Here is a 288,358-nt window from a genome sequence, read left to right on the forward strand (position 1 = left end):
AAACGGTTTGCCTCCCGCTTCGCAAAAGCACAACCGAATCAGAGTCTGTCGCCATTTCTCTGTTCTTCTCCTATCCCGCTCTCCTCTCTTCTTCGCCTCTCTTCTTCCCTTCTATTCTTCCACCATGCCAACTCGCTTCGGAGAGGTGCTCGCAGATGGAAAGACCAAGCTCGATGTCATGTACACGAACGAGAGCAGGGAGGTGCCGCATTTTCTTAGACAGTTGAAGGGACGATGGCTTGACGTCCTGCTGGATCATGAGAAGTTCTTGGGGCTTGATCTGGAGTACACGACCCATCAACAAGGTGTTGCCGTCATTCAACTATGTTTCAAACACCATGTCTTGATCTTCCAATGGGTGAGGTATGTTTTGAGGCTTTCTTTGATCCAAGGTTATGAAAATTGCATATATATAGTGATTTCTTTATGTTCCATCGGATAGCAATATGCATTTTCTATATATGTTCCATTGGATAGTTAATTGAGGGTTTCTTGATCAATTCATAGGATATGAAAATTGCATAGGAATGATATGTCTCCAACGTATCAATAATTTTTTATGGTTTCATGCTATTATCTTGTCAAACTTTGGATGTTTTGCATGCCTTTTATATATTTTTTGGGACTAACTTATTAACTCAGTGCCAAGTGCCAGTTCCTGTTTTTCCATGTTTTTGTCCCCTTTCAGAGGAGATTTTGAAATGGAGTCCAAACGGAATAAAATCCCCGAAAAGATTTTTTTCCATAACGGAAGAAGCTCAGGAGACTTGAGAGCCAACGTAGGGGGCCATAGAGGCCCCACGAGCCCTCACCCTGCGGCCAGGGGGCGGCCGCGGCGCACAGGCTTGTGGGCCCCCTGGACCTCCTTTTCCCTAGGGTTTGCGCCTATATATCCCCAAAAATTCCACAAAAACGAGGAGATCATCGAAAGTACTTTTCCGCCACCGCAAGCTTTTGTCTCCGCAAGATCCCATCTGGGGCACGTTCTGGTGCCCTGCCGGGGGGGGATTCGAATATGGAGGGCTTCTTCATCAACACCATGACCTGTCCGATGATGCGTGAGTAGTTCTCCATAGACCTCCGGGTCCATAGCTAGTAACTAGATGGCTTCTTCTCTCTCTTGGATCTTCAATACAAAGTTCTCTATGATTTTCATGGAGATCTATCCGATGTAATCTATTTTTGCGGTGTGTTTGTCGAGATCCGATGAATTGTGAATTTATGATCAGAATATCTATGAATCTTATTTGAGTTTCTTCTGATCTCTCTTATGCATGATTTCATATCCTTGTAATTCTCTTCGAGTTGTGGGTTTTGTCTGGCCAACTAGATCTATGATTCTTGCAATGGGAGAAGTGCTTGGTTTTGGGTTCATACCATGCGGTGACCTCACCCAGTGACAGAATGGGTAGCGAGGCACGCATCGTGTTGTTGCCATCAAGGGTAAAAAGATGGGGTTTACATCATTGGTTTGAGATTATCCCTCTACATCATGCCATCTTGCTTAAGGTGTTACTCTGTTCGTCATGAAATCAATACATTAGATGCATGCTAGAGAGCGGTCGATGTGTGGAGTAATAGTAGTAGATGCAGAAAGTATCGGTCTACTTGTGTCGGACATGATGCCTATATGTATGATCATTGCCTTAGATATCGTCATGACTTTGCGTGGTTCTATCAATTGCTCGATAGTAATTTGTTTACCCACCATAATACTTGCTATTTTGATAGAACCCTCTAGTGAACACTATGGTCCCTAGGGTCTACTCCACACCATATTTTCAGCCTTACACTTTTTACTTCGTTGCACTTTCTGCCTTCAGATCTCACTTTGCAAACAATCTTGAAGGGATTGACAACCCCTTTACGGCGTTGGGTGCAAGCTCTTTTGTGTTTGTGCAGGTACTCTAGACTTGACGAGATTCTCCTACTAGATTGATACCTTGGTTCTCAAACTGAGGGAAATACTTACTGCTCCTCTGCTGCATCACCCTTTCCTCTTCAAGAGAAAAACGAACGCAAGCAAGTCTCCGTCAACGTGTCAATTTCTAGCGCTGTTGTTCGAGAAGTAGCAGAAGGATTTCTGGCGCTGTTGCCGGGGAGGATCAAGTCAAGAACTCATCCAAGTAAGTTTCGCAAACTCATCTCTTGCATTTACTTTGTTTGCCACTTGCCTCTCGTTTTCCTCTCCCCTACTTCACCAATTTTCCTTTTTGTTTGCCTTTTCATTCGCCCTTTTCTCTCGCTTGCTTTCTGTTTGCTTGTGTTGACATGTGCCTCCTATATGCTTGCATCTTCGCTTGCTGAAAATCTATTGATATGGATCCTCATCCACTTGCTAATCTCTTTAAGAGATCCAATTATGTTGATCCAATTGCTAGTGACTTCAGTGCACTTGACTATCTTTATAGAGTTTTGCTTGAGATGCGTGAATCGGAAAATCGTGATGAAGAAATTTACGAAGTTATTCACGACGGCTCGTTGAATGAAAAGCATGATTGCAATGGTTTCACTATAAATCCGTTTAGTGTCAATCATGCTAAAAATATGCAAAACCCTAAGCTTGGGGATGCTAGTTTCGCTATGTCCACTACTTATTGCAATGATCATGATTGGGGTAATGATTTTTCTTATGATCTTGAAAATTTGTTTAAGCCCCATGATGAGTATGATATTTGCAACAATATTGAAAGTGGAATTGGAGAAGTCAGGACTTTATTTGATGATAATCCCACTATTTTTGAAGAGCGTGAACTTTGCATGCATATGGATCATGAAAAGAATATCCTTTGTGATAGCTACATTGTGGAATTTGAATATGATCCCACATGTAATTTCTATGAGAGAGGAAAATATTGTGGTAGAAACTTTCATGTTAACAAATTACCTCTCGTCATGTTGAGATTGATATTGTCTCTTTCTTCTTCCTTGCATATGGTAACTATTGGTTGTCTTGACAATCTGTTTTCCCATAAAATGCCTATGCATAGGAAGTATGTTAGACTTGGATGTGATTTCCACATGCTTCATGATGCTCTCGTTGTGCTCCGGTTCTTGTCTTTTGTGTGAGCATCATTGAACTATCAATGCCTAGCTAAGGGCGTTAAACAATAGCGCTTGTTGGGAGGCAACCCAATGAATTATTTTTCTTTCTGTTTTGTTGTATCCACACTATCATAATTCTGTTATGATTGTGTTTTTTGTGTTTCTGTTTGTGTTTGAGCCAAGCAAAACCTTTATGATTAGTCTTGGTAATGGTTGTTTGATCCTGCTGGAAAAAGACAGAAACTTTTCGCCCACGAGATGATTTTTCATTTTTATTCAGAAAGAGCTTTTGAGTTGATTCTTTTTGCTGCTGGTTGATATGCCTTTTCCCCAGGCAGTCGTAATTGTTCAGAGTTTTTGAGGTACCAGAAGTACACGAAGTATAAAGATTGCTACAGACTGGTCTGTTTTTAATAGATTCTATTTTTGTTGAGTTGGTTGCTTCTTTTTCATGAAACTATGGTTAGTATCGGGGGGTACTAGCCATGGAAAAGTGAGAATACAGTAGCCCAACACCAATATAGATAGAATTCAAGTTTTCTACAGTACCAATAGAGGTGGTAGTTTGTTTTCTTGTGCTAATGTTATCACGAGTTTCTGTTTAAGTTTTGTGTTGTGAAGTTTTCAAGTTTTTGGTGATGTTCTCATGGACAAATAGATAAGGAGTGCAAAGAGCTCAATCTTGGGGATGCCCAAGGTATCCCAAGCCAAATTCAAGGACACCAAAAAGCCTAAGCTTGGGGATTCCCCGGGTAGGCATCCCCTCTTTCGTCTTCAATCCATCGGTAACATTACTTGGAGCTATATTTTTATTCACCACATGATATGTGCTTTGCTTGGAGTGTCTTGTATCTTAGGAGTCTTTACTTCTTGTTGTGTCAAAATCATACTTGCTGCTCACCTTTTTGAGAGAGAGAGAGACATGCACTCATCGTGATTTTGCTAGAATGCTCATAATGCTTCACTTATATCTTTTGAGCTAGATAATTTTGCTCTATGTGCTTCACTTAGATCTTTTAGAGTACGGCGGTGCGTGACTTGGTAGTTGTCTTATGCTATGAAAATAGTCCCAAAGGTGATAGGCACCCAAGGAGGATACAAAAACCTCTATCTTCATGTGCATTGACTAGAAAGAGAAGTCTTGATTCCTCTCAATTAGTTTTGTGACGTGGATTTGGTAAAATTAAGAGTTATAGTAGTAGGGTGTTGTGAATCTAGAAATACTTGTGTTGAAGTTAGTGATTCCCGTAGCATGCATGTATGGTGAACCGCTATGTTAGGAAGTCGGAGCATAATAGATCTACTGATTGTCATCCTTTGTGTTGAGGTCGGGATCGCGCGATGGTTTACACCTACCAACCCTTCCCCTCGGAGTATGCGTTTAGCACTTTGTTTCGATTACTAAGAGAAACTTCCGAAACAAGTATGTGAGTTCTTCATGACTAATGTGAGTCCATGGTATATATGCACTTTCACCTTTTCACATTTGCTAGCCTCTCTAGTGCCGCACAATTCTCGCCGGTACACAAACCCACCATATGCCTTCCTCAAATCAGCCACCATACCTACCTACTATGGCATTTTCATAGCCATTATGAGATATATTGCCATGCAACTCCCACCGTTCCGTGTCATGACTTGTGCCATCACTCTCATATTGCCATTGCATGATCGTAAGATAGCTAACGAGATGTTTCAACGGCATACGCCAAGCTAGATCGTTGCACATCCCGGTACACTGCCAGATGCATTTCCTATAGAGTCATCATCGTTCTAAGCTTTGAGCTATGAGTAAATAAAAGTGTGATGATCATCATTATTAGAGGATTGTCCCATGTGAGGAATAAAAAAAGATGCCAAAGAGCCCAAAAATGAAAAAAAGGAAGAGAAAAAAAGTGGCCTAAGAGCCCAAATAAAAAAACAAAAAAGGAGAGAAAAAGAGAGAACGGACAATGCTACTATCTTTTTCCATACTTGTGCTTCATAATAGCACCATATTCTTCATGAGTGAGAGCTTCTTGCTTTGTCACTGCCATATGCTAGTGGGAATCTTTATTATATAACTTGGTTTGTATATTCCAATGATGGGCTTCCTCAAAATTGCCCTAGGTCTTCGTGAGCAATCAAGTTGGATGCACACCCACTAGTTCTACTTTTGAGCTTTCATACACTTATAGCTCTAGTGCATCCTTTGTATGGCAATACCTACTCATTCACATTGATATCTATTAATGGGCATCTCCATAGCCCTTTGATACGCCGAGTCAATGTGACCATCTCCTCCTTTTTGTCTCACAACCACCACCACACTCTATTCCACCTATAGTGCTATATCCATGGCTCACGCTCATGTATTGCATGATAGTTATAAAAAGTTTGAGAAAGTAAGAGTGCGAAAACAATTACTTGGCCAATACAAGGGTTGTGCATGATTTACATTAGTTGTGTGAGGACGATGGAGCATAGCCAGACTATATGATTTTGTAGGGATAACTTTCTTTGGCCTTGTTATTTTGAAAGTTCATGATTACCTTGCTAGTTTGCTTGAAGTATTATTGTTTTAATGTCAATAGAAAACTATTGTTTTGAATCTTACGGATCTGAACATTCATGTCACGTGAAAGAAGTTGCAAAGGACAACTATGCTAGGTAGCATTACACATAAAAAATTCATTCTTTATCACTTCCCTACTCGAGGATGAGCAGGAGTTAAGCTTGGGGATGCTTGATACGTCTCCAACGTATCTATAATTTTCGATGGTTTCATGCTATTATCTTGTCAAACTTTGGATGTTTTGCATGACTTTTATATATTTTTTGGGACTAACTTATTAACTCAGTGCCAAGTGCGAGTTCCTGTTTTTCCCATGTTTTTGACCCCTTTCAGAGGAGATTTTGAAACGGTGTCGAAACGGAATAAAATCCCTGAAAAGATTTTTTCCGTAACGGAAGAAGCTCAGGAGACTTGAGAGCCAACGAAGGGGGGCCCTAGGGGCCCCACAAGCCCTCACCCCGCAGCCAGGGGGGAGGCTGCGGCCCACAAGCTTGTGGGCCCCCTGGTTCTCCTTTGTCCTAGGGTTTGCGCCTATATATCCCCAAAAGTTCCACAAAAAACGAGGAGATCAATGAAAGTACTTTTCCGACGCCGCAAGCTTCTGCCTCCGCAAGATCCCATTGGGCACGTTCTGGTGCCCTGCCGGAGGGGGGATTCGGACACGGAGGGCTTCTTCATCAACACCATGACCTCTCCGATGATGCGTGAGTAGTTCACCATAGACCTCCGGGTCCATAGCTAGTAACTAGATGGCTTCTTCTCTCTCTTAGATCTTCAATACAAAGTTCTCCATGATCTTCATGGAGATCTATCCGATGTAATATTCTTTTGCGGTGTGTTTGTCGAGATCCGATGAATTGTGGATTTATGATCAGATTATCTATGAATCTTATTTGAGTTTCTTCTGATCTCTCTTATGCATGATTTCATATCCTTGTAATTCTCTTCGAGCTGTGGGTTTTGTTTGGCCAACTAGATCTATGATTGTTGCAATGGGAGAAGTGCTTGGTTTTGGGTTCATACCGTGCGGTGACCTCACCAAGTGACAGAAGGGGTAGCGAGGCACGCATCGTGTTGTTGCCATCAACGGTAAAATGATGGGGTTTTCATGATTGGTTTGAGATTATCCCTCTACATCATGTCATTTTGCTTAAGGCGTTACTCTGTTCGTCATGAACTCAATAAACTAGATGCATGCTGGATAGCGGTCCATGTGTGGAGTAATAGTAGTAGATGCAGAAAGTATCGGTCTACTTGTCTCGGACGTGATGCCTATATGTATGATCATTGCCTTAGATATCGTCATGACTATGCGCGGTTCTATCAATTGCTCGACGGTAATTTGTTCACCCACCGTAATACTTGCTATTTTGAGAGAAGCCTCTAGTGAACACTATGGCCCCCAGGGTCTACTCCACACAATATTTTCAACCTTACACTTTTTACTTCGTTGCACTTTCCGCCTTCAGATCTCACTTTGCAAACAATCTTGAAGGGATTGACAACCCCTTTACAGCGTTGGGTGCAAGATCTTTTGTGTTTGTGCAGGTACTCTGGACTTGACAAGATTCTCCTACTGGATTGATACCTTGGTTCGCAAACTGAGGGAAATAGTTACTGCTCCTGTGCTACATCACCCTTTCCTCTTCAAGGGAAAAACCAACGCAAGCAAGTCTCCGTCAACATGTCAATTCCTGGCGCTGTTGTTTGAGAAGTAGCAAGGACCGATAGTAATATGTTCCATTTTGGAATCCTATAATTATCAATTTCTCTTCAGTTGTAGTGGAAAAAAATTATGCGGCGTTCTTTGATTCAAGGTTATGAAAATTGCATATAGCTAGTGATCTCTCTGGGTTCCATTAGATTGCAATATGTTATGTCATAGTATTGAAAATTGCATATAGCTAGTGATCTCTCTAGGTTCCATTGGATAGCTAGTGATATCTCTAGGTTCCATTGGATAGCAATATGCAATATGTCTAGCTTGTTGCATATTTGAAAAATAGTGGGAGAATATATATATATATATATATATATATATATATATATATATATGTCATAGTTAATTTACGTTTTCTTGATCAATTCATAGGATATGAAAATTGCATAGGATAGGAATATGTTCCATTTGAATCCTAAAGATAATTTTCTCTTTAGCTGTAGTGAAACATTTTCCTTGTTGCAGTAGTATGTAACATTTGTTTCATTTTATTTGTTGTTGTTGCAGTAGTGACAAGCATTGTCCAAAACTCATGGACTTCCTTCGCAGAGGCATACGTTTTGCTACCGTTGACATAAGGAACGACAAGCTGAAGATGAGGCAAAACTTCGGTATTGAGATACTAGCTGATTGCCTCACTGATCTCCAACAGGAATTCAAGCTTCGACATCATAGGACTTTGATGGCTCATATAGCAGTCGCCTTGATCGACATGGAGTATGGTGAAATGAAGACCAAATTCCCAAAGTCTCATAACAGACTTTGGGAGAGGACCCCACTTGACTGTATCAACATTACGTATGCAACGAAAGATGCATACGTTTCATACGAGTTGTACCGCAAGATTCGAGTCGTCAACTATGGCCAGTGTCACCTCAGAGCAGGTGGACATTTTGATTCACACGATTCAGACGAGTAGTGTTCACAATGGCGAACACTTGTATATGTATCTACCCTAGCTATTATTATGTACAGTTTGGACTAGTATCATTATATACTTCTTGGACCAATTTATATATGTCTAGTTTCTGTTTGTGCCATTATAGTTTCCAAATTTGAATGGTTTAGCCCTTTCTTACTTCATTTTCTACTTTTGAATGCTTTAGCCCTTTCTAACTTCATGGTATCATGCATTTCGACCACATATATATACAAAAAGTCTTCAGTTCAAATAAGTTCAAAAAAATGAAATCCCTTTTGTAACAGATCTGTTTTTCATTAAAACAGTTATTTAAAATAACCTAAAACCTACCAAATTGAATATAATGATAACAACACAATAGTATTAAATAGCAGGAAAAAGAATCACTCAAAAGACACAGTAATATAAAACAAATAAAGTGAAAAACGAAACAAAAAAACTAGATTTTTTAAGTGAAAAATGAAACAAAAATACTAGATTTTAAAAAAAATGCCACCTACTCGCCACCACGGCGTGAATACGACTAGAAACCCAACCAGAGATTTGGGCCAGGATACAAGCCCGTAGAAGGCCCAATAGGCCCACAGGCAGTGACAAATTAGGTCCGAAGCCTCCAATTGAGAGGAGCTCGAGAGGGTCACCGCACCAACGCTTATAAACAACTCCGTCAACTTTTGTACACGAAGTGCATCCAGTTTTTGCCGCAACCCTCTCAACTTTTTAGCACATGCTGTGTGGGTGAAATGATGATATCATGCCAACTTTCAACCCATTCAGAGTTCATTTGTAGTGCTTTTCAATTTCTGAGCCATTTAGCTCAAAAAAATCAATGAATGCTTGAAAAATACAAAATAAACTCAGAAAGTGTTGAAAATTGATGATGTGGCTTTGAATGGTGCATTTTGAACACACATAAAGTCTTGAGTTCAAATAAGTTCAAAAAAATGAAATCCCTTTTGTAACACACGAGTTTTCGTAAGAAACCCTGATACTTCGAAAGAGATTGTCTGATTTGTACATGAAGTGCATCCAGTTTTTCCCGCAACCCTCTCAACTTTTTAGCACATGCTATGTGGGTGAAATGATGATACCAAGCCAACTTTTAACCTATTCAGAGTTCATTTGTAGTGCTTTTCAATTCCTGGGCCATTGAGCTCAAAAAAATTAGTAAATGCATGAAAAATACCAAATGAAGTCACATAGTGTTGAAAATTGATGATGTGGCCTTGAAAGGTGCATTTTGAACACACACAAAGTCTTGAGTTCAAATAAGTTCAAAAAATGAAATCCCTTATGTAACAGATGAGTTTTTGTAAGAAACCGTGATACTACGAAAGAGATTGTCCGATTTGTACACGAAGTGCATCCAGTTTTTTCCGCAACCCTCTCAACTTTTTGCTCATCCTATGTGGGTGAAATGATGATACCTTACCAACTTTAAACCTATTCAGAGTTCATTTGTAGTGCTTTTCAATTCCTAGGCCATTTAGCTCAAAAAATGAGCAAATGCATGAAAAATACCAAATGAACTCTGAAAGTGTTATAAATTGATGATGTGGCCTTGAATTGTGTATTTTGAACACACAAAAAGTCTTGAGTTCAAAAAATTGAAATCCTTTTTGTAACAGATCAGTTTTCATAAGAAATTGTCATACTTCGCAAGAGATTGTCTGATTTGTACACGAAGTGCATCCAGTTTTCGCCGCAACCCTCTCAACTTTTTAGCACATGCTATGTGGGTGAAACGATTATACCATGCCAACTTTCAACCTATTGAGAGTTCACTTTTTGTGCTTTTTATTTTCTCGGCCATTTAGCCCAAAAAAATCAGTGAATGCATGAAAAATACCAAATGAAATCAAAAAGTGTTGAAAATTGATGATGTGGCCTTGAATGGTGCATTTTGAACACACAAAAATTCTTGAGTTCAAATAAGTTAAGAAAAATGAAATCCCTTTTGTAACAAATGTGTTTTTGATTAAAACAGTCATTTAAAATAACCTAAAACCTACCAAATTGAATATAATGATAAAAACACACTAATTTTAAATAGCAGGAAAAAAATCACTCAAAAAATCTATTTTTAGTAAATTTATTCACAAAATAAAATAAATAAAGTAAAAAAAGAAACAAAAAACTAGTTTTTTTTAAATGCCACCTACTGGGCCACCACGGTGTGAATACGACTAGAAACTCAACCACAGAGTTGGGCTAGGATTTAGGCCAGCAAAAGGCCCAATAGGCGCACATGCAGTGACAAATTAGGCCAGGAAGCCTCTAGTTCGGAGGAGCTCGAGAGGGTCTGCGCACCATCGCTTATAAACCACTCCCGGGCTCTCTTGGCAAGTGAGGTGTGACTAAACATCCAACCGCACCGCCGCTATGGCAGGCACACGCATTTAGTGTCGGTTTGTGCCACCAAACGACACGAAAGACGCCCTTTCGTGTCGGTTATTGGCACCAACCGGGGCTAAAGGTCTCTTCTTCCTGCCCTTTGGGCTGCTGGAAATTGGCCTGTAGTTCCGGCTTGCGGCACCAACCGGGACGAAAGGGGCGCATTGGTCCCGGTTATGGCCTTGAACCGAGACCACATGTTTTCGCATATAGGCGGGAGTTGTCGAAATTTCCCCCAAACTCTCCCATTTGCCCCCGAGCCCGTCCTCCTCGTCGTCGCCACCGTCCCGAGCCTGTCGTCCTCCTCGTCGTCCCCGCCGCCTTCAGCCCGTCCTCCTCCTCGTCGTCGCCGCCGCCCCCGAGCCGTCGCCGTCGCCGCCCCCGATCCAGTCCTCCTCGTCGTCGCCGCCGTCCCCGAGTCCGTCATCGTCGCCGCCCCCGAGCCCGTCATCGTCGCCTTCGCCGCCCCAGATCCCGTCCTCGTCATCGTTGTCGCCATCCCCTAGCACGTCGCCATCGCCGCCCCCGAGCACGTCGTCGTTGATACGTCTCCAACGTATCTATAATTTTTTATGGTTTCATGCTATTATCTTGTCAAACTTTGGATGTATTGTATTCCTTTTATATCATTTTTGGGACTAACTTATTAACTCAGTGCCAAGTGCCAGTTCCTGTTTTTTCCATGTTTTTGACCCTTTTCAGAGAAGGATTTTAAACGGAGTCCAAACGGAACGAAACTTCCAAAAAGATATTTTCCAAAATAGAAGACGATCGGGGAACTTGAGAACCAAGGCAGGGGGCCACCAGGGACCCCAGAAGCCCCCTAGCCGCGGCAGGTAGGGGCCGCGCCTCCGAGGCTTGTGGGCTCCCTGGGCCTCCTCTGCCCTAGGTCTTTTGCCTATATATTCCCTAAAATCCCAGAAAATATCAGGATATCATCGAAAGTACTTTTGCGCCGCCGCAAGCTTCTGTCTTCACAAGATCCCATCTGGGGCACGTTCTGGTGCCCTGTTGGAGGGGGGATTCGGATACGGAGGGCTTCTTCATCAACACCATGACCTCTCCGATGATACGTGAGTAGTTCATCATAGACCTACGGGTCCATAGCTAGTAGCTAGATGGCTTCTTCTCTCTCTTGGATCTTCAATACAAAGTTCTCCATGATCTTCATGGAGATCTATCCAATGTAATCTTCTTTTGTGGTGTGTTTGTCGAGATCCGATGAATTGTGGATTCATGATCAGATTATCTAGGAATCTTATTTGAGTTTCTTGTGATCTCTCTTATGCATGATTTCATATCCTTGTAATTCTCTTCGAGTTGTGGGTTTTGTTTGGCCAACTTGATCTATGATTCTTGCAATGGGAGAAGTGCTTGGTTTTGGGTTCATACCGTGTAGTGACCTCATCCAGTGACATAAGGGGTAGCGAGGCACGCATCGTGTTGTTGCCATCAAGGGTAAAAAGATGGGGTTTTCATCATTGGTTTGAGTTTATCCCTCTACATCATTTCATCTTGCTTAAGGCGTTACTCTGTTTGTCATGAACTCAACACACTAGATGCATGTTGGATAGTGGTCGATGTGTGGAGTAATAGTAGTAGATGCAGAAAGTACCGGTCTACTTGCCTCAGACGCGATGCCTATATGTATGATCATTGCCTTAGATATCATCATGACTTTGCGCGGTTCTATGAATTGCTCGACAGTAATTTGTTCGCCCACCGTATTATTTGCTATTTTGAGAGAAGCCTCTAGTGAACACTATGGCCCCAGGGTCTACTTCACAGCATATTTTCAGGCTTACTCTTTTACTTCGTTGCACTTTCCGCCTTCAGATCTCACTTTGCAATCAATCTTGAAGGGATTGACAACCCCTTTATAGCGTTGGGTGCAAGCTCTTTTGTGTTTGCGCAGGTACTCTGGACATGACGAGATTCTCCTACTGGATTGATACCTTGGTTCTCAAACTGAGGGAAATACTTACTACTCCTGTGCTGCATCACCCTTTCCTCTTCAAGGAAAAAACTAGCGCAAGCAACTCTCCGTCAACGTGTCAATTTCTGGCGCTGTTGTTTGAGAAGTAGCAGAAGGATTTCTGGCACCGTTGTGGGGGAGGATCAAGTCAAGAACTGATCCAAATAAGTGTCGCAAAGTCATCTCTTGCATTTACTTTTTTGCCTCTCGTTTTCCTCTCCCCACTTCTGAAAAAACAAAAATTACAAAAATATTTGCCCTTTTCTTTGTTTGCCTTTTTCATTTGCCTTTTTTTTGTTCTCCTTTTCTCTAGCTTGCTCCTTGTCCCCTTGTCTGCCTGCTAAGACCTGTATGGCCCAACCAAGGGATTTTGATGCTCACAATGCGAGGTTGGAAGAAATTGAAACTAGTGTTAAAGGCTTCATGCTACACAGTTTGAATACAACAGTTACTTTCGTAGAGAACTGAAGGAGCAAAATTCATTTTTGGCTTTTATGAATAAAGAAGTTGATGTTATGGCCAAAGAGTTTCTTGCGCTAAATTCTCAGTTTGCTCATTTTAAAAAATTGGCAGGCCAGATTTCTGATAGACAGGCTACTTTAGTCAATAAAATGGTTGCTAAACCTGAAATTTGTGATGAGAATCACAAAGATCTTAAAGTGCTTGGCGTTACTCCCATTGAATCTTTGTTTTCTTGTGTCAAACCTAATGATGATGGGGCTGGATATGAATCCACTTTGGTTGAAAAACGCCCCAATGATTCGGAGTCCATCTATCTTGATGCTAAAAGCATTGAAAGTGGAGTAGAAGATATTAAAACTTTGAGTAGTAATGAAATTACTACTTTGGATTTCAAGGAATTCAATTATGATAGTTGCTCCTTGATTGAATACATTTCCTTGATGCAATCCATGCTAAACTCTCCACACACTTACAGCCAAAACAAGGCCTTTACCGATCATATCGACGAAGCTATGATAAAATCTCTTGAAGCGAAACTTGAATTGGAAGTCTCTATCCCTAGAAAACTTCATGATGAGTGGGAACCTACAATCAAAATCAAAATAAAAAACTATGAATGCAATGCTTTGTGTAATTTGGGTGCTAGTGTTCGATTCCAAAGTCTTTGTGTGATGTTCTGGGTTTTAATGAGATTGAGGAATGTTCTCTTAATTTGCATCTTGCGGATTCTATTGTCAAGAAACTCATGAGAAGGATCAATGATGTTCTTATTATTGCAAATAGAAACTATGTACCCGTGGATTTCATTGTGCTTGACATTGATTTCAATCCTACATGTCCTATTATTCTTGGTAGACCTTTCCGAAGGACTATTGGTGCGATCATCGATATGAAGGAAGGGAATATTAGATTTCAATCTCCTTTAAAGAAGGGCATGGAACATTTTCCTAGAAAGAAAATAAGATTGCCTTATGAATCCATGATGAGGGATACTTATGGTTTGAGCACCAAAGACGACGATACGTGATTCTATCGCTTTATTCCTAGCTAAGGGCATTAAACAATAGCGCTTGTTGGGAGGAAACCAAATGAATTTATCTTTTTCTTTCTGTTTTGTTGCATCCACACCATCATAATTCTGTTATGATAGTGTCTTTTGTGTTTCTTTTTATGTTTGAGCCAAGTAAAACCTTTATGACTAGTCTTGGTGATGGTTGTTTGATCCAGCTGGAAAAAGACAGAAACTTTTTGCTCACGAGATTATTTTTCACTTTTATTAAGAAAGAGCTTTTGAGTTGATTATTTTTTCTGCTGGTTGATATGCCTTTTTCGCAGGCAGTCGTAATTTTTCAGAATTTGTGAGGTACCAGAAGTATACGAATTATACAGATTGCTACCGGCTGGACTATTTTTGACAGATTCTGTTTTTGTTGAGTTGGTTGCTTGTTTTGTTGAAACTATGGAAAGTATCGGGGGGTACTCGCCATGGAAAAGTGAGAATACAGTAATCTAACACCAATATAAATAGAAATCAAGATTGCTACAGTACCTAAAGAGGTGGTAGTTTGTTTTCTTCTGCTAATGTTATCATGAGTTTCTGTTTAAGTTTTGTGTTGTGAAGTTTTCAAGTTTTGGGTGATGTTCTTATGGACAAAGACATAAGGAGTGGAAAGAGCTCAATCATGGGGATGGCCAAGGCATCCCAAGCCAAATTCAAGGACACCAAAAAGGCTAAGCTTGGGGATGCCCCGGGAAGGCATCCCCTCTTTCGTCTTCAATCCATAGGTAACATTACTTGGAGCTATATTTTTATTCACCACATGATATGTGTTTTGCTTGGAGCGTCTTGTATCGTAGGAGTCTTTTCTTTTTGTTGAGTAACAATCATCCTTCCCGCACACATTTTGAGAGAGACATGCACTCATCGTGATTTTGCTAGAATGCTCATCGTGCTTCACTTATATCTTTTGAGATAGATAATTTTGCTCTATGTGCTTCACTTAGATCTTTTAGAGCATGGCGGTGCGTGACTTGGTAGTTGGCTTGTGCTATGAATGTAGTCCCAAAGGTGATAGGTACCCAAAGAGGATACAGAAACCTCCATCTTCATGTGCATTGAGTAGAAAGAGAAGTTTTGATTCCTCTCAGTTAGTTTTGAGACGTGGATTTGGTAATACTAAGAGTTATGTTAGTAGGGTGTTGTGAATCTAAAAATACTTGTGTTGAAGTTAGTGATACCCGTAGCATGCACGTATGGTGAACCGCTATGTTAGGAAGTCGGAGCATAATTTATCTATTGATTGTCATCCTTTGTGTTGAGGTCAGGATCGCGCGATGGTTAACACCTACCAACCCTTCCCCTAGGAGTATGCGTTTAACACTTTGTTTTGATTACTAATAAAACTTTCGCAACAAGTATCTGAGTTCTTCATGACTAATGTGAGTCCATGGTATAGATGCACTTCCACCTTCCACCATTCCTAGCCTCTCTAGTACCACGCAATTTTCGCCGGTGCACAAACCCACCATATGTGTTCCTCAAAACAGCCACCCTACCTACTAGGGCATTTTCATAGCCATTCCGAGATATATTGCCATGCAACTCCCACCATTCCGTCTCATGACTTGTGCTGTCACTCTCATATTGCCATTGCATGATCGTAAGATAGCTAGCGAGATGTTTCAACATCATACGCCAAGCTAGATCGTTGCGCATCCCGGTACACTACCACAGGAATTTCCTATAGAGTCATCATCATTCTGAGCTTTGAGTTGTGAGTGAATAAAAGTGTGATGATCATCATTATTAGAGCATTGTCCCATGTGAGGAAATAAAAAAAAGAGGCCAAAGAGCCCAAATAAAAAAAAGAGAGAAAAAAAGAGATGCCCAAGAGCCCAAATAAAAAAGGAGAGAAAAAGAGAGAAGGGACAATGCTACTATCTTTTTCCACACTTGTGCTTCATAATAGCACCATGTTCTTCATGATTCAGAGCCTCTCGTTTCTTCACCACCATATGATAGTGGAAATCTTTATTATATAACTTGGCTTGTATATTCCAATGATGGGCTTCCTCAAATTGGCCTAGGTCTTCGTGAGCAAGCAAGTTGGATGCACAACCACTAGTTCTCCTTTTGAGCTTTCACATACTTATAGCTCCAGTGAATCCTTTGTATGGCAATCCCTACTCATTCTCATTGATATCTATTAATGGGCATCTCCATAGCCCTTTGATACGCCAAGTCAATGTGACCATCTCCTCCTTTTTTGTCTCACAACCACCACCACACACTATTCCACCTACAATGTTATATCCATGGCTCACGCTCATGTATTGTATCATAGTTATAAAAAGTTTGAGAAAGTAAGAGTGCGAAAACAATTACTTGGGCAATACCGGGGTTGTGGATGATTTAAATTAGTTGTGTGAGGATGATGGAGCATAGCCAGACTATATGATTTTGTAGGGATAACTTTCCTTGGCCTTGTTATTTTGAAAGTTCATGATTACCTTACTAGTTTTCTTGAAGTATTATTGTTTTCATGTCAATAGCAAACTATTGTTTTGAATCTTACGGATCTGAACATTCATGTAACATGAAAGAAGTTACAAAGGACAAGTATGTTAGGTAGCATTCCACATCAAAAATTCAGTCTTTATCACTTCCTTACTCGAGGACGAGCAGGAGTTAAGCTTGGGGATGCTTGATACGTCTCCAACCTATCTATAACTTTTGATGGTTTCATGCTATTATCTTGTCAAACTTTGAATGTTTTGTATGCCTTTTATATCTTGTTTGGGACTAACTTATTAACTCAGTGCCAAGTGCAAGTTCCTGTTTTTCCGTGTTTTTGACCGTTTTCAGAGGAGGATTTCAAACGGAAAGAAACTTCGAAAAATATTTTTTCCAAAACAGAAGACGATCGGGGAACTTGAGAACCAAGGCAGGGGGCCACCAGGGACCTCACAAGCCCCCTAGCCGCGGCCAGGGTGGGGGGGGCGCCTCCCAGGCTTGTGGGATCCCTGGTCCTCCACTACACTAGGTCTTTCGCCTATATATTCCCTAAAATCCTAGAGAAAATCAGGAGATCATCGAAAGTACTTTTCCGCCGCCGTAAGCTTATGTCTCCACAAGATCCCATCTGGGGCACGTTCTGGTGCCCTGCCGGAGGGGGGATTCGTATACGGAGGGCTTCTTCATCAACACCATGATCTCTCCGATGATGCCTGAGTAGTTCATCATAGACCTACGGGTCCATAGCTATTAGCTAGATGGCTTCTTCTCTCTCTTGGATCTTCAATACAAAGTTCTCCATCATCTTCGGGGAGAGCTATTCGATGTAATCTTCTTTTGCGGTGAGTTTCTTCTGATCTCTCTTATGCATGATTTTATATCCTTGTAATTCTCTTCGAGTTGTGGGTTTTGTTTGGCCAACTTGATCTATGATTCTTGCAATGGGAGAAGTGCTTGGTTTTGGGTTCATACCGTGCGGTGACCTCACCCAGTGATAGAAGGGGTAGCGAGGCACGCATCATGTTGTTGCCATCAAGGGTAAAAACATGGGGTTTTCATCATTGGTTTGAGTTTATCCCTCTACATCATGTCATCTTTCTTAAGGCGTTACTCTGTTTGTCATGAACTCAATACACTAGATGCATGCTGGATAGCGGTCGATGTGTGGAGTAATAGTAGTAGATGCAGAAAGTATCGGTCTACTTGTCTCAGACGTGATTCCTATATGTATGATCATTGCCTTAGATATCGTCATGACTTTGTGCAGTTCTATCAATTGCTCGACAGTAATTTGTTCAACCACCGTATTATTTGCTATTTTAAGAGAAGCCTCTAGTGAACAGTATCGCCCCCGGGTCTACTTCACACCATATTTTCAGCCTTACTCTTTTACTTCGTTGCACTTTCCGCCTTCAGATCTCACTTTGAAATCAATCTTGAAGGGATTGAGAACCCCTTTATAGCGGTGGGTGCAAGCTCTTTTGTGTTTGCGCAGGTACTCTGGATTTGACGAGATTCTCCTACTGGATTGATACCTTGGTTGTCAAACTGAGGGAATTACTTACTGCTCCTGTGCTGCATCACCCTTTCCTCTTCAAGGGAAAAACCAACGCAAGCAAGTCTACGTCAACATGTCAATTTCTGGCGCTGTTGTTTGAGAAGTAGCAGCCGTCGCCCCCGGTGAGTCAAAGATGAGTTTTAGATGTATTTTCGTTTTAGATTTAATATTAAATTGGATAAGTCAAAGATGAGTCAAAGCTTTTGCAAATTTAGTTTTAGATGTATTTTAGTTTTAGATGTATTTTAGGTTTAGTGTTAGATTTGTTTTTTCGCGGTAAAACATGAGGGCTTTGAATATATTAATTCCTGATTTATTCTTTAAATAGTAGGGCTTTAAATAGTTTTAGAAATTCTTCTTGACGTCGATGATGCCCATCCCGCATCCTCGTCATCGACTCGGTGGCAACCACCTGCTTGATAGGCGCCAGCATGTGCGGGACTAGGCTCCACCAGGCTGGCACTGGGAGGTGCTACCTTCTGGGGCACACATCTTGGCGAGGAATTAGGCTCCCGTCATAGACCCGGAGCTTCTTTGGTGGCGGTCGCGTGGGCCACTTTCGGTGCGGAGGCAGCCGGCCCCCGAGGAGGAGGTACTTCGCCGTGTGATGGAGGAGGACGAGCTCGCCCGTTGCTACCTGGTTGCGTTGGACGCCAAGTTCTCCAATACCTGCCAGGTTCTTCTAGGATCTCACCCGATCTATGATCCTGTTATTGTTCCTTCCGTGTGGATTTCCACCGCGCGTGCCTCAGTACAACGACAGCTCTTTGGGTGATCAGTTGCTCCTTGTATTCGAGATTATATTCGATAAAATTTGAGATGTATTAAGTTAATTATTGGTTGTAACTGAAAGAAAACCTTTTTGCTTCTTGAGATCTATTGCATTATATATCATAAAGTACATCTATGAACTATTCAACATTTGGAAATGAAATATAAAAAAGTTTGTGCATGTTTAAAATATACAAGTTTGTGTAATTCGGTTATTCATACAAGGAGCTGAAATATTTGGAGAAACTATGGATCAAAGAGAGTTGGAACAAGACCAGTTGTTGGGGGAGATAATCCTCGGCAGAGGTGATATATTGTCGTATCTCAACAATGAAATATTTATGGAAGGAGAGGATGACGGCTCGGGTGATCAAACAATGGAGGAGGAAGGATGTGATCATGATGGCTCCGGTTACCGAATGCCGGAGGAAGAAGAAAACCATGATGACTGCTCCGTTGACCGAACGGAGGAGGGGCTGTTGCAAAGTCCAGCGAGGTATATATTATATTAATTAAGGCCAAAAGTATGTACATATATTAACTGTTCTTTCTTCTTTTATAGCCCTCCGTATTGAGCCAAACTTCGTTAAAGAGACGAGGCCCGAAGATAAGGTTGTGCATGGATTAAAAGTTCACGATCACAACACTCACGGAAGATTGCCTACCTATTCTACCCATTTGGACCAAGGATGCATTTTATGCTCAGTCCGGAGCTATTGTTAGCATCCTGATCAGCATGAAACAATGGAATACGCCTAAGGGCGACGACGTCCGTGAAGGGGATTATGTCACCGATAGGTAGAAAGATGATCTTTGGACCGCGCTGAAGGCAAATTTCACCCTACCGCCAGAGGAGGATCCGAATAAGCCAGTTATAGAGCCCCTGGTCAAGGCACATCTATTCAGGAGGTGGAAGACTGATTTGAAATCAAAGTTTGTCGACAAAGGGAAGACTCCGGAATTCATCGGCCGATTTGAGAAGATAAGAGATCACTGGCCCGCATTTGTGTCCTACAAGACATCGGACAAGAGTAAGAAAATGTCAAAGAAAAACAAGAACACTGCCGCAAAGAAGCAGTTTCACCATGTATATATAATTATCCTCACTATATATATTATGCAGATTGAAGATCGTCGAATTAAAAAAAAGCAGGAATCGTCGACGTTGGGTTCATTAGCCAGATGCCGTAAATGAATTGGCGGTACGAGACTCAGTCAAAGAGACCAAGGAGAACTTGCTAAACTCGTTCCTTATACATCAAAAGAAACGGGAAATAATCTTTCCTTACAACTTCAAGTGAGTGTTGTTGTCTTCTCTGTATACTTGGTTTCTCTTACTCGAGGTTAAGTAATATAATTGATGAGTTATATATGCGTGCGCAAATACCACTTTATTCTGCTATCCATTGAAGTTAGCAGGGCAATAGTAACTGTCTTAGACTCGAGACGTAAAGCAGAAGAGGATTATGCGGACATGACTGAAATGCTCAAGAAGTAAGTCCAGTCAATACCAGGACCATATCGGCATGCAACTTTCATTCATGGGCTGATATCAAGTAATCATTTTCTTTGCCTGGCAGGGTTTGGAAGAAGTTCGCCAATAAGGTTCTTGGTCTAAACAAAGAGTTGCAATTTACACACCCCAAAGTAAGTAGTACTAGCTAGTTCTGCATATCTCTAATTGATTCAAATTTTCATCAATATATCATTACCATGATTTCTTTTCAATTTGATTGAACTCTATTCTCGTAAAGTGTTTGTACCAGAAAGAAGGGACTGTTTTATGTGGATACTACGTACGCGAGTTCATTCGCCACTCAACCTCTGAGCGGGGATTCTCTAAGGAAATATTTTAAGTACATAAATAATATTCACAATCTTATTTTACATACTACCATCAATTGTGTTGAGTTTTATTCATATATATGCATGTATTGACCCCCTTCTTTAAATTAGATATGCGAGATGAGGTATCAACTCCTACCATATGATCGCATACGAGCAATTGAAGAGGAATTGGCGAGATTCTTTCTTGACCACGTAATACCTAAACACGGAGAATACCATGTGGATTTGTGATTGGATCTTAATTAGATGATGTTAGGGATTGTAGAGGATGTTATATTGTATATATATGGTAGGGATTGTAAATGGTTTCCTTCATTTTCTTATTAGCTAGCATCAAGTTCTTTCTATATGTATAGTAGCTAGTCGACCAAGCACGGAGAAAGAGAGGCCACTTCTCTCTATTAGCTAGCTAACACAATATGAAACCACTAAATTAACCCTCCAAAACACGCCAACGCCCCACCGCCCCATTCAAAAAAACCCCATCTCCGGCCACATGCTGACGCGTGGATGCAATTTGATCCCAGTTGGTCTAAAGTTCCTCCTGCATGGGCTCAGCGGCCACGTGGAGCTCCATTGGGCCTGGTTCATAAGCCAACCTGGACGAAAGGTTTGGGACTTTACTATTGACCCTTTTGTCCCGGTTCAGGAACCGGGGCTAACGGGCCTCTGGAACCGGGACAAATGGACCTTTTCTACTAGTGAGTATTGGCTTTCCTATGGACTCAAATGTAATTTCTTACAAAGTGTAAAATGAAGAGTCTTCTTGCTTGAAGCTTGAGCCAATCTTATTTCTTCCTTCATTAGGGGGCATCTCCACTCAATCCTATAGCCAAAGCATCTTTCAAACTTTTTTGAAATATACGTGGAAAAAACTCATCAGTCCCATGATGCATTGTTGTGATTAATTACCAAAACCACCTTAGGGAGCAATTGTTCTTTCATCAACCATATTTATCAAGCTCCCATGGCACTAAAGAAGGCCAGGGGAGCATTAGCACCCGTTGCACCTTCGTCCAAGCTACCCACACCGACGGCTACACGCGACAGAGGCGGGAACGAACGTCGCATTTTTAACGTCAGAGAGCGCAGCCACAACACTATGCACAACTCCATGAATCGTGACCCAAACCCAACCGTTCTGACGTCCCAAAAATGCACCGGCGAGGTCCAAAGCTGGCACTACGACGGCAGCGACAGATAATGTGGCTATCGCCATGACTAAAGCCACGATGCGTACGACGGCGCCTCCGCCGCGTAATTTCCAAGACCACCGCAATCAACTCCCCGGGGGAGGCCACTCCAACCGGCGTGCAGAGAAGACCCTTGTACACCAATATGAGGGTGCGTAGGGATAGCATCATCCACAACCTCCTGGTGAGAATGGGCAGCAGACTATGACACGCTGAGGTGCTCCTTCTGGCTTTGTTAGGAGTCAGAGCACCACCCATGCCTCACATCACTCCATGTCCAAACGGGGGGGGACACATGTGCAGGCCCATCTTCTCTTGAACTTCCTTCTCGCACGAGAAAACATGCAAGAGTGGAGGGTGACCATCCATAGTCTACTCAGCTTTGCAAATTACGACCGGCCACACGCGGTGGAAGCTTCACACGCGCGTCACGCGGCCCCAATGAGGCCTACCATTGGTCATGATGCTGGCAGAGCACCTACACTACAGCCGCCCCATGACATCAATCAGCGCACATGACCAACATACAGGACGAGATGTCCCACGCTTCGGCAAACACGCGGCTGTAGAAGGATCAACGCCAGGTCTTGATGGATAGGCGCAAGGAGGACGTGCGCACCACCATCAAGAGGCGACGAGAGACACGTCGCCAATCATATGGTCGCGATGATCGATTCATTGATGAGCCAACACCGGGGGCACCTTGGAGCCTACCTTACGAGGTCGGTTGCCTGACGTTCGCCCGCGAGTTACGTCAAGTCCACTGGCCTTGTAGCAGATCTATCAAGCCGGAGCTACTCGACAAGTACAGGTGCAAGATCAGCCCGTCAGAGTTCCTTGGCAACTACACCATAGCGGTGCAGGCTGTCGGGGGATGCGATGAAAAAGTGCTCACCAACTACTTCCTATGGCACTCAAACCCATCGTGAGGAGTTGGCTCATGAACTTGTTGTAGGGATATATTTCCTCCTAGGCTGATTTGTGCAATTAGTTTGTTGGTGCCTCCCACGAGGGTCACAAACTCCCGGGGCGGCCTAGCAATTTGCATGTGATTCCTAAGAGAAATGGTGGGACCTCCACAAGTATAACCAACGATTCAGCCGTGTACACTACAACATCCCGGACATCCACCCTGTCGTGGTGATTATTTCGTTCCATACGAACATACACAACCGCCGGATGCACTGGGAGATGAGTATCAACAAGATACGGGACCTCGCCGAGCTCTACGCTCTAGCCGACAGGTGTGCATGGGTTGAAGAAGGAAGAATGCTTCTCGAGGAGGGCTGATAACCAACAAGTATAGGGGATCAAGACAATTTTCACGAGTAGTATTTCACACTAATTTATTGAATCGACACAAGAGGAGCCAAAAAATATTTATTGGCTGTAACAGTTGAGTTGTCAATTCAACTGCACCTGGGATATATCTCTGCAGCAAGGATTTAGTAGCACATCAAATGATAGTCGTAACAGTAACAGTGATAGCAGCAATTTTGGTAACAGTAGTAATTGTATCAACAGTAGCAATTGAGTAGCACGTGTGACAGTAGCAGCAAGAGTAGTAACTTAGCAAGCTGCAGTATATATAAAGCATAGGCGCGTGGATTTGTGATTGATAATGATTTAGATGACATTGATCATATAACAGTTACACACTAGGGCGACACTGAACTAGCTCCAATTCATAAGTATAGTGTAGGCATGTATTCCGTATATAGTCATACGTGATTGCGATAAGAACTTGCATTACATCTTTTGTCCAACCCTCCAGTGGTACCGGGGTAATATTGGAAACTAAGGGATATTAAGGCATCATTTTAATAAAGAACTGGAACAAATCATTAACACATTGTGAATACATGAACTCCTCAAACTACGGCAATCACCGAAAAGAATCCCAATTATTGTCACCTTGGGGTATGCGGATCAAGACACATAATAGGTAACTACAACTTGCAAGATAGGATCCAAATCACTCTCATATTCATGAAAACATAAGAGATTCAGATCTCAAATCATGGCACTCGAGCCCTAGTGATAAGCATTAAGCATAGCTAAGTCATACTAACATCCATCTCAGAACATAGTGGGTACTAGGGATCAAGCCCTATCAAACTTAACTCCATTACATGATCAATCTCATCCAATCCCACCACCGTATAGAAATCCTACAAAGTAAATACTCACTCCCAATGGTGAGCATCATGACGGTGTTGATGAAGAAGGGTTGGTGATGATGACGGTGACGAATCCCCCTCTGCGGAGCTCCAAACAGTCTCTTGATCAGCCCTCTGAAGGAAGAACAAGAGGTGACAGTGGCTCTATCTAGAGAAACGCGATGAAAACTTCTCTCATTTTTTCCTCCGAAGATGTGATTTTATGGGACTGGAATTAGGGCCAGACGAGGCAAGTGAGCCCCACAAGCCATCAGGGCGCGACCAGGCGGAGGGACGCCCTATTAGTTTGTGGCCCCCTGGTAGCGTTTTTCCGACAGGTCTTCGCTCCATAAATACTTATAAATTCTAGAAATAATTCACAAAAAGTTTCGTCCGATTCCGAGAACTTTTATTTCTGCACAAAAAACAACGCCAAGGTAGTTCTGCTGAAAACAGCATGAGTCCGGGTTAATTCCATTCAAATCATGCAAAGAGGTCAAAACCAAAGCAAAAGTGTTTGGAAAAGTAGATACCTTGGAGACGTATGCACTCCCCCAAGCTTAACTCATTGCTTGTCCTCAAGCAATTCAGTAGATAAACTCAAAGTGATAAGGAACACTTTTATAAGCTTTTTTGTTCTCGTCGTTATACATATGCTTAGCTAGTGTTCAATTTTTCAGCATACATCATAAATAAACACATCCATGATAAGAATTTAAGCATCATATCCAATCATGTCAATACATAACCATCTAGTAAGAAATAAAAAGATATTTCACATGCTAACAGTTTGTCAAAACAATCACGGTATAATATGGTGACATGGTATCTTGGAAGCCCTTTCTGAGACCACAAAACATAAATGCAGAGCACCTCTAAGATCCTAATCATACTCATTTCCAACATTGGCTAGACTCAATGCATAAAAATGACAATAGTGCTCTCCAGTCTGGTGCTCTATGTAAGAGGGAGATGACTCAACATAAAACTAAATAGATAGGCCCTTCGTATTGGTTAGCATTGATTTGCAGAGGTTGTAAAGCTCAAGTTTTTAAAGCAGGAATGAGAATATAATTTTGAGCGGTGTTCTTTACTTTCAATGTTACGACAAAGTTTTTTAGTATCTTCCATGCTAAACTCCTCATTGGTGGTTCCCAGACAGAATTGTAAACTTTTAGTCCTATCCACCGTCCATACACAACCATGGCTAGCTGAATTCACAGGTGCCCTCCAACATATCAACTTTCCGAAGGAGTTTTGTATTAATTTAATTTTGATGACGCGGGGCTGGGCATCCTTGTTAGCAACCTCTCTCGTGCAATGACGATGAATAAACACTCATTGTGAGAGAAACTTACTTAGCATGCAAGATCGAGTGCCTTGGTGCTCCATGAGTGGTATGAGTGCACAAAACATATGTTTATTTGAAGATTTTAGAGGTGACACATGCAAATTTACTAGGAACGGAAGGGTAATAGTGCTTATAGGTAAGTATGGTGGACTCATGTGGAATAACTTGTTTTTAAGGATATTCGATGCACAAGCAACATTCACGCTTAGTAGAGGTGGAGGCTAGCAAAAGATTGGGAAGCGACCATCTAGAGAGAAACAACGGTCATGAACATGCATTGAAAATAATCAACTCTGGACAAAGCATGAGCATGATATAAACACTCTGAATTTAAATACCATGAAGGTTTCATTGGTTTTGAATCAAACCACCCAAGTTACTCGGAGGAAAATACCATACTACCATATCACATCATAACCATTTTAATGCATGTTGACACACAAGGTAAATCATTATCAACTGCTAGATATGTAAGCATGTCATGAAAAGCTATGATCTCTAAATGATATCACTAACATGTTCACTACGGGGTGCAAAATAGCTAATGTTGGGGCACTGAGACCACCACCCTGCTCCATAGAAATTATGCATTTTCCTATAAACAGAGAGAAATAATGCATAGAAGGAAAAGGCAAACTAGTGGCCCTACCGTTTGATACACCCCTAGTTTCCCCCACAATTAAGGTGAGCAGGAAACCCTAAAATTACTCAGGCTTAGGCTTGTGTATCCCCCGGTTAGAGGGAAGCAGGCATATTGCACAAAATATATCAAGAGGCAATTCATAGTTTGTTGCATATAAGTCAAAACATACCGTGGGAGCATCGGGTGTGTTTATGAAATAGAAGTTTTGAACGAAGGAATTAGTAAGGAGATAGTATTGATCGCACTTATCTGCGAGGATGTTGGTCAGCCCGGCATTCACAACGAATTGCGTGAAGTCTAACCTCCGTGCTGCAAAAGATCTTGATGTCACTATCCCGAGTCCTTCACGCAACTCCCTTGGTATTCTCGCTGAAAGAATCCTTTCTTGAGGAACATCTCCTTAAGAAGCTCATTTTCGTACACACAATTTATGAAAAAATTTGAGCAAAAAATATGTCAATAAAACATTATAATAATGATAGCAACTATTCATATGGATACTTAAAAGCTATATCAAGCATTCATGCTACTTGTAACTTAAAGGATTTAACATGCAAGCTCATTTTCTGTAGGACCAAGTGTAGCAATTTATGCCAAATATAAAACACTAAGGCAAAAACTAATCAGAGAGATGCAGGAGTCACATACCAAGGAGCAATTTCCTCAAAACAGTTGTGGAAACGGGTTTCCGAGCAAAGAGATCGAAAATTTCAGTTTTTGGAGGAAGATCGGGTGTAAGATTCTGCCACTCTAGCCACCTACTCTAAGTGAACCATGAACATATTGCAACACCCTATAGCGTGAATGCTTGATGTGTGCGCCTCACGGAAGGCACCTTAGGACGACACCAAAATAAAAAATACACTCAAATGAATCAAGATCATCAATCAACCCAAAGGACAACATAGATCTACTCAAACATCATAGGATGGAAAAACGTCATTGATTAATAATATGTGGCATGAAACACCATGTTCAAGTAGGGAATTACAAAGGGGTTCGGGAGCGTGGACCTCCATAGATAGATGAGGGAAGGTGATGGAGATAGTGATGTTGATGAAGATGATCACCGCAGCGATGGTTCCCCGTGCGGCACTCTGATGCCGCCGGAAGAGGGAGGGAGAGAGTCTCCGCCCTTAGAATTCCTCCTCCATGGCCTCTCCTCATCTAGGGAGAGGTTATCCCTCTGTTCCTTGGCCATCATGGCTCCCGGAGGGGCGAGAACCCCTCCGAGATTGGATCTCTCTCTCTGTTTCTCTCCTGTTTTCGCTCCTATTTTCTATCCCTTCACCGTTTCTTAAATATGCGGAGATATGTAACTCCTATGAGGCTGAAATTTTTGAGGGGATTTTTATTGGGAAAATATCTTTGTTCGGGCGAAATAAGGGCCCCAACTGACTTAAGGGGTGGCTACAAGTCCTCAAGGTGTGGCCACCCCCTCCCCGTGCCCTGTTGTCTAGTGAGAGCCTCGAGCATCATGCGGTGTTGATTCTTCTTCCCAAAATTCACATATATTAAAAAAATCTCTGTCAAATTTTATCATGCTTTGAGTCCATTTGATATGGATTTTTTGCAAAACAAAAAAACAGGAACTAGCACTTGGCACTCAAAAAGTCAGTTAGTCCTAAAATAACATAAAATTTTGCCAAAAGTATATGCAAGCTTTAGAATATTAGCATGAATACTTCATAAATTATTAATATGTTGAATAGGCGTGTGAGGCCCACGGTTCGCCGAGAGTGGCGGCGTCAGGGGCATTGCGGAGGGCAAGATAGAGGGGGAGAGGTGGCTCCCGACACATCAGTGTGTCGCGAATGCCGAGGCGCCTTGAATAGCGCAAAGGAGGGACTCGAGATGGCGTAGGGCATGGGCAATGCCTGAGGTCAACCCTTGGCATGTCCTGTAGCACAATATAGTGCGGCTTGTTGGACGGCATGGACATGCCACTAATGCACTCTAGCGCGGCCACTCATGTCCACTAGGTGCGGGAGGAATAATTTAGAGAGGAGGGAGAATTGGATGATCTCTATGCTGGCCAGGAGAGGGGGAGGTCGAGAGAGGAAGGAATCCTTAGTGTCCAGGGTGTAGAAGTGGGGGTTTCAGCACCTCAATCATGGAGCTAGCCGTTGGGGTTGCTACTCAAGATGATGTGGGTTTGTGAAGTTTTGGTAAAAGTTTGGGATCAAGGGGAATGGTAAAAGAGATTGTAACATCCCAAAATTATAAATTTTGGAATGTTAATATAATTATTCGATTGATTGTTTGTTTGTTTGTTTGAGTGATTGAAACTTGAGTGAAATTTAAAAAAACAAAAACTTTTTAAAACTTTTGAATGAGAGGGAATAAAATGACTTTCCCCTTTTTTTCTATGAATTCAAATTCATCCATTTAAAATCAGTGAGAGAAGATAACATGACTTCTTCAACTATAAAGAATTTGAATCAAGGTGGCATTTGAATTTATTTCAGTATTTGATTCGAATTTATTTTTGGCACAAGATTTCAACCACAAAATTTTTCCTGACAATATACTTGCCAAGCAAGAAAGAGAGGAGGTAACATGACACCCCCAAAAAATAAAACTCAGTAAAAAAGAGTGCCAAAATTTTTAAAGACAAAATTTGTAATTTTATTGGATTTTAAAAAAATAAATTTTTATAAAGTTTTGATTTTGTGAAAAATAAAATGTCCACGTGGTGGGGAATTTTTTCTCAGAATTTTGATATATAATATTGTATTTTTCGGGAAATGATTTAATTCCTTTTGTAGCTCTCTTTCCTGTTTTAAATTAAAAGGAAAGAAATCACTTTTATTAGGAAAGTTATCTGGCTTATTAGGAAATCCGAATCTGGCCCATTATTTCCTTCTTCTACCTCGAGAGCTTTCCTTCCGTGGCCATGGCAGGCACCTCACAGGAAGCTTCCTCTCACCGTTTCGCGGGATTCCTTCCCTCCCCGCACCTCCCACCACCCCTATAAGAATCCCCTTGACCTCCTCTTTCCATTCCCCTAGAAAAATCTTTGTTTCCTCGCCCGACACCACGCCGCCCCACTCGACGGAATTCCTGCCAGGACCAAGCTCGCCAGGAGCACGTGGTGCGAGCTGCTACGTCGCCAGGAGCGCCTCGTCGCCCATGGGAACCCACCCTTCCCCGTCGAGATCTCCTCCGCCGGTTACACCCCTCCCCGCCGCCGTCTTACTCCCCAGAGCGCTCCCACCCCGCTGCTGCAGGAGATCCCGTTCTTCCTCCTCTGTCACGTAAGGCTCCTTCCCTCATCTCTTTTTTTCCCACCCTTAGATCTCATCTGGATGGTTCAGATTAGACATAACTTTCCCCTTCGGTTTATTAGATTAAACCACCGGTTCCAGTAGTTAGATTATAAACTGAATAGTTTTTCTTACATTACGACCGACCTCTAGATAGCCTAAAACGTGCACACCTCTCAGCCAATAGGAATCTGCCATGTCACCCTTTTCTTTTTAATATTTTTCTGTTTTTAAATCCGAAACAGATTTGAATATAATTTTAGTATGCCTACAACTGTTATTCTATAAATCCAAATGAGGTGATTTTTTTTGCATTGGATCACAAATTTCATGTAGTTTCTGAAAATATAAAATTTGACTATGTTTGAATTTATAAAATTTGAGTTAAAACAGATTTGGTTTAAATCTTATTTTGTGAATACCAAGAGTTTAAAAATAGATTTTGAATTGATCCTTTTTGCTAGTGATCACTAGTGATCGTATTTATCAGTAGGTTCAGTTTCTGAATTTTTAAGATATATTATCTTGGGGTTTTCACCAAAACAGATTCTAATTTGGTTATGGAAGACATTTTTTCACATTGTGCTATAGCTACTTTTGGTTATTGCTTTATTTTGATAACTTGCCATTGTGATGCTTATTTTGTGAAATTGTTTGCTTCGTTAGATTGTCCAGAGTGCGAAGCTTGTAATCTAGACGCGCTCGAGTTCGAGAATTGTCAACAAGGCAGGTCACGTTGATCATATTTCCTATGTTTTATATGCATTGTAGATCAACCATTCTTCACCTATCGCATGCTAAGTAGGAACTCGAAAAATTGGTTCTTGATGTAGTATCATGTGGTAGGCACCCATCACCCTTGTTACTTGGCCCAGGACGATACATGTTATTTTGCTATGCTTCAGTAGACGGGGTTTTTGGTTGAGGTTCTATCGCGAGTGTTGTGAGAAAAATTTAATAATCAAGACCGGATATGTCAAGAATTTTCGAGACCTCGTGATGCAATATACCTCTGGGTGAAGGACGGTTTTGATTGGCCCCCTCGGATAAACCAGCAGAGGACCCGGGATGCATGGACAAGCGCCATGACATCTTGCGGAAAGCTTCACTCACGCACGAAGAGATGGATGGATGCTTCAAGACCCAAGGCTTACCTGCACAGCCACAAGTCAATATGGTATCTTGCATGGTTGGACAACGCGGCCACTCTGGACGGGCGATGCTACGAGATGTAGAAGAACGGTATGATTTGATGGGCACCGACAAAGGCTCAGATGAACCCGTTGAAAGGCCATGTTTTGATCATCCGGTCCTTAAACACCCTATAGTGCGAGGACATTCAACGGAGGCGATCAAATCTTGTGGGGAACGTGTGCAAAACTTTGTAGAGTACCCAAACCTAATCGATTAGCCGTGTCCACGGTCATGGACAACTTGAGCCGAAGGAACTGAAACTATCTGGAATTCTCAACACAAATAATATTAATGATGTGGGTATTATTGACAACTTGGGTATGAGAATTGGTTGGTGGAACCATCTCATTAACAACCAACAATGTAGTAAGTTTTGCTTTTACCCTCTCTATTGTTGTAGGAAAATTTGTTTTATGCAAAACTTAAACTACAGCCCCACCTGCCATATATGCATATAGTATAGATGATATTTTCACCCCTCTCTTTTGTGACTTGCCGGCATATTCAATATGCTAACCTACACGGCTGCAACGTCTTATGTTGGAGATACATTTCTTCGACGAGTAAGAGTACGATTCAGGGTTACGGTCCGCACTCAACTTGTCGTTGGTGTTATTGGGACTCTACTCCCCTTGACTGTTTCCGCTGAGATTTTGAGGTATATATCAGTTTTATCTTATTTACATGTGATTGCACTTTGATATATACATTGATGTACTGTGTGTGCCAGCATACTGATCCAGGGATGGCACAGATACACAGAGGCTTGACTCGTTTCGAGTCGGGTCGCTACAAATATGGTATCAGAGCACATGTTGACTGTAGGACGTGACCCTAGAAACTGGAAATCCCTTAGGAAAGGATCTTTCTAAAATTTTATTTCCAAGAACATCTTTTACTTATCATCTCTTCTGATTTCATCAAATGTTCTCTCTCACCTCAAAATAGTTAGACAATACCTTTTCCCCTTTGACCACATGAAGGATGAACTGAGTCCCACTTCCAAGTAAAGAGGATTTCACCATGCATTTGAAGAATTGAAGCTGCACCAATTGAATACTCTGAAGACCCGAAGAAATTCAAACACCCTGAAGTGTTCCAATATTTATATGGCCATTAGAATTTCCAAACCCCTGTTATATACCCACGTTAGATACGATTATTTATCAGCCGTCATTTGTCTGTGTTTTCCGACAGCCACAAATAAAATCTATTCTCAAAAGTATTGTTTGTATTTGGTGTATCTCCCTCTTTCCCTCTCTCTCTTACCCATCTCATCCCTAAAACCTTGGACCCAATAGATGGCGTATGAAGCTGGACTTGTAATCTCTAGACCAATGACCCAGCTAAAAGTTGAAATATGGATTCAGAACATGGAGAACCACTTCGGGAGCAATTTGATTTTAAGGAAGTATGAAGTTGCACACGCTCTTTACTACTTTACCCAAGGTGATGCTATCTGGTGTAAAATGCATCATGCCATACAAGGATTTAGTGGAGCAGGAACCTGGGACGAATTCAAGAAGACTCTGTTAAGATCACGTCTCGTTTAGAATTGCTATGATAACCCGATGAGCAAGCCTTGCGCATGCAAGATCTGTGGAGAAATAGGACACACCCAGGAAGAACACAAGGATGGATGCCCTCATTGTGAAGAAAATCACTCATCAGAGGAATGCCCTACTAGTCAGGTGACTTGTTTCTTGTGTGAAGGAGCCACCCACTACCCAGCCCAGTGTCACATCTGCCCCAAGGTGCAACAACTTGTCAAGCAGCAGAAAGTAGTAATGAAGGAAACGTTCAAGAAGAAGTTTCTAGAAGAACCTGTGATGAAGGAAAATATAGAAGACCATTATGAACAAGGTCTAACCAGATTTTTCTCCAATGCATGCTACTCATGTGGACAAGAAGGACATTATTCACATGATTGCACAAGGGAAAGCCATAAATATCTGGGAGACTTCCCGACAGAAAAAGTAGAGTTGGATCCACTTGAAATAGAAGAACTGGCCAGAACGAAGGAGTCCGGAAAGAAGAGAAAGTACACCAGCCAGAGTCAAATCCCTACACATAAAGAGCTGAGTCATACCATATGTTTCAAGTGTATGGAATTTGGCCACTACAAAAATATGTGCCCAAAAAGGAAGCAGGAAAACCAAGGAGTAATAGTCAACTCAAGAAGCCCCGAGACTTGTCGGAACTCATTTGTTTTCATTGCAAAGAAGAAGGACATTATGCTAGTAATTGTCCACAGGGGAAGAAAGCTAAAATGGAGTAGTTAAGTTTGGACAATGACAATAAGTGTGACATGAAGCACTCTTGTTTTCATGAGATTATGGAGTTGAATTTTGTAATAGAAGACTCAGAGATTGTAATAACTTCATGAATCAATAAATTTATTGTGTCATGATTTCCTATGTTGAAACTGTATGCATTGTTTCTCTATGAACAAAGACCTCTAAATAATTATAAGGACATGAGAAATTATGGTCTATGCAGGCATGAGTATATCGCATTTTAAGTGTGGTAGCAATGGGTAAACCCACAGGATCCAATGAGTAGGAATGTACCATGCATACTAAGGAGAAACATACATTCCTATGAGTACCCAATTTCTCACACCTGCAGATGACAACCCTCTACGAGTCCTTCCTTAAGGGCCCAGAAACGATCATGACCATGACTAGTGATCATGATTACTCGAAAATCCTGAATGACATGATGAAGCACATTCATCTTGAAGGAGATGCAGTCTACAAAGGCTACCCATTCAGAGAAAGTGGAGTGCAACTTTGGTATGTGGAAGTACACCTCCAGCATGTGAAAGGAGTTTGTCCAAAGACTATGGGGCAATAATTTTTCATTTCACATGTACCACGAGCAACCTTCTTTGATGTTGTCCGTGAAGCTCCCATGGAATCCATACGTCAGATTGGAAAAATACTTGAAGCAAGCCTCCATCATACACAGGAATACCTGAGTGAAATGCATGCGGAGATGATGGAGATGAAGCTCATGGCCACCATGATAAAGCAAAAGATGGATGATTTCAAGAAGCACCTTGGAAAGTTCCAGTGGGACTAAAGTATCTCCAAGGGAGACAAATGAATAAAGTTGGCAGAAATGCTTGACCATACCGAATAATGTTGATGGCAACATTTTTAATAAAGTACTTTTGTATTGGAGTTTTTAGAAGAAATTAAGGATGTAATAAAGGATTGAATATGAAATGAATATGATTTATGGATGAACCAATACCTTCTAATGGTAAACACAGCAATGGAAAAAAAGTATCCCACAGAGTGGAGTGTGTACCAAAAATTAAGTCTGAGGATTATTATTATATGATGGTTACCCCAAGAGTATGATGGAATGAAACACTATAGGATTTAAAGGCGGAGTAATTCCAAGTATGAGTTAAAGTGGGCCTGCAACCCACAGACCCCGGGACTAATAAGGATCAATCACTACCTTTATGAAGAAAGAAACTTGGAAGAAGCTATGATTGATCAGCAAACATTTTCTTAGGAGCATACGAAAAACTCGAGAGTTGTGAAGAAATGATAGATGTTTGTTCAGCTTGCAGAATCATTGGATTTATCCGAACTTCGTTCATGAACAAGAGAAATTCTACAACGCTGTGCGGATACCCAAGTGTTAGAAGGCGAGATTCGCTAAACCTTATACAAGGTAATGATTTTAGTGCGACATGGCTTGGCCACCATGACGACTTACTCTTATCATTCTCTTGCTATTAGTAATGGTAAATCTGAGAGACTTACCCATAGTGAGAGACGACGTTCTTTGATGCTTTAGTTTAAGCCTTAGAATGGTATGATGAAAGCCCATGTACATGGCAATTGTTGTCACGCGTAGGAAGTTTTACGGTGAGGATGAAGCCAAGAACCCTCTCTCTGCAGGATAACCATAAATGGTAGACCACCATGAGAATCATCGATAGGTTATTTAGAATGGTCACGAGAGTTGTCAGTTAAGAAGACTCTGTGACGGAAGAAGCTTATATCAACAGAAGAACCCTCGATTTTGATGGAAACATTATGAATATAATGGAAGAGCTTCACCAAAGTAGTTACCATGAAGAATGTGAGGAGTCAGATGCCAAGTCCCCAGAGGATTGCTAAATTTTGAGAGACAGGTAACTCTCATTTTAAGTGTGGTAGTATCCCACTTTATAGGAAATTGGATTTGTTAGAAGACCTCCGAAACCCTAACCTTTTCTTTCTAGCCTCTTCGAATCTCAAGGACGAGATTCATTTTAAGTGTGGTAGTTTATAACATCCCAAAATTATAAATTTTGGAATGTTAATAAAATTATTAGATTGATTATTTGTTTGTATGAGTGATTGAAACTTGAGTGAAATTTAAAAATACAAAAACTTTTTAAAACTTTTGAATGAGAGGGAATAAAATGAATTTCCCCTTTTTTCTGTGAATTCAAATTCATCCATTTAAAATCAGTGAGAGAAGATAACATGACTTCTTCAACTATAAGGAATTTGAATCAAGGTGGCATTTGAATTTCTTTCGGTACTTGATTCGAATTTATATTTGGCCCAAGATTTCAACCACAAAAATTTTCCTAATAATATACTTGCCAAGCAAGAAAGAGAGGAGGTAACATGACACCCCAAAAAAATAGAAGTCACTAGAAAAAGTGTGCCAAAAACATTAAAGACAAAATTTGTATTTTATTGGATTTATAAAAATATTTTTTTGTAAAGTTTTTATTTTGTGAAAAATAAAATGTATACGTGGTGGGAAATATTTTTCGTAGAATTTTGATGTATAATACTTGTATTTTTCGGGAAATGATTTAATTCCTTTTGTAGCTCTCTTTCCTGTTTTAAATTAAAAGGAAAGAAATCACTTCTATTAGGAAAGTTATCTCGGCCTATTAGGAAATCCGAATCTGGCCCATTATTTCCTTATTCTACCTCCAAAGCTTTCTTTCCGTGGCCATGGCACGCACCTCACAGGAAGCTTCCTCTCCCGGATTCGCGGGATTCCTTCCCTCCCCGCACCTCCCACCACCCCTATAAGAATCTCCTCGACCTCCTCTCTCCATTCCCCTAGAAAAATCTCTGTTTGCTCGACCGATACCACGCCGCCCCACTCGCCGGACTTCCTGCCAGGAACAAGCTCGCCAGGAACCCGTGGTGCGAGCTGCTACGTCGCGAGGAGCGCCCCGTCGCCCGTGGGAACCCACCCCTCGTCGTCGAGATCTCCTCCGCCGGTTCCACCCCTCCCCGCCGCCGTCCTACTCCTAGAGCGCCCCCACCCCGCCCTTCAAGTCGGTTGCTGTAGGAGCTCCCGTTCTTCCTTCTCTGTCACGGTAAGGCTCCTCCCCTCATCCTTTTTTTCCCACCCTTAGATCTCATATGGATGGTTCAGATTAGACATACCTTGCCCCTTCGGTTTATTAGATTAAACCACCTGTTCTATTAGTTAGATTATAAACCAAATAGTTTTTCTTACATTACGGCCGACCTCTAGATAGCCGAAAACGTACACACCTCTCAGCCAATAGGAATCTGCCACGTCACCCTTTTCTTTTTAATATTTTTCTGTTTTTAATTCCAAAACAAATTTGAATCTCATATTAGAATGCCTACAACTTTTATTCTATAAACCCAAATGAGGTGATTCTTTTTGCATTGGATCAAAAATTTCATGAAGTTTGTGAAAATATAAATTTGACAATGTTTGAATTTATAAAATTTGAGTTAAAACAGATTTGGTTTAAATCTTATTTTGTGAATACCGAGAGTTTAAAAATAGATTTTTAATTGATCCTTTTTGCTACTGATCACTAGTGATCTTATTTATCCGTAGCTTCAGTTTCTGAATTTTTAATATATTGTATCTTGGGGTTTTCACCAAAACAGATTCTGATTTGGTTATGGAAGACAATTTTTTCACATTGTGCTATAGCTACTTTTGTTTATTTATTTATTTTGATCACTTGCCCTTGTGATGCTTATTTTGTGAAAATCTATTCCCCCTAATGTACCACTTGGTGTAGCATCATTATTTGGGGACTAGATCACTCCTACAAAGTTTGAGAGCCGTTGGAAAAACTTGACAATGTAGACTTGCTCAAGTTTGGTTCTGGACAAAGAGGGTTTTGGAAAATTTTGGTGAACCAAATCAACTTGGATTGAGAAGAAACTTGGCAAGATAGTCACATATATCATGTGTGACTTGCTAGAATTTTCCTTGAATTATTGATAATGTTTCGTATAGAAATATTTCAAAAGCTTGGAATAGACATAAAGGGTTTTGGAGGGTTTTCTTCAATATTTTGAACATGACGAGGCGTCCAACCTCTTATATATGGGAACTATATGTCCAGTGAGTTTCCCTATATTCTTTCTAATATTTTTTAAGCAAGAAAATAATTTCAATTTGTAAAAGACCATTTATATCCTGAAAAAAGGTATTTAAATAAAATAGAGAATTAAATTTTAAAATAGAGAATTAATTTTATGCTTTTGGAAAGTCCTTTTGATAATAGTATCCAAATAAAATCGTTGGGGCAAACCATCTACCCTAATTTGAGGACTTGTAGTACAAACTGCAGTTGAGGGTGTTTTGAAAACTTAAATTAAGAAAAGCATTTTGTTCAGAAAATATTTGATAAAAATAGTTTTAGGTCCTATACACATGGTATGGTCATTGGGAAGGTATTTGGAGAAAGAAGATGAGTTCTTGTGAGAAGGGAATTTTTTTGAATAAAGACCTAAAATAGGCAAACAAGCACATATCAACCAATTCAATCATCACAAGCATACAAAAAAGTTATAATTGGTTCCAAATTTTATAGAATCATATTGTAGCAAAGTGGTACAAACACATGGTGTGACACATAAAACCCTACGTCAGGTGTTTTGGTGGATTGTGTGAATGATCATAATACACACGCGCTCACCTCACAAGGGTGCTCGAGGGCACCAGCTACGCGTGTGGAATAAACAGAGTGTCGACCTTTCTAAGGGTAGCCATGGACGTCCTTTTAAAGTCCAAGGGGTTGCCACAATGTCTAAATTAGTCTTTGTGTGGGAGAATAGTCCACAAGATAACTGCCAAAACTACTCAAAGAAGCAATAGTGGGAAATACCTAACTCTGACGGACACAGACACACACATTAAATGCATCGTGAGGTGGTGGGCTGGCGATGTTCCCCGGCAAGAATTACCTATCCTTCTTGTCATTCGCCCAACTACGTTCTATTTGTTGGACACGTCATGGGACGGGTGTCACTAAAGTGACTGCATGCCTCTGACTAGACCCAGCTAACCGCATGCCCGCTCGACACCTCACTAACGCTGAGAATCAGCCTGATGAGGTGGAGCGGTGGAGATTTCAAGGGGTATTTTCGGGCGTGGTTATTCTCTGGTTTTCCTTCTCCAGTCAAGGTCGCTTGTCAGAGCCTTGTTTATGGTGTTCGCTCGTTGTCGTCCGAAGGTTGGCGTTACCTGGCAGGGTCTTACCGGTCCGGGGGCACGATTGCCTCTGTACAAGTCTAGGTACTAAAGCCCCCATATTTATTACACCGATAGCGGGACTTCTTTTGACGATTGCTTGAGGAACCTTGATCGAGTTTTACACAGATGTGAAGAAACTAATCTTGTCCTAAATTGGGTGAAGTGACACTTTATGGTGAATGAAGGTATAGTGCTTGGGCATAAAATTTATGAATGAGGCATTGAGGTAGACCAATCTAAAATTGATGCAATTGATAGAATGCCATGTCCTAAAGATATCAAAGGTATAAGAAGTTTTCTTGGTTATCTGGTTTCTATAGGTGTTTCATCAAATATTTCTCAAAGATTTACAGGTCACAAACTAATCTTATTCAAAAAGATATCCCTTTTGTTTTTATGATAATTTTGTAGAAGCCTTTAAAATACTTAAGAAAGCCATGATTCTACACTTATTGTACAACCACCTGATTGGAATCTACCAATTGAAATTATGTGTGATGCTAATGACTATGTCACTGGTGCTATTCTAGGGCAAAGAGTATACAAGAAATTGAATGTTATCCCTTATGCTAGTAAGACCCTAGACAATGCTCAAAGAAATCACGCTACCACTCAAAATAAATTTTTAGCACTCATGTTTGCATGTGATAAGTTTATAGCATGCATTGTTGATTCCAAAGGAACTATTCACATTGGTCATGCTGCTATAAAATACCTTATGGAAAAGAAAGATGCTAAACCTAGACATATTAGGTGGGTGATTTTACTTCAAGACTTTGACTTGCATATCGTAGATAACAGGGGAGCTGAAAACGTGTAGCAGATAACTTTTCTAGGATGAAAAATGTTCTTGATGACCCACCGCCTATTGATGATAGTTTTCCTCATGAGCAACTTGATGCTATAAACACTTCACATATATAGTACTCCTTGGTAGGCATATTATGCTAACTATATTCCCGCTAAGTATATACCACATAATTTCATGTACGGACAAAATAAAAAAAGTACTTTTATGTTTTGCAAAATTACTAATGGGATGACCCACATCTTTATAAAGGAGTTTATGGTGTTATTAGACGTTGTGTGTGTGAGCATGAACACGAATAGATCCTATGAAGGTGCCACTCTGAAGCTTACTAAGGACACCATGCTTGTCACAGAACTGCACACCACGTCTTACAATCCAGTTTTTATTGGCTTACTCTTTTTAAGGATGCTCATAAGTATGTCATTTCATGTGATGAATGTCAATGAATTGGTAACAATGGTAGACGTGAGGAAATGTCTATGAATTATTCACTTGCTATTGAACCATTTGATGATTGGGGCTTTGATTATACGGGACATTTTCCTTCCACTAATGGGCATACTCATATTCTAGTTGTCGTTGATTAAGTTGCTAAATTGGTAAAAGCTATTCCAACTAGTAGTACTGATCATAATACTTCTATTTAGATGCTTAAAGATATTATCTTTTCGAGGTTTGGAGTTCCTAGATATTTAATGACTGATGGTGATTGACATTTTATTCATGGTGCTTTCCGTAAACTGCTAGCCAAATATGATATTAACCTTTGGATTGCATGACCTTATCATCCCCAGTCTAGTGGCCAAGTTGAATTGAGAAATTGAGAAATAAAACTAATTTTGCAAAAGACTGTTAATAGATCTAGAAAGAACTAGTCTAAGAAACTCGTTGATGCTTTATGGACTTATAGAACAGCTTATAAAAACCCCATGGGAATTCCCCCCCTATAAAATGATCTGTGGAAAAGCTTGTCATTTACCTCTTGTGTTAGAACATAAATATTATTGGGCAATTAAAAAACTCAACTATGATTTCAAACTTGCTGGTGAAAAGAGGCTATTTGATATTAGTTAATTAGATAAATGGAGGCCACAAGCTTATGAAAATCAAGTTGTTTAAGGAAAACGTTAAAAGATGGCATGACAAGATAATCCAAACACGGGAATTCAATGTAGGAGACCTAGTTCTTTTGTACAATTATCGTTTTAGATTTTTTGCAGGTAAGCTTCTCTCCAAATGGGAAGGCCCTTATGTCATTGACGAAGTCTATCGCTCTGGTGCTATAAAGATTAAGAACTTCGAAGGAAAAAACCACAGAGTGGTAAATGGGCAAAGAATTAAACACTATATCTTAGGTATGCCCTAAATATTGAAACTAACATTATCCAAGTTTTTACTCCCGAAGAAGAGATAGGAGAGACCTTCCGGAACCCCAGAACAATATTGAAACTAATATTGAAATTAACACTATATCCCAGAATGTTGAAAATGATCTCATTGCCAATTCACAAGTATATGTGCATCTAGATCCTTATAGATGGTCAACGGAGGATGAGACTAACTTAAAGAGGATTGAACCCTCGAGCGATGAAGAAGAAGGAGAAGTACCTCTGCGCTAGCCGGTTGATATGCATGTGGAATTCAAAAAGTCAAGCTTACCAAACAAGGTTACATCTTCCTATACACGTTTTACCGCTTATTTTCGTACACAGGTAAACTCTACTATAACCTCCTCTAGTAAAACTCATGCTTTGATGGAGGGGGCAATGATTATCACCAACCTATTACATAACCACCACCACCCAAGAAGGACAGATGAGTACATCGGTATGGGAACCACCCTTAGCTTGTCCCAAGCTTGGGGCAGGTGTCCAGTATCGTATCACCATCTCTTCTGTCATTACCATGTGTTTTAGTTCGATCCTTAGCTATGTCATGATTTAGAGAAATAAATTTCATATTTTTCTTTGCTTAGATTTTTTGCTTTGAGATCTATCTATCCTTGTAATTGAGTGTGAGAGTTATATAATAAATATTAGTTGAGATGGTGTGCTTTACTCTCATGCATCTATCATCATAGCAAGGAAATGATAGAGATAAAAGATCATATGCTAATCCCATGAAGAGTAATGACTTCACATAGAAAAAGTATTAGTGATAAATGTTGTTTGGGAATATGCAAATATAACATTATTCATTGTTATAATCGATGCAAGATATGATAGAGGATAAAAGACTCACATATAAATACACTATCTTGGACATCTCTTATGATTATAAACCCTAACCAACTATTATATAATGAGCAAGTGTTGATGTTGGACATGGAAGCCAACATAATGATCACGACACTTTATATTCACGTAGAAGTTATTTTGTCTCGGATCATCGAACATGTGCTTCTTGTTTTAGATCTTTTGCTGGCCAAAATTTTATGCACTAGGTAGAGATACCACTTGTGCATCAATAACCCTGAAACCTAGTTTCTTGCCATCAGAGTCCAGCATACTGACCTATCGATTGAGTACGCTCATTCAAGTAAGTTGTCGTCGATGCACCAAGTAATAAAAATTGCTCTTAAACATGTATGATCATTTATTGTAAGGGAAAATGAGGTTTGTACAATCTTGTGATGGCAAAGAAATAAAAGCGATATAGTGCATAATAAAGTTTTCTATCATAAGGGGTAATATAAAGTGACGTTCCTTTGCATTAAGAGTTTGCGCATGCAACCTAAGAGCGCATGACAACCTATGATTCCCTCTGTGAAGACCTTTCTTATATCTTGATGAGGTTAGTTTTGTGCAAGAGTCAATAAAGTTATCCCTACTCCAACCTCTTAACTCTCTAGTAGGCAAGCATCATGTGTTGGAGATTGATCAAGATATATATATCCAGTTGAATGTAGGAGATCGTGAATCGTTATTGCTGACATTATCCTTGAGGTAAATAAGTTGGGGTGGCAAAACAATGAAGTCTGTATCTTCCTATGTGTCCGATGAAAACATTAACTCCAAAAATATGCAATGAGTGGTAGAAATCATATAAGACTAAATGATAGTTGGGTATCCAAACTTCCTAATGTAAAAGCTGTTACATAGACTCTCCTCTGAAATATGATGAATTATGATTGTCCCAAGGACTAAGAACATGGTTTGTTGTTCACCAATAAATTTTATGCTTCATACTTCAACAATTGTGGAAAGATTATTACTTGTTTATGAGAAGCTATATGATGAAAAACTTGATGCTATGTTAATATTAATGATCCTCTCATGTCCATATTCTATTTTATCGACACCTCTTATCATGTGGTTGTTTTATCGAGTCCGTCTTTCACTTGAGGACAAGCGAGGTCTAGGCTTGGGGGAGTTGATACGTCCATTACGCATCATGAATACTTATTAATATTTATGATATTCTTGTCCATTATTACCCACCATTATACAATTCTTATGTATTTTCTCTTTGAATATGCAAGGTACACCACAAAGAGGGAAATTACTAGAAACTAGAATTCTGGACGTGAAAACCACGAAAACACGTAAAAATCCGCACGACTCCAAATGAGCTGAAATTTCACGAAGAATTTTTGTGGAATATATAAGAGTTATTGGGCAAAAATTATACCAGAGGGGGCCACATGCTGGCCACGGGGCAACATGGCGTGCCTTGTTGCCTCGTGGGCCCCCAGCACGTCTCCCGGCCCCTGTCTTCTCCTATATGGTGTGGTTTGACATAAAACAATTATAAGGATACTTTCAGGACAAACTGACGCCTATCAAGGCGAAAACCTGGGCAGAGGACCTTTTGCTCTTCGGTATATAGATTCTACCGGGGGAATTTCTCTCGGGGGGGGGGGGGGGGAATCGAAGCCATCATCATCTCCAAAGCTTCCTCCTTCGTGGGAGGACCAATATTCATCAACATCTTCACTATCACCATATTATCTCCAAGCCCTAGTTCGTCTCTTGTATTCAATCTTTGTCTCAAAACCTTAGATTGGTACATGAGGGTTACTAGTAGTATTGATTACATATCGTAGATGATTCTTGTTAGATTACTGGGTGGAAGATATTATGTTCAGATCCTTAATTACTATTGTTATATCTCTGATCTTGAACATGTTGATGAGGTGTGAGTAGTTACTATTGTTCCTGAGGACATGGGACAAGCCTTGCTGTAAGTAATCATCTGAAGTTGGTATCCGTTCGATATTTTGATGATGTGTCTGTTGTTTCTTCTCTTAGTGGTGTCATGTGTACGTTGAATACACGACACTTTACCATGTTATGGGCCTAAGGAAGGCATTGTGGAGAAATAAATAGATGATGGGTTGTGAGAGTCACAGAAGCTGAAACCCCAGCTTATGCGTTGCTTCGTAAGGGGCTGATTTTGATCAATATTTTTCATGGTATGGTTAGATTTATATTAATTCTTCTTTCGTAGTTGCGGATTCTTGCGGGAGGGGGTAATCATAAGTGGGTTGCTTGTTCAAGTAAGAACAGAACCTTAGCACCGGTCCACCCACATTTCAAATTATCAAAGTTACAAATGTGAATCAACTCAACATGATGAACATGACTAGATAATAATTCCCATGTGTCCTCGGGAGCATTTTCTTTATATAAGAGTACTTTTAGGCATGTACTTTGCTATAAAAAGGATTGGGCTATCTTGCTACACGCTACGATTGTTACTTGTCACCTACTATGAATTATATTGCTACAAAACTATCTATCACTGTTACTTATAGTGCTCTCAAAGAATATCTTGTTGAAAACTTCTTATCATTTCCTTCTTCTCCTTGTTGGGTTTGGCACTCTTACTTATCGAAAGGAATATGATTGATCCCCTATAATTGTTAACTGTAAATTGGTTAGGAAACATTTTTGGTATGTGCTGAATTTTACTGTTGTTTGTTACTATGGATGGTCACCCTTTGAGTGGCTTGTTTGGGGCATCTTCGCCTCGAACAGAACTTGAAAAAGTTGTTCCTCAACCTACTGATCCTACTAAAAATATTTACCATGATATTCCTTTGGGTATGCTAGAGAAACTAATAACTAATCCTAATGATGATACAACTCATCTTGATTACCACTTGATATATGTCGATGAGGTTTGTGGATTATGTAAGCTTGCAGGTTTCCTGGAGACTTCTAGGTTCATGTCCACACGATTTGGAGGCTCACAAGAGACACCTAACAAATCTAGGAGACATCACTCTCCAAAAGGTAATAGATAAGATAGCCTCCTCAACACTCAATCACTCTTTCATAGATTTGGCTTGGTAGAATAGATTGATTGTGTGGAAAGCAACTTGGGGAGGCTAGAAATCAAGATTCATATGGTTGGAGTGGAATATCTTGATTTCAACACATGAATAGGTGGTTCTCTCTCAAAAAATGGATGGGGAAAGTGTTGGCTTGTTCTAAGTGCTATCTCTACGAATCATAGGGAGGTGGATGGGTATATATAGGCATGTCCAAAATACAAACTTTACAACATTATTTCCCAACTCGGTGGAACTGGAGTAAAAAACTCGGTTACACCGACTAGTGCAAAATGTGGCAAGTTTTTGCGTTTCGATGAGAACGATATACAAATCTCGGTGAAACCGACTCGGGTTACCTTGGGCAAGTTCAACTCTCTGTGAGACGGAAGTTTGAAAAACGGAAATTGTGATTCTCAAAACTTGGCCAACATAAAGTTGGCACGTACTCGGTAGGGCTGAATGGGAATACTTGGTGGCACCGAGAGGCTAGGGTTTGGCTTTGGATTCTGTTTAAGGAATACTCGGTAGGGCTGAATGGGAATACTTGGTGGCACCGAATTTGGATGTTTGGGTTTTAACACAATATTTTTATGGGAGAATACTTGAGGTATTTTGGTGGATAACTTTAAGCACCAGAGAAACCAGATCATGATAGATAACTCACCCCCTTTTAATAGCATTGGCTTTCCTATGGACTCAAATGTGATTTCTCGCAAAATGAAGAAAGTAGAGTCTTGAATATTGTTGCAAATAGACGTTCCGTGCATCTAGGGGATCTCCTCACAAACCTTTTCCAATCCGTTCGTTGAACTTTTCCTTCAACATACTTGGTAAAATCATTAGTCCAATGTTGCTATTAGTTACAAAAACCACCAAGGGAGAAGTTGTTCTTTCACCATCCCCTCTAGGGTTTACCCTAGGGTGGAGGTGTTTCCCTAAGGGGATGTCTTGGCCCCCCAAGTCAAGGCGGGCGGCGAGCACCCTGGGGTTTCCCACCCTTGGACGCATGGGCCTTTGGGAGGGGTTCGCGCTTAGCCCACTAATACTTGTGATCTGCGTTGGGTTTTCCGTCAAGAGAAACGGTTTACCACAACACAATGTGGGTAAGTATTTCCCTTAGTTATGAAACCAAGGTTTACTAAACCAATAGGAATATCAACCACAACTGTCTTCTGCGACTGCACACAAAAGAACAAACAACTTGCACCCAACATCGGCAAGAGGTTTGTCAATCCTCTTGTCTTGTTATTTGCAAGCAAGTGAGGTGTATAGATAATTGTAGATAGCACGATAAACTAAAAACAAGTAAGTGGTAGGAAGGTGTTGAAGGTTTTATCAATATGTTGTGAACAAACCTGGGGGCACAGCTTTCCCTATTGGCATCTCACATGAAAAATAGCATACACTGGGTAAACAAATTACATATTGGACAGTTGACAAAAAAATGGATAGTTATGCGATATTCACGACAATGATCATCAGTATATAGGAATCACGTCCATAATCAAATAGGCCGACTCCTGCTTGCACCTATTACTATTACTCCACTCATCGACCTCTATCCCATAGGCATCTAGAGTATTAAGTAAAATAGAGTAATGAATGGAGAACACCGACATGATGTTGACAGAGTAAACTCAAGAAATATGAATAAACACCACCGTTTATCCTTAGTAGCAGAAACACAAAGACACATCTTATCCCCTTCTGTTACTCGTATATAGAAATTCGTCAGGTTAAACCTACAACAGCGCACCTCTCTCACCGAAGAAATATCGATCTAGTTGGCCAAACTATTTAAATAGATCATAGAAAATTACAAATCTATCATAATAATTCACATAATAATCATATAAGTATACATAGAAGACTCAAATATTTATCATGAATAATCTGAACATAAACCCACAATTCATCGGATCCCAACAAATGCATCACACAAAAGGAATTACATCATACGGATCAAAGCGAATATGTGATGATCATTGTATTGAAGATCAAACAGAGAAGGAGAGAGATCCCTATCTAGGTACTGCTATGGACCCATAGGTATGTGGTGAACTACTCACACATCATTTTGATGGAAGTAAGATTGATGAAGAGGCCCTCCATGATCGGTCCCCCCTCCGGCAAGGTGCCGGAACGGAGCTCCACATGGCCTCCCATCGGAGCAGAGACTTATGGCGGTGTAAAAAGTGTTTTGGGACTCCCTTTGGTGTTTTTAGGGTAGATGAGAATTTATAAGCCAAAGAATGGAGTCAGAGGGCCATGAGGGAGGCACAAGGCATTAGGGCGCCCCCAGGCACGCCATGTTAGGTTGTGGGCCCCTCGTGAGGCCTCCACCCTTCTTCTGATGCTAGTTGGTCTTCTTCTGGTCCAGAAAAAATAACCAAGAAGTTTTAGGGAAATTGGACTTCGTTCGGTATGGAAAACCTGAAGAGTGAAAATACGCAGAAAATAGGAACTAGTACTAGGCACTGGGTCAATAGGTTAGTGCTCAAAAAAATATAAAATGGTAAATAAATAATCCAAAAGTGTTCTATAGTGATAATATATTAGCATGGGACAGTAAAAAGTTATACATACTTTGGAGGCGTGTCAAGCATCCCCAAGCTTAATTCCTGCTCGTCCTCGAGTAGGTAAATGATAAAAACATAATTTTTATGTGACATGCTATCCATGATGTAACCTTATGCATGCATGCTCATTGAGAAACGATGAATTAACAAACACTAACATAGCAATACTTCTAGGTATAAGCAGCAAATCATTAATCTTTCAAAGTACATGATCATCAAAGATTGTTTTACCCCCATCCATCTTTATTACATTAGCAAGGCATGGCTCCATGTTCACCACATTAATACAAATGTCAAGCACCACGGTGTTCAAGTAAGGTAATTGGATCGTACATTTTCAATATACATCACGTTTTATTCTTCACGCAATACATGAGCGTGAACCATTGGACATAGCATAAAGGTGGAATAGAATATCATGGTAGGTTTCAAAGGGGTAAAAGTGGAGAAGATAGTCTCACATCAACTAGGTGTATCAACGAGCTATGGATATGACCTTCGATAGATATCGACGCGAGGAGTAGGTATTGCCATGCAAATGATGCACAAGAGCTATAAGTGTATGAAAACTCCACTAAATCTAAGTGGGGTTTGTATCCAACTTGCTTGCTCATGAAGACCTCGGGCATTTGACGAAGCCTGTCATCAGAATATAAAGCCAAGTTTATGAAAAAGTGACTTCCACTAGACTATGAATCATATAACATGAGACTGCACATATGGAGAACAAGGTGCCACTTTGAGGCACAAGTGTGGTAAAGGATAGTAGCAAAGTCCCTTCTCTGTTTTTCTCTCATTCATTTTTTTATTATGGTTTGCTCATTTGGTCTCCCGCATTTTTATTTCCTCGCTGGTACAATGCTCTAATAATAATCATCATGAAACACTTATATAATTAAAAATCAATATCAAAACTAATAGGACGATATGACTCTGAATGAATGCCTCTGACGGTGTACCAGGATGTGCAAAGATCTAGTGTGACATGTACCAAAATATGATAAATGGTGTCTTTGCCACAAATACTATGTCCGCTCTATATGATCATGCAAAGGATTATGATCATGAATGAACCAGTCATGTGAAGTGACGATGGCATTCGCATGGAAATATATCTCGGAATGGCTATGGAAATTCCATAATAGGTAAATATGGTGGCTGTTTTGAGGACGATATAAAAAGGTTTATGTATAACAGAGCGTGTCATGTCACGGGGCTTGGATGCACTCGGAAAGTTAAAATTATCCTCAAGGTGAGAACGGGCGATGCACGTACCGAAGAGGCTAGGAAATATGAGGAGATGAGAGTGCCTATGTCCATGGTGTCACATTAGTTGTGAAGAACTCATATACTTATTACAAATTTTTATTAGTTTTATCACAAATCAAAGTACTACTCACATGCCCCGAGGGAGAGGGTTGGTAGGAATTAACCATCACGCGACTCTGACTCAAAACAACACAAGGATTTCAACGAGGAATAGAAATGCTCACACATCATCACCATGCCTTTTTAATTTTTTTGCTGAACAAGAAGTTTAACATCTATTAATATCAACATCTATCTGGATTAAAAATAATGCACCCACACCTTTTTCATATCACCACATCAATATCTTTAACCCACAATTTCTCTATATGTGCTACATGATAGTTTTAGTTATCACTCATTGAATACTCATTATTTTGATCTATTCTTACGTCCCATGAAAATTACCTTCACTATTTGTCAAGATATCAAAAAAATATGTGAAGAACGAGAGCATAATATCTCTACAAAATCTACACACCACCGTGCTAAAAAAGAAATAAGTGAAGTACTAGAGCAACTACTAAGCTCAAAAGATAGAAGTGAAACACATAGAGTATTCTAACAAATTGTGATGATGTGGTATCTCTCTCAATTAGGTGTTCCAGCAAACAATGATTGTGGAAAACTGAAAGTAAAAGCAAACAAAAGCAAATGACGCTCCAAGCAAAACTCATATCATGTGATGAATAAAAATATAGCTCCAAGTAACATACAGATGGATTGAAAAGAAAAGAGGGGATGCCTTCCGGGGAATACCTAAATCTTAGACGCTTGAGTCTTCCTAGAATATTACCTAAAGGTGCCTTGAGCATCCCCAAGCTTAGGATTTTTCTGCTCCTCGATCCTTTGTCCATCGGGGCAATACCCAAAACTTGAAAACTTCAATAACAAAAAACTCAACAAAACTTCGTTAGATTCGTTAGTATAAGAAACATATCAAATACTTTCAGGTGCTGTTATGAATTTATTGTTATTTTATTTTAGCATTGGGTACAGTATATTAACTCCTCCATGGATTATATCCGCCGATACAATCCATAGCATCATCAAAAGAAGCAAATTACACATGCAAAAACAAAATTTGACTGAAATAGAACAGTCCATAGTAATCTATAATGAACCTATACTTCTGTAACTCCAAACATTATTACAAATTAGGAATTTTTATATCAATGAAGTGTAAAAAAGTCAGCTTAAAAAGACGTTCCATAAAATCAGAGAAATTTTGCACTCGTCGTAAAAGAGTCAGTTTTTGCACTGTATCACTTTGCACAAATACTAACTAAAACATAAATACACAATCATTATAGAGGAAATGATCATTTTATCACACAATAACAGGAAATAAAAAGAAAAATAATAATATAACTATTGGGTTGCCTCTCAACAAGCGTTATTGTTTTATGCCGTTAGCTTGGCATATTGCATATTTTCAAGTGTTCTCATCTTTCACACTCAACCCATAAGTGGCTCTCATGATAGATTCATATGGTGGCCTAATTCTCTTCCTAGGGAAGTGTTCCATTACTTTCTTTAATGGAAATTGAAACCTTATATTTCCCTCTTTCATGCCAATGATTCCACCTATAGTTCGTAGGAAGGGTCTTCCAAGTATAATTGGACAAGAAGGGATGCAATCAATATCGAGCACAATGAATCTACAGACACATAATTTTTGTTTGCAATTATAAGAAAATCATTTATTCTACCCCAAGGGTTTATTCATAGTAGAATCCACAAGATGCAAGTTTAGGGAAGATTCTTCAATATTAGTGAGACCAAGCACATCACATAAAGTTTTAGGTATAGTTGAAACACTAGCACCAAGGTCACACAAAGAATTGAATTCATATTTATTTATCTTAATTTTGATAGTAGGTTTCTTGGTGTTGGTGTGCACATGGTAACCTATGGGACCTTCGGGCCTTTGTGGTTCGGCGGGGAGGTCGTACCACACAATGAGCAGAGGCTATGAAACAACACGGTGATGAGACTTGGGGTTTTTACCCAGGTTCGAGCCGTTGTGAAGCGTCGAACCCTGCTCCTGCTTTGGTGAGTTGATTAGGGAAGATGAAGTTTACACAAAGCTATACCCCATCAAGCGTTGCCGGGGAGAGCTAGCACGCGTGTATGCTTACACTTGGCTCTCATCCCAGGGGGGCCTAATCTACCAAGTGCTTAATATCTAAGCGCTTGAATGCCCAAAGATCTGAATCTCAGACCTCCTTTAATACCTCAAGGGGCATCCACAGTGGCAACTGAGATGATCAGATACCTAATAGTGCTATCATTCCTAACTCTGGCACTTAATACGGAACGCCATAAATGCGGCCCTAGGTGGCGATTGGGGGTGCGTTACTGGCAGGCCTCTCCCACCTATGAGCTGGCCACGGCTTCTGGTCTTGACACGCCTTTGGATGATTGTCAACAGGCTGCAACCTATCTTCCGGCGCGGTGCCAATTAGCTAGCGAGAGACACCTAGCCATCTACGGGCTTGACACCTCATCGTCATACCGATAAGATGGATCTATGGCAGGCTGCCTCACGCCTGCTAGGGAGGTGCCTTGCCGGGTCTTGGTGAGGATGGTTGCGCCTTCGTACATGGTAGATACCAAGGGTTCTTGGCGTGTCTTGGGCTATTGGTGCTGGTCTTCAGAGGTGATGCTTCCGACGCCCGTGTAAGTATGGGGCACCAGGTACCCCATTATTAGTGCACCGACAGGAGCCCCTGGGCCTGGGCCATACTCGCTCGCCTAGCGTTGTTGGGTCGGGCCCAAAGTTCATGCGCGAGCACGGAGTTCACGAAGAGGTAACCGTCATCCCACTCTCCTGCGTCGTCCCACCTCCTTAGTTCGTTTCCGTCACACGCGTCGCATGCATTGCATGAAACTCGCAACAGGTATGCATGACTGAAAGGCTTGGTAGTGGCAGGAGCCGCAGTGACATGGATTAGATTGATGGGGTGGTTACTTGTTCTGCCATGAGGTGGAGGTGGTCGGCGACCCTTGGAGCATAGGAGAGCCAGCCCCCCACACCCTCCATATAAAAGCGGGTGGGGTGCCGGAGATGATGCTCATCCATCCTTCTCCTCCTCTCCAACCTAGTGTTGCTTGGTTTTCTCTTCTGTGCTGGCTCTTTGAGGTGGCTTCGGTTCTTGGCCATGGTTGGGAAGCGTGGGCAACCCCATCTTCATGGAGGGCAGCAAGAGCTTCCCATTCGGATCATGCAGCCGCTTCAGTCATAGTGTCGGGGGTTGATCAACCGCAGGGAGTGTGGTCCCATGTGTGCGGTGACCCGACAGTGAAGGCATCGGTGGTTCTCAGGATATCACAGCGCGACCTGCTGTCCATGGCGCCATGTTTGGCATGCATGGGTGGGAGATTTTCTCCTGCGAGTTTTTCTTGAAGGTAGGGTGGATTCCCCGCCTTTGGACACTAGGGACGACCATTCTCTCTGTGATAAATCTATGGATCATGGCGTCCTCTCTCGGCCACGCAGCGGATCCAACGGTGGTGGCGGCGTCTGCTGGGTGATGGAGATCATGGAGGTCACGGTGGCGGCGACCTCTGGTGCTCCGGGGGCAGGGGAGGCGATTCAGACCCGTCGCGACGGCCGACAACACCATCATCAATAGCTGGCCCCGGCGGCACCATCATCTGCACCTGCACACTTCTCCCCTATCAGTATTGTACGCCCCTCCGGGCGTAGGGACTCCTTGGTCCTGGCAGGGAGGAGTCCCTTCGGTCTTGGCGGGGAGGCACTGAATCCCATCTGGGTGCGCCCTTCGTACGCCTTCCCTCCATCATCCAATCTCTAAACAAAGGGGGATAAGGAAGGCGTTACATGGCAATTATCTTTTTATAAAGAAAAAGTTTATAGGAATTTTATAATTTTTTTACTTGTGTAATTGTAATCTATTTTATCCATTATGTACCGAAGAAATGAATAAAGTGATAGCCGTTCCTTTTTCCTTGAGTACTATCCCTGCGTCATCATCTCTCCACATTGTGTCATACATTTCCACCGCATGGGGTTCCTTGTGGTGTTGGCGCAAAGCACAAGTGTCAAAGGGGGAGCGAGTCCCCGGCAATAGACGATCATCGTCCACCGGCAAGGCCCCTTGCCGGCACCAGCGCGATCTTCCCCCTCCTTAGAGGCTAGTGAGCGACGAGGGGCGATAAGATGGCCTATCCCGACAAGGGTCCCTATCATGAGGAGAGTCCCATCGCACACAAACAAAAGATGAGCGGCAAGGGTTTCCTCAAAGGAAGGAAACGGAACCACATTCGATATAAAGTGGTTTGAACTTGTCTCCTTGGGGGAAGCCCCCTTGAAGGTGCAATGGTTCCTTGTCTTCGTCTTTGCGCTGCCCTTCGTTCACCTAGAGGCAAAACATACAGAGCAAAAGAGGGGCTCCGTCCTCTTGAGAACAGGGGTGACCGAGTAACAAAGACTACAAGTCCATCAAGCACTCTTAATAACTGGTAAGCTAGGGCATTAGTTACATCATAACACAAGTAAATGCACAATGCATGATGCATATGCCAATGATGACATGATGCAGTGCCTAGCTTTATTTATGCACAGGGTGTGGCTTTGTACAAAGGGTTACATGCAACTTCGGCAAGGCTTGTACATAAGGTGGTTGCTGGGGACTAGGCCCGGTAACCGCGCCTTATGGGTAGAACTTACAAAGATGCTCAATATTCCATGAGTTAAGCACCTTGATACCATCTTCGATCTCCGGGCGGACTGCACCAGGCCTTGTGACTCGTACTACCCGCTAAGGGCCTTCCCATTTTAGCATCAACTAGTTGGAACCTGATACGTCTCCAACATATCTATAATTTTTTATGGTTCCATGCTATTTATCATGTCAACTTTGGATGTTTTATATGCATGATTATGCTATTTTTGGGACTAACATATTAACTTAGTGCCAAGTGTCAGTTTATGTTTTTTCCGTGTTTTTGACCTTTTTAGAGAAAAATATTAAACGGAGTCCAAACGGAATAAAACTTGCGGGATGATTTTTTCCATAACAGAAGATACGCAGGGGACTTGAGAACCAAGGCAGGAGACCTCGGGGGAGATCACAAGCCCCCTAGCCGCGGCCTGGGGGCACGCCTCGTAGGCTTGTGGGCCCCACGTGCCTCCTTTGCCCTACCTCTTTCGCCTATAAATTCTCTAAAATCCTGAAACCAAAGGGGAGATCCACAAAAATACTTTTCTGCCCCCGCAAGCTTGTGTCTCCGCAAGATCCCATGTGGGGACCGTTCTGGTGCCCTGCAGGAGGGGGATTCGGACATGGAGGGCTTCTTCATCAACACCATTGCCTCTCCGATGATGCGTGACTAGTTCACCATAGACCTTCGGATCCATAGCTAGTAGCTAGATGGCTTCTTCTCTCTCTTGAATCTTCAATACAAAGTTCTCCATGGTCTTCATGGAGATCTATCCGATGTAACTTTCTTTGCGGTGTGTTTGTCGAGATCCGATGAATTGTGGATTTATGATCACCTTATCTATGAATATTATTTGAGTCTCCTCTGATCTCTTATATGCATGATTTCGGATCCTTGTAGTTCAATTTGAGTTGTGGGTTTCGTTTGGCCAACTTGATATATAATTCTTGCAATGGGAGAAGTGCTTCGTTTTGGGTTCATACCGTGCGGTGTCCTCACCTAGTGACAGAAGGGGTAGCAAGGCACGCATCGTGTTGTTGCCATCAAGGGTAAAAAGATGGGGTTTATACCATATTGCATGAATTTATCCCTCTACATCATGTCATCTTGCTTAAGGCGTTACTATGTTTGTTATGAACTCAATACACTAGATGCATGCTGGATAGCGGTCGATGTGTCGAGTAATAGTAGTAGATGCAGAAAGTATCGGTCTACTTGTCTCAGACGTGATGCCTATATGTATGATCCTTGCCTTAGATATCGTCATGACTTTGCGCGATTCTATCAATTGCTCGACAGTAATTCGTTCACCACCGTAATACTTGCTATTATGAGAGAAGCCTCTAGTGAACACTATGCCCCCCGGGTCTACCCCACATCCTATATTCAGATCTACAAAATTGCCTTGTTGCACTTTTCACCTTCATATCTCAGCTTGCAAATAACCGTGAAGGGATTGACAACCCCTTTATAGCGTTGGGTGCAAGTTTGTTTCTTTTCGCACAAGTACATTGGTGCCTCATCTTGATACTCCTACTGGATTGATACCTTGGTTCTCAAATAGAGGGAAATACTTATCACTACTTTGCTGCATCAACCTTTCCTCTTGAAGGGAAAAACCAACGGAAGCTCGAGAGGTAGCAAGAAGGATTTCTGGCGCCGTTGTCGGGGAGTATTCAAAGTGAAGCATATCCAAGTAACTATCGCAAACTCATATCTTGCATTAACTTTATTTGCCTTTTGTCTCTCGCTTTCCTCTCCCCCACTTCTGAAAAAACAAAATTTCCAAAAATATTTGCCTTTTTCGTTCGCCCTTTTCTTTCGCTTTCTCTCTGTTCGCTTGTGTGCTTGTCTGCTTGCTAAGTCACCATGTATGAAAACACCAAATTGTGTGACTTCTCGAATACTAATAACAATGATTTTATTAGTACTCCGATTTCTCCCGCCACTAGTGCGGAATCATGTGAAATCAATGCTACCTTATTGAATCTTGTTATGAAAGAGCAATTTTCCGGCCTTCCTAGTGAAGATGCCGCATCCCATCTTAATACCTTCATTGAGTTATGCGATATGCAAAAAAAGAAAGATGGGGGTAATGATATGATTAAATGGAAGCTATTTCCGTTCTCATTATGACATCGACCAAAAGTTGGTTTTCATCTTTACCCAAAAATAGTATTGACTCTTGGAACAAATGTAAAGATGCCTTTATTTCCAAGTATTTTCCACCAGCTAAGATTATCTCTCTCCGTAATGATATCATGACTTTTAAGCAACTAGATCATGAACATGTTGCACAATCTTGGGAGAGAATGAAATTGATGATTAGAAATTGTCCCGCTCATGGCCTAAGTCTTTGGATGATTATACGAATCTTCTATGCTGGTTTGAATTTTGCTTCTAGAAATATCTTGGATTCCGCCTCTGGTGGAACTTTCATGGAAATCACTCTAGGAGAAGCAACAGAACTCCTAGATAATATCATGACAAACTATTCTCAATGGCACACTGAAAGGTCACCTACTAGTAAAAAAGTGCATGCTATAGAAGAAATTAACTCTTTGAGTGCTAAGATGGATGAGTTAATGAAATTGTTTGCTAGTAAAGGTGCTCCTCTAGATCCAAATGATATTCCTTTGTCTTCCTTGATTGAGAATTGGAATGAAAGTCTGGATGTTAATTTTCTAATGTCAATCCTAATGATGATGCGGCTGGATATGAATCCACTTTGGGTGAGAAACGCCCCAATGATTCGGAGTCCACTTATCTTGATGCTAAAAGCACTAAAAGTGGAGTAGAGGATATCAAAACTTTGAGTAGTGATGACATTACTACTTTGGATTTCAAGGAATTTAATTATGATAGTTTCTCTTTGATTGAATGTATTTCCTTGATGCAATCCATGCTAAACTCTCCACATGCTTATAGCCAAAATAAGGCCTTTACCGATCATATCGTTGATGCTATGGTGAAATCTCTTGAAGAGAAACTTGAGTTGGAGATATCTATTCCTAGAAAACTTCATGATGAGTGGGAACGTACTATCAAAATCAAGATTCAAAATCATGAATGCAATGCTTTGTGTGATATGCGTGCTAGTGTTTCCGCTATTCCAAAGTCTTTATGTGATGTTCTAGGCTTCAATGAGATTGATGAGTGCTCTCTTAATTTGCATCTTGCGGATTCTACTATTAAGAAACCTATGGGAAGGATGAATGATGTTCTTATTATTGCAAATAGGAACTAAGTGCCCATATATTTCATTGTGCTTGATATTGATTGCAATCCGACATGTCCCATCATTCTTGGTAGACCTTTCCTTAGAACTATTCGTGCTGTTATCGATATGAAGGAAGGGAATATTAGATTTCAATTTCCATTAAAGAAGGTCATGGAACACTTTCCTAGAAATATAGAAATATTTCGTTATGAATCCATGATGAGGGCTACTTACGGTTCGAGCACTAAAGACGACGATACTTGATTCTATCGCCTTATGCCTAGCTAACGGCGTTAAACAATAGCACTTGTTGGGAGGAAACCCAATGAATTTATTTTTGCTTTTTGCTTTATGTTTTGTTGTTTCCACACCATAATAATTCTGTTATGATTGTGTTTTTTATGTTTTCTTTTAGTGTTTGTGCCAAGTAGAACCTTTATGATCAGTTTTGGTGATAATTGTTTGATCATGCTGAAAAAGACAGAAACTTTGTGCTCACTTAATTATTTTTAATTCCTATCCAGAAAGAGCTTTTGAGTTGATTCTTTTTTATGCTGGTTGATATGCAAATTTCCCTAATTGTCATAATTTTTCCGAATTTCTGGGATACCAGAGGTATATGAAGTATACATATTGCTACAGACTGATCTGTTTTTGACAAATTCTGTTTTTTGTTGTGTTGATTGCTTATTTTGATGAAATTATGGTTAGTATCGGGGGGTACTAGCCATGGGAAAGTGAGAATACAGTAATATAGCATCAATATAAATATAAATCAAGTTTACTACAGTACATAAAGAGTTGGTAATTTGTTTTCTGATGCTAATGATATCACAAGTTTATGTTTAAGTTTTGGGTTGTGAAGTTTTCAAGTTTTGGGTGATGCTCTTATGGACAATGGAAAAAAGAGTGGAAAGAGCTTAAGCTTAGGGATTCCCATGTCATCCCAAGCCAAATTCAAGGACACCAAAATGCCTAAGCTTGGGTATGCCCCGGCAAGGCATCCCCACTTTCGTCTTCAATCCATCGGTAACGTTACTTGGAGCTATATTTTTATTCACCACATGATATGTGTTTTGCTTGGAGCTGCGTGTATTATAGGAGTCTTTGCTTTTTTTTGTCACAATCATCCTTGCTGCACACCTTTTTGAGAGGTAAATGCACTCATCATGAAATTGTTAGAATACACATTGAGCTTCACTCATATCTTTTGATCTAGATAACTTTGCTCTAGTGCTTCACTTAGATCTTTTGATCTAGATAACTTTGCTCTAGTGCTTCACTTAGATCTTTTTAGAGCACGACGATGTCGTATTTTGAAGAAATAAAAACTCTCGATCTTCACTTATATCTTTTTGAGAATGCACTCTCTAAGTAACTTGGTAATTGGCTTGTGCTATGAAATTAGTCCTAAAGATGATAGGCATCCAAAGAGGATATAATAAAAACTTCCATATTCATTTGCATTGATTAGTAAGAGAAGTTTGATTCCTCACAATTAGTTCTGAGATTTGGATATGGTAATATTAGAATCATGTTAGTAGGGTGTTGTGAATCTAGAAATACTTGTGTTGAGGTTAGTGATTCCCGTAGCATGCACGTATGGTGGACCGCTATGTTAGGAAGTCGGAGCATAATTGATATATTGATTGTCATCCTTTGTGTGGCGGTCGGGATCGCGTGATGGTTAACACCTACCAACCCTTCCCCTAGGAGTATGCGTTTAGCACTTTGTTTCGATTACTAGTAAAACTTTCTCAATAAGTATATGAGTTCTTCATGACTAATGTGAGTCCATGGATTATACGCACACTCACCCTTCCACCATTGCTAGCCTCTCTAGTGCAGCGCAACTTTTGCCGATGCACAAACCCACCATATACCTTCCTCAAAACAGCGACCATACCTACCTATTATGGCATTTTCATAGCCATTCTGAGATATATTGCCATGCAACTCCCACCGTTACGTCTCATGACATGTGCCGTCACTTTCATATTGCCATTGCATGATTGTAAGATAGCTAGCGAGATGTTTCAACGACATAACCTAAGCTAGATCGTTGCACATCCTGGTACACTGCCGGCGGAGGCATTTCCTAAAGAGTCATCATTGTTCTAAGTATTGAGTTGTAAGTAAATAAAAGTGTGATGAACATCATTATTAGAGCATTGTCCCATGTGAGGAAATAAAATAAAAGATGCCAAAGATTCCCACCAAAAAAATGAAAAAAGATGCCAAAGAGCCCAAACAAAAAAATGAGAGAAAAAGAGAGAAGGGACAATGCTATTATCTTTTTCCACACTTGTGCTTCAAAATAGCACCATGTTCTTCATGATAGAGAGTCTCTTGTTTTGTCACTTTCATATACTAGTGGAAATTTTCATTATATAACTTGGCTTCTATATTCCAATGATGGGCTTCCTCAAAATTGCCCTAGGTCTTCGTGACCAAGCAAGTTGGCTGCACACCCACTAGTTTTCTTTTTGAGCTTTCACACACTTATAGCTCTAGTGCATCCGTTGCATGGCAATCCCTACTCATTCACATTGATATCTATTGATGGGCATCTCCATAGCCCATTGATACACCGAGTCAATGTGACCATCTCCTTTTTTTTGCCTCACAACCTCCACCACACTCTATTCCACCTATAGTGCTATATCCATGGCTCACGCTCATGTATTGCAAGAGAGTTGAAAAAGTTTGAGAAAGTAAGAGTGCGAAAACAATTGCTTGGCCAATACCGGGGTTGTGCATGATTTAAATTCGTTGTGTGGGGATGATGGAGCATAGCCACACTATATTATTTTGTAGGGATAACTTTCTTTGGCCTTGTTATTTCAAAAGTTCCTGATTACTTTGCTAGTATGCTTGAATTATTATTGTTTTCATGTCAATAGTAAACTATTGTTCTGAATCTTACGGATCTGAACATTCATTCCACAAGAAATAAGTTACAAAGGACAAATATGTTATGTAGCATTCCACATCAAAAATTCGGTCTTTATCACTTCCCTACTCGAGGACGAGCAGGAGTTAAGCTTGGGGATGCTTGATACGTCTCCAGCGTATCTATACTTATTGATGGTTCCATGCTATTATCATGTGAACTTTGGATGTTTTATATGCATGATTATGCTATTTTTGGGACTAACCTATTAACTCAGTGCCAAGTGCCAGTTTCTGTTTTTTCCGTGTTTTTGACCTTTTTCAGAGAAGAATATTAAACAAAGTCCAAACGGAATAAAACCCGCGGGATGCTTTTTTTCCATAACACAAGATACGCAGGGGACTTGAGAACCAAGCACGAGACCTCGGGGAGATCGCAAGCCCCCTAGCCACAGCCTGGGGGCGTGCCTGGCAGGCTTGTGGTCCCCACGTGCCTCCTTTGCCCTACCTCTTTCGCCTATAAATTCTCTAAAATCCCGAAACCAAAGGGGAGAGCCACGAAAATAATTTTCTGCCGCCACAAGCTTATGTCTCCACAAGATCCCATCTGGGGACCGTTCTGGTGCCCTACCGGAGGGGGATTCGGACATGGAGGGCTTCTTCATCAACACCATTGCCTCTCTGATGATGCGTGAGTACTTCACTACAGATCTTCGGATCCATAGCTAGTAGCTAGATGGCTTCTTCTCTCTCTTGGATCTTCAGTACAAAGTTCTCCATGATCTTCATGGAGATCTATCTGATGTAACTTTTTTTGTGGTGTGTTTGTCGAGATCCAATAAATTGTGGATTTATGATCAGATTATCTATGGATATTATATGAGTCTCCTCTGATCTCTTATATGCATGATTTCGTATCCTTGTAGTTCTCTCCAAGTTGTGGGTTTCGTTTGGCCAACTTGATCTATAATTCTTGCAATGGGAGAAGTGCTTGGTTTTGGTTTCATACCGTGCGGTGTCCTCACCTAGTGATAGAAGGGGTAGCGAGGCACGCATCGTGTTGTTGCCATCAAGGGTAAAAAGATGGGGTTTATATCTATTTCATGAATTTATCCCTCTACATCATGCCATCTTGCTTAAGGCGTTACTCCATTTGTTATGAACTCAATACACTAGATGCATGCTGGATAGCGGTCGATGTGTGGAGTAATAGTAGTGTATGCAGAAAGTATCGGTCTACTTTTCTCGGACGTGATGCCTATATGTATGATCATTGTGTTAGATATCGTCATGACTTTGTGTGATTCTATCAATTGCTCGACAGTAATTCGTTCACCCACCGTAATAATTGATATCATGAGAGAAGCCTCTAGTGAACACTATGCCCCCCGGGTCTATTTCACATCCTATATTCAGATCTACAAAATTACCTTGTTGCGCTTTTCACCTTCAGATCTCACCTTGGAAATAATCGTGAAGGGATTGACAACCTCTTTATAGCGTTGGGTGCAAGTTTGTTTGTTTTTGCGCAGGTACATTGGTGCCTCATCTTGATACTCCTACTGGATTGATACATTGGTTCTCAAACTGAGGGAAATACTTATCGCTACTTTGCTGCATCACACTTTCCTCTTCAAGGGAAAAACCAACGCAAGCTCAAGAGGTAGAAGAACCCTTGGCGAACTGAGCGCGCCTCAGGGCAAGGTCGCCTTCATCAAAGCTCTGGGCATGGACCTGCGGCTATGAACTTCATAGCTCACTACGTCGTCACCTTTCTCACTAGCACTACCTCAGGCCATTTCGTGACCTTCTCGATTGCTCCATACAAGAACTCAAAATCCCTGACAGCGTAGGGGAAGGGGCCCAGGATATCGAGCCCCCAGACCAAGAAGGGCCCGAATAGAGGGATCGTCTCGAGGGTTTGCTCTGGTTGATGTATGATCTCGACATGGAACTAACAGGCTTCACACTTTGTGACCAGCATAGTCGCATATTGGAGGGTTGTGGGCCAAAAGAAACCATGGCGGAAAGCTTTCCCGAAAAAGGCCCTTGATCCTATGTGTGACCCACAGATGCCTCCCTGAATCTCTGCCAACAGCCTTAGTCCTTCTTACCGGCAGATGCACCTCAATTTCACATCGTTGGTCCTTCTTCTGTACAGAGTGCCATCGACAAACATGTACATACTAGACCGGCGGGCTACTCTTTCATCCTCTTCTTGCTCTTCGGGAAGTTCTCATGTCTCAAGGAATTGGACAATGTGATGTGCCCAAGATAGAGCCTACGGCTCTACAGCAAGGACTAAAGGTATTTCTGTGTTCGTCGGAGCGTTTGCCTCTACCACGAGAACTCAGGGTTCCTCAGGAGGGAGCAGCTCACCACGCGAAACGGAACCGCCTCCAGCAGCTCCTCTATCAGGCGCTTCAGGAAGCTCTGCCAAGAAATGCTTATCGGAGTTCAGTTTTCTTATCTTCTGGATCATCGTCGAGGGGGACACTGAGGGTTGAGTGAGATGAAGGACAAAAACTACTCGTTCCATAGGAAGCTTCTGCCGGCACACTTCGACACGTGATCGACAATGTTGTTTTCTACGCGTGGCACATGTTTCGCCTATAGCCCGTCAAAGTGTCCCTCCAACTTCCTCACTTCCTCCACGTATGCCTCCATCATCAGGCTCTGATAATACTTAATGACCTGCTTCACCACAAGCTGGGAGTCCCCTCTAATGATCAGCTTCTTGATCCCCAACTCCACCACAATTGTGAGTCCCACGAGGAGCCCTTCATACTCAGCGGTATTGTTGGTAGATTATTCCCAGGGAAAGTGCATTTGGACCATGTACTTGAGGCGCTCCCTGGTGGGGTGATGAGGAGCACACCTTCCCCGACACCCAGGAGTGAGTAGGCACCATCAAAGTACATGACCCATTCCTTGGGTGTTTGCCTGCCGAGGAGAGTGGTTTCTTGGGCTTCTTCATCTGGTGTGGGCGTCCATTCGACAATGAATTCCACTAGTGCTCTACTCTGGATGGTGGAAGTGTGTTTGTACTTCATCCCGAAACTTGACAGCTTTAGTACCCACTCGACAATCCTGCATGTAGCTTCGGGGTTCCTCAAGATGCGTTGTAGTGGTAAATTGGTGACAAACGTGATCTCATGGGCTTGGAAGTAGTGGCGCAACTTCCTTGAGGCCATGATCTGGCCAAAGATTAGCTTTTGCACTCCAGAGTACCTTGATCTAACCCCGTGTAACAGGGAGCTGACAAAGTACACTGGCAGCTGCACCACCTTCTTCTTCGCGAATTCCTTGGAGCCTTCATAGCTAACCTACAGGTTTTATTCTAAGCAAGAATTCGGCGTTGTCGCGGATATTTTGGCTTCATCCCCGGTAGCATATACCATGGAGGCTACATCTTCATCTATCTCCCGCTCTCCCACCAAGGCCGCGCTAACCACTTGATTTGTGGCCGTCAAGTATAGCAGCTGCAGCTCCTTTGGTTTGGGCGCGACCAAAGTGGGAGCGGAAGAGAGGTATTTTTTTCAGATCTTGCAGTGCCATGTCTGCTTCCGGGGTCCACTTCATCAGGCCGGCCTTCTTCAAGATCTTGAAGAACGGCAAAGCCCGTTTGGCGGATTTGGAGATGAATCGACTCAACGGGGCAACGTACTCGGTCATGCATCTCATGTCCTTGGCTGACTTGGGGCCTTGTATCTGCTCGATGGCTTTGATCTTGTTGGGGTTGGCTTCCAAACCTCGCTGAGACACAAAGAACCCAAGTAGCTTGCCGGACGGGACACCAAACACACATTTCTTAGGGTTGAGCTTCAAGTTGATCTTGCGCAGGTTCACAAAGGTCTCTTCTAGGTCTTGCACGATGGTGGCTTCATCTGTGGTCTTGATCACTATGTCATCCATGTATGCTTTCACGTTCCTGTGCAGCTGAGGTCCAAATGCTATTTGCACGACCCTGTCAAAGGCAGAGTCAACGCCCTCTAAACCGAAAGGCATTCATACAAAACTTTATGTGCCGCATGGGATTATGAACGAGGTCTTTTCTTCATCCTATTTGGCGAATAAAATCTGGTGATATCTGGAGTACGCGCGAGGAAGGAAAGCCGGTCACACCCGGAAGTGGCGTCAACTATCTGATCAATACACGGCAAGGGAAATGGGTCCTTCAAGCATGCTTTGTTTAAGTTTGTGAAATCAATACAAAGCCTCCATTTCACATTCGCCTTGCGTACCACTACTGGGTTGGCTAAACACATTGGATAGTACTCCTCGGATCAAACCAGCCGCTTCCAGCTTCTTGATTTACTTGGACATAAATTGTTGCCTCTCCAAGGCCTGCTTCCTAACCTTCTGCTTGATGGGTTTGGCGTGAGGGCAGACCACAAGGTGGTGCTCAATTACCTCTCTGGAAACACCGGGGATCTTGGAAGGTTGCCAAGCAAACACATCGACATTCGCCCACAGAAAGGCAATGAGTGCGCTTTCCTATTTGTCACTAAGGGTGGCGCTGATGGTGAATGTACCATCAGATCCATCCTCCCATACCAGGACCTTCTTCGTTGCAGGGTAGGAGACATTGGATTTCCCCCAGTGGAGGTCTCCGGAAGGTCATCGACGGGTGGAATGCACTTCACTGAGGCGCGCTTCTTGTAGTCCTTGCCAGGGCTTCCATTGGACTTCTTATTCATCTTGCTTCTGGTAGGAGTGGATTCTCCTATCATTTCAGCTGCCACCGCATCTCAAAACATGAGATCTACGCAAATGACGACATCCTTCTTGTCGGACAGGATGCAGATTACTCTAATGGGGCCTCGCATGTTCAAGACATTGTAGGCATAGTCGGATGCTGCCATGAATTTTGTCAAGGTCGGGTGCCCAAGGATTCCATTGTATGGTAGGGACAGCTCGACCACATCAAAAGCGACCTTTTTGGTCTCGTAGTTAAACTCTCCACCAAATGTAACCGGCAAAGTTATCTTTCCCTTTGGCGGGCCTCTTTCGGGGTTGATCCCTTGGAATGAACCCGTTGGCTTGAGCTCGCTGTCGGGGATCTGTAGTCTCTTCACCACTTCGGTAGAAATCAGATTCATCCTTGCCCCATCGTCAACTAACAACTTACTGACCTTGAGGTTGCGGACCATCGGGGAAACCAACAGCCGCAACCACCCAATGACGGTAATGCGGTCATGGTGATCCTCTGTGTTGAAGATGATAGGCGTGCGGGGCCATTTGAGTGGTCTTCGAGTCTCTACCGCTGGCTCCATGGCGTTAACCTCGTGCACCCACTGTTTGAGCTAGCGGTGAGAGGAGTGCAAGGACTCACCCCCGTCAACACACATGGCATCGGTTGCTTTCTCGAACTCCTTGTCACCGGAATCACCTCCATCATCTTCGTTATCACACGCGTCGTCAACTTCTTTCGTCTCGAGGCCTCTGGTAGGTTTTCCTTCTGCTACGTCCTCCTTTGCCGCCGCAGCCCTTCCCGGCAGCATTATCTTGGCCCTTCTCCTTGTCGCGCTTCTCGTATTTAGCCTCCTACTTCTCAAAAAGCTGATCTACTTGGCGGTATTCATGGAGAGCGTGTCCCTTGGTGCGATGGATCTTGCAGTATGGCCCACCAGACTTTCCGGCATTCTCTGCTGCGGCGGCCTCCCGATAATTAGTGCACGAAGCTGCTCCCTTGCCGGATGTCTCGGCATTCACTTTCTTGTCGGCACTGAGAGTGCCAGAGCCTTCAACGGCCAACACTTCCATGCCTTTACGATTCTTATTGTCCTTTTGGTTCCTCCCCTTCGAACCAGGGGCATCGTCGTCCTCATCAAAGTTGACGTTCATGCCTGCTTCCTCTCCGGGGAGTCGCCTTCTTCTTCTGCGCGAGCAGACTTGTGTGCCAACGTGTACAGATTGTTGATGGTCTTCGTCGGCTTGACGTTCATCTTGGCCTGCATTCTTGTTTTGCGCACGTTCGGTTGGAATGCGACAATCACGTCTGTGAGATGTATCTCCGGAATGTTGCGATGTACTCTGCTGAATCTCTGGATGTATTTTTCACAGGGTTTCACCCTCCTTCAGCGGGAGGACCTGCAAGTCGATGGGCTGTCCTGGCTCCTGGTGGCCACCTTTGAAGGCACCAACGAACTCATTGAACATGTCAGCCCACGATGCAATGGAATTCTCTCGTAGGTGCATCGGCCACGATCTAACATTCGGCTTGAGTGCCAAAGGGAAATAGTTGGCGAGCACCTTCTCATCTCTTCCTCCACCGACTTGGACGGCAATCGTGTAGATGCCCAAGAACTCACCCGAGTTGAGCTTCCCGTCATACTTTTCCATCAACTCGGGCTTGAAAGCCCGGCTCGACGGCTAGCGGATCCTTCGTAGCTCGCGAGTGAAGGCGGGACACCCGACCTCGTAAGGTAGGTTTTCGCCAGCACCGGGCACGGGGTTGCCACTGTCCAGTTTGTCGGATTGACGGTGTGCTTCCCGATGTCGCTCAATGGTGGTGCATGCATCCTCCTTCCACCGGTCTTCTAGGACTTTCCCTTGGTCGTGCGGGCCGGTCGAGGCCATAGATGCCTCGTCGGGCCTTCAGTGTGCGGAACTTGTCGCGGTTGTCCTTGAACTTGCTATCGACGATGGGATTGCACCGTCGGCAAGGCCTCGCTACGCCGACCGTATGTTTAGGCCACCATTGCCATTCGTGGACGATGGGACGGCCCTGCTTACTATGATTTGCCGGCTTCGACGAAGCCGATGAAACTTTGGATGGTGGCTATCCACTCGTCCATCTTTTCACCCGTTGGTGGGAAGTTTAAGAGTAGCTGAGCCATCGACATTCCCTTTGCGGTCGTGTCCACCATGGGTAAAGAGGCGGACAACGATGTGGCTCGATTCCTGGTGGAACTTGGAAGAGCCTCAGAGCATCCTTGTCGCCATGCGTTGGCCGACATGGTGGCCTGACGTGTGGGAGGCTGGATGCGTGCATCTACGGCCCCGCTAAGCACTCCATCTTGTTCAGGACAAGGTGTGCGCCTAGCAGCCGCGCCCATGGCTGGTGCAACTGGTGGACCACGTATTCCCTTAGACTGGGTGCCGCTGTTGTGAGCGCGGTCACTGATGCAGTGGATGTGTGGGGCCTGGGTGTCCCTTTCGCGCACGGCACTAGGAACAGGCTCACTATGACATCGCTGTTGTTCGCCTCTCGCGCCCCTCGTTCTGGCTTCGACCGTAGGGGACACGATGACGGTGCCTCCTGCGCCGACCGTGTCGCCCACGGAGTCCGCGGCTGCAAGCATCGCGGCCTTCGAAGTAGAAGGGTGAGGAACTGCATCGGTCTTCTTCTTGGGAGCCATCGTGAAACAGAGAAGGTCGCGACGAAGATCAGCATGCTTCTCGTATCCTCAGGTTTGCGTGAACGAAGCCCCCTGCCTGGCGCGCCAAAGATGTTGGTTCATGTGTGCACACGTTCACCTATGGGACCTTTGGTCCCCTTGTGGTCTGGTGGGGAGGTTGTACCACACAAAGAGAAGAGACTACAAAACAACACGGTGAGGAGACTCGGGGGGTTTTACCCAGGTTGGGGCCGCTCTGAAGTGTAAAACCCTACTCAAGCTTTGGTGGATTGAATGGGGAAGATGAAGTTTGCACGGCTCTATACCCCGGCAAGGGTTGCCAGGGAGAGTTAGCATGTGTGTATGCTTACACTTGGTACTAATCCCACGGGGACCTAATCTACCAAGTGCCGAATCTCTAAGCACTTGAATGCCCGAAGATCCAAAACATTTCCTAAATTGCCTCGGGCCTCCTTTTATAGCTCAAGGGGCGTCCACAGTGGCAACTGACATGATTAAATAGCTAAGAGTGCTATCATACCTAACTCTGGCACTTAAGAGAGAGTGCCATAAATGCAGCCCTAGGTGGCGAGTGGGTGTCCGTTCCCGGCAGCCGTGTGCCACCTATTAACTGGCCACGGCTTGAGGTCTTGACACGCCTATGGACGGGTGTCAACAAGCTACAATCTGTCTTCCGACGCGGCTCCATGTAGCTAGGGAGAGCCACCTAGCCATCTAGGGGCTCGTAACCTCATCGACAAGCGACTGGTGTAGCGATGAGGTGGAGCTATGGTAGGCTGGCTCACGCCTGCCGGGGAGGTGCCTTGCCGTGTCCTGGTGAGGATGATTATGCCTTCGCCCCGGCAGATGCCAAGGTTTCTTGGAGCATCTTGGGTTGTTGGTTCTGGTCTTGAGAGGTGATGCTTCCGACGCCCGTGCATAATTTGGGGGCACTAGGTACCCCATTATTAGTGCACCGACAGGGTTACCACTCATCATGCAACTTTCTAGGAATAGAAACTTCAAGTTCAAGTTTCTCATCATAAGCTTTCACCATAGCTTCCACTATATGTTGAGTAAAAGATTTGTTTTGTTCATAAGCATTGAATGAGATAATAATGTATTTCAGCAAGGAAATACATTCTACTAAAGAGCAATTATCATAATTAAAGGTCTTGTAATTGAGAATAGTGGGCACATCACTAGTTAAAGTTTTATCCTCTCCAAACCCACCTTTTTCAGCTTTAGCAGTAAAATCATCACCCTCCAATCAGATATGAGATCCTTCACTAGAATTCGCTTATCTCCAATCACTTTATCAGTAACATTCATATAAGTAAACAAAGATTCAATAGGATAAGTACCAATCATTTTGAGAGCTTCGTCATGATTGTGGTAAAAACCGGGTGGAAGAGCTTTTTCTAAGAATTCCCACTTAGCTTTCATCTTGGACGTCATCTCTTTACTTTCATTAATATAAACTTGGATATGTTTAATAGTACCATTAAGATCATGCTTAGGAGGCAAAGCTATTTTAAGAGTTTCCACATCAAGAACAATCCTATCCATGTTTTTAACAAAGTATCAACAACATGCAATTTTTCTTCTACCAAAGTATTGAAAACTTTTTGATAATTAATGAATTTATTTATTGTGTTTCTAATATTAGAGGGTATCCTATTATAATTTTTAGAGGAATTAATATAAGAGTTACCATAAGAATTTCCATAACTATTAGGATTATTACCGGGATACGACATAGCATTGAAATAACCCTTATACGCATTGTTGTTGAAATCATTTCGCGACACAAAGTTCACATCAATAGCATCATTTTTTTTCAATCAAGGTATACAAGGGAAAATCATAAGGATCAACATGAGTATTTATATTAGCAATCAAAGTCATAAGAGCATCCACTTTTTCATTCAACGTAGCGATTTCCTCAACAGAATTTACTTTCTTACCAGTCGGAGCTCTTTCGCTACGTCATTGAAAATAGTTGGCCATGATGTTGTCCATAAGTTTGGTGGCCTCTCCTAAGGTCATCTCCAAGAAGGTACCTCCTGCGACAGAATCTTGAAGATTTCTAGAAACAAAGTTTAGTCCAACATAGAAATATTGGGTAATCATCCACAAGTTTAAGCCATGCGTGGGACAATTTCTTATCATCAATTTCATCCTCTCCAAAGATTGTGCAACATGTTCATGATCTTGCTATTTAAAATTCATTATTTCAGTTCTAAGGGAGATGATCTTAGCAGGAGGAAAATACTTGGCAATAAAAGCATATTTACACTTATACCATATTCCAATACTATTACGTGGTAAAGATGAAAACCAAGCTTTAAGTGTTTCTCTTAGTGAAAAAGTAAACAATTTTAATTTCACAATATCATTAGCCATGTCCTTTTTCGTTTCCATATCACAAAGTTCAACAAAGGTCTTGAGATGTGAAGCGGGATTCTCACTAGGATTTCCTAAAAATTGCTCTTTCATGACAAGATTCAGTAATCCAACATTAACACCAAAAGCCTCCGCACTAGTGGCGGGTGGTAGTTTATAAGTCACAAAAAATAGTAGTACCTTGAGACATGGTGACCTAGCAAGCAAAGTAACAAGCAAGGCAATCAAACTAGAGAGCGCAAATGCAATCCACTAACAAGCTAAGAAAGCAAAGATAAATATATTTTTTTGTATTTTTATTTGTATGATACAAACTAAATATGCCAGACAATAAAAATATGGACAAGTGAATGAAATTTTGTGTGGAGTTGCATGGTAGTTCTTGATGATATTCCCCAGCAACGGAACCAAAAATCCTTCATGACACTTGTGATTTGCGTTGGGTTTTCCGTGAAGAGGAACAGGTTATCGCCGCACAATGTGGGTAAGTATTTCCCTTAGTTATGAAACCAAGGTTTATCGAGCCAATAGGAATATCAACCAAAATTATCTTCAATGGCTGCACACATAAGAATGAACAACTTGCACCCAACGCGGCCAAGAGGGTTGTCAATCGTCTTGTCTGGTTATTCGCAAGCAAGCGAGGTGTGTAGATAATTGTAGATAGCAAAATAAAATAAAAACAAGTACATGGCTGGAAGGTGTTGAAGGTTTTATCTATATGTTGTGAATAGACTGAGGGGACATACCTTTCCCTAATGGCATCTCTCATGAAATCATGGGTAAACAAATTCATGTTGGGAAATTGACAAAAAAGCAGATAGTTATGCAATATTCACGACAATGATCATGTGTATATAGGCATCACGTCCATAAACAAAAGGCCAACTCCTGCCTGCACCTATTACTATTACTCTACTCATCGTCCACTATCCAGCATGCATCTATAGTATTATGTAAAATAGAGTAATGCATGGAGAACAATGACATGATGTAAACAAAGCAAACTTAAGAAATATGAATAAACCCCATCACTTTATCCTTAGTAGAAGCAACACAAAGACGCATCTTGTCCCCTTCTTTCACTAGGATATAGGAATTCGTCAGGTTGAATGTCACATCCCTAACCCTTAAGCAAGATAGCATTGTGCTCATGTCTTCTTTGCATTTGCATCTAAGAAGTTTCAACAAAAAAACAACAAAGTGGCAAAGGAAAAAGTCAAAACCCTAGCCACCATTTCAACTAAAGGAAATTTCAACTAGATCAAAATCAATGAACCCAAAATGGCCTCAAGAAATGTTCAAACTTTCTGATAAATCAAGAAAGTAAATGAGCATTGGAGAAAACTATTTTCTTGACACTTTAAGCATTTTAAATAAATGCAAAAGCCACTGGTTTCAAATTTAAAAACTTGAAATCACAAACTATAATTTTCCAAAAATGTTGAAAGTCTTGGAAATGAGTGGGGATATTATAATAAATATTTCAGGAGGTCTAAAATAGTCTTTACTTTTTGTTTTGGAGCTGAAATAATTAGCAAAGCAATAATTAGCAAAACAGAAAAACAAAAACAGAGAAAATGGGAACAAAACTTACCTATCGCCCAAGCCTGGCCCGGCCCATCTCCCCGCTCGTCCCCTCCCTCGCGCCAGTAGGCAGCAGGAGGTGGCCGCCGCCTCCTCCGGCGCGGCCACGCACGTGCGTGCCTGCCTGGCCGCCGGTTCGCGCTGGCGACGACGGGGATAAGCTCCCAGAGTTTCCCCTATCCATTCCCCGCCTCGGTTCTTCCCCTCCTCCCGGATCCCTTCCTTCTCCCTGCTGCCGCCATTAGAGCCGAGCTCGAGCTCGAGCTGCCCGTGCCCCTGGCCATAGGATCCCCTCCCGGAGCACGCCATTAGCTCCGCCTCGTCGCCCTGGTCGTCTCTGCAGAAGCCGAAGCCTCCTCGAGCCCTGCAACGGCCGCAACGCCGTCGTCTTACTCCTCCGGCCGCCGGACCTCTCCCGTCGATTCGTCGCCCCCAGGCCTTCCCCGAGCCGTCTAAGCTCTGCTCTGCACTCCCTGTGAGCATGCGGTCGTTTCCCCTAAGTTTTCCCCGTCGATCCCCTCCTCTAGCCCTAGTTTCACCGGAGCCCGACGAGGACCGCCGCTGCCGCTCGTCGCCGGCAGCCCTCCGATGTCCAGCTCGTCCTTCCGAGGGCACCAACAGCTCCAGGACGACGCGTAGATGCCGTAGCAGCTAAGAATCGAGCGTAGATCCCTCTGATTCAAAGACCCCGATGACGGCCGAGCCTTGGCCGCCACCAAGCTCGTCGCCGGCGTCATCTCCGGCCAGATCAGCCCGGGCTAGGCGCAGAAATGAAGCTGCGGGAGACGTGTCGTTCCTCTGGTGCTCTCCGCGCAGCATTTGGCCCCCTCTGCGCCGTTTCCGAGCCCCTCCGCCGTGCTGGTGGTCGCCGGAGGCTTCCCGCCGGCGAGGACGACCTCGCCGCCGGTGGAGGTCGACGTGGCAAGCTAACCCAGCCGATTAGTGACTTAATCACTCGCTGACAAGTGGGCCCAAGGCCAAGTCAAACCTCAGTTAGTGCTGGTCAGCGCAGGATTAGTCCCAGAGAGGCTGACCAGTGGGGCCCCCCTGTCAGGTTTGACCTGAACAGGTCGGCAGACCTGCTGACGTCAGACTGATGCAATAAATGGAATTTCCAGTTTAAAACTAATTCACGAAATTGCTAAAAATTTTAAAAATCATAGAAATTAATCTGTAACTCCAATGAAAATAGTTTATATATGAAAAAGTATCCGAAAAATTCAAGGATTCTGATTATGTTATTTTCAACTATGTTTGAAAAAGTTACAGAACCCTAAATTGTGAAATAAGGAATAATTCAATTCTTTTAATCACTTTATAAATGGAATTTGCAAAAATATTCAAATTTCATTATATATGCAATGATCACACACTGCCCTAATTACAAATCAGTACCATAACATGACATTTCATGCATGTTAACATCAAGTTGATCTGAGCATCAGGTCGAATCAATTAAACCGGTATCCGAGAATACCCCGTTTGAATTGCTATTTGAATGTGATTCAAATCAACTCTAAACCTATTACATGCTTAAAATAATAAATTATCACCTTGCATTCTCATGCCATGCTCATGCATCATTTTGAGTGCATATGATTGTTATTGATTGTTGCCATTCATTTCGGTAGGCTCCGCACCCCCGGATTCCACCGAATATCCGTCTGACAGATATCGTTCCTCCTCTGAGCAACAAGGCAAGCAACCCTTTTGATCATCCCGATAACTCCTATGTTCTTGCTCCTGCACCTATTTATTGCATTAGGATCAAATGCTTCAACTGCTTTTGCCACGATAGTTGGACCCACTTCCTTTGCATGACTTAACCTTGTCACAGTAAATAGCCGAACCTTGCAACCTAGCATACCTGGTAGTTGCTTGAGCTATGATGTGCCTTATACTGCTATGCATGCTATGCTTAGAGTTGTGTATGGTCTGTCATCTGGGAGATGAACGGAAATGTGCAATGTGTTAAGTGAGCAAAGGTCGTGTGTTGAACTTGATTTGGTAAAGGTACCGGTGAAAGGCTGTGTAGGAGTACATGGCGGGTTGTTTCATTGGAACTGTCCTTAGGAACTGAGTTCCGTGTATGTAATCCAAGACTAGATACTACCACATGCTGGGCCCTGAAATATGACCCCGCTCGGCCTATTAATCGCGTAGTACTCGGTCCAGGAGTTGCAAGTAGTTTCTGGTGTTTATAGAAATGCTGGAGGCCGTGCATGGTGCTGACCTGAGAGGTGGACCGTGATGCGGTAGGCAGTGGCACGGTGTACCAAGTGGCACCCGGATGGTAGGCTTGGGAACCCTGCGCACATCATTTGAGGCCGTGGCGGAAACATCGGCCGGACTTCCGTACGGGTTACTCTCAGATAGGCGATAAACCTGGACTATGTACTAGTGTGGTTAACGGTCGTGGCCGACTCCCTCGCTGGGCTTCCGCTTGAAGGTTGCCGAGGTGCATGATGTGCACATGGCGATAAGTGGCGAGAGCGTGTGTGACGAAGTACACCCCTGCAGGGTTATGATCTATTCGAATAGCCGCGTCCGCGGATATGGACTACTTGGAGACATATGTTGTTCATAGATAACTTCAATGGCTACTCATAAAATTGTCAAGATAAGCGTGAGTGTCGTGGACGGCATTTCCGTATGGAGACGAAATGATTCCACGATAGTGTATTGTTGTGGTGTTAGTGGACTCGTTCTGCGAGAAATCAAGTTGTCAAAACTAATTTCAAAAAGCAAGTTGTCTAGCCACGAGTCAAATGATGGCTTTCCGCCTGAAACCCCACAATACCTTTTGATACCTTGCATGAGTAGTTAGTTCTCATAAAGTCTTGCTGAGTACCTTTGTACTCATGTTTGCTTAATAAATGTTGTAGAGGTTGCTAATGACCCTAATGGAGGGTTCTTCGTAGATATCGACGACGACGAGTAGCTGGTGTCCCAGCTACGATCTGGCCCTACGTCGGCTCTGTAGTATAGTCAGGCCACGTGCCTACTAGTTCCCCTGTCTGTACCCAGACAGTTTATGACTCTTCCGCTGGCTTGTATTGTATGACTGCTATTATGGGTCGTGAGACCCTTACTGTGTAATATTATGTGTGTGGCTCTTCCGAGCCTCTTAAATAAAGCTTGTATGGTTATGGTTATGTTGTGATGCCATCGATGTATCTATACATATCGGTATGCCATGCGTACGTGTGTCTTACTTGATATGTATGGGGTTCGAATACCTAGTCGTGAACTTTAGTAGCACTCCTTACAAGGAAATGCCCCTTTGTGATCTAACGAGCCTTGGTAGTTCGCTACTGCTCCGGACACATTGGTTGACCGGCATGTGTCCTTCTTAGCTGATGTGTCTGTCCCCTTTGGGGAAATGTCACGCGACGTAATGGAGTCCTTGTAGCTTGCTACGACTCGTCTACGTTCGTTGATGACCGACACCTGCCTTGTTGGGTCATGTATGTCTGTCCTCGTGCGGAACTGCCACTTTGGTTTATGACTAGACATGTCGATCCGGGTTCTTTGACATTGGATTGGTAGCGACACTATCGCATACATGAGTCAAAAGACGCAAACGGTCCCGGCTAAGGTAAGGCTGCAGCCGTGGAGTTAACCGTGCGTGAGACCACAAAGGGATGCGATGTGTTATAGGCTGGATTCCTATGGCTTAGGATCGGGGTCCCGACAGCGTTGGTATCAGAGCCTGACTAACTGTAGGATTACTAAGCCAAACTGGTCGAAGTTGAGTCTAGAATTTCTTAGTTATATATAGGGGAATTGTTTGTGGAAGGGAACGTAACACTCTTGTTCTCTTCTCAACATATTCTATCCTGGTCATCCTCGTCTTTTCCGCGGGAATTAAGGACTAGATTTCTCATCTTCTCCTAGGCTCGTGTTTCCGATCGGTAGCTTATAGGACTACGGGTCGAGAGATATTGGGTTTATTTTATTCCTAGGAAGCAGGAAGTAAGTTTGATGATCAGAGAGTTGAACTTGATAGTTGAGTGGTTACGCTGTTCTATTTTTGGGTTGTCTCAAAAAATTTTTTTGAGCATTTACAGCCGTTATGCTGCCCAATTTTGCATTCAGAGCTCTAATGCTTTTGCATTACTCTCTATTTACACGTGCCTGTTCGTCCTTCTCGTCAGGTGGTACGTTTGACCAGGTGCATTGATGTACCGGGTCATACGGCCATGCTGGTCAGGGTGATGTCGGTGTGCGGTTACCGCTGGTACCCCGAGTACACGGTAGAGGAACAGTACCGAGACTTCAACCAGAGCCAGTACATCTGCACTGTTAGGGTATTTCCAGACTACCCTGGAGCGGAGAAGCCAATCCATTGGTCCTATGGGTTGGGAGTCACTGTTGACATGGCAGTACAAGATGCTGCCTATTCAATGCTGACTATTATGAGAGCGAGACATGCACTACTGCAGAATTCAGAGTTCTGCTATGTTCCGGCCTCTCAGTCTGGTGAAGAGGGATACCTCAGTGGAGTCTATTTTGATTCTTCTATGGAGGATCCACTTCTGCAGTCCACTGTTGAGATGCTAGAGAACAGAGACAAGGATGCTCGTGCTCTTCGCATGGAGCTTTATGCTACCCGTGCCCGTCTGTAGACAGCTTTGACGCAGCTGGCACCGGTAGTCCACACAGGGTATGGAGAGATGGAGATGTTGAACCCTGTTAGGAACCATCTTCCGGCCCACGTTGATTGGCCAGCTATAGGAGGAGTTACACCTCTTCGGGGAACCCTCTTACCACCAGTCAGGGGACCAAGGCCACATCCGTGTCCTTATGGATCCCAGGGATCTCAGGCTAGAGTGTTTCCTGATCCGCAGGTTGAACTTCCAGGTCATGGAGGTAATCTCTATGAGATGTTCTATGCGGATGCCTGAGCTGTGAGCGGAAGGATAGTATGGTAGTAGCCGTACGTTCACAGTCCTGCGTGACTTGTGAATTATGGTAGTAATGTGAAACGAATTCCGGAGGCCTAGATAAATAATGTATAGGAAGCTTGTACGCCTCTGATGAGTAGTTTCACAATTTCAGCAGTTTGCTCTACGGTTAAGGTTGTACTGAGCTATGTAAGGGTGTGTATGAACCATGGTGTATATATAGCAGTTGCTTGTTACCATGTTGTTCGGATATTCATTTCCGCATTCTGTGTGTTCAGTACATTCTTAATCCATAGCCAGTATTGATTTGATATTGGTCTAAGCTATGAGTTTGTTTGTCAGGATGGTGTCCACCAGCTTGAACCGTGCCCCTGCTCATGAGCAAGGTGAGGGTAGTCAAGCGTCGCAGGAAGACCTGCCTCACCCACCTTCTCTGGTAGAAGTGATGCTTGAGGCAGAAAGAAACAAAAGGGAGACCAACCGACTGCTAGAGCGTATTGAGCAGAATACGACTCGACAGCCTAGGAATGCTGCAGTGTCCCTCAATGACTTTGTGAAGCTGAATCCTCCAAAGTTTCATCATTCCGTCGATCCCCTCGACGCTGATGACTGGTTGTGCAGCATCTCACGCAAGATTCGCTCTGCAAATGTGTCTGAGGCCGACAAGGTGACCTTTGCGGCGTATTTCCTGGAGGGACCCGCCAATCTGTGGTGGGAGAATTTTGAAGCTATGCGTCCCGCTGAACCAGTGGCCACATGGGCAGACTTCAGTGCAGCTTTTCGTCTGCACCATATTCTAGAGGGCTTGATGGACAGAAAGAGAGAGGAGTTATGTGCCTTCACTCAGGGCAAGTTGTCTGTGGATGCCTATAGCCGCGAGTTCGGTAACCTCGCCCGCTATGCAACACAGGAGGTGTCTACTCATGCCAAGAAGCAAGCAAGATTCCGTAAGGGTCTGAGCCCTGAGCTCCGTCGTGATCTGCGCCTCCATGAGTGTGCAAGTTTTCAAGCCCTAGTCAACAAAGCGATCAGTGCGGAGACTGGTCATTCTGACTTCGAAGCCACAAGGAAGCACTCCCGTGACTTCGGCTCGTCTTCTGGTTCCACGTTTCCAAAACGCATGCTGTGGGTTCCAAACAGTTCTCTGCCGCCAAGATACACTCCGAGGCCATCCTACATGGCGCCTCAGACGAATCAGGCCAACCCTCCAGCAAAAGCTTATGGTGGTCCAGCTAGCAATGCTGCACCATGTGCCAACCAGGTGATATGCTACAAGTGTGGAGAACCAGGGCATTATTCCCGTGAGTGTCCTCAGAATGTGGGTGCCAAGCAACCCGGAAAGTCCGTCGGGCAGGCCAAGTCGGGCAAAGCGTTCTATGTGAAGCCAACTCCTGCACGTGGCCGTGTGAACTATGTGTCAGCAGAAGAAGCTACAGAGGATCCCGACGTCATGATGGGTACGCTTCTTGTTAATCATCACCCAGCGTCCGTTCTCTTTGACACTAGGTCTTCTCATTCCTTCATTTCAGAAAGCTATGCACAGTTGCATAACATGTCATTTTGTGATATGCCAACCCCATTGGTTGTCCAAACCCCTGGTAGTAAATGGCAAACCTCTAGGATAACCTATGATAATGAAATTCTAGTAGACAGGCTAGTTTTTCTAGCTTCATTGATAGCATTGAAATCTTCGGATATTAATATCATCTTGGGCATGGACTGGATGTCAGCTCACTATGCCAAGATTGATACTCAATCTAGAAATGTCCAGCTTACCCATCCCTCGGGTGAGATAGTAAATTTCTCTACTCGAGTTGCCAAATGCCAACTCTATTCCCTAAATGCCAACCCTCTTCCGGAACTTGAAGACATTCCGGTAGTCCGTGACTTCCCGGATGTTTTTCCAGAGGAACTGCCAGGAATTCCACCTGACAGAGATGTAGAGTTTGTAATAGATCTTGTTCCGGGAACTGTCCCAATAGCCAGAAGACCTTATAAGATGGCACCCCTGGAGCTAGCCGAACTTAAGAAGAAATTAGATGAGGCCTTGAACAAAGGTTTCATTCGTCCTAGCTCTTCTCCTTGGGCTTGTCCCGTCCTCTTCGTCAAGAAGAAAGACGGAACGGATCTGATGGTTGTAGATTACCGACCAGTTAACCTGGTCAACATTAAGAACAAGTATCCGCTCCCCAGGATCAACGACCTGTACGATCAGCTCGCTGGATCCTCAGTCTTCTCCAAAATGGATTTGAGGTTGGGATACCATCAAATCAAGATTAAGAACGGGGACATTCCAAAAACGGCCTTTGTTACTCGTTATGGCCAATATGAGTACACCGTTATGTCCTTCGGTTTAACCAATGCCCCAGCCACCTTCTCTCGGCTGATGAATTCAATCTTCATGGAGTATTTGGATAAATTCGTTGTGGTATACCTCGATGATATTCTCATCTACTCAAAGAATGAACAAGAACATGCCGAGCATCTAAGGCTGGTATTGATGAAACTTCGAGAGCATCGCCTTTATGCCAAATTTTCAAAATGTGAATTCTGGTTACCAGAAGTGACCTATCTAGGCCACGTAATCTCTGGTAAGGGTATTGCTGTCAATCCCGAGCGAGTTCAAGCTGTCCTTGATTGGACTCAACCTGAATCGGTTAAGCAAGTTAGGAGTTTTCTTGGTCTAGCGAGCTATTGTCGCCGCTTCGTCGAGAATTTCTCCAAGGTTGCAAAGCCTCTAACTGAACTCCTCAAGAAGGATAAAAAGTTCGAGTGGACACCACAGTGTGAGCATAGTTTTCAGGAACTGAAAAGACGCTTGACTTCCGCACCTGTGTTGCTACCACCAGATTTTTCTAAGGACTTTGTTATCTATTGCGACGCCTCGCGACAAGGATTAGGTTGCATTCTCATGCAAGATCGTCATGTGATCGCATACGCATCTCGACAGTTGCGTCCACATGAGGATAATTATCCCACACATGACCTTGAGCTTGCAGCTGTGGTCCATGCACTAAAAACCTGGCGACATTACCTTTTGGGTAATCGTTGCGAAATATTCACTGATCACCAAAGTCTGAAATATATCTTCACCCAGCCGGATTTGAATCTCAGGCAAAGACGGTGGGTTGAGTTGATCTCGGATTACGACTTAGGGATAACTTACACCCCGGGGAAGGCCAATGTTATGGCCGATGCACTAATTCGTAAATCTTATTGTAACAATTTGATGCTACAACAAGGTCAACCACTTCTCCATGAGGACTTTCGGAAGTTGAATCTTCATATTGTTCCTCAAGGATTCCTTTCTACCCTGGTGGCGAAGCCTACTCTTAAGGATCAAATTATAGCTGGCCAAAAGCGTGACAAGGGTATATCACGGATCAAGGAGAATATTTTTAGCGGAAACGCTAAAGAATTTTCCATGAATGATCAAGGTGTGGTGTTCTTCCAGAATCATTTAGTGGTTCCTAAGAACCCGCATCTAAGGCAGTTAATCCTTAAGGAGGCTCATGATTCCCCTCTCACCATTTATCCCGGTAGTACTAAGATGTATCAGGACCTACGCCAGAGGTTCTGGTGGACTAGGATGAAGAGAGAAATTGCTGAGTTCGTTGCTAACTGTGACGTTTGTCACCGAGTTAAGGCAGAACATCAAAGGCCTGCTGGCACCCTTCAACCTTTAGCTATTCCTGAATGGAAATGGGATAAAGTTAGCATGGATTTCATTACCGGATTTCCCAAGACCAAGAAAGGAAATAATGCTATCTTTGTGGTCATTGACCGTCTTTCCAAAGTGGCTCATTTTCTTCCTGTTCGTGAGAGTATAACAGCTAGCCAGCTAGCAGAGTTATATATCTCTCGAATAGTGTCTCTTCATGGTGTTCCCTTGGAAATTAACTCGGACCGTGGGAGTATCTTTACTTCTCGCTTCTGGGAAGTTTTCAGAATGCCATGGGGACTCACCTATCTTTTAGCACTGCTTTCCATCCTCAATCAAGTGGTCAAGTAGAAAGAGTGAATCAAATTCTAGAAGATATGCTCTGAGCTTGTGTTATTTCGTTCGGTATGAATTGGGAGAAGTGCCTTCTATTCGCCGAATTCTCTTATAACAATAGTTATCAATCAAGCTTAGGCAAAGCCCCTTTTGAAGTTCTCTATGGAGGAAGCTGCCGAACCCCTCTTAATTGGTCCGAAACCGGAGAGAGGCAACTCTTTGGCCCGGACATGATCCAGGATGCAGAAGAGCAGGTTCGCATTATTTGTGAAAAGTTGAAAACAGCCCAGTCTCGTCAAAAGAGCCAGTATGATCGTCATCATAAGGCTGTGACCTTTGAAGTTGACGAGAAGGCTTACCTTCGGGTTACACCTTTGAAGGGTACCCATCGTTTCGGTATCAAGGGCAAGTTGGCTCCTCGTTACATTGGACCTTTTCGCATTCTTGCCAAACGAAGAGAAGTTGCCTACCAGTTGGAACTTCCTCCGCATCTTTCCAAGGTTCATGATGTTTTCCACGTCTCGCAACTCAGGCGTTGCTTTTCGGATCCTATCCGCGAAGTGGACCATGAAACGCTTAATCTACAAGATAACCTTTCTTACCGAGAATACCCCGTGCGTATTCTTGATCAAGTTGAGCGTACCACTCGACGTCGAAACCTCAAGTTTCTTAAAGTTCAATGGTCAAATCATTCTGAAAAGGAGGCAACTTGGGAAAGAGAAGATCGTCTCCGACTCGAATATCCTGCGTTATTCCCGACGACTTCTAAATCTCGGGACGAGATTCTTTTGAGTGGGGGTGAGTTGTCACATCCCTAACCCTTAAGCAAGATAGCATTGTGCTCGTGTCTTCTTTGCATTTGCATCTAAGAAGTTTCAACAAAAAAACAACAAAGTGGTAAAGGAAAAACTCAAAACCCTAGCCACCATTTCAATTAAAGGAAATTTCAACTAGTTCAAAATCAATGAACCCAAAATGGCCTCAAGAAATGTTCAAACTTTCTGATAAATCATGAAAGTAAATGAGCATTGGAGAAAACTATTTTCTTGACACTTTAAGCATTTTAAATAAATGCAAAAGCCACTGGTTTCAAATTTAAAAACTTGAAATCAGAAACTATAATTTTCCAAAAATGTTGAAAGTCTTGGAAATGAGTGGGGATATTATAATAAATATTTCAGGAGGTCTAAAATAGTCTTTACTTTTTGTTTTGGAGCTGAAATAATTAGCAAAGCAATAATTAGCAAAACAGAAAAACAAAAACAGAGAAAATGGGAACAAAACTTACGTGTCGCCCAAGCCTGGCCCGGCCCATCTCCCCGCTCGTCCCCTCCCTCGCGCCAGTAGGCAGCAGGAGGTGGCCGCCGCCTCCTCCGGCGCGGCCACGCACGTGCGTGCCTGCCTGGCCGCCGGTTCGCGCTGGCGACGACGGGGATAAGCTCCCCAGAGTTTCCCCTATCCATTCCCTGCCTCGGTTCTTCCCCTCCTCCCGGATCCCCTCCTTCTCCCTGCTGCCGCCATTAGAGCCGAGCTCGAGCTCGAGCTGCCCGTGCCCCTGGCCATAGGATCCGGTCCCGGAGCACGCCATTAGCTCCGCCTCGTCGCCCTGGTCGTCTCTGCAGAAGCCGAAGCCTCCTCGAGCCCTGCAACGGCCGCAACGCCGTCGTCTTCCTCCTCCGGCCGCCGGACCTCTCCCGTCGATTCGTCGCCCCCAGGCCTTCCCCGAGCCGTCTAAGCTCTGCTCTGCACTCCCTGTGAGCATGCGGTCGTTTCCCCTAAGTTTTCCCCGTCGATCCCCTCCTCTAGCCCTAGTTTCACCGGAGCCCGACGAGGACCGCCGCTGCCGCTCGTCGCCAGCAGCCCTCCGATGTCCAGCTCGTCCTTCCGAGGGCACCAACAGCTCCAGGACGACGCGTAGATGCCGTAGCAGCTAAGAATCGAGCGTAGATCCCTCTGATTCAAAGACCCCAATGACGGCCGAGCCTTGGCTACCGCCAAGCTCGTCGCCGGCGTCATCTCCGGCCAGATCAGCCCCGGCTAGGCGCAGAAATGAAGTTGCGGGAGACGTGCCGTTCCTCTGGTGCTCTCCGCGCAGCATTTGGCCCCCTGTGCGCCGTTTCCGAGCCCCTCCGCCGTGCTGGTGGTCGCCGGAGGCTTCCCGCCGGCGAGGACGACCTCGCTGCCGGTGGAGGTCGACGTGGCAAGCTAACCCAGCCGATTAGTGACTTAATCACTCGCTCACAAGTGGGCCCAAGGCCAAGTCAAACCTCAGTTAGGGCTGGTCAGCGCGGGATTCGTCCCAGAGAGGCTGACCAGTGGGGCCCCCCTGTCAGGTTTGACCTGAACAGGTCGGCTGACCTACTGACGTCAGCCTGATGCAATAAATGGAATTTCCAGTTTAAAACTAATTCAGGAAATTGCTAAAATTTGTAAAAATCATAGAAATTAATCGGTAACTCCAATGAAAATAATTTATATATGAAAAAGTTTCAGAAAAATTCAAGGATTCTGATTATGTTATTTTCAACTATGTTTGAAAAGTTACAGAACCATAAATTGTGAAATAAGGAATAATTCAATTCTTTTAATCACTTTATAAATGGAATTTGCAAAAATATTCAAATTTCATTATATATGAAATGATCACACACTGCCCTAATTACAAATCAGTACCATAACATGACATTTCATGCATGTTAACATCAAGTTGATCTGAGCATCAGGTCGAATCAATTAAACCGGTATCCGAGAATACCCCGTTTGAATTGCTATTTGAATGTGATTCAAATCAACTCTAAACCTATTACATGCTGAAAATAATAACTTATCACCTTGCATTCTCCTGCCATGCTCATGCATCATTTTGAGTGCATATGATTGTTATTGATTGTTGCCATTCATTTCGGTAGGCTCCGCACCCCCGGATTCCACCGAATATCCGTCTGACGGATATCGTTCCTCCTCTGAGCAACAAGGCAAGCAACCCTTTTGATCATCCCGATAACTCCTATGTTCTTGCTCCTGCACCTATTTATTGCATTAGGATCAAATGCTTCAACTGATTTTGCCACGATATTTGGACCCACTTCCTTTGCATGACTTAACCTTGTCACAGTAAATAGCCGAACCTTGCAACCTAGCATACCTGGTAGTTGCAAGAGGTATGATGTGCCTTATCCTGCTATGCATGCTATGCTTAGAGTTGTGTATGGTCTGTCATCTGGGAGATGAACAGAAATGTGGAATGTGTTTGGTGAGCAAAGGTCGTGTGTTGAACTTGATTTGGTAAAGGTACCGGTGAAAGGCTGTGTAGGAGTACATGGCGGGTTGTTTCATTGGAACTGTCCTTAGGAACTGAGTTCCGTGTATGTAATCCAAGACTAGATACTACCACATGCTGGGCCCTGAAATATGACCCCGCTCGGCCTATTAATCGCGTAGTACTCGGTCCAGGAGTTGCAAGTAGTTTCTGGTGTTTATAGAAATGCTGGAGGCCGTGCATGGTGCTGACCTGAGAGGTGGACCGTGATGCGGTAGGCAGTGGCACGGTGTACCAAGTGGCACCCGGATGGTAGGCTTGGGAACCCTGCGCACATCATTTGAGGCCGTGGCGGAAACCTCGGCCGGACTTCCGTACGGGTTACTCTCAGATAGGCGATAAACCTGGACTATGTACTAGTGTGGTTAACGGTCGTGGCCGACTCCCTCGCTGGGCTTCCGCTTGAAGGTTGCCGAGGTGCATGACGTGCACATGGCGATAAGTGGCGAGAGCGTGTGTGACAAAGTACACCCCTGCAGGGTTATGATCTATTCGAATAGCCGCGTCCGCGGATATGGACTACTTGGAGACATATGTTGTTCATAGATAACTTCAATGGCTACTCATAAAATTGTCAAGATAAGCGTGAGTGTCGTGGACGGCATTTCCGTATGGAGACGGAATGATTCCACGATAGTGTATTGTTGTGGTGTTAGTGGACTCGTGTGCGAGAAATCAAGTTGTCAAAACTAATTTCAAAAAGCAAGTTGTCTAGCCACGAGTCAAATGCTGGCTTTCCGCCTGAAACCCCACAATACCTTTTGATACCTTGCATGAGTAGTTAGTTCTCCTAAAGTCTTGCTGAGTACCTTCGTACTCATGTTTGCTTAATAAATGTTGCAAAGGTTGCTAATGACCCTAATGGAGGGTTCTTCGTAGACATCGACGACGACGAGTAGCTGGTGTCCCAGCTACGATCTGGCCCTACGTCGGCTCTGTAGTATAGTCAGGCCACGTGCCTACTAGTTGCCCTGTCTGTACCCAGACAGTTTATGACTCTTCCGCTGGCTTGTATTGTATGACTGCTATTATGGGTCGTGAGACCCTTACTGTGTAATATTATGTGTGTGGCTCTTCCGAGCCTCTTAAATAAAGCTTGTATGGTTATGGTTATGTTGTGATGCCATCGATGTATCTATACATATCGGTATGCCATGCGTACGTGTGTCTTACTTGATATGTATGGGGTTCGAATACCTAGTCGTGAACTTTAGTAGCACTCCTTACAAGGAAATGCCCCTTTGTGATCCAACGAGCCTTGGTAGTTCGCTACTGCTCCGGACACATTGGTTGACCGACATGTGTCCTTCTTAGCTGCTGTGTCTGTCCCCTTTGGGGAAATGTCACGTGACGTAATGGAGTCCTTGTAGCTTGCTACGACTCGTCTACGTTCGTTGATGACCGACACCTGCCTTGTTGGGTCATGTATGCCTGTCCTTGTGCGGAACTGCCACTTTGGTTTATGACTAGACATGTCGATCCGGGTTCTTTGACATTGGATTGCTAGCGACACTATCGCATACGTGAGTAAAAAGATGCAAACGGTCCCGGCTAAGGTAAGGCTGCAGTCGTGGAGTTAACCGTGCGTGACACCACAAAGGGATGCGATGTGTTACAGGCTGGATTCCTGTGGCTTAGGATCGGGGTCCCGACAGCGTTGGTATCACAGCCTGACTAACTGTAGGATTACTAAGCCAAACTGGTCGAAGTTGAGTCTAGAATTTCTTAGTTATATATAGGGGAATTGTTTGTGGAAGGGAACGTAACACTCTTGTTCTCTTCTCAACATATTCTATCCTGGTCATCCTCGTCTTTTCCGCGGGAATTAAGGACTAGATTTCTCATCTTCTCCTAGGCTCGTGTTTCCGATCGGTAGCTTATAGGACTACGAGTACCCGAATACCAAGTTATCATATATGAATCTTTACTTCTGGACCATTTTGGAGCTCCTCTTCTCGTTTGGGATCACATCCGAGAGTCCAAGTAACATTCAGTCACCAACATGCATAACTCAATAAGACTATATCATCATCGTACGTTAAGCATGCACACCCTACGTGTTCGAGACTCATGTAGGCATGACCGAGACACCTCTCCGGTTAATAACAAATAGAGGGACCTGGATGCCCATATTGATTCCTACGTATTCCACGAATATCTTTATCAGTCGAACCATGATGTCAAGCATTCAGACAATCCCGTATACAATTCCCTTTGTCCATCGCTATGTTACTTTCCCAAGATTCGGTCGCTGGGATCTTCATACCTAGTTCAAACTCTTTACCGGAAAGTTCCTTTACTCGATCTGTAATACAAGATCCCATGACTAACTCATTAGTCACATTCCTTGCAAGGTTCTTGTGATGTTGTATTACCGTGAGGGCCCAGAGATACCTCTCTGTCATACGGAGTGACAAATCCCAATGTTGATCCATGCCAACAAAACAGATACCCTTAGAGATACCTGTAGAGTACCTTTATGATCACCCAATTACGAACTGACGTTTGATAAACACAAGGAATTCCTCTATTGTTAGGAAGTTGCATGATCTCATGGTCTTAGTAGCAGATACTTAATATGAAGAAAAGAGTAGCAATAAATTAAGTGATACGATCAAATCTTATGCTTACGGATGGGTCTTATCCATCACATCATTCTCCCAATGATGTCATCCCGTTATCAAATGACAACTCATGTCTATGGTTAGGAAACCTTAAACATCTTTGATCAATGAGCTAGTCTTGTATAAGCTCACTAGGGACACAATGTTTTTCATATATCCACACATGTATTTAAGTTTCCGGTCAATACAATTCTAGCATGGATAATGAAGGATTATCATGAATAAGGAAATATGATGATAACAACTTTATAATTGCCTCTAAGGAATATTTCCAACCAAAATTTGGTCGGTGATGAAGATGTCGCCGCAACTAGTGGTGTTGTTGATCCGAAGATGAGCCCTCGATCTGGGTCCACCACACGGTGCTACCTGTATGGGCCACCAGTGTCGGTGCTAAAACCAGCTGATCAAGGGTAGTGGCCCCGAGTTGTGGATCTAGGATCGATGGTAACAAGGGACTCAGGGAGATGGTGTTTACCCAGGTTCGAGACCTCTCAAGGAGGTAAAAATCTATGTCCTGCTTTGATTGTATTGATGATAGGGTATCAAGTACAGGATAATGATCTACCTTGACATCATTGTGTATGTTCCAACCCTAAGGCGAATAAGTTGTCCCCCGATACTTGTGATCTGCGTTGGGTTTTCTGTGAAGAAGAACGGGTAATTGTAACACTATACGGGTAATTATTTCCCTCAGTTAAGAAACAAAGGTTTATCGAACCAATAGGAATATAAATCTTCAATCATCTTCAGCGGCTGCATAGAAAAGAGAAAACAACTAGGATCCAACGCGGGAAAGAGGGTTGTAAAACCCCATGATCTCGTTATTTGTAAGCAAATGAGGTGTGTAGATAATTTTAAATTGCAAAATAAAATAAAATACAAATAAACGCAGCAAGGTAAAGATAAGTTTTTTGAATATATAAGTGAATAGTCCCAGGGGCCATAGTGTTCTCTAGTGGCATATCTCATGAAATAAACATACGATGGGTAAACAAATTACTGTTGTGCAGTTGACAGAAAAGCGGATAGTTATGCCATTTTTCATGGCAATGATTATGTGAATATAGGCATCATGTCCATAAGCAAATCGGCCGACTCTTGCATGCAACCACTACTACTATTACTCAACTTCAAGAGCGCTTCTATTCTTGCCTCTCTGCATATTAAGTTCATGTCAAACAGAGTAATGCTTGGAGAATGATGACATGATGTAGACAAACTAAAGTCAATCAATATGATCAAACCCCGTCATTTTATCCTTAGTAGAAACAATGCAAAGACATATCTTGTCCCCTTCTATTACCGGGATATTGAAACCCGTCAGGTTGAACCCACTACAACGCAAACCTTTACTGAAGAACTATCAATCTACTTGGCCAAAGCAATTAAGTAGATCGAAGAGATTTGCGAAGCTATGATGATCATGCAATTAAGAATCATAATAATTTCTGAGAAGACTCAAATACTTTTCATGAATAATCTGAACATAAACCCACAATTCATTTGATCCCAACAAAAATACCATACAAAAGTATTACATCGGATGGATCAAACGAAATATGTGATGATCATTGTATTCAAGATGAAGAGATATATAGAGAGATAGCCATCTAGGTACTAAGTGCGGACCCGCTGGTCTGTTGTGAACTACTCACACATCATCATGACAGAAGCAAGGTCAATGAAGAGGCCCTCCGTGATTGATTCCCCCTCCGATAGAGTGCTTGAAGGGAGCTCCAAATGGGATCTCCATGGAACAAAGACTTGCAGCAGCAGAAAAGTGTTTTGCGATTCTCCCTAGGGTTTTGGGAATGTATGTGAATTTATAGGCTAGTGAACGGAGGTAGCGGGGCCACCAAGGAGAGATAAGCCATGAGGATGTATCGTCGCCCTGGACACGCCCTGTTGACTTCTGCCTCCCTCGTGTTGCTTCTGGTCTTCTCCCGAGGATTCCAAGTTTTCTCTTGGTCGACAAAAAAACATATAAAAGTTTCGGAGCAATTGGACTTTGTTTGGTACTGTAAACCTGATATGGTGCTAGGCACTGGGTCAATAGATTAGTGCTCATAAATATTGAAATTGGTAAATTATTACTCAAAAAGTATCCTAGCATGATAATATAATATCATGGAAGAATCTAAAATTATAGATATGTTGCAAATGTATCAAGTATCCCCAAGCTTAATCCTTGCTCGTCATCGAGTAGGTAAATGATAAAAACAGAATTTTTGATGTGACATTCTACCCAATATGTAATATTTTGCATGTATGCTAACTCAGAAACAATGAATTAGCAAACATTAACATAGTAATATTTATAAGAAAAGGCAAAAAAACATCAATCTTTCAAATTATATGATCCCAAAAGAATGTATACCCCTATTCATCTTATCATATTAGTAAGGCATTACTCCATATTCACCTCATTAATACAAATGTCAAGCACAACGGTGTCAAAGTCAGGCAACTGGATGTACTTTTTCAATGTGCATCAGCTTTTTATTATTCACGCAATACATCGTTATAACAAAATAGCCATGTATGGTCGCTTTTTATGGGGTGCTCTTTGTGTTCGTCTCTACGCTCATGGACAGTAGAAAAATAAAGACACTATTTAAGACATTTATAAAGTGCCACATTATTCTTTGGTAATTATGCAGTTAGAAAATAAATACATATTTCTGTCGAATTAGAGATGACTTTTGAGATGTTTTAGTATACGATTCTATTCTTGGACTTGAGAAACTTTGAGTATTGTATTTTGTTTACCTTGGATAGTCATCAAAATTAGGTTTTCTAATTTCACTCACAAGACCTGAGTAGTTCAGATTCTAATAAATTGAAAGTAATTTTGATTAAAATTCGAAATTATGTGTGCAGCTAATCATTTTTCACCCCTACTCTCGTGACCGAGGCAAACCACCACTCCGGTGTTAATAGTCGGCTCCGTCTTCCTGCGTTTGTCACTTGTGCGACTAGAGGGGTGAGGACCCAAGAGTTTCATCCATTAATGGTAGAGTTAGGAAAAGTTTGGTGTTTGTCTTTGGTGGTGGGGATACGATTATGACGTCTTCAGATGAAATCGTATCTCCCAACCTCGTCCTCCTTCCAGTGGTACTTCGTACCTCTTGGTGGCGTGTGGTGTATGGTGTGGTCCTTGCGGAGGCCGTGCTCGACAGATCCAATGCTTTGTAGCATATATGGTCTTCAGATCTCTCATCTACCAATCAACGAGCTCGATTCTAGAGTCCATCGTTCCCTTGGGTAATACCATTGAAATAATATTCTTATATATTTTTCTTCTAATATTTCAACAAGAACTACGCCATTCGACCCAATTATTTTCTGTTGAAATAGATATATCTAGACATATTCGGGTGCTAGATATACGTCCGTTAATTTGAGCAAAAAGTAATATGGATTGGAGTATCTAATATTCCCCAAACATACCTAACAAGCAGCTTGCCGCACCGCCGGTCGGCCCCATGCTCACCCTGTCCTGAACCCCCATGTGGCTCAACTTTGCTCCCGTGCTGCTCGAACATATTACGAGTGGTGGATGCAAAATTCGATAACAATAGTGGATGGGAGGCCCATACCTCGTACATTACTTACCGGTGCTAGGTAGGTTTGGCAGCCAAACTCCTAGAAATTCTCCACATAAATAAATGTACTATAAAATGTGTCTATATGCATCTAAATGAGAAAAAAGTTACAACATCTTATACTATTTGTTTATTGAGGGAATGCTATTTATCATATATTAATGAGACAAATTGTCGGTGCACTAGACACTGGGATCTTCTGTGCCCCAGACTTGTGTACAGGCACCAGCAACATACTTGGCGGCAACACACCAAGCCAGCCGACGGGCAAAGGAACCCCAGGCTCTCCAAGACCACACCCCAACGAAGGTGTGAAGAGCCAAACCAAGCTACGAGGACCCGGTGAGCCCTCTTTGTTGGGAAAACTCACAAGGCCCCCGCGAGCCCTGAGCCGGGAAGAGTCAGCAGCCAAATCGCACACCTGAGCGCCCATAAAACTTGAGGTATAGCATATTATCCTCCGCTAGCTTGAACCGAAGGACATGCCCGTCCTCAAGGCTATGTGCGTGGGCGAAGGCTTTCTAGCCCCGCCCGAGCAACATGGAGCGGCGTTTCGGGTACTCCACGTGCACCTGCATAGCACCGTGGGAGCAACCGTACGCCCGCAACCACAAGACGGGAGGCTTGGCGGCCTCCATCGCCCAAGCATAGGTGCAAGGGAGGTGCAGATGGCCCCGAGGAACGCCGTGCAGCTCCACGACAAACTCCAGTGTCGTCCCGTCCGAATGCCCGCCCCACGAAGGAGAAGCTGGCGCTGGGGGAGAAGGCGGAGGTGCTGGAGTAGCACTCCGCCTTCCCTGGCCATGGCCTCCGCGGCGACCGCGGCCCCTCGCCCCTCCGCCACCTCGGGCACTCGGGCCGCCGTCCGCAGCTGCGTCCCCTGAAGCTATGGCATAATCCGAATGGGATCCTCTTGTCGTCCTGACGGCCGATGGTGGCCGCCCTTGTACCCTAGCCATGGTTAGGGGCGAGCGCCGCCTCATGCTGAAGAAGACAACGCACACACAAGTCGGGTATGCTGAATGTCTCAGGAGTTGGATGGATGAGAAAAACCCCCTCGCAAACTTCTTAATTTATAGGGTGAGGCGCGGGGGCTAGCTCTCCTCACTCTAGAAACCGCCACCCCTCCCGCCGAGTCACTCATCATCACGGGCGAACAGGGAACCGCCCTGCTGCACCAATGCATGTGGGGCTGGGCCCTGCCACGACTGCACCCTTTCAAGCCACGAACGCCACTTGCCTAACCATTACTACGTATGCCTCACGCATGGTAGTAATGCTCCGGGAGGTGGGGAGGCCACCGTGCGCGCACCTCTCCACCTCGCGCGCTCGATGCACGATGTGGGGAGGGCCACTTGCAACGGCTCCAAACTGACGAGCAGAAGCCCATGCACCACTTTGGCCCTGGCCCAACTATGCCTCACATGCATGTGTGGCCCAGGCCCGGGGGCTCTTGTCGGTGCACTAGAGACTGGTGTCTCCCGTGCCTGAGACTTGTGAATGGGCACGAGCAACACACTTGGCGGAAACACACCAAGCCAGACGATGGGAAAAGGAACCCGAGGCTCGCCAAGACCACACCCTGCCAAAGGTGTGAAGAGCCAACCCAGGCTATGAGGCCCCGGCGAGCCATCCTCGCCAGGAAGACTCACAAGGCCCCGGTGAGCCCTCCTCGTCGGGAAGACTCACAAGGCCCCGGCAGACCCTCCTTGCCGGGAAGACTCACAAGGCCCCGACAGACCCTCCTTGTCGGGAAGACTCACAAGGCCCCGGCAGGTCCTCCTTGTCAGGAAGATGTCCAAGACCCCGGCAAGCCATCCATGCCGGGAAGATGGGCAGGGTTGTGGGCAAGGACGCCAGGCCGGTAGGCTCTCTTTGCCCGCTAGGTGTCCCTCCTGCCAAAGTATCACCGACTCCCACAACTTCAACGCATCCCTCATGCGCCAGCACAGAGCCCATGTGTCAACACACCTGGGCACGTGTCGAAGCCACCTTGATGCAGGTCAGGGGCCAGACAAGGCATTTACTGCTCCTGACACCATAGTAGAAACATAAGAGGTGAACCCTATTCACTATGCAACCCGTGAGCGCACTGTTGGTGACCCCTTTGCCTATAAAAGGAGACCGAAGGCTCATTTTCTAGGGGTTGGACCTTTTGGGTTTTGAGACTCCCTAATCACGAGCTAAATTACTATAGCAAATAACCCTACAGTAAGCCCCCAATACAAACAAAGCAGGACTAGGGTTTTACGCGCCAAGCGGACCGAACCTGGGTAAACGACCTTGTCGGTGATGATCGCTAGCTCCGCTCTAAGCACCGCCTCTCTCCCTCCGCCAAACGATCACGAGACCCTTAGAGCTTCCCATAGGTGTCGATTTCCCCGACGCACATATTATCATGCAAAATATTCGTATTTTTCTTTTATTTTCAGTTATTAAAAAGCCTATAAATTTGGCGCACCCAATCTATATTTTGCTTTATAAAATTTGGGGTTCCTATTTTTCTGGTTTACCGCCTAGGGCTTCCCGCTTTTTCTACTGAATTTATTTCGCTCCACATACCCGTGCCGCATCTTTTCCCGCCCCACTCCACCATACCCCACCTCCGTACCGGTTCCAATCTACGCCGGCAACAGCCTACTTGATGTGCCATCCATTCTCACATTTGGGGCGGATGCAACATCACCCATGTACTAATCTCCACCGCCAGCTCCAGCCTCCTCGATGACTTCCCTTTCTCCTCCGTCAGCAATCTTTCCAGTTGGAGCCCCGTCGGTGTTCATCTTCCTCACCATCGCCAAGCCGCGCTCCTCACAGCCGTCATCTTCGTTGTCACCAAGTTGAATACATGTGGGTGTCATCCTCTACCCGAAGCTCCGTCGCATGTTGCATCGCTATACTTTCCGCAAGCACCTGTCGACACCATCCAACATCTTACGACTTCCACCCCTTCAATCAAGTGGTTCCATGAGTCCCATCCCATTTGTAGTGTTAGCATTAAATTAGTGAAAGTAGCCTCCTTCAGTTCGGGCATGTTTGGTTCTTGGGTTTGTTTCCCCAAGGGGAATCAACACATATGGTTTCAGGTTAACCCCTTATGCTACTCTATTGCCCTTGGGGTTTTAGTTTCCAATACATGTATAATCTTCCCACTAACAGTCTGTTGAGTTACAAAAGGATCAAAAGTGGTGGTTTGGCTGTGACAATGCTAAACTGCAATCATATATGACTAGTAATTTGACACTAGCAGTAATGTGACAATCCGATGGATTTTTTCTGTGCAAGAAACTACTGAATTGGTCAACAAGTTGTAGTCAGATGAAAAGTTAGTATAGCTAAGGGACACACATATTGTAGATATATCATGGTTGTAGTTAATTCGTACAATGAAATGATGCAATTTGCACAACCATATTTTCACCCAACACGTTGTGTTCCTATGATGCTCTCACAACTAAAATAGATGGAAGTGATCACTAATCATAGTTCAAGCAACACGTGCACGCAAACATGCCGACCACTCTAGCAAACCATTTGTTTCACTATACAACAAATTCAACCATGCAATTTTAGTCCCCCTAACCCTGATATGTATTGTAATATTCAGAAACTCCTTTCTGAATTTCACAAATTTCTTTACTATGCACACCTTATCTTTTTACCATATCTAGATCGTCCTGTGTATAACTATGTTTTCAAACACCTAGATCATACTCTGAAAAAATGATGGGCATTTATAATACTCAAAGTCCCTGAAGTGATTATTAAGGAAATTAAAGTTGTAAAAATAGGTCGGTACAAGACGCCCTACATGAATAAAACTTGATAAAAGACTTAAGACATGGTGACACGTTTCATCCTCCTCCGACGTTGGATTTTGGCCATGGGTTCAACGTTTACGGTTGGAGCAAGGGACCAAATCATTTGCAACCTTGATGCAAGGGGGCAGTACATGGCTAGCTGTACATACAATGCACAATTTCAGGGTAAAATAAATACAGAGTTCGAGAAGATCATCTGGAAGTCCAAGGTTACAGGGAACATCAATATCTTCGCTTGGCTTCTAGCACATAATCGGTTATGGACAAACGATCGGTTACAAAGACACGGATGGACAAACAACTATGTCTGCCCTCTTTGCATCCACAATCTAGAGACAGTGCATCACTTGCTCTCGGAATGCCCTTTCTATACAGAAATATTGACGAGGATGGGCACAAGATGCGGTTGCCAACAGCTCTTACGGATCAACCATGAATCAAAAGGGACTACCATAGACATCATGAAGAATTTGGTGAATGCGTCTCAACCTTCTCAAAGGGAAGCAAACAAGGCTGTTTCTCTCCTGGCATGCTAAGAGATGTGGAAGGAGAGAAACAACTGCGTTTTCACGGGGAAATGCCTTCTGTTGAGGATATCCTGAAGGCCATTGAGATCTCCATTAAGTTATACTCCAGGCGGGGAGAACATGTCTAGAGAGCCCATTCTGGGATCCGCCATGAGGAGTCCAAGTCAAATCCAGGGCCGAGGCGGGCAATGGAGGTGCCTCGAAGTTGCACTTGTAAACTGGTCCTAAGGCCTACACAACACCTTCTGTATTTCCCATTGCTTCCTGCTTATGAATGAAATGACAACGGTTTGCTGGGTCTTTCAACAAAAAAATTGTAATGGAACATATAATTAAGTTGTTATTTGGCTTGATCCTATAAAGAGACAACAATCCCCGATTGTTAGTACTATTAGCTAAGAAAACAAAAGGTTGAATTTCCTGTTTTTATTGCCTAGTACGGCTAATGTTGGATAAATGGAGACATTATATGTGGTCGCTCTACATTCATTGCGCTAGTAAGAACATAGCTCAAGATGTATGTATGCAATTTTCTGCTACTTTCAGTTTTCCCTATTTGATCTCACATGGTTTAGTTGTTTATTAGATAATGCAGTGCAATGCATGACCTGGACATGTGTTTATATGCAAACGTTTCCTTAATTAACTTGTGTATTATTTTATGATTTTAACATTGCTTTGGCAAAGATATGACATTAAGGATAAGCTAAGTACGATGCATCTGTTCATGAAGTAGAAACTCTCTCGAGTGAAATGGAGAAATAAAATTGTAGCCGTCGTAAGTGATGAAGTTGACATATGAACAACCTCTCTTTTTGTGAAGGTAAAAGTTTGGGTATTAATATTATATTACCATGTTCTTGTTTCAGGTTGGTTTCGTAACAAGAGTTATTCGCAATGATTTACCACATGAAAAATCACCTGACAATGTGGATCCTCCACATATTGTTATGTAGGTGATGCAATTGTTTCTTCACTAGTAAGTTAGCACTAGTTTTTTATCATACTTAAAAACAATTGTTCATCATAAGTTACATGAATTTCTTCCTAGCAATTGTGTGAGAACCAAATAGGGTTACACCAGATCATGTTTACAACATGAACACTTCATTGCTAAGGTATCAAACAATGTCTGCGTATACATAATTTTTTTATTTGTTATTAAACAATGCCTATGTTTTGTACAATTTTACTTACAACCGAAAGGAACCTCAATTGCAGATGCATACGTTCAAAAGTTTGATAGGGCTAATCCATGTGCAGAATCAACCATATCAAGATGAGCAGTTATTTAAGTAGGTATATTCAAACTACACATCAAATGTGGTGTCCTTCTTTTTACAAGTAGGGTATTTGCCTGCTGCTGTTTTTATAGGAAACATGATATCGTGATGGAATAATTATTTCCAAGGTTTTGTTAATGCATGTGCTAATACTATTTATTTTCAAAGAACTACTAATAGTAGTTTCATAAAAGAATAAATGCTACTCATGAACTAGTACCAATAGAAGTAAAAGTAGCAAGTAACCCCTAGTGCAACAAAATGGGGTAATCATAGAAATCCGTAGTACATGATAAGATGAGTTTGCCTCTTAGTCATGGTAATAATATCACTGATGAGCAATTGCACTATGTAAAATCATGGAGCTGGCATAGAAAAGAGTACAGTTTAGAAGTGTCTATGGTACAACTAGGAACTAGATAGAATCAATATGTACATAATAAGGTTGATGACTTTGTGCATTTGTTATACATGGCAAAGAACTATAAATTATATTCCCTGATTAGTGTGACCATTGTACACTAACATGTATTATTACTGAAGTAAGTGTTTTTTCTGGAAATAATACAGAAAAGTTGAAGTATTTGTTTTTTATGAACTCGATAAGAAAAGTAAAGTCGCGACCAATGGAACTTTAGTGATTTGAAGAAACATGCTTGGAGAGAAATATGTTGGTGTTTCTGTTCGTAGCATCATTTCTAATCTTGGAGATGAGAGACTAGTTAGATCATATGAAAATATCGAATCAAGACAGTAAGGGATGCAGTTATGTTATTGCTTGGCCTTGATCACATGTAAGTCTGATTCCATACAAGCATCGTGTATGCTCCAATGTCCATTAAGGTTTATCATTTATGAAGAAATTTGTAGTTTTTTAGGTCAAAATACCTACGAAAATTGCTCCAACAACACCAAAAAACATTTTTACTCCAACACAACCACAAAATGCGAGTATGGTACATCACTTACAATTCATCAGAGGATATTTCAATTTGCACTAGTCCAAAAGGTTATGTTCATGTAAACTCGTATTCGTTCTCTTTCTTTTTTAGGTAAGCTAAGGCTTTAGCAAAGTGTATTGCACGATCCAGGAGTAGTTGTAGATTGATTAGTTTTTAAATGAACAAATATAATCAATTATTTATATATTTTCGCTTCATAGGAAAACTTAGCTCTAGTTTGTAGGATCTTTTCTTAATTATTTGTATCTTTCATATGAATGTCTGATTTGATTCAGTTGTGAACTCCACACACTTCTAATACATGTATTTGTTCCTACTAATTAGTCCATTGGATTTGCTACTGCGGACGCTTATTGCGGGAATACAATTGGTGATGTGAATTGAGGCCTTCACATATTGACATTTGATCAGATTACACATGCCTATGTGTCATGATAAAGTCATCGAATTTGAAATGATGAACTAGATAATCAGAATAAATCAAATAATATTTAACGTAAAATAAGTCATGGCGATAGAAAAACTTATATATTAAGAAATGAATATAATGTCTCTACAAAGTGTGTAGAAGCGTTGGGCCCATGATGAAACCTCTACTCTCACTTCAACTATGTGTACCAACGAGCTATCGAGATGACCATCGATAGATATCGATGCGAGGAGTAGGGATTGACATGCAAATGATGAAGAAGAGCTATAAGTGTATGAAAGCTCCACTGAAGCTAAGTGGAGTGTGTATCGAACTTTCTTGCTTATGAAGACCACGGGCATTTGAGGAAGGCCCTCATCGGAATATACAAGCCAAGTTTATAATAATGAAAAACTTATTCCCACTAGCATATGAAAATGACATTTCATGAGGCTCTCTATATGAAGAACATGGTGCCACTTTGAGGCACAAGTGTGGTAAAGGATAGTAGCAAAGTCCCTTCTCTCTTTTTCTCCCATCCATTTTTTTAATTATGGTGGGCTCATTTGGCCTCCCCCATTGTCATTTCCTCACTGGGACAATGCTCTATTAATGATCATCATCATACTTTTATTTACTTACAACTCAAGGAAAACTCGATATGAAGAACTATGAAGCAATATGACTCACTATGAATGCCTCTCGCGGTGTACTGATAACACACAAGTATAGGGGGTCGCAACAATGCTGACGGGTAGTATTTCACCCTAATTTATTGATTCGACACAAGGGAGCCAAAGAATATTTAGAGGACTTGATAGGTGAGTTATCAATTCAACCACACCACAGATATCTCTCTGTAGAAAAATATTTAGTAGCACGACAAATAGTAGTGGTAGCACTCACAGTGATTGCAGCACTTTTAGTAACAGCAGTAATAGTAGCAATTGAGTAGCACGTGTGATAGCAACAACAATAGTAGTAACTTAGAAAGATTTGTAAAGCATAGGCACATGGATCAGAGCCGAGAAGATATGGATGGTGTCTATCATGTAACAACTACACACTATAGCGACACAGAAGTAGCTCAAGTTCATCAATGTAATGCAGACATGTATTCCGTATATAGTCATACGTGCTTGCGATAAGAACTTGCATGACATATTTTGTCCTACCCTCCCAGGATAGCGGGGTCCAATTGGATACTTAGGGATATTAAGGCCTCCTTTTAATAGACAACCAGAACAAACCATTAACACATAGTGAATACATGAACTCCTCAAGCTACAAAAGTCACCGGAAAGAATCCCAATTATTGTCGCCTTGGGGTATACGGATCAAGACATGTAATAGGTAACTACAACTTGCAAGATAAGATCCAAATCACTCTTATATTCATGAAATCATAATAGGTTCAGATCTGAAATCATGGTACTCAGGCTCTAGTGACAAGCATTAAGTATAGCAAATTCATAGGAACATCAATCTCATAACATAGTGGATACTAGGGATCAAGCCCTGTCAAAGTTAACTCGATTACATGATGAATCTCATCCAAACCTCATCAATATCTAGCGAGCCTACTAAGTAATTACTCACAGTCCGTGATGTGCATCATGGAATTGTTGATGGAGAAGGGTTAACGATGACAATGGCGATGAATCCCACTCTCTAGAGCTCCAAACGGACTCCAGATTAGCCCTCCCGATGAAGAATGGGAGGTAGCGGTGGCTCCGTCTCGTAAAACATGATGAAATCTTCTCCCTATTTTTTCTCCAATAATAGGAATTTACAGGACTGGAATAAGGGTCGAAGAGCCACGTGGGACTCACAAGGCATGAGCACATGGCTAAGGGGTGGCCGTGCCTGGTTGCCTTGTGGGCCACACGCAGCCCCCCTTTGGTGGTTCTTCTCTCCAAAAATCCTTATTTATTCTAGAAATAATTCATAATTTTTTTTTGCAATTCCTAGAACTTTTATTTCTGCACAAAAATAACACCAACTTTTATTTCTGAAAATAGCAGAAGTCCGAGTTAGTTCCATTAAAATCATGCAAATTAGAGTCCAAAACCAGAGAAAAAGTGTCTGGAAAAGTAGATATTTTGGAGACGTATCAACTCCCCCAAGCTTAACTCATTGCTTGTCCTCAAGCAATTCAGTTGATAACCTGAAGGTGTTCAAGAAAACATTCACAAACTCTTTTGTTCTTGTTGTTGTATGTATGCTTAGCTTGTGTTCAGGTTTTCAGCATAAACCATAAGTAATCGCATCCATGAGAACAATCAAGCATATTATTCAATCATAGCAATACAAGACTTACTAGTAAGCAATAATAAGATATCTCATATGCCAAGAATTTGTCAGAACGATCATGATATAATATGGTGTCATGGTATCTCACTAGCCCTTTCTGAGACTGCAAAACATAACTGCATAGCACCTCTCAGGTTCAAGCGGCGACTAAACATTATATTTCAGATTAGAAAAGATCGATTTCATGCTCACGCACACTATTAACTAGACACAATGCATAAGAAATACAATAATGATATCCGGTGTGGTGCTTTTACTAACATGGTGATGACTCAACATAAAAGTAAATAGATAGGCCCTTCGTAGAGGAAAGCATTGATTTACATTGGTGCCAAAGCTCAAGTATTAAAGATGGATGGAACAAATATAGTTTTTGAGTGGTGTTCTTTAGTGTCAACATTTCGACAAAGGTTTCCAATATATTCCATGCTAAACTCATTATCGGTGGTTCCCAACTAGAATTGTAAAGTTTACTCCTATCCACCATTCATACACAACCATGGCTAGTCAAATTCACTGTTGCCCTCCAACATATCAACATTCCCAAGGAGTTTTGTTTTAATTAATTTTGATTATGTAGGACTAGGGATCCTTTTTACCAACCTATCTCTTGCAAGGATGGCGAATAAACATCTGTCTTGAGAATAACTTACTTAGCATGGAAGATACCGATCGCCTCATGGCTCCATGAGCGGTACGAGTGCACAAAACAGATGTTTTCTTGAATAATTAGAGATAGCACATGAAAATTTACATGGAACAACAGTGTAATACCGCATATAGGTAGGTACGATGGACTCATGTGGAATAACTGGGTTTAGGATCTTGGACGCACAAGCATCGTTTCCGCTTAGTACAGGTGAAGGATAGCAATAGAATGGGAAGCGACGAGCCAGAGAGCAACAACGGTCATGAACATGCATTGCGAATAATTAACAGTGGGTATTAGGATGAGTTGGATATTAGCACTCTGAATTTAAACATCATGAAGGCTGCATTGGTTTTGAATCAACTACATGTTTGCACATGGGCCAAGTCAAGCCGCTTGAATCACTCAGAGGGAAATACCATACTACCATACCACATCATAAGTATTGTAATGCATGTTGATACACAAAATAAATCATTATCAACTTCTAGATATTTAAGCATGGAATGAAAAACTATATTCTCTAATTATCGTCATAAACATGTTCACTCATGATATATTGAATCAAGATCGAATGAGCCAACAAGTTTACAAAAACGAAAAACAGGAAGAGTTCATTCCCATTTCCTTTGCCACAATCACTTCATAAATTTCATCATTATTGCCTTTCACTTGCACGACTGAATGATGTGATAATAATAGAAGTGCAAGGGTGCCGTGGACCAAGCTAGAATCTGCACGACAGTTTTCAACGAGGAGAGGACATGGTAATATTGGCTGTTTGTTAGATCAACATCTGAGAATATGGGATCCACTCAACATTTTCATCATGGTCTTCTTCTTTCCACAACTCAAAGAAAAGAAAAGAAATTCAGAGAAACACACTAAAAATATTTTTGGAGTTTTTGATTTTCTCACATGGAATGAAAACAAGCAAAGGAAAAACAAAATTGAGTAAAACTATTTACATGGGAAAGATCCCAACAAGATAAGGAAATCCTTTTGGGTTTTCTTTTAATACTACCACTAATTAAATGAGAAAGAAATAAAAAAGAAGTGAGAAATATTTTTGGATTTTCTAAAGTTTTTCAAACACATGAGAAGACAGCGGAAAAATAAAACTAACATGGATTTACAATGAAAGATGATGACCACCGACAGTTTATATGGAGTGTGTAAACATGAAAGTAATGCTGGTGAGAAATACATATTCCCCCAAGCTTAGGCATTTGGCTAGCTTGGTGATCACCACTGATAATTGCCGCCAGGTATGGGAAAATATTGTTGCTGAGGCACCTAAGCATCCCAAGCCTTGGCCTTGGCCTCTGCAGTAGCTAACTCGTTCCGGTAAGCAATTATGTTTGCTGGTGCGACGTTGTATCCATTCGTCTCATGAAAGTTAAACAAAGAGGTTCCAGGCAGAAAAATGATATTAAGAGAGTTCTTGTTGTATACTAAGTAATAATGAATGTGTTGTGGGGGCTTAGGCAACTCAATGAATTGGTGCTCTACCATAGATTGGTGGTCAAGATAAACTTTGGACAACTCGTAATCAGTAGCGCGAAAATCAACCTTAAAATGCTTTGTCAGGCGGGTGGCATAAATGCCACCATGAACTTTGCCTCTAGTCCGGTTATAATTTAGGCGGCACACAACAATAGCTCCCAAATTGGAAGTGTTATCACCATAAAGTGTGCGACACAAAATAGCAAGAGTGGGGGCACTAAGACCACCACCCTCCTCCATAGCGTTTATGCATTTTCCTAGAAACAAAGAGAAATAATGCATAGAAGGAAAATTCACACTAGTGGCCATAGCGTTTGATATGCCTCCAATTTTCCCCATAGTTGGGGTGAAGAGGAATTCCTCGGATTCCTCATGCTTAAGCTCATGCACTCCCCCGTTAGAGGGAAGCAAGCATATTTGACAAAATCTAGAAAGAGGTAATTCGTAATGTTCAGCATACAAATCAAAGCGCACTGTGGGAGCATCGACGCTACTCGAGAAATAAAAAATTCACATGAAAGAATTAGTGATTAGATAGTATTGATCACACTTATCTGCGAGTAAATTTGTGAGCCCGCCGATTGCGGCAAATTGCACAAATTCTTCATGAAAACCCACTTCGTTCATGAAGCGGGTATATGCCAATTCGCATGGCCTAACTTCTGTGTTGCGGAAAATGATAATGTCGTGATCCTGCTCGGCAAATACCTTAGGGATCCTGCTCGAAGAAGCCTTGCTTGAATAACACCTCATGAAGAAGTTCCATTTCCTACACACAAATTTCTGAAATTTTTGGACCACAAAATTCTATCAATAAAACCTTGCAAGATTGATAGAAACTACTCATATGGATGCCTAGAGGTAATATCAAGCATTACTACTACTTGGAACTCAAAGAATCAAATATGCAAGCTCATTTTCAGTAGCACGAAGTGTAGCATAATATGCAAAATATAAACCACTAAAGCAAAAACCCATTGGATGAATGGGGGAGTCACATACCGAGGAGAAATTCTTCAAAACAGTTTTGGAAACGGAGTTCTGAGCAAAGAGATCGAAAATTTCAATTTTTGGGGGAAGGACGAGAGAGAGAGAGACACACACAGAGAGAGAGAGAGATAGAGATTTTCTAGTGGTAGGTGACAAAGTGAGCTAAAGGGATAAGGCAGTGGGGCCTTGTGGGACCCATAAGGTATCACGACATGGCCAGGGGGTGGCCACGCCCTCTTATCTTCTGGCCCACAAGATCACCTCCCTGCTACAAATCTTATGCTAAAAAATCTTAAATATTCTAGCAAAATTCATGTTAAAATTTTGTGGCATTCTGAGACTTTTTTTGGGTCATTTTTCTATTGATCGTAAAACTCAGAAAACAGGATAATCATGTCATTTTATTTTTCTATAGACAGGAGAACAAAGAATGAATTTGTGATAGAGAGAATAGTGAATACTCAATTCATCAATCACATGTATTTCAAAAAGGGTCCATTAATAAGGTGATCAAGTCTTATTAATAACCGTTTTCTGATTGGCATGAAACCAAATATTTTCATATATCACTAGGTTACCTCAATGGGGATTTGCATCTCCCCAGCAATAAGATTGTAGTATTTATTTTAGAAGTAGAAAGAGGGATTTGAAAATCTCCAATGATAACCGTGGCACAAGGCTCAACGACATTAATGTTATTAACCAATGTTTTCTTCTTTGGAAATTGCACGGTATGTTTCTTGCCATTGACATGAAAAGTAACCTTGCTTTTATTGCAATCAATAACAGTCCCTGCAGTATTGAAAACGGGTCAACCAAGGATGATCCACATATTGTGATCCTCGAGCATACCAAGAATAAGAAAGTACATTCAGATAGTAATATTTGCAACCACAACAGGAACATCCTCAGAAATTTCAGTATGTAAAGTAGTGGATTTATTAGCCATTTGCAAAGATATCTCACTGGGTGTAAGCTTATTCAAATCTAGTCTTTTATATAGAGTGAAGGGCATCATACTAACAACGACTCCTAAATCACATAGAGCAGTTTTAACATAGTTTCTTTTAATAGAGTAAGGTATAGTGGGTATGCAAGGATCTCCTAAATTCTTATGCACTCCACCACCCAAAGAATAATTAGCAAGTGTAGTAGCAATTTCAGGTCCAGGTATTTTTCTTTTGTTGGTAACAAAATCCTTCATATACTTAGCATAGGGAGGCATTTTTAATATATCCATCAAGCAAGTGCACAAAAAGACAGGTCTAATCATTTCAACAAAGCGCTCAAATTCTTCCTCGTCCTTACCTTCAGAAGGCTTACGAGGGAAATGCATGGGTTTATTAACCCATTCCTCTCTTTCTTTTCCATGCTTTCTAGCAACAAAGTCTCTTTTATCATCATGTTTATTCTTAGGAGGTGGGTTATCAAGATCTTCATGAGGTTCTATTTCCACATCATTATTAGGTTTCTTATTACTATCTAGCGGAGCTTCTACATGAACATCATTGTTACCATTATCATTATCACTAAATTCATGTTCACTACCAGATTGTGTCTCACCATCAGAAATAGAAACATCATTATGATTCTCAGCAGGTTTCTTGAAACCAGGTTCAGTAGGAGCATGCAAAGACCTCTCATTTTTATTTTTCCTTTTCTTCTTAGAGGGACTAGGTGCATAATCATTAGTTCTATGAGAATCTTGTTCTATTCTTTAAGGGTAACCTTCAGGGAGAATAGGTTCCTCAGTCATTCTACCTACCCTAGTCATTACTCTAACAACATGATCATTCATATTACTATTCATTTTAGCAATAAAATCATTTTGTGACTTAGCAACTTGGTCTAGTTGGGAATGAACCTTGGAAGCATGTTTACCTAGACTTTCACATAATTAGCAATTCTAAACATCAAGAAACTTAAGTGGTCTATCATCATGGTATTACGTCTTAATTGATCTTTGACATAATTATTGAAGTGCTTTTGCTTAACAACTTAATTATAGAATTCATCCACGCATTGTCTAGGAGTCTTAGTGTAAGATATTTAACTTTCATTGAAGGAACAGAGAGAATTTACCTTTGTTACGTCTATCGGGATATTGAGTCCGTGGAGTTTTTCAATAGGTGGTAAATTCTTAACATCTTTAATTTTAATAACCTTCTCTTTCATAGATCTTTGTTCTTCTTGCATATCTTCAGGGTCGAGGAATAGAATATATCTCTTCTTTTCAATAGGTTCCGTTGGTGGTTCAGGGATAGCTCAATCACCGACTTTTTGCAATATGTTATTCAATAATTCTTCAACTCTACAAGAGTTCTTTCCCTGAAAAAACAACCAGGACAACTATCTAGGAAGTCCCTAGAAGCATTAGTTAGCCCGTTATAAAATATATCAAGAATTTCATTTTTCAAGAGGATGATCAGGCAAATCTCTTAGTAACTAGAGAAGCCTCTCCCAAGCTTGAGGGAGATTCTCTTCCTTAATTTTCAAAAGGTTAAATATTTCCGGTAAGGTAGCTTTTTCATGGGGACTACGTATGCAACCAGGAGCCAGAGAAAGGAACCATTCCTTGGCCTCGCTTTTAAGCGAGAAAGGAAAAAACTTAAGGATATAATAGTAGCGTATCCTTTCATCATTAGTAAACAGAGCAACAATATCATTCAGCTTCATGAGATGTTCAACGACAATTTCATTTTGATAACCATGGGAAGGATCGGACTAAACTATAGGAATCAGTTCAGGGTCTATAGAGAATTCATAGTCCTTATCAGTCACAAATATAGGAGAAGTAGCAAATTTAGGATCACGTTTCATTTTCTCCATCATAGTTTTTTCTTTTAGTTTGCATAGTAGTTTCTTCAATTCATTCCAATCTTCACAAGCAAGAAAGTCCCTAGATATTTCCCCATCCATAACATAACCTTCACGAACATAACGCAAATCATTTCTATTAGGAGAGCAAGCATAGCATGTGATTAAAAATGTTCATCAGTTTTAGCATTATCAAGTTCTCTAGCTTTAGCAAGATGAGCATTAAGTAATTCCTTTAGTGGCATAGTTTCAGTTTCGTCAAATATAGCAATAGTATCTGTCGGATTTTGGGCTCCGCAAAACCCTAAGGATTCAAACTTAGGGGCACGCGCGGAGACCACTTAGCAGCTTCGGTTCACCTGACTTGCTACTCGACGAACAAGGCAGAGAACTCACTCGATGGTGAGGAAGGCAAAGGACACAACAGTTTACCCAGGTTCGGGCTGCTGGGAAGCGTAATACCCTACTCTTGCTTTGGTGGATTGCCTCTCGAGGCGGTTGGTGGATGAACTAGTACAATGCTTGGGAGACTCCGGAGGCTGGGTGTCTTTTCCTGGTGCTAGTGGGTGAATGAATGGTTCGGGGTCCTCCTCTACGAAGCAACCTATCCTCTATTTATATTGGCAGCCCCGGTCCTCTTCCCTTATAGTTTCGGTGGCAAGGGATCCCACATCGGCCCATTTTGAAAGGCAACAGGGGAACATGCTCCCATGTCCAAAGGTGGTCTTCGCCTGCAAAGTAGCTGCCCTCGTTGCAGGGACGGGCCCGGGGATGACGTGTGCCCTGATGGCGGGCGGTGGTGGCTTTGTTGCACCAAAAGGGAATCCTTTGGATGACGCCTTCGAGTCCCGCGTACGTCCTTGCCCCCTTTGCACTAAAGGGGAAACTATACTGCTCTGTCGTCTGCGGTTGGCCTGTCCTTCCCCTGCGTCATCCTTGACTCTGGAGGTCGGGCTTCGCCTCGGAATATCTGCCGCTCCGGAGGTGTCCTGTGGAGGCCCCCTGCAGGTCTTGATGCAGTTCCTCCTCATGAGGCTTGGCCCCGCCCGAGGGCCTTGCCTTGAGTGACGCCGAGCCTGCGGGTGTTCGGTTGATGAAGTGGGCCAGCCCTGGGCCGCACGCAAGCAGGTCTGGGTACCCCCATTCCCATAACGCCAATAGTTGCCCCCGGGCCCAAGGCGTGCCCGGGCTGGCTTCCTGGCGAAGCCTTGGGGGCAGCCTGAAGCATCGCAAACCCTTAATGTCTGCAGACCAGGCTTCACACGCGCCGCACAGCCAAGTGGCAACACCCCCAGTTCTCGAGGCACCCGTAGATGTGCCTGCTCAAACTGATGCGACGCCTACATGTTGCGCCACCCATCATTGCTCCTTAGGGGAGACGCCTGCACACACGCCACGTGGGCATGCCCCTCCCAAACTACGTGGGCTTGGGAACGCGAAGAGGCGCCAGCCCACTCTCGGCTACCTATTTAACCCGGTGGGGGAGATAAGGCTCACATCGCCTCCGTCTTCTTCGTCCACCACCTTGGTCCCTCCACTCCCTCAGCATGGCACGAATGAGGAGATACTCTACCGCCGAGAAGGGGAAGGTTTCTGGTGAAGGTCTCGCTGCCCCAACTACCAAGAGGGGCCAAGGCTGCCCTCATAAGTACGCCACGGTGCTGACAGCGGCCTCCGGCGAGTGCGGCCGTGGTTCTGCCCGCCCTGGAATCACCATCAGCAGTGATGGCGGAGAGTCGATTGGCACAGGAGCCCATAGCAGCAGAGGTGGGAGGTCGGTGATGGCCTCCCAGCCGCCACGCCCGCGGCTTCACTGAGCTGACATGGTGATGGAATTCATGATGTGGGTGGAGAGCTAGAAATTGCTTGGTTCCAGCTTCCGAACTTCTTCGTGAAGGTACTCCCGGTCGGCGGGCTCCCGGGCCTCTGCTTGCAGGCCGAAGGCTGCTGCGGCGGGGCATCCTGGGTCGAGGTCGAGGTCGAGGTCACCCCCCGTGACTACATATACCTGAACAGCGGGTGGCAGGCGTTCGCCTGTGCTCGAGGCTTGAAGGGGAGGCGCTACCTCCACTTCAAGTACGACGAGGAGGTGACACTCTTCGTCAAGATCTTCAGGGACGAGGGCGAACGTTTGGGTTGCTGCCCGGAGGACGCCAGCCGCGGCGTTCCCGTAGATGAGCCCTTCTCTAGTGGTGGGCATCGTGCTTCCAGCAGCAGCGACACCCCCTCCGGAAGGAGCCCGAGCGACAGCAGCGACAACAGCTACGATGAGCCGCCTCGCCGCTGTGACCGAGCTTCGGGGAGGAGCCCCCAAGCGCGGCACCTCCCGTCTGCTCCTGCGGCGCGCGTAAAGGAGGAGGAGTACATGGACTGAGCATCGGCGTGCGGGTGTCGAACGCCTGCGGCGGTAGCCCTCCTCCGGGATCTCCATTGCTAGCTGTCTCCTCCTTGATTTTGATCTTGCGTCCACGAAAACAAGGATAGGCCCTTCGGGCATGTGATGGATTTGGGCAGCCACCCCTTTTATTACCACCGTTGCTTCTTAATCGGTTTGGATACTTAGCTTGGTATGCTTGCAGTGAACCTCTTTGTTGTGAAGCATGACTATGGCGCTCGAGGGGCTTGTTGATTGGTTGGTTTCTCCTTGTTGTGGGTGAAGTGGGTCAATGCTCTATGTCAGCAGGCCCCAGTCCCGCACATTTCCCTGCCGCCGTGGGGTGCGACCCGTTACCAAGCTCGTTCCTCACGGGGCAAGGCCATGGCACCAGGGTGCCAAGTGGCTTTGTGACCGGTAAGGCTCCTGAGGCGCGATGCTTAGGATCCCCCTTAGACATTCAAGCGGTTCTACGTCGACAAGTCCCAGTCCTGCACATTTCCCTGCCGTGAGGAACGACCCGTCAAGGTCGTCCTCATGGGACAAGACCCTGGCACATGGGTACCAGGTGGCTTTGTGACTGGTAAGGCTCCTGAGGCGCGATTCTCAGGAGCCCCCTGAGACGTCCAAGAGGCCATCATGGATTCTGCTTTCTGTGTTTGAAGGGTCGGGTTTCAGGAAATCCCTAATCTCCATTCAGGAAGCTCTGCATCAGCATGTCCCAGTCCCGCACATTTCCCTACCATCGTGAGGCGCGACACGTTACCAAGGTCGTTCCTCATGGGGCAAGGCCCTGGCACCAGGGTGCCAAGTGGCTTTGTGACCGGTAAGGCTCCTGAGGCGCGATGCTCAAGAGCCCCTTAGGTGCTCAAGCTGTCCCAAGAGTAACAACTGTTGTAAGAGAAGTCCAAATTTGTTCCCTCTCCAGGATGGTGTGTGCGAGCCGTGAATGGGACTCTTGAGCGAGTATCAGATGGCACGAGTCTTCCGACTCGTCCGTGAGTGCCACGCAAGGGTCCGGGCACCAAGGCCTTGGCGAGGTGCTGGCACCGTGCCCCCCAGCCCCCGCACACGGGGTACGAGCAGGTGGGGACAGGCGAAGGCTCGACACAGAGGAAGAGAGCGTGCCACGAAGAGTGGGAAGAAAACAAGTTTTCACAAAGGCTTCATTTGGAAAGGCCCTGAGTTTTGATTTCGTAAATATCAGGAAATCCAAGCCAGAAAAAGCAAATGCAAGACGCGTCTGGCACCTAATCTATTCACCGCCTCCAACTCCACCATCACTGAGCATAGGGCTTCCACTAGGCGACGGGTGGACCCCATCCGCGTCCTCGGGGGGCCTTGGGCGTATACAGCCTCGACTCGTTATTACGTGAGAGTGTCACGGTGGGGGTGTATCTTGGATGTCGAGAAGACGCTTTGGCCTTGTGAGTGTCCCTACCCCCGAGGCATTAGGGTCCTCATTCCGAAAGTCATCGGTGGACTCTGTTGATAGCCTCCGTCTTCTCCACTAGGCGTGGTGTGGACCCCTTCCGCGTCCTCGAGGGCCCTGGGCGTATGCAGCTGATACGTCTCCGTCGTATCTACTTTTCCGAACTCTTTTGCCCTTGTTTTGGACTCTAATTTGCATGATTTGAATGGAACTAACCCGGTTGACGCTGTTTTCAGCAGAATTGCCATGGTGTTGTTTTTGCGTAGAAATAAAAGTTCTCGGAATGACCTGGAAATCTACAAGGTTTTTTTGTGGAATGTATAAAAAATACTGGCGCAAGAATCAACTGGAGGGACGGAGCCAGCAGCTCACAAGCCCACCAGGCCCGCCCCCCTGGCCGGGCCTCGCAGGCTTGTGAGCCCCTCGGGACTCGGCCGTCCCGAATACCATCTGTATATATCCTCTTTCGTCTGGAAAAAATCAGGGAGAAGAGTTCATCGCGTTTTACGATACGGAGGCTTCGCCACCTCCTGTTCTTCCTCTGGAGGGCAGATCTGGAGTCCATTCTGGGCTCCGGAGAGGGGAGATCGTTGCCATCGTCATCATCAACCTTCCATCATTGCCAATTCCATGATGCTCTTCACCGTTCGTGAGTAATCTCATCTTAGGCTTGCTGGACGGTGATGGGTTGGATGAGATCTATCATGTAATCGACTTAGTTTTGACGGGGATTGATACCTAGTATCCACTATGTTCTGAGATTGATGTTGCTACTACTTTGCCATGCTTAATGCTTGTCACTAGGGCCCGAGTGCCATGATTTTAGATCTGAACCTATTATGTTGTCGCCAATATATGTGTGTTTTAGATCCTATCTTGCAAGTTGTAGTCACCTACTATGTGTTATGACCCGGCAACCCCAGAGTGACAATAGCTGGAACCACTCCCGGAGATGATCATAGTATGAGGAGTTCAAGTATTCACCAAGTGTTAATGCGTTTGTCCGGTTCTTTATTAAAAGGAGAATCTTAATATCCCGTAATTTCCATTAGGACCCCGCTGCCACGGGAGGGATGGACAATAGATGTCATGCAAGTTCTTTTTCCTAAGCACGTATGACTACATACGGAATACATGCCTACATTCGATTGACGAACTGGAGCTAGTTACATATCTCTTCGTGTTATAACTGTTGCATGATGAATAGCATCCGGCGTAATCATCCATCACCGATCCAATGCCTACAAGTCTTTCCTACTGGTCGTTGCGACATTACTTTGCCGCTACTGCTGTCACTGCTGCTACTGTTACTCTATTGCTACTGCTGTCTCTTTGCTGCTACTAGTTACCGTTGCTACTGTTGCTATGAGACTACTTTGCTACTGATACTTTCCCGTAGATACTAAGTCTTTCACGTGTGGTTGAATTGACAACTCAACTGCTAATACTTGAGAATATTCTTTGGCTTCCCCTTGAGTCAAATCAATAAATTTGGGTTGAATACTCTACCACGAAAACTGTTGCGATCCCCTATACTTGTGGGTTATCAACAGCCTCGGCTCGTTATTACGTGAGAGTGTCACGGGATGAAGTGAGTTCCGGAAGAATTGAAGGATGATGCAGGGTCGATGCAGAGGTGATGCAGAGGCGGTGCAGAGGCGCTGCAGAGTCGTTACTGGTAGAACTTGCAGAGGTGTTGGATGTTCCAGGCGTTCTGGATGGGGACTCCGTCTTGAGTCTCCACACACACGGAGCCTGGCCTGGAGACGTGGACGACCTTGAATGGGCCCTCCCACATGGGCGAGAGCTTATGCAAGCCCTCCGTGGATTGGACCCGCCTTAGGACGAGATCGCCGACTTTGAGGATCCTCGAGCGGATGTTGCAGCAATGGTAGCGTCGCAAGGCCTGCTGGTACCTCGCGACTCGGAGGGAGGCCCGGCGGCGCGCGTCCTATCGAAGCACGAGGTCTATCCCCCGCGCGGCCTTCTGACGCTCCTCATCGAATGCCGTGACCCGCGGGGACCGGTGCTTGATTTCGTCGAGAAGGACCGCCTCGGCTCCATAGACGAGGAAGAACGGGATTTGGCCGGTGGGTTTAGTTACAGTGATGAGGATGGACCACATCATCGACGGGAGCTCGTCGACCGAACCCCGGCCACAAGCTTCGAGCTTCTTCTTGAAGCTCCTCACTTTGTGACCCCGCAGGACCTCCACGTTGGCGCGCTCCGCCTGGCCATTACTCCACGGATGGGCTACCGATGCATAAAATATCTGCTTACTGAGGTTAGCACTGTAATTCTTGAAGAGACAACTGGTGAACTGCGAACCTTTATTGGTGATGATGCGGTTGGGGACGCCGAAGTGGCTCACGAGGCCCTTAATGTACTTGGCGAACAACCCGGCTGGCATGGTGCGCACGGGCTCCACCTCCGCCCACTTGGTGAATTTGCCGATGGCGACGTATAGGTAGCAGAAGCCCCCCGCCGCCCACATGAAGGGCCAGAGTATGTCCAGCCCCCAGACTGCAAAGGGCCAGGAAAGGGGAATGGTCTGGTGGCCTGCGTGGGCTGGTGGATCTGCTTGGCGTGGAACTGGCAGGCCGCACAAGACCTGACCAACTCGGTGGCGTCGTCCAACATTGTAGGCCAGTAGAAACTTGACCTGAACGCCTTACCTGCGAGCGTGTGCAAAGAGGTGTGATGCCCGCAGTCCCCTCCGTGGATGTCGGCCAGTACTTTGCGCCCCAGCTCCCTGGAAATGCACCGCAGCGCGACACCGTTCGGGCGCCTGTGGTATTAGGCGCTATCTCGTATGCAGTAGGTTGAGGCTTGTAGTGCTACGCGCTCCGCATCTTCCTCCATCTCTGGCAATGTGTCGTGGAGCAGATACGCCCCAAGTTCCTGCATCCAATGATCGGCCTGAGCCTCCAAGGCAAGGAGCAGTCAAGCCCCCGAGGCCTGGCCGCAGTCCGAAGCCCCCGAGGGTGGTGCTGGGTGATACGTCTCTGTCGTATCTACTTTTCCGAACTCTTTTGCCCTTGTTTCGGACTCTAATTGGCATGATTTCAATGGAACTAACCCGGACTGACGCTCTTCTCAGCAGTATTGCCATGGTGTTGTATTTGTGCAGAAATAGAAGTTCTCCGAATGTCCTGAAAATTTACGGAGATTTTTTCTAGAATAAAAGAAAAATACCTGCGTAAAGATCCACCGGAGGGGGCGTGCCAGTGGGCCACAAGCCTACAAGTCGTGGCCACCCCCCGAGGCCGCGCCGTGCTTACTTATGGGCCCCACGTGGCACCACCGCCCCCAAACTCAGCTCTATATCTTCCGTTTCGCTCGGAAAAAAAATCAGAGAGAAGGTTTCATCGCGTTTTGCGATATGGAGGCGCCGCCACATCCTGTTCTTCATTTGGAGGGTAGATCTGGAGTCCGTTTCGGGCTCTAGAGAGGGGAAATTGTCGCCATCGTTATCATCCACCTTTCTCCATCGACAATTCCATGATGCTCTTCATCGTTCGTGAGTAATCTCATCGTAGGCTTGCTGGATGGTGATGAGTTGGATGAGATCTATCATGTAATCGAGTTAGTTTTGACGGGGATTTATCCCTATCGTATCCACTATGTTCTAGATTGATGTTGCTACTACTTGGCTATGCTTAATGCTTGTCACTAGGGCCCGAGTGCCAAGATTTCAGATCTGAACCTATTATCTTGTCTCCAATATGGGTGTGTTTTAGATCCTATCTTGCAAGTTGTAGTCACCTACTATGTGTTATGACCCGGCAACCCCGGAGTGACAATAGCGAGAACCACTCCCGGAGATTACCATAGTATGAGGAGTTCATGTATTCACCGCGTGTTAATGCGTTGGTCCGTTTCTTTATGAAAAGGAGAACCTTAATATCCCGTAGTTTCCATTAGGACCCCACTGCCACGGGAGGGATGGACAATAGATGTCATGCAAGTTCTTTTCCCTAAGCACGTATGACTACATACGGAATACATGCCGACATTAGATTGATGAACGGGAGCTAGTTACATATCTCTCTGTGTTATAGTTGTTACATGATGAATCACATCCGTCATACTCATCCATCACCGATCCACTGCCTACGAGTCTTTTACTACTGGTCCTTGCTACGTTAGTTTGTCTAGGCTTGTCCCTTGCTACAGAAGGGATTGGGCCACTCTGCTACTGCTGTCACTTTGTTGCTACTGTTGTTACTTTGCTGCTGCTGCTACTGCTGTTCCTTGCTACTCTGCTGTTACTCGTTGCAAGATCTTTTCCGACACTGTTGTCGGGGAAGAATGGTTGCTCGTCACCGTACCTTTTTTTGGCGCCATTGATACAACGGTTAGGAATAGTCTGCCGTCAACAAATCTTTTCTGACACCGTTGCTATCATACTACTTTGCTACTAATACTTTGCTTGCAGACACTAATCTTTCAGGTGTGGTTGAATCTGACAAACTCAGCTGCTAATACTTGAGACTATTCTTTCGCTTCCCCTTGTGCGAACCAACAAATTTGGGTTGGATACTCTACCCTCGAAAACTGCTGCGATCCCATACGCTTGTGGGTTGTCAAGGCTTTTTCTGGCGCCGTTGCCGGGGAGGCCAAGTCAAGAATATTCTCCCGTCAACATGCTTTTTCTGGCGCCGTTTCGGGGAAGCACAACTATATTCTGTGAGTCACTTGGAATTTACGTCTGCTGATCACTATGAGGAATCCGAAAGATCCAAGAACTAAAATCCTGCCTTCCACTACAAGGAGAGGTAAGGAATTGCCATCTAGCTCTGCACTTGATTCACCTTCAGTTTTGAGTAAGTTTGCAACATCGCCTCCTGCTAGAAATCTGGATATGTCGCCTGTGCTTGATGATGCTACTTCTGCTGCTCATGATGATATGCTTGATACTATGCCTGATGATGCTATGCTTGATACTATGCCTGATGATGCTATGCTTGATACTATGCCTGATGATACTATGCTTGATACTATGCCTGATGATGCTATGCTTGATACTATGCCTGGTGATACTATGCCTGATACTGCTTTGCCACTTGGTGCATTCCTTGATGCACATATTGCTAGAGTTGCTACTAGATGTGATGATACTTCTGAGACTGCTGATACTATTGAAGTAAAACCTGCTACTATGCATGTTATGCCTGATACACGTTATGTTATGGAGGGAGAGATAGCTGAGGATTTTCTTGCGTGTAAGGATAGCTATGATGTTGAGAAACTTCTGCGCAAGTGGAAAGAAAAATCTCTCAATGCTAGGATGAAATACGACCCGAAGTTTGCCACTTCCCCTATCTTTGTGACCGATAAAGATTATGAATTCTCTGTCGACCCTGGGTTAATCACTCTAGTCGAGTCTGATCCTTTTCACGGTTATGAGTCTGAAACGGTTGTAGCCCATCTTACCAAACTGCATGATATAGCCACCCTATTCACTAGTGAGGAAAAGATCCGCCACTACTATATGCTCAAGCTGTTTCCTTTCTCGCTAAAGGATGATGCTAAGACCTGGTTCACTTCTGTTGCTCCTGGTTGTGTGCGTAGCCCCTAGGATATGGTCTACTACTTCTCTGAAAAATATTTCCCTGCCCATAAGAATCAAGCTGCCTTGCAGGAAATATACAACTTTGCTCAAGCTGAAGAAGAGAGTCTCCCACAAGCTTGGGGGAGGCTCATCGAGCTGCTGAACGCTTTGCCTGATCACCCTCTTGATAAGAACGAAATACTTGATATCTTCTATAATGGACTTGCCGGTGCTTCCAAAGACCATCTAGATAGTTGTGCTGGTAGTGTTTTTAGGGAATGAACCGTAAAACAAGCTGAGATTCTACTGAACAACATCTTGTGCAATGAGAATGCTTGGACTATTCCCGAACCATCCCCTAAGCCAACTCCTAAGAAAAGAGGTATTCTATTCCTCAGTCCTGAAGATATGCAAGAAGCCAAGAAATCTATGCGAGAGAAAGGCATTAAATCTGAAGATGTCAAAAATCTACCACCTATCGAAGAGATCGATGGTCTCCATAACCGATACAGGTAGTAGAAGTAAATTCTCTGCATAGGTTTGATGAGAGTGATATTCCTTTTGATAAACCTGCTAGCTTATGCCTGGATGAATTTGATAACTTCGTTGCCAAACAACAAAGTTTCAATGACTATGTTAGCACATAATTGGAAAAGAATGCTAGTATGCTTAGTCATTTAAGTGCTTGTCTGGACAGAAACATCAATGATCTTAAACTTATGAGTAAACATGCTTCTATGCTTACTACTCAGGTAGAACAAGTACTTATTGCTCAGAATGACTTGCTCAATGAGTTGAATGACAATTCTGTCAGAGTCGTCACTAGAGGCGGTAGAATGACCCAGGAACCTCTGTATCCTAAGGGTCATCCGAACAGAACTGAACAAGATTCTCAAGGAGTTAGCACTGATGCACCTAGTCATCCTAGAAAGAAGAAGAAACATTATAGGAACCTGCACGCTACCAACCCTGTTGCTGCTACATCTGGGAGTCCAAACGATGCCTCTGTTTCTGATGCTGAAACACAATCTGGTGATGAACATGAGCCTAATGATAGATCAATAGTGATGTACATGAAGATGCTCAACCTCGGAATGAAAAGGATGTGGAGATTGAACCTGATCTTGATAACCCACGGCCTAAGACCAAGAGAAACGATAACAATGACTTCACTGCTAGGAAGCACAGTAAATAAAGGGAGCCATGGGTTCAGAAACCTATGCCCTTTCCTCCCAAACCATCCAAGAAAAAGGATGATGAAGATTTTGAGCGATTGTTGAAATGATTAGATCTGTCTTTCTGCAAATGCGTTTGACGGATATGCTCAAGATGTCTCCGTAAGCTAAGTACATGAAAGATATTGTGACTAATAAGAGGAGGATACCTGAGATTGAGATTTCTACCATGCTCGCCAACTATACCTTCAAGGGTGGAACTCCGAAGAAACTAGGTGATCCCTGTGTGCCTACTATACCTTTATCCATTAAAGGTAACTACGTTAGAACTGCTTTATGCGACCTTGGGGCCGGTGTTAGTGTTATGCCTCTCTCTCTTCATCGTAGACTTGAACTGGACAAGTTGACAACCACTGAAATCTCTCTGCAAATGGCCGACAAATCAACTGCTTTCCCTATCGGCATTTGCAAGGATGTGCCTGTTGTTGTTGCTAACACCACTATCTTAACAGACTTTGTTTTCTTGGATATTCCCGAGGACGATGCCATGACTGTCATCCTTGGAAGACCCTTTTTAAACACTGCAGGGGCTGTTATATATTGCAACAAAGATAATATCACTTTCCATGTCAATGGTAATGAGCATACGGTGCACTTTCCGAAGAAACAATATCGAGTACATTGCATCAATGCTATCGAAAAAACTTCATCGATTCTTATTGGGAGCTTTGAATGCCCTATTACTCGTGTCAAGATGAAGTATGATTTTGTTGTTGGGGAGATACACATCCCCATTGAGGTGACCTGAGGATTTGATCAACCCCATTGACGGATTTCTTTCGATGACCATGAGATGGATGAATCAAGGACTCACAAACCTCTGTTCCAAGCTTTCACTTTTGGTTGCTTAGAAGAAAAATGATAGGTTTAGTTTAGTTTTGCCTGTTTTCTGTTTTAGCGTCCGGTAGAAAAGTACCCCGAAAATCAAAGTTCTCCGAACGCTGTGAAAATCAAGTATGATTTCTTCTGGATTTTTTTGAAAAATTCTGGGACAAAAAGTCTGTCTGGGGGCCACACCAATGGGCCACAAGCCCTAGGGGCGCGGGCACCCCCCTAGTCGCGCCACCCAGGCTTGTGGGGCCCACAGGCACCCCCTCTACTCATTCTTTCTCTCATCTGGTTGTCCTACTTCCAGAAAAAATTGTTTCGCAGCTCAAACCCGTGTTCTTGCTCCTCTTTTCTCAAATCACCATTCTCCAAACTGTTTTGGGGATATTACTCCTTGGTAAGTGACTCCTCCATTGGTCCAATTAGTTTTTGCTCTAGTGCCTTATACTCCGCGTATTTTTGCTGCCTTGGTGACCATGTTCTTGAGCTTTGCATGCTGATTCTAGCTGGTCCCAAGTAGTTTTGATGCGTAATATGGTCTCTAGGCACTTGTGGGAGTAGTTGCTACGAGTTTTGTTGAGCCTTGTTCACTTTTCCTTGGAATTACTAAAAAATTCAGAAATTTTCAGAGACGAAAAGGGAAAAGATGAAGAGGTTCTTAAGAGGCTTGTCAAGCCGTGACCCCAAGGATGATGGGAGTGAGAAGAAGCCCAAGTATTTGGTCCTACGAGTCGCAGAAGTTCGAGCGTCCGAGTGGCCAAGCGACGTGTTATTACGCGCCGCTGGAATTTATGAGGACTTTTATCACTTGGTGGAGAACGCAGGCCTTACCGCCTTCGTTGAAGATAAGTGTCTGCAATACCACCTCCTCACTAATATCTTTGTACAAAACTTTCAGTTCTATCTGAGGAAGAATCCTCCTATGGTTGAGTTTAAACTTTATGATATCCCGCAGCGCATGTCACTCCATGATTTTTGCAATGTTTGCAAATTACCTTACGTTGGGGATATTCATGAACCTCGTCCACAAGACTTGGAAGCTTTCATCGATACAATTGTTGTAGGAGAGGAGAGAGGAGTGTCTCGCGCTAGAGCTGCTAGCATTCATTTTCCCGTTCTTCGGTACATCTCATTATTTGTGGGAAAATGTTTGATTGTGCATGGGAAAGTTGGGTCACTTAGTTCCCTAGATCTTGCGATCTTGCGCGAAGCCATTTATAACGATAAAACTTATAGCTTGGGCGCTATAGTAGCTCAATGGTTGAACCTGAACCGTTCTAAGGGTGTTGTCTATGGAGGTATCTATGCTACTCGACTTGCTAGACACTTTGAGATACCTATTAGATTGGAGGAGGAAGAAGAGATTCTTCTTCCCGAGAGATATCTAGATTACGATAGCATGGTTCTCCATGAGTTTCTTGATAGAGATATAAGTAGAAGGATGATTTATAACCTGGTTTTTAGTCAGGCTACTTGTGAGACTATTACTTTGCCTGCTCCTCCTTTGTTCAATCTTCATGCAGGCAGGTACACTATTATGCCCTCGGACATCTACGCATATTGGGGCTTAGCCCAACCACAGGTGCCAGTGCCCGAGCCACCAGTCGAGTACCGGACGACAGTTTATCAGTGGGAGCCACAGGAGCTCACACAGCAGTGGGATCCTTAGTCCACTCCGGAGTACCCCGAAGATGGTCATTTCCCTCCTTGGGAGTAGACCAAGTTAGGCCAAAAGCCTAAGCTTGGGGGAGTACGTGTTCTCAACGACTTTACATTCTTGCTTATGCTTTCACTTTGTTAGCCGGTGTTCACACTTTGCCACTGTATCATCCATGCTAGTTTATTTTCTTTTTCTCGTTTTCTTCTCGTGTGTCTGTCTAGTTTGACAAATACCAAAAAGATTTTGTTTTTCTTATTTTTCTTGTTGGGAGCTTTCCCGTGTAGATAGTTTTCTTTTTCTTTGGGTCAACGTAGAAGATAATGGTTACAATGTTTAGTGGCTCTTGCATGCGTACCTGTTTAGCTTTCAAAGAGCCATATTACTTTGTCTTCTCCTTTGTGTTTGCCTGCAGATTCCAGTGTAGTCCAATGCACGAGCACTCCTATTATTGTTCACATCGTTCGGTCGTGCAAGTGAAAGGCAATAATGACGATATATGATGAAGTGACTGAGCCTGGAAAAGCTGGTATGAACTCGATCTATTTTGTTTTTGTAAATATGACTAGCTCACTGTTCCTAGTTCAGCTTTGTTGTGAGAGAAACATGTTTGCAATGACAACTTGGAGATCATAGTTTCTTATGCCATGCTTATTTAAATAGGAGCTTATAATGGTTTGTCTTGGTTGCCAACATGAATGTTGAAATGACTATGATGTAGTATGATAGGATGGTATCCTCCTTTGAATGTTTCAAGTGGCTTGACATGGCGCATGTTTACGCATGTAGTTGAAAAAAAATCAACATAGCCTCTATGATGTTCATGTTCATGGTGATTTATGTCGTACTCATGCTTGCACTCAATGTTAGTTACTCTTAATGCGTTTTGATGACAGTTGTCGCTCTGTAGTTGGTCACATCCCAATCTTTTGCTAGCCTTCACTTGTACTAAGCGGGAATACTGCTTGTGCATCCACCTCCATAAACCCAAAGTTGTGCCATATGAGTCCACCATACCTACCTATGTGCGGTATATTCATGCCGTTCCAAGTAAATTTGCATGTGCCACTCTCTAAATCTTCAAAAAATAATCTGTTTTGCATGCCCGAACCTCTCATGTGGTGACAGGGGGCTATTAGTATCTTCCATGCTAGGAGTGTTATCCTCGATATGTGTTTATTCACTTTCATTCACGAGAAAGGGGCCCATAATTCGAATTCCCAGTTCCAGTCTCAAATCGAAAAGATAATTGCAAACAAAACTCCCCCAGGATTGATGTTGGTATGGACGGTACCCGAGGATTCGGCTAGCCGTGGAGTGTGATTGATTGGTGGTGGGGGAGTCAAAACTTTACTTTTCTGTTTGGGAACCGCCTATAGCATGTGTAGCGTGGAAGATGTTGAGAACTCTTAGTCATTGCGTTGACAACGAAAGCATGCGACCCAAAATTATTATCTCTGTTTTCAAAGCTTGAGCTCTGGCACCTCTTCAAATCAATGTTTCCCTCCGCGAAGGGCCTGACTGTCTATGTTCTTGTTAAGTCATCCTCCTCTTACAAAAGCACCAATTAGAGAGCACCTCTGTCATTTTTATGCTTTGCTTTTAACTGTGTTGAGTATGACTCTGACTGGTTCTTCATTGCCTTGAATTACAATGTTTAGTTAGCCCTTGGTCTTTGAAGGTGCTATGCATTTATGTTTTGCGGTCTCAGAAAGAGCTAGCGAGATACCATCTATTTGTACTGCTTCATGTTGTTCTGATTGAAGTGTTGACACTTGAGGCTTATTATTATTTGCTCGCTAGTTGATTATGCCATTGATATGAGTTTACCGTGAGACCTAGATGTCATTTGCTTATGTGGTTTGCTTGTGATCTTGCTGAAACTCTGGATATGAGTTAGACATAGTTGCAACAACAAGATCAAACAGAGTTCATCAAAGTTTTTCTTTTGTCTCTTTCAGTTTGTCAACTGAATTGCTTGAGGACAAGCAAGGCTTTAAGCTTGGGGGAGTTGATACGTCTCCGTCGTATCTACTTTTCGGAACTCTTTTGCCCTTGTTTGGGACTCTAATTTGCATGATTTGAATGGAACTAACCTGGACTAACGTTGTTTTCAGCAGAATTGCCATGGTGTTGTTTTTGTGCAGAAATAAAAGTTCTCGGAATGTACTGAAAATTTACGGAGATTTTTCTGGAATAAAAGAAAAATACATGCGCAAAGATCCACCGGAGGGGGCGTGCTAGTGGGACACAAGCCCATAGGCCGCTTGTGGGGTCCACGTGGCACCACCGCCCCCAAACTCAGCTCTATATCTTCCGTTTCGCCTGAAAAAAAATCAGAGAGAAGGTTTCATTGCGTTTCGCGATACGGAGGCGCCGCCACATCCTGTTCTTCATCTGGAGGGCAGATCTGGAGTCCGTTTCGGGCTCCGGAGAGGGGAAATCGTCGCCAACGTCATCATCAACCTTTCTCCATAGACAATTCCATGATGCTCTTCATCGTTCGTGAGTAATCTCATCGTAGGCTTGCTGGACGGTGATGAGTTGGATGAGATCTATCATGTAATCGAGTTAGTTTTGACGGGGATTAATCCCTAGTATCCACTATGTTCTAGATTGTTGTTGCTACTACTTGGCTATGCTTAATGCTTCTCACTAGGGCCCGAGTGCCATGATTTCAGATCTGAACCTATTATGTTGTCTCCAATATAGGTGTGTTTTAGAGCCTATCTTGCAAGTTGTAGTCACCTACTATGTGTTATGACCCGGCAACCCCGGAGTGACAATAGCCGGAACCACTCCCGGAGATGACCATAGTATGAGAAGTTCATGTATTCACCGCGTGTTAATGCATTGGTCCGGTTCTTTATTAAAAGGAGAACATTAATATCCCGTAGTTTCCATTAGGACCCCGCTGCGACGGGAGGAATGGACAATAGATGTCATGCAAGTTCTTTTCCCTAAGCACGTATGACTACATACGGAATACATTCCTACATTAGATTGATGAAAGGGAGCTAGTTACATATCTCTCCGTGTTATAGCTGTTACATGATGAATCACATCCTTCATACTGATCCATCACCGATCCACTGCCTATGAGTCTTTTACTATTGGTTCTTGCTATGTTACTTTGTCCAGGCTTGTCCCTTGCTACAAAAGGGATTGGGCCACTCTGCTGCTACTGCTGTCACTTTCCTGCTACTGTTGCTACTGCTGTTACTTTCCTGCTGCTGCTACTGTTACTCGTTGCAAGATCTTTTCCGACACTATTGTCGGGGAATAATAGTTGCTCGTCAACGTACTTTTTCTGGCGCCATTGATACAACAGTTAGGAATAGTCTGCCGTCAACAGATCTTTTCTGACACCGTTGCTATCATACTACTTTTCTACTGATACTTTGCTTGCAGACACTAATCTTTCAGGTGTGGTTGAATCTGACAAACTCAGCTGCTAATACTTGAGAATATTCTGTCGCTTCACCTTGTGCGAACCAACAAATTTGGGTTGAATACTCTACCCTTGAAAACTGCTGCGATCCCGTCTGTATAATACTCTAATACGCGAAGCTCTTTTGGCGATGTCGTCTGCCTCCTTGTTTTTGCCTCGCGGAACGTGCTGCAGCTCAAGGCCCTGAAAACCTTTCTCAATCTTACGTAACTCTTGCAGATATGCCTCCATGTTCTCGTTCTTGGGTGTGTACTCTTTGTTGGAGAAGTTGACGAGAAGCTGAGAGTCGCCCATCACGGTGAGGCGACGGACCCCCAACGCCGCCGCCGCCTTGAGGTCAGTGATGAGGCCCTCGTACTCCGCTATGTTTTTGGAGACCTTCTCCCCACGCTGGAAGGAGAGCTGTACGACGTAGTGGAGCTTGTCTCCCATCGGGGAAGTAAGCAGGACACCAGCCAATGCTCCCCTTTGCGTGAAGGCTCCGTCAAAGCGCATGGACCATCCCTCGGGTACCTCCACATCGGGGGCAAGGGATTGGATCTCTTCCAGCCCCCGGTTTGGTGCGTCCATCCACTCAGCCATGATGTGAACCAAGGCTGCTCCCTTGGTGACCTTGGTCGTGCTGAATTCGATGTTGAAGGCATGAAGTTCGATGTTCCATTCGGAGACCCTTCCCGCCGCGTTTGGATTGTGCAGGATCTTCTCTAAGGGGTAGGCGGAGATGACCTTGATCGGGTGTCCTTGGAAGTAGTGATGCAGCTTGCGCGAGGAGACAAGGAGTACTAGAAGGAGTTTCTGATACATGGGGTAGCGCGAGCGCGCGTCCCGCAGTACCGTGCTGACGAATTACACTGGTGCTCAACGAGGGTGTGTCATCCTAGGGCGTCATGCTCCTCGGCAACTTCAGGAGGTTGGGGTGTTTCGTTGTCCGGAGGAGGAACCGGGGCCTCAAGAGGGCTGGGCACCTCGTGACACGATCCTGCGGTCTGGGCCTCAAGTCCCTCTGTTTGCCGGGGAATTGGAGCTCGTCAGTCGTGCGAGCCCCTAGACGCCTCGGGAGGGGGCCCGCCGGGGCTCCCCGAAGTAGCGCCCTTGCTAGTTCGCTCCTCCCTTACTGCCACCAATGCGACGCTGGCAGAGTGGCGGGTGGCAGCGAGGTACAGAAGCAGAGGCTCCCGGGGGCGAGGCGCAACCATGACCGGCGGGCTCATGAGGTAACACTTGAGCTCATCGAAGCCGGCTTCGGCCTCCGGTGTCCATTCGAAGGGCCCCTTTCTTTTCATGATCTTAAAGAACGGCAGGGCCCACTCGCCAAGCTTGGAGATGAAACGATCCAATGAGGTAACACACCCCACCAACTTCTACATCTCCTTGAGGGTTGTGGGCGCGCTCATATTGTTTATGGCATTGACCTTCACTGGGTGGCCTCGCTCCCCCGGTGCGACACGAGGAAACCGAGCAGCTTGCCTGATGGGACCCCGAAGACGAACTTCCCGGGGTTGACCTTCAGGTTCACCTCCCAAAGCCTGGCGAAGGTCTCCTCCAGGTCCTCCACCTGATATTTTGCCTACCTTGACTTGACCACAATGTCGTCGACGTAGGCCTCTGCATTCCTCCCGAGCTGCGTTCCTAGGGCGATATGCATCAATCGCTCGAAGGTTGCCCTGTGTTCCGTAGCCCAAAGGGCATGCATTCGTAGCAGTATACCCCACACGGAGTGAGGAGGGCTGTCTTCTCGACGTCCTCCACCGCCATCTTGATCTGTTGGTAAACGGAAAATGCATCCAGGAAGCAGAGGAGATTGCACTCCGCGGTGGACTCCACGATATGATCGACGCGTGGTAGCGGGAACTGGTCCTGAGGACAAGCCTTATTGAGGCTCGTGAACTCGACGCACATGCGCTCCTTCCCACACTTCTTCGAGACAACCACCGGGTTGGCTACCCATTCTGGGTAGCGCACCTATCGAATGACCCCTGCTTCCTTCAATTTGTGCACCTCCTAAGCGATGAACGCCTGCTTCTTCGGCCGGGGCTTGCCTCCTTGCCTTCTGCTTCAATGGACGCGCGTTCGGCCACACCATGAGGTGGTGCTCGATGAGGTCCCTCGGGACCCCCACCAGGTAGGAGGCGCTCCACGCGAACGCGTTCTTTTTCGCCCTAAGGAAACCCACCAATGCCCTCTCTTGGTCATGAGGGAGGTTCACGCCGATGGTGAAGGTGGGAGCCGAGCTTCCTTCATCCACCGTAACCTGCTTCGTCTCCACACTGTCCTAGGAGAACAACTTCTTCTTCTTCAATTGCGCGATGTCGTGGACGTCCCCTCGGTACTTCATGGTGCGCGCCTCGCCCATGAGGTTGGCACGCGCCACGACCGCGTACTTGTGGGAGAGCTCGAGCACCCGCCTGGCATCCTTGATGTCCCTCACGCCGCCGCTCCCGGGCATCTTGACGACGTTGTAGCCCGGGTGCGTCGCCACCATGAATTGCGCAAGGGCGGGGTGATGACGAGTTGATGGATATACCTCTCGCCCCTCGTTGGTTACCCCAAGTGGAAGGTGGAGATGTAGTCAGCAGCAGATTTCCCTTACACGAAGACTGTAAGGTTTATTGAACCAGGAGGACTCCTAGGCTCAACAAGTAGGTGTCTCCTGTCGTGGTCAGCAGAAGACGTGGACCTGCACACACAACAAATAACTTTGCTCCCAACGAGTACAAATAGGTTGTCAATCTCTCCGACCTTGTAGTTTGCCAATGATCAAAACACAAGCGGGGAGGTAATAGTGATTGCAACGGAAAAGTAAATGAAAGCGGTAAATGATGAAGGTGTAAACAATGATGGTGATATGGACCAGAGTCACATGATGTTCACTAGTGATGTATCTCTCCCAAAAGACGATAAACAACTATGCTTGGGTAAACAAATCACAGTTGGGCAATTGAGAGAATTATGATCGCACCGCATTGCTAATTATGCTACTTGATAGTTAGAGGTTCAATAGTAATGGGCAGTACGCCAAGACAAGTAGACGGTTTATTCTTCAACATCTACTTACTAATAATCCACCTTGAGATGTCCATCCAGAACATCTCGCCGGTATTAAGTTGCGAGCCCCACCAAAAGAGTAAACTCAAAGCAACGGACAACTGCATTAACGAACTATGCATAAGGTAAACAATCCTCGCAATCGTGGTCACAAGCACCGTTGTTTTCTCCCTGGTGGCAACAAGCACATCCCCTAGTCTCATGTTTCTGTCACTCAAGCTAGACATCGAGAGGCATGAACCCACAATCATGCATAACGCTCCCTCTTGGAGTTACAATCTACTACTTGGCCAAAGCAATAAATAACAACGGAGAACATGCATGAATCACTAAGGAACATAATATAAAAGGATAATCAAATATATAACTCATAACAATCTGAACGTAATCTCATAATCCATCGTATCCCAACCAACCGAGTATAGCAATAGCAAGAGAATTACATACATGCCTTGATCATGTAGGGCAGCTCACAAGGACTAACCATTGAAGCACAAGATTGGAGAGAACACATCACGTAGCTATTGGTCATGGACTCGTGGTCAAAGGAGAACTAATCACGGCACGTCCGGGAAACGCCCATGATGGTGCAGAAGCTCCCAGAGGTCAATCCTCCCTCCGGTAGGGTGCCGAGAAGAGGTCTCCTAACGCTCTCGATCTCGGAAGCGCTGCGGCGGCGGAACAATGAAGAAATTCGCGAATCCAGAAAGTCTGCGAGGGTTTCTTCTCGGGACTCTAAATATAGGCCAAAGGAGGGCATCGGAGGAGGTGGGACCCACCCAGGTGACCTCTTGGCGCGGCCAAGGGCCTGGGCGCGCCAGCAGGCCGCTTGGGAGGCCCCTGGCCCCCCTCTGGCCCATCTTCGGTGATCCGGAAGCTTCCGTTTCGCTGATTTTATATATATTTTTTATGGAATTTTTCGGGCTTCGGAAAATTGGGTAAAAGCGCGTGCAAAATAGAGATCAGCCACAAAAACTGGCACTGGGTGCACTGAGTTAGTAGGTTAGTCCAAATATGTGTAAAATGATATAAAAGTGTAGCAAAACATATAACAATGTCACCCAAAAGATCATGTAACAAGCATAAATTATAGATATGTTTGGGACGTATCAAGGGGTAGCCGAGTATTGCATTGTACGGTAGATGGATGTGGGCGACGTCGAAGTCGATCTGCTCGGTGATTAAATTGGAGCGGGTGCCGAATGTGACGGGGACGTTAATCCGTCCCACGGGGGTGACGGATCCTGCCACCACCCTAGAGAAGGGCTTTGAGGGTGCAAGCCGCTCCCGAGGTAACCGCAGCGCGTCGAAGGACTCCACTAAGATGACGTTGAGGTCCGCGCCGCCGTCGATGAGGGTTTGGGAGACGGCCACACCGGATATGGTCGGCGTTCTCAACATGGGAACCGTCTCGGTGGCCGTCGTGGCCTTGGGTGATTGTCGGGGCTGAAGGTGATGTTGACCTCTCGCCACACACGGCCTTCCGGGGGCTTGAGCATTGGGTGAGCCGCCACCCCCCAACCGCGCGCGCTGCAGGAAACGCTTGACGTGACGACTAGAAGGTGGCGCCTGCGATCCGCCGAGAATGCAAGCAACCGCATGGGCGGCCCTGCTTGCTCGGACGCTGTCCACTTGAGTCCGTTGGTGGTTGCACTTGCCATGGTGTCGCCGAGTCAAGATCTGGCTCTTGCTGTTGGCGTGGAGGCTCCGACACACGCCCCCTACCTGGCGTGCCAAATGTCAGATTTCGGGCTCCACAAAACCCTAAGGATTCGAACTAAGGGGTTGGGTATCTTTTTGTGGTGCTAGTGGGTGAATGAATGGTTTAGGTTTCTCTTCTATGAAGCAACCTATCCTCTATTTATAGTGGCGGCCCCGGTCCTCTTCCCTTATAGTTTCGGCGGGAAGGGATCCCATAGTGGCCAATTTTGAAGGGGAACACAGGAACATGCTCCTCTGCCCAAAGGTGGTTTTCACCTGCAAAGTAGCTGCCCGCGCTGCAGGGACGGGCCCGGGGCTGACGTTTGCCCTGCTGGCGGGATGGGGTGGCTTTGTTGCACCAAAAGGGAAGCCTTTGGAAGATGCCTTCGAGTCCCGCGTACGTCCTTGCCCCCTTTGCACCAAAGGGGAAACTGCACTGCTGTCATTTGCGGTTGACCTGTCCTTCCCGTGCCTCATCCTTGACTCTGGAGCCCGAGCCTCGCCTCGGAATATTTTCCGCTCCGGAGGGGTCCTGAGGAGGCCCCCTGGGGGTCTTGATGTCGTTCCTCCTTGCGAGGCTTGGCCCCTCATGAGGGCCTTGCCTTGAGTGACGCCGAGCCTGCGGGTGTTCGATTGATGAAGTGGGCCAGCCCTGGGCCGCAGGCAGGCAGGTCTGGGTACCCCTATTCCGAGAACGTCAACAGTATCATCATTAGTTTCTGAAGTAGCATCATCAAGTTCATGATATATCAAGACGAGCAATAGATGGTGGTGTAACAAGCTAATTCTAAACAGTAGGTGAATCAAAAGCAGAGCTAGATGGCAGTTCCTTACCTCCTCTCGTGCAAGAGGGGATGATCTTAGTTCGTGTATATTTTAGATTCTTCATAGTAGCAATTGGATAATATCAAGTTTACACAATAAATATAGCTATGCTGCCCGACAACGGTGCCAGAAAAAGGTCTTGATAACCCACAAGTATAGGGGGTCGCGACAATCTTCACGGGTAGTATTTCACCCTAATTTATTGAATCGACACAAGGGGAGCCAAATAATATCTAGATGCCTTGAGAGTTGAGTTGGAAATTCAATCGCACCTCGGATATCTCTCTGTAGCCAAAGAGTTGGTAGCACGACAAATAATAGTGGTAGAAGCGACATTGATAGCAGGAGTTTCAGTGACAACGATAATAGTAGTAATTGAGTAGCAGGTGTGATGGCAACATCAACATAAGTGACATAGCAAGCTTTAGTATTTGTAGAGCTTAGGCACATGAATCAGCCATGAGACGGTGCCAAAAAAAGGTCTTGCTAACCCAGAAGTATAGGGGATTGTGACAGTCTTCACGGGTACTATTTCACCCTAATTTATTGATTGGACATAAGGGTAGAAAAATAATATTTAGAGACCTTTATAGTTGAGTTGTCAATTCAACCGCACCTAGGATATCTCTATGCAGCAAAATATTTAGTAGCGCGAAAAATAATAATGATAGCAGCGACATTGAAAGTAGCAGTTTCAGTAACAAAAGTAACAGTAGCAATTGAGTAGTAGGTGTGACAGCAACAACGACAGTAGTAACTTAGCAAGATTCAGTATTTGTAAAGCGTATGCACATGGACCAGTGATGAGAATATATGGATGACATCAATCATGTAACAGTTACACACTAGAGCGACACAGAACTATCTCCAATTCATCAATAAAATGTAGGCATGTATTCTGTATATGGGCATCCGTGCTTCCGATAAGAACTTGCATGACATCTTTTGTCCTACCCTCCCGTGAGAGCGGGGTCCTATTGGAAAATTAGGGATATTAAAGCCTCCTTTTAATAGATAACCGGAACAAAGCATTAACACATAGTGAATATATGAACTCCTCAAACTACGTCAATCACCAGAAACAATCCCTATTATTGTCACCTTGGGGTATGCGGTTCAAGACACGTAATAGTAACTAAAACTTGCATGAAAGGATCCAAATCACTCTTATATTCATGAAAACTTGCATGAAAGGATCCAAAATCATGGCACTCGGGCCATAGTGACAAGCATTAAGCATAACAAAGTCATAGCAACATCAATCTCAGAAAATAGTGGATACTAGGGATTAATCCCTATCAAACTTCACTCAATTACATGATCAATCTCATCCAAACATCATCACCATACATCAAGGCTTTACTCACATACAGTGCTGTGGATCATGAAATTGTTGATGGGGAGCGGTTGATGATGTCGATGACGAATCCCCCTCTTCGGAGCCCAAAGCAGACTCCAGATCAGCCCTCCCGAGGAATAACAAGAGGTGGTGGCGGCTCCATCTTGTAAAATGCAATGAAATCTTGTCCCCTAATTTTCTCCAAGAATAGGAATTTATAGGACCAGAATTAGGGTCGGTAGAGCGACGTGGGCCCCACAAGGCATCAAGGCGTGGCCAGGGGGTGGCCGCATCCTATTTCCTTGTGGGCCACACGCAACCCCCCTATGGTGGTTCTTCGCTCCAAAAATACTTATTTATTTGGGAAATAATCCGGAAAAAGTTTAGTCCAATTCCCAAAACTTTTATTTCTGCACAAAAATAACACCAATGTAGTTCTGTTTAAAACAACGTCAGTCCGGGTTAGTTGCATTCAAATCATGCAAATTATAGTACAAAACTAGAGCAAAATTGTTTGGAAAAGTAGATACATTGAAGACGTATCATCTACTAGGATGTGCAATGATCTAGCATAACAAGTATTAGTAATATGATGTGAAAGTGTATTTTATCGACTAGAGGCGGTGAATAGGTGATTTTTACTAATTCATCACTTAGGAATTTCTTCTTGAGGAAATTTCTAAGTGACGAACTACTTGGAGCGGAATAAGTACTCAGGTGCAAGCATGGCATGGCAGCAGAATAGGCATCATAGCAAAATAAAACATAAAGAGAGTGCGAGTAGCACGAAACAGGATAAGCATGTGAAGAACAAGGTGACTGAAGAATTTGAGATGAGGAAATAGAGAAAGTCCCTAGTCAGATTCTTGAAACAACAACGATCAATTTCATCAACAAGTATACGACGAAATGAAAGAGTTAAGGAAATGGAACGAGGAGCTTGATGAAGACAATGATTTGACGACCTAGTTCCAACTAGTGTGACAGTCGTGCATCTCGTTTCAAGCGGCTTGGTATTGAAGCTGAAGGACACAAAGCCCGAGGACACACAATCCTTACTATATTCTCCTTGAGCTAAGCTTACACAGACCTGCCCACCACTCGGGGTAAGTCTTTAGGCAAACTTCCATACCGTCACAAACTCGGTCACCCGGCAATCCATAATTTACTGTTGGATGCTCTAGACCATTTGATGCCTAACCGTCTAGAAGATACACAGGCTTGGAAGGTAACAAGCATCAGTTCCACACACGAACAATATCTTCAATGATGCTCAATCACTTCGGGTTTTTGGTTTTGGTTTGGGTTTTTGGGTTTTTCCTCGGTGATGATTTTCTCTCAAAGTCCTAGGAGGATGGGATGCTCTCAAATGGAAAGTCTCAAGTTCTCTCTCGGGTCAGCTAACCAGCTAGTGGTTGTAGGGGACGGCTATTTATAGCCAGGGTGCAACCCGACATGATATGACATAAATGCCCTCAATGATATGACTGCTATATGGATAAGATTTGGGGACAGTTGGCGCAAAACACAACTATTGTTAGAATTTTGAACTATGAAAATCCTCACATCTATCATGTTCCTCACTTGTAGGAAATTTTCACAAGAAAAATCCTAGCTCCTCACCTAGAACAATTTCCTCAAATACCAAAAGAGCTTCATCTCTATTACTGAAGAACTTGACTAAACTGCAAGAGATTTCCAAAGGCTTCACTTGAATGATTGGTTATGTGTAGGCTTTGAGATGAGCATCAGTTGGAAATTTTTCCTTAGTATTACCTCGACCCCCTTTAATAGTACGGCGTTCCTATGACTCAAAATGAGGAAATGAAACTATGAAAACAAAAGTCTTCATGCTTAATAGTCCTTGCATCAATATCTTCAAGGACACAACAATTTCCTCACTTTCAAAGCATCAATATTTTGATATGATGTATGTTGTCTTTTCCTCTAGTGGTGTTATCTGAACGTCGACTACATAACACTTCACCATATTTGGGCCTAGAGGAAGGCATTGGGGAGTAGTAAGTAGATGATGGGTTGCTAGAGTGACAGAAGCTTAAACCCCAGTCTATGCGTTGCTTCGTAAGGGGCTGATTTGGATCCACTAATTTAATGCTATGGTTAGACGTTGTCTTAATTCTTCTTTCGTAGTTGCGAATGCTTGCGAGAGGGGTTAATCATAAGTGGGATGCTTGTCCAAGTAAGGTCAGTACCCAAGCGCCGGTCCACCCACATATCAAACTATCAAAGTAACGAACGCGAATCATATGAACATGATGAAACTAGCATGACAGAAATTCTTGTGTGTCCTCGGGAGCGTTTTTCCTCTTATAAGACTTGGTTCAGGCTTGTCCCTTGCTACAAAATGGATTGGGCCACTTTGCTACACCGTTGCTTCGACTTGTTACTTTTTACGTTTCAGCTCACTACACGATCACTTATTACCGCTACTTTCAGTGCGTGCAGTTATTACCTTGCTGAAAACCGTTTATCAGAGCCTTCTTCTCCTCGTTGGCTTCGACACTCTTACTTATCGAAAGGACTACGATTGATCAACTATACTTGTGGGTCATCAAGACTCTTTTCTGGCACCGTTGCCGAGGAGGAAAGCGCCTTTGGTAAGTGGAATTTAGTAAGGAAACATTTATATACTGTGCTGAAATTTATTGTCACTTGTCACTATGGAGACTGTTCCTTTGAGGAATTTGTTCGGGGTATCTTCACCACGAACGGAAGCACGAGGAGTTGCTCCTCAACCTGAGGTACCTACTGAAAATATCTTTTATGAAATTCCTTCGGGTATGCTTGAGAAACTGTTGGCTAATCCTTTTACAAGAGATGGATCTTCACATCCAGACTTGCATCTAATCTATGTAGATGAAGTTTGTGGTTTATTTAAGCTTGTAGGTTTGCCCGAGGATGAGTTAAAGAAGAAAGTCTTTCCTTTATCTTTGAAGGATAAGGCGTTGACATGGTATGGGCTATGTGATGATACTGGATCATGGGACTACAATCGGTTGAAATTGGAATTTCATCAAAAGTTTTATCCTATGCATTTAGTACATCGTGATCGGAAATATATTTATAACTTTTGGCCTCGTGACAAGGAAAGCATAGCTCAAGCTTGGGGGAGGCTTAAATCAATGCTCTATCATGCCCCAACCATGAGCTCTCGAGAGAAATTATCACTCAAAACTTTTATGCTCGGATTTCTCATGAAGATCGTACCATGCTTGACACTTCTTGTGCCGGTTCTTTTATGAAGAAGGATATTGACCACAAGTGGAATTTATTGGAAAGAATCAAATGTAACTCTGAAGATTGGGAGCTTCAAGAAGGTAAGGAGTTAGGTATGAATTTCCAGTTTGATTGCGTTAAATATTTTGTTGAAACAAACACTTCCAGAGATGTTAGCGCTAAGTATGGACTTGACTCTGAGATAGTAGCTTATCTATCTCACATACAAACCTTTCTCAACACTGTCAATGCTCACATTGATTGCATTAAACTGACTGTCACTTTTAGTTTCGAGGGTGTGTCTCATGAATTTAACTTCTCCAAGTTTGGAAGACAACCCCATAAAAAAGAGTCGTCTGGTAGGGATGAAATCATTGCTCTTGCCTCTATTGTCGTGCCTCCTATGGATCATTTAGAGTAATATCTGGTTGAGCATGAAAATGATATGCATATGGATGAAAGAGATGAGATAGATAAAACTGTTCTAGAACAATATCCTATTCTCAACAATAATCTGCCTGTTGAATTGCTTGGGGATCCTCCCCCACCAAAGGGTGATCCTGTGTTCGAGCTAAAACAGTTACCAGATACTCTTAAGTATGCCTATCTTGATGAGAAGGAGATATATCCTATTATTATTAGTGCTCACCTCTCGAATCACGAAGAGAAGAAGTTATTAAAAACTTTGAGGAAGCACAGTGCTGCTATTGGATATACTCTCGATGATCTTAAGGGTATTAGTCCCACTCTATGTCAGCACAAGATTAAAACCGATCCTAATTCTAAGCCAGTTGCTGATCATCAACGGAGATTAAATTCGAGGATGAAAGAGGTTGTGAGAAAAGAAATATTAAAGCTTCTGGAAGGAGGAATCATTTATCCTGCTGCTCATAGTGATTGGGTAAGTCTAATACATTGCGTACCTAAGAAGGGAGGTATCACCGTCGTTCCTTATGATAAGAATGAACTAATCCTACAGAGGATTATTACTAGCTATAGGATGGTGATAGACTTCCGGAAACTGAACAAGGAAACCACGAAAGACCATTATCCTTTGCCCTTTATCGACCAAATGCTAGAAAGGCTATCTAAACACACACACTTCTGCTCTCTAGATGGTTATTCAGGTTTCTCACAAATACCTGTTGCACAATCTGATCAGGAGAAAACTACTTTCACCTACCCCTTCGGTACCTTTGCTTACAGACGTAAGCCTTTTGGCTTGTGCAATGCACCTACCACCTTTCAAAGATGTATGATGGCTATATTCTCCAACTTTTGTGAAAAGATTGTTGAGGTTTTCATGGATGATTTCTCCATTTACGGTTCTTCCTTTGACGATTGCCTCAGCAACCTTGATCGAGTCTTACAGAGATGCAAAGATACGAACCTCGTCTTGAACTGGGAGAAGTGCCACTTCATGGTTAATGAAGGCGTTGTCTTAGGACACAAAATCTCTGAGAGAGGCATCGAAGTTGATAAGGCAAAGATTGATGCAATTGAGAAAATGCCTTGCCCCACAGATATCAGAGGTATACGAAGTTTCCTAGGTCATGCTGGTTTCTATAGAAGGTTCATTAAAGACTTCTCTAAGATTTCTAGGCCTCTTACCAACCTCTTGCAGAAGGATGTTCCTTTTGTTTTTGATGAGGATTGTGAGGAAGCTTTCGAAATACTTAAGAAGGCCTTGATAACCGCACCTATTGTTCAACCACCTGATTGGAACTTGCCCTTTGAAATCATGTGCGATGCTAGTGATTATGCTGTTGGTGCTGTTCTAGGACAAAGAGTTGACAAGAAGTTGAATGTCATTCACTACGCTAGTAAAACTCTGGACAGTGCCCAAAGAAACTATGCCACTACAGAGAAGGAGTATTTAGCAGTCGTGTTTGCATGTGAAAAGTTCAGATCTTATATAGTTGACTCCAAAGTCACTATTCACTCCGATCATGCTGCTATTAAGTACCTTATGGAGAAGAAGGACGCTAAGCCTAGGCTAATCAGATGGGTTCTCCTGCTACAGGAATTTGACTTGCACGTTGTTGACCGAAAGGGTGCTGATAACCCTATAGAAGATAACTTGTCTAGGCTAGAGAATGTCCTTGATGACCCACGACCTATTGAGGACAGCTTTCCTGATGAGCAATTGAATGTCATCCGCACTTCACATAGCGCACCGTGGTATACTGACTACGCAAACTATATCATAGCCAAATACATACCACTCAGTTTCACCTACCAGCAAAAGAAGCAATTCTTCTTTGATTTGAGACACTACTTTTGGGATGATCCTCACCTTTATAAGGAAGGAGTAGATGGTGTTATTAGACGTTGTGTGCGTGAACATGAATAGGGACAGATCCTGCAGAAGTGTCATTCTGAAGCCTACGGAGGACACCATGCTGGAGATAGAACTGCTCGTAAGGTATTGCAATCAGGTTTCTATTGGCCCACTCTCTTCAAGGATGCCCGTAAGTTTGTCTTGTCTTGTGACGAATGCCAAAGAATAGAGAATTCTCAGTAAGCGTCAGGAAATGCCTATGAACTATTCACTTGTCATTGAACCATTTGATGTCTGGGGGCTTTGTTTATATGGGACCTTTCCTGAGTTCCAATGGTATACTCACATCTTAGTTGCTGTGGATTACGTCACTAAGTGGGTAGAAGCTATCCCCACTAGAAATGTTGATCACCACACCTCTATTAAGATGCTTAAAGAAGTCCTTTTCCCAAGATTTGGAGTCCGTAGATATCTCATGACTGATGGCGGTTCACACTTCATTCATGGTGTTTTCCGCAAGATGCTCGCTAAGTATGATGTCAACCATAGAATTGCATCTCCTTATCATCCTCAGTCTAGTGGTCAAGTGGAGTTGAGTAATAGGGAGATCAAATTGATCTTACAAAAGACCGTCAATAGATCTCGAAAGAATTGGTCTAGCAAACTTGACGATGCACTATGGGCATATAGGAATGCTTATAAGAATCCATGGGCATGTCGCTATATAAAATGGTTTACGGTAAGGCCTGTCATTTACCTCTTGAGCTGGAACACAAAGCTTATTGGGCAATCAAAGAGCTCAACTTCGATTTCAAACTTGCCGGTGAGAAGCGGTTGTTTGATATCAGCTCATTAGATGAATGGAGGGCCGAGGCATATGAGAATGCCAAGTTGTTCAAGGAAAAGGTTAAGAGATGGCACGATAAAAGAATACAAAAACGAGAGTTCAATGTAGGTGATTATGTCCTGCTATACAATTCTCGCTTAAGATTCTTCGCAGGCAAGCTTCTCTCTAAATGGGAAGGTCCCTACGTTGTCGAGGAAGTATATCGTTCCGGTGCCATCAAAATCAATAACACGGAAGGTAATTTTCCTAGAGTGGTAAATGGGCAAAGAATCAAGCATTATATCTCTGGTACTCCCATAAATGTTGAGACCAATATCATCAATATCATAACTCCGGAGGAGTACATAAGGGATGTTTATCAGCCTGTTTCAGACACTGAAAACGAAGAGGTATGTGTTTCGGTATGTAATTGGACTCCGAAACTTTTCCAATAGGAAATTTTCTCCATTTTGGAATTTTTGGAAAATTAGAAAAATAAAAAGCAGTCCGGAGAGCGCACGAGGCGGCCACGAGCTTGGTTGCTGTGGCCTCCCCCCAGTCGTGGCAACAGGGCTTGTGGGCACCTCATGTGCCTCCCGGACTCCGTTTTCTTGTGGAGCACTCCTTCTGGTCCAGAAAAAATCATTATATATACGCCCGAGGGTTTTGATCTCCGTATCGCGCAGTTTTCCTTTGTTTTTGTTTCGAGCCTGTTTCTGTTGCAGATCTAGATCGTCATGACTTCCCCAAAGGCTCCTAAGGACAAGATCTTCGAGAGGGTCATCAATCCCTACCTCACGGATGTATTGCAGCACCCTCAATATATCAAGATGAGCGAGGGGATGTTGCACATCCGTGATGTTGAGGGGCCTAAGAAGACCAAAAGCATGGAGACGAGGTTCGAAGCAATGGAGCAACAAGTCTTCAAGTGCCAAGGGATGGTGGAGCGTGGACTCAACGCCAACCACATGATACTCACGGAGTTCACCAACAATCACAAGATGGATGCCATTGACATTGGGAAGCACCTCTCCAGGCTCTATGACAGGGTTGATCAACTCCAGGGCCAGATCTATGACCTGCAGAACCAAAACTGTGAGTATGAGTATAGATTTAAATCAATAAGGTTGGCTGCAGATTTGAGGATTCCGGCGACTCGTTCATCCTGCCATAATGGAGCACCTATGCCTTGGAAGACGGAGGATCAAACTCATGTTGCAACTCCACCACCATCACCATCAAAGGAAGACAACTAAGCATTGGTATGGGCAATCCCCTTGGCTTTTGACAAGCTTGGGGTAGTTGCCTTGATATCGTATCACCTTTATATCTTTTGCTTTTACCTTTGTTTTAGTTCTTTTCTTTTCAGTTTTTGTTTCTTTTCTTAGTGGAATAAGTCTTTAGTGTTTAGTTTGAGTCTTTTGCCTTGTGTCTTCCCCGATGTATTCGAGTTTGCGAGCTATATAATAAAGAGTATCTTAGTCAATGTCTTTTCTTTGTGCCATGATCAAATGTATGAAAAGAACGATAGCATGAAAGATCATGAGATGATCTTATGGAAAGTGATAGCTTCACATATAACAAGTATGATGATTGAAACTTGTTGAGAATAGACCAACATAGACCTCGGTCATTGTTGCAATTAATATGAAGTAATAAGGAAAGAGAGGTTCACATATAAATATATCATCTTAGACACTTTCTATAACTGTGAGCACTCACCAAACTATTACATGCTTAGAAGTAGATGTTGGACAAGGAAGACAACATAATGAATTGTGTTTGCTTAGTTCCAAACAATGTTATATGATTAGAGATCCCTTAGAATGTGACGATTGCTTCCACCTCATTTTAGCCAAAACTCCCGCACCAAGTAGAGATACTACTTGTGCATCCATAAACCTTCAACCCGGTTTTGCCATGAGTGTCCACCATACCTACCTATGGATTGAATAAGATCCCTCAAGTAAGTTGTCATCGGTGCAAGCAATAAAAATTGCTCTCTAATATGTATGATCTATTAGTGTGTGGAAAATAAGCTTTATACGAACCTGTGATGAGGAAGACACAAAAGCGACAGACTGCATAATAAAGTTTTTTGTCACAGGGGGCAATATAAAGTGGCGTTCCTCCGCACTAAGAGGACACGCATCCAAACCTCAAAAGCGCATGACAACCTGTGCTTCCCTCTGCGAAGGGCCTATCTTGTACCTTTACTTTTTTCCCTTGTAAGAGTCATGGTGATCTTCACCAATTCCTTATTTAGCCTTTTTCTTGGTGAACGTCATATGCTTGGGAAAGATCTATATTCTTATATCAACTTGGAGATGAGTACTTATTCTTTATTATTGTTGACTTTACCCTTGAGGTAAATGGTAGGGAGGCAAAACTATAAGCCCCTATCTTTCTCTGTGTCCAGCTGAAACTTTGATACCATGAGTACCACGAGAGTGGTAACAATTGTGGAAAACAAAAGAGATGATTGAATATGTGGATTTGCTTTACAAGATCTTACTTGACTCTTTCTGATGATATGATAAATTGCAATTGCTTCAATGACTATGGATTGTTGTTGGCTACTTCTCTGTAAGGTTTTTATGTCATACTTTGCTTTGTGAAAGAATTGTTACTTTCCCATAAGAATCTTTATGATGTATTGTTGTTCTATGTGTGATCATGATGCCCTCATGTCCGTATTATGTTTTATCAACACCTTCATCCCTAAACATATGGACATGTTTATGGATCTTGGTTTTCATGTTGATACTTATCGCTTTATTTTTTATCAACACCTTCATCCCTAAGCGTGGGGGAGTTGATACGTCTAGTTTGCTTCATGCTTTCATGTTGATATTTATCGCTTGATGGACTGTTATTATACTTTGTGGTACCATACTTATTCCTTTTCTCTCTTATTTTGCAAGGTTTATTTGAAGAGGGAGAATACCGACAGCTAGAATTCTGGACTGGTAAAGGAGCAAGTTTGAGTCCTCTATCCTGCGCAACTCCAAATGCCCTGAAAATCAACGTGGATTTTTTTGGGAATATATAAAAAATACTGGGCGAAAGAAGTGTCAGAGGGGAGCTGCCAGGGGCCCACAAGCCTGGTTGCCGCGGCAACAGGGCTTGTGGGCACCCTGGTGGCCCACTGGCCCCCCTCTTTTGCTATATGAAGGGTTTCATCCGAGAAAAAATCAGGGTGGAGCTTTTTTGTGGATTCGCCGCTGCCACGTGGCGGAACTTGAGCAGAACCAATCTAGAGCTCCGGTAGGACGATCCTGCCGGGGAAACTTCCCTCCCGGAGGGAGAAATTGTCGCCATCGTCATCACCAACACTCCTCTCACCGAAGGGGAGTCATCTCCATCAACATCTTCATCAGCACCATCTCCTCTCCAAACCCTAGTTCATCTCTTGTAACCAATCTCCGTCTCGCGACTCCGATTAGTACTTCTAAGGTTGCTAGTAGTGTTCATTACTCTTTGTAGTTGATGCTAGTTGGATTACTTGGTGGAAGAGTTTATGTTCAGATCCTTGATGCTATTCATTACACCTCTGATTATGATTATGACTATGCTTTGTGAGTAGTTACTTTTGTTCCTGAGGACATGGGATAAGTCATGCTAATAATAGACATGTGAATTTGGTATTCGTTCGGTATTATGATATGTTGTATGTTGTCTTTTCCTCTACTGGTGTTATGTGAACGTCGACTACATAACACTTCACCATATTTGGCCCTAGAGGAAGGCATTGGGGATTAGTAAGTAGATGATGGGTTGCTAGAGTGACAGAAGCTTAAACCCTAGTCTATGCGTTGCTTCGTAAGGGGCTGATTTGGATCCACTAGTTTAATGCTATGGTTAGACGTTGTCTTAATTCTTCTTTCGTAGTTGCGGATGCCTGCGAGAGGGGTTAATCATAAGTGGGATGCTTGTCCAAGTAAGGGCAGTAACCAAGCGCCGGTCAACCCACTTATCAAACTATCAAGGTAACGAACGCGAATCATATGAACATGATGAAACTAGCATGACAGAAATTCCTGTGTGGCCTCGGGAGCGTTTTTCCTCTTATAAGACTTCGTTCAGGCTTGTCCCTTGCTACAAAAGGGATTGGGCCACTTTGCTGCACCGTTGCTTCTACTTGTTACTTGTTACTTTCCGCTTGCTACGTGTCACCTCACTACACCATCACTTGTTACCGCTACTTTCAGTGCTTGCAGTTATTACCTTGCTGAAAACCATTTATCAGAGCCTTCTTCTCCTCGTTGGGTTCGACACTCTTACTTATTGAAATGACTACGATTGATCCCCTATACTTGTGGGTCATCAGTACACCACTTGAAGACTAAGTCAAATTTCTCCCCTTTAGCATCAAGTGACAAAAAAAGGATGAAACTGAGGTGGTGGAGGAGCGCCAGCGTTGTTGGGGTCATTTGTCGATGAAGGGCCTATAGCAGTGTCGCCAAGGTCCCGAGCTTCATCCTTCGAGCGCGATGAAGAAAATGATCTTGTAAAAGCTAAGGAACTTGAACTTTCTCGAATTTCTTCTTTGGTGGATATGACTAGTCAATGTCCTGCTGAAATTCCATTTGTGCAAGTTGTTCATGAGTCTTCAAGAGAGACAAAATGGCCCATGTGCGATCGAATATTTCATGTAGATAGTACTGATTCTTTCTCACAGAGTTATGTGTGACATTCATGTCATGAAGAATTGCACCAAACCAACATTTTACACACGTATGGTTGTGATCGACCTTCTGATGAAAACTTAGAAGAAGCTCACGATCGGTCATCACTCATGGGGCAGATTCTCGAGGAAGTTGTGCTAAGGTTTTGCTCCGGAATCGTGAGATGTCGTGTCATCATTGGTGGATAAGAAGCAACTTGACGAAATTGTCCATCCAGAGGCCACGATCAGTCATGAATAACAACTTTTCCGTTTCCTTCCTTTAAGGAAAATGTCTTCTTGATGACTTCAAATGGCGGCAGAAAGCTGAAATGATATTGAAAATATGCTTGATAAGGGATTAAGGATCTTGCTCCGATGAACTTCATGATGCATGGAGCATATGGCTCCAGTTCAAACATTGACAAAGCAATGTTGGCCAAAGTCCTAATGACGAAATCATGAAGGTTGATGGGAATCCCATGAACAATATTAAACAACATATTCTTCATGATTCCAACCACGTCTTCTTCTTCAGAATTGTGACCCTTGATATGACACAGGGTTTTGGTCTACATGTGATAGACCGTCCTGGGCACATAGAGCAAATCCTTCACCAGGAAGGTGCTTATCAGAGCTTGTCCAGGTGCCAAAGGCTTCATTAGCACCTGCATAAGATGATTTGGCAGTTGAGGTTCATCATAGATACATCTTGCACCTTCTAAGGGTATACCTACTCGGACCACATGAAGCAATCCAGTTGTGAGAGCAGTATAGTGTGTGTCTTTAGTCATCCAGTCAAGTATTCGTGTGTTTATACCATGTGCTTCACGAGAGATGTGCAGAGTTTCATAGAACTGAAGAATTTGTTCTTCATTCTAGTCATAGATATCAATGAAGAATGGCAAGGGTCCAACTTCATGAAGAACATTGATTAATGGGGAGAAGCACAAAATGAACTCCATATCTGCATGAGGAATTTGAAGGTGCTTGAAGATTTTTTTCTTGTCAAATGGCACAACACCTTAGAAGTTGATCTGTGTTGATGTCCAGAAGCTCTTGCGCCTTATCCTCGAAAATTCATAGGCATTTTCACCAATGAAAAATGATGCTCATCATAGAAATTCTCCTTGAGGAATTTGGGTCGCTTTGTGCCTTTTTATGGATGAACGGGCATGGGCAGAAGATTTGGCTTGTGTCGCCCTACAAGTCCTCTAGGCACAATAACTGCTTCAGTTTGAGGACCTTGTGCCCCAAAAACTACAGACTCAGGATTTTGAATGATCGGCTCTTCAGCAACAGTTTCATTGTTGATTATATCAACCTCTCGTTCCTCAACTATTGGCATGGAAATTTGAGGTGTCGTTTCTTCACCCATCGTCTCTTCACACTAAGGAATTTGTGTAGAAGATTCTTCACGCATAGTGTGAGTGTGATTTTCTTGAGCAGTTTATCTGGATCGATAGAAGGGGTGTCTAGAGGGGGGTGAATAGACTACTTGCATAAGTTAAAATCCTAGCCTTTTCCCAATTTTAATGGTTGGCAGATTTTACCAATTGTAACAAGGCTAGTGCACCCTACACATGCTAGTCAACAAATATGGTACCGAAAAGTGAAGACATTGCACATGTAAGTAAGGAGTAGAGTTTGGGAAGATCAAATGGAAACATGACATGGCGATTTTTGGCGTGGTTCCGATATGTGGTGCTATTGTACGTCCACATTAGTGGAGACTTCAACCCACGGAGGGTAATGGCTGCGAGAGTCCACGGAGGGCTCCACCCACAAGGGGTCCATGAAGAAGCGGCATTTTCTATCCCACCATGGCTTACATCCACACAAGACTAGCCTTAGTCATGGTAGATCTTCACAAATTAGGCGATCTCCTTGCCCATACAAACTTCTTGGTTCAACTCCACCACACAAAGTACGCCGCTACCAAGCGACACCAGACCAATCTAGGAGGCACCACCATCCAAAAGGTAATAGATGCGGTAGAACGATGAACTCCTTCCTCTTGTGCTTAAAAATATAGTTTCCTCAACACTTAATCACTCTCTCACAGATTTGGCAGGGATAGGAGAGATTGATTTTGTGGAAAGCGACATGGGGAGGCTAGATATCAAGTTTCAAATGATTGGATTGGATTATCTTTATCTCAACACATGAGTAGGTGTCTCTCTCTTAGAAAAATGGATCTGGCAGGTGTAAGTGTGTTATGAGTGCTTCCTCTATGAATGAGAGGAGGTGGAGGTGGTATATATAGGAATCCCACAAAATTCAACCGTTACAACATTATTTCCCAACTCGGTGACACCGAAATCAATCTCGATGGTACCGAGTTGCAATAAATGCGAAAACTTTTGAATTCTCAGTGATACGGATATATAAATGTCGGTGGTACCGATATGATGATCTGGGTCAGTTTCCAAATCTCGGTGAGACCGACTCCAATCTCAAAATTTCTGATTTTTAGAATTAGCTCAACAGAAAGTTGTTCACTAATCTCAGTGGCACCGATATGGAATGTTGGTGTTACCAAGATGGTAGGGTTTGGCAAAGGATATGTCTCGTGGAAAATTGGTAGGGCCGAGTGAAAAAAGTTGGTGGCACCGATTTTGGTGGTTTGGCTTTCGAGAGAGATATTTCTAGGAGAATGACTGGATATTTTTGGTGCCTATCTCTAAGCAGTTGAGCAACCAATTCATCATAATACCTCACCCCTTTTAATAGTGTTGGCTTTCCTATGGACCCAAAAGTGATTTCTCACAAATGTAAAATGTAGAGTCTTCTTGCTTGAAGCTTTAGACAATCCTATTCCTTTCCTTGCATCAAGGGCCTTCTCCTTGCAATCCTTTGGGCAAGGCTCTAAGTAGAATGAAATATACTAGGTAAAAGTGTTAGTCCAAGAGACAATTTATGTTTTCATGAAATATCAAAACACCAAGGGAGCATATGTGCTTTCAATCTCCCCCTTTCTCGTAACTGATGACAACATACAATCAAAACTTCAATTAAAGATAGGCATTATAATATGATAGCTTTGAAAGATACATGACTAGTACAGGCTCCACCTAAATGTGTGCAATCCCTTTTTAAAGGATAGTTGCTTTGGAATGCATGGGCACACACATGGTAGAAGGAAAAAACAAGTCACATAAATCTTGGCTATGTGCACCAAACATATGTGAATGAAGAACTTCCATGTTCAAGACTCTCTCTTGCAAACAACATGTGCAAGAGAAGAGAGAGCTCATATTGAAGAAGGATACGATGCATATACTTACCTTGAGGTTCTTGAGCGTCTTAGCACTACGCGTACATTCGGGAAAACAAATGTTAGATAACACAAGAGTACTCTATTGTAAATATGCAAAGAGCTTCAAAAGTACAAATATATGGAGAAATATGAGAAATCTGATTTGAAGATAAATATGTCTCCAAGAAACTTTGGAACTTTCTACCCTAAGAATGAATATGTAGGATGTCCTCTCCCCGTGAATCATAGCATGTAGATATTGGGAGTAAGTAGGGTGATACAAGTTCAGTCCATAGATAGAAATAAAACAATTATATCTCTCTCCCCCTTAATGGTATTTCTCCCCGTGAGTATGTAAGGTTTGATATATCTGCCCCTTTGGCACATCTCCCCTTAGGTAGATATATCTCCCCTTTCGACTGAAGCTTATTGTAAGCATTGATATTTCTCCCCCTTTGGCATTAATTTATAAAAAGGTGAGAGGGTAAGGGATCATTGAGAGAAAGGGATCCTAGATTCTTCTCTCTTTAATTAGGGTTCCTTGAATTTGACTTTCCTCACCTTAATAATATATAAGAGTTCCTTGAACTATCTCCCCCTATGTGACGGATCCTGGATGTTTCTCCCTCTTGTATTGTGGGCTCACTGAAGAGTTTTCTCCCCTAGAGAAGTTTCCCCCCTTGAAAATTTTGTTAAGCAAGATTATATCCTCCTTTGGGAAAAAGGGAAATGTTCAATATGACTTTAGGAGGTAAATAAACTTGGGATCACTGAACATTTTTACCCCCCTTTGGCAAAAGTTCAGAAATATGAGAAGATCATAGCCAGTGATAAATTTTGGAGTCACCGAGGCATAAAGGTTCGATAGAACCGATAATTATAATAAGCCTCTGGAAGAAATTGATTAGACCGACTTTTCCAAATCGGTGAAACCGAGTTGCAATGAAAATCAACTCCTTAGCTCAAAATTGACAGAAATATCCACAGACTTTGAAAAGGAAATTTCCAAATATTTAGAAAGAAAAAAAGAAAAAACATATATATTTTTTGTTGTTTTGTTATTTTTGAAATATATAGATACATACAAATTAGAGTTGAATGGTTCCAAGAAATCATGCAACAGAAATGTGAACCATACAAGAATCTCCATCTAAATGTTGTGTGGTGACTAGGTCACCTATATTAGAGTACATTGACTTGAGGAGACAAGAAAAAATGCTTGATCATTGGTCATACTCATCATTAAGCGCAAAGTGGGGTTACCATTTGTCTATTTAGCTTTTTATTGTCTTCATATCACTTGAGTTGCTTTACCTCATGACTTGGTGCAAATCTTTATCAAAGGATATGAGTACATACCTTTGAATGATGTTGATCGGGTGGCATGTAGGTGAAATTGTCGTGGATGCTCAAAGTTGACGATTATCATCTTGAGTTGGTTGCTATCCTTGTCGTTTTGGTTCACTTTTCACCTACATTGGTACTCATGCAAGGAATACCGTAATATATCCAAATAACATGAGTGAATTTCATCATCATATAACTGTCAAGGATATGATTTTGTTGTGTTCTTCCTTCATCTCCGAAGTAGGGGTTGTTGATACTTGGCTATGACAAGATTGCTTTTGATGTGTGTTTATGGCAATCGTGTGGAGAGTATATCTTCCAAGTACCTACAAAATCTTAGATGCAATACAAGGAAGCATAGTTCTCCAAGATATAAGACAGTACCATATCAATAGCATAAAGGAATAGAAAATCAAGATCATGCCCTTGCATGCATCCGAGTGAGTCTAGCTCAAGTATGAAGCATCAATGATGTTCAAATCGCTCCTCAAATTACAACATACTTTCTCCTCAAATGGTTTGCTAACTATATCAGCTAATTGTTTGTCGGTATGAACATGCTTGAGATCTATATCTCCTTTACCATCATGATCACGAATGAAATGATGTCGCACCTGAATTTGTTTAGTTCGAGAATGTTGCACATGATTATAGGCAATTTTAATAGCACTTTCATTGTCACACAATAATGGAACATGTATCACACGTAAACCATTATTCTTAAGAGTTTCAGTCATCCATAGTAATTGCGCACAACATGGTCCGACAATAATGTATTCCGCTTCAGCAGTAGATAAAGATACCAAGTTTTATTTCTCGGATGACCAAGACAAAACAGATCTCCCAAGAAATTTACATGTACCCGAGGTGGATTTTCTATCAACCTTGTCTCCGGCATAGTCCGAGTTGGAATAGCTAACAAGATTAAAAGAAGATCCCTTGGGATACCATATGCCAAAGTTTAGTGTATGTATCATGTATCTCACAATTCTTTTCACATCCAATAGTTGACACTCCTTACATGTCGCTTGATATCGGGCACATATGCAAACACTCAATATGATATCGAGATGGGAGGCACTTAGATATAACAATGAACCAATCATTTCTCGGTAAACCTTTTTATCAACTGGTTTTTCCTCCTTAGTGAGGTCAACATGTCCACTAGTAGGCATGGGGGTTCTCATACCTTGGCACTCTTGCATGTTGAACTTCTTGTTTAAGTCCTTGGTGTACTTTGTTTGAGAGATAAACGTGTCTTCTCTAGATTTTTTGATTTGCAAACCAAGGAACAATTTTAGCTCACACATCATAGACATCTAATACTTCTCTCACATCAACCTTCCAAATTTCTCACTAAAATGTGGGTTAGTAGAATCAAACATAATAGCATCCACATATATTTGGCACACAAATAGTTCACCATTAACTCTTTTAGTGAACAAGGTTTCATTAATTTTACCAATCTCGAAACACTTTTCAATGAAAAACTTTGTTAGGCATTTGTAACAAGCTCTAGGAGTTTGTTTGGGACCGTATAAAGCTTTACGAAGTTTGTAAACATGATTAGGTTTCTTAGGGTTCCCAAAGCCGAGAGGTTGTCTCACATAAACCTACTCCTCAATTTCATCGTTTAGAAAAGCACTTTTGATATCCATTTGGTAACGACTAATATCATGGTGATCGATATAAGTGAGAAAAACGTAAATGGCTTCAAGTTTAGCAACGGGGGCATAGGTCTCACCATAGTCCATACCTTCGACTTGCGTGTATCCTTGGGCTACGAAACGTGTCTTGTTGCGTACAACTTGACCATCTTCAACTTGCCTGTTTTGAAACACCCATTTTGTACCAATGGTGTTGTGCTCGTCATTGGGATTTACAACAAGTGTCCACACTTGATTCCTCTCTAAATTGTGTATCTCTTTGTAAGGCATTCACCCAATCCGGGTCTTGAAGGGATTCTTCTACCTTCATAGGCTCAATGTTAGAGATAAATTAATAATGCTCACAAAAGTTAGCTAAACGAGATTTAGAGTGAGTGATTCTCCAGGTTTGTATGTCACCGAAGAGTTGATTCAGTGCATGATCTTTTTCCACTTTTGCTTGAACTCGTGACAGCTTCTTCTTGTTGGATGGTCGACCTTCTGCATCATCATCTTCGTGCTCGTTGTCATTGATGGTCTCATATCCTTGAGGTGGTGGTGAGGAAGGTTGAGATGGATCATAATGATGTACTTCTTCCTCTTCTTCATCATGTCGTGTACGCTTGAGGATGCGTCCATGTTGTTTTGTGGTTCGCCTTTACACAAAGTAGGAGCTTGCTGATAGGTAGATTTTGGATGGACTCCGAAGGTTCCTTATCTCCTTCATAATTTGGCAATTGTTCGACTTGGGAATCGTTAGATTGTTCAAACTTCACATCTACCATCTCTTTAACTTTTTGAGTGAAGGTGTTGTAGACACGGTAAGTGTGAGAGTTTGATCTGTAACCAAGTAGGAATTTAGAGCGACGACGCTTATAGATAATGTAGCACTTAGAGCCAAATACTTGATGTTGGAAATATGCCCTAGAGATAATAATACATTGGTTATTATTCTATTTCCTTGTTCATGATAATCGTTTATTATCCATGCTAGAATTGTATTGATTGGAAACTCAAATAGAAGTGTGGATACATAGACAACACACTGTCCCTAGTGAGCCTATAGTTGACTAGCTCATTGATCAAAGATGATCAAGGTTTCCTGGTCGTAGACAAGCGTTGTCACTTGATAACGGGATCACATCATTAGGAGAATGATGTGATGGACAAGACCCAAACTATGAACCTAGCATATGATCGTGTCAGTTTATTGCTACTATTTTCTACATGTCAATGTATTTGTTCCTATGCCCATGAGATCATAGAACTCCGGGATGCTGGAGGTATAACTTGTGTGTATCAAACGTCACAACATAACTGGGTGACTATAAACGTACTCTACAGGTATCTCCGAAGGTGTATGTTGGGTTGGCATGGATCAAGACTGTGATTTGTCACTCCGTGTGACGGAGAGGTATCTCGGGGCCCACTAGGTAATACAATATCACAATAAGACTTGCAAGCAATGTGACTAAAGTGTTAATCACGGGATCTTGTATTACATAACAAGTAAAGAGACTTGCTGGTAACGAGATTGAAATAGGTATGGAGATACCGATGATTGAAACTTGGGCAAGTAACATACCGATGGACAAAGGGAACTGCATACGGGATTTATTGGATCCTTGACATCATGGTTCGACCCATAAAGATCTTTATAGAATATGCAGGAACCAATATGGGCATCCAGGTCCATCTATTGGTTATTGACCGTAGAGGTGTCTCGGTCATGTCTGCATAGTTCTCGAACCCGCAGGGTCTGCACACTTAACATTCAGTGATGCTAGAGTAGTATTGGGATATGTATGTTGATGACCTAATGTTGTTCAGAGTCTCGAATGAGATCCCGGACATCACGAGTAGCTCCGAAATAGTCCGGAGGTAAAGATTTATATATGGGAAGGCCTATTTTGGTTACCGTAAAAGTTTTGGGTTTTATCGGTATTGTACCAGGAAGCTTCTTGAAGGTTCCAAAGGGTTCCGGAGGAGTCCGTAAGGGTCCCTCCAGACCCTAGGATGTGCATGGGCTGTAAGGGGGCGTCCAAGCCTTGTTGGGCCAGGCCCCAAGGGCCCATGCGGTTGGGAGGGAAGAGTCCCTAAAGGGGAAGGCACCTCCTAGGTGCCTTTAGGAGGGAGGAAACCTCCCTAGGCCCATGCCCTCTCCTTGGAGGAGGGGCTAGGGCTACGACCCAACCCAACTCCTAGCCTTCTATATATAATGGGGGAGAGGGAGGGGCTGAACACACCAATTCCCACGCCCCCGTGGCAGTCCTACCTCTCACATAACTCTGTTTTCTCCTCACATCGGTTCCGGCAGCGCTTGGCGAAGCCCTGCTGACACTGCTCCACCATCATCTCCACCATGCCGTCGTGCTTGGTTGAGATACCATCTACTTCTCCTTCCTCTCTTTATGGATCAAGAAGGAGGAGACGTCATCGAGCCGTACGTGTGCTGAACGCGGAGGTGCCGTTCGTTCGACGCTAGATCGGGAAGGATCGTGATAAAATTGCGGGACGGATCGTGATGAGATCGCAGGACGGATCGTGATAAGATCGCGGGACGGGCTGCGATTTGGATCGCAAAGATGTTCACTGGATCAATCGCATTATATATGCTTCCACTTAACGATCTACAAGGGTATGTGGATCCAATCTCTCCTCTCGTAGATGGTCATCACCATGGATAGATCTGGTGTGCGCGTAGGAAATTTTTGGTTTCCCATGTGACATTTCCCAACACTTGAAAGTATCCAACTTGGGGTTTGTTACCCATAAGATTCCTTCTTCGTCAAGAAAATTATCTACATTTGTGTTCTTAAACTATGTTTTGTTGTTGCTCCAAACTTTCTTACTCTTCACTTCAAACTAATTTTGAGCTTTCTGAGCGAAGTTCTTGAAGATCTTTTGTACCCGTGACTTATCATCAAGAAAAAAATACTCACGTAAATCTGGAAAAATCATCAACAATGACTAAACCATAAGGACTTCATATGAGGCTCTTGTAAACGTTGGGACCAAAGAGATCCATGTGAAGCAGCTCGAGTGGCCTTTTTGTATTCATGATGTTCTGCATGAGATGACTTCCACCGATTTTCTTTCCTGCTTGACAAGCACTACAAAGTCTATCTTTGTGAAAGATAACATCTTTAACAATAAGAATATGATCACCTTTGATAAGCCTATCAAGGTTACGCATACCAACATGTCCTAGCCTTCTATGGCATAACCAACCTTTAGAATATTTTGCAATAAGACATGTACGGGGTTTGGATTTTTTTAGTTATATCGATAATGTGTAGATCACCTTTGCGAAAACCAGTCAAGACCATGTTATGACTGTCCCTAGGAAACACTTGGTAGTCAATTTTTGAAATAGCACATTGAAACTGAAGTCTGCTAGTCTAGATACGGAAAGAAGATTGTAGCCAAGGGATTCAAAAAGCATGACATGTTGAATGGAGCTATCATGAGATATGTCTACCTTATGAAGACCAAGTACCTTACCCTTGGAGTTCTCTCCAATAGTCACATCCCTTCGAGGTCAATGGTTTGGTGTGATCTCATGGAACATGTCTTTATCTTCCATCATGTGATCGGTGCATCCAATATCAAGTATCCACTCTTTTCCTCCGGTCATTTAGTCTCTAAGGTTCGCCATAATACTAAGGTTCCTCATGGTCTTCTCATAGTCGATGTTAAACTCTTCATCTTTATCTTAGTAGCCATGCTCCACATTATCATTGTTAGATGGAATATCCTCGACATAAGAATGAACAATTTCATCAGAAATTTGACTATGAGAATGTTCATGTTTATGGATGCGAATGTCTTCAACAATGACATTGCTAATGGTAATGACATCTCCTTTAGCACGCATGAGGTCAAGAAGCTCAAATAGACATTTATCAAAATTAGGATCAGTTGGCTTAATTTTTTGAAAGGCAATGCATTTATGGAAAATGATATCAAGGTTTTTCAAGTAAGGTATGAGCACACTCAAAAATTTATAATCGATTAAATAGATTTCTTGGTAGTCCTTTAATGATTAGATTTACAGTTTTAAGATTACCAAGCATATCAAGTTCTTCATCATGAGAAGGATGTAAGGGATCAATGGGAGGCTCATAGGAATATTCAACATACTTGCGCAAATGGAATTCATTAAATATATCAAACATTTCATCTTTCCATTGTCTATAATATTCCCCATCAAGAACATGCACTATACAACTAATATTCTCCAAACTAGGCATATCAATCTTCCTCCAATGGTGTTTAAACCAAGGCTATGGAGACCTTTCTCTCATACTAATTGTTGGATCGATAGAAGAGTGTCTAAAGGGGGGTGAAAAGACTACTTGCATAAATTAAAATCCTAGCCTTTCCTCATTTTAATGGTTGGTAGATTTTAGTAGTTCTAATAAGTCTAGTACACCGTACACATGCTAGTCAACAAATATGACAGTGGAAAGTAAAGACATTGCACATGTAAGTAAGGAGTAGAGTTTAAGAAGATCAAGCACAAAGAAGACACAACATTTTTGGGATGGTTTCGATAGGTTGTGATATCGTACATCCACGTTAGTGGACACTCCAACTCACGGAGGGTAACGACTGCGAGAGTCCACGAAAGGCTCCACCCACAAGGGATCCACGATGAAGCGTCCTTGTCTATTCCACTATGGCTTACGTCCACACAGGACAAGCCTCACTCATGGTAGATCTTCACGAAGTAGGCGATCTCCTTTCTCGTACAAACTTCTTGTTTCAACTCCACAACATGAAGTAGGATGCTCCCAAGCGACACCTATCCAATCTAGGAGGAACCACCCTCCCAAAATTTAATAGATGCGGTAGAACGATGAACTCCTTGCTCTTGTGCTTCAAAAGATAGTCTGCACAACACTCAATCACTCTCTCATAGATTTTACAGGGGTAGGTGAGATTGATTTTGTGGAAAGAAATTTGGGGAGGCTAGAGATCAAGTTTCAAATGGTTGGATTGGAATCTCTTGATCTCTACACATGAGTAGGTGTCTCTCTCTCAGAAAAATGGATCTGGCAAGTGTAAGTGTGTTCTTTGTGCTTTCTCTATGAATAAGAGGAGGTGAAGGGGTATATAGGCATCCCCCAAAATCCAACCGTTACAACATTATTTCCCAACTCGGTGACAGCAAAATGAACCTCGATGGTACCGAGTTGCACTAAATGTGTCAACTTTTGAATTCTCGGGGAGACCAATATATAAATCTTAGTGGTACCAATACGATGACCTAGACCAGTTTCCAACTCATTGTGAGACCGATTCCAATCTCGGAAATTCCGGTTCGTGGGATTAGCTCAACAGAAAGTTGGTCACTGATCTCGGTGGCACTGATATGGAATGTTGGTGGTACCGAGATGGTAGGGTTTGGCAAAAGATCTCTGTGGTGGAAAATCGGTAGGGCCGAGTAGTGGAAAAAGTTGGTGGCACCGATTTTCTTCGTTTGGCTTTGGACAGAGATATTTGTGGGAGAATGACTGAATATTTTTGGTGACTATCTCCTAGAGCTTAGCAACCAATTCATCATAACACATCACCCCCTTTTAATAGTATTGGCTTTCTTGTGGACTCAAAAGTGATTTCTCACAAATGTAAAATGTAGAGTCTTCTTGCTTGAAGCTTGAGACAATCCTATTCCTTTCCTTGCAACGAGGGTCTTCTCCTCACAATCCTTTGGCCAAGGCTCTGTCCGCACTATACGTGAAATATACTAGGTAAAGGTGTTAGTCCAAGAGACAATGTATGTTTTCATGAATTATCAAAACCACCAAGGGAACATATGTGCTTTCATAGTTTCTTCAGTTGTTGCAGCTAGAATTCCTTCGACCACAGGCTCTCCAGATTGTGTTATGAGAGGAATGATTTCATCATCAGCTGGAATTTCTTCAGCAATAGTTTTGAGAGGAGTGAGATGTCCCTCAGACCCTGTGAGAATTTCTTTAGTCTTGGCAGGCGGCTGAGGAATTTGACTTAAAGGAGTGGCCATTGCTGAATTTGGGTGTGCAACTTCCTAGTATTCATCGTTGATCACCAGAGTAGTCTAGCCAATGTCCACGTCCACTACTATTTCTTCAACACCAGCCTCTTTAGTAGTGACTGAGGCTGGGTGATGATACCTCAAGGGGTGAAGTGTTCACATACACCTCAATTTCTTCATCGATCGGCTCTGAGGAAGCATCACATCGATTTTCTTCATCCTCTACATCTGGGATGACATAGTCTTCACCAAACGGTGCCATTTCATAAGATGGTATAGAGGTGATAGGTGTTGCATCAATTAACTTAGCTGAGTAACTTTCCAAAATCCTCAATCACTTGGCTGTTGAGGATTCTACTCTGGATGATGCTTTTTGCTTTCGTGTGGCTTCCTTTTTAGAGCCTTGGTGTTCTTCGCTTCTGATGCACAAGGAAGTATCACTCTCTCCACCATTGAAGTTTTTTTTTGATTTTGAACATGGTGAAGTTGATGCAAGTTCTTCTGGCAGGATTGATGTAGTCATCCTAACAGGTGCAATTTCTTAAGGTGCAATTTCTTAAGGCACATCAGTTTCTTCAGATGGCCTGATAGTCTCCTCAGGTGCAACAGTGTGGGTTGCCCTGGTAATTTCGTCAGGCGCTGCAGTTTCTTCAGCACCCATGCTAGTGTCTTCACGAGCTACATCTTCTTGAGAAGTCCTGGTAATTTCTTCATCCAGTAGAGTTTCTTCAGCAGGCTGAGCAGCTTCTTCATGAGGCTGAGCAGAGGAGCTAGCATGAGTAGTTGATGGTTGCGATGGAACTACAACCCTTGTGTTGTGGTCAGTCATGGCTCTCGTAGCCACATTGGCGAACCTGACCTTGGCGCCTTTCCAATCAGCATGATATCGATTGTATTCTTCACTGAGGTGTTTAATCTCAGTCTATGCAGTAATGAGTTGGTGTGGAGTCAGGGAGAGAACGTTGTTCTTGAGAAACCATTACTTCTTGCTCTGCTCCTTTCTGGCCCTTTTGGCCTGTGCAAAATTCCATTTTTCTTCAGCAATGAAAGCCGTCAGCATGTGTCGTGGACCAAGAGGCAATTCCGGATCATCAATTAGGGTTTGAGGATCTTTGTACGAGACATCAATGAAGTCCAACATAATTCTTGGGTCAAACATTAAAGGTAATTGAGTGCCCTTTTCTAGGGCCACTCTCTGTTGTTTGCTTCTGATGATTTCAACGAGTTTTTCATCATTATCTCATCATCCTAAGATGTTGAGGGAACATAGAAGAACACCTTGCGAGGACTTGGTCTTTTGCCTTGTTTAGGAGTCATCTTCTTCTTCATGGTTTTGGCACTCGAAAAAGTGCGAGAGAAGCCAATTGCATATGTGCGTGAGGGGATTGAAAATCCAAGGGTTCACTCACACGTTGCTAGATGCACATGCGTTAGATCTTTGTGGCAGCATCGAAGGAAGTGGCAGCTAGAGAAGGAGCTGGTTGAGGAATTTGTTGTGAGGAATTTGAACTTGAGGACTTTGTCTTCACAATAGATTTCTCCATTATAGCTCATTTTGGTGTTGTTGCACAAGCACATGCTTTAGCAGCAGATGAGGTAGAGGCAGCAACAGCAGCAGCATTGTCAAGGTTAATATTCCTCATTGACTCTATAAAAATCTTCTACAACTTGGCTTGGAGCTTGGCCCACTCCTTGTGAAATTCTTCACCACTTACAATGATGGTGGGATCAGCTACTTGGCCGCAAGTGTACTTTGGAGTAACGTATCTGTACGCCCTCCATTCCCTTGTTGATGTCTTCTCTATTTTCCGAATGCTCGTTTTGCTCGTCTCTTTGGTCTCCTTGCCATATATCTCCTTATTAGGAGTGTAATATTCATCATACATATCTTCAGGGATTTTGAAGGCAGTATTGGTTTGTGACTTCTTTCCTCCTTTCTGAGGTCTTTTCCCTTCACCCACTTTCTTCAGTTGAGGAATCTACAACAATATACAGTCATCATGAAGAAGAGCAGGTTCCGACTACGGACAAAAACAAACGATAAAAAAACGACGTCCATCCTTGCTATCGTAGGCTGCCGACCTAGAACACATCGTAGATCGATGAAGGAGAAGAAGGAGAAACTCCAAATAGGACAATTAACGCGCTCACGTCAAAGTAACTCTTGTCATGTACCTGCAACTGGTGTTGTAGTAATCTATGAGCCACAGGGGACTCGGCAACCCCACTTCCAAAGGTATCGAGACTAGCAAAGCATAATGCGTGAGGTATGGTTAAGTGGTGAGGTTGCAGCAAGCGACTAAGCATTTATTTGAGGTGGCTAACTTATGAGTACAAGAATAAGAGGGGGATGATCTACACATAGCGTACGTGAGCTACTGATGATCAAATGAATAATCCTGAACACCTACTTACGTCAGGCATAACCCCACCGTGTCCTCGACCAGAGAAGGAGTTCACGGAAGAGACAGTCATGGTTACACACTTAGTTGATAAGTTTGAATTAAGTTTACTTTAGGTCGTCTAGAACTGGATGTTAAACAAAGTTTCCAAGTCGCCACATAACCGCGGGCACGGCTTTCCGAAACATTTAAACCTGCAGGCATGCTCCAACTAGTCCATCACAAATTACCACAAGCCAAATAGAAATCCTCAATCACGAAACTCGTGATCTCCTCGGATTCCTTAGTGGAAAACCTCAACTCTGAGAAGATCCAAAGTCTCACCAGAATCCCGATGCACAAGATCTTTCGTAAAAGGTAAAACTAATCCATCAAGGCCGCCCGGCATGCCGACAGTCCCGATAGGAGCCGCGTATCTCGTTCTCAGGGAACGACCGGATGAGCTAGACGTCGGGTTGGCTGAAACCCCGGGTGACCAGGGGGCACCGGACATTGCTCAGGTTGGACGAACACTCATGAGGAGCACTGGCCCGGGGGTTGATTAAATTTCCTCGAGTTAATTGCTCGCTGGTTCATTTGTTATTAGGAAAATATAGTACCAAAGCTGGGCCTTGCCAGACCAGTTTTAATGTAAGACAAATCATCAAGGGGGTCCCCATAACAACCCCGATCGGGTTAGGAGCGCTCAATTATGGAATATAATACCGATAGCCAAAACTAAGGCGGCAAAGGTGGAACAAAACATCAGGATAGAAAGTCGAGCCTTCCACCTTTTACCATGTATATAGGTCCATTAAATTAACTAGCAATTAATATGGTGATATAACAAGAAACCCATGTTATCACATGGAAGCAACTACACCTGCAACTAGCAACGCTAACACATGGTTAAGCAAGCAGTAACATAGCCTATCAGTGGTTTGCTAGGTTATAGAAGGTTGAATGTTTCATTGTAGAAAGAAATGAGACAACAAGCAGAAAGAAATGAGACATTTAACAGGTGGTAGGAAACGATACATAACGAAAGAAACGAGACAGCTAGCATGGCATTGCTAGTAATGGTATCTAGGGAAATGATCATCTTGCCTGAGATCCCGTTTGGAAGAAGAACGATTCCGTGAAGCAGACGAACCATTGTAGTCGAACGGACCCTCACATTCTGACACACTGGCGAAACTCTATCGAAACAAAGAAAACCGAAAACAAGAATCGACGCACGGTAACACCACAGCATATGCACGACATGATGCACACCCTAATTTGATGCATGTCGAGTTTAAATTATGAAAGGCATGGCATGACAATTTCACAACAATCAAACACTACACATTAAGTGAAGCTCAATATGCAATGACTTGCATAGTGACGAAACTCCACATTTACTTATTTAGTTCACTCCCGTTTATTACATGGAAATATAAATGTTCTTCAAATATGGCAAGGGCTGAACCATAATTAATCTACCTATCTAAGCATATTAATTGAGGCCGAAAATGACATATAGCATCTCCGAAACGACCCCACGTGTTACATCCTAATTCTATACAGATTTTTCCTAGTCACATTTTATGTTTGTTAAACGGCAAAAAAAAGTGGTTCACGTGATTCTACTCGTCGTTCTAGTCCATTTACATATATGGCTCATCTACAACGGAGCTATGATTAATTAACTATGAAATAAACCGTTTCTATCACGGCGACACTCAAAACGATGCAAACAACAAGCTAAACAGCTTTAAACATGCAAGTGAGTTGGAAAACATTATTCTATGTGAAATTCTACACGTTTTACATATACAACTTGTTTCGATCCGATGCACGGTTTAAAAACTACGGGCGTTTGAAAATATGCATGTTTTTCTGAAATTAATAAATTCGCCGGAATAAAAAAAATCCTACAGGCCGAATCTGCTATGGGTCCAAAACAGAGCACGGGCACAAATCAACTAAAGAACACACTGGGCGCTAGATAGTATGTTCAAATAACAACTACGGACCGAAAGTACGCACTGGCCGATTTAGTGGGGCGCAACTTAACTAAGTTATGCCTGAGCGTGGTTTTAGGGCATGCGGGGCTCACCTCATGCGACTGGCCCATGTCGCTGCAGGAGAGGCGAGGCAGAGTAGGCTGGGGCGTGCTCAGCTGGTCGATGGGAGGAGATGGCCGGCTCACAGGCTGGTGGAGGCGCTGGGCCTGGCCTGCTGCTGGGCCGTGTGAGGCTTTGGTGGGTGCGGCCCACGAGACGGTCAACGTCGCTGGTAGCGTATCTGGATCAATCCAGATTGCACGGGGCGACGGCTCAAAGTAGCGCTCCTGGCAAGGGCTCCCAGGAGTGAACGGCGGCGGCAGGCTTCCAGCATGGCGGCTCGGGCTACCGGCGCAACGGGGGCGGCCGGAGGGGTGCGGTGCGGAGTGTGTCTTGTTCGGAGTTGGGCGGAGGCGGGCCACGACGCTGATGCAGAACGGGGCCGGCGATGGAGCAGCTCGGGCATTCCATGACAGAGGCGGAGGAAGGCGGCGGTGGGACCTGCCAGAGCTCCGGTGGGTAGCGGTTGAGGAGGCGCACCGGCACGGGGAGACCGGTGGAGCTAGCGGGGGCTTTCGATGGGCCTCTGGTGGAGCTCGGGGAGGAGCTGGCTTGGGGAAGCCGGCGGCGCGGGCTAGGTCCGATCCAGTCCTGAGGAGGTCCGAATCTAGGCACGGGCGGGCCCTGGGTGGCGGGGAAGGAGAGAGAGGTGGAGCTGTGTGGCGGCTAGGGGATGGAAAGCACGAGAGACGAGGTGGATTAGGGTTTGGGTCCGAATTAGTCAGGGATGGCTGTTTATATATAGCCAGGGGGCTAGGGTTAGCAGGTTTGGTCCGAATTTAGACCGCAGGATCGCAATGTGGCCACTCCGGCGATGGCTAGGGTGTAGCGACCCGACTCAAGACGAGTCAAGCCTCTGTGTTTCTGTGCCATCCCTGGATCAGTATGCTGGCACACACAGTACCTTAATTATTTCAGTGGAAGCACATGTAAATAGCGTAAAACTGATATATACCTTAATTATTTCAGTGGAAGCAGTCAAGGGAGTGGAGTCCCAATAAACACCAACGGCAAGTTGAGTGTAGACCGTAACCCTGAATCGTACTCTTACTCGTCGAAGAAAAATATCTGCAACATAAGACGTTGCAGCCATGTAGGTCAGCATATTGAATATGCCGGCAAGTCACATGAGAGAGGGGTGAAAAGTAATCATCTATACCATATGCATATATGGCAGGTGGGCTATAAGTTTTTAGCGAAAAGCAAGTTTTCTCCTACATCAAGATGAGGGCTAAAAGCAGAATGTTACTACGTTGTTTGTTGTTAACGAGATGGTTCCGCCAACCAATTCTCGTACCCGAGTTGTCAATAATTCCCACATCCAATATATTTAATGGTGTTGAGAAATCCAGATAACTTCAGTTCCTTTGGCTCAAGTTATCCATGACCGTGGACACAGCTAATTGATTAGGTTTGAGTACTCTGCAGAGTTTTGCACACGTTCCCCACAAGATTTGATCGCCTCCGTGTATGTCCTCGCACTTCAGGGTGTTTGAAGACCGGATGATCAAAACATGGTCTTTCAACGGGTCCCTCTGAATCCCTGTCGGTGCCCATCCAATCCTACCGTTCTTCTACATCTGCTAGCACCGCCTGTCCTGAGTTGCCGCGTTGTCCAACCAAGCCAGAGCCCATAATGACTTGTGGCTTTGGAGGTAAGCCTTGGGTTTTGAAAATATCCGTCCGTCTCTTTGACCCTGGGTGAAGCTTTCCGCACGATGTCGTGGCCTCTCCAGCATCCTGGGTCATCCACTGGGTTCTCCAGGGAGCCGATCAACCGTCCTTCACCCAGACTTGCATTGCGTCCGAGGTCTTGAAAATCTTGTCTTAACCGGTCTTGATTATTTAATCAACCTCGCATCACTCGTGTTATGCACTCAACCGAAATCCCGTCTACTCAAGCATAGCAATATGAAATTTGTCGTCCCGGGGCCAAGTATCGGGGTTGTTGTGTGCCTACCACATGATACTACAATCTATACTAAAATTTCCAACTACCTAAGCATCATGCAATTGGGCATAGGATGGTAGAACTACGATGCATAAAACATAGGTGATAGTATGATCAAAGTGACTTGGCCGGTGATGTTGATGAAGGAGAATTTCTCGAGAAATAACTTGATAGACTACTCGTCACTCTCCGATGAAATCTATATAACAAACATATCATTCACATAAGCACTCATACTAGCAATCATTCTAGCAATCAAAACAAAAGAGAGAGCGAATAGGAATCCGAAAGAAACTTCAAATAAGACTAGGGAGTCTTCAACTACCGCAAACACTAAAGGGTTTTTTCCAATAGAAAGTAATAACAAGGAACTAAGATATAAATTTAACTAAGTTAAAATAAAGTATTTTTCACCAAACTATTTGAAAGTATTTCCAAACGGGATTTGAAACAGTGGAGAAACCAATTGCAAGTTATGAGGGAACTAGAATTGATTTCATGAAAACAAATAAAAAATAAAATAAAAACTTGTTGCAAAACTATTGTTTAACTAACATAAACAAAACAATAATCTTTCTGAAATATAAAAGAAAATAATTTAAAACAATTTAGAGAAAAAGAAATAGCCATAGTCCTAAAAGAGGTGAAACAGAAATTGTTTCACAAGAAACAATGAGCTAAAATACTCAAACAAATCTGAAATTTTTACCACTGATAAATAAGATCACTAGTGATCAGTAGCAAAAGGAATCAAATTAAAATCTATTTTAAACTCCTGGAATAGGCAAAACAAGGTTTAAACTAAATCTAATCTAATTCAAATTTGAAAATTTCAAACATAGCCAAATTATATGTTTTTAAAAGCTACAGAAAAATGGTGATCTACTGGAAAAAGAATCAACTCCATTGGAGTTGTGGATCAAAAGTTATGAAGGAAATAAAAACAGAACTGGTTCTGTTTTTAAAACTAAAACAGAAAAGAAAAATCTAACCTAGCGAACAGGGGTCCACGTGGGAGCTCGTGATTAGTCAGGGGGTGTGCGCTGCGGTGACTAACTAGCGGACGGCCGCAATTTAAACAAAAGCTCTCTGGCTAAATAATAAGTGAATAAAACCGTTCGGTTTTTGTTTAAAAAGCGAAGGGTTATCCTACTTCTAATCGTGCGCGTAAGATCTAGATCCAACGGCTAAAAAGAGGGGACGGAGTTCACAGGGGCTGGCTCACCGAGGCAGAAGCTTCTCCGGCGAGCAGGGAGGTGGCGGGGTCGAGGTCGTCGCTCCGGCGGGTCTTAGGGGCGTCCGAGGGCACCAGGGGACGCGGCAAGTCTCCTCCGTCGAGAGGAGGCGGCGGCGAGGTGAGTCGTGGCCGGGGAGGAGCAGGGGAGGTCGTGGAACTTCGGCCGGCTCGGCAGCTCCGGCGAGGTGGCTAGGCGGGCGTGGGCGGCGAGGAGCTCGGCGTTTGGGGGGGGGGGGGGAAACGGGACACGGTGGTTGCGGCGAGGATGCCGGTGATCTCGGGTGGTGCGGGGAGGCGAGGTGCTGGCCGGGGCGGAGCGGGGAAGTTCCCTGGAGTTGCTTCGGCGAGCAGGGGGCTCGGGTGTAGGGGTGGCGGAGGCTCGGGCTGGGGCAGGGGAATGGGTGCGGTGGCGAGGGGGGCTTTATAGGGGAGAGGGGGCCTCGGGAGGGAAAGGAGGAGGGAGATCCGGGGAGGGAATCGGCCATGGAAGGAACTCGGGCTCTGGTTGGGAAAGAGGAGGGAGGAGGGAGGAAGGTGATCGAGCGGGAGGGACTTCGGGCGGTGGGGCCCAGGCGTCGGTGAGGGAGAGAGGAAAGGAAAGGGATCGGCCACCCGATCTGGAGGGGTTTCCGTCCCGGGTCAGGCGGGATTCGGCCCAACATGGCTATAAAGCGCCGGCGGCGCTTTCCCTTTTTTAAAAATGTTTCCTGAATTTTGATTTTTAATAAAACAGAAACAAAAAGGAATAAAAAGGAAACAAAATAAAATAATTAATATAGGGTATAATATACCAAAATTTTCAGAAAAAAATCTCTACACTATTAACATTTTTCCACGGCAAAAATAAAAACTTCAGAAAAAATTATTTTCACAAAATTGCCTAAAAGATTTATTTTCTTTTGCAAATAATTTTCAAATGACCCTCTACGTTTTAGGGTTCAAATAACTTTCAAAATGCCCGTGTGTTTGAGGGTCATGTTCCTCCTCTCTTTTTTGTTTGACAAAATGTATTTCCCGGCATTTCTTGCACGAAGAAAACAAATAGAAATGCAAAAGAATTCAAATGCAAATATCTCCGTTCAAATTCTTTATAGTAGAAGAAGTCATGTCATCTTCTCTCTTTGCTTTTAAATGATTGAATTTGAATTCACCGGAGAAGGGGAAAGTCATTTTATTCCCTCTCATTCAAAAGTTTTGAAAAGTTCCAAATTTCACTCAAGTTTCAATCACTCCATCAAACAAACAATCATTCTAATAATTATTTTAACATTCCAAAATTTGGGATGTTACATAGGGTCTAGGTTAGGCTAGTAGGGTTGTGCTAGAGAGGCTAGGTGGGGAAGAGAGGGAATGTTAGCGGCCCGACATAAGATTTTACACACCAAAAACGTCCGACAATAAACCGATGACGGCGCCGCTACAGTCGAAAGTTCGGGTATCAAACGTACTCCGATTGCCACGAAATTTGGCAGGCGGCCTATCTACAACAAAACAAGACCGCACACCAAGTTTCCACCCAATCTGAGAAAGTTTTGTTCACACTTTTAAAAAACAATATATTTTAACGATGTCGCGGGAGCGTGCGTGTGGTCAACGACGAAAACGGAGAGAACCGGAACTAAACGAATGCAAATTTCTAAAACTGGTGGCAGCGGAGTGCTGATGCAATGCAAATGATGCGCATGATGCTATGATGAATGCGACAGAATATCTAATCGCACGATGGCAAAGAAATAAAAGGGGAATCTTCTCGAGCGTCGGTCTCGGGCTGTCACACTAATGCACTTTGTTTCACTTAACGGGGGTTAGTGTACTCAAATGCATATGCAAAGAAATTCTTCGAGGATTTCTCAACATAATGATTTGAAGAATGATTCACATATTCATAACCCTTAGATTTTCCCTGCAACACATAAGCATTAGCACGAGCATGAGTATAATTTTGACCATATGTTGAATTTGATCTATGTGAAGACTTTGGTCCATTTGAGGAATATGTTGTGGGTTCTTGTTCTTCATGGCTGGTGTCATGAGGACATTCACTTGAAGATTTTCCACACAGCTTTTGGGAACCTAGATTTTCCTCAAAGGTGGTCCATTTGTGCAGTTAGTTCCAACATATCTAGCAAATACTTCACCTTTCTAATTTTTGAACAGTTTATAGTTGGAGTCGAATGACTCATCAAAGGAATATGATTATTCATAAGTAAAGCCAGATAAGGTGGATGGATCTAGAGGAGGTCCTTTTGCAGCAACCCATGAGGTTTTGGGATACTACTTAGGTTTCTAGTAAGATTCATTAGCATTCAATTTCCTTTCAAATGCAATACCTTCTTTCCTATGGTTTCTGTTCGGAAACTGCTTTTTAAGCACATCACAAAGGGTTTGATGCCCTTTGAGACATTTGTATATCCCTGTCACATACAATTCCTTCAAACCTGCATTTTCGTCAGTGATATTCGTGGCTTCCTCAAGTGAGGAATATGTGACCACAAATATATTTGAAGAATTTGCAGCAATAGAAGCATTTGAACATTCAGGTGAAGAATTAGTTGTTTTACGATCGACGCAATTAAAGCATGGTGGAATTATCTCTTCCTGAGTGGACCTAATCTATTGAGCAACCAAAGAATCATTTTCCCTTTGAAAATCAACATGATACATTCTTAGTTTCTCAATATTTTGCTTTCTTTGAATAAATTTGTAAGGAAACTTGACGTGATCAGCTAACAGAGTTCCATGACGACATTCAAGTCTATAAAACTTATATTGAGGACATTGAAAGTGATCAGCCAGAGTTTGTGTCCAATCCATTTCCTCGTTCAACAGGTCATCGCTTTTGTCTAGCAGTTTGTGAAGCTTTTCAATATCATTATGTTGCTTACTCGCAATATTAACAAGTTTGTAGAACTAGGTTTCTGATTATCATCACATTCATCACTTGAGTGAGATGAGGAAGCATGATTGAGTACCTTGGCACCTTTTGCCATGAATAAATAGGAAGGGATAGAGTCGTTATTGCAGTCATAAGTGTCATTAATGATATCATTTTATTTAAGGTTGAAGATGGATTTGCTTACGAATGCGATGGCAAGCGCTAGGCTGGCCACACCAGACTCTGACCCCTCCTTAGATCCTCCCTCTTCTTCACATTCTTTAGATTCTTCCTCAGAATCCATTTCGTTGCCAATAAGAGCGTGAGTTTTCTGTAATTATTCTTATTTCACGATAATGACTTTGAAGATGAGGGCTTTGAAGATTTATTATTTTTCTTTGAGTCATCAAAACTGTCATCTTTGTACTTCTTCTTCTTAGATTCCTTTACCTAGCGAGGACAATCAACAACGTAGGGGCCTTATATCTTGCATTTGTGACAAGTTCTTTTCTTGTAATCCTCACATGAAGATTATCATTACTTCATATTTCTTCTTGAAGATTTTCCAGGCTGACCTCTTCTCGAGAACTTCTGGAATTTTTTCACGAGCATTACAAGTTCCTGACCAAGTTGTTCTCGATCACCAAGACTGCAATCAGATTATTTTTCTTCACATGAGGAAATTACATTTTCCTTAAGTGCACGAGATCTTCCATAGCTTGGCCCATGGAGATCTATTTTCTCAAATTGTTGGAATTAATGAGTATTGAGTCTCTCGAGAATATCAGGAAGATCTAGTGATTTGTAGTCTCCACACTCTTGAATAATCAAAGCAAGTGTATCAAATGAGGAATCAAGAGATCTCAATAGTTTTTTCACCATCTCATGGCCGGTGATGTCAGTGGCACCAAGAACTTGGAGCTCATTGGAGATATCAGTGAGGCGATCGAAAGTTTGTTGAACATCTTCATTGTCGAGTCTTCTGAAGAGGTTGAAGAGATTGCGAAGAACATCAACCTGAGAGTCGTGTTGAGTTGAAATTTTTGCGTTGACTTTGGACAGCCTGTCCGAGAAAAGCTTTGCAGATCCCAAAGCACTCACTCTTCCGTACTCACCTTTTCTCAGATGGTCACCTATGATATTCTTCTCTTGAGAGTTGAGGTTCTTGAATCTCTTCACATCAGCAGCGTTGATAGATGGGGTGACGGAGGGAACACCATTTTCCACAACATACCAGAGATCGTTGTCAATTGCTTCGAGATGCATGCGTATCTTTTTCTTCCAGTAGGGGTAGTCCGTCCCTTCAAAGGTGGGATGGCCCACACATACTTTGATCATACCTTCAATCGATATAACTAAAACTCCAGGTGGTTAAACCAAAATCACATAGAACAAGGGAGTACCTTGATGTGATACCAATTGAAAGTGCGTTAAATCGACTAGAGGGGGGTGAATAGCCCATTTTTACAATTTCTTCACTAAGGAATTTTTGCTTCAGGAAATTTCTAAGATATGAACTCCTTGCAGCGGGATAAGTACTCAGGTGAAAGCAGCACATGGCAACAACACGTAATCATAGCGAAATGAAACATACAAAGAGTGCGAGTAGCGTGAAGCAGGATAAGAAGATCAAGAACAAGGTGTGTGTGAAGAATTTGAGATGAAGAAATAGAGAAAGTCTCCAGTAAGAGTCTTCAAACAATAACAATCAATTTCATCAATAAGTATACGAGGAAATGAAACAGCTGAGGAAATGGAACAAGGAGCTCGATGAAGACAGTGATTTGATGACCTAGTTCCAACTGTTGTGAGAGTCGTACGTCTCGTTAGGAGCAGCTTGGTATTTAAACCAAAGTACGCACGGTCCCAGGACACATATAGTCCTTACCGTATTCTCCTTGAGCTAAGGTCACACACACCTCGCCCACACTCGTGGTAAGTCTTAAGGGAAGACTTCCAAACCCTCAGAAACTCGGTCACTCGTCAATCCACAATTTACTATTGGATGCTCTAGACCATATGACTCCTAACCGTCGCGAAGATACACTGTCTTCAAAGGTAACAAGTGTCGGTTCCACACAGGAAGAATCTCTTCAGTGATGCTCAATCACTTTGGGTTTTTGGTTGTGGTTTGGGTTTTGGTTTTTTCCTCGCTGATGATTTCTCTCAAAGTCCTCGGACGACGGGATGCTCTCAAATGACAAGTGTCAAGTTCTCTCTCGGAGCGGCTATTTATATCCAGGGTGTAATCCAACATGATATGAGATAAATGCCTATAATCATATGACTCTGATGTGGATAAGGTTTTGGGGACAATGGCGCAAAGCACACCAACGGTCGGAATTTCAAACTATGAAAATCCTCAGATCTATCATGTTCCTCACTTGCACGCAATTCCCACTTGCAAAATCCTAACTCCTCACCCAGACCAATTTCCTCAGATAACAAAAGAGCTTCCTCTCTGTTACTGAAGAAATTGACTGAACTGCAAGAGATTTCCAAAAGCTTCACTTGAAGGATTGGTTATGTGTAGGCTTTGAGAAGAGCATCATGTGGAAAATTTTCCTTAGTATTACCTCGACCCCCTTTAACAGTAGGGTGTTCCTATGACTCAAAATAAAGAAATGAAACTACGAAAACAAAAGTCTTCACGCTTCATAGTCCTCGTAAACATATCTTCAAGGACACACCAATTTCCTCACTTTCAAAGTCTTCAAGAAAATATCAATGTCTTTAGTTGAAGACATTCATTTTTTCGGGTTGACATTCTTCAAATATATCAAACTCCTCAGCGACTTATAGAGCATGTGTTCACTGACAAACATATTAGTCCCTTAACCTATAAGTCTTCAATACACCAAAATCACTAAGGGGCACTAGATGCACTTACATGATGAACAGTGGCTTTACAAGAAATGCTATGTCGGCTCTATATGACCATGCAAAGCAATATGATGATGAACGAACTAGTCATATGATGTAATTGTTGAATTTGAATGGAAATGTATCTCAGAATGGCTATTGAAATGCCATGATGGTAGGTATGGTGACTGTTTTGAGGAAGACATAGGAAGGCTTATGTGTGATAGAGCGTATCATGCCACGGTGTTTGGATGCACCAGCGAAGTTTGCACTGATCCTCGAGGTGAGAATGGGCAATGCACGATACTGAAGAGGCTAGCAAAATATGACTAGGTGAGATTGCGTATGTCCATGGTACATTAGTCACGAAGAACACATATACTTTTTGCCAAGTTCTATTAGTTTTATCACAAATCAAAGCACTACTGGCATGCCCCGAGGGAGGGGTTTGGGAGGAGTTAATCATTGCGCGTCTCCGACCCGAAATAACAATAGGATTTTAATGTGGAATAGAAATGCTCACACATCCCCACCATGCCTTTTTAATATTCAGAAAACAAGAAATTAACACCTCTTAAAACCGATACTTCTACAAATCAACAATTATGCACTCACACCTTTTCATATTACCACATCAATATCATTAACCCACAATTTCTCTTTATGTTCTACATGATGGTTTTGATTATCACTCGTTAAATACCTATTATTTTTGGACTAGCCTTATGACCCGCACAAATTGCCGTTACTATTAATTAACTCTCAAACAAATATAAGTGAAGAATGAGAGAGCAAATAGTTTTGTATAATATTTACGCCACCATGCTCAAAAAGATATAAGTGAAGTACTTGAGCAACTCCTATGCTCAAAAGATATAAATGAAGCACATAGAATATTCTAACAAATCATGATGAAGGTGTCTCTCTCTCAAATATGTATGTACAGAAAACGATGATTGTGGAAAACTAAAAATAAAAGAAAACGACCCTCCAAGTAAATCTCATATCATGTGATGAATAAAAAATTAGTTCCAAGTGACATACCGATGGACTGAGATGAAAGAATGAATGCCTTCCGGGGCTTCCCCAAGCTTAGACACTTGAGTCTTCCTAGAATATTACCTTGGGGTTCCCTAGGCATCCCCAATCTTAGGCTCTTGCCGCTCCTTATTCCTTTTTCTATTGTGGTAACACCCGAAACTTGAAAACGTCAATCATACAAAACTCAACAAGACTTCATGAGATTCATTAGCATACGCATCATATCAAACACTTTAGGTATGATTATAAATTGATTCATATTTCATTATTGCATAATAGCTATTTCATACTCGTGATCTTCATTGGGTTTTCCATGAAGAGGAACGGGTTATCCCAAAAGTGGGTAAGTATTTCCCTCGGTTATGGAATGAAGGTTTATAAAACCAATAGGAATATCAACCACAATCGTCTTGAGAAGTTTCACACAACTTGCACCCAAGACCGGCAACAGGGTTGTCAATCCATTTGTCTTGTTATTTGCAAGCAAGTGAGGTGTGTAGATAATTGTAGATAGCAAGATAAAACGAAAAAAAGTAAATGGCATCAAGATAATGAAGGTTTTATCAATATGTTGTAAATAGACTCGGTGGCCATAGCTTTCCCTAATAGCATCTCCCATGGAAAATAGTGTTGGGTGAGTAAACAAATTACTGTTGGGAAATTGATAGAAAAGTGGATAGTAATGTGATAGTCACGGCAATGATCATGTGTAGATAGGCATCACGTACATAAAAAAATAGGTCGACTCCTGCCTACAACTATTACTATTACTTCACTTCAAGAGCGCTTTTATGCTTGCCTCTCTACGTATTAAGTTCATGACAAACGAAGTAATGCATGGAGTAAGATGACATGATGTAGAAAAATTAAACTCAAGCAATATGAATAAACCCATTGTTTTATCCTTAGTATAAGAAACACAAAAATGCATCTTGTTCCCTTCTATCAAAGGGATATAGTAATTCACCTGGTAGAACGTACCATAACGCACCTCTCTCACTGAAGAATTACCGATCTAGTTTGCCAAACTATTTCAATAGATCACACAGAATTACAGAGCTATCATAATCATGCACATAAGGATCATATAAGTATTCACACGTGACTCAAATATTTATCATGAATAATCTGAACATAAACCCACAATTCATCGGGTCCTAACAAACGCAACGCACAAAAGGAATTACATCATATGGATCAAAGCGAAGATGTGATGATCATTATATTGAAGATAAAAGAGAGATATTGCCATCTAGTTACTAAATATGGGACCGTAGGTCAGTGGTGAACTACTCACACATCATTGTGAGGGCAGCAAGGTTGATAAAGAGGCCCTCCATGATCGACCCCCCTCTGGCAGGGTGCCGGAAGAGAGCTCTAGATAGCCTCCCATCGGAACAGAGACTTGCGGCGACGTAAAAAGTGTTTCGAGACTCATTTTGATGTTTTTACGGTATAAGACACTACTGGAATCAGAGAATTTTCCATCTGCTGCTTCTTTGCCGTCTACGGCAAAGAGCAGGCTGATGGCAAAGAGTGTCTAGAGAATGTATGATGGATGTTGGATTTGCCAAAACTACTATGTCAGCTTTATATCATCATGCAAAGCATTATGATGATGAACGAACTAGTCATGTGAAGTGACGATGGCATTTGCATGGCAATATATCTCGGAATGGCTATGGAAATGCCATGATAGGTAGGTATGGTGGTTGTTTTGAGGAGGATATAAAAAGTTTATCTGCACCAGAGCATGTCATGCAACGGGGTTTGGATGCACTGGCAAAAGCCACGCCGATCCTCAAGGTGAGAACGGGCTATGCACAGTTGAAAGGGATCAAGATGGACCTATAGGGGGTGAATAGGTACAGTAACACATTTTAACGGTTACTTAGCAATTTTAGGCAATAATGCGGAATATGAAAATGAGCCTAACAATTGCAAGCGTGAAGTTTAGGCTATGTGTATCAAGCACGGCAACAAGTACGATATGATAAAGCACAAGTAAGTAATCAAAGACTAGTAACAAGTAGGAAGTTAGGGTTAAGGATAACTGCACATCCGAGAGACAAGGATGTATGCTGATGTTCACTTCCTTGGAGGGAAGCTACGTTACCGTTTAGAGAGGTGGGTGTTACCTTGAAGGTACACCAACGCCCCGAAGGCTAACCCTATTCTCTCCTTGAGATAACGACACGAAGGCGTTTCTCAACCACTAGTGGTAAGCCATTGAGGTGGCCTCCAAACCCTTACAAACTTTTCGGGGGAAATCACAACGGCTTGATTCCTCTCCGAAGAACTCATACCACCTAGGAGTCTCCAACATCCAAGAGTAACAAGATCACGGGGACTGCTCAAATCTTGTTCAAATCAAAAATAGCTTGGGTTGAGAGGACGAGAGGGAGACGGTCTATCTTTTGATTGGAACAACACTCAAGGGAACTCACATATGCTCTTGGGAACTAAGACTTTGGTGTAGGGAAATGGGAGTGAGAGAGAAAGGTTTTCTTGGAATCTTTTCACTATATCAGACCACTCCCACTCGAGGTGGGAGAAGACTATATATATATAGTGATGGCAGAAAAGTGGACGTTGGAGCTACTTATGATGTGAAGTTGCTGTACGTTCGGCAGTTCACGGTCGTCCGGACAACCACGAGGGGTCGGACGTCCGACAGTGGTCGGTCGTCCGAAGATGCAGAAAGTATCAAGTTACCACTGTATTTGGTGGAGACGTTATCAGCATACGAATGTCCGGAAGACGTCGCTCATCCGAAGATACAAAATATATTAGCACAACATCTGGTGAAAAGGAGAAAAACATACGGACGTCCAAAGGCATCGGCCGTCCTGGGCACGGTCGTCCATAAATGGTCAGAAGTTCGACATTTTGAATCTGTTGAGTGGCAACGTAATTCCTACCGTACCCGGACGTCCGGTCCTTGGACGACCAGAGGATCCCGAAATCCGAGGGTTTGAATATGTTGGCTGGCTCCGGATTTCCGGAGTGCGTCGGTCATCCGGCGTATGGACGTCCGAGAACCACCGGACGATCGAACAAGAGAAGACCAACAACAGAAGATAGAGAGAGAGGAATTTCCTGCAGTTTTGAGCAAGTTTCTCGTGAGACCCAGTGATCCCCTCTTAATAGTGTGGGTCCCTATACTCAAGAAAGACAAATAGAATGATAGACCACTTCGTCTTGTTTCTTCATTTTTGAGCAGCCTGGACAAATTAGTAATGATCCATACAAAAACTCTCATGGGAACAAAACCAGAGATACCCTCGATTAAGATGATTAGTTTCCTATATGTATGTTGTCAACAACATCAAAATATGATTAAGGGTATGATTTCACTTTCAGTCTCCCCCTTTCTTGTAGTTGATGACAACATACATATTGCTCACAAAAAGTAAAGTACACTTATGTAGTTGAGGAGAGATTTGTTACGGAGCTCCCCCTAATTATATGCATAGTAAAATAATTATGGTCGGGAGACCCCCTTACTTTGATAATGAGTGCATCGAAGATATCATATAGATCAATGAAATAGCATGATAACACATCATCCATATATGTCATAATAGTTTGGCATAATTCATCATCCATATATTAAGGGTAACAAGTCGAATACTAAGATAATGTCATCCCTCTTTGACATAAAGTACCGAAAAGGGAAGGACCAGGATATGCAACAACGCACTTAGAGACCACTGCCATCCTGATCATCACCATGGGTGCCACTCCCACCTGCCTCATCAAGGAAATCAGTCCACTCAGGGCCAGAGGGAAAACCGAAGTTGGAAGGAGGAGCAGGGGGAAGATCATCATCCTCACTCACATCAGTTGCTCCCGAGTCTCTCAGACGAGCCTTGAGAGCGTTCTTAGAAGAGATCATGCGAGTGACCACATCGTGGTTTTGTGTGCACTAAAAGGTGAAATCCTTCATTATGGTAGAATGTGATTTCCCAAGAAAAATAGCAAAGCGACCGAAGGAGGCATAGCTAGATGAGATAGACCTAGACCGAGCAGCAGCCCATCGAGCAGGAGCGTATGAGGATTTCTTGGGAGCCCAATCATTCGCCATGTGAGGGGGAATGACCCATTTTTTATTGACATGAGTGCGAGCAATATAAAAGGGGCCCATATGTTCAATGAGAGCCTGAATAAAAGGGGCACGAGGAAAGGCTCGCTTGTATTGAAAACTAGCAAGGCGAATCTCATGCTATAAAAAGTGAGGAGCGTTGATCTTCATTTTAGGATGTTCATTAAGATGGTTCATGAGATCAATGCAATATCCGCTACAGGTTCCCCTGTCACCATCTCGAGATAGATGGTGCGGATGACGCACTGAAAAATAATGAAGAAGGGAGATATCCAAATAGAAACTTGATTGAGATCTTTGCCTTCTTCCTCTTCATCAAGCTCATCAAGGCTTTTTAAAAGATAGCCACATGCTTCAATGGCTCTAGGTGCATGATTTGGGTCACTCTTATTGATCTTTAAGCCGGCGTCTGGAAAACCAAGAGCAGCGACCAACTGGGCATAAGATGATGAGAGCTCGGTGTTGGACGTCATCCTAGTGACGGTGTTATATGGACCAAAGAAGCAAGCTGCATAGAACTGATGAATGGCAGCATGATTGAAGTCATGCTAAAAACCAAAGGGTGCAACAAGACCAGATGAATCGATGAGATTAATGGCACCTGGATATTTCGCCGGGTGAGTGCGAATATGCTCTAAGTCAATATAGTGATGAAACGACAGACCTTTTGGAATAATGACACTGGAGAGAATGTTTTCCTGAACATTTGTGTAAAAACGTGAGTCCATGGAATCATGCACAACAAAGAATTAATCAGTGTCACGACGAAACTTAAGATAGGCAGATTTAGGGACCTTGGTGGAATCCTTAATTTCGCGACCAAGAGAAGGAGGGGGCTCAAGAGAGATGATGCGAGAATCACCTTGAGTCTGGTCCGGATGCGGAGGAGGCATGTATGATGGTCTCCGAGTGCCGGGCTTTGCAATATTTCTGTGAATCCCAACAAATTCTGCTCGTTCTTCATACTCCAGCTCTTCTTCGTAGACGGATACCTCCGAGGATGAGACGGTTCCACGAACCGGACGCTTGGCGACACGCTTGGAGGGACGAGAGGACGAACTGACGGGGATCTTGCATGCGGAGTGCTTGATATTCGACATGGAAAAAACTCCTACAACCATGTTTTAGAAACCCTAAGTCTGGGACCGGATGCATTTGGAGCACCAAGAGCAGAACTGCAGGGAAAGAATCGGTTCAAAGAGAGAGAGAGGGAGGAGGTTACCTGGAGGCGCAAAAAGAGAGAGGCTCCGGCCAGAGAAGCGGCCTGAGGGAACCTAGCGGTGGCCTGGCAACGCAAGTGAGAAGAACGAGGACGGGAGGCGGCCCGGGGAGTTAGGGCAAATGCCCAGACCTGCGGGCCTCCATACTTTATATGGGGACCGAATCGTGGGACGAGCAACTAATGCCGGACGAGTGGATACTAATAAATCGTCGGACGACCGACACTCGTCGGATGTTCGGACATCAACAGGTCACAGGATGGCCGAGACACGTCGGACGTACGAAAGGGAAAACAGGAGAGAGAGAGGCTAACATGGAGAGTTTTTCCTTTTTTATGTCACCCATGATAGTGAGATGATGGAGAATATCCTAACACATGTAACACCCAAGATTGTCTCAAATAGTGACCATTCTAGCTAAACATCTCTAACGATGTTCATTATAGGGTGTGGGTGGTGGTTTAAGCCACCATGTTTGAGTAAACGTGGGATGTCACTACAAAGATAACTTGATCCCATCACTACAACTCCATCATTTAAAGCACCAAGTCACCAAGGTGAACAATGTAACTTTGAGAGTGTTGGGTTGATTTATGCATCATATAGGGTGAGGGAACTCATGAATTGAATGTCTCCCCGTAAATACATGCCTACACCTAGACAAAACATGAAGTAAGTGTATGTAGGTGTACAAGATTTCACATAATGTTATCAAGCTCCAAGATACTGAGTTCATGCCTAAGTTGACATAACCTTGCTTCGTCCAATGGCTTGGTGGCACTTTCATTATAACATAAAAGAGGCACATGTCTATAGGTGATACCATAATCCTTTAAAGTTTGGCTCATCCATAGCAATTGAGTTGCACAACTTGTTTTTGCAATGTATTCAACTCCGGCAGTGGAGAGGGAAACACAATTCTGCTTCTTCGAGGATCAAATTACCAAGGAGCATCCAAGAAACTAACATGCACCGGAAGTGGATTTCCGTCCCACTTTGTCACCAGCCCAATCCACATCTGTGTACCCAATGAGGTCAAACTTTGCATCCTTGAGGTACCATAAACCCAACTTTGGGGTGTGAACAAGGTATCTAAGGATATGCTTAACCGCCATATGATGGCTTTCCCTGGGGAAGCTTGAAATCTTGCACATATGCCTACACTTAACATGATGTCTGGTATAGATGCACAAAGCTAAATCAATGAACCAATCATAGAGTGGTAAATAGATGGGTCAAAAGGAATACCGTTGGTGTCTTTAGTGAGAACAAGTTTTGTGGACATGGGTGTCTTACATGGTTTAGCATTTGTCATGTAAAACTTATCTAGAATGTCCTTGAGGTATTTTGTTCGAGACAAGAAAATTCCTTCTTGAAATTGTTGTATTTGAAATCCAAGAAAGAACTTCAAGTCCGTATGAGGAAATTTCAAAGATCTTGGTCGTGGAGGTCGCATACTTCTTGCACAAATGAATGTTAGGAGAACCAAAAATGATGTCATCCACATAGATTTGGCATGAGATTAAATCACCTTTATCCCTCTTAGTAAAAAGAGTTGGATAGATCACCCCTCTCACAAAGCCATCATCGAGTAGAAACTTCTTAAGATGATCATACCAAGCACGCGGTGCTTGTTTGAGTCCACACAAAGCCTTGTGAAGTTTATACACATAGTCTTTGTGACCGAGGTCAACAAACCCATGTGGTTGTGATAAATATACTTCTTCTTGTAGAGTACCATTAAGAAAAGAACTCTTCGCATCCATTTGATGCAACATAAAACCATTGAAAGAAGCATAAGCCAGTAAAATGCGAATAGACTCAAGACGAGCAACAAGAGCAAAGGTCTCACCAAAGTCCAGACCTTCAACTTGGGAGTACCCTTGCGCCACTAACCTTGCCTTGTTGCTTGTTCTTAAAAATCCATTTTGGTCCAATGACATTTTGTTCCTCAGTTGGTCTTTCGACTAATGACCATACTTTGTTGCGTTTAAAACTATTCAACTCTTCTTGCATAGCAACGAGCCAATCATTGTCCCACAATGCATCTTGTACCTTGAGTGGTACAACACTAGAGACAAACGAAAAGTGAGCACAAAAGTTTGTTAATTGTTTATGAGTGACTCTACCTTCCGATATGCCGATAAGAATTTTGTCAACATTGACACGACCGTCCACTCGTGGAATGATGGAGGTCAGGGTTTCACGAGGTTCAACTTCAGTTCCATCATCTACATCCTCAACATATGGATCATTAATGTGTGGTGGAAGATATTCTTCTTTATGTTGCATTTGTTGAGGTTCATCATCAATGATAGCATGTTACTGGTCTAGCTCTTGATGAAGATCTTGTTCTTGAATGTAATCATGGTGAGGGGCGTGTTGTCCTTCTTGATCCTGAACAACTGGCATGGTTTGATCACTAGGATCTTGTGGAGGTATGGGTGTTGAGTCGACTTGAGCATGAGGGAAACTTCCATCTTCTTCATCATCATCATGAGGCTCTTGTTCCATTGGAAGAAGGTCACGAACACCCGTGGTCAAAATATCTTGAGAGGGATCTTCTTCACCTACATCACTTAGATCAACTTGCTCCCCATGGGAGCCGTTAAATTCATCAAACATCACGTCACAAGTTTATACAACACATCCATTGGATTTGTTGTAGACTCTATAGGCGTGAGAGTTTGATCCATAACCAAAAAATATCCCCTCAATTATTTTGGATTGAAATTCTTCTAACCGTTCACTTTTGTTGAGGATGAAACACTTAAACCCGAATACACGAAAGTACTTGACATTTGGCGTGTTCCCGGTTAGGAGCTCATATGGAGTCTTCTCCAATATTGGGCGGAGGAAAAGCTGGTTTGATGCATGCCCTGTTGTGTTGACACCCTCAGCCCAAAAACTATGTGGTGACTTGTATTCATCCAGCATGGACCTTGCCATTTCCACAAGTGTATGGTTCTTCCTCTCGGCTACACCATTTTTTGAGGAGTGTAGGGTGCGGTATATTGATGTCCAATCCCCTCATCACTAAGAAATTTTCCAAGGTGTAGTTCTTGAACTCGGAGCCATTATCACTTCTTATTGCCAAGATTTCTTTGTCAAACTTGTGTTGGCCTTGCTTGGCAAAATCAATGAAGGTGATCTTCGTATCGTCCTTGGACTTGAGGAAAAACACCCATGTATATCTTGAATAATCATCAGCAATGACAAGTCCATACTTCTTCCCACCAAGACTATCCCATGACGGAGTCCCAAAAAGATCCACATCAAGGAACGCCAAAGGCCTTGAAGTAGATACAATATTCTTGGGTGGGTGCTTTGATTGATGTTTCTTCACATCTATGCATGCACTACACACATGATATTTCTCAAAGGAGACATTGGTTTGTCCAAGGATGTGATTATCCTTTAAGATATTTTGAAGATTTCTCATGCCGACATGGGCTAGCCGGCGATACCATAGCCATCCCTTGTCGGACTTAGCCATTAGACAAGTTGCATGGAATGTGCTCACTTTTGATAAATCAACCATGTAAAGGTTGCCATCCAACTCTCCAACAAAATCCACTTAGAGAGTATCTCTCTTAAAGACTTTCACATCCGTTAGTCCAAATAGTGTATCATAACCAACGGAAGCCAATTGGCGAAAAGAAAGCAAATGATATTTAAGGGATTGGACAAACATGAAATTTGCAAGAGACACGTCATTTGTGATAGCCACCTTGCCCAACCCGAGTACGTGTCCTTTTGATCCTCCACCGAACACAATGCTCATAAATGGTTGAATAGCTTCCATGAAATCAAAAAGCAATTTGCTATCTCTGGTAATATGGTTGGTGCATCCACAATCAATCACCCATTTGCCTCCACCACATAAAGCAAACTACACAGAATTTATGACTTGGGTAGAGGCTCCCATTTTGCTATGGGAGCTCTCAAGTTAGTTACAAGGGTCTTAGGGACCCAAATAGCATAGAACCGGAATGCATTACGAGGACCAACAAATTTAGCATAAACCTCTACATCCTTTGTTTTACGAAGTACATATGATGGAGGCATGAACTCTTTTGGCTTCCCACTCACAACCTTAGCTTTCTCCTTGTGCCCTTCTCATACAAATGTTTCTTTGAGAGGGGTGGTGCACTTGAGAGGAGACATATTTTTCTTGCTTGTTCTTGGGTCAAACCCGAGCTCTTCCTTGGCAAACACCTCATTGTGTTGGCTCAAAATATCATTAATATTATTTTGTCCTTTTGCACATGTCATGAGTCCTTTCTCTAGTTGTGCCTTTAGAAAACGGTTTTCCTCAAGAATAGATGCTAGGTCACCAGTAGATTAGTAGTACAAGTATCAACATTGATAATAGGCGAGGAGTAAACCTCGGATATGTAAGTTTGAGCGTCTAAAAGCACTTTGTAAGAAGAGTGAGCTCCTCTTCTTTAGCCTTGAGGGACACGGATAAAAGGTAACAATCCTTAGAGAGAGAAGCATGCGATTTCACAAGCTTACTTTTATCATTCATCAACTCCTTGCACGAGTTCTTAGACTTTTCCAAGGAGGCAAGATTGTTAGCATGATTATCAATATTTGCACCAATTTTTAAGCATAGTTCATCATTTTGTGCTTCCTCATATTGGAATTTCCTCTCAAGGATTTCTTTATTTTCCTTTTCCTCGGTGACGAGGTTTTCGAGTTCCTCAATGGTATTGGTGTGTTTACTCACCATCTCCATAAGCATATGAAACATAGTGAGCTTCTTTCCTTTAAGGGAGCACATGAACTTATTTATTTTAGCAAGCATAGGATCATCTATATCGTCATCATCATAGTTATCCTCCGCATGAAGATACTCATCACAAGGAGTAGACAATAAAAAGGGGGAATTTGAGTGTGGAGTTACCTTAACCTTGTCAGGAGAGTTTTGTTCCTCTCCATCTTCTATGACGGCCTTTGCGATCAAGCACTTGTGAGTGTTGCCCTTGTAGTCTTTCATATAGTTGTAGGAGACAACATCACCACTCTTTTTTACTAACCTCAAGGTGCTTTTTGAATCTTAAGCTAGTCCGGCAACCCCACCAACATCTTCTGGATCGGATTCTTCATGAGCAACTATTGCTTTCACATCTCTCCTCTTGAGCTTGGAGTTCATGGGGTTTGGCAACTTCTTCTTTGCAAAGGTCTTGGGAAACCTTGGTTTATCTTATCTCTTCTCATAAGGGAAATCGTTGGAGAAATGGTTGGTTTTCTCATAGTTTTAGAATTTTCTCACCTTCTTCTTCTTCTGGAATCTTCCCTTGAATTTTCCTGCACTAAACTTCTTTACAAAGAGGGCAATATCTTCATATGATGGGCTCTCATCGGAGTCAATCTCATCACCATCTTCATAATCATCATCATCATCTTCTTCTTCACTTTGCTCTTGCTCACATACATGCTTGGCCTTCAAAGAAGGATTTATCTTTGATGTTGAGGTAACATGCATGGCAAGATGTTTTGTAGCATTTTCCTTTGACTCTTCAAATAGATGAAAAGTGGATATGATGTCATCCGGAGTCATTTCCTTAAACCCATGATGTTGTTTTATATCCCAGACCATTTGGTGATGATATGGAGCAAGGGCGGGAAGTAGCTTGTCCACGAGAAATCTCTTGGTTAAGTTAAATCCATCTTGTGTCTTGTCACAGTCGCAGGACTCAATGTCGGTGGTGAGAGTCATGAGCCGCTCTAGAAGCTTCTTGGGGGATTCACCCTTTTCCATAAAAAAATTGCAATTGCCCCTTGGCAATTTCATACTGAGCAATCGGAGGGTGGAGGTACTGGTCTTGGTCCTTACAATGTTGTCCCATAATTCCTTGGTACTTGTGATGTGCATGTAAGGTCTCCATTGCTTATCATTCATTCCTTTTCTTATGCACATTATTGTGGTGACGTTGATATGCTTGTCATAAGTTTCTCTTCGAGTGAGATTCTTTGGGTCGACAGGGTGGTAGCCATGTTTCACAATGTCCAACATTTCATCATTGACGTACCTAAGATGATCCTGCATACCAACTCTCTACAAGGCAAAATCGGAACTATCATCAAGCAAAGGAAGTTTTCCTCCAGGATTATACTTAGGTTTCTCAACTTGAGGTCTAGTATAAAGCCATGGAACACTAGTTTGGTCATTGCTAGGAGGTTTTTGGCCAGGTAAAGAAATAGGCACATTTGGCCTCAAGGCCCCACCACTTGGAGGTGATGCCATCATCGTAGATAATGTGGCCAATATAATTTGGATCAAGGCCTCAAGAGAAGCATCATGCTCCTCCTTCTACTTAGCAAGATCCCGTTCCAGATGCTTAGAAGTGAAGGAGTTGACTTTCATGAAAGTTGCGCCCTTATCCTTTGGATATGCAATGAGGGGAGTCCCATCGGGGTTCATCTCGCTCTAGGGCGGTTAAGCCACAAGAATAGAGCACGACACTCTGATACCAATTGAAAGGGATCGAGAGGGACCTAGAGGGGGCATGAATAGGTATAATTGCCAATTTTAATGGTTACTTAGAAATTTTAGGCAATAATGCGGAATATGAAAATGAGTCTAACAGTTGCAAGGGTGAAGGTTAGTCTTTGTGTATGAAGCACGACAACGAGTAGGATATGATAAAGCACAAGTAAGTAATCAAAGACAAGTAAGAAATAGGAACTTAGGGTTAGGGATAACCTCAACTCCAAGAGACAAGAATGTATGTCGATGTTTACTTCCTTGGAGGGCAGCTACATCACCGTTCAGAGAGAGGTGGGTGTTACCACGAAGGCACACCAACGGCTTGATTCCTCTCTGAAGAACTCCTACCGCCTAAGAGTATCCAACCTCCAAGAGTAACAAGATCACGGGGACTTCTCAAAACATGCTCAAATCACAAATAGCATGGGTTGAGAGGAGGAGAGGGAGACAATCTACCATTTCATTTGAACAACACTCAAGGCAACTCACAGATGCTCGTGGGATCTAAGATTTTCGTGTAGGCAAATGGGAGTGAGAGAGAAATGTGTTCTTGGAATCTTTTCACTGTGTTAGACCACTCCCACTCGAGGTGGGGGAAGACTATATATATAGTGGTGGTAGAAAAGTGGTCGTTGGTGCCACTTATGTTGTGTAGTTGCCGGACGTCCGGCACTTCACGATCGTCAGGACAACCATGAGGGGTCGGACGTCCTATAGTGGTCGGTCATCCGAAGATGCAGAAAGTATTAGGTTACCACAGTATTTGGTAGAGAGGTGATCAGCATACAGACGTCGGCCATCCGAAGATACAGAATATATTAACACAACATCTAGTGAAAAGGAGAACAACATACCGACGTCCGAAAGGCATCGGCTGTCCGGGGCACGGTCGTTTAGAAATGGTCAGAAGTCTGACATTTTGAATCTCTTGAGTGGCAACGAAATTCCTACCGTACCCGGATGTCGGGTCCTCGGATGAACGGAGGAGCTGGAAGTCCGAGGGTTTTAATTTGTTGGCTGGCTCTAGATTTCCGGAGGACGTCGGCCATCCGGCGTCTGGACAGCCGAGAACCACCTGTCGACCGGACAAGAGCACAACAACAACATAAGATAGAGAGAGAGGAATTTCCTAGAGTTTTGAGCAAGTTTCTTGTGACACCTAGTGATCTCCTCTTAATAGTGCGTGGTCCGTATACTCAAGAAAGACAAATAGAACGATAGACCACTTCGTCTTGTTTCTTCGTTCTTGAGCATCCTGGACAAATTAGTCACGATCCATACGAAAACTCTCATGGGAACAAAACCCGAGATACACTTTATTAAGTTGATTACTTTCCTATATGTATGTTGTCAACAACATCAAAATATGATTAAGGGCATGATTGCACTTTCAATAGTACCGAAGAGGCTAGCAAATATGAGGAGGTGAGAGTGCGTATGTCCATGGTGTTAGATTAGTCATGAAGAACTCATATACTTATTGCAAAGTTTTGTTAGTCTTATCACAAATAAAAGTACTACTCGAATGCCCCGAGGCAGAGGGTTGGTAGGAATTAACCATCGCGCGACTTCGACTCAAAAGAACACACGGTTTTCAATGAGGAATCAAAATGCTCACACATCATCACCATGCCTTTTTAATTTTTTAGATGAACAAGAAGTTTAAAATATCTTAATATTAACATCTATCTTTATTAATAATAATTCGCTCACACATTTTTCATACCACCACATCAATAACATTAACCCATAATTTCTCTATATGTGCTACATGATGGTTTTTATCATCATTCATTGTATACTCATTATTTTTGATCTAGTATTATGACCCATGCAAGTGACCGTCACTATTTTTCCAGATCTCGAACAAATATAAGTGAAGAATTAGAGCATAATATTTCTATAAAATCTACATGCCACCGTGCTCAAGAATATATATGTGAAGTAGTAGAGCAACTGATAAGCTCAAAAGGTATAAGTGAAGCACATAGAGTATTCTAACAAATTGTGATGATGTGATATCTCTCAAATAGGTTTGTCCAGAAAAAAATGATTGTGTTATTCTCAAATTAAAAGCAAAAAAGCAAATGATGCTCCAAGCAAATATCATATCATGTGATCAATAAAAATATAGCTCCAAGTAACATACCGATGTATTGAGACGAAAAGAGGGAATGCCTTCTAGAGCACCCCCAAGCTTAGACTCTTGAGTCTTCCTAGAATTCTACCTTTGGGTGCCTTGGGTATCCCCAAGATTATGCTTTTTATGCTCCGCAATCCTTTGTCCATCAGGACAATACCTAAAACTTGAGAACTTCAATCACATAAAACTCAACAAAAGTTTGTGAGATCCGTTAGTATAAGCAACATATCAAATAATTTCGGGTGTTGTTACATATTGATTCTTATTTTATTTTAGCATAGGGTACTATATCTTAACTCCTCCATGGTTTATAACCCCGTTACAGTCCATTGCATTATCAAAACAAGCAAACTACACATGCAAAAACAGAATGTGACTGAAATAGAACAATTTGTAGTAATCCGTAATGAACCTATACTTCGCTAATTGGTATACTCCAAAAATTCTAAAACATTAGGAAGACCTGAGTAATTTGTATAGAAATACTATGTCGAAAATTCAGGTTAAAAATACGTACTGGCAAAATCAGAGAAATTCAGCACTAGGCGTGAAAGTTTCTATTTTTGCACCGCATCAATTCTCCTCATCATGCAAATCATGCCAAAGGCTTTACTTGGCACAAACACTAATTAAAACATAAAAACACAATCAGTACATAGGCAATAATCATGTTATCACACACTAACAGAAATAAAACGATAACTATTCGGTTATCTCCCAAACCAGTTGTTTCTTTATATCCATTAAGATAGGTATGTGGTAAAAATGATGCTCACACAAAGACAAGAATTGAAGTACAAAGAGAGCATCACAAAACATGTCACAAGCACATTTAAGTCTAACATAGTTATTATGCATAGGTATTTTATAAGCAAACAATTTATCAAGAGAAGAAGTGTCTAGCATAAGCAAGTTGGAAGAATGAAGCATTAAAAATTTGAATATCAAGAGAGGTAAGTCAGTAACATGAAAATTTCTATAACCACATTTTCCTCTCTTATAATGATTACATGTAGGATCGTATTCAAATTCAACAATATAGAAATCATGCTTTTCATTCAACGAACTATCATGAATCAATATACAAATTTCAAAAAAATTAGATTCATGATTTTCAAACAAGACCTCATAAAGATAATCTAGTGCACTCTCACTAGCAATTGTTTCAACATAAACGGGTCTTTTGAAAAGATTAGCTCGTGGATGAGGATCCATTTATCTTTATTTTTGCTTTTTATTTTTTGTTAGTGCATGACAAAAATAAAGATAGCATAGCTAGGAAAGTAAATTAGGGAGCAAAGATGCAATCTAGTGACAAGATAAGCAAGCAAAGATAAATATATGTTCTATTTTTTATATGAGAAAAACTAATTATATCAGCAAATAAAAAGAGGAACAAGTGAGTGAAATTTTGTGTGGAGTTACTTGGTAGTTTGTGATGATATTCCCCGTCAATGGCGCTAGAAATCCTTCCTGATACTCGTGATCTGCGTTGGGTTCCCGTGAAGAGGAACGGGTTATTGCACCATAAAGTAGGTAAGGAATTCTCTTAGTTATGAAACCAATGTATAACGAACCAATAGGAATATCAACCACAACCGTCTTCAGCGGCTGCACACAAAAGAACAAACAACTTGCACCCAACGCGGGCAAGAGGGTTGTCAATCCTATCGTCTTATTATTTGCAACCGACTAAGGTGTATGTAGCGACCCGACTCAAGACGAGTCAAGCCTCTGTGTTTTTGTGCCATCACAGGTTCTTCTAGAATCTTCTTCTTGATGGTTTCCTTCACTGCATCTTTCTGCTGCTTGACAACTTCTTGCACCTTGGTGTAAATGTGACACTGAGCTGGGTAGTGGGTGGTTCCTTCACAAAGGAAACAAGTCACCTGACTGCTTGGGCACTCCTCAGCTGGGTGATTTTCTTCACAATGAGTGCATCCATCCTTGTGTTTTTCCTGGGTGTGTCCTATTTCTCCACAGATCTTGCATGCACAAGTCTTCTCCTTCGGATTATCATAGCACTTCTGAATAAGTCGGGATCTTAACAGGGTGTTCTTGAATTCGTCCCAAGTTTCTGCTCCACTAAATCCTTGTATGGCATGGTGCATTTTCCACCAGATAGCTGCACTTTATGTAAAGTACTGAAGAGCGTGTGCCACTTCATACTTCCTTGAAATCAAATTGCTCCCGAAGTGGTTCTCCATGTTCTGAATCCATATTTGAGCCTCCAGCTGGGTCATTGGTCCACAGACTACAAGTCCAGCTTCATACTCCATCTGGTAGGGTTGAGGTTGTGGGGATGAGACGGGTAAGAGAGGGAGGGAGATACACACAATACAAACAATATTTTTGAGAATAGGTTTTAGTTGTGGCCGTCGAAAAACACACACCAATGACGGCTCACAAATCATCGTAGCTAACGTGGGTATATAACAGGGGTTTGGACTTCTAATGGTCATATAAATATTCGAACACTTCAGGGTCTTCGAATTCTTCGGGTCTTGAGAATCTTCAATTGGTGCAGCTTCAATTCTTCAATGCATGATGAAATCCTCTTTACTTAGAAGTGGGACTCAGTTGATCCTTCATGTCATCCAAGGGGTAAGGGTATTGTCTAACTATGTGAGGTGAGAGAGAACGTTTGATGAAATCAGAAGAGATGAGAAGTAAAAGGTGTTCTTGAAAAATAGAAATTTTGAGAGATCCTTTCCTAAGAAATTTCCAGTTTCTAGGGTCACGTCCTACAGTCAACATGTGCTCTGATACCATTTCTATAGCGACCTGACTCAAGACGAGTCAAGCCTCTGTGTTTTTGTGCCATCCCTGGATCAGCATGCTGGCACACACAATACATCAATGTATATATCAAAGTGCAATCACATGTAAATAGCGAAGCAGTCAAGGGAGTGGAGTCCCAATAAACACCAACGGCAAGTTGAGTGTAGACCGTAACCCTGAATCGTACTCTTACTCGTCGAAGAAAAATATCTGCAACATAAGACGTTGCAGCCGTGTAGGTCAGCATATTGAATATGCCGGCAAGTCACATGAGAGAGGGGTGAAAAGTAATCATCTATACCATATGCATATATGGTAGGTGGGCTATAAGTTTTTAGCGAAAAGCAAGTTTTCTCCTACATCAAGATGAGGGCTAAAAGCAGAATGTTACTACGTTGTTTGTTGTTAACGAGATGGTTCCGCCAACCAATTCTCGTACCCGAGTTGTCAATAATTCCCACATCCAATATATTTAATGGTGTTGAGAAATCCAGATAACTTCAGTTCCTTTGGCTCAAGTTATCCATGACCGTGGACACAGCTAATTGATTAGGTTTGAGTACTCTGCAGAGTTTTGCACACGTTCCCCACAAGATTTGATCGCCTCCGTGTATGTCCTCGCACTTCAGGGTGTTTGAAGACCGGATGATCAAAACATGGTCTTTCAACGGGTCCCTCTGAATCCCTGTCGGTGCCCATCCAATCCTACCGTTCTTCTACATCTGCTAGCACCGCCTGTCCTGAGTCGCCGCGTTGTCCAACCAAGCCAGAGCCCATAATGACTTGTGGCTGTGGAGGTAAGCCTTGGGTTTTGAAAATATCCGTCCGTCTCTTTGACCCTGGGTGAAGCTTTCCGCACGATGTCGTGGCCTCTCCAGCATCCTGGGTCATCCACTGGGTTCTCCAGGGATCCGATCAACCGTCCTTCACCCAGACTTGCATTGCGTCCGAGGTCTTGAAAATCTTGTCTTAACCGGTCTTGATTATTTAATCAACCTCGCATCACTCGTGTTATGCACTCAACCGAAATCCCGTCTACTCAAGCATAGCAATATGAAATTTGTCGTCCCGGGGCCAAGTATCGGGGTTGTTGTGTGCCTACCACATGATACTACAATCTATACTAAAATTTCCAACTACCTAAGCATCATGCAATTGGGCATAGGATGGTAGAACTACGATGCATAAAACATAGGTGATAGTATGATCAAAGTGACTTGGCTGGTGATGTTGACGAAGGAGAATTTCTCGAGAAATAACTTGATAGACTACTCGTCACTCTCCGATGAAATCTATATAACAAACATATCATTCACATAAGCACTCATACTAGCAATCATTCTAGCAATCAAAACAAAAGAGAGAGCGAATAGGAATCCGAAAGAAACTTCAAATAAGACTAGGGAGTCTTCAACTACCGCAAACACTAAAGGGTTTTTTCCAATAGAAAGTAATAACAAGGAACTAAGATATAAATTTAACTAAGATAAAATAGAGTATTTTTCACAAAACTGTTTCAAAGTATTTCCAAACGGGATTGAGAAACCAATTGCAAGTTATTAGAGAACTACAATTGATTTCATGATAACAAATAAAAATAAAATCAAAACTTGTTGCAAACCTACTGTTTAACTAACAGAAACAAAACATAATATTTCTGAAATATAAAAGAAAATAATTTAAAGTAATTATAGAAACAGTAATAGCCATAATCCTAAAAAGAGGTGAAACAGAAATTGTTTCACAAGAAACAATGATCTAAAATACTCAAATAAATCTTAAATTTTTACCACTGATACACAAGAACACTAGTGATCAGTATCGAAAGGAATCAAATTAAAAGCTATTTTTCAACTCCTGTAATAAGCAAAAAAGGTTTACACTAAATCTGATCTAATTCAAATTTGCAAATTGCAAACATAGACAACTTATATGTTTTCAACAACTACTGAAAATTTGTGATCTACTGGAAAAGGAATCAACCTCATTGGAGTTGTGGATCAAAAGTTATGATCAAAACAAAATTGAAACTCTCTCTGTTTTGGAATTAAAACAGAAAAAGAAAAAAACTGATTTGTGGACAGGGATCCACGTGGCATCTTCTGATTGGCTAAGGGGGGTGAGTGCTGCGGGGATAACTAACAAACGGCCGCTATTTAACTAATTCGCTTCGGCTAAACTTAAGTGAAAGAAATACCGATCGGTTTTATCTAAAAGACCGAAGGGGTAACTGCTTTTAATATACACAGTTGGATCTAGATCTAACGGTAAAACTACACAATACAAGAAAAACAAGTAAAAGAAAAAAGAAAAGAAGGAGGAGTTACCTCCCGTGGATGAACGCAGCAGAGGCTGCTCCGGCGATGGGGAGCTGCGCCGGCGTGGGGGAGAGGGCACTCCGGCGAGGGAAGATCTCCCGCGGGGAAGGGGCCAGTGGAGGAGGGGAGGGCACTCCTGGGAGGGGGCGAGGGAGTCCCTAGGGGGGGCGAGGGAGTCCCTGGCTCCTCGCGCTGCTCCTGCTTCCAGGGAGCCGGCGGTGGCCTGCAGGGCGACGGGGTGGGGTGGGGTGGGGCGGCGGAGGAGGGGCCGAAGGGGTGGGGAGGCGCGGAAGGGGTAGGGAGGGCTCGGCAGGGAGGGGAGGGGGTGGAGGGGCGATGGGGAAGATCGCCGGCGAGTTCCTGTGGCCGACTCCGGCGAGGTCCACAGGGGGAGGAGGAGGTGGGGAGAGGCGGCGGTTCCAACGGGAATGGAACGAGGAGGACCGGGGCCTTCTTATAGGGGCAACGGGAGAGGCTAGGAGGGAAGGAACTTCGCGAATTCCGGAGGTGGGGATTTCTTGGCTCCTGCCATGGAAGGTCCTGTGTACGTGAGGAAGAGACAGAGGAGGAAGAAGATCCTCTGTTGGGCTAAAATAGGAAAACTCTTAATGGGCCAGCAAGAGTTTCCAAATAAAAGTGATTCCTTTCGTATTTTTTAAAACCGGAAAGTAAACAATTAAAACGGAAACTAAATAAATCCGGAATATAGAGTTTATATATACTAAAATTATCAGAAAAATAAAATCTAAATGATGGGCATTTTTCCACGGCCAAAATAAAAACTAAAAAAATGTTTTTCCAAAAAATCCATAAAATCATTATTTCTTTTTGCAATTATTTTGCTCAAATTAAATTGTGTTTCCTTGGCTCAAAATACTTCAACAAATGCCCCTGGCTTTGGAGGGTCATGTTCCTCCTCTCTTTTCTGTTTGACAGCATATTATTCCCCGGCATTTCTTGAGTGAAGAAGAGAACAAAATGCAAATGAAAATCGAAAGGAAATTCAAGTGCCACCTTGGTTCAAATTCTTTGTAGTTTAAGAAGTCATGCTATCTCCTCTCGCTGGTTTTGAAAAGATGAATTTGAACTCACAGGAAACGGGGAACTCATTTTATTCCCTCTCATTCAAAAGTTTTTGGAAAGTTTCAAATTTCACTCAAGTTTCAATCACTCAAACAAACAAACAATCAATCTAATAATTTTATTAACATTCCAAAATTTGGGACGTTACAGTGTATAGATAATTGTAGATATCAAAATAAAATAAAAACAATTAAATGTAAGCAAGGTAATGAAGGTTTTATCAATATGTTGTGAATAGACCTCGGGCCATAGCTTTCTCTAATAGCATCTCTCATGGAAAAATAACATACGATGGGTAAAGAAATTATTGTTGGGCAATTGACAGAGAAGTGGATAGTTATGTGATATTCACAGCAATGATAACGTGTATATAGGCATCACATCCACACAAAAATAGGCCGACTCCTTCCTGCACCTATTACTATTACTTCACTTCGAGGGCACGTCTATGGTTGCCTCTCTATAAATTAAGTTCATGACGAACGAAGTAATGCATAGAGTAAGATGACATGATGTAGACAAAGTAAACTCAAGCAATATGAATAAACCCCATTGGTTTATCCTTAGTAGCAGAAACACAAAGACGCATCCTGTCGCCTTCTTTCACTAGGATATAGAAATTTGCCAGGTTGAACATACCACAATGCACCTCTCTTGGCGAAGAAGTACCGATCTAGTTGGCCAACCTATTTCAGTAGATCGGAGAGAATTACTAAGCTATATAAATCATGCACATAAGAATCATATAAGTATTCATAGGTGACTCAAATATTTATCATGTATAATCTAAACATAAACCCACAATTCATCGGATCCCAACAAACACACCGCACAAAATGAATTACATCATATGGATCAAAGCTAAGATGGGATGATCATTGTATTAATGATCAAAGAGAGATATTGCCATATAGGTACTGACTATGGACCCGTAGGTCTATGGTTAACTACTCACACATCATCGTGAGGGGATCAAGGTTGATGAAGAGGCCCTCCGTGATTGATCCCCCTCCGGCAGGGTGCCCGAACAGAGCTGTAGATGGCCTCCCATCAGAACAGAGCCTTGCGGTGGCATAGAAGTGTTTCGGGACCCCCTTTTGTGTTTTTAGGGTAGATGAGAATCTATGAGACAAAGAATAGAGTCAGGAGGGCCATAAGAGGCACAAGCTATCAGCCCCCTAGGTCGCACCCTGTTACCTTGTGGGCCCCTCATGAGGCCTCCAGCCTTCTTTCGATGCTTGTTGGTCTTATTTTGGTCGTGAGAAAATTATCAAAAAGTTTCACGGAAATTGGACGTTGTTTGGTATGGAAACTTGCAAGGTGAAAAACACGAAGAAAACAGCAAGTGGCACTAGGCTAGAATGAAAAAATATCATCAATAGGTCAGTTCTCAAAAATAATATAAAGTGGTAAATAAATATCCCAAAAGCATACTAGAATGATAAAATATCGGCATGTAACAATCATAAATTATAGTTATGTTGCAGATGTATCAGTATTGTATTCTAAATTCTATATGCATTATACCTCCCAACACAATCCATAACATCATCAAAACAAGCCAACTATGCAAGCAGAAAGAGGATGTGTCTAAAACAGAACAATCTGTAATGATTTGTAACAGTCCTATACTTATGTAACTAAAAAAATAATTAAATATTAGGACCAGCTGAGGAATTTGTATAGAAATACTGTCAAAAACTTAAAATTAAAAAGATGTTTCACTAAAATCATAGAAATTGTGCATTGGACGTCAAAGTTTGTGTTTTTTGCACCGTAACAATTTGACTTATCATACCAGTTATCCCAAAGGCATTACTTCACACAAACACTAATTTAAACATAAAAACAGAATCATCAAAAAGGAAATAATCATGTCATCACACCGAAATAGAAAGTCAAAAGGAAAAATTAAGATAACTATTGGGTTGCTTCCCAACAAGAACTATTGTTTTATGCCCTTAGCTAGGCATAATGCATATGATCAAGTGTTGTCATCTTTTGGAAGACAACTCGTCATGCTATAATCATATTCCCTCCTTTCAACAACAAGTTTTCTAATTGGTGAACAAAAATAATTGACAGGACTGAATTCCAAAACACAAGGATCTGTGAGGTCTACCTCGGGAGGAACATGAGGCTCTTCTTTAGGTTTTTCATAAGTGATAGTCAACTCCTCATTATATAGGTTGAGATAGAGGTATTTTCTTAATTCTATGTCAAGCTCAAAACCCAATCCAAGTTTTTGATCTAGCAAATTGATCATTGTGTTTAGAAAGCTTATCAACTAAGACATTAAGTGGAACCTTCTTTCTTAGATTTTCATCATAAGCAATATAGTTTGTGGATCTTGGCTTTCTTATTTATTCCATATCATAGATAATCCCCTCTATGGGTGGGCAGTCACCATTAACCCTATAATGAGAAAATATATCTCTAGCCTCTTGCATGATATTATTAAATTCTTGAACTAGAAATATAATGGCTAGACGTTTGGTAGAAGCTTCATGAATATTAGAGAATTCTAGAAACAACCATTGTATGAAAGGATGTGAAAGCGTGTTCTATCGACTAGATGGGTTTGAATAGGCGATTTTTATAAATTCATCACTAAGGAATTTCCTTGTGAGGAAATTCCTCGGTCACGAACTGCATGCAGCGGAATAAGTACTCATGCAGGTGCGCAAAACAGCGATAGCATAATCATTAAAGGTAAATAAAACATTTCGATTGCACAAGTATCGGGTTCGGGATACGCAGGTGAAGACTAAGTAAGGTGAAGAATTTGAGGTGAGGAAATTGTGAAAGTCTTCAATCAAATTCTTCAAATAGTAAAGAGTAAAGTCGTCAACATACAATTGAGGAAATGAAAGGGTTGAGGAATTTGAACCAGGTGCTCGATGAAGACAATGGTTTGATGACCCAGTTCCAACTATTGTGACAGTCGTACGTCTAGTTTGGAGCGGCTTGGTATTTAAACCAAAGGACACAGTCCCAGGACACTAAGTCCTTACCGTATTCTCCTTGAGCTAAGGACACACAGTACTCACCCAACACTCGTGGTAAGTCTATAGAGTAGACTTCCAAACCCTCAAAAACATGGTTACCCGGTGATCCACAATTCACTGCCGGATGCTCTAGACAATGACGCCTAACCTCCTAGAGGATGTACAGTCCTCAAAGGTAACAAGCATCAGTTACACACATGAACAATATCTTTAGTGATGCTCAATCACTTTGGGGGTTTTGGGTTTTGTTTTGGGTGTTTCGGGTTTTTCCTCACTTATGATTTTCTCTCAAAGTCTTCGAGGAGTGGGGTTGCTCTCAAATGACAAGTGTCAGTTTCTATCGCGGAGCAGCCAACCAACTAGTGATTATGGGGGGGATATTTGTAGCCGGGAAGCAATCCCCACAAGAATTGACATAAATGCCAAATGATATGACTGTTATGTTGAAAAGGTTAGGGATAGCTGGCGCGAGGCGCAGCAACGGTCGAAACATCTCGATTGTGAAAGTCCTCATGTCACTCATGTTCTTCATTGGTAGGTAATTCGCACTGGCGAATACCTAACTCCTGAGTTAGAGAAAATTTCTCAGAGACCAGAAGATCTTCGTCTCTCTCACTAAAGAATTTGGCTAAACTTATGAAGATTTCCAAAGGCTTCATTCGAAGGGTTTCTTTGTGTAGGCTTTGATATGAGCATCACTTGGAAACTTTTCCTTAGTTTTACCTCGACCCCCTTTAACATTACATTGGTCCTATGACACATAATACAGTAAATGAAAACTACGAAAACAAAAGTCTTCATGGTTCAAAGTCCTTGCATATTTTTCTTCACGGACACACCATTTTCCTCACTTTCAAAGTCTTCGAGGAAATAGAAAAGTCTTTAGCCGAAGACATACATTTTTAGGGGTCACTATTCTTCGAATAACTCAAAATACTCAGTGACTTATAGAGCCTGTGTACACACACAAACACATTAGTCTCTTAACCTATATGTCTTCAATACACCAAAGTGATTAAGGAGCACTAGATGCACTTACAGGATGGATGTGCACAAATTGTCTTTCCAATTGTACTATAAGCAAAGATATAGCATCCGCATAACATGTAGTTATGGCAAAAATAGAGCCTCCTATCAAGGTTAGTGATCCCGCACAAGTGAAAATATCTTGAATCAAAAAATTTCCAATAATATTATAACTACCTATGCGGAGTTTCTTAGTTTGCATAATAGGTTATACCTTAGAAGGATCATCATCCACAAGATTATCAAGTTTATATTTAGCAACTTCATGAAAATTTATTTTAGCATTCTCATCACAAGGTGAAGTTGGATAATTAAGGGCTTATGCACTAGAGGCGGAGGTACCACTAATTTCAAACTAAGAGAGGATAGCAACTTTCGAGCAAATGTAACAAACAAAACTAGCAAAGGAGTAACAAGCAAAGATAATTTTTTTTTTCAAGCAAGCATAATTAACAGCAAATAAAAAGAATAACAAGTGAATGATAATTTGTGTGAATTTACTTGATAGTTGGTGATGATATTCCCCGACATCGGCGCTAGAAATCCATCCCGATACTTGTGATCTACGTTGGGTTTTCCATGAAAAGGAACGGGTAATTGAAGCACAATACCCGTAAGTATTTACATAAGTTAAGAAACCAAGGTTTATTGAACCAATAGGAATATCAATCCTCAACCGTCTTGAGCGGTTGCACACAAAAGAGCAAACAACTTGCACCCATCGTGGACAAGAGTGTTGTCAATCCCCTTGATCTTATTTTTTTGCAAAAGAATGAGGTGTGTAGATAATTGTTTAAAATTCTAAATTGCAAAATAAAATAAAATACAAATAAAGGCAGCAAGGTAAAGATAAGTTCTATTAATATATAAGTGAATTGACCTAGGGGCATAGTGTTCTCTAGTGGCATCACTCATGAAAGCGACATACGACGGGTAAACAAAATAATGTTGGGCAATTGACAAAAAAGCGGATAGTTGTGCGATTTTCATGCTAATGATCATGTCTATATAGGCATGACATATATAAGCAAATAGGCTGACTCTTGCATGCACCTACTATTACTACTCCACTTCAAGAGCGCTTCTATGCTTGCCTCTCTACATGTTAAGTTCATGACAAATAGAGTAATGATTGGAGAACGATGACATGATGTACACTATGTAAACTCAATCAATATGAATAAACCCCATTGTTTTGTCCTTAGTAGCAACAACACACGAATTTACCTTGTCCCCTTCTATCACTGGGATATAGAAACCCGTCAGGTTGAACCCACTACAACGCACACCTCTCACTAAAGAACTATCAATCTACTTGGCCAAAGCAATTAAATGGACCGAAGAGATTTACGAAGCTATGATTATCATACAATTAAGAGTCATAATAATTTCAGAGAAAACTCAAATACTTTTCATGAATAATCTGAACATAAACCCACAATTCATCGGATCCCCACAAACATACCATACAAAAGTATTACATCGGATGGATCAAAAGAAAGATGTGATGATCATTGTATTGAAGATCAAGACATATAGAGAGAGATAGCCCTCTAGGTACTAACTACGGACCCATGGGTCTATGGTGAACTACTCACACATCATCATGAGGGCATCAAGATTGATGAAGAGGCCCTCTATGATCGACTCACACTCCGACAAGGTGCCGGAATGGAGCTCCACATGGGATCTCCATGGAATAGAGACTTGCGACGACGGAAAAATTGTTTCACGATGCTCCCTAGGGTTTTAGGAATATATGGGAATTTATAGGCCACATAACTGAGGAAGAGGGGTCACCAGGGAGGGACAAGCAATCAGGGCGCACCGACCCACCTTGTCGTGCCTTGTTTGCTTGTGCATCCCTGGTGTGGCGCAAGTTTTCTTTTCCTGAGGCTTCTCCTGAGGCTTCCAAGTTTTCAAGTTTTCTTTTGGTCCAAAAAAATCATAAAAAAATTCGGAGCAATTGGACTTCGTTTGGTATTGTAAACTTGAAAAGTAAAAAACACATAGAAAGCCACAATTTGTAGTAGGCGCTCGGTCATTAGGTTAGTGCTAAAAAGGAATATAAATTGGCAAAATTATTACTCAAAAAGTATCCTAGAATGATAATATAATAACATGGAACAATCAAAATTATAGATACGTTGGAGACTTATCATCCCCTAAGAACTACACACCTTGGGCCTATTGAACGTCTCAAATGTAGCGGTAATTTATAGAGTATTCATGCCATATTCACCTATGTTTACAATACTTTTATATGGCTTTGATGCACTTTTTGTGATTTAATTATAAATAACCCGGACTAGCACTATTTTCATCAGAATTTATCGTGGTGTCGTTTTTTGTGTAGAAAATGAAAGTTCTTGGAATTGCCCAAAACTTTTTGGTGATTTATTCTGTAACATATGAGCAACATTGTAGTGAAGAAATACCAAAGCCTCCCTATTGGCCACAAGCTAACAGGGCGCTCCGGGGGGGTCAATGGGCCCTGATGGCTTGTGGGGCCTCGTAACTACTCTTTTCCTCATTCCAAAGCCAAAAAATCATATAAATAGAGAAACCATCAGCAATTAGGAGAGACCCTCTGCCTCTTTGCTGCAACTCTCTATATCGACGAAAAACCAATCTGGAGAGAAAACAATAGAAAAAAAAGAGAGAAACGACGAGGGAGATCCAATCTTGGAGGGGCTCTCGCCCCTTCGGGAGCCATGGCGGCAAAGGACCATAGGGGAGAACCTCTCCCCATCTAGGGAGAGGCCATGGAGGAGGAAGCCTAAGGGGGGAGACTCTCTCCCCCTCTCTTCCGGTGGCTCCATAGTGTCGCCGGAGGAACCATCGCCGCGGTGATCGTCTTGATCAACATCATCGTCTTGATCACCTTCCCTCATCTATATATGGCGGTCCACTCTCCCGAGTCATATTATTAATGAATGATGTGTTGCCATTCTATGATGTTTTAGTTGATTTATGTTGTCATTTGGGTTGATTGATGATCTTGATTGATTTAAGTGTATGTTTTATTTTGTTGCCGTCCTATGGTGCCCTTCGTGCCACACACACATGAGGGAATTCTCACTGTAGGGTTTGCAATATGTTTATGATTTTCTTATAGTGGGTGGCTAGAGTGACATGAGCTTACACCCGAGTAAGGGAATTGTTTGCGTATGGGAGCAAAGGGGACTTGATGTTTAATGATATGGTTGGGTCTACCTTAATGATTTCTAGTAGTTGTCTATGCTTGCTAGAGATCCAATCGTAAGTTAATATAATCCAAGTACGGAAAGTATGTTAGCTCATGCGTCTCCCTCATATAAAATTGCAATAATGATTACCGATCTTGTTATGAATTGCCTAGGATGATTTCGCACAGCATACCATCATTATTCCACACTCGCTATTTGTAATATATTGTGATATATTCTAACTCCATTCAGTGCAGGAACTATTTTTCATATTTTAGTCCTCCAATATCATGCAAAGCTATCCTCTCTATACCCACATCACGGTTTTATTTCTCGTTACTGGATAGAAGTAAATGTTCGGTGTATGTAGAGTTATATCGATGGCAGGTAGGACTTGAGAGAGTATTGATCTTATCTTTAGCTCCTTGTGGGTTTGACACTCCATACTTACCACTTCCATATTTGTAAATTGCTACAATGGTTCCTTGCACATGGGGATAATGAATCTCTTTTCCGGCGCTGCAGCTGGGAAGCAATAGCATGGGGTCAATATTTTCTTGTGTGCTTGTTTTCTTTTATCACTAAGTAGATATTGTTTTTCTTTTGTTTCTACTTTCTTGTTTTGTTTATTCTTTGTGGGTGAAACATACAAAAAAATGGAAAAATTAAAAACACATTTTTTTACTTGCCTCTTAAAAGAGAAACGATTGGAAAGTTATGCATTGAAGAAGTGAGGGTCGACCTTGAACACTTGTGTTCAAGCTCATGGAAAAAATGTAAAAAATTTCATGGAAGTTTCTCATAAAAATAATTATACCCTTGTGTATACCACTGTAACATAAAATAATGTGCTCGTTATAACAATCATGATGTTCGTTTGCATGTTTCAGCTACCATTCTTATGTGAACATCATTGAAATTATTATGCCTAGCTAAAGGCTTTAAAGAGAAGCTCTTGTTGGAAGACAACCCAACACTTATACTTTCTATTTTTCTGTGTTCACATGATTAAGCTACTATAGTAATCATGTTTTGTGTGTATTATTTAAATAATGTGCCAAGTAAGTCGTTGGGGTGATAAGGATGATAAGTAGAATTGATACCGTGCAAAATAGAAACTTTTACGTCTAGTGCAAAATTTCTGTGATTTTACTGGAATGCCTTTTTGATAAGAATTTCTCACACAACATTAATATACAATTTCCATATGTCTTCCTAATTTTTTTAGAATTTGTTGAGTTACACAAGTATGGCGTTTGTGCTGAGCATTATAGAATGTTCTATTTGAGACATATTCTGTTTTTGCTTGCACAGTTTGCTTGTTGTGATGATGATATGGATTGTATCAGGGTGTATAAGTGAAGGATAAGTTAGATTGAAGTACCTTATGCAATAATTAAATATGAATCAATTTATAATAATACCTAAAGTTTATGATTTGCCTATTACACTAAGGGATCTCACGAGGTTTCTGATAAGTTTTGTGTTATTGAAGTTTTCAAGTTTTGAGTGAGATACCGATATGGGGAGAATAAGGACCATCAAGTATGCTCAATTGCATGTGTGAGGTGTGCTGTATAAAAACAGAAACTTCTGATGTAATATTTCAATTATTAGATTCTACTGGAACATGGAAAGTTTCTAAATTTTTTATACATTACTGTCATACAACTCGTTAGCTTTTGCTAAAGTTGCAAACAAATTGGAGATACATAAGTACATAAGTACACTTTTCTGTTTGGGCACATTGCTGTCATAGTTTTGTTATCTACTTATCCTAGAGTTTTCATGGATTATATTGGTATATATAAATTACGGAAATGACAGTATACAATACCTAATGTTTGAAAATTATTATGCAACTTGCCTTGGCAATGGAAGAAGTGTTGATTTATTCTCATATGTACTAACCTATCTCACAAGTTCTTTTCAAATTTTGTGTGGATGAAGTTTCTAAGACTTTGGTGAAAACAAGATATGAGAGGATTGAACAGGGTACAAAAGCTCAAGCTTTAGGATGACAAAGGCACCCCAAGTCAACATTAGAATAAGTTGCAAGCAACTAAGCTTGGGGATGCTACGCATCCCAGCTCTCTTCGTCAACAATTATCGGTTAGCCTATGTTGATCCTAAGTTTTCAATCATTCACATGTGCTATTCTTGGAGCATTTTTTTGTTTGCTTCTCCCTTTTATTTTAGGAACCATGCTGGTATGAGATGATCCTTGGTTGATTTATAGAATGCTTCATGTGCTTCATTTAAATCTTTTGAGTATGGCTTTATAGAATACTTCGTGTGGTTCACTTATATATTTTGAGCTTGGATATTGCTCTCTCTATATTCATTGAAGAATTCTCTATGAACTTCACTTATATCTTGTTGAGATTATTATGATGGTCAATCTTGTGCTTCACTTATATCCAAAGAAAAAATGTTGAATGAATTGAATGTCATAAATTGTGAAATTGTTTAAGCTCCATATGCTTGTCCCATGGGGAGTATTCCATTCACATACTAATAGTATAAGAAATCAAATTTATTGGAGGTTACGAAACATAGCATTGATCAATTGAACAAGTCATGAAAAAATATTGAAGGAAGAGATATTTCACATATAAATATACTATGTTGGACATATTCCATGATTGTTAGCTCCATTAATTATTTTCAAACTTGATCAACTAGTTGATGTTGGACAAGGAAGACAACATAATGGTTATGTTTGCTTTTATTCACATAGTATTTATATTGTCATAGATCCTCTAACATGTGGTGCTTTCTTAGGTTCTTTTGCTAGCTCAAAAATTTGCACTAAGTAGAGATACTACTCGTGTAACCATAACCGTTAAACCGAGTTTCCTGCCATGACAGTCCACCATACCTACCTATGGATTGAATAAGATCCTTCAAGTAAGTTGTCATTAGTGCACAAAGCAATAAAAATTTCTCCTAAGCATGTATGATTTTTTATTGTAATGAAAAATAATATTTGTAAGATCTTGTGATGCCAAAGAAATTAAAGCGACGGACTACATAATAAAGTTTGATATCAGAAGGGGCAATATAAAGTGTCATTCCTTTTCATTAAGAGATTGCACAACCAAAAATAGAAAGCGCATGATAACCTATGCTTCGCTCTATGAAGGGCCTATATTTTACTTTTCTATTTTTACTTTTATGCAAGAGTCAATAATGTTCATACCTATTCAAATCTATTAATTCTTTAGTTGGCAAGCATCATGTGGTGTGAAAATATCGAGGCACATGTATACAGTTGGATATAGGTGCTCGTGATTCATTATTGATGGCATTATCCCTAAGATAAATAAGTTGGGAGGCGGAACATTAATCCCCTATCTTCATATGTGTTTGATTAAAATTGCTTGTTCTCAAAATATGCCTTGAGTATCAGCATTCATCGAAGACTAAATGATAGTTGAATATGTGACATTTGCTAAATCAAATCTTTTACATAGACCCTTCTTGAAAATAAGATGAATTGTAATTGTTTGATAACTGAAAACATAGTTTGCTAGTTTTGAAGAAAGTTTATCGTATACAGTTTAACATGTGAATAGCTTGTTACTTTATCATGAGAAGTTCTATGAGAAAAGTGTTGTTGTTTTATGATTCTAGAAAAAGAGATTGGAAGTAAAAATGATTAAACTTATATACTATGCTAGCACTCACACTTGATAAATTATTTCTTCTATCATGTACCTACTCGAGGACGAGCAGGAAATAAGCTTGGGGATGCTAATACTTCTCCAACATATGGATAACTTATGAAGTGTCCATGCTATATTCACCTGTGTTTGCAATACTTTTATATGGCTTTGATGCACTTCTTGTGATTTAATTAGAACTAATCTAGACTGACATTGTTTTCAGCAGAATTACTATGGTATCGTTTTTGTGTAGAAAATGGAAATTCTCGGAATCACCCAAAACTTTTTGGTGAATTTTTTGGAACATATGAGGAACATTGGAGGGAAGAACCACTGAAGGGGCCCTTGTTGGCTACAAGCCAATAGGGCATGCCCAGAGGGGGAACAAAGGGCCCTAATTGCTTGTGGGCCCCTCATAACTCCTCTATGCGTGATTCTGACGCCAAAAAATGATATAAATAGAGAAACCATCAGAGATCGGGAGCGACTCTCTGCCTCACCACCTTAACTCTTTGTATCGATGAAAAACCAATATGGAGAAAAATAGTGGCGAAAATAGCAAAGAAACAGAGAGAGAGAGAGAGAGAGAGAGAGATTCAATCTCGAGGGGCTCTTGGCCCTCCGGGAGCCATGGAAGCCAAGGACTAGAGGGGAGAACCTATACCCATCTAGGGAGAAGCCATTGAGTAGGAAGCCTAAGGTGGGATACTCTCACCCATCCCTTTCGGTGGCACCAGAGTGCCGTTTGACGAACAATCGCAGCAGTGATCATCTTGATCAACATCACCGTCTCCATCACCTTCTCTTATCTATCTATGGTGGTCTACTCTCCCACACCCAACTCTAATCCCCTAATTGAGCATGGTATTTCATGCCACATATTATTAATCAATGATGTGTTGCCATCCTATGATGTTTGAGTTGATTTATGTTGTCCTTTGGGTTGATTGATGGTCTTGATTGATTTGACTGTATGTTTTATTTTGGTGTTTTCCTATGGTGCCCTTCGTGTCGTGCACACGTGAGGGAATTTTTGTTATAGGGTTTGCAATATGTTCATGATTCACTTATAGTGGGTGGCTAGAGATACAAAAGCTTACACCCGAGTAAGGGACGTGTTTGCGTATGGAAGTAAAGGGGACTTGATGTTCAATGATATGGTTTGGTTTACCTTAAGGATTTCTAGTGGTTGTGGATGCTTTCTAGAGATCCAATCATAAGTTCATATGATACAAGTACAGAAAGTATTTTAGCTCATCCCTCAACCTCATATAAAATTGCAAGAATGATTACCAATCTTGATAACAATTGCCTGGGTTGATTCCGCACAACATACCGTCTTTATTCCACACTCGCTATTTGTAATATGTTATGATATATTCTAATTCTATTAAGTGCGGCAACTATTTTTTCATATTTTATTTCTCCAATATCATGCAAAGCTATCCTCGCTATACTCACAACACGGCTTTATTTTTCGTTACTAGATATCGATGTATGTAGAGTCTTATCGGTAACAGATAGTACTTGAGAGAATATTAATCTTACCTTTATCTCATGTGGGTTCGACACTCCATACTTACCACTTCCATTTTGGAAATTGCGGAGATGATTCCTTGCACTTCGGGATTATGACCTATATAGGTACCCTGGGGGTCTAGGTTACATGACAAGTCAGTTGCAAACAAGTCAAATATAATATTATCTCTGGAGTGCACGCCAAGTCTTGTATAGTCTCCTTCTTGTATACGAGTATATCTTGATATTGTGGCCGTCCATCAAGTGGTGGCTTAACAGGCCCTACGTTGGGCCATACACTCTAATCACTTCGGGATAGTACCCCCTAGTCCAGGACACCCTTACATGGGTCAACTACGGTGCCCCTTTTTGCCATGTTACCATCTAACCAAGATCACTAGTGATACGTCCATTTTGCATCATGAATTGTTATTGATATTTGCGTTATTCTTGTCCATTATTCCCTATTATCACACAATTCTTAAGTTCTTTCTCTTTGAATATGCAAGGTATATCACAAAGAGGGAAATATGTGGAAACTGGAATTCTCGGCCGGGAAACCGAGAAAAAGGGAGAAAAATCAACATGCTCCAAATGACCTGGAATTTCAGGAGAATTTTTCTGGAATATTTAAGAATTATTGGGCCAACAATACACCAGAGGGGCCCCTTGTTGGCCCCAAAGCAAGAGGAAACTCCCCCTGACCCCGCCCTAATGCCTTGCGGGTGCCCTACTAGCCCTCTGACGCCCCTCTTCTCCTATATGGTTTGTTTTTCTATAGAAAGAAATCATAAGCAACCTTTCGGGATGAGGAGCCGCCATCTCGAGGTGGAAACCTGGGCAAAGGCCCTTTCGCTCTCCGACAGAGAGATTCCACCGGGGAAACTTCCCTCCGGGAGGGGGAAATCGAAGCCATCGTCATCACCAATGCTTCCTACTTCGTGGGAGGACCAATATTCATCAACATCTTTACCAGCAGCAACACATATCTAACCCTAGTTCATCTCTTGTATTCAATCTTTGTATCAAAACCTTGGATTGGTACCTATGGTTTACTCGTTGTGTTGATTACATCATGTAGTTGAAGCTTGTTGGATTACTTGGTGGAAGATATTATGTTCGGATCCTTAATTATTATTATTACACATCTCATCTTGAACATGTTGATGAGGTGTGAATAGTAACTATTGGTCTAGAGTACATGGGAGAAGTCTTATTATAAGTAATCATATATAAGTTGGCATTTGTTCAATATTTTGACGATATGTATGTTGATACTTCTCTTAGGGGTGTCTTGTGAACGTCGACTGCATGTTATGGGCCTAAGGGAAGTCATTGTGTAGTAACAAGTAGATGATGGGTTGCGAGAGTTATAGAAGCTCGAACCCCAGTTTATGTGTTGCTTCATGAGGGGATGATTTGGATCCACACGTTTAATGGCATGGTTAGATTTTTCTTAATTCTTCTTTTGTAGTTGCGGATGCTTGCGAGAGACGGTAATCATAAGTTTGTTGTTTGTTCAAGGAAGAACATCACCTTAGCATCGTTCCACCCACATATCAAATCATCAAAGTAGTGAACTTGAATGAACTCAATGTGATGAAGATGACTACACAAAAATTCCCATGTGTCCTCGGGAGCTTATGCTTTATATAAAAGTACTTTCATGCCTATCCTTTGCTACAAAAAGGATTGGGCTACCTTTCTGCACCTTTGTTACTATTTTTACTTGTCACTTGTTATGAATTATCTTGCTACAAAACTATCTATCATTCTTACTGACAGCACTTGCAGAGAATACATTGCTGAGAACCGCTTATCATTTCCTTCTGGTCTTTGTTGGGTTCGAGACTCTTACTTATATATAGGACTATGATTGATCCGCTATACTTGTGGATCATCAAGACTCTTTCCTGGCATCGTTGGTGTGGAATGAAGCGCCTTTGGTAAGTGGAAATTGGTAAGGAAACATTTTTGGTACATGCTGAAGTTTACTATTGCTTGTCACTATGAACGATCACCATTTGAGTGGATTGTTCGGGACATCTTCGCATCATACGGAAGTTGCTGAAGTTGTTCCTCAACCTACTGAATCTACTAAAAATATTTATGATGACATTCCTTCGGGTATCGTAGAGAAATTGTTGGCTAATCCTTATAATGGTTGAACTCATCATGATTAACATTTGATATATGTTGATGAGATCTGTAGATTGTTTAAGCTTTCAGGTCTACCCGGAGAGAAAGTTAAGAAGAAAGTTTTACATTTATCTTTGTAGTTAAAAGCATGAATGTGATACAGGCTATTAGATGATATTGGATCATCGGACTGGAATCGCTTGAAGCTGGAATTTCATCAGAAGTTTTATCCTATGCATCTAATTCATCATGATCGGAATTTTATTTATAACTACTAGCCTCATGAAGGAGAAAGTACCGCTCAAGCTTGGGGAGGCTTTAGTCTATGACACACACTTGTCACAACCATGAGCTCTCAAGATAATTGATTATGCAAAAAATATGCTCGACTTTCTCATGATGATCGAACATTACTCGATTTTTTACTATTGGTCCTATATGAAGGAGACAATTGAGTTCAAATGGGATATTATGGAAAATATTACACGCAACTCTAAAGATTGGGAACGCGATGAAGGTAAAGAGTCAGGTATAAAACTTATTTTTTATTGCGTTAAATATTTTATGGAAAACGACTTCTTTCCATGAGTTTAGCAATAAATATGGTCTTGACACTAAGATAGTAGCTACTTTCTACGGATCTTTTGCAACCTATGTTGATCTTCCCAAGGAAATGTGGTCTTAAAATCATTGTCCCATTGAAAAATTACCTCAAAAACCTGTTAAAATTAAGAAGGAAGAAATAATTGTTAACCATGTTGATCCAATTGTTCCTACAACTTACATTGAGAAACCTCCTTTCCTGTTAGGATTAGGTAACATGTTGAGCCTACAACTGCGGTTAATAAAAGTTATGTTAGGACACCTAAACCTTTTGAACAAATAAATTTGAGCCTAATGTTTTTTTAGTTAAAGATCTCCTAGTTGGTAGTATTGATGGGCAGGTTGTTTACCTTTGTGATGAGGCTGGTAGGATTGCGAAACCTATTAGAAACAAGTGAGATGTACTCGATAAAAATAAACTAGTGGTAGGCATTCCTATCATCTCAGTTAAAATTGGAGATCATTTATGTCATGGCTTCTGTGATATTGGTGATAGTGTTAGTGCTACACCCTTTACATTATATCAAGAAATTACGCATCATATAGGCACCCTCTCAGATTGAAGGTATTGATGTCACTATTAAACTTGCAAACGGTGATACTATTTCAATACTTGGGATTGTTAGAGATGTTGAGGTCTTGTGTGGAAAAGTAAAGTACCCCACTGATTTCTTAGTACTTGGTTCATAATAAGATAACTTTTATCCCATCATATTTGGTAGACCTTTCTTGAATACTGTTAATGCTGAAATTAATTTTGCTACTCAGATGGTCAAAGTGAGATTTGGTGATATGTTTCATAAGTTTAATTTCTACAATTTTAGTAAATAGCCACATGAAAAAGGATTGCCTAATAAGTATGAAATAACTCGTCTTGCTTCTGTTGATGTGCCTCCTACCAATCCACTAGAACAATATCACTCGCCTTGCTTCTATTGATGTGCCTCCTACCAATCCACTAGAACAATATTCGCTAGACCATGAGAATGATATCATCTAGATGAAAGGAATGAAATAAATAAGATATTCTTTGATTGACAACCTATATTTAACTGTAACCTACCAGCTGATATTTTAGGTGATCCTTCTCCACCCAAGGGAGATCCCGTGTTTGAGCTTAAGACATTACCTGATGATGGGGGTATAGTCCTAGGGTAGGGTCATAGGCCTGTCATGTAGGTCCTACCCAAGGACTACCCCTCACAAAGGACAAGGCCCTTAGTCAGTTCCTACTGAATTAAGGAGTCCCCACCATCCAGTCGGAAACAGGTCCTTGACCATCCAGTCGGAGATTAACATTCGGAGGATATCAAGCTAACCGACTGGATGCCACTCAGTACATCGTAACCCCCCTGGAGGAAACGGTCGTACGTTTCCAGGTGCATTTATTAGCGTTTAGGGCGTACGTAACCTGTAATGTACACATTCAATCCCCACTACTCCACCCCTGTACCGGAACCATTGTGGAGGGGAGAGCACTCTATATAAGCCACCCTCCCCCACTGGTAGAGGGGTTAGCAACTCATTGTATTCTATATTTCCACTCGACTACAAGCTCCCTGAGCACTGAGACGTAGGGCTATTACCTCCACCGTAGAGGGGCCTGAACTCATACAACCTCGCCGTAGCTAAGGCTCTGCCCATCCTTTTCGTACCCTACACATCTACTGTCAGGCTTATACCCACGACAGTTGGCACCCACTGTGGGGCAGGCGTCTAAGCGACTTCCAGCGAGTTTGCGACTACTTCCTTTCGTCATGTCGTCTGGTGGAGATTTGAGCATGGGTCACCAGATCTTCTTCGGCGCTCTCTCCTTCATCGTCGACGGTTCGGTGTGGCTTCGGGATGCGCCCCTCGACGTCGAGGCGCTTCCCCATCGCGGGGCTACGCACTTCTGTGACGGCGCCCGCGGCATTCTTCTTCTCCAGCAGTCGGCTCCGGTGTCGACCTACACCGCCATCACGCGCCGCGTCAAGCGGTCCCGCCGTCTGTGGCTCCATCGTTGGGTGCAACACGCCCAGGCACGCCAGAACGCATCTTCACAAGTGGCGGTTCTAGAGTCAGTTGTGGTTGCCCCGCCGTCCCAGTGCTCGGGCTCGGTTCCGACTGAGTTTCCTTCCGAGTACGCGGGTCGCGGGCCTGCAGCAGTACACATGGCCAATTCACATGAAGATCCCCGTCAAGCTAGCCGGAACGAGCACGAGATCGGCAAAGCGTCCGACGCACGTCGTCCACCTCGCCATTCTGCCAGTCGGCACACTCGGCGGAGCAACGTGGAGTTGTTCCGCACACCCCTCCTCAACTTGGCTGCAGCTGCCAAGATAGCCGATTCCCTCCAGCCGACTTATTCAGAGGCTGGTAGAGGGATGGAGCAGATCCGAGCCCTATTGCACACGGCGCAGCAGCAGAATTCGGCGGTCTCCCAGTCGCACAACAGGATCTATAATAGTTCTGTTCATGCGAATACGCATCGGTCGGTTCACAGCCCAGGTTCCCATCGGCGCACAGAGGAGGCAGCCGTTCCATAAATCACGAAGATCGCCGCCGTTCACGCACCCCTCCGTGGGGTGGGCCCTACGGGCACCGACATCATGATGATCAGCGTTCAGTCGGTGACACTTACGACCCAAGGCCCGACGCAAGAGGGCATATCGCCCAGCGGAGGGTCGACAGGGGTCGGGCCCACCGTGATGGTCGTGATATCGACCGTCCGAGTGGAAGCAGGGCCACCATTTCTGGTCCCGAGTGTTTCAGTTGAGCCATCCGTTCGGCTGACATCCCTCCCAACTTCCGATTGGCGACGGGAATTAGCAAGTTCACAGGAGAGTCCAAGCCAGAAACGTGGCTGGATGACTACCGAGTGGCAGTCCAGATCGGAGGAGGGGACGACCATGTCGCCATGAAGCACCTCCCTCTGATGCTCGACGGCTCGGCAGGAGCGTGGCTGAACCAGTTGGCTCCTTCAAGCATCTACAGTTGGGAAGATCTGGCCCGAGTGTTCATCAGGACCTTCGAAGGGACGTGCAAGCATCCTGCTAGCCTTGTGCAGCTCCAGCACTGCGTTCAGAAGCAGAATGAGCCCCTATGTGACTTCATCCAGTGCTGGACAACTCTCTATCACACGGTGGAGAACGTCACCGAGCATCAAGCAGTCTACGCCTTCAAGGCAGGTGTGCGGTACAGGGATCTGTACCTGAAGTTTGGCCGAACAGGCGACATCCCCATGAGCAAGATGATGGAGATAGCAACACGCTATGCAAATGGTGAAGAAGAGGACCGCATCCGATGCGGCAAGCACAAAACAGTCGCTGATGGCGATGGGGGCAACACTCGGAAGCAGAAGCAGAAAGCTCCAACCGCTCCGCAAGCAGAAGCTGCAGCCGTAACCAATGCCAAGTTCATGTTGGAATTATGCCCTAGAGGCAATGATAAATATAGTTATTATTATAATTCCTGTATCAAGATAATTGTTTATTGTCCATGCTATAATTGTATTGAATGAAGACTCATTTACATGTGTGGATACATAGACAAAACACCGTCCCTAGCATGCCTCTAGTTGGCTAGCCAGTTGATCGATGATGGTCAGTGTCTTCTGATTATGAACAAGGTGTTGTTGCTTGATAACTGGATCACGTCATTAGGAGAATCACGTGATGGACTAGACCAAAACTAATAGACGTAGCATGTTGATCGTGTCATTTTGTTGCTACTGTTTTCTGCGTGTCAAGTATTTATTCCTATGACCATGAGATCATATAACTCACTAACACCGGAGGAATGCTTTGTGTGTATCAAACGTCGCAACATAACTGGGTGACTATAAAGGTGCTCTACAGGTATCTCCAAAGGTGTTAGTTGAGTTAGTATGGATCAAGACTGGGATTTGTCACTCCGTGTGACGGAGAGGTATCTCGGGGCCCACTCAGTAATACAACATCACACACAAGCCTTGCAAGCAATGTAACTTAGTGTAAGTTGCGGGATCTTGTATTACGGAACGAGTAAAGAGACTTGCCGGTAAACGAGATTGAAATAGGTATACGGATACTGACGATCGAATCTCGGGCAAGTAACATACCGAAGGACAAAGGGAATGACATACGGCATTATATGAATCCTTGGCACTGAGGTTCAAACGATAAGATCTTCGTAGAATATGTAGGATCCAATATGGGCATCCAGGTCCCGCTATTGGATATTGACCGAGGAGTCTCTCGGGTCATGTCATAGTTCTTGAACCCGCAGGGTCTGCACACTTAAGGTTCGACGTTGTTTTATGCGTATTTGAGTTATATGGTTGGTTACCGAATGTTGTTCGGAGTCCCGGATGAGATCACGGACGTCACGAGGGTTTCCGGAATGGTCCGGAAACGAAGATTGATATATAGGATGACCTTATTTGATTACCGGAAGGTTTTCGGAGTTACCGGGAATGTACCGGGAATGACGAATGGGTTCCGGGAGTTCACCGGGGGGGGGCAACCCACCCCGGGGAAGCCAATAGGCCTTGGGGGAGACACACCAGCCCTTAGTGGGCTGGTGGGACAGCCCACAAGTGCCCTATGCGCCAAGGAGAAGAAAATGAAGAGAGAAAGAAAAAAAAAGGAGGAGGTGGGAAGGAAGGGGGACTCCCTCCCACCAAACCTAGTCCAACTCGGTTTGGGGGGGGGGAGAGTCCTCCCCGTTGGACTCGGCCGACCCCCTTGGGGCTCCTTGAGCCCCATGGCAAGGCCCCCTCCGTCCCACCTATATGTACGGAGGTTTTAGGGCTGATTTGAGACGACTTTTCCACGGCAGCCTGACCACATACCTCCACGGTTTTTCCTCTAGATCGCATTTCTGCGGAGCTCGGGCGGAGCCCTGCTGAGACAAGGTCATCACCAACCTCCGGAGCGCTGTCACGCTGCCGGAGAACTCTTCTACCTCTCCGTCTCTCTTGCTGGATCAAGAAGGCCGAGATCATCGTCGAGCTGTACGTGCGCTGAACGCGGAGGTGCCGTCCGTTTGGTACTAGATCGTGGGACTGATCGCGGGATTGTTCGCGGGGCGGATCGAGGGACGTGAGGACGTTCCACTACATCAACCGCGTTCTCTAACGCTTCTGCTGTACGGTCTACAAGGGTACGTAGATCACTCATCCCCTCTCGTAGATGGACATCACCATGATAGGTCTTCGTGCGCGTAGGAAAATTTTTGTTTCCCATGCGACGTTCCCCAACAGTGGCATCATGAGCTAGGTTCATGCGTAGATGTCTTCTCGAGTAGAACACAAAAGTTTTTGTGGGCGGTGATGTGCATTTTTCTGCCCTCCTTAGTCTTTTCTTGATTCCGCGGTATTGTTGGATTGAAGCGGCTTGGACCGACATTACTCGTACGCTTACGAGAGACTGGTTTCATCGTTACGAGTAACCCCCTTTGCTCAAAGATGACTGGCAAGTGTCGGTTTCTCCAACTTTAGTTGAATCGGATTTGACCGAGGAGGTCCTTGGATGAGGTTAAATAGCAACTCATATATCTCCGTTGTGGTGTTTGCGTAAGTAAGATGTGATCCTACTAGATACCCATGGTCACCACGTAAAACATGCAACAACAAAATTAGAGGACGTCTAACTTGTTTTTGCAGGGTATGATTGTGATGTGATATGGCCAACGATCTGATGTGATATATTGGATGTATGAGATGATCATGTTGTAATAGAAATATCGACTTGCACGTCGATGGTACGGCAACCGGCAGGAGCCATAGGGTTGTCTTTATACTAACGTTTGTGCTTGCAGATGCGTTTACTATTTTGCTAGGATGTAGCTTTAGTAGTAATAGCATGAGTAGCACGACAACCCCGATGGCAACACGTTGATGGATGATCATGGTGTGGCACCGGTGACAAGAAGATCGTGCCGGTGCTTTGGTGATGGAGATCAAGAAGCACGTGATGATGGCCATATCATGTCACTTATGAATTGCATGTGATGTTAATCCTTTTATGCACCTTATTTTGCTTAGAACGACGGTAGCATTATGAGGTGATCTCTCACTAAAATTTCAAGACGAAATTGTGTTCTCCCCGACTGTGCACCGTTGCTACAGTTCGTCGTTTCGAGACACCACGTGATGATCGGGTGTGATAGACTCAACGTTCACATACAACGGGTGCAAAACAGTTGCGCACGCGGAACACTCGGGTTAAGCTTGACGAGCCTAGAATGTGCAGACATGGCCTCGGAACACATGAGACCGAAAGGTCGATCATGAATCATATAGATGATATGATTAGCATAGGGATGCTTACCACTGAAACTATACTCAACTCACGTGATGATCGGACTTGGGATAGTGTAAGTGGATCATGAACCACTCAAATGACTAGAGATATGTACTTTTTGAGTGGGAGTTTAGCACGTAATTTGATTAAGTTAAACTCTAATTATCTTGAACATAGTCTAAGTCCACTTTGAATATATTTGTGTTGTAGATCATGGCTCACGCGACAGGCATCCTGAATTTTAATACGTTCCTAGAGAAAGCTAAGTTGAAAGATGATGGAAGCAACTTTGTAGACTGGGCTCGTAATCTTAAGCTAATCTTACAAGCCGGGAAGAAGGATTATGTCCTTAATGCTGCGCTAGGAGATGAACCACCCGCTACGGCTGATCGGGATGTTAAGAACGCTTGGTTAGCACGTAAGGAGGACTACTCAATAGTTCAATGTGTAGTCTTGTATGGCTTAGAACCGGGACTTCAACGTCGCTTTGAGCGTCATGGAGCATTTGAGATGTTCCAGGAGTTGAAGTTTATCTTTCAGAAGAACGCCCGGATCGAGAGGTATGAGACCTCCGATAAATTCTATGCTTGCAAGATGGAGGAAAACTCGTCTGTCAGTGAACATGTGCTCAAAATGTCTGGGTACTCAAACCGTCTAGCTGAGCTGGGGATTGAACTCCCGCAAGAGGCTATCACTGACAGAATCCTTCAATCACTGCCGCCAAGCTATAAAGACTTTGTGTTGAACTACAACATGCAAGGGATGAACAAGTCTCCCGGCGAGTTGTTTGCGATGCTGAAAGTCGCAGAGTCTGAACTCCGTAAAGAGCATCAAGTGTTGATGGTGAATAAGACCACTAGTTTCAAGAGAAACGGCAAAGGCAAGAAGGGCAATTCGAAGAAGAGCGGCAAGCCTGTTGCCAATCCGCCGAAGAAACCCAAAACTGGACCTAAGCCTGAAACAGAGTGTTTCTATTGCAAGGGTATGGGTCACTGGAAGCGCAATTGCCCCAAGTATCTGGCAGATAAGAAGGCGGGCAAAGAAAAATCAGGTATATTTGATATACATGTTATTGACGTGTACTTAACCGGCTCTCGTAGTAGTGCCTGGGTTTCGATACCGGTTCTGTTGCTCATATTTGCAACTCGAAGCAGGAACTGCGGAATAGACGAAGGCTGGCGAAAGACGAAGTGACGATGCGCGTAGGAAATGGCTCCAAGGTTGATGCAATCGCCGTCGGCACAGTGTCACTTCAGCTACCATCGGGATTAGTGATGAACTTAAATCATTGTTATTTAGTGCCTGCGTTGAGCATGAACATTATATCTGGATCTTGTTTATTGCGAGACGGTTACTCTTTTAAGTCTGAGAATAATGGTTGTTCTATTTCTATGAGTAACATCTTTTATGGTCATGCACCGAATGTGAGAGGATTGTTCATATTGAATCTTGATAGCGATACGCATATACATAACATTGAGACCAAAAGAGTTAGAGTAAACAATGATAGCGCCATATTTTTGTGGCACTGCTGCTTGGGTCATATTGGTGTAAAGCGCATGAAGAAACTCCATGCTGATGGACTTTTGGAGTCACTTGACTTTGATTCACTTGACACGTGCGAACCATGCCTCATGGGCAAGATGACTAAGACTCCGTTCTCCGGAACAATGGAGCGTGCAAGTGACTTATTGGAAATCATACATACCGATGTGTGTGGTCCAATGAGCGTGGAGGCACGCGGAGGATATCGTTATTTTCTCACCTTCACTGACGATATAAGTAGATATGGTTATGTCTACTTGATGAAGCACAAGTCTGAAACATTTGAAAAGTTCAAGCAATTTCAGAGTGAAGTAGAAAATCATCGTAACAAGAAGATCAAGTTCCTACGGTCTGATCGTGGGGGTGAATATCTGAGTTTCGAGTTTGGTGCTCACTTAAGACAATGTGGAATTTTTTCACAGTTAACACCGCCTGGAACACCACAGCGTAATGGTGTGTCCGAACGTCGTAATCGTACTTTGTTAGAGATGGTGCGATCTATGATGTCTCTTACTGATTTGCCGTTATCATTTTGGGGTTATGCATTAGAAACAGCTGCATTCACTTTAAATAGGGCACCATCAAAATCCGTTGAGACGACACCATACGAACTGTGGTATGGCAAGAGGCCAAAGTTGTCGTTTCTTAAAATTTGGGGATGTGATGCTTATGTCAAAAAGCTTCAGCCTGAAAAGCTGGAACCCAAAGCGGAAAAGTGCGTCTTCATAGGTTACCCAAAAGAGACAGTTGGGTACACCTTCTATCTCAAATCCGAGGGCAAAGTGTTTGTTGCTAAGAACGGAGCTTTTCTCGAGAAGGAGTTTCTCTCGAGAGAATTGAGTGGGAGGAAGATAGAACTTGACGAGGTTGTCGAACCTCTCATCCCTCTGGATGGTGGCACAGGGCAAGGGGAAACCTATGTCGTTGCGACGCCGGTTGAGGAGGAAGTTAATGATGATGATCATGAAACTTCAATTCAAGTTTCTGTTGAACCACGCAGGTCGACGAGATCACGTGCTGCTCCAGAGTGGTACGGTAATCCCGTCTTATCAATCATGTTGTTAGACAACAATGAACCTGCAAGTTATGAAGAAGCAATGGTGGGCCCAGATTCCAACAAATGGCTAGAAGCCATGAAATCCGAGATAGGATCCATGTATGAGAACAAAGTGTGGACTTTGGAGATACTACCTGAGGGCCGCAAGGCTATTCAGAACAAATGGATTTTTAAGAAGAAGACGGACGCTGACGGTAATGTGACCGTTTATAAAGCTCGACTTGTGGCAAAGGGTTTTTCACAAGTTCCAGGAATTGACTACGATGAGACTTTCTCACCCGTGGCGATGCTTAAGTCCGTCAGAATCATGTTAGCAATAGCTGCATTTTTCGATTATGAAATCTGGCAGATGGATGTCAAAACGGCGTTCCTTAACGGTTTCCTTAAGGAAGAGTTGTATATGATGCAACCCGAAGGTTTTGTCGATCCTAAGAATGCTAACAAGGTGTGCAAGCTCCAGCGATCCATTTATGGACTGGTGCAAGCATCTCGGAGTTGGAACAAACGCTTTGATGAGGTGATCAAAGCATTTGGGTTTATACAAGTAGTTGGAGAATCTTGTATTTACAAGAAAGTGAGTGGGAGCTCTGTGGCGTTTCTAATATTATATGTGGATGACATATTACTGATTGGAAACAACGTAGAGTTTTTGGAGAGCATAAAAGGTTACTTGAATAAAAGTTTCTCTATGAAGGACCTAGGAGAAGCTGCTTACATTCTAGGCATTAAGATCTATAGGGATAGATCAAAACGCCTAATAGGACTTTCACAAAGCACATACCTTGATAAAGTTTTGAAGAGGTTCAAAATGGAACAGTCCAAGAAAGGGTTCTTGCCAGTTTTACAAGGTACGAGATTGAGTAAGACTCGGTGCCCAGCAACTGATGAAGATAGAGAGCATATGCGCTCCGTCCCCTATGCTTCAGCCATAGGTTCTATCATGTATGCGATGCTGTGCACTAGACCGGATGTTAGCCTGGCCATAAGTATGGCAGGTAGGTTCCAGAGTAATCCAGGAGTGGATCACTGGACAACGGTCAAGAATATCCTGAAGTACCTGAAAAGGACTAAGGAGATGTTTCTCGTATATGGAGGTGACGAAGAGCTCACCGTAAAAGGTTACGTCGATGCAAGCTTTGACACAGATCCGGACGACTCTAAGTCGCAAACCGGATACGTATTTATTCTTAATGGGGGTGCAGTAAGCTGGTGCAGTTCCAAGCAAAGCGTCGTAGCAGATTCTACATGTGAAGCGGAGTACATGGTTGCCTCGGAGGCGGCTAAGGAGGGTGTCTGGATGAAGCAGTTCATGACGGATCTTGGAGTGGTGCCAAGTGCACTAGATCCAATAACCTTGTTCTGTGACAACACGGGTGCCATTGCCTTAGCAAAGGAACCACGGTTTCACAAGAAGACCAGACACATCAAATGACGCTTCAACCTCATCCGCGACTACGTCGAGGAATAGGACGTAAATATATGCAAAGTGCACACGGATCTGAATGTAGCAGACCCGCTGACTAAACCTCTTCCACGGCTAAAACATGATCGACACCGGAACTGTATGGGTGTAATTCACATGGTGATGTGAGGGCTAGATTATTGACTCTAGTGCAAGTGGGAGACTGTTGGAATTATGCCCTAGAGGCAATGATAAATATAGTTATTATTATAATTCCTGTATCAAGATAATTGTTTATTGTCCATGCTATAATTGTATTGAATGAAGACTCATTTACATGTGTGGATACATAGACAAAACACCGTCCCTAGCATGCCTCTAGTTGGCTAGCCAGTTGATCGATGATGGTCAGTGTCTTTTGATTATGAACAAGGTGTTGTTGCTTGATAACTGGATCACGTCATTAGGAGAATCACGTGATGGACTAGACCCAAACTAATAGACGTAGCATGTTGATCGTGTCATTTTGTTGCTACTGTTTTCTGCGTGTCAAGTATTTATTCCTATGACCATGAGATCATATAACTCACTGACACCGGAGGAATGCTTTGTGTGTATCAAACGTCGCAACGTAACTGGGTGACTATAAAGGTGCTCTACAGGTATCTCCAAAGGTGTTAGTTGTGTTAGTATGGATCAAGACTGGGATTTGTCACTCCGTGTGACGGAGAGGTATCTCGGGACCCACTCGGTAATACAACATCACACACAAGCCTTGCAAGCAATGTAACTTAGTGTAAGTTGCGGGATCTTGTATTACGGAACGAGTAAAGAGACTTGCCGGTAAACGAGATTGAAATAGGTATACGGATACTGACGATCGAATCTCGGGCAAGTAACATACCGAAGGACAAAGGGAATGACATACGGGATTATATGAATCCTTGGCACTGAGGTTCAAACGATAAGATCTTCGTAGAATATGTAGGATCCAATATGGGCATCCAGGTCCCGCTATTGGATATTGACCGAGGAGTCTCTCGGGTCATGTCTACATAGTTCTCGAACCCGCAGTGTCTGCACACTTAAGGTTCGACGTTGTTTTATGCGTATTTGAGTTATATGGTTGGTTACCAAATGTTGTTCGGAGTCCCGGATGAGATCACGGACGTCACGAGGGTTTCAGGAATGGTCCGGAAACGAAGATTGATATATAGGATGACCTCATTTGATTACCGGAAGGTTTTCGGAGTTACCGGGAATGTACCGGGAATGACGAATGGGTTCTGGGAGTTCACCGGGGGGGCAACCCACCCCGGGGAAGCCCATAGGCCTTGGGGGAGACACACCAGCCTTAGTGGGCTGGTGGGACAGCCCACAAGTTCCCTATGCGCCAAGGAGAAGAAAATCAAGAGAGAAAGAAAAAAAAGGAGGAGGTGGGAAGGAAGGGGGACTCCCTCCCACCAAACCTAGTCCAACTCGGTTTGGTGGGGGAGAGTCCTCCCCTTGGACTCGGCCGACCCCCTTGGGGCTCCTTGAGCCCCAAGGCAAGGCCCCCTCCCTCCCACCTATATATACGGAGGTTTTAGGGCTGATTTGAGATGACTTTTCCACGGCAGCCCGACCACATACCTCCACGGTTTTTCCTCTAGATCGCGTTTCTGCGGAGCTCGGGCGGAGCCCTGCTGAGACAAGGTCATCACCAACCTCCGGAGCGCCGTCACGCTGCCGGAGAACTCTTCTACCTCTCCGTCTCTCTTGCTGGATCAAGAAGGCCGAGATCATCGTCGAGCTGTACGTGTGCTGAACGCGGAGGTGCCGTCCGTTCGGTACTAGATCGTGGGACTGATCGCGGGATTGTTCGCGGGGCGGATCGAGGGACGTGAGGACGTTCCACTACATCAACCGCGTTCTCTAACGCTTCTGCTGTACGGTCTACAAGGGTACGTAGATCACTCATCCCCTCTCGTAGATGGACATCACCATGATAGGTCTTCGTGCACGTAGGAAAATTTTTGTTTCCCATGCGACGTTCCCCAACAGTTCAAGGGCAAAGGGAAGGCACAATTCACCCCCAAGAAGAAGCAGTTCAATAACCCCATCCTGGACCAACCATGTCCATTTCATACGAAGATGGATGAAGAGAGCAACCCCATATATGCGAAGCATACCACTCGACCGTGTCGCCTCCTGATCCAGGGGTACAGCGAAGGGCAACCGAGTGAGAAGGACCATGAACAGGATGAGGAGGATAATGAGGATCCGTTCCCCCAAGTCCATGCAACCTTGATGATCTTTGCTGACGTCGAGAGTAAGAGCCGACTGAAGCTGGTGAACAGAGAGGTGAACATGGCCATCCCTACCAACCCCAAGTTCCTCAAATGGTCTCAGACTGCGATCACTTTCGACCAGTCGGATCATTCGGCGCATGTACCCACCCTGGGGAGACAGGCTCTGGACGTCGACCCGGTGGTAGAAGGAGTCCGACTGCGCAAAGTCCTCATGGATGGCGGCAGCGGCTTGAACATCATGTACACCGACACACTCAAGGGGATGGGCATCCCGATGTCCAAACTTAGCGAGAGCAGCATGCAGTTCCACGGAGTCGTCCCTGGACGGAAGGCCAGATCACTCGGCCAGATCGCGTTGGATGTCGTTTTCGGCTCCGACAAGAACTTCCGCAAGGAAAAGCTGACGTTCAAAGTGGTTGACTTCAAGAGCGCTTATCACGCAATTCTGGGTCGCCCAATGTATGCGCAGTTCATGGCCCGTCCATGTTACGTATACCTGAAGCTGAAGATGCCAGGCCCGAAGGGTGTGATCACCATCACAGGCAATCGGCAGCGGGCTGAAGAGTGTCTGCAGCAGGGATCAAGAATCGCTGACCAGCAGATGGCCGTCCTCGAGCTGGACGAGTACAAGAAAACAGTCGACCCCGCCGACCCGATGCGCTCGAAGAAGCCAGCTTCAAAGTCTGCATTTCAGTCGGCGGGAGAGACGAAGAAGGTCAGCATCCACCCGATGGACGCCACTGCTGCCCCGACGAACATCTCCACCACCCTCGATCCTAAATAGGAAGCCGAGCTCACCCAATTCCTCCGTGAGAACTGGGACATCTTCGCATGGAAACCCTCCGACATGCCAAGTGTACCCAGGGAGTTGGCCGAGCACCGACTGCACGTGGATTCCACTGCTCTGCCTGTCCGAGAGCGCCTGCGCCGGTCCGACGCGCACAAGAGGAAGGCAATCGGGGAAGAGCTGGCCAAGCTGCTGGCAGCCAACTTCATTCGCGAGGTTCACCACTCCGAGTGGCTCGCCAATGTTGTCATGGTGCCCAAGAAGGACAAGTCGCTCCGAATGTGCATCGACTTCAAGCATCTCAATAAGGTCTGCCCGAAAGACCATTTTCCGCTCCCCCGCATAGATCAAATTGTCGATTCGGCTGCGGGTTGCGAGCATCTGTTATTTCTTGATGCCTACTCGGGCTATCATCAGATCCGTCTGTATGGTCCCGATGAGTTAAAAACAGCCTTCATCACCCCATTCGGGTGCTTCTGCTACATCACTATGCCATTCGGTCTGAAGAATGCAGGAGCTACCTTTATGCGTATGATCCAAAAATGTCTCCTCGACCAGATCGGTCGGAATGTGGAGGCGAATATTGATGATATCGTAGTCAAGTCACGTAAAGGTTCCGACCTGTTGACTGATTTGGCAGAAACATTCACCAACCTTCGTAGGTACGATATCAAGCTCAACCCCGCCAAATGTTCATTCGGCGTTCCCAGCGGAAAGTTACTCGGTTTCTTCGTTTCCGAACGAGGGATCGATGTCAACCACAAAAAGATCGGGACCATCGTCCGAATGGAGAGGCCGGTCAGAATACACGATGTTCAATGGCTCACAGGTTGCCTAGCGGCTTTGAGAAGGTTCATCAGTCGACTCGGCGAAAAAGCACTTCCTCTGTACCGACTCATGAAGAAATCAGATACTTTCGAGTGGACAGATGAAGCCCAAGTCGCATTCGACGACCTCAAAGTCCTACTTTCCACCCAACCGGTTCTTACTGCTCCGCTCAGTAAAGAGCCCCTTCTTCTGTATATCACGGCTACAAATCAAGTCATCGGTACTGTTCTTACAGTCGAACGAGAAGAAGAAGGCAAAGCATACAAAGTTCAGCGGCCAGTGTACTACCTCTCCGAGGTCCTGACTCCTTCCAAGCAGAGGTATCTCCACTATCAAAAACTTATCTACGTGATTTACATGACAGCGAAGAAGGTGGCCCATTATTTCCAAGACCACTCGGTGTCTGTCGTTTCTGATGCTCCATTGTCGGAAATTCTCCACAATCGAGACGCGTCAGGCCGAGTGGCGAAGTGGGCGATGGAGATGCTGTACTGTGACATCAAGTTCGAGGCCAAGAAAGCTATTAAGTCTCAAGCTCTGGCTGACTTCATAGCAGAATGGGTAGATCAACAACAACCGACCCACATCTACTCGGCCCATTGGACAATGTTCTTCGATGGGTCCAAGATGTTGAATGGCTCCGGCGCTGGCGTTGTGATCATATCGCCAAGGGCCGACAAGCTCAAGTACGTGCTACAAATACACTTCGATTCCTCCAACAACGAGGCAGAGTATGAAGCTCTCCTCTATGGGTTGCGTATGGCCATCTCACTCGACGTCCGTCGCCTGATGGTCTACGGAGATTTGGATTTGGTGGTCAATCAAGTGATGAAAGAGTGGGACGTCAGGAACCCCACCATGACTACATACTGCAATGCAGTGAGGAAGCTTGAGAAGAAGTTTGAAGGTCTAGAACTTCACCATGTTCCAAGACTGAAGAACCAAGCAGCTGATGAGTTGGCAAAACTCGGATCCACTCGGAGACCAGTCCCGAGTGACGTCTGCCTCGAGCACCTCCACCTTCCCTCAGTCAAAGAAGATCCTTTCACAGAGGAGCCGGTACAACCAAAGAGTTCAACGGATCCAACTGAAGTTGATGTACCTGATGTGGTTGACTTGGTCATGGAGATTCTTGCCGTCATCCCCGATTGGACTGTGCCGATCATTGCATATATCCTGAGGCAGGAACTACCAGAAGACGAAGTCCAGGCCAGGCAGATAATCCGCAGGTCGAAGTCGTTCACTGTCATTGATGGCCAATTGTACAAATAAAGTATCTTAGGCATTCTTCAACGATGCATCTCCCCAGAGGAGGGGCAGCTGATTCTGGAGGATATTCACTCGGGGACCTGCGGTCATCACACTTCTTCAAGAGCAATCGTCGCCAAGGCGTTCAGGGCTCGTTTCTTCTGGCTGCAGGCTAACGAGATGGCTAAAGATATGGTTGACCGGTGTGAGGGCTGCCAGTTCTACTCCAATAAGTCCCACAAGCCGACGTCTGCGTTGAAGACGATCCCTCTTGTGTGGCCGTTTGCTGTTTGGGGATTAGATACAGTCGGACCATTCAATACAGGCCAAGGTGGATACACACATCTGTTGGTGGCAGTCGACAAGTTCACGAAATGGATGGAAGCGAAGCCCATCAAGAAGCTCGACGCCTCAACAGCCGTCAAGTTTGTCAGGGACATCATCTTCAGATTCGGTGTACCTCACAGCATAATCATGGACAACGGGACAAACTTTGACTCGGACAGATTCAAAGGTTTCTGTACAAGCCAAGGCATCCGAGTGGAATTTGCTTCCGTAACGCATCCTCAGTCCAATGGACAAGCAGAGCGGGCAAACGGACTTATTTTGCAAGGTTTGAAGCCCCGACTCCTGCGAGAGATAGGACATGCCGCTGGCGCTTGGGTTATCGAGCTACCTTCAGTGCTTTGGGGACTTCGCACAACCCCGAATAGATCTACAGGGCGATCACCATTCTTCCTCGTTTATGGAGCAGAAGCGGTCCTTCCGAGTGACTTGCTTCACAATGCGCCACGAGTCGAACTATTCTCCGAAGCCGAAGCAGAACAAGCAAGGCAAGACGGAGTGGATCTTCTGGAGGAGGAGCGCGAGATGGCACTAACTCGCTCAACCATTTATCAACAAAATCTGCGGCGTTTTCATGCACGCCACGTCAGATGTCGCACATTCCAAGCAGGCGACCTGGTGCTCCGAGTGGACCAGCAAAGACCTCACAAGTTGGCTCCGGCCTGGTAAGGACCCTTCATCATCTCCAAGGTGCTGAACAACGGAGCATACAAACTCTACAACATCGAGAGGGAGACAGACGAGCCGCGTGCATGGAACGGAGATCTCCTGAAGCGTTTCTACACGTGACCGTCGCCTGAAGCAATGTAAAGAACAAGTATTGGTGAAATAATATAAAGCAGATTGAGTTTTTTGCAGGTTCAAAGTTCTTCCGCGGTCGAACACTCCGGTCTCAAAAAAAACTTAGCTGCGATCCAGAATCGCATAAGTATTAACTTTCTCCGAGTGTGCACTTCACGTCACACACGGGGGCTTAGCTGCGATCCAGAATCGCCTAAGTATTAACTTTCTCCGAGTGTACACTTAACGGCAAACTCGGGGGCTTAGCTGCGATCCAAAATCGCCTAAGTATTAACTTTCTCCGAGTGTGCACTTCACGTCACACTCGGGGGCTTAGCTGCGATCCAGAATCGCCTAAGTATTAACTTTCTCCGAGTGTCCACTTAACGTCACACTCGGGGGCTTAGCTGCGATCCAGAATCGCCTAAGTATTGACTTTCTCCGAGTGTGCACTTCACGTCACACTCGGGGGCTTAGCTGCGATCCAGAATCGCCTTAGTATTAACTTTCTCCGAGTGTACAATTAACGTCACACTCGGGGGCTTAGCTGCGATCCAGAATCGCCTAAGTATTAACTTTCTCCAAGTGTACACTTAACGTCATACTCGGGGGCTTAGCTGCGATCCGGAATCGCCTAAGTATTAACTTTCTCCGAGTGTGCACTTCACGTCACACTCGGGGGCTTAGCTGCGATCAGAATCGCCTAAGTATTAACTTTCTCCGAGTGTGCACTTAACGTCACACTCGGGGGCTTAGCTGCGATCCAGAATCGCCTAAGTATTAACTTTCTCCGAGTGTGCACTTAACGTCACACTCGGGGGCTTAGCTGCGATCCAGAATCGCCTAAGTATTAACTTTCTCCGAGTGTGCACTTCACGTCACACTCGGGGGCTTAGCTGCCATCCAGCATCGCCTAAGTATTAACTTTCTCCGAGTGTGCACTTAACGTCACACTCTGGGGCTTAGCTGCAATCCAGAATCGCCTAAATATTAACTTTCTCCGAGTGTGCACTTAACGTCACACTCGGGGGCTTAGCTGCGGTCCAGAATCGCCTAAGTATTAACTTTCTTCGAGTGTGCACTTAACGTCACACTCGGTGGCTTAGCTGCGCTCCAGAATCGCCTAAGTATTAACTTTCTCCGAGTGTGCACTTAACGTCACACTCGGGGGCTTAGCTGCGATCCAGAATGGCCTAAGTATTAACTTTCTCCGAGTGTGCACTTAACGTCACACTCGGGGGCTTAGCTGCGATCCAGAATCGCCTAAGTATTAACTTTCTCCGAGTGTACACTTAACGTCACACTCGGGGGCTTAGCTGCGATCCAGAATCGCCTAAGTATTAACTTTCTCCGAGTGTGCACTTAACGTCACACTCGGGGGCTTAGCTGCCATCCAGCATCGCCTAAGTATTAACTTTCTCCGAGTGTGCACTTAACGTCACACTCGTGGGCTTAGCTGCGATCCAGAATCGCCTAAGTATTAACTTTCTCCGAGTGTGCACTTAACGTCACACTCGGGGGCTTAGCTGCGGTCAAGAATCGCCTAAGTATTAACTTTCTCCGAGTGTGCACTTAACGTCACACTCGGGGGCTTAGCTGCGCTCCAGAATCGCCTAAGTATTAACTTTCTCCGAGTGTGCACTTAACGTCACACTCGGGGGCTTAGCTGCGATCCAGAATCGCCTAAGTATTAACTTTCTCCGAGTGTGCACTTCACGTCACACTCGGGGGCTTAGCTGCCATCCAGCATCGCCTAAGTATTAACTTTCTCCGAGTGTGCACTTAACGTCACACTCTGGGGCTTAGCTGCAATCCAGAATCGCCTAAATATTAACTTTCTCCGAGTGTGCACTTAACGTCACACTCGGGGGCTTAGCTGCGGTCCAGAATCGCCTAAGTATTAACTTTCTTCGAGTGTGCACTTAACGTCACACTCGGTGGCTTAGCTGCGCTCCAGAATCGCCTAAGTATTAACTTTCTCCGAGTGTGCACTTAACGTCACACTCGGGGGCTTAGCTGCGATCCAGAATGGCCTAAGTATTAACTTTCTCCGAGTGTGCACTTAACGTCACACTCGGGGGCTTAGCTGCGATCCAGAATCGCCTAAGTATTAACTTTCTCCGAGTGTACACTTAACGTCACACTCGGGGGCTTAGCTGCGATCCAGAATCGCCTAAGTATTAACTTTCTCCGAGTGTGCACTTAACGTCACACTCGGGGGCTTAGCTGCCATCCAGCATCGCCTAAGTATTAACTTTCTCCGAGTGTGCACTTAACGTCACACTCGTGGGCTTAGCTGCGATCCAGAATCGCCTAAGTATTAACTTTCTCCGAGTGTGCACTTAACGTCACACTCGGGGGCTTAGCTGCGGTCAAGAATCGCCTAAGTATTAACTTTCTCCGAGTGTGCACTTAACGTCACACTCGGTGGCTTAGCTGCGCTCCAGAATCGCCTAAGTATTAACTTTCTCTGAGTGTGCACTTAAAGTCACAATCGGGGGCTTAGCTGCGATCCAGAATCGCCTAAGTATTAACTTTCTCCGAGTGTGCACTTAACGTCACACTCAGGGGCTTAGCTGCGATCCAGAATCGCCTAAGTATTAACTTTCTCGGAGTGTACACTTAACGTCACACTCGGGGGCTTAGCTGCGATCCAGAATCGCCTAAGTATTAACTTTCTCCGAGTGTGCACTTAACGTCACACTCGGGGGCTTAGCTGTGATCCAGAATCGCCTAAGTATTAACTTTCTCGGAGTGTACACTTAATGTCACACTCGGGGGCTTAGCTGCGATCCAGAATCGCCTAAGTATTAACTTTCTCCGAGTGTGCACTTCACGTCACACTCGGGGGCTTAGCTACCATCCAGCATCGCCTAAGTATTAACTTTCTCCAAGTGTGCACTTAACGTCACACTCGTGGGCTTAGCTGCGATCCAGAATCGCCTAAGTATTATCATTCTCCGAGTGTGCACTTAACGTCACACTCGGGGGCTTAGCTGCGGTCCAGAATCGCCTAAGTACTAACTTTCTCCGAGTGTGCACTTAACGTCACACTCGGTGGCTTAGCTGCGCTCCAGAATCGCCTAAGTATTAACTTTCTCGGAGTGTGCACTTAACGTCACACTCGGGGGCTTAGCTGCGATCCAGAATCGCCTAAGTATTAACTTTCTCCGAGTGTGCACTTAACGTCACACTCAGGGGCTTAGCTGCGATCTAGAATCGCCTAAGTATTAACTTTCTCGGAGTGTACACTTAACGTCACACTCGGGGATTTAGCTGCGATCCAGAATCGCCTAAGTATTAACTTTCTCCGAGTGTGCACTTCACGTCACACTCGGGGGCTTAGCTGAGATCCAACATCGCCTAAGTATTAACTTTCTCCGAGTGTGCACTTAACGTCACACTCGGGGACTTAGCTGCGATCCAGAATCGCCTAAGTATTAACCTTCTCCGAGTGTACACTTAACGTCACACTCGTGGACTTAGGGAATTCCACGGACCCTCAATGAGGCTCATGCAGATGTCAAAACAAGTGACATGTTCCGAATGTTTGCTTTTGACTTCACCAAGAAACGCCAAACAAAAACTCGAGTCAACATTGCAACAGAAGAGCAAAAGATTCGATTCAAAGTTCAACCAAAGATAGTAGCTCGGTGTGGATCAAGCTTACCCACACAGAACCAAGAATGTGACGGCCAACAGTAGTGGCCAAAGTTTCTTACAGATCAACACTCGGCATACCGAGGATAAAAGTGTTTTTACGCTTCATCTGGATTAACACCAGGACTGGAGGCCTCTACGAAGGTTTCCACGAAGTCTTCGAATCGAAGTTTCTTCGTGTTGGCCACCTTCAACGTCTTCAACTTCTCCTCGCGCACCTCCTTGCAATGGACTCGGACCAGGGATAGAGCAACATCTGCACCACAACGAGCTGCAGATTTCTTCCACGACTGCACTCGGTTCGGAATCTCCTCCAGTCGAGTCATCAGGTTCTCCATCCCCTGCCGCGACTCATCTTCTGGCCAAAGCTCCTTATCGATTCGGCCCACGACTTCTCTAAGTCGACCGATGAAAGGACCAACTTTGCCCACGCGGATGTCCGCACGGAGCAGATCCCGATTGGCGTCCTCGCCGAGTGGAACGTTCTCGAGAATCGACCGCTCAACATCGGCTGCTTCAGCTTCAGCGTCAAAGCAAAAATCTGCGACAACAGGACACACAAACAATAAGCGACTAGTGTGACGCGCATAACACAAGCACTCGGAAAAAAGCAGGACTTACCAGCCAGACACGTCATCATCTGTCGAGCCCAGTCGTGACGTATTTCTCCTGTGACCTGCACCGTTTGTTCAGCAGATCCATTTGTCCCATCAGAGCAGTCCTTTGTTTCCCCATCTTTTCAACTTCTTCAGTCAACACCTTGTTCGCTTCACGCGCCTGCTCCAATGACTTCTCTCATCCCGCCAGAGCATCCTTCATGTCAGCCATTGCAAGCAGCGCCGCATCAAGCTCACCAGCTAACTGATTCTTCTCCGCCCTAAGAGTCTCATAGGTTGTTCCCATTTCACAAGTTTTCTGCCAGCAAACACCAAAGGACAATCAGGAAATCCAACAACAAAAGTCTAACTTCTTCAGACCCCTACCGACGCAAGCAGTCGACAGCGGCCTCGGGGACTGCACCCAGTGGGTTCACTAAGAGTGACCCCACTGGCATGCAACTCAAGCAGGCCCGCCCTATTGAGATGCATGTTACCACCTCCGCCTATGAGGCCAATACTACCCGAATTGAGTACAAATTACTCTCGGGGACTCTTAGAGTAAGTGCACTCCGAGTGCCACAACTACACGCACTCGGTCATGTTATTTACACACCTGACCAAAGCAAAGACAATATGTATAAAGACAACTGCCGGTGCAAGCACTCGACAGAAGTCTCGGGGATTACACCCACTGGGTTCACTCAGAGTGAACCCATTGCAAACAACAGCTGCTATCCAAAAACACCCAGTGGGTTACAAGAGAAAAGTAAATACTTACTAGCCCACTTACTCGGATATCATCCCGCAGCTCCAAGCTCCGCTGGTACAAGGACACGACGGAGTCATAGGCCCTCTTGGCTTCCCCAGCCATCCGCTCCGCCTGCACCATGGCTCCCTTGGCCGATCCCACCTTCTCCTCCGGGAGACGCTGGATGTTGAACTCGACATTCGACGAGCCTGGCATCGTCGGAAGTTCCTGAGGCATCCCGAGGTCCGCTCCAGTCGGCACCTCAACCACCAGCGCCGGTTCAGTCTCTGCAGCGCCTCAGTCGGCGGCACGTCGACGACGAGAGCAACAACAGGCGGAGCAGCCTCAAGAGCGGGCTCCGCAGTCTGTTCAGCTCTCCCGTGATCGCCCTCGTCCACGCGAATCGCCCCTGATAGACCGAACGATGCAAGATCTCAGAAAAAGAAAGAGGCAGAACCTATGATAGAATAAAACACTCGAAGTCACTACAACACACCTGGCTGGGACGAGACGACGTTGTCCGTGTCCATGGGGTCATCTTCTTGGCGCGCCGGAGAGGTGGCAGAAGTAGCGACTCTGTCGAGTGAAATCCATTCGACCAATGAACAAGAATTCACTCGGATATCAGAAGAAATTAGAATATCGATACACTTACGTGGAGGTGACGGGGACAGCAACCCTCATCCGCGGCAGAGCCTTCCGAGGTTTGGACCCGCTCGGTTTGGCCGCCTTGGAAGATTGACCCGCAGGCTCAGCGGCAGCATCCCTGGCCCTTTTGGTGCTCCGAGCACTCGGGACCACCGGGGCAGTGGGCGGAGCACTCGAAGATGCTGGAGGGGCCGAGGGAACGGCAGGCTCGTGTCGGCGCTTGATCCGATGCACTGTTTGCGGAGGCGGCGAGTCCTGCTCTTCGTCTTCCTCCTCTTCCTCGCTACTCTCTTCCACCGACTCCCCGCTGTCGGAGACATATTCAGAGCTCTCCATGCTGCCCTCCTGGCTGCTTTCCTCGTCCTCGGTCGGGTTCCCGTTCGAGACGCGAGAAAACCAGTTGGTCCACTCCTGCATAAAATTCAGTCGACGACATCAGACGTCACACAGAGATTCAAGCAAACGATAAGATTAAGACAATTAGGAGCACTCGACAAGTGCCACTCACCTGATTCGCAGGAGGATTATCCGCGCAGAAGGGCTTCACTCGCCGAGATCCTTTGGGATTCTCGCAGGGGCCTTTGATCTGGAGCACCCACGAGGTCACCCTCTCCTCAGTCACGCCCACAACGTTGGTCCGAGTGGAATCCTTGGGCCCCGTATAATGCCACATGGCGTGGCCGCGAGCCTGCAGGGGTTGGATACGCCGACCGAGGAAGACCTCCAGCAAGTCTATGCCAGTGACCCCCCTCCTGAGACATCTACGAGCGCCCAGACCAGAGGCTGGATGTCGTTCTTCTCCGCCCTCGAGAGAGCGAGTTGCTTAGGTGGGGCGGGCCGATCTAAGCTAAAGGGAGGCAGCCCTGTCGAAGCATTCGGACAGGCGATATCCTGGCAGTAGAACCACGTCGACTGCTAGTTCCTGACCGACTCACTTAGCTGGAGGACAGGATAACTGCTCAGGCTCTTTTTCTGGAAACCTAGACCCCTGCAGAGCTGGAGAAGATGTGTTTTATCATCCGACTGGCTAAGTCGTTTGATGGTCTGGGATCTAGCAGAAAATATGTGCTTGAACAGCCCCCAATGGGGAGGACAGCCAATGAAACACTCGCACAGAACTATAAAGGCAGAGAGATGGGCAATGGCGTTCGGGGGAAAGTGGTGAAGCTGTGCCCCGAAGTGATTCATGATGCGCTTAAAGAAAGGATGCGGGGGCAAGGAGAAACCTCGATAGACGTGGCTGAGAAGCAAGACGCGCTCCCCCTCCCGGGGCGCCGGCTCGACCTCGTTCTCCGCCGGCAGCCTCCAAGTCTTGTGCACGATCATCACGTGCTCGACCAGCTGCAGCAGATCCCTCTCTGTCACCGTGGAGGGGAGGAAGCCGCCTTGAATCCACCCCGCCGGCAGCGGCCGCTGCCGCCGCTGAGCAGGAGCCGCCGCCTTCCCCTTCTTCTTCCTCGCCTCCATCTTGCTCGTCTAACCCTTGGTCATGGCGGAAACTGCGAGCCCGCGGGAGGAAGGGGGAGGGAAGAGTGTAGATGCACTGGAGGTGGCGAGAGAGACGGAGCAGGCGAAGGCAAGAGATTCGGCGAGCGTAACGAAGAACCCTCGCCGCCGAGATTTAAGTAGGGCTCCGACTGGGTCGCTGGCGGGTGGGCCCGAAACCTTATCCCCCGACCCACCGCGACGATATTAGTGGAGAGGTTGAAGGCGCGAGAATCGAGACGTCAGGCGCTACTCGAGCGCTATGGCGTCATCCCCGCTGAGCGCATGGAACCCGAAATTTGAGATCCCGGAAAATCCGCCGTTGTCAGTTGACCGGTCGCGTCAAAAGATGCCGCAGAAGCACTCGGCTTCCGACAGTCTGTTTCGCGAGTACTTCCACTCGGATCGTTGGTCAGAAGAGATAAAATGGATTGAGGCAAGCAAAAGGCCAAGCCAAACCCGCTCCAGTCGGATGCAAACTTCAAGCATCGCTTCGTCGTTTCAACCCCAATCCATTCGGGGACTAATGATGGGGGTATAGTCCTAGGGTAGGGTCATAGGCCTGTCATGTAGGTCCTACCCAAGGACTACCCCTCACAAAGGACAAGGCCCTTAGTCAGTTCCGACTGAATTAAGGAGTCCCCATCATCCAGTCGGTAACAGGTCCTCGACCATCCAGTCGGAGATTAACATTCGGAGGATATCAAGCTCACCGACTGGATGCCACTCGGTACATCGTAACCCCCCTGGAGGAAACGGTCGTACGTTTCCAGGTGCATTTATTAGCGTTTAGGGCGTACGTTTCCTGTAACGTACACATTCAATCCCCACTACTCCACCCCTGTACCGGAACCGTTGTGGAGGGGAGCGCACTCTATATAAGCCACCCTCCCCCACTGGTAGAGGGGTTAGCAACTCATTGTATTATATATTTCCACTCGACTACAAGCTCCCTGAGCACTGAGACGTAGGGCTATTACCTCCACTGCAGAGGGGCCCGAACTCATACAACCTCGCCGTAGCTAAGGCTCTGCCCATCCTTTTCATACCCTACACATCTACTGTCACGCTTATACCCACGACACCTGATACTTTGAATATGCTTATCTTGATGCAAAATATATATATGATGTTATTATCGGTGCTAACCTTTTAGAGCATGCAGAAAAGAGATTACTCGAAACTTTAAGGAAGCATTGGGCCGCTATTGGTTATACTTTTGATCATATTAAGGGCGTAATCCCCACTCTTTGTCAGCATATGATTAATATGGAACCAGATGATGAACTAGTCATTGATCATCAATGTTGTCTCAACCCTAAGATGAAACAGGCGGTAAGAACTGAAATACTAAAATTTATGTAGGCGGGTATAATTTATCTTATTGCGAATAGTAGATGGGTAATTCATGTTCATTGTGCTCCTAAGAAAGCTGGTATAACTGTTGTTCGTAATGATAAAAATGAACTTATTCCACAATGGATAGTAACTAGTTATAGGACGGTAATTGATTTCAAAAACTTGAATAAAGCTACTGGAAAAGATCATTACCACTTGCCTTTTATTGATCAAATGTTAGAAAGATTATCTAAGCACACATACTTTTTCTTTCTTGATGGATATTCTAGATTCTCACAAACACATGTGTCCAAGAGGGACAAGAGAAAACTACCTTTACTTGCCCTTTTGGAACTTATCCTTATACGTGTATGCCTTTTGGTCCATGCAATGCACCTGCTACCTTTCAAAGATGTATCACTCTTATATTCTATAACTTTTGTGAAACGATTGTTGAGGTTTTCATGGATGATTTTTCCGTTTACGGGGCTTCTTTCGATGATTGCTTGAGCAACCTTGGTCGAGTTTTGTAGAGATGTGAAGAAACAAATATTATCTTGAATTGGGAGAAGTGTCACTTTATGGTGAATGAAGGTATAGTACTTGGGCATAATATTTTCGAACGAGGTATTGAGGGTAAGGCCAAAGTTGATGCAATAGAGAAAATGTCATGCCCAAAAGATATCACAGGTATAAGAAGTTCCCTCGGTCATGCTAATTTCTATAGGTGTTTCATTAAATATTTATCAAAGATTTCTAGGCCGCTAACTAATCTTATTCAAAAAGATGTTCCTTTTGTTTTTGATGATGATTATGTAGAAGCCTTTGAAATACTTGAGAAATCCTTAATTTCTACACCTATTGTTCAACCACCTGATTGGAAATTACCCTTTGAAATCATGTGTGATGTTAGTGATTATATTGTTGGTTCTATTCTAGGACAAAGAGTTCATAAAAAATTAAATGTTATCCATTATGCAACTAAAACTCTAGACAGTGCCTAGTGATATTATGCCACCATTGAATGTTATTCATTATGCTAGTAAGACCCTAGATACTGCTCAAAGAAATGATGCCACTAGTGAAAAGCATTTTTTAGCACTTGTGTTTGCATGTGACAAGTTTAGACCTTACATCATTGATTCTAAAGTAACTATTCACACTAATCATGCTCGTATTAAATACCTTATGGAAAATAAAGATGCTAAACCTAGACTTATCATATGGGTGCTTTTACTCCAAGAATTGGACTTGCATATTGATGACCCACAAGTATAGGGGATCAGTCATAGTCCTCTCAATAAGTAAGAGTTTCAAACCCAACGAGGAGCAGAAAGAAATGACAAGTTGTTTTCAGCAAGGTAATTTCTACAAGCACTAAAATACCAGTAAAAAGTTGTTTGATAGCAAGATACTTGTAACAACTGACAAGTAGCAATAGTAACAATAGGTGCAGTAAGATAGTGCAATCCTTTTGTGGCAAAGGATAGACCAGAGCGGTTTTTATAATAGGCAAAGCATTCTTGAGGGCACACGGGAATTTTTTTTGACCGGCTACTGTAGGGAAAACCCCCCACAGCCTTTTTTCTTTGATTCCCATATACGATATCATTATGTACAAGAGGAAAATAGAATGTACAAAGGGGAAGAGGAGCAAAGACTACAAACCTCAAGGAGGCAAAAAGGAAACCCATTTAAGGAGAACATCCCTAAAACTAGCCTTAATTCTATGAGCTAACAGGGAAATGTCATGAATGAATCCAGATCTCCATTTTCTGAACTTTGGCTGCTCCTGGTTGAAGACCTTTGCATTTCTGATAGTCCGGATGTTCAAACATGCAGTGAAGACCACATCGGGAAAGAAGGGGTTATGGAAGTCCCTTTTAGCAGCAACAGTAGCACTCCACATGGATGGACCCTGCCTTGTGATCTGCAGGTAATTCCAAACCCTGGTACTGAAAAGACAGTTGAAGAATAAGTGATCCCTGTCTTCCTTGACTCGAGCGTGACATAGAACACAGAGATTGGAGTTGGAAACATTCCAGTGACGTCGTTCAAGCATGTCTTGAGTATTAAGCCTGTCCATGATGAGCATCCATGCAAACATCTTAATCTTCATGGTACAGCAGCTTCTCCAGATCCAGTTGAGTAAAGGGTTTGGTGTAATACTGCTGTGAATGTGAGCATAGTAACTCTTGGCTGTGTAGGCCTTAGCATCCTTTCCCCATACCCATCTATCAGAGGCCTGATGGTCAAGATCCAGGTCTTGAAGAAAAGATTGGACAGAGAGCAGCTCCTGGTAAGCTTGAGCAGACAGTGGTAAGTGGAACATGGAGAGCATGTTGTCATCATAAAAGTTTGTAAAGACCTCTTGAGCTGTGCAGAAAGGATCGGTCACAAAAGAAAACAGTCTTTGGAATCTGGCAGCCAGTGGCATAATGGAGTTTCAAATCAACCAGGAGTCAGACCAAAACAGGAAGGAGTCACCCTTGTTCGGCAGAACATATGTAACTGATCTGAATTTGTCAAGCCATTTACAGATATCCTTCCACCAAAAAGAACCACAAAGGACAGTTCCCTGAGGTACTGTGTCATGATAGTAAGTGTTCCAAATCAAGTGAACCCAAGGGATATCAGCATGATTGAGGAATTTATCAACATGCTTGAGCAGGAGTGCTTCATTCTGGACTGCTAGGTTCATAATTCCTAGCCCCCCTTAATTTTTAGCACGATTGAGGAATTTCATCTATTCACTTTCGTCATGTCGGGTTAATTCACATTCGGTACTTTGACAATTTGATATGTGGGTGGACCGGTGCTTAGGTGTTGTGCTTACTTGAAAAAACCTCCCACTTATGATTAACCCTTTCGCAAGCATCCACAACTACGAGAAAAGTATTAGGTATAAATTTTAACCATAGCATTAAACATAGGAATCCAAATCAGCCCCTTATAGGATAGTGCATAAACCGGGGTTTAAGTTTGTGTCACTCTCACAACCAACCATCTCATTACTACTCCACAATGCATTCCCTTATGCCCAAAGATGGTGAAGTGTTATGTAGTCGACGTTCACATAACAACACTAAGGGAATCACAACATTCATATCATCAAAACATCGAACGAATATCATATTCACATGACTACTTCCAACATGACTTCTCTCGTGACCTCAAGAACAAAAGTAACTACTCACAAGTGATAAACATGCTCATGATCAGAGAGGTATTAAATAACATACTGGATCTGAACATATGATCTTCCATCAAATAAACGATAAAGTATCAACTACAAGATGTAGTCAACACTACTAGTCACATCCGAGGTACCAATCTGAGGTTGCGGTACAAGATTGAGGACAAGAGATGAACTAGGGTTTTGAGAGGAGATGGTTCTGATGCAGATGTGGATGAAGATTTTCCTCCACAAGATCAGAGGGTTGTGGGTGATGACTATGGCCTCGATTTCGCCCTCCGGGGGGGAAGCTCCTCCGGTAGAATTGCTCCGCCAGAGGGCAAAAGTGCTCGTCCACACGTTCCACCTCGAGATGGCGACGCTTCTCCCGAAAGTCATCTGCTTATTTTTTTTCCAGGTCAAAAGAGAATTTATACCAGAAGATGGTTGTCAAAGGTGGGCCAGGGGGGGCACTACCCTCCAGGCCACGCCAGCATGGGCTTACACGCCCTTGTGCCTGGTGGGCACCTAGTAGGCCCCCTCTGGTACTTATTTCCTCTAGTATTTTCATTTATTCCAAAATAAATATCCATGAATTTTCATCCCATTTGGAGATTTGCAGAATAGGTATCTTTGATGTAGATTTTTCAGGTGCACAATTCCACCTGTCGGCATTCTCCCTGTTGGTGTAAACCTTTCATATTATGAGAGAAAATGCATTAGAATTACTCCACCAAGGGGTATAATGCATCAAACACTAAAAATAACAGTAAAAAAACATGATTTAAAATGGAGGTATCAACTCCCCCAAGCTTAGACCTCGCTTGTCCTCAAGTGAAAGCCAAAAACGAAAATCATGACCACATGCTTTGAGAGAGAGGTGTCGTTAAAAACAAAATACGGACATAGTAGCATCATGCTCATTATTATAACAACAAATAGAACTTTATAAAATACTTCATGACAACATTTGATCATATAACTTTTATCATAAAGGCTTCTTATAAGAAAGTAATGATTAATCACATCGTCAAAGTATGAAGCATAAACTCTGTTGCAAACTAACAAACTATGTTTTCAGTTGATTTTGCAACACAATTCATCATATTTTCAGGAAGGGTCGCATATCAGAGCTTTTAAGCAAGTCTACATACTCAACAATCCTTTAGTATTCTATGATTGCTAACACTCATTGCATACATATGAACAAAAGGTTTCAACCTGACACATAGAAATATAGGGGCTTAAAGTGTTGCCTCCCAACGTATTCACCTCAAGGGTGATGTCAACAATAATAACTCATGTCTATTCACATTCAGCTGGATATAAATTCTTAGATCTTCCCCACCACATGATGCTTGCGAAGGAGAACATAAAAAGGAGTAGAGAAGAATACTTTGACTCTTGCATAAAAGTAAAAGATAGGCCCTTCGCGGAGGTAAGAAGAGGTTGTCATGCGCTTATTAGTTATATTGTCCCTTATGATGGAAACCTTAGTGCAAAGGAACACTACGTTATATTGTCCCTTGTGATGGAAACCTTTATTATGCAGTTCACCGCTTTTATTATTGCCATCACAAGTTCGTACACCGCTTAATTTCCCTTACACTAAATGATCAAACATGTTTAGAAGCAATTTTTATTGCCATGCGCACCGATGACAACTTACTCAATCCATATGTAGGTATGGTGGACTATAAAAACATGGATTTGGGTTTAAGGTTTTGGATACACAAGTAGTATCTCTACTTAGTGTGGAGTTTTGGCTAGCAAAGATATTGGGCAAGAACCACATGTTAGAGCATATATAACAATATAACTTTTATGTGAATGTGAACAAACATAAATCATTATATTATCTTCCTTGTCCAATGTCAACAGTTTTCGCATACTATAATTAATGAGGGCTCACAATAATGAAAGATGTCAAGTAAAGTTCATAAGTAAAGGGTTCGGGTAAGAGATAACCGAGGCACGCGGAGACGACAATGTGGATGCTAATCTCCGTTCGGAGCGGTGTGGAGGCACAATGCTCCCCAAGATGCCACTAAGGCCATCGTAATATCCTCATGCCCTCGCACAATGCAAGACGTCGTGATTCCACTAAGGGACCCTTGAGGGCGGTCACCGAACCCGTACAAATAAGGTTGGGGCAATCTCCACAACTTAATTGGAGGCTACCAACAACACCACGAAGCTTCACCACAATGGCATATGGCTTCGAGGTGACCACAAATGCTCGGGGCAATCTCCACAACTTAATTGGAGACCCCGACTCTTTCTCGGAGGTTTACACCACAATGATTGAGCTCCGAGGCACCACCAAGCTTCTAGGGGTACCAAGTACCCAAGGGTAATAAGCTTCTCAACTTCTCACTTCCACGTAAAACCGTGGAGAACTCAAACCGATGTAACTAATCAAATGGCAAGAACCCACGAAGTGGTCAAGTCCCTCACACTCAAATCCCTCCACAACAACAAAAGTTGTGGAGAAATATGAGAGGAAGAACAAGGAGATCACAAAGAAATCCCATATCAAGATCCAAGGGGTTCCCCTCACATGGAGGAGAAAGTGATTGGTGGAGATATGGATCTAGATCTCTTCTCTCTTTTCCCTCAAGAACTAGCAAGAATCATTGGAGGGATTGAGAGTTAGCAAGCTCTAAGAAGGTCAACAATGGGGGAAGCACACGAGCTCAACGGATGGATAAGGTCCAATGGGGAAGAAGACCTCCTTTATATAGTGGGGGAACGAATCCAACCGTTACCCCCACTCACAGCCCGACTGGAGCGGTAGTACCGCTGCTCGGAGTGGTACAACCGCTCCTAGAACGTCCGAGGAAGCGGTACTACCGCCCAGGAGAGGTTGGTAGTAAAAAATTAATACCGCTCTGGGGCGGTACAACCGCTCTAGGAGCGGTACTACCGCTGGCACCAAGAGCGGTAATACAGCTATATACTGAAACTGCTCTAACTTTCGTATACGAACTCCAAATCGATCAAACTCAAGCTTGTTCAATTCACAATGACAAGAGATATCCAAGAGAGACATAAAATCTTAAGAACATGCAGTTAGAAAATTCCAATGATATAGAGAAGTGAGACCTCTATGAATGAAGAACCGACAAAAACTTCCAACATCGAAAACATCATAGAAGATGCATATGGACTCCGTTTTCGATGAACTCGAGCTTGTCATGAAGATGACCATAAGCTCTAAAACTCACAAAGAGAAACACCAAACAAGAACCAAGAAATATGATGAAAGGATGCAAATGGTTTGAGCTCTCAACGAACGATACGATCAATCTACTAACTTGAGAGCCCCCTTGACAGTACGACAATCTATCCTAAAATAGAAAACCTAGCAAGTACAAACCTATACCTTGCACCTAAATGATGATGATCTCGGCTTCCTCAAGATGGACCACCTTTCTTAATTTCCTTGGTTTGACGAAGACTAGTTGATTGCTCCCCCATACTCACTATGGGTGAGCCACTCTTCAGCACATATTCACAAGTCCATTGCCAGCACAATGGACGGCAAGCTTCAAGCATGATATCTTCGTGATGCTCCACTTGAACTAGCACACCGCAATCTTGATGACGATCACCACTTGATGTCATCCTTCATAGGTTGAATGAGATCTTCCTCTTGAGGCAAACCCATGGTGACACACCTAACCCCACATAGAACACTCACAAGGACTATGGGTTAGTACACAAAAGCGTTATGGACAATGCTTACCATACCATGGGATCACTTGATCCCTCTCGGTACATCTTGTACACTTTGTGTGTTGGTCAACTTGATTAACTCTTTCCTTAGTCTTGATCAACCTTGTATCTTTATGACCAATCTTTGGATAATACCTTGAATACCACCTTGGTCATCATATAAACTCCTTTACACTAATAAATGGACTTCAAGAAGTGCCTATCGAAAAATCCTTCGAATATAACTTAAGGCAACCATTAGTCCATAGGGATTGTCATCAATTACCAAAACCACATATGGAGAAATATGCTCTAACAACTACTTACTATAACGTTAACATATGAAATTTTTCGTTATTTTCCTTTACTTTGATTGCAGCAAGAAAGTAAAGAAACAAAACTCAAATTATACTTTATTATATAACTCTCACTCGATTACATAGATAGATAGATAGATCACGAAACTAGCACTCGAAAAGATGAACCAAACAAAACTTTTATTTGACTAAATCATGAAATAGCTAAATATCAAACTAATATGGATAAAGATAATAAGAGTGATGGTGATACGATATCGGGGCACCTCCCATGGTAAGGGGAGTGCCCATACCCATGTACTCAAGTCTCCTTCTTTCGTGATGAAGATGGAGGTGGTGGTGATGATGAGGTAGCATCAAACTTGTCTAGAGTCCTGCAACTGGCAGCTAAACTCATACCTTTAAGCCTTGCTTCATACTCAAATATTAGGTTTTGAAACTCGAAGATTTATCCTTGCAGAAAATTGATTTTCTCGTTAAGGGTGAACACGATATCGTTCAAGGACCTGTCATCCACCCTTTGATCATGGGTGAATTCCATGATCATGGAGTGGTTGGAACTAAGTCCAGGCTCCACCATGCCTTGGCACCTGAAGATCACTTTCTCCACTGCCTCGAGCCTAGCTTCCATGGTCCCCATCTTGTTGGGCCCTTGAACATCCCGGATGCCAAGCATCCCCTCACGCACCTCAATGGTTTGAGGGTGATTCATTTGTGACGCCCTCAATTTGATCGTACGCTAATCATACACCAAATGCATACGACCAACCTCAAGGACTCATGGGAAGATATCACAACACAACTCTAGACACAAATAAAACACACGAGCTTCGTATTACAAGCCAAGGGCCTCGAGGGCAAGAATACAGAAGCTCGATAATCACTGAGACAGTGGAAGCAACGAATATCTAAGTACAGACATGAAACGTGATAATGCCTTAGAGAAGGCTAGCACAAAAGGTACAACGATCGAACGAGGCGAGGCATGTTGCATGGGAACCTCCTAATCTACTCCTGCGTGGATACGTCATCTCCTGGGCTTCATCATCTGGTCGCAGCAACCAATCAAGGGGGAAAAGGGGGAGCAAAGCAGCGGTGAGTAATCATCCAAAGTAATCGCAAGAATGACATCAGAACTATGCTAAGTATTCATCAGTATCAAAGGAAAGGGATTTTATGTGGACTGACTCCAGCAATGAGGGAATAGAGAGAGAAGGCCTAGTCCTATCGAAGACGAGCATCTTCAAGGGTCTTGCACCAATAGACGACAGTAGACAAGAAAAAAATAGTCATATTGTTGCAGAAATATTAAATGAGGTCATGCCCAAAGATTCTTCCACGACTCCCCTGCAAGGAAGCAATCCCGAAGCAAACATTCCAGTTAAGTAATAGTTGTAGTTGTATAAGATCGGGGCACAACTCCAAATCGTCTTGTAACCGTGAAATGGCTATTCAAATAGTAAGTTTTCATCCCTGTAGGGGTGCACCACAGTACCCAACACGCTTGATAAACTCTGGCCGGACACACTTTTCTAGGCCATGCATGGCCTAGGAACATCAACACGTCGCAGCCCTACCAAAGGTCAACATAGAGGCCAGCTCGCCGTCTAAATCCTAAGCATGCAGGGGTCATGGGCCCATCACCCTTTGCACTCCTGCACGATGCAAGGGCGGCCGGTGTCAGTCCTGGTACCTCTTATACAATAACGATGCTTACTCGGGCCACTCGGGCGAGCGCCGCTCCATTGCCGACGTCTGAATAGCTTCGACCGATACCACGACATCGAGTACGCATAACTTCTCCCATGTGAAGGTTAGTGCTAAAAAGGTCTCCCGACCAACTCAAGTCGAATACCCAAATCCATTAGCATTTTAATTAACTCATCATCATATCCATGCAGGAATCGACCCGCAACACACCATTCATCAAGTTCCGAATAACAAGGTCAACTAGCTGTGTGGCTTGATGACCCAAAAGTATAGGGGATCAATCGTAGTCCTTTCGATAAGTAAGAGTGTCAAATCCAACAGGAGCAGAAGGATCTGACAAGTGGTTTTCAGCAAGGTAAAATCTGCAAGCACTGAAATTATCGGTAACAAGTGATTGTGTGGTGAGATGATTCATAGCAAGCAACAAGTAACAAAAGTAGCAAGAGTGCAGAAAAGTGGCCCAATCCCTTTTGTATCAAGGGACAAGCCTGGACAATGTCTTATATCAGGAAAAACGCTCCCGAGGACACACGGGAATTTCTATCATGCTAGTTTTCATCATGTTCATATGATTCACGTTCGTTACTTTGATAGTTTGATATGTGGGTGGAACGACGCTTGGGTACTGCCCTTACTTGGAAAAGCATCCCACTTATGATTAACCCCTCTCGCAAGCATCCGCAACTACGAAAGAAGAATTAAGACAAAGTCTAACCATAGCATTACACTAGTGGATCCAAATCAGCCCCTTACGAAGCAACGCATAAACTAGGGTTTAAGCTTCTGTGACTCTAGCAACCCATCATCTACTTACTACTTCCCAATGCCTTCCTATAGGCCCAAATAATGGTGAAGTGTTATGTAGTCGACGTTCACATAACACCACTAGAGGAAAAACAACATACAACACATCAAAATATCGAACGAATACCAAATTCACATGACTACTATTAGCATGACTTATCCCATGTCCTCAGGAACAAAAGTAACTACTTACAAAGCGTAATCATATTCATGACCAGAGAGGTAATGAGTAGCATCAAGGATCTGAACATAAAATCTTCCACCAAGTAATCCAACTAGCATCAACTACAATGAGTAATTAACACTACTAGAAACCTTACAGTACCAATCGGAGTCGCGAGACGGAGATTGGTTACAAGAGATGAACTAGGGTTTGGAGATGAGATGGTGCTGATGAAGATGTTGATGGTGACAAGTCCCCTCCGATGAGTGGAGTGTTGGTGATGACGATGGCGAAGATTTCCCTTCATATAGCACAAGAGGGGGGCCAGAGGGCCAGCTGGGTGCCCACAAGCCCCCTAGGCGTGGCCAGGGGGTGGCCGCGCCTAGCAGACTTGTGGCCACCTGCTGGCTCCCATCTATCACTTCTTCGGCCCAGTATTTTTTACAATTCCCGAAAAAAATTCTCGTTGATTTTTACGGCGTTTGGAGTTGCGTAGAATAGGTATCTCAACTTTTCTCCCTTTTCAGGCCAGAATTCCAGCTGCCGGCATTCTCCCTCTTCAAGTAAACCTTGCAAAATAAGAGAGAAAAGGCATAAGTATTGTACCGTGAAGTGAAATAAAAGCCCAAAAAGCAATAAAGATCAACATGAAAGCATGATGCAAAATGGACGTATCAACTCCCCCAAGCTTAGACCTCGCTTGTCCTCAAGCGAAAGCCTAGCTCAATAAATATGTCCACATGTTTAGGGAGAGAGGTGTCGACGAAACAAGATACGAACATGCATGCATCATGATCATGATCAGAACAACAATACCAACATATAATCTCTCATGCTAAAGTGACAATTCCTTCACAAAGTAAAGTATGGATTAAGAACCTTACCGAGAAGTAACAACCGATAGCCTTTAGTCACTGAAGCAATTGCAATTTATCACAACATCAGAAAGAGTCAAATAAGAGCTTGCAAAGCAAATCCACATACTCAATCATCTTTTCGTTCTCTACAATTGCTACAACTCACGTGGTACTCATGAGATCAAAGTTTCAGCTGGACACAGAGAAAGATAGGGGCTTGTAGTTTTGCCTCCCAACTGCTTACCTCAAGGGTTATGTCAACAATAATAATTCATGAATACTTACTTCCAAGTTGACATAAGAATATAAATCTTTCCCTAGCATATGACGTTAGCTAAGATAAAGGCGAAACAAGGAATTGGTTTATATCACCATGACTATTTCAAGGGCAAAAAGTAAAGGTACAAGATAGGCCCTTCACAGAGGGAAGCAGAGGTTGTCGTGCGCCTTTGAGGTTTGGATGCGCGTCCTCTTAGTGCGGAGGAACGTCACTTTATATTGCCTCCTGTGATAAAGAACTTTATTATGCAGTCTGTCGCTTCTATGTCTTCCTCATCACAGGTTCGTACAAAGCTTATTTTCCACACACTAATAGATCATACATATTAGGGAGAAATTTTTATTGCTTGCACCAATGACAACTTACTTTAGGGATCTTATTCAATCCATAGGTAGGTATGGTGGACTCTCATGGCAAAATTGGGTTGAAGGTTTGTGGATGCACAAGTAGTATCTCTACTTGGTGCGGGAGTTTTGGCTAATATGAGGTGGAAGCAATCATCACATGCTATGGGATCTCTAATCATATAACATTGTTTGGAACCAAGCAAACACAATTCATTATATTGTCTTCCTTGTCCAACATCTACTTCTAGGCATGCAATAGTTTAGTGAGTATTCACAATCATAGATGGTGTCAAAGATGATATATTTGTATGTGAAACTCTCCTTCTTTATCACTTCCTATTAATTGCAACAATGACCAAGGTCTACGTTTGTCTACCCTCAACAAGTTTCAATCAACAATCTTTTTATATGTGAAGCCATCACTTCCCATAAGATCATTACATGATCTTTCATGCTTTTGTTCTTTTCTCACTCTTTTGATCAGGGCAAGAGGCAAAGCCCTTCAAATAAGACACTCTTTATTATATGGCTCACGAGCTCGAATACATCGGGGGTGACACAAAGCAAAACGCAAGACTAAAACACTAAGACTTTTAAACTACTAGAGAAAGAGAAAACTGAAAAGGAACAAACTAAAACAAAGGTAAAGGCAAAAGATGTGATGGTGATACGATACCGGGGCAACTCCCCCAAGCTTGGCACAAGCCAAGGGGATTGCCCATACCCATGCTTAGTTGTATTCCTTTGGAGGTGATGGTGGTGGAGTTGTTGCAGTCTTTGATTCCAAGAGGGCCATCAATCTTTGATTTATACCTTGGAGATATGTGATATGTTTCTCCAGCAAAACAACTTCACGAGTGACATAAGTATTGCGAGCACGAGTTGTTTCACAAAACCTCAAGAGTTCAATCAAGGATGGAGACAGTAGGTGGAGGTAGGGTTGGAGGAAATCCACTTCTTGAACAACTTCCTTGTTGAGCACAGATTGCACTTCATCCCATGCCCGATTCTTCTCCTTAGCTTTGCCCTTGGTTTCGTTAGGTAGCCTTTCCTTGGCCTCCATGGCCTCCATCCTTTTCAGATCAGCATGTACTTCTCCATAGACTTGAGGGAGATTATTCTCCCCCATGGATTCCTGGGACGACATCTTGCTTTAAATCTGCGGCAGAAAATAGGCTCGAAATGAAAAGCGAGAAAATCTGCGTGATACGAGTGTCAGACCTTACGGGAGAATATATATTGATTTTTTCCAGACCAGATGGACTACTCCGCACGAAAACGGAGTCCAGGAGGCACACGAGGTGGCCACAAGCCCCCCAGGCGCGGGCAGGGGGTGGGCCCGCGCCTGGCAGGCTTGTCGCCTCCTCGCGCGCTTTCGGGACTACTTCCAATTTCTCTATTTTTTAAGTATTCCAAAACGGAGAAAAATTCCTACTGGAAAAGTTTTGGAGTCAGTTTTCTTACCGGATCACATACCTCTTTGTTTTCGGAGTCTGAAACAGGCTGATAAATATCCCATCGGTATTCCTCCGGAGTTATGGTATTGATAATATTGCTTTCAACATCTATGGGAGTACCTGAGATATAATTCTTGATTCTCTTCCCATTTACAACTTTCGGACAATTACCTTCTGTGTTGTTGATCTTGATAGCACAGGAACGACATACTTCCTCAACAATGTAGGGACCTTCCCATTTAGAGAGAAGCTTGCGTGCAAAAAATCTTAAACGAGAATTATATAGCAAGACATAATCACCTACATTGAACTCACGCTTTTGTATCCTCTTATCATGCCACCTCTTAACCTTTTCTTTGAACAACTTGGCATTTTCATATGCCCGAGTTCTTCATTCATCAAGCGAGCTAATGTCAAATAACCTCTTCTCACCAGAAAGTTTGAAATCAAAGTTGAGCCCTTTGATTTCCCAATAAGCTTTATGCTCTAGCTCAAGAGGTAGATGACATGCTTTACCATACACCATTTTGTAAAGAGACATGCCCATGGGATTCTTATTGGCAGTTCTATAAGCCCACAGTGCATCATCGAGCTTCTTAGACCAATTCTTTCTAGACCTGTTGACAGTCTTTTGCAGAATTAGTTTAATCTCTCTATTGCTTAGCTATACTTGACCACTGGACTAAGGGTGATAGGGAGACGCAATTCTATGGTTGACGTCGTACTTCGCAAGCGTTTTATGGAAAGCACCATGAATGAAATGTGAACCACCGTCGGTCATTAGATATCTAGGGACTCCAAATCTAGGGAAGATATCTTCTTTAAGCATCCTGATAGAAGTGTTGTGATCAGCACTACTAGTGGGGATAGCTTCTACCCACTTAGTGACGTAATCAACAACAACTAGGATATGAGTATACCCATTGGATTTTGGAAAAGGTCCCATATAATCAAAGCCCCAGACCTCAAATGGTTCAATGATAAGTGAATAGTTCATAGGCATTTCCTGACGTTTACCAATATTACCTACTCTTTGACATTCGTCACAAGACAAGACAAACTTACGTGCATCCTTGAAGAGAGTGGGCCAATAGAAACCTGATTGCAATACCTTGTGTGCAGTTCAATCTCCTGCATGGTGTCCTCCATAGGCCTCGGAGTGACACTTCTGTAGGATCTATCCGTGTTCATGTTCAGGTACACAACGTCTAATAACACCATCTACTCCTTCCTTATAAAGGTGAGGATCATCCCAGAAGTAATGTCTTAAATCAAAGAAGAATTTCTTCTTTTGCTGGTATGTGAAACTAGGTGGTATATATTTGGCAACGATATAGTTTGCATAATCAGCATACCACGGTGCAGTACGTGAAGCATTGATGACATTCAATTGTTCATCAGGAAAGCTATCTTCAATAGGTTGTGGGTCATCAAGAACGTTCTCCAACCTAGACAAGTTATCTGCTACGGGGTTATCAGCACCCTTCCTGTCAACAACGTGCAAATCAAATTCTTGTAGCAATAGAACCCATCTGATAAGTCTAGGTTTAGCGTCTTTCTTCTCCATGAGGTACTTAATAGCAGCGTGATCAGTGTGAATATTGACTTTGGAATCAACTAAGTAAGACCTGAACTTTTCACATGCAAACACAACTACTAAAAATTCCTTCTCCGTAGTAGCATAGTTTCTTTGGGCACTTTCTAGAGTTTTACTAGCATGGTGAATAACATTCAACTTCTTATCAACTCTTTGCCCTAGGACAGCACCAACAGCATAATTACTAGCATAACACATGATTTTAAAAGGTAAGTTCCAATCAGGTGGTTGAACAATAGGTGCGGTTATCAAAGCCCTCTTAAGTATTTCGAAGGCTTCCTCACAATCATCGTCAAAGAGAAAAGGAATATCCTTTTGCAAGAGATTTGTAAGAGTCCTAGAAATCTTAGAGAAGTCTTTAATGAACCTTCTATAGAAACTAGCATGTCCAAGGAAACTTCTTATACCTTTGATATCTGTGGGGTATGGCATTTTCTCGATCGCATCAATCTTAGCCTTATCGACTTCAATTCCTCTTTCAGAAATTTGATGTCCTAAGACGATGCCTTCATTAACCATAAAGTGGCACTTCTCCTAGTTCAAGACAAGATTGGTGTCTTTGCATCTCTGCAAGACTCGATCAAGGTTGCTGAGGCAATCATCAAAGGAAGACCCGTAAACGGAGAAGTCATCCATGAAAACCTTAACAATCTTTTCACAAAAGTCAGAGAATATAGCCATCATACATCTTTGAAAGGTGGCAGGTGCATTACATAAGCCAAAAGACATATGTCTATAAGCAAAGGTACCGAAAGGGCAGGTGAAAGTGGTTTTCTCCTTATCAGATGTTGCAACTAGTATTTGGGAGAAACCAGAATAACCGTCTAGAAAGCAGAAGTGTGTGTGTTTAGACAGTCTTTCTAGCATTTGGTCGATAAAAGTCAAATGGTAATGATCTTTCCTAGTGGCTTTATTCAATTTCCTAAAATTGATCACCATCCTATAGCACTAATAATCCTCTGTGGGATCAATTCATCCTTATCATTAGGGACAACAGTAATGCTTCCATTCTAAGGGACGCAATGCACCGGACTCACCCAATCACTATGAGCAACAGGATAGATAATACCTGCTTCGAGGAGCTTTAGTATTTATTTTCTTACTACTTCTTTCATCTTAGGATTTAATCTCCTTTGATGATCAGCAACTGGTTTGAAATCAGGATCAGTTTTAATCTTGTGCTGGCATAGAGTGGGACTAATGCCCTTAAGATCATCAAGAGTATATCCAATAGAAGCACGGTGCTTTCTCAGAGTTTTTAGTAACTTATTTTCTTCACGCTCTGAGAGGCTATCACTAATAATAACAGGATATATCTCTTTTTCATCATGATAAGCATACTTAAGAGTATGAGGCAATTGTTTAAGCTCGAACACAGGATCACCCTTTGGTGGGGGTGGATCCCCAAGAAGTTCAACATGCAAGTTATTCTTAAGGATAGGATATTGTTCTAAGACAACTCTATCTATTTCATCCCTTTCATCCATATGCATATCATTTTCATGTTCAAGCAAGTATTGCTATAAGGGATCAGTAGGAGGCACGACAATAGAAGCTAAGGCAATAGTTCCATCCTTACTCGGCAACTCTTTTTCATGAGGTTGTCTACCAAACTTGGAGAAACTGAACTCATGTGACACACCTTCAAAGACAACAGTGACAGTTTGCTTCTCACAGTCAATATGAGCATTGACGGTATTGATAAAAGGTCTGCCAAATATGATGGGACAAAATCTATCTTGTGCGGTAGCAAGAACGAGGAAATCAGCAGGATACTTCATTTTACCACACAAGACTTCAACATCCCTAACAATTCCCACAAGGCAGATAGTATCTCTATTGGCAAGCTGAATAGTGACATAAATAGGCTCTATCTCAACAGGTGCAATCTCGTCTTTGATTTCATCATATAAGGATTGAGGTATTGCACTAACACTAGCACCTACGTCACATAAACCATGATAACAATGATCTCCCATCTTAACGGAAACAACAGGCATGCCAACAACATGCCTATGTTTGTCTCTAACATGAGGTTTATTAATTCTAGCAGCATCTTCACAGAAGTGAATATTATGTCCCTCAACATCATCGGACAGAAGATCTTTGATGATAGCAATGCTAGGTTCAACTATAATTTGCTCAGGGGGTGTAGGTGTTCTAATGTAGCCTCTATGTATCACAGTTGAAGCTTTAGAATGATCCTTTATCCTAACAGGGAAAGGTGGTTTCTCAATTTAAGCACTGGGAACAATAGGATCATTATACGCAATGACTTTCTCTTCAACTGGATTGGGTTTAACTAAATTGACTTCTAAGGGACGATGATATTTAAACCACTTCTGTTTGGGGAGATCAATATGAGCAGCAAAAGATTCACACAACAAAGCTACTATCTTAGAGTCAAGTCCATACTTAGTGCTAAAATCACTAAAGGTATTTGTTTCAACACAGGATTTAACGCAATAAAACTTGAAATTCATACCTGACTCCTTACCTTCTTCAAGCTCCCAATCTTCAGAGTTGTGTTTCATTCTCTCCAAGCATGGTGCGATCATCATGAGAAAGCCGGGCATAGAAGTTCTGAATGATAATTTCTCTCGAGAGCTCATGATTGGCGCATGAATATAACATTGATTTAAGCCTCCCCCAAGCTTGAGCGATGCTTTCTCTGTCACGAGGCCAAAAATTATAAATATAATTCCGATCACGATGTACTAAATGCATAGGATAAAACTTTTGATGAAATTCCAATTTCAACCGATTGTAGTTCCATGATCCAGTATCATCACATAGCTTATACCATGTCAACACCTTATCCTTCAAAGATAAATGAAAGACCTTCTTCTTGACCTCATCCTCGGGCAAACCTGGAAGCTTAAATAAACCACAAACTTCATCTACATAGATTAGATGCAAGTTTGGATGTGATGTTCCATCTCCTGTAAAAGGATTAGCCAGCAGTTTCTCAAGCATACCCAAAGGAAATTCAAAGAAAATATTTTCAGTAGGTGCAGCAGGTTGAGGAGCAACTATTTGTGCTTCCGTTCAGGGTGAAGATACCCCGAACAAGCCCCTCAAAGGATAAGAATCAATAGTGACAAGTGACAATAAATTTCAGCACACTATATGAATGTTTCCTTACCAATTTCCACTTACCAAAGGTGCTTCACTCCCCGGCAATGGCGCCAGAAATAATCTTGATGACCCACAAGTATAGGGGATCAATCATAGTCCTTTCGATAAGTAAGAGTGTCGAACCCAATGAGGAGCAGAAGGATCTGACAAGTGGTTTTCAGGAAGGTAAAATCTGCACGCACTGAAATTATCGGTAACAAGTGATTGTGTGGTGAGATGATTCATAGCAAGCAACAAGTAACCAAAGTAGCAACGATGCAGCAAAGTGGCCCAATCCCTTTTGTAACAAGGGAAAATCCTGGACAAAGTCTTATAGGAGGAAAGACGCTCCCGAGGACACACGGGAATATCTGTCATGCTCGTTTTCATCAGGTTCATATGATACGCGTTCGTTACTTTGATAGTTTGATATGTGGGCGGACCGGCGCTTGGGTACTGCCCTTACTTGGACAAGCATCCCACTTATGATTAACCCCTCTCGCAAGCATCCGCAACTACGAAAGAAGAATTAAGACAAAGTCTAACCATAGCATTAAACTAGTGGATCCAAATCAGCCCCTTACGAAGCAACGCATAAACTAGGGTTTATGCTTCTGCCACTCTAGCAACCCATCATCTACTTACTACTTCCCAATGCCTTCCTATAGGCCCAAATAATGGTGAAGTGTTATGTAGTCGACGTTCACATAACACCACTAGAGGAAAAACAACATACAACACATCAAAATATCGAATGAATACCAAATTCACATGACTACTATTAGAATGACTTATCCCATGTCTTCAGGAACAAAAGTAACTACTCACAAAGCATAATCATATTCATGACCAGAGAGGTAATGAGTAGCATCAAGGATCTGAACATAAACTCTTCCACCAAGTAATCCAACTAACCTCAACTACAAAGATCAATTAACACTACTAGCAACCTTAAAAGTATCAATCAGAGTCGCGAGACGGAGATTGGTTACAAGAGATGAACTAGGGTTTGGAGAAGAGATGGTGCTGATGAAGATGTTGGTGGTGACGAGTCCCCTCCGATTAGAGGAGTGTTGGTGATGACGATGGCGACGATTTCCCCCTCCGGGAGGGAAGTTTCCCCGGCAGGATCGTCCTGCCGGAGCTCTAGATTGGTTCTGCTCAAGTTCCGCCTCGTGGCGGCGGGGAATCCTCGAAAAAGCCTCCTCCTGATTTTTTTCGGACGAAACCCTTCATATAGCAGAAGAGGGGGGCCAGAGGGCTAGCTGGGTGCCCACAGGCCCTCTAGGCGCGACCAGGGGGTGGCCGTGCCTAGCAGGCTTGTGGCCACCTGCTGGCGCCCCTCTGTTACTTCTTCGTCCCAGTATTTTTTATAATTCCCGAAAAAAATCCTCATTGATTTTTACGGCGTTTGGAGTTGCGCAGAATAGGTATCTCAACTTTGCTCCTTTTTCAGACTAGAATTCAAGCTGCCGACATTCTCCCTCTTCAAGTAAACCTTGCAAAATAAGAGAGAAAAGGCATAAGTATTGTACCGTGAAGTGAAATAACAGCCCAAAAACCAATAAAGATCAACATGAAAGTATGATGCAAAATGGACTTATCATGGCTTTAACATCAAAAGCATGCGAGGTATCACGTTCGATTGATTCCGAACGATGTAGCCATCAAGGTGGCCAGGGAGGAAGCACCCTCGATGGTCACACTTGATGGGTTGCATGGCCGAGTCGTTATTGGAGGCGGTGAAGGAGGAATCACCCTCCGAGAACCATCGCCGGTCAACTACACTACAACGCTAACATCAGAGTACGTAACGAGGTGTCACCCTTGGTACTTGATACTAGCTCTGCAACATCATACAACTAAGGGGGGGTGTGATTGCTGTGACGGGTCATGGCTCGTCGATCAGATGATCGGGACTTAATAAAAATCAGGGGCAACTGGACTAAGGGGGAAAAGGGATGACTGAGCCACCTATACTAAGCAGTTTAAAGTGCGGTACAGTAAAGTAGCAGTTCATCAAAAACAAGCTATGCATCAGATATAGGAGCTATCTACAACAATAACAAAATCTAATGCAAGCATGAGGGAGAAAGAAATAGGCGATATAGGAATGATCAAGGGGGTTTGCTTGCCTGGTTGCTCTGTAGACAGTTAAGAATCCTCGACCGAGAAGTAGTCGATCACCAGATCATCAATGGACTTGGGGTCTATCAGAAAGGAAGTAACGTAGGGGAAACACAATAAATAAGAGAGCAATCAAACGCATCACAAAGCATAACATGGCTAAAAGCAATGCTAGGCATGAGCTAACGCGGTACTACACGTCGTGGACGGATCGGGAAAATATCTGACGATATTTCCCGGGTCTCTCGCTACTACCGGACATGTGAAAACGAGCGAAAAGTTTCATGTTCGCTATGCTAGGGGCACGTGAGAGACGAATGGACACCGTATCCGAATTCGTCTCGTTTTCTGATCAACTTTCATGTACAAAATATTTTCATCCGAGTTATAGATTATTTTATCTGATTTTCAAAGATTTTTAAAAAATAATCTAAAATTAATAATTGAATAGAGACAGAATATACTTTTGCTACACAACCATTGCGAGCCGCAACCAATGACATATGGGGCCCCTCGACTGGGTTGACCTAGTCAACATCTGACTGGTCAACGGATGAACAGTGCATGCGGGCCCTGTTTGTCATCCACACAGGAACTTATAATTTAACTTAACATTTTAATTAAGATGGAGGGCCCCCCATGCCAGTGTCTAACTAAACCCTAACCAATTATACACTAACTCTAATCTAAATTGGTCGGGGGCCACAAACAGTGGCACAAGGCCGCACACAAAATGCACACCACGCGTACCTGGCCGCTCGGCCATGGCCAGCAGCAGAAGGCGGCGAGGGGGAAGGTGAGGCCACGTGCGGGCCGCGGCCTTGCCGGGGCCACGGTCCGGAGCGTCGGCAATCACGAGGTGGCTGCAGGTGGGGCGACAATGGACGCACGGGGCAGACCCTGGCACGGCAAGGCAGCAACAACGGCTGCAACAACATAGCAGCGGCAAGTAATGAGGGGAGTTGCAGACGCATGCCACGGCAAGCAGCGGTGGTGAGCGGACGTGCGATGACGGGGCGCGTGCAGGGATGCGGCTGGGCAAGCAGGCGGGCGTAGTGGCACGTAGGTAGTAGTAGCAGCAGCAGGCGGGGCAGAGCAGCAAGAAGCAAAGGCAGTAGTAGCAGTAGTCGCAGGGGCGAGCGGGGGTGTGCGTCCATGCTCAGAGCGCCGCTGGGGAAGCTAGCGGGGTTCGGTCGATGCGGGGCATGAGAGGGACGGCGCGCGCGGGACACGACGATCGGAGGAAGAAGACCAGGGGAGTGGGCGTGGAGCTTACCAGGGAGCTCGCGTGCGAGCTCGAGGGGGAGGTTGGGGATGATTGGAGCAGCTCGGGGAAGCCGGGGGGATCTCATGGAATGATGGTGGCGGGGGCCGGCAAGCGGGGCGAGGATGATCTGACGGAGGGGATAGACATGAGCGGGGTCGACGCGACCCCGCAACAACGTAGAGGAAGGGGCGAATGGAAGAGGAGGAGTGGGTTAGGGTTCAACACAGGAGGGGGGCGAGGTCACCGGATTTTAAGACCGGGGGCGGCAACCGGATGGCCGGCGCGTGGCGGGGGGTTGCCGTGGCGGCCATCCCCTCCCCACGCCACTTTAGCGAGAGGAGGGAGACAAGGGAAGTGGGTTGGACCGGCCATTTGGTTAGACGGACCATCGTGCCTAGTATAATAGGCCCTTTTCAGTTTATTTACCTTTCCTATTTCTTTGTTGAGTCTTAACTTCATCTATTTTAAATAGGAATTGTGATTTGTAAAATATGGAACTTGGCCCATAAATCAATTGTAATATAGCACTCTCACAGAAAGTTTGGTAGCCATTTGAAAAAGTTTGAAATTTTCATAAATCAAAAGGCATTTAATAAATAATTAGTCATTTATTTTAAAGGTTTCTAAGCTTTTAATTACTTACAAAAAAGTTGGTTACAATTTTATATTTACCAGGTGATTATTTACAACCCATTCATGATTTTTATTTTATAGTTTCAAGAAATAATTTATTTGACTTTATTTTAAATTTGAATTTAATTTTGGTTTTTTTTTCAAGGGGCAATTCAACTTAGTTAATCTTGATGACATGGCACTATTAGCATGTGATTATTGTAGCTTGATTACACGGGTTATTGTAGCCTAATCCGGGGATGTCACATTCATCACCTCCGGCAAGTAGGGGTTGATGACCCTCTCGAAGTACTTGTCCTTGGAGGAGCTTGATGAAGCCATGGTGATCTAGATATGTCAGAAAGACAACACAAAACAAGAACAGAGGATTTTTCCGTGGTACGGGGGTCAAATTAATGGAAGATATATAGAGATAATTTTTATACAAGGAAGTATGTGTCCACAAGAAAACGGAGCTAGGAAGGTGCCTATGGGGCCTACTAGCCACCAAGCTGTTCTAGGGGGCTCGCGTGCCCTAGTGCCTAGTGGGCACATAGGTTGTCTTCCCTATGTTTATCAATTTCCTATTTTCTAAAATTCCAAAACTCACAGAAAATATTTTTGCGGATTTTTCGAAGTTCGTTTACTTACCATATCACATACCTTTTCCTTGTAGGGGTTCTGGAGTGTTTTGGAAGGTCTCCTTAAGGTGCTCCTCCGGTGTCATGGTTTGGATAATATTTGTTTCAACATTAATTGGTGTACGTGAAATATAGTGCTTTCTAGTTTGTCCATTGACCACCTTTTGGTTAGTGACTCCGGGATTATTGATCTTAATAGCTCCAGACCAATAAATTTCTTGTAGGATATATGGTCCTTCCCATTTGAAGAGAAGTTTTCCTGCAAAAAATCTAAGACGAGAATTGTACAATAGAACATATTGACCAACTTTGAATTCCCGCTTTTGGATTCTTTTGTCATGCCATCTTTTAACTTTTTCTTTGAATAGTTTAGCATTTTCACAAGCTTGGGTTCTCCATTCATCTAATGAGCTAATATAAAATAACCTCTTTTCACAAGCATGTTTGAAATCATAGTTGAGTTCTTTAATTTCCCAATAAGCTTTATGGTCTAACTCAAGAGGTAAATGACATGCTTTCCCATAAAACATTTTATAAGGAGACAAACCAATAGGGGTTCTATAAGCTGTTTTGTAGGCCCACAATGCATCATCTAATTTCTTAGACCAATTCTTTCAGGACCTATTGACAGTCTTTTGAAATATTAGTTTTGTAAATTCTACTTGACCACTAGATTGAGGATGATAGGGAGATGCAATTCTATGGTTAACATCATATCTAGCAAGCAACTTACGAAAAGCACCATGAATAAAATGTGAACCACCGTCAGTCATTAAGTATCTAGGGACTCCAAAACATGGAACATAACTTCCTTAATCATTTTAATAGAGGTGTTATGATCAGCACTATTGGTTGGAATAGTTTATACCCATTTAGTGACGTAATCAACAGCAACGAGAATATCTGTATACCCATTAGAGGAAGGAAATGCTCCCATATAATCAAATCCCCGGACATCAAATGGTTCAATAACAAGTGAATAATTCATAGGCATTTCTTTATGTCTACTAATATTCCCATTTCCTTGACATTCATCACAAGAGAGGACGAACGTACGAGCATCTTTGAAAAGAGTAGGCCAATAAAATCCAGATTGTAATACCCTGTGTGCAGTTCTATCTCCCGCATGGTGTCCTCCATAAGCCTCGGAGTGACATTTCCGAAGGATTTGCTCCTGTTCATGCTCACGTATGCAACGTCTAAAAATACCATCTACTCCCTTGTTATAAAGATGAGGGTCATCCCAAAAGTAATGTATTAAATCAAAGAAGAATGTTTACTATTGTTGATAGGTGAAACTAGGTGGTGTGTATTTAGCAACAATGTAATTGGCATAATCAGCAAACCACAGTGTGTTATGAGAAACATTGACCATATCTAGTTTTTCATGAGGGAAACTATCATCCATAGGTAGTGGGTCATCAAGAACATTTTCTAACATAGACAAGCTATCATCTATGGGTTTCTCAGCTCCTTTCCTATCGATAATATGCAAATAAAATTCTTGTAACAAAAGAACCCACCTAATAAGTCTAAGTTTAGCATCTTTATTTTCCATAAGATATTTAATAGCAGCATGATCAGTGTGACCAATTACTTTAGAGTCAACAATGTAAAATCTGAATTTATCACAAGCAAATACAACTACTAAGAATTGTTTCTCAGTGGTTGCATAATTTCTCTGGGCACTGTCTACAGTTTTACTAGCATAATGGATAGCATTTAATTTCTTATCAACTCTTGGACCTAGAATAGCACCAACAACATAATCACTAGCATCACACATAATTTCAAAAGGCAAGTCCAATGAGGTGGTTAAACAATAGATGCAGAAGTCAAGGCTTTCTTAAGTGTTTCAAAGGCTTCTACACAATCATCATCAAAAACAGAAGGAACACCCTTTTGTAATAAATTAGTGAGAGGCCTAGAAATTTTAGAGAAGTCTTTAATAAACCTCCTATAGACACCAACATGACCAAGAAAACTATGAATATCTTTAATATCTTTAGGACATGGCATCTTCTCAGTTGCATCAACTTTAGCCTTATCCACCAGAATACCTCGTTCGAAAATTTTATGACCCAAGACAATACCTTCATTTACCAGAAAGTGGCACTTCTCCCAATTCAAGACAAGGTTAGTTTGCTCACATCTCTGCAAAACTCAATCAAGGTTGCTTAAGCAGTCATCAAAAGAAGTTCCATAAACGGAAAAAATATTGAAGACCTCAACAACCTTTTAACAAAAATCAGAGAATATAGCAGTCATACATCTTTAAAAGGTAGTAGGTGCATTGCATAATCCAAAACACATACGGCTATACACATAAGTTCCAAAAGGACAAGTAAAGGTGTTTTCTCTTGATCAGGTTATGACAAAAGTAGTTGAGAGAAACTGGAATAACCATCCAGAAAGCAAAAAATGTGTGTGCTTCGATAATCTTTCTAGCATTTGGTCTATGAAGGGTAAAGGATAATGATATTTTCTAGTAGCTTTGTTTAATTTTCTAAAATCAACTAACATTCTATAGACATTCACAATTCTTTGTGGAATGAGTTCATTTTTATCATTAGGAACAACAGTAATACCTCCTTTCACAGGAACAGAATGAATGGGACTTACCCATCAGCTATGTGATAAATTATACCTGCTTTTAAAATATTTAATATTTCATCTCTTACAACTTCTTTCATTTTTTGATTCAGTCTTCGTTGGTGATCAACAACGGGTTTAGCATGTGGTTCCATATTAATATTGTGCTGATACAGAGTGGGACTAATGCCCTTAAGATCATCTAGAGTATACCCAATAGCATCTCGGTCCTTCCTTAAAGTTTTGAACAACCTTTCTTCTTTATGCTCTTTAAGGTTAGCACTAATAATAAAAAGATATATCTTCTATTCATTAAGATAAGCATATTTCAAAGTGTCACATAATTGTTTTATTTCAAACACAGGATCACCCTTGGGTGGAGGAGGACCTCGTAGAGTTTCCATATGCAAGTTGTGTTTAAGGACAGGCTTTTCCTCAAAGAACATATTATCTAGTTCATTTCTTTCACACACATGCATATCATTTTCATGGTCTAGCAAATATTGTTCTAATGGATCAGTAGGAGGAATGGCAATAGATGCAAGACTAATTACTTCATTTTTACTAGGCAATTCTTTATCATGAGGTTGTTTACTGAACTTAGAGAAATGAAACTCATGAGACATACCATCAAAATTAACACTGATAGTTTCCTTTTTGCAATCTATGTGAGCATTGACAGTGTTCAAGAAGGGTCTACCAAATATTATGGGACAAAAATCATCTTGTGGTGAGCCAAGTAATAGAAGATCAGTAGGGTATTTTTTTCACATAATACTTCAACATATCTAACAATCCCAAGTGGTGTGATGGTGTCTATATTAGCAAGTTTAATAGTAACATCTGTGTATTCTCTTTCAGCGGGTGCTATCGCATGCATAATTTCTTGATATAAGGTAAAAGGAATAGAACTAACACTTGCACCCATATCACATAAACCATGATAGGAGTGATCTCCTATTTTGACTGAAATGACATGCATGCCAACGACGAGTCTATTTTAATCTTTAGTATCAGGTTTGGCAATTCTAGCAACATCATCATAGAAATATATAACATGTCCGTCAATATTATCGACCAAGAGATATTTGACCATAGAAATACTAGGTTCTACCTAGATTTTCTCAGAGTATTTGGTTGTTCTAACAAATTTTTTGTTAACCACTGTTGAAGCTTTAGCATGTTCCTTTATCCCGAAAGGGAAAGGTGGTTTCTCAATATAAGCAGTAGGCACAACTGGGTCAACATTGTAAATGATAGTTTCATCCTCAACTTTAATTGGTTCTTCAAATTTTTCTTTAATAGGTGGATGATATTTAAACCATTTATATTTAGTTAGATCAACATGAGTAGCAAAGATTTCATAGGATGAGACTACTATCTTAGACTCAAGTCCATATTTAATGCTAAAATCATCGGAAGTATCGGTGTTCATAAAAGATTTCACACAATCAAACTTAAGTTTTATACCTTGCTCTTTACCTTCGCAGAGTTTCCAATATTCAGAGTTGCATTTAATTCTTTCCAAAAGATCCCACCTGAAATAAATAGTATTCTTCATAAAAGAACCAGAACAAGAAGTATCGAGCATGGTTTGATCATTACGAGAAAGCCAAGGATAAAATTTTTGAATAATAATTTCTCTCGGGATCTCATGATTTGGGCAAGAATATAACATTGACTTCAGCCTCCCCCAAGCTAGAGCGACACTTTCTCCTTGATGAGGCCAAAAATTATAGATAAAATTTCGATCACGATGAACAAGATGCGTAGGATTTTTTTTTTTGGTGAAACTCCAATTGCAATTGATTTTCAGTTCCAAGATCCTTTATCGTCACATAGCCTATACCATGTCAATGCTCCCCCACCCAAAGATAAAGGGAAAACCTTGTTCTTGACTTCATCTCCGGATAAAATTGCATGCTTAAATAATCCACAAACTTCATCCACATAGATTACGTGCATATCAGGATGTTTTGTTCCATCTCATGCATAAGGATTAGCTAGCACTTTCTCTAACATACCCGAAGGAATTTTATAATAAACATTTTCAGTAGGTTTAGCAGGTTGAGGTACAACTCTTGATGTTTCCGATCGAGGTGAAGATACCCCGAACAAACCACTCAAAGGATTACTTTCCATAGTGACAAGTAACACTAAATTTCAGCATGTAATATAATTCTCCCTTACCAAATTCCGCTTACCAGAGGCACTTCATTCCCTCGCAATGTCACTAGAAATGTGTCTTGATCACCCACAAGTATAGGGGATCAATCGTAGTCCTTTCAATAAGTAAGACTGTCGAACCCAACGAGGAACACAAGGAAATGACAAGTGGTTTTCAACAAGGTAATTTCTGCAAGCATTGAAACAGCAGTAACAAGTTGTTTATTAGCAAGATAATTGTAACAAATGGCAAGTAGCAATAGTAACAATAGTTGCAGAAAGATAGCACAATACTTTTGTGGCAAAGGACTGGTTGGAATGGTTTCTTATAATAGGCAAAGCATTCTTGAGGGCACACGGATGTGACGCCCTCGATTTGATCGTACGCTAGTCATACACACAAATGCGTACGACCAAGCTCAAGGAATCACGGGAAGATATCACAACACAACTCTAGACACGAATAAAACATACAAGCTTCATATTACAAGCCACGGGCCTCGAGGGCTAGAATACATAAGCTCGATAAACACACGAGTTAGCAGAAGCAACAAATATCTGTGTACAGACATTAAACATTGTGTGCCTTAGAGAAGGCTAGCACAAAAGATACAACGATCGAATGAGGCAAGGCCTCCTTCCTAGGAGCCTCCTAACTACTCCTGGTCTTCAGCAGCCTCCACGTAGTAGTAGGCACCGTCGGGGTAGCAGTCATCGTCGGCGGGGTACTCCATCTCCTGGGCTCCATCATCTAGTCGCAGCAACGGATCAAGGGGACAAAGGGGGAGCAAAGCAACAATGAGTACTCATCCAAAGTACTCGCCAGACTGACATCAGAACTATGTTAGTATACATCAGTATCAAAGGAAGGGGGTTTATATATGTACTGACTGCAGCAAAGCGAGAATAGAGAGAGAAGGCCTAGTCCGATCAAAGATTAGCATCTTCAGGGGTCTTACAGCAATAGATGATAGTAGAACAAGTAACACAATTAATAGTCATATTGTTGCAGCAATAGTAATATGAGGTCACGCCCAACGATTCTTCCTCGACTCACTGCGAGGAAGATATTCCAGAGCAACAAATCCAGTTAAGTAATAGCTGTAGTTGTATAAGATCGGGGCACAACTCAAATTCGTCTTGTAACTGTGGACACGGCTATTCGAATAGATAAGTTCTTCCCTGAGGGGTGCACATCATATTCCCTGTCATGCTCGATAAAACTCTGGCCGGACACACTTTTCTGGGTCATGCCCGGCCTCGGAATATCGACACGTCGCAGTCCCACCTAGAATCAACAGAGACGCGAGCCCGCTGGTCTAAATCCTAAGCACACAGGAGTCATGGGCCCATCACCCTTCGCACTCCTGCATGATGCGTGGGCGGACAAGGTCAGTCCTAGCACCCCTTATTACAAGCGCGATGCATATACGGACCACTCAGGTGCGCGCCGCTCCATTGCTGACGTCTGAAGAGGTTCGGCTCATACCACAACGTCGAGTACCCATAATTCTTCCCACATAGACGGTTACTACGTAATAAGGGCTTCCGACCAACCCAGATCAAATACCCAAATCCATTAACATTTTAATTAACTAAACGACACAACCACGCGGGAATCCACCTGCCAAACATTATTCATCAATGTTCCTTTTAACACGGTCAAGTAACTGTGTGGTTGTAACATCAGCAGGATCCGAGGTATCACCCTCGTTGGATCCCGAACGATGTAACTGGCAAATTGGACTTAGAGGAATCACCCTCGAGGGTCTCACATTTGAGGGGTTGCAAGACAGAGTCATCGTCGGGAGTGGTGAAGGAGGAACCACCCTCAATAACCACGACCGACTAGCTGCCCTACACATATATCATCATGAGTACTTCGCGAGGTGTCACCCTCGCTACCTGCTACTGCAACAAAAGACCTTCCAACAGCGCCAAAAACACGTGGTGATGGGAGACTGTTCTTGCCTTGATACTCCTCAGCAACGGCACCAGGAATCCTTCTACTACGGCTACGCCTTTAGGGAATTCCTAGGAAAATATGCAAAGGATTTCCCCGTGGCCTTGGAGCCTTGCTTTGGTGTTCCCTCGAAGCGGAAAGGGTGATGTAGCGCAGCGGTGGTAAGTATTTCCCTCAGTTTTGAGAACCAAGGTATCGATCCAGTGAAGGAGTATCACAAGTGCCAGCACAAACACAAAAACTTGCTCCCAACGCTATGAAGGGGTTGTCAATCCCTTATAGATTGTTTGCCAAGTGAGAACTGAAAGCAACAAAGTAACAAAGCAAAGTAAAAGAGAAAGTGGAAATGATAGTTGTGATTAGACCCGGGGGCCGTAGTGTTCACTAGTGGCTTCTCTCATGAAAGGAAGTCGACGGTGGGTGAACAAATTGCTGTCAAGCAATTGATAGAACCGCGCAAAGTCGTGACGTCATCTATGGCAATGATTATATCTATAGGCATCACGTCCAAAACAAGTAGACCGATACTTTCTCCATCTACTACTATTACTCCACACGTCGACCGCTATCCAGCATGCATCTAGTGTATTAAGTCCAAAAGAACAGAGTAACGCCTTAAGCAAGATGACATGATGTAGATGGACAATCTCATATCTATGACAAAGCCCACCTTGTTACCCTTGATGGCAACTACACGATGTGTGCCTTGCTACCCATACTGTCACTGGGAATGGTCACCACACGATATGAACCCAAAACCAAGCACTTCTCCCATTGCAAGAATCATAGATCTAGTTGGCCAAACAAAACCCAAGACTCGGAGAGACTTACAAGGATATCAAATCATGCATATAAGAAATCAGCAAAGACTCAAATATATATCATAGATAATCTGATCACAAATCCACAATTCATCGGATCTCGACAAACACACCGCCAAAGAAGATTACATCAGATAGATCTCCATGAAGATCATGGAAAACTTTGTATTGAAGATCCAAGAGAGAGAAGAAGCCATCTAGCTACTAACTACGGACCCGTAGGTCTGAAGTGAACTACTCACGAGTCATTGGAGGGGCGATGATGATGATGAAGAAGCCCTCCAACTCCAAAGTCCCCTCTAGTAGGGCACCGGGAAGGGTCTCCAGATGAGATCTCGCGGAAACGGAAGCTTGCGGCGGCGGAAAAGTGTTTTCGTGGATTCCCTGATTTTTATATATTTTAGAGAATATATAGGCGAAGGAGCTAGGTTAGGAGGGCGCCAGGGAGGCCACATGCCTGCTAGCCGCCGCCCCCCTGGTGGCGTCTAGGGGCTTGTCGGCCCCCTGTAGCTTTCCTGGCTTGGCCCTCAAGCCCCCTAATCTTCTTCTGTTCGGGAAAAATTTATTTCGGGGATTTTATTCTGTTTGGACTCCGTTCCAAAATCAGATTTGAAAAGAACCAAAAACAGGAACTGGCACTTGGCACTGAATTAATAAGTTAGTCCCAAAAAGATATAAAAGGTACATAAAACATCCAAAGATGACAAGATAACAAAATGAAACCATCAAAAATTATAGATACGCTTGAGACGTATCAAGCATCCCCAAGCTTAACTCCTGCTCGTCCTTGAGTAGGGAAGTGATCAAGAAGGAATTTTTGATGATTTCATGCTACCTAGCATAGATGTCCTTTGTAACTCCTCTTATGTGACGTGAATGTTCAGATCCATTAGATTCAAAACAATAGTTTGCTATTGACGTGGAAACAATAATACTTCAAGCAAACTAGCAAGGTAATCATGAACTTTCAAAATAACAAGGCCAAAAGAAAGTTATCCCTACAAAACCATATAGTCTGGCTATGCTCTATCATCATTGCACAACGAATTTAAATCATGCACAACCCCGGTATTGGCCAAGTAATTGTTTTCACACCTTTACTTTCTCAAGCTTTTTCAACTCTCATGCAATACATGAGCGTGAGACATGGTTTTAGCACTATAAATGGTGTGGAGTGTGGTGGAGGTTGCAAGACAAACAAGGAGAAGATGATCACATTAACTAGGCATATCAATGAGCTGTGGAGATGCTCATCAATAGATATCAATGTGAAGGAGTAGGGATTGCCATACAAATGATGCACTAGAGCTAAGAGTATGTGAAAGCTCCTAAAGAAAACTAGTGGGTGTGCATCCAACTTGCTTGCTCACGAAGACCTAAGGCAATTTTGAGGAAGCCTATCATTGGAATATACAAGCCAAGTTATGTAATGAAAATTTCCCACTAGCTATATGGTGGTGAGAAAACGAGAGACTCTCAATCATGAAGATCATGGTGCTTAATATGCACAATTGTGGAAGGATGGTAGCATTGTCCCTTCTCTCTTTTTCTCTCATTTTTTTGTGGGCTCTTTGGCCTCTTTTTTTTGGTGGGCATCTTTGGCCTCTTTTATTTCCTCACATGGGACAATGCTCCATCAATGATTATCATCACACTTACAAATCAAAACTTAGAGCAATAATGACTCTATATGGAATGCCTTCGGTAGTGTACCATGGGAATGATCTAGCATGTCATAGACATTAATGGAAACATCGTGCTAGCTATCTTACGATCATGCAATGGCAATGTAGAAGTGGTGGCACATATCATGGTGGTAGTTGCATGGCAATATATCTCGGAATAGCTTTGAAAAAGCCATAGTAGGTAGGTATGGTGGCTGTTTTGAGGGAGGCTAATGGTGGGTTTTGTGCACCGACGAAAGTTGCACGACACTAAGAAGATAGTGATGGTGGAAGGTGAAAGTGCATCTAAACCATGGACTCAACATTAGTCATGAAGAACTCATATACTTGTTGAAAAAGTTTTATTAGTAATCGAAACAAAGCATTCAACGCATACTCCTAGGGGAAGGGTTGGTAGGTATAAACCATCGCGCGATCCCGACCGCCACACAAAGGATGACAATCAATAGACTAATCATGCTCAGATTTCATCACATAGCGGTTCACCATACGTGCATGCTACGGGAATCACTAACTTCAACACAAGTATTTCTAGATCCACAACACCTTACTAGCATAACTTCAATATTACCATAACCGCAAATCAAAACTAATTGAGATGAATCAAACTTCTCTAACTATTCAATGCACATGAAGGTGGAAGTTTTCATATCCCTTTGGATAACTAACCCTTTTGAGACTACTTTCATATCATAGATCAACTACCAAGCCACACACCGCCGTGCTCTAAAAGATACAAGTCAAGCACATAGAGCAAAATCAACTAGCTCAAAAGATATAAGTGAGGCATATGTGAGCTGAATTGTCTACCAAGGATATAAGTGAAGCTCGACAAAATCACGGTGAGTGCATGTCTCTCTCTCTAGGTGTGCAGCAAGGATGATTGTGACACAACAAAAATAAAAGACTCCTACGATACAAGACGCTCCAAGCAAAACACATAACATGTGGTGAATAAAAATATAGCCGAAAGTAACGTTACTGATGGATTGAAGACGAAAGAGGGGATGCTTTTACGGCATCCTTGAATCTCTTGGGGTGCCTTGGGCATCCCCAATCTTGAGATCTTGCCACTCTTTATCTTTTTGTCCATAAGAACTTCACCCAAAACTTGAAAACTTCACAACACGAAACTTAAACAGAAACTCGTGATAACATTAGTATAAGAAAGCAAACCACCACTTCCTTAGGTACTGTAGAAAACTTAAATTCTACTTATGTTGATGTTGGGCTACTTAATTTTCAATCTTCCATGGCTAATACCCCCCGATACTATCCATAGTTTCATCAAAATAAGCAACCAACTCAACAAAAACAGAATTTGTTAACAGCACACAAGTCTGTAGCAATCTGTATACTTCGTATACTTATGGTACTTCCAAAATTGTGAAAAATTACGACAGTATGAAGAATTTGCGTAGCAATCATCAGCAAAATGAATCAACTCAAAAGGTCTCACAGAAGAAAAAAAATGAAAATTCTTTTCGTGAGCAGAAAGTTTCTGTCTTTTCCAGCATGATCAAACGATCATCCCCAAGACTAATCATAACGGTTTCACTTGGCACAAACGCAAAAGAAACACAAAAAACACAATCACAACAGAATTATGAAAGTGTGGACGCAACAAAACAGAAAGAAAAAGATAAATTTATTGGGTTGCCTCCAAACAAGCGATGTTGTTTAACGCCCTTAGCTAGGCATTGATAATTCAATGATGCTCCCACAAAAGACAAGAATTGAAGCACAACGAGATCATCAGAAGGCACGTGAAAATCACATCTAAGTCTAACATACTTCCTATGCATAGGCATTTTATAGGAAAACAAATTGGCAAGACAACCAATAGTTGCCAAATGCAAGTAAGAAGAAAGAGACAATAGCAATCTCCATATAACGAGAGGTAATTTAGTGATATGAACATTTCTACCACCATATTTTCCTCTCTCATAATAATTACATGTGGGATCATGTTCGAATTCAACAATGTAACTATCACATAGGATATTCTTTTCATGATCCACATGCATGCAAAGTAGATGCTCTTCAAAAATAGTGGGATTATCATGAACTAAAGTCATGACTTCTCCAAACCCACTTTCAATAATATTGCAAATATCATATTCATCATGAGGCTTAAACAAATTTTCAAGATCATAAGAAAAATCATCGCGCCACTCATGATCATTGCAACAAGTAGTGGACATAGCAAAACTAGCATCCCCAAGCTTAGGGTTTTGCATATTTTTAGCATGATTGTAACTAATAGAATTTATAGTGAAACCATTGCAATCATGCTTTTCATCCAAGGAGCCCTCGTGAATCACTTCATAAATTTCTTCCTCACAATTTTTAGATTCATGCATATCAAGCAAAACTCCATAAAGATAGTCAAGTGCACTCAACTCACTAGCAATTGGATCAACATAATTGGATCTCTTAAAGAGATTAGCAAGCAGATGAGGTTCCATATCACTAGATTTTCAGCAAGCGAAGATGCAAGCATATTGAAGGCACATGGCACACAAGCGAACAGAAAGCAAGCGTGAGAAAAGGGCGAACGAAAAAGGAAAACGAAAAAGGCAAAGGAGAAAGGCAAATGAAAACGGCAAACGTGAAGTGGGGGATAGGAAAACTTTGTATTGAAGACCCAAGAGAGAGAAGAAGCCATCTAGCTACTAACTACGGACCCGTAGGTATGAAGTGAACTACTCACGAGTCATTGGAGGGGCGATGATGATGATGAAGAAGCACTCCAACTCCAAAGTCCCCTCTGGCAGGGCACCGGGAAGGGTCTCCAAATGAGATCTCGCGGAAACGGAAGCTTGCGGCGGCGGAAAAGTGTTTTCGTGGATTCCCTAATTTTTTTCTGTATTTTAGGGAATATATAGGCGAAGGAGCTAGGTCAGGGGGGCGCCAGGGAGGCCACAAGCCTCCTAGCTGACGTTTGGACTCCGTTCCGAAATCAGATCTGAAAAGAGCCAAAAACATAGAAAAACAGGAACTCGCACTTCGCACTGAATTAATAAGTTAGTCCCAAAAAAGATATAAAAGGTACATAAAACATCCAAAGATGACAAGATTACAGCAAGAAACCATAAAAAATTATAGATACGTTTGAGATGTATCAGTACCCGATAGTAGCTCTGTAGCGTCGTACAACTAAGTGGGGTGTAAGTGCTATTTCGTGTCCTGGCTCGTCGATCAGGGATCAAGGCTTGACGATAAAGCGGGGCAACTGGACAAAAGGGTCAGAGGGGGTGACTGCTCCACCTATACTAAACAGTTTTAAGGTGCGGTACTCAAAGTAGCAGTTCATTGAAAATTTGGCTATGCATCAGATATAGGAACTAACTACAAGAGTAGCAAAATTCTAATGCAAGCATGATGGAGAAAGCAATGGGCAATATAGGAATGATCAAGGGGGGGGGGGTTTGCTTGCCTTGTTACTCTGCGAAAAAGCATTGGTTGTCAGGAGGGTAGTCATACCCGGCAGCAGCGTCAGTCTCGGGATCTACCGGTAAGAAAAGGGAGAAGAAACAATAAATATAACACTATGCAAACACTAATTATGACATGTCAAACCAGGGTTAGGCATGAGCTAACGAAGTGCTATCGGTCATAGATGGATCGGGAAAATATCAGATGATATTTTCGGGGTCTATGGCTACTACAGGTCATATGAAATTGATGAAAAAGTTCCACCTTTGCTATGCTAGGGACGCGAGACAAACAAACAGATAGCGTTTCTGGGTTCGTCTCGTTCTACAGATGAACTTTCATGTTCAAACTATTTTCATGTGAGCTACGGATTAATTTATATTAATTTTTAAAGTTTTATTAATACTCTGAAAACTAAAACCGATTTCATGTTCAAAACTGACCAGTGGGCCCCACATGTCATTGACACCATTTTAATGAGGTTTAATAAATAAATAAACAACCTATACCTATACTAATTTAAGACTCCCTACAAATTACCATGTTAATTAGATTTTACGAGCCGTTAATCTGGTGGGGCCGAATTATTACGATGTAGATCGACTCAGAGAAAAAAAAATATGTATCTCTCTCCCATGAAGAAAAAAAACACGCATGTCTCTCCCGTGACCTTAGTCTCTCACCTATATGTAACAAACTCTCATGTACAGTTAAAAAAGCTCTGATGTAAAAAAGCTCTCACGTATCTGTTTCTCAAGGCCCAACGACCATCTCAATCTATCTCTCCCCGTTTATAAAGGAAATAACAACACCATCAAACAAATCTGGTGGCTGATTTGTTGGCCATAAAAAAACACGCATGTCTCTCCCATGATCCCGTGTGTTTTCTTGATTTGTTGGCCTTCGCCTCCGCCATAGTCCGAGCAGTTGAGCGTTTACCTTGGCAACGCCCTAGCCGAAACAGTGATGACCACGTACATGTTGGGGACAAGCTATTGATAACTCCACCGTTTCACGACGATGACCTCAGTGTCCTGCAGAAAAAGACCATGGAGATGGACAAGGAAATGGTAGCTGCTATGATACAATTACTTCTATTGCGAATTTTGAACTCTAGATGATTTTTCCTCTTATTTCATGTCATAGCTATGGGTTTGAATTGCAGATGTATCACACAGATTATCAAGAAAGGTCTAGGAATGTGCTGCGAGTTGAGATCAGCATGGCCTGCAACCACAACACGACGCCTACCATGCATATATGTTCCTTTCAAATAGCAACAACTTGACTATGTTGTCTACAACATAAGAAGGGCGAAATCTGACACCCATCTACATGTGTTAATCCTGTCAGCACAATACGTTAAAGTTTGCACCATAAGTTTTTTTTGCCAGCAGTTTAAATAATCACATCATGGGTTATTTCTCTTCAGATGATTCTGCTGATTTACAGTTGAAAAAGAATCAAATTATGAATGAACGCTAGCAATATATGCTTCAGATCAGCGGTCAAGATCCTAAATTTAATCTATGATATGGTGCATTGCATGGTATAGGCTGCCATGATAGCTGTTCTTATCCAGGTATATTTTCTTGATGCTTGGAGAGTCTTATTGCTGCAAATGAATTATATACATTTTTTATAAACATTAAATATAGTAGATGGTGTGCTGTAGTCAGATTAAATAGTTTGTCAATTGGCCATGGTTTTATTATTGCTGCAAATCAAATCAACAGTAATCTCTCTTATGTTTGTTATAAAATTTAGTTACATGTCGAGAATTATTAATGTTTCTTGTAGAACCAAGTAGATGATGAGAAATAAATGGTGCTATTTTTATTTGTTTTCTCACATCAAGTGTGCTTGATTGAATTCAGATGGTGGCTCTTTGGAAGGAACGATCAAGAGTAAGCTGCAGATAGATCTGTTTTCTCCTACTTGGATTTGGTTTCTTCTTCCCAGATTCTACTCCGAAATAGTTTTTGGTTTGGAGCATTTTCAGTGTTTCTTCCCGCGTTTCGTTCTTCTCTTCATAGTCTATCACTTCTCTATCAGAATATTATACTTAATGTACTCTTGGTTTTCTAACATGTGTGATTTTTTTGCTGCTAGGATTATTTTGACATGTCTACACCTTGATTTTTATGAACAAGAGCCTGTTTTTTGGCACGACTCCCAGCTGCAGGTAACTATTTTTGAATAAAGGAGATCTCCCTATTTAGTTGTTAGATCTTTATGAGTTTCTATTAGCCTACTATAATTTGCACGTATATGTGTAATCGCACGATGGTATTTTGGGGTTGATTTCCACTTACAGCCAGAAAACAATAGCAATAGCCACAAATGGTCCATTGCTTTCCAGCACACATAAAATATAGTATTAGTATATATAGGTTGCCTTTCCTAAAGAAGGTCAGGCAAAATAGAGTCTCAGTTATCAATTATATTATGAATAAGACAATCATACTATTGGATGATAGAAAATAAGCATATATGAAGAGGTAAACTGATTTAAGGGCCAAAGAATTTAAATTATAAGGCGTGCTTCCATACACACCATATAAATTTTGTTCTTCATGCTTACTACCACTCTGGGTTAAGCATACATAAGAGAACTACACACACAATATACTCACTTGAAAGTATCTTATATATAGTATATCAACATACTAACAATGATAAATTAGTATATATACTATCACATGATAATATAAATCAGTATATATATATATATATATATATATATATATATATATATGTATTATTTTAGCAATTTAGTTAAGTATAATATAATACACCTGACTTTCGCTGAAATATTATGCTTGAATGTACAACATTGATCCATCAAACTTTCTAATATATTATTTAAGGGGGCATACCAACAAACACATCATAAGCTTATTGTCAATGAAGGTATCTTTCAGTTCGTCCATTTCTATTTCTGCACACTGCTAACTGCGTCATGCTAGATGCGTGTACCACATTGTACTTCTAATATATATGTAATAATCAGAACAGATAGTTGTTACACCGTCAATACAGAACTGGTAGTATATTTGTCTTAATGTGGAAGCATATAAATCTCTCCCATAAAATTGAAATGAAGAGAAAGATATCGCGAAGAAACCATATATTACTGCTGAAGTTAATCACCGAGTTGAACCGCATAGGATGGGGACATATAATCAGTACATAACACAAAAATAAAATCCTGCAAGAATTTGCACAAAACACAGAAAAAATCAGGCAGAAGACATTGCAGCAAATCAGATTAGGGGAGTTAACAATAAAACTGTACTTGAGAACATATTGTTAACGTGCCATAAGTGATTAGAATAACACATAGTGCATTTGGCCCGTGCAATTAAAGCTTTTGTTCCTGATATCTGATACCTATGTTTGCTCCTTATTTTATGAATGATTGATCCACTTTATTCGAAATAAATAATTCTAAAGATGTCTCGGACTTTCAGCATCGATATGCAAGCAAATGGCTAGGGCGAATTAATTGGTCACCATACTCAGAAAGATTGGATTGACTATACCACATAGTCATGTGGTGAAGAATTATTTTGTTCTCTTTGTCAATGAGCATCAGAAGTAGATGATCTTCTCGAGTTACAAAATTGGCCGAATAACCTTTTCCTACGGCTCATTTTTTCCAATGGTAGTGTACAGGTTAAAATTTCAAACTACTTCTATTTGGTTGTGTATAATTAAATATAAAAGTAAATTTAAACAAATTATATATAATAAAAAGTACCAATTAAATAAAGTTAAATATGATTGGATTTTGACTTTCCGTATGATACTAGCCCGTGCAAGTGCACGGGTGAGCGACTAGTCTATACCTGTACTAATTAGAGACTCCCTAGAAATTCCTATGTTAATTAGAATTTATGAGCCGTTCATCTAAGGTGGGACCGAGTTATTACGGTGTAGATTAATCTTTGAAAAAAAAAGACACAAATCTTTCATCCAGTTTACTTCGGCTGGAAATATATTAAGTATGGTAGTTGTTCACCAGCGTTATTTAAGATAAAATAATTTAAGATAAAAAAATACCCATAAAATATGTACCTCCAGCGTCTATTCTTCTCCAAGTAAAAAATAGCAAGTACGTGACACAATCTCAATCTCCCTCCCCCTCTCAATCTCTCACGTCTCCCTCTCTCTCACGTGTCTCTCTTTCTCTGTCATGTCTCTCTTTTTTTCTGCATGAAAAACAAATCTGAACAGTTTCTCTCTGGAACTGAAGCAAAGGAACATGGGGCATGGATCCTGTACCTCTCTCTCCCACGTCTCTCTCCACCTCTCTCTCTCATCCCACTTTTTCCTCCCACATGAAAAACATATACGTATCTCTCTCAAATTGGAGGAAAGAACTTGGGGCATGGATCCTGTGCATCTCTCTCTTTCTGACAGGTCTCTTTCTCTTTCTCTCTTATGTCTCTCTTCCTCCTACATGAAAACAGATCAGTATTTGTATCTAAATAGATCAAACATCAAACAACTTCGGATGTGAGCCCTCTACCCCCCCCTCTCTCTCTCTCTCTCTCTCTCTCTCTCTCTCACGTCTCTCTCTTCCACTCTGAAGTCTCTTCCTCCCCCACATGAAGAACATATACATATCTCTCTAAAATTGGAGGAAAGAACTTAGGGCATGGATCACCTGTGTCGACGGGAAAAAAGTTGGGGCATGAATCACGCGCACTGACGGAGGTTATCGTATTAAAATTGATTCCTCATCTAGATCAGATTTCTATTCGCACACTAATCAGTTATGTATTTGTTCTTTTTTGCCAATTTATATTTAAATCGACCGTATCTTTTGCATGTTGATTTAGTAGGTATATGCCTACTATATTCCTTTCTGCTATTTTTCTTGAGTATACAGAGATCGCTGCACCACGCAAACTTATTTGTAAGGCTACTATGGCATAGAATCTACAGGTGGTGCATCTGGCTTGAAATTCTAGACCCATATGTCCAACCGTAGTCTAGAGGTACATAGAAAGACAAGAAGCACGGAATAGTTTTATGATAAATGATGGTTGCATCGAAAAAAACTAAGCATACACCATGCATGATAGTTCACACGTACGTAAGGCCGTAGTTGTCCAAGACATAGAAGTCCTCTATTGTTTGTTCTTAACTATGAGTTTATAACAGGATCCGTATATGCTTAGATCAATTGAATTATGTGCCTTCCCTTCATCCTACCTTCCCTCAATCCTTTTCAAAAAGGATGTCAGCATCCATATACCATGGCAAAAAAAATGATGACACAGACAGTGCCGCCAAGGAAGAACACAGAACTTTGTGATGGTGATGCAGGATGAAGCATGTGTTTGTAATTTGTTCTTTTAAACCTGACCATAGTAACTCTTATTTGTCTCTATACATAATGGGAAGAAGGCCTTTCAATATGCATTTCTATGATGATTATCAGTACAAGGTCAATGACCAATAAATATTCACTTGGTTTTAATTTCTTCAATCATTATGGCATACCAATTCCGGATTGCAGGATCTTAGCTGATTGCATTTGAACCAACATTAGTGTGCCGACTAGATTCAACATCATGGATGGTCGAACAAGTAATTTTGTCGGGAGTGTGCATGCATGAGATCGAAACTGTGTGGCACCTATTCTTCCTCTACAAGGTTGCCAAGTAGATTTGGGCTAAGCCCTTCCGTATATGGCTACAATATTGTGAACCCCGCAGCTATTTCTCTTGGAAGAAGATTATCAAAAGTCTGCCAACTAAGTACATGAAAGAAATTAAATTCCCCTTTTAATTGTCACCGAGAATATTTGCCTGGATAGGAATATCAGCGATATTATGGAGAAGCGTCCTTGATCAATGTTGTATAACTGATGGAAGTTGCATATAGAATGGTAGTGAACACTCTTTACCAACTATTGTTCCGATAAAATGCAAATACTGCCATGTAATATGTACGTAAATATGAAATAAAATAGTTCATCTAAAACTATCAACGATTTAGTAGTATACAATCTAAAATAAAAAAGTAAGTCAAGATATATACATATTTTATTATGTGTTAGGAGTGAATCTAATGCAGTCTGCTTTGTTATAGGTTTTCCATTGATGTTGACATAAGCTCTCTATGACTTTTCATGTTCTCTTATTCGCACTTTGTTATATTGGGCGTTGTTTATTCAAATTTATTTTTTGTATTATTCGTTAAATGATATCAATTCACTTACTTGAGAAATATGTATTCTCTGGCTACTTCTTTTCCTCTAGAGGGATATTAATTATCAACCATGATAGTATATGTTTGTTCACTTTTTTTCTAGAATGAGTTACTAAATTGAGTAGACCAAAATGACGATGAAGGAAATAAACATATTATTATAAATAATAGTTTTTTAAATACAATACTCCCTCTATATAAAAAATAAGTGTTGTTTTGGACACTCACATGGCCTTCGTGATGTAACATTAGCTATTTATTTCTAGAATGAGTGCATATGATTTTACATGTCCAATCTAAATAATACAAAAAGTCATAGTCAATTTTAAAAAAGGTTTGATTTAAGGTAAATGCAACACATTACTCATTATGATATGAAGGGAGTATTTCATATCTAACTAACATCGACAATCGTGTGAACATTCTTAGGGAGTTAGTCTGCATGAATTTAAAATAGACATTCAGTCGGAGATATCTATAACTTATTCACAAAAACATATTACCCTATGAGTTAGTCCTGGTATGTCGATTCCTTTAGGTTTGGACGTTATGTCGGGTTAATGTTGTTTTACAAAACAAATTTCCATTTTCTATGGTATGAAATTTCTAAGTTAATATTTTACAACTAGCCCGTGCGAACGCACGGGTTCACGACTAGTTTAATTAATGGGGTGGGAAAGAGGTGTCATACACTCTTTAGGCTAATATATCTATCTTAATTAACAGAATTCTTAATTAATCTATTTACTCCTAATCATATTAATAATACCAAATTACCTAATTAATTAATTAGTTAATTAAATAATTATTTACCGGTTATTTATTTATTTATTTTTAAACATATTTTTCTTTATATTATCATTTTAGAGGGGGGTCATGGCCCCCTTTGTCAGTCTCAGTGGAAGGGGCAAAATGCCCCAAACTAATTAGCAGTACACGGGGGGGGGGGGGGGGGGGGGGGTTAATCCCCCTGTTTAGAACAGATCGGCCAAGGCCAGCCGAATCGGCGCCAAGGCTAAGACCAGGGGGCGCTGCGTCCGGGGTGTAGCATCGGTGGCGGAGCATGCCGTAGGTGGCCACTGGCGGGAGGGTGGGGACGCAGCGCGGGAGCGTGCGGGTAGCACGCGGGAAAACGGCGACGAGGTCGCAGTCGGAGGGCGTAGGGCGCGTGGTGGCGTGATGGTCGGACCGGAACAGGATGGGTCCTCACCGGCGATGCAGGGGGCTGGGGCGTCGAGGTTTGGTGGAGCCATTGAGGAGGAGGCGGGAGGCCGATGAGGTGGAGGTCGGAGGAGGCCAGCGACGATGGAGGAGGGGAACCGGCGAGGTGATGTAGTGGCCGGCCGGAACGGAACGGAGGAGGGCCGGACGAGGAGGGGCGTGATGCTTCTCCAACGTATCTATAATTTTTTATGGTTCCATGCTATTATCTTGTCAACTTTGGATGTTTTGTATGCATGACTATGCTATTTTATATCTTTTTTGGGACTAACCTATTAACTCAGTGCCAAGTGTCAGTTTCTTTTTTTCCGTGTTTTTGACCTTTTTCAGAGGATACTATTAAACGGAGTCCAAACGGAATAAAATCCACGGAATGATTTTTTCCATAACAGAAGATACGCACGGGACTTGAGAACCAAGGAAAGGGACCCCGGGGGAGGTCACAAGCCCCCTAGCCGCGGCCTGGGGGGCGCGCCTAGTAGGCTTGTGGGCTCCCCGTGGCTCCTTTGCCCTACTTTTTCTCCCTATAAATTCTCCAAAAATCTGAAACTGCCACAGAGAGCCACGGAAATACTTTTCCGCCGCCGCAAGCTTCTGTCTCCGCAAGATCCCATCTGGGGAACGTTCTGGTGCCCTGCCGGAGGGGGGATTCGGATACGGAGGGCTTCTTCATCAACACCATTGCCTCTCCGATGACGCGTGAGTAGTTCACCACAAACCTTCGGGTCCATAGCTAGTAGCTAGATGGCTTCTTCTCTCTCTTGGATCTTCAATACGAAGTTCTCCATGATCTTCATCGAGATCTATCCGATGTAATCTTCTTTTGCGTTGTGTTTGTCGAGATCTGATGAGTTGTGGATTTATGATCAGATTATCTATGAATATTATTTGACTCTCCTATGGTCTCTTATATGCATGATTTCGTATCCTTGTAATTCTCTTCGAGTTGTGGGTTTCGTTTGGCCAACTTGATCTATAATTCTTGCAATGGGAGAAGTGCTTGGTTTTGGGTTCATATCGTGCGGTGTCCTCACCCAGTGACAGAAGGGGTAGTGAGGCACGCGTCGTGTTGTTGCCACCGAGGGTAAAAAGATGGGGTTTATATCTATTGCCTGAATTTATCCCTCTACATCATGTCATCTTGCTTAAGGCGTTACTCTATTTGTTTTGAACTCAATACACTAGATGCATGCTGGATAGTGGTCGATGTGTGGAGTAATAGTAGTAGATGCAGACAGTAACGGTTGACTTGTCTCGAACGTGATGCCTATATGTATGATCATTGCCTTAGATATCATCATGACTTTGCGCGGTTCTATCAATTGCTCGACAGTAATTCATTCACCTACCGTAATACTTGCTATCATGAGAGAAGCCTCTAGTGAACACTATGGCCCCCGGGTCTACTTCACATCATATTTTCAGCTCTACACTTTTACTTTGTTGCACTTTCCACCTTCAGATCTCACCGCGCGATTAATCGTGAAGGGATTGACAACCCCTTTATAGCGTTGGGTGCAAGTTTGTTTGTTTTTGCGTAGGTACTTTGGAGACTTGTCTTGATACTCCTAATTGATTGATACCTTGGTTCTCAAACTAAGGGAAACACTTACTGCTACTGTGCTGCATCACCCTTTCCTCTTCAAGGGAAAAACCAACGCAAGCTCAAGAGTTAGCAAGAAGAATTTCTGGCGCCGTTGCCGAGGAGTATCAAGTCAAGAATAGTCTCCCTTCAACGTGTCAATTTCTAGCACTGGGGACTATTCTAAGTGAAGCTTATCCAAGTAACTGCCGCGAACTCATCTCTTGCATTTACTTTTTTGCCATTTGCCTCTCGTTTTCCTCTCCCCCACTTCTGAAAAACAAAAAATTACAAAAATATTTGCCTATTTCGTTCGCCTTTTCTTTCGCTTGCTTTCTGTTCGCTTGTGTGCTTGTCTGCTTGCTAAGGCACCATGACTGAAAACACCAAATTGTGTGACTTCTAGAATACTAATAATAACGATTTTATTAGTACTCCGATTGCTCCCGCCACTAGTGCAGAATCATATTAGATCAATGCTGCTTTGCTGAATCTTGTTATGAAAGAGGAATTTTCTGGCCTTCCTAGTGAAGATGCCGCATCCCATCTTAATACCTTCATTGAGATATGTGATATGCAAAAGAAGAAATATGTGGATAATAATGTTATTAAATTGAAGCTATTTCCGTTCTCATTACGAGACCGAGCAAAAACTTGGTTTTCACCTTTACCCAAAAATAGTATTGATTCTTGGAACAAGTGTAAAGATGCTTATATATCCAAGTGTTTTCCACCGGCTAAGATTATCTCTCTCCGTAATGATATCATGAATTTGAAGAAACTAGATCATGAACATGTTGCACAATCTTCGGAGAGAATGAAATTGATGATTAGAAATTGTCCCGCTCATGGCTTGAGTCTTTGGATGATTATACAAATCTTCTATGCTGGTTTGAATTTTTCTTCTAGAAATATCTTGGATTCCGCCTCCGGTGGAACTTTCATGGCAATCACATTAGGAGAAGCCACAAAACTCCTAGACAATATCAAGACAAACTATTCTCAATGGCACACTGAAAGGTCACCTACTAGTAAAAAGTGCATGTTATAGAAGAAATTAACTCTTTGAGTGCTAAGATGGATGACTTAATGAAATTGTTTGCTAGTAAAGGTGCTCCTCTAGATCAAAATGATATGCCTTTGTCTTCCTTGATTGAGAATAGCAATGAAAGCTTGGATGTTAATTTTGTTGGTAGGAATAATTTTGGCAACAACAATGCTTATAGAGGTAACTTTATTCCTAGGCCTTTTCCTAGTAATCCCTCTAATAACTTTGGAAATTCCTACAACAATGCTCATGGAAATTACAATAAATTACCCTCTTATCTTGATAGTAATATTAAAGAGTTTATCAACTCGGAAAATATTTTCAATGCGTCCATAAAAGAAAAACTGCTCAAAATCGATGACTTGGCTAGGACTGTTGATAGAATATCTCTTGATATTGATTCTTTGAAATTGAGATGTGCTCCTCCCAAGATTAATATGGATGAAACTTTGAAATCTATGCGTGTTTCCATGAATGAGAGTAAAGAAAGAACATCCCAAATTCGTGCTAGACATGAATGGCTTAAAAAGGCGTGTCCTCGTGATGAGAATCACGAAGATCTTAAAGTGCTTGGTGTGACTCCTATTGAATCCTTGTTTTCTAATGTAAAACCTAATGATGATGGGGCTGGATATGAATCCACTTTGGTTGAGAAACGCCCCAATGATTCGGAGTCTATTTGTCTTGATGCAAAAAGCACTGTAAGTGGAGTAGAGGATATCAAAACTTTGAGTAGTAATGAAATTACTACTTTGGATTTTAAGGAATTCAATTATGATAGTTGCTCTTTGATTGAATGTATTTCCTTGATGCAATCCATGCTAAACTCTCCACATGCTTATAGCCAAAACAAGGCTTTTACCGATCACATCGTCGATGCTATTATAAAATCTCTTGAAGAGAAACTTGAGTTGTAGATATCTATTCCTAGAAAATTTCATGATGAGTGGGAACCTACTATCAAAATCAAGATTAAAAACTATGAATGCAATGCTTTGTGTGATTTGGGTGCTATTGTTTCCGCTATTCCAAAGTCTTTATGTGATGTTCTAGGCTTCAATGAGATTGATGAGTGCTCTCTTAATTTGCATCTTGCGGATTCTACTGTTAAGAAACCTATGGGAAGGATCAATGATGTTCTTATTATTGAAAATAGGAACTATGTACCCGTAGATTTCATTGTGCTTGATATTGATTGCAATCCGACATGTCCCATCATTCTTGGTAGACCTTTCCTTAGGACTATCGGTGCTATCATCGATACGAAGGAAGGGAATATTAGATTTCAATTTCCATTAAATAAAATAAGATTGCCTTATGAATCCATGATGAGGGGGCCTTATGGTTTGAGCACCAAAGACGATGATACGTGATTCTATCGCCTTATGCCTAGCTAAGGGCGTTAAACAATATCGCTTATTGGGAGGCAATCCAATGAATTTATCTTTTCTTTTTGCTTTATGTTTTGTTGTGTCCACACCATCATAATTCTGTTATGATTGCGTTTTTGTGTTCCTTTTTGTGTTTGTGCCAAGTAAAACCTTTATGACTAGTTTTGGTGATGGTTGTTTGATCTTGCTGAAAAAGAGAGAAACTTTGCACTCACGAAATTATTTTTAATTCCTATCCAGAAAGAGATTTTGGGTTGATTCTTTTTTCTTCTGGTTGATATGCCAATTTCCCTAATTGTCATAAGTTTTCAGAATTTTTGAAATAACAGAAGTATACGAAGTATACATATTGCTACAAACTGGTCTGTTTTTGACAGATTCTGTTTTTGTTGTGTTGATTGCTTATTTTGATGAAACTATGGATAGTATCGGGGGGTACTATCCATGGAAAAGTGAGAATACAGTAATATAACATCAATCTAAATATAAATCAAGTTTACTAAAGTACCTAAGGAGTTGGTAGTTTGTTTTCTTATGCTAATGATATCACGAGTTTGTGTTTAAGTTTTGTGTTGTGAAGTTTTCATGTTTTGGGTGATGTTATCATGGAAAATGGGATAAAGAGTGATAAGAGCTCAAGATTGGGGATGCCCAAGGCATCCCAAGCCAAATTCAAGGACACCAAAAACCCTAAGCTTGGGGATGCCCCGGGAAGGCATCCCCTCTTTCGTGTTCAATCCATCGGTAACTTTACTTGGAGCTATATTTTTATCCACCACATGATGTGTGTTTTGTTTGGAGCATCATGTATTATAGGAGTCTTTTCTTTTTCTTGTGTCACAATCATCCTTGCTGCACACCTTTTTGAGAGAGACATGCACTCATCGTGAATTTGCTAGAATACTCATTGAGCATCACTTATATCTTTTGAGTTATAGGCAATTTAGCTCGCATGTGCTTCACTTATATCTTTTGAGCTAGATAACTTTGCTCTAGTGCTTCACTTAAATCTTTTTAGAGCACGCCGGTCTCATATTTTGAAGAAATAAAAACTCTCTATCTTCACTTATATCTTTTTGAGAGTGCTCTCTCTCAGTAACTTGGTAATTGGCTTGTGCTATGAAAGTAGTCCTAAAGATGATAGGCATCCAAAGAGGATACAATAAAAACTTCCATATTCAAGTGCATTGATTAGTAAAGAGAAGTTTGATTCCTCACAATTAGTTTTGTGATATGGATATGGTAATATTAGAGCTATGTTAGTAGGGTGTTGTGAATCTAGAAATACTTGTGTTGAAGTTAGTGATTCCCGTAGCATGCACGTATGGTGAACCACTATGTTAGGAAGTCGGAGCATAATTGATTTATTGATTGTCATCCTTTGTGTGGCGGTCGGGATCGTGCGATGGTTAACACCTACCAACCCTTCCCCAAGGAGTATGCGTTTAACACTTTGTTTCGATTACTAATAAAACTTTCGCAATAAGTGTACGAGTTCTTCATGACTAATGTGAGTCCATGGTATAGATGCACTTTCACCTTCCACCATTGCTAGCCTCTCTAGTGCCGCGCAACTTTCGCCGGTACACAAACCCACCATATACCTTTCTCAAAACAGCCACCATACCTACCTATTATGGCATTTTCATAGCCATTCCGAGATATATTGCCATGCAACTCCCACCGTTCCGTCTCATGACATGTGCCGTCACTTTCATACTGCCATTGCGTGATCGTAAGATAGCTAGCGAGATGTTTCAACGTCATACGCTAAGCTAGATCATTGCACATCCCGGTACACTGCCGGAGGCATTTCCTATAGAGTCATCTTTGTTCTAGGCATTGAGTTGTGAGTAAAGAAAAGTGTGATGATCATCATTATTAGAGCATTGTCCCATGTGAGGAAATAAAAAAAAGGCCAAAGATGCCCACCAAAAATGAAAAAAAGAGGCCAAAGAGCCCAAACAAAAAAGAGAGAGAAACAGAGAGAAGGGACAATGCTACTATCTTTTTCCACACTTCAGCTTTAAAATAGTACCATGTTCTTCATGATAGAGAGTCTCTTGTTTTGACACTTCCATATACTTATGGGAATCTTCAATATATAACTTGGCTTGTATATTCCAATGATGTGCTTCTCCATAGCCCGTTGATACACCGAGTCGATGTGACCATCTCCTCCTTTTTGCCTCACAACCTTCACCAGACTCTATTCCACCTATAGTGCTATATCCATGGCTCACGCTCATGTATTGCGTGAGAGTTGAAAAAGTTTGAGAAAGTAAGAGTGCGATATCAATTACTTGGACAATACCGGGGTTGTGCAAGATTTAAATTTGTTGTGAGGGGATGATGGAGCATAGCCAGACTATATGATTTTGTAGGGATAACTTTCTTTGGCCTTGGTATTTCAAAAGTTCATGATCACTTTGCTAGTATGCTTGAAGAATTATTGTTTTCATGTCAACAGTAAGCTATTGTTTTGAATCCTACAGAACTGAATATTCATGTCACAGGAAAGAAGTTACAAAGGACAAATATGTTAGGTAGCATTCCACATCAAAAATTCAGTCTTTATCACTTCCCTACTCGAGGACGAGCAGGAGTTAAGCTTGGGGATGCTTGATACGTCTCCAACGTATCTATAATTTTTTATGGTGCCATGCTATTATCTTGTCAACTTTGGATGTTTTGTATGCATGAATATGCTATTTTATATCTTTTTTTGGACTAACCTATTAACTTAGTGTCAAGTGCCAGTTTCTGTTTTTTCCGCGTTTTTGACCTTTTTCAGAGGAGAATATTAAACGAAGTCCAAACGGAATAAAACCTGCGGAATGATTTTTTCCATAACAGAAGATACGCAGGGGACTTGAGAACCAAGGCAAAGGACCCTGGGGGAGGTCACAAGCCCCCTAGCCGCGGCCTGGGGGGGCACGCCTAGTAGGCTTGTGCCCCCCTCGTGGCTCCTTTGCCCTACTTCTTCCGTCTATAAATTCTGCAACAATCTGAAACTGCCACAGAGAGCCACGAAAATACTTTTCCCCCGCCGCAAGCTTCTGTCTCCTCAAGATCCCATCTGGGGACCGTTCTGGTGCCCTGCCGGAGGGGGGATTCGGATACGGAGGGCTTCTTCATCAAGACCATTGCCTCTCGGATGACGCGTGAGTAGTTCACCACAGACCTTCGGGTCCATAGCTTGTAGCTAGATGGCTTCTTCTCTCTTGGATCTTCAATACAAAGTTCTCCATGATCTTCATGGAGATCTATCCGATATAATCTTCTTTTGCGGTGTGTTTGTCAAGATCCGATGAATTCTGGATTTATGATCAGATTATCTATGAATATTATTTGATTCTCCTCTGATCTCTTATATGCATGATTTCGTATCCTTGTAATTCTCTTCGAGTTGTGGGTTTCGTTTGGCCAACTTGATCTATAATTCTTGCAATGGGAGAAGTGCTTGGTTTTGGGTTCATACCGTGCGGTGTACTCACCCAGTGACAGAAGGGGTAGCGAGGCACGCATCGTGTTGTTGCCATCAAGGGTAAAAAGATGGGGTTTATATCTATTGCATGAATTTATCCCTCTACATCATGTCATCTTGCTTAAGGCGTTACTCTGTTTGTTATGAACTCAATACACTAGATGCATGCTGGATAGCAGTCGATGTGTGGAGTAATAGTAGTAGATGTAGACAGTATCGGTCTACTTGTCTCAGACGTGATGCATATATGTATGATCATAGCCTTAGATATCATCATGACTTTGCGCGGGTCTATCAATTTCTCGACAGTAATTCGTTCACACCCGTAATACTTTCTATCGTGAGAGAAGCCTCTAGTGAACACTATGGACCCTTGGTCTACTTCAGCTCCACACTTTTACTTGGTTGCACTTTCCACCTTCAGATCTCACCTTGCAATTAATCGTGAAGCGATTGACAACCCCTTTATAGCGTTGGGTGCAAGTTTGTTTGTTTTTGCGCAGGTACTTTGGAGACTTGTCTTGATACTCCTACTGGATTGATACCTTGGTTCTCAAACTAAGGGAAATACTTACTGCTACTGTGATGCATCACCCTTTCCTCTTCAAGGAAAAAACCAACGCAAACTCAAGAGGTAGTAGGGCGCACACGAAGGAGGGTGATGACCCACAAGTATAGGGGATCAATTGTAGTCCTTACAATAAGTAAGAGTGTCGAACCCAACGAGGAGGAGAAGGCTCTGATAAACGGTTTTTAGCAAGGTAATAACTGCAGGCACTGAAAGTAGCGGTAACAAGTGATGGTGTAGTGAGGTGAAACGTAGAAAGCGAAAAGTAACAAGTAACAAGTAGTAGCAATGGTGCAGCAAGTGGCCCAATCCCTTTTGCAGCAAGGGACAAGCCTGAACAAAGTCTTATAGGAGGAAAAACGCTCCCGAGGACACACGGGAATTTCTGTCATGCTAGTTTCATCATGTTCATGTGATTCGTGTTCGTTACTTTGATAGTTTGATATGTGGGTGGACCGGCGCTTGGTTACTTCCCTTACTTCGACAAGCATCCCACTTATTATTAACCCCTCTCGCAAGCATCCGCAACTACAAAAGAAGAATTAAGACAACGTCTAACCATAGCATTAAACTAGAGGATCCAAATCCGCCCCTTACGAAGCAACGCATAGACTTGGGTTTAAGCTTCTGTCACTCCAGCAACCCATCATCTACTTACTACTCCCCAATGCTTTCCTCTAGGCCCAAATATGGTGAAGTGTTATGTAGTCGACGTTCACATAACACCACTAGAGGAAAAGACAACATACATCATATCAAAATACCGAACGAATATCAAATTCACATGACTATTATTAACATGACTTATCCCATGTCCTCAGGAACAAAAGTAACTACTCAAAAAGCATAATCATAATCATGATCAGAGTTGTAATGAATAGCATCAAGGATCTGAACATAAACTCTTCCACCAAGTAATCCAACTAGCATCAACTACACAGAGTAATCAACACTACTAGCAACCTTACAAGTACCAATCGGAGTCGCGAGACGAAGATTGGTTACAAGAGATGAACTAGGGATTGGAGAGGAGATGGTGCTGATGAAGATGTTGATGAAGATGCCTCCCCTCCGACGAGAGGAGTGTTGGTGATGACGATGGCGACGATTTCCCCCTCTGGGAGGGAAGTTTCCTCGGCACGATCGTCCTGCCGGAGCTCTAGATTGGATCTGCTCTAGTTTTGCCTCGTGGCGGCGGCGAAACCACGACAAAGCTCCTGATTGATTTTTTTCTGGAACGAAACCCTTCATATAGCAAAAGAGGGGGGGGCAGTGGGCCGTCAGGGAGCCCACAAGCTTGCTAGCCACCACTAGGGGGGTGGCGGCTACCAGGCTTGTGGCGCCCTCATAGCTCCCCTCTGGTACTTCTTTAGCCCAGTATTTTTTTATATAATCCCAAAATATTCCACGTAAATTTTCAGGGCATTTGGAGATGTGCAGTATAGTGGACTAAGATTTGCTCCTTTTCCAGTCCAGAATTCTAGCTACCTGAATTCTCCCTCTTCAAATAAACCTTGAAAAATAAGAGAGAAAAGGCATAAATATGGTACCACAATGTAATATAACAGCCCATAAAGCAATAAATATCAACATGAAAGCATGATGCAAAATGGACGTATCAACTCCCCCAAGCTTAGACCTCGCTTGTCCTCAAGCGAAAACCAAGTTCCATAAACATGTCCACATGTTTAAGGACGAAGGTGTCGATAAAACATAAGACGGACATGAGGGCATCATGATCACACATAGAATAGCAGTACATCATAAAGATTCTTATGGGAAAGTAACAATTCCTTCACAAAGCAAAGTATGAAGCAAAAACCTTATCGAGAAGTAACCAACGACAGTCCAAAGTCATTGAAGCAATTGCAATTTATCATAACATCAGAAAGAGTCAAATAAGAGCTTGTAAGGCAGACCCACATACTCAATCATCTCTTTTGTTTTCCACAATTGTTACAACTCACGTGGTACTCATGGTGTCAAAGTTTCAGCTGGACACAGAGGAAGATAGGGGCTTATAGTTTTGCCTCCTAACTATTTACCTCAATGGTAAAGTTAACAATAATAAAGCGTAAGTGCTCAACTCAAAGTTGATATATTAATATAGATCTGTCCCAATCATGTGATGGTAGCCAAGACAAAGGCAAAAATAGGGAATTGGTGAAGATTGCCATGACTCTTGCAAGGGAAAAAAGTAAAGGTACGAGATAGGCCCTTCGAGAGGTTGTCATGCGCTTTTGAGGTTTGAATGTGTGTCCTCTTAGTGCGGAGGAACGTCACTTTATATTGCCTCCTGTGATAAAGAACTTTATTATGCAGTCTGTCTCTTTTATGTCTTCATCATCACAAGTTCGTACAAAGCTTATTTTCCACACACTAATAGATCATACATATTAGAGTGCAATTTTTATTGCTTGGACCGATGACTACTTACTTGAAGGAGCTTATTCAATCCATAGGTAGGTATGGTGGGCTCTCATGGCAAAACTGGGTTAAAGGTTTATGGATGCACAAGTAGTATCTCTACTTGGTGCGGGAGTTTTGGCTAATATGAGGTGGAAGCAATCGTCACATGCTAAGGGATCTCTAATCGTATAACACTGTTTGGAACCAAGCAAACACAATTCATTATGTTGTCTTCCTTGTCCAACATCTACTCCTAAGCATGTAATAGTTTGGTGAGTGCTCACAATTGTAAAAATTGTCTAAGATGATATATTTATATGTGAACCTCTCTTTCCTTATTACTTCTTATTAATTGCAACAATGACTGAGGTCTATGTTGATTTATTCTCAACAAGTTTCAATCATCATATGTGTCATATGTGAAGTTATCACTTCCCATAAGATCATCGCATGATCTTTCATGCTATCGTTCTTTTCATACTTTTGATCATGGCACAAAGCAAAGCCCTTGACTAAGATACTCTTTGTTATATAGCTCGTAAGCTCGAATACATCGGGGGAGAGACAAAAGCAAAAGACTCAAACTAAACACTAAAGACTTATTCCTCTAAGAGAAGAAATAAAACTGAAAAGGAAAGAACTAAAACAAAGGTAAAAGCAAAAGGTATAAAGGTGATACGATACCAGGGCAACTACCCCAAGCTTGGCAGAAGCCAAGGGGATTGCCCATATCAATGCTTAGTTTTCTTCCTTTGGTGGTGATGGTGGTGGAGTTGTTGCCTTTTATTCCAAGAGAGCTAATAATCTTTGATTTATACCTTTGAGATCTGTGACATAGTTTTCCAGCAAAACAACTTCACGAGAAAGGGAAATATTGCGAGCACGAGTTGTTTCAGAAAACCTTAAGAGTTCAATCAATGATGGAGACAGCACGTGGCGAAAGGGTTGGAGAAAATCTACTCCGTCAACGTCTTCAATGTTGAACATAGGTTGAACTTCCTCCCTAGCTTGGGTTTTCTCCTTAGCTTGGTCCCTGGCTTCCATGACTTCTACTCTTTTCAGATCAGCATCTACTTCTTCATGAACTTGGAGAGGATCATTCTCCCCTACAGATTCCTGAGACATCTTTGCTCTAAATTTGCGGCAGACAACAAGCTCGAAATGAAAATAGAGGAAAATTGCGCGATACGGAGATCAAAACCTTCGGGCGAGTATATATTGATTTTTCTGGACCAGAAGGAGTGCTTCGCAAGGAAACGGAGTCCGGGAGGCACACGACGTGCCCACAAGCCGCCTAGCCGCCACCAGGGGGTAGGGGCGGCTACCAAGCTTGTGTCCACCTCGTGCGCTCCCCTGACTGCTTTTTATTTTTCTAATTTTCCAAAAATTCCAAAATGGAGGAAAATTCCTATTGGAGAAGTTTCAAAGTCCAATTACTTACCAAACAGATACCTCTTTGTTTTCACGGTCTGAAACAGGCTGATAAACATCCCTTATGTACTCCTCTGGAGTTATGACATTGATGATATTGGTCTCAACATTTATGGGAGTACCGAGATATAATGCTTGATTCTTTGCCCGTTTACCACTCTAGGAAAATTGCCTTCCATGTTATTGATTTTTATGGCACCGGAATGATATACTTCCTCGATAATGTAAGGACCTTCCCATTTAGAGAGAAGCTTGCCTGCGAAGAATCTCAAACGAGAATTGTATAGCAGGACAAAATCACCTACATTGAACTCTCGTTTCTGTATTTGTTTGTCGTGCCATCTCTTAACCTTTTCCTTGAACAACTTGGCATTCTCATATGCCTAGGTCCTCCATTCATCTAATTTGCTTATATCAAACAACCGCTTCTCACCGGCAAGTTTGAACTCGAAGTTGAGCTCTTTGATTGCCCAATAAGCTTTGTGTTCCAGCTCAAGAGGTAAATGACAGGCCTTACCGTAAACCATTTTATACGGCGACATGCTCATGGGATTCTTATAGACAGTCCTATAAGCCCATAGTGCATCGTCAAGTTTACTAGACCAATTCTTTCGAGATCAATTGACGGTCTTTTGTAGGATCAATTGGATCTCCCTATTACTCAACTCCACTTGACCACTAGACTGAGGATGATAAGGAGATGCAACTCTATTGTTGACATCATACTTAGCGAGCATCTTGCGGAAAACACCATGAATGAAGTGTGAACCGCCATCAGTCATCAGATATCTAGGGACTCCAAATCTTGGGAAAATGACTTCTTTAAGCATCTTAATAGAGGTGTGGTGATCAACATTTTTAGTGGGAATAGCCTCTACCCACTTGGTGACATAATCCACAGCAACTAAGATGTGAGTGTACCCATTGGAACTCGAGAAGGGTCCCATATAATCAAAGCCCAAGACATCAAATGGTTCAATGACAAATGAATAGTTCATAGGCATTTCCTGACGCTTACTAATGTTCCCTCTTCTTTGGCATTCGTCACAAGACAAGCCAAACTTAGGGGCATCCTTGAAGAGAGTGGGCCAATAGAAACCTGATTGCAATACCTTATGGGCAGTTCTATCTCTAGCGTGGTGTACTCCGTAGGCTTCGGAATGACACTTCTGCAAGATCTGTCCCTGTTCATGTTTAGGCACACAATGTCTAATAACACCATCTACTCCTTCCTTATAAAGGTGAGGATCATCCCAAAAGTAATGTCTCAAATCAAAGAAGAATTTCTTCTTTTGCTGATAGGTGAAACTGGGTGGTATGTATTTGGCCACGATATAATTTGCATAATCGGCATACCACGGTGCACTATGTGAAGTGCGGATGACATTTAGTTGCTCATCAGGAAAGCTGTCATCAATAGGTCGTGGGTCATCAAGGACATTCTCTAGCCTAGACAAGTTATCTGCTACAGGGTTATCAGCACCCTTTCGGTCAACGACGTGCAAATCAAATTCCTGTAGCAGGAGAACCCATCTGATCAGCCTAGGCTTAGTGTCCTTCTTCTCCATAAGGTACTTAATAGCAGCATGATCAGACTGAATAGTGACTTTGGAGTCAACTATGTAAGATCTGAACTTTTCACATGAAAACACGACTGCTAAAAACTCCTTTTCCGTAGTGGCATAGTTTCTTTGGGCACTGTCTAGAGTTTCACTAGTGTAGTGAATAACATTCAACTTCTTGTCAACTCTTTGTCCTAGAACAACACCAACAGCATAATCACTAGCGTTGCACATGATTTCAAAGGGCAAGTTCCAGTCAGGTGGTTGAACAATAGGTGTTGTTATCAAAGCCTTCTTAAGTATTTCAAAGGCTTCCTCACAATCCTCATCAAAAACAAAAGGAACATCCTTCTGCAAGAGGTTGGTAAGAGGCCTAGAAATCTTAGAGAAGTCTTTAATGAACCTTCTATAGAAACCAACATGACCTAGGAAGCTTCGTATACCTCTGATATCTGTGGGGCAAGGCATTTTCTCAATTGCATCAACCTTAGCCTTATCAACTTCAATGCCTCTTTTAGAGATTTTGTGTCCTAAGACGATGCCTTCATTAACCATAAAGTGGCACTTCTCCCAATTCAAGATGAGGTTGGTATCTTCGCATCTCTATAAGACTCGATCAAGGTTGCTGATGCAATCATCAAAGGAAGACCCGTAAATGGAGAAGTCATCCATGAAAACCTCGACAATCTTTTCACAAAAGTCAGAGAATATAGCCATCATACATCTCTGAAAGGTGGCAGGTGCATTGCATAAGCCAGAAGGCATACATCTATAAGCAAAGGTACGGAAGGGGCAGGTGAAAGTGGTTTTCTCCTGATCAGGTTGTGCAACAGGTATTTGTGAGGAACCTGAATAACCATCTAGAAAGCAGAAGTGTGTGTGTTTGGATAGACTTTCTAGCATTTGGTCAATAAACGACAAAGGATAATGGTCTTTCTTGGATGCCTTGTTCAATTTCCGGAAGTCTATCACCATCCTATAGCCAGTAATAATCCTTTGTGGGATTAATTCATTCATATCATTAGGAACGACGGTGATACCTCCCTTCTTAGTTACGCAATGTACTGGACTTACCCAATCACTATGAGCAACAGGATAGATGATTCCTGCTTCCAGAAGCTTTAATATTTCTTTTCTAACGACCTCTTTCATCTTAGGAATTAATCTCCTTTGATGATCAGCAACTGGTTTAGAATCAGGATCGGTTTTAATCTTGTGCTGACATAGAGTGGGACTAATACCCTTAAGATCATCAAGAGTATATCCAATAGCAGCACGGTGCTTCCGCAGAGTTTTTAGTAACTTCTTCTCTTTGTGCTCTGAGAGGAGAGCACTAATAATAACAGGATATATCTCCTTCTCATCAAGATAGGCATACTTAAGAGTATCATGCAACTGTTTAAGCTCGAACACAGGATCACCGTTTGGGGGGAGGATCCCCAAGGAGTTCAATAGGCAGATTATTCTTGAGAATAGGATATTGTTCTAAGACTATTTTTTCTGTCTCATCTCTCTCCTCCATATGCATATCATTTTCATGCTCAAGCAGATATTGCTCTAAAGGATCCGTAGGAGGTACGGCAATAGAGGCAAGAGCAATGATTTCATCCCTACCAGACGACTCTTTTTCATGGGGTTGTCTTCCAAACTTGGAGAAGTTAAATTCATGAGACACACCCTCGAAACTAACAGTGACGGACTGCTTAATGCAATCAATGTGAGCATTGACAGTGTTGAGAAAGGGTCTACCAAATATGATGGGGCAAAAGCTATCTTGTGCAGTACCAAGGACGAGGAAATCAGTAGGATACTTCGTCTAACCACACAAGACTTCTACATCTCTCACAATTCCCGGAGGGCAGATAGTGTCTCTATTAGCTAGCGTAATAGTGACATCAATGGGTTCTAACTCAGCAGGTGCAATCTCATCTTTGATTTCGTCATATAGAGAATGGGGTATTGCACTAACACTAGCTCCCATATCACATAAACCATGGTAACAGTGATCTCCTATCTTGACAGAAACAACGGGCAGGCCAACTATAGGTCCGTATTTGTCTTTCATGTGAGGTTTAGCAATTTTAGCAGAGTCCTCACAGAATTTGATAACATGCCCGTCTACATCTTCGACTAAGAGATCTTTGATAATAGCAACACTAGGTTGAAATCTAATCTCCTCATGGGGTGCAAGTGGTCTAATGTAACCCCTACGTATCACAGTTGGAGCTTTAGAATAATCCTTTATCCTAGCAGGAAATGGTGGTTTCTCAGTGTAGGCACAAGGAACAACAGGATCACTAAAAACAATGACTTTCTCCTCAACTAGATTGGTTTTGACTATGTTGCTTTCTATAGGAGGATGATAGTTAAACCTCTTCTCTTTGGGAAGATCAACATGAGCAGCAAAAAATTCACATAGAGAATCTACTATCTCAAAGGCAAGTCCATACTTAGCGCTAAAATCTCTAGAAGTGTTTGTCTCAACAAAAGATTTAACGCAATCAAACTAGAAATTCATACCTCATTCCTTACCTTCCTCCAGCTCCCAATCTTCAGAGTTACGTTTGATTCTTTCTAATAAATTCCACTTGTGGTCAATATCCTTCTTCATAAAAGAACACGTACAAGAAGTGTCAAGCATGGTACGATCTTCATGAGAAAGCCGAGCATAAAAGTTTTGAGCGATAATTTCTCTCGAGAGCTCATGATTGGGGCATGAATATAGCATTGATTTAAGCCTCCCCCGAGCTTGAACTATGCTTTCCCTGTCACGAGGCCAAAAGTTATAAATAAAGTTCCGATCACGATGTACTAAATGCATAGGATAAAACTTTTGATGAAATTCCAATTTCAACCGATTGTAGTCCCATGATCCAGTATCATCACATAGCCTATACCATGTCAACGCCTCATCCTTAAAAGATAAAGGAAATACTTTCTTCTTTACCTCATCCTCGGGCCAACCTGCAAGCTTAAATAAACCACAAACTTCATCTACATAGATTAGATGCAAGTCTGGACGTCAAGATCCATCTCCTGTAAAAGGATTAGCCAGCAGTTTCTCAAGCATACCCGAAGGAATTTCATAAATCATATTTTCAGTAGGTACCTCAGGTTGAGGAACAACTCCTCGTGCTTCCGTTCGTGGTGAAGATACCCCGAACAACCTCCTCAAAGGAACAATTTCCATAGTGACAAGTGACAATAAATTTCAGCACAGTATATAAATGTTTCCTTACCAATTTCCACTTACCAAAGGCACTTCACTCCCCGGCAACGGCGCCAGAAAAGAATTTCGATGACCCACAAGTATAGGGGATCAATCATAGTCCTTTCGATAAGTAAGAGTGTCGAACCCAACGAGGAGCAGAAGGCTCTCATAAACGGTTTTCAGCAAGGTAATAACTGCAAGCACTGAAAGTAGCGGTAACAAGTGATGGTGTAGTGAGGTGAAACGTAGCAAGCGAAAAGTAACAAGTAACAAGTAGTAGCAATGGTGCAGCAAGTGGCCCAATCCCTTTTGCAGCAAGGGACAAGCCTGAACAAAGTCTTATAGGAGGAAAAACGCTCCCGAGGACACACGGGAATTTCTGTCATGCTAGTTTCATCATGTTCATGTGATTCGCGTTCGTTACTTTGATAGTTTGATATGTGGGTGGACCGGCGCTTGGGTACTGCCCTTACTTGGACAAGCATCCCACTTATTATTAACCTCTCCCGCAAACATCTGAAACTACGAAAGAAGAATTAAGACAACGTCTAACCATAGCATTAAACTAGTGGATCCAAATCAGCCCCTTACGAAGCAACACATAGACTGGGGTTTAAGCTTCTGTCACTCCAGCAACCCATCATCTACTTACTACTCCCCAATGCCTTCCTCTAGGCCCAAATATGGTGAAGTGTTATGTAGTCGATGTTCACATAACACCACTAGACTAAGATTTTCTCCTTTTCCAGTCAAGAATTCCAGCTGCCTGAATTCTCCCTCTTCAAATAAACCTTCCAAAATAAGAGAGAAAAGGCATAAATATGGTACCACAAAGTAAAACAACCCATAAAGCAATAATTATCAACATGAAAGCATGATGCAAAATGGACGTATCAGAGGTGTTCTGCCTCCCTGCTCTATCCCTCCTGGATTGAGCGGGGGGGGGGATAGCTGAGGCGAGGTGGGTGAGGGCAGGCCTGGTGGGGATATGGCGCTGGATATCGGTGGGGGTTCGGGTTGCTGGGCGAGCGAGGAAGAGATCAAGGGCAGCGACGGGAGCTGTGTGTTGGGAGCGAGGGGAGGGGATTCGGCTCGAGGGGAGAGGAACGAGTGGAGGGACGATGGGCGCGAGGGAGGCCGAGTAAGGGGCTGGCTCCCTCGTCGGTTCCTGGCGGCAGGGTGGTGAGTGAGTGGGGGTGGGTGAGGCTTTAGGGTTGGGGTTGGGGCTTAAATACCCCGTGGGTATAGATGGCCGGCTGGGTGGATTAGATGGGCCGATTGGGGCCGGCCCAGCGGGGTGGGAAGGGTCTTTTCCCCTTTTCTTTTTTTTCTTTTTATAATTAAACAACGTCCATTTTAAAATAAATTGGGGCACTAAAATAATTCCAAAACTGTCGGTTTCAATTTTATTAAATCTTAGGGATTATTTGCAACCCATCCAACATTTTTATTTTGAGTTTCGCAGAACTTTTAAAATCCACTTTTCACACGAATTAAATTTGCAACGGGATTGAACGGGGTTTGAACCAACGCAAGTTTAACAACAGTAATCATGGTGACATGGCAACATTAGCATGGGATCACTCTAGCTTAATTACATACATTAGTGTAGCAAAAGCTGAGGATGTCACAACTCTCCCCTGCTAACAAGAATTCTCGTTTCATGAATAAGAGGTAGAAGGAAAAAGATCGGGGTATTCATCAGAAGATAATCCTCGCGCTCTCAAGTGGCTTCATCTTAAGAATGATTTGACCACTGCACTTTAAGGAACTTGGTGACCTTGCGACATGTTTGACGTTCAGCCTAATCGAGAATGCGGACCGGATGCTCTTCATAAGAGAGGTCTTGTTGCAGCTCAAGCATATCAGGATCCTCTGCTCGAATAGGATCTTTGAAGCAACGACAGAGCTGAAACACATGGAAGACATCGTGAACCTGAGAAAGGTTCACCGATAGTTCCAATTGATAAGCTACTTTTCCACGCCTTCCTAGAACAGTGAAAGGACCAATATAGAGAGGAGCTAACTTGCCCTTGATCCCAAAACGGTGTGCACCTCTCGTTGGTGTGACACGAAGATAAGCCTTTTCGCCAGGTTGATAGACCATATCTTGATGATGACGGTCATACTGACTCTTCTCACGAGATTGAGCAGCCTTCAAATTCTCATGAATAATGCAGACTTGATCTTTGGCATGTTGGATAATATACGGACCGAAGAGTGATCGTTCCCTAGTTTCTGACCAATTCAGTGGAGTCGACACCTTCGTCCATACAAATCTTCAAAAAGGGCCATTTTCAGACAAGCTTGATAGATATTGTTGTAGGAAAATTCAGCATATGGGAGAGATTCCTCCCATTTCTTACTGAAAGAAATGACACAAGCTCGAAGCATGTCCTCGAGAATTTGATTGACTCATTCAACTTGTCCCTCAGATTTAGGATGAAATGCGGTGCTGAAGGACAAATAAGTCCCCATCGCTTTCTGAAAACTTTCCCAGAATTTTGAAGTGAATAAGCTGCCACGATCCGAGCTGATTACCAACGGATCGAAGCATGTCCTCGAGAATTTGGTTGACTCATTAAACTTGTCCCTCAGATTTAGGATGAAATGCGGTGATGAAGGACAAATAAGTCCCCATAGCTTTCTGAAAACTTTCCCAGAATTTTGAAGTGAATAAGCTGCCACGATCCGAGCTGATTACCAACGGAATACCGTGAAGTGAAACAATCCTAGACATATAAAGATCTATGAGTTGACTAGCATTAATTGTTTCTTTGACGGCCAGAAAATGTGCAACTTTGAACAGTCGGTCAATGACAACAATGATAGCATCATTACCCTTCTGAGATTCGGGAAAACCAGTGAAGAAGTTCAGTTCAACATGGTCCCATTTCCACTCTGGAGTAGAGATAGGTTGCAGAGTTCCAGCAGGCTTTTGATGTTCTGCTTTGATTCGTTGGCAAATATCTCATTCTGCCAGATATCGTGCAATGTCTGGCTTCATATTAGGCCACCAAAATCTTTGATGTATGTCTTGGTACATCTTGGTACTACCCAGGTGAATAGACAATGGTGTGTCGTGAGCTTCTTTCATCACCACTCCGGACATTCGGTGATTTTCCCTCTTTGTTGGTACGAATAAGCTACACTTGAAGTACAAGGAGCCATCATCAGCAACAATTAAGCAAGACGGTTTTACCTTCGCAAGATAGCTTTTATGCCTGTCGACATCATTGTCAAAGCCTTGCATAACTTTGATGCGGAATACGAGGTTTGGTTCAACAACCAGGTTACTGAGGGAACCCTGATTAACAACACGGAGGTTCATCTTTTGATACTCTTCAGGAGGGGGAACAAGGTAACCCTGAGGAACAATATGGAAGTTCAGCTTACGGAATTCCTCTTGCACACGATGATGAACCTTATGAACCTGGAAGTGGTTGAAGTATGACTTGCGACTCAAGGCATCAGCCATTACATAAGCCTTGCCGGGGGTATATGATATAGCATAGTCAAAATATGCTATACGCTCCATCCATCTCTGTTGATGGAGGTTCAGATCCGGCAGAGTGAATATGTACTTCAGACTTTGATGGTGGGTGTAGATCTCACAGCGATTACCGATAAGGTATTGTCGCCATTCTTTCAGCGAATGCACAACTGCAGCAAGTTCGAGATCATCAACTGGATAGTTCTCTTCATGAGCACGCAACTGACGTGAGGCATAAGCAATCACTTTGTGATCCTGCATCAGGATACAGCCTATTCCTTGACGATAAGCGTCACAATATATGACGAAATCCCTTTTTGTATCTGGAGGAGCAAGTATTGGAGCGGATGTCAGTTTGTCCTTGAGTGCCTGGAAACTTTCCTGACATTTACCAGTCCACTCATACTTAACACCTTTGTGAAGCAGATTGGTTAAGGGCTTCACAATCTTGGAGAAG

This window comes from Hordeum vulgare, chromosome 7H (genome assembly GCF_904849725.1).
Source record: "Hordeum vulgare subsp. vulgare chromosome 7H, MorexV3_pseudomolecules_assembly, whole genome shotgun sequence".
In the NCBI taxonomy this organism is placed as follows: domain Eukaryota; kingdom Viridiplantae; phylum Streptophyta; class Magnoliopsida; order Poales; family Poaceae; genus Hordeum; species Hordeum vulgare.